The following is a 217,959-nucleotide window of genomic DNA, read 5'->3' as shown; positions in this document are numbered from 1 at the left end:
CCTCTCAGCGCCCCTTCCAGGCACACCTTGCATCACCTCCCAGGTGTCCATGGGCTGGGCCTCAGGGACAGGATTCTCAACAAACAGCCTCAGGCGCCAGGAGTACTCCTGAGTTGAGTTGAGGCCAGCCACCCAGCCAGGCAGGACGGAGGCCCTGAGGGCTGGGAGATGGGGGGGGGGGGGGCGGGGGGAGGCTGCAGGGGCCCTGCAGAAGGGCGGTGTCCGTCCCCCTACCCCCTGCCTTCCCCAGAGCACATGGTGCCTGGCCCGAGTGTCACGTGCCCACTTGACTTGGAGCAGAGCCTAGTGGCCAAGAGCAAGCGGGGGACAGAAGAGTGTGGGGACCCAGTGACCCCCTCCTTGCTGTTCCAGCCCACACCAAACTGCAGATAGCCTCGCAGGCCCCCGCGCACTCACCTTCATTTCAGAAGATGGTTTGGGGGTTCTGGCTGTTGGGGCTGCCCTTGGGTCCTTGTTAGAGGTCCCAGGGCAATTCTGTGGTCTCTACAGGCGGGACTCACGCACGGGGCAAGAGAGCAGCCTGTCAGAGAGAGGACTTGCTAGGCAGGCGGGGGGGACCGGGGTCACTGTCTCAGCCCCCAAGGTGAAGAAGGGAAAGGTGAGGGGCTGGTCCCCCCTGCAGGTGCCGGCTGGGAGGAAGGGGGCGGGCCCAGCGGGACCGAGTGCAGAGGGCCCTCCAGGGAGCAAGACCCCACCCCGGCCTGTGCAGCCAGCAGCTGGTTTACTCAGGCCCCCTCCAGGTTCTGCCCTGGGTAAGGAAGGGTCTCTGCCCCACAAGGACCAGTAAATGAGAACCATACTGCCGAGAAGCGCGGAAAAGGGCAGTGGTGTGGGGGTGGGGCAGGTTCTCGCACTGGGGGCTTGTGGGGGAGGGCCACCGGAGTGGAGGCAGGGTGACAGCAGCCCCGTCCCACCCCCACCCCCCCCGGCTGTGCTCACACGCACGTCTCCTCCCGGCCAACTCGGGGACCCCGTAACCCCATGCTGATCCCTGCTTCCCTGGTCACGACACCCCTTCCTTCGTCTGCAAAGTGCCTACTTCTCCCTGGGGTGCTCTTCCTTCTCTCTCCTCTGCCCTTGAGGGGACACTGGCAGCCCAGAGATGTCCTTGGCTACGTACACTCCCCCTGGCCCTTCACCAACCCCCCCCCCCCCCCCCCCCCCCGTCCGCGGTCCGCCACACACCCACTTCTCCGCCCAACATCTGTAAGCATCTCGGGCTGGAAAGATCCAACACAGTGCACTCTCCCCCTGCCCCATCAGACTGCCTCCGCCAGCGGCCCCTCCCCACCCGCCCAGCTCACCGCCCAGCTGCTCGGACACCCTGGCATCACCCCTGCCCCGTCCGTGCCCGGATTCTTGAACCGCGGCAAGCCTCCTCACCTCAGAATCCGTGGCCCTGTCCGGCCCGCCCAGCCGATCGCTCTACCCTGCACGGGGCTCACCCCACCCTGAGGCAGCCAGAGGGGGCCCTGCCCCTGCTCAGACCCCCCAGTGGTTCCCACCACTGTCCGCCTCACCGCCACGGGCCTGAACGGAGCTGACCACCACCTCCGAATGGCAGAGATTCTAGGACACCACCCGCAGCCTTCTCCTCTCTGAGTTTACCTTTTTTAAGGAGTAGTTGATAAATGCCAATGGCCTTTTTTTTTTTTCCCCAGAGAAAGAAAAGTAGTTCCTCGAATTCCTATGGCATCACAAGGAACTCAAACTAGCCACAACAATCTTGAGAAAGAACAGAGTTGGAGAGTTGGAGGACTCACACTTCCTAATTTAAAATTTATACAGGGGCGCCCGGCTGGCTCAGTCCGTGGAGTGTGCAACTCCTAATCTTGGGGTCATGAATTCGAGCCCCGCGTTGGCCATAGAGATTACTTAAAATAAAATTAAATTGTCCACCTTGGCCTGTCCTGTGGGCCACGTGTTCCTGTGTCCTCCTCTTATAGGCCGTGGGTGAGCACCTGACCCGGGACGCGCCACTCATGAGCTCCTGAAACATTTCTGGCATAAAACCCACAAATCAGAGCTTCGTTTGGGCCGCCTGGCTGGCTCGGTCGATGGACTGTGTGGCTGACTCTTCATCTCGGGGTTGTAAGTTCGAGCCCCACATGGGATGTAGAGATTACTTAGGAATAAAGAAAAGGGGCCTCTTTGTGGCTCAGTTAAGCATCCAACTCTGGATTTCAGCTCAGGTCAATATCTCAGGGTCGTGAGATCAAGCCCCACATCAGAGTCCACACTGACAGCACGGATCCTCCTTGGGATTATCTCTCTGCCTCTCTCTGCCCCCCCTCTTTCTCTCTCTCAAAATAAATAAGCTTTTAGAAAATTAAATAAATAAAAATTTAAATTTAAAAATCTCAAAATAAAAAATGTATACGAAGCCACAGTGACTGGAACAGTGTAATATTGGCATAAAGACGGTCATTTAGACACGCGGGATGCGATGGGGAGCCCAGAAAGAAACCCCCACATGTATCGTCAATTGATTTTCAGCAAGGGTGCCAAGACCATTCAACAGGGAGGGGACAATCTTCAACAGATGGTGCTGGGAACACTGGACGTCCACGTGCAAGAGAATGCAGTTGGACCCCTGCCTCACACCACACATGAAAACTATCTCCAAGTGGATCGGAGACCTAGATGTGAGAGTTAAAACTACAAAACTCAGGGGCACCTGGGTGGCTCAGTCAGTTAAGTGTCCGACTTCAGCTCAGGTCATGATCTTGCAGTCTGTGAGTTCGAGCCCCACGTCGGGCTCACTGCTGTCAGTACAGAGCCCACTTCAGATCCTCTGCCCGCCTATCTCTCTGCCCCTCCCCTGCTCACGCTCTCTCCCTCTCTCTCAAAAATAAACATTAAAAATAAAATTATAAAATTCTTAGAAGAAAACACAGGAGTAAGTCTTCATCATCTTAGATTTGGCAATGGTTCCTTAGATGTGACACCAAAAACCACTATAACCAAGAAAAAAAAGGAGAAAGAGATAAATTGGACTCTATTAGAATCAAAAACTTTTGTGTACCAAATGACCCCACCAACAGAGTGAAAGTACAACAGGACAGGAGAAGATATTTGCAAATCATGTATCAGATAAGGGTCTAGTGTCCAGAATATGTAAAGAACTCTTACAACTCAACAACCACAATAAAAGTTCAAAAACAGGGAAAGCGGGACACCTGGGTGGCTCAGTCAGTTAAGCGTCCGACTTCGCCTGTAGCCACGATCTCGCAGTTCATGAGTTCGAGCCCCACGTCGGGCTCTGTGCCGACAGCTCCGAGCCCGGAGCCTGCTTCAGATTCTGTGTCTCTTTCTCTCTCTGCCCCTCCCCCTCTCATGCTCTGTCTCTCTCTCTCTCTCTCTCAAAAATAAATAAACTTAAAAAAAAAAAGGCAAAGATCTGGAAGAGACATTCCTCCAAGGAAGATATACACGTGGCCTCTAAGCACACAAAAAGATCAACAAAGAGTGGCAGTGGCCCAAATGCCCATCCGCCGATGAACGGATAAGCGGAGGGCGGTGTATCTCGGCCCTGGGTCTCTGAGCCACAGAAAGCTATGGAGCACTGACATCGCGGATGAACCTTGAGGGGATGGCATGGGAAGAGACTGCCTAAGAGGCACGGGGTTCCCTTCTGGGCTGATGGAAACATCCTGGAACGAGGTGATGGTTGCAACAGGAACGGGAACATACTCAGTGCCAATCAACTGCACACTCTGATAGGGCCTCACTGGTACACTTTGTGTTGTGTGTATCTTACCGATTTAAAACAAGAAGCCGGTGTGGCCGAGCCCTATTGGGGGGAGTGCCTGAGGGTGTCCCCGTCTGGTTGGGGGAGTAGGGGCTGCCCTGTGAGCAGGAAGTTCTTCGTGGAGACCCTGTGCCCTGGGCTGAGCCGGGGGTGGGGTGGGAACAGGGGCGCTCGGGCTGCGGTGCCGATCCCTGCCCCCTCTTGGGAGGGGCTGTGTTGGAGGGTCTTTTTGGGGGAGAGGACAGTCCTTCCAGGTCTGTGCCTGAGGACAGGACAGGGGGCAACTGGGACGATAACCAGGATACAGGCCCAGGAGAAACGGCCATTCTCGCCGGGCACCCGGGGGCCCGGGTGCGCCACTGTGTCCAAACCCAGGTGACACGAGGTGGCAGATGTGGCCCGGCGGTCTGTGGATGACGTGGCACGGGACGTGGCACGATTCGGTAGGTGATGGGGCGTGACAGACGGGATGCGGCCTAGTGAGGGCGGAGATCTGGGGCTGTGTGACTTAGGGACCCACATGCCCTTCCCTCTGTGCCGCTGTCCTGGCTCCGTCCTGCTTCCCCAGCTCCAGGGGAGGCTTCTCAGTGGCTGCCTGAGACAGGACAGTGGGTTCGGGAAGGCTTGGCAGGCACCCCAGGCGCTGGGCCGCCCACCCCTCCCCACTTGCCTGCTGGGGCCACAGGTGCAAGCTGTTTACCGGGCAGGTGTTGGTGGAACTGAGTCCCAGGGCACCATCCGTGGGGAGGTGAATCCCCAGAACAGACAGGGTGCCCCTCCCCCGGCAGGGCACCGGCAGTGGCAGGTCAGGGGGGCTGGAGACCAGCCCCCCTCCCATTTCCCTGGACAGGTCCCTGTGATTCCCCCACCACGTCCCCATCAGTCCCTGCTCATGTCTGCAGCAGAAACTAGGAGACGGGGTAGTGTGCAGGCTGCCCCCACTCTGGGGGAGAGGTGTCACGCCTGGGCTCAGGCTAGTCACCCTGCACGGACCTGCAGCCCACCAAGCCGGTGTGGCCTACGCTGGTATGTGCAACACTGGGGCTGTGTCCCCACCGCCTGGCCTCAGGGACCCCCCTCCAAGCATCCTCAGGCCTGTTGTGGCACCTCAAGACAGGAGGCTTGGCCAGGCCAGGGCCGAGGGGGGTGCCCAGAGTCCCAAGGCCTAGCTGAGGCAGCGGCCGCCCCCAGCCCCCCACCCGGCAGGTCCCCTCTGCCAGACCCCATCCATTCTGGGCACTGTGCCTCCCTGGCCTCCCCTCTTTCACCTGATCGTGGGCGTGAGGGTCTGGGTACGCCCCCTCTGACCCCCGGCTCTTCCTAAGTCTGCATCACACTTTCTTGGTCGCTGGTGAGTGCTCCCAGCCCTGGCCCAGGATGCCCCGGGGCATTGCTGGCAGCTACGTTCCAGGGCTGGGCAGGTGATGGCCTAGATGTGGGGAACAGCTGTGGCCTCCTCGACAAGGGAGCCACCCAGGCCAGGACTGGAAATGCGGCCGGGGTGGGTGGGAGCACGGACTGTCCCCTGGGGCACCCTTGATGCCCCTTGCCCCAGAAAACCCCAGAGGCTGCTTTGGGGTTGGGGGCACAGCAGCCAAGGAAGGTGGGCTCTGTTCCCAGCATCCAGTTCCAGGACGGAGCAGGCCAGGGGCTGGGGCAGACGGGCCTCAGCCAGGAGGAGCCGGGAACTGGGGCCTCTGCAGGCCTTGAACTCGACAGAGGCTTCTTTTTCCTTTATGAGTAGCTCAACTGTTGCCCAAACCCTGCTTTCGGCTAGGAAACAGGTAAGGACCCCTGTGTTTGTCTCTGTCCAGAAGCCCTCCTCCTCCTGGTGACAGCACCTGCCTTTGCTCTGGGTGCTGGGTGGTGTCCCAACGGGGGCACAAGCTGTGGCCCCTCCATTCCCTGCCTCCAGGGCCACATGAATGTGACTGAGGCCCTTCAGAGCCTTCCTGGGGTCAACGTACAGATATCTCAGTCTTGGGAGCCCTGTGGCTGCTGAGCTGGAGACATAGGAAGACACGCCCTAGCGGACACAGTCTCTCTCAGGCAGAGAGAGAAGAGGAGGCGCCAGAACTGGGGAAGCAGAACCAGGAGGGGAGCCCCAACAGCCTGACCGAGTGCCTGGACCCGTGTATACCTGAAGCCCGGACATCTGCTCATAGACTCGTCCCCTGAGCGAGTCAATTGCCTCTTTTCGCGTAAACTGGTTTAAGCTTCTGTGACTTGCTACCCTGAGCCCGATTGACCCCACTGGCACGTGGACACTTAGTGCGCATCTGTGGGGACACACGTTTCTGGGGTACATGTGGGGGATACTGCTCTCCTCGATAATAGCCACATTTTTCTCTACTAGAGGGGTTTGTATTTTCAACCCAAGGTGTCTGGCTCCACAAACGACACGGAAAGCCTCTGTCTGGGCTCGCCTGTGGCAGCCAGAGCCACCGGGTGGAGCCAGGCTCCCCAGCTGTGCTAGCACAGGTCCGCCATCTGCGGTGAGACCAGACGTGCCCATCACACAGAGCCCCACAGAGGAAGAAGGGACCTCTTGTTACCAGCGCCCCGGGAAGGCTGCTCCGGCGAACACCGGGGCTGACCACCGCCCCCACGGGCTCAACCCACTCGGACGGCGCCCTCTGGGAGTGGCAAGGATGCCACCTGGACCTTCCCTTGGATGTCTGCTCCAAATCTTAGGGGAGACATGTCTTGTGTTTGCCGCCCCCCTCACTTGGCACGTCCTGATTCCCCACTACCCCCTCAAGTTTGGGGGGCCCTCAAGAGGGATGTCTCGTCTGTGACCAAAGGCAGGTGACCGGGAGGATCATGGGCTTGGAGGGCAGGTCACAAGAGGCATGGTAGGGGACTTGGGGACAAGGGACAGACCGGGGAGAGTGAGGGGGAGGGTCTGCCGGCAGCTGGGCCAAGTAGCCAGCACCCTCCCCAAGGCCGACAAGGCACACTCTGCCCCTGCCGGCCCCGGCCTTGACCTCTTGGGCTCTGAAGCTGTGCACCCCTCCCACCCCTGCACCTCCACGGGCTTTGCTTCAGCTGACAGTCACCTTTTTGCTCTCCCTGTGTCCCTCCCGGCAGCCCCTGCGGGCACCCGTATCACGGTGGACCCGTGGGCAGGGACATGGGTCTTCTTGGCACCTGTGGGCCCTTGGGAAGTGTCTGCCGAGAGAAGGAAGGAGGGGCGGGCTTCCTCACTCTCCTGACCCTGTTCTGTCACCAGACCCTGCCGCTGGCAGCCTGCAAACTAATTAGGGCTTCTTCTGGATTACCTACATTTTGCACCTCTCCCTGTCTTCCTTGTCCCAGTCCTGTCCTTTGGGGCCAGGGGCCAGGGTCAGGCTCTGGCTCACCTGCCAGAAGGGAAGACAGGGTGGCTTTGTGATAGAGGCACGGACGGACGGTGCTCTGCGGGAAGGGAGCTCCGGAGACCCTTCGAAGCCAGGCTCGGAGCGTGGCCCCTGGGCTTGGGTCCGGGTCACGTGCACAGATTGTGTGAAGAATTCAGATTTAAAAAGACCTACTTTCCGGTCAGACAACTTCCTGCTACAGAGCAGATGGGGCGGGGGCATCCGAACAACGCATTTGCACACCCCAGGTTTTCAGTGAAGGCCGGGCACCGAGCCAGGCACCAGGCCAACCGCTTTCACCCTCGGGCCCTGCTCAGCCCTGCAGCCACCGGGCCGGCCCTGCCCAGGGCGGGGTGCAGCGGACGGGTGTGGCTACGGACTCAGGACTTCAGGCTGATCTCTAAGCCACTTAATCTAGAGAAGGAGGGAGTGTCACCAGGAAATCAGGAGAAACCTAAGTTCTTGGCCAGCTGAGCACAAATTCTCCAGGCAGTGGCAGCGGGTCCACCGTGAGCCCTGATTTATGCCCCACTGAGGAGGGCGCTGGCAGCAGATGAGGGCCCTAACTGCAGAAGGCCGGGGCAGGGGGGTGGAGGGGAGGGAGGGAGGGCAGCTCCCCAGAGCGTGCTTCCTGCCCTCAAGGTCCAAAGGGCTCTGGCTGGAAGCTAGAAGCTCCAGGGCTCCTGATAGCTGACCAGGGCAGGTGTCCCTCTGCTCCCTGGGGACTAGAGCTGGGAGAAGAGCCCCGGCCCCCGTGGCTTGTGTATTTTGAAGCGGAATGAGGCCCTGGGCTGTGCAGGGGACTTGGAAATGAGGACCCAGGGCTCTCTCCTCCTTTCCTCCTGCCTCCCCCTCAACTTTGCCATCACATTCATCCATAAACACACAAAGGAGGATTCCGTGCCTGGGCCCCAGGTCAAATTCCAAGGAAGGGCTTGCCCTACCCCGCAGACCTAAGGTTAGCTGGGGCTCCAAACCCTCAGATGGCTGGTGTAGGCACTGGCCTGGTGTCTTCGTGTGTGGCCTTGTTCTGTGGCCTTGGTGTACCTGGGGATGGGCCCAATCAGGTCTGCGGTGGCCTGTGGGATAGGAGAGTCAGGCCTGCAGCCTGGTGCCCACCGTGGACCTTGGGCAGGCATGAAGGGATCCCGGCTGGTGAGGTGGGCATTCTGAGGGTCCCCCAGGCCCCCTCCCATCCCCATAGGAGTACTCAGGTCTTCACAGAGACCACTCACCCCCTTGCCCATTTCCTTCTGCTCTGCTGCTGGCCCTCCCCCCCCACCCCCTTCCTCCTTCTCCTCCTCCTTTCCCCCTCCTTTCTTGCCTCATTTTCCTCTTCTCCCTCCACATTTCCACTTCTCTAACTAAGTCCTGGACCTAGGTGGGCACTGACAGCTGGCGTCAGACCTGCTGGATTCAGAGGAATGTCACTGACCCTGAGTCTGCGGCCTTGGGTCCATTGCTTCTGGGACGCACCTGCCAACGCCCAGGACACTCATCTTTCCGACTACACATCACGCACCTCTCCTCTGGAGCAGTGGGCAATGCCACAGAGTCCCCAGGGCCTTGTCCTGGACACGGTGACCATTCGGTTCCAACCTCGCCCACTCCCCTGCCATCTGGTCCTCATGCTGAGTCTTGTCCGTCTCATTCAGATCACAGAGCATCACCCGCACACCTTGCACCCATCCCATAAACGTTCCCCGAGGACCCACTGTGCACCTCGTGCCCTACCTGTCAGAACAGCGGGCAAGGGAGTTAGTGCCATCTTCAGCCGGGGAGATGGGCAAGGAGAAAGCAGCCCACAAACGAACCATGTGAGGTCTCAGGAACGAGAGCTCTGAAGAGAAATGTAGCCAACGAGCCACTGGGGCAGAGACCGGGGGAGACCTCTCTGTGGAGGTGACGGGAGGCTATGGGGGAGACCCTCCGGGGCAGGTGGAGTCACAAGGGCAAAAGGCCAGAGGGTAGAGTGGTGATCTGTGTGTTTAAGGAGCAGAGAGCGGTCAGAGTGCAGGACAGCAAGGGCAGAGGAACCTGGACATGGTGGGAGGGGCAATGGGAACTGTCATGTCTGCTGAGCAAGGTGGACGTCCCTGCTGCCGTGGGGACTGTGGTGACCTAGAGGAGGTCAGAGCCCGTGTGGGGTGAGGAGGGTGGCGGCAATCACGGGAGACTGGTTATATTGGGGGGGGGGGTTCTTTGTGTGTGTGCATGTACATGTATGCTTGTGCATATATACACTCCCCAGCTCCTGCTGCTGAAGCAATGGTACTCCAGTAACAGTGAGTACACCTGCAGCCCCCCTGATCCTGGCTTCTAAACACCACTCCCCACTACAAGGAACCAGGACTTCCCGCAGAAATGGCTGAGCTCAAGGCTGGGCAGGGAGGGTCTAAATTGAACCGGGAATATCCTGTGCCAGGGGAGGAGAAGGGCTCTAGGAATGATGGGGACATGCTTGAATGCTGATAGGAAGGCCCCACAGAGTGGGAGGGGGCGGGACCACGAATGCAGCCCACACCTGGGTGGGAAGGTATGGGCTCCCGGCTGGAAGGATTACACACAGGCTGGGAGCAGCAGAGGCCTGCATCTGGCCTGGGTTGATTAGGGTCAGGGACTGCAGGCTCTGAAGGGAGGAAGGCAGTGGGTGTGTGGTTGTTGCAACCGGGGAGCCAGGGGCCAGCTGGAAAGAAAGAGGTGGTGGTCGGGGACTATTCCACTGACTTTCCTGGGGGTGTCTACAGGCTGCGCACATAAGACCCATGTCCTCCTCCTACCTGACCCCACCAGAGGGGCTTCATTTCTCAGCGGCCTTCGCGGAGGTCGGCCATGCGTTTCCCTCCCGACACTCTTCGGTGGTCACACGTCCCTGCCCAGGCAGCCATTCCCAAGAGAAGTGCCTTGGGCTTGACCTCCCGAGGCCACACTGCTCACACCTGCCCAAGCTCCCACGAGCCCCAGGACCGGCCCCGTCCACCGGGTGGCGGGCCTCCACTCCTGGGTGAGCAGAGGCTGGGCATCTGCGGAGGCGGACCCGGTCGAGCAGGGGTCCCTCTGGGATTTGGTCAGCTCGGTTGCACCCCCAGGCCTGAGGGCTGGCTTGGGTTGGGTGTGTGCACATGTGGGTACCCGTGCAGAGTGCAGACGTGGGGTGCCGAATGCAGAGTGCAAGTGCAGGGTACTGAATGCAGGGTGCAGGATGCCAGGCGGGAGTACTCGGCACGTGTGCGGGATGCGCGTATGGGACACGGGTGTGGGGTCGAGACAGTCCCCACCTCTGGTCCTGCGGCCTCCACTCACATCCACTTGGCGGGGAAGCGAGAGGGTCGGCCCAGGCTAGCTCAGGGCTCCCCGCGCAGTCCCTGGGCCACCAGCGAGGCTGGTGCCTGGGCCACCAGGGCTGGGAGGGGCGGGGGGGGGTGCCTTCCGGAGCCCGTTCTCCTACGGCCAGCGCGGCCCCTTTAAGCCGCTCGCGCACGCTCCCGGGGTGGGCGCAGGGAGGAAGCGCGCGAGCGTGCGCGCGCCGGGGCCGCGGCCGGGCCGTGCGTGCGCGCGCGACGTGCGCGGTGACGCGGCGTGGGGTTTCCCGAGGCTGCGGGCAGGGGCCGCCGCGCCCATCCCGATGGCTGGAGGCGTCTGAGGGGCGGACGGAGGCGGCGGCGGAGCGGGAGCGGGAGCGGGAGCGGGCGCGGGCGCGGGAGTGGAACAGCCGCCGCGGGACCGGACCGAGCCTCGCCGGCGCACCTGCCCGCAGCGCCCGCGGAGCGGCCCGAGCGCGACCACCTCCAGAGCGGCGGCCGAGGCGGCTGAGGCGGCTGAGGCGGCGGGGCGCGGGCGCGTCAGGCGGGACGAGGTGAGCGCGGCAGCCCCTGCCCCGCGACCCGGGCCACGGCCCCTCCCCACAGTCGCCTGCCAGGAGCCGCCCCGCCCCCACCCTCCCCGCCCCCACCCCGCCGCGGGGCCGCGTCTTCCTGCCCCGCCCGGGTGGGGTCGCGGGCCGGGAGCGGGCGGGGACCCTGCGGGCCTCGGCTGGGGCCGGGGTCTGGGCGGTGGTCCGGTGTCCCAGGTCCGGGGCTCGGGATGTGCGGCCGGGGTCTGGGCGCTCTGGCCGGGATCAGGGTCCGGATTTCGGGCCCTGGGGCCGGGGTCGGAGGGGCTGGAGGCTAGGGTCTTGGGGCGGGGGCTTGGGACCCCGAGGCCAGGTCTGCGATCCGCGTTCTGCGGGGTCCTGGTTCCTAGCCCGCGGTCCTGGCTTCTCGGTCTGGGGTCCCGGCTCGGGGTCCGCCGTCCTGGGTGCTGAGTCGCGGTCCGCGGTCTGGGACCCGGGGTCCGGGGTCCTGGGTCGGGGTCCGCGGTCCGATCCGGCCCGATCTCACTGGGGGCTGTGCGCCGGAGGCTGGCCGGGGCGGAGGTGCGCGGGGCCGGGGTCTGCAGGCCGGCCGGGTCGGGGGGCCGCGAGAACAAAGGGAGCGGCGGGGTTCTGCAGGGGGTCGAGGTGCTCGTCCCTTGCCTCGGAGAAACGCTGTTTTAAATACACCTTTTCTGGGGACTTTGAAGTTAGTGCTTGCTGGTGACACGATGAAGAAAGGGGGACAGTGAAATGAGGAAGCTGAGGCCCGGCCAGCGGCTGCCCGCGGGTGGCAGTTCGGGGTGGATTTAAGGCAGAAACAAAGAGCTGTGCCGGGAGGACCGAACGGTGCGATCCTCGGCTATTTTCGTTTTCGCCGAAAAGTGGGAGGCAGCCCCGTCGCGAGCCCGTCGTCGTTCTCCCCTCGCCGGGCGCCGAGCCCGCGGGGCGGGGCGGGGGGCCCGGGAGGCCGGGCGGCGGCGGCGGCCCCCGCGGCGGGGCCGGGCCGGGGTCCGCGCGCCCCCGCGCCCCCGCGCCGAATGAATGGCTCGGGCCAGGCCCCGCTACAAGATGGCGCGTCGCCGCCGCTGCCATTGTCAGCCGCCGCGCGCTCCCGGCCGCCTGCGCCCCGATTGTGCTTCGGGCCCCATTTACATTATTTAGGAGGGCCAGGGTGGGAGGGAGGGAGGGAGGAAGTGACCCCGGGCTGCGTGTCGCCCTTCGTCCTGCGAGCTTTTCGGTGGCAGCGGTGGGGGTGGGGGAGGAGTTGAGCTGAAAATTCCACCCGGGTGGTGGCTGAGCCATTGGACTTTTGAAGACACCCCCCCCCCCCAGCCACCCCCCGTATTTTTCCTTGCCAATTATGTTAGGTTCAGAAGGTATTGAAGCGGGTCTTAAGTCCTTTAAATTATATAGTTAGCATACGGAAGTAGTACTGGCTGTATCTACTTAATTCCTCTTTGTGGAAGCTTTTTAGTTTGGATTGTGAGATTTCATTTACTGAAGAAAAACAGCGATGTATGAATTTTTATGTTGGGAAGGGAAGTTACTGGACATTGACAGCTACAGAATACATGCCTGAGATTGTGTGTCAACGATGTAGACCTCTTAAACTGTGGTTTTAGTTGGGGGGTGTTTTTTGTGTGTGTGTTCCTTTTACAGTCCATCTGGTAACAGTGATCTCAATATTTGATGATCAAGCAGCTGCTTATGAGATTGATTATTAACTAAGAAAACGTGTAGATTGTTTTTATGATTACCAAGTAAATGGAAGTAGTATTAGCTTTGTAAGAAGTTCCTTTTAAGTCTAGACAGTGGGTACGGTCTTTAGAGTGTTAGCAGGAAGATTTTTACGTGAATTCGTTGCTTTTGAATTTGAAGCTTTAATCTTCTTTGGAGGTAGAGAAGTAAGGTCTTAGTCTGAATTCTGCTAAGGTAGATAGAGTCTATTCTAGATTCTTCCGGAAGGTATATATTGCAACAAGAAAGTGAATAGGCAGTTCCTTTTTTGCTTCCTTACTAATATTGGGTGTGTGGGTGGGGACAGAGTTGGTGCCACCAACATGGAAACAGTCTGAGAACCTCCACACAGCACAATTGGATGGTAGCTTTTGGCTCGATTGAACTCTCTAACGACTAGAGTTGGCCAGAAGTGGAGGGCAACTGGGATGGTTCATTAGAGGCCAACTCGTCAGACCCTGTAGGGGGTGGGGGGGTGGGGGGGAGGCCTCCAGTCTTTGGTGGCTGTGAGGCCCGACTGCAAGTCTGTCCCGAGGTTAGTGCTCCCGGCCTCGCAGGCATTGTAAGTGCTACAAGGTTTTCTTAGGGAGAATTTGGGAAAGCAAAGTTAAGTTTTGTGACTGTGCCTGTGGCTTATTCCCATTTCTTTCTGCTGGGGAACCAGTGTTAGGGCTACATTTCATCTGCTGGAACGAATGTGTATGGAGGAGATCGTTCATGCAGTTTTGACTCAGAACTGACACTTTTTTTTTTTTTTAATTTTTGTTTCAATGTTTATTTATTTTTGGGACAGAGAGAGACAGAGCATGAACGGGGGAGGGGCAGAGAGAGAGGGAGACACAGAATCGGAAACAGGCTCCAGGCTCTGAGCCATCAGCCCAGAGCCCGACGCGGGGCTCGAACTCCCAGACCGCGAGATCGTGACCTGGCTGAAGTCGGACGCTCAACCGACTGCGCCACCCAGGTGCCCCTGAACTGACACTTTCTTAAATGAACACACCTATCAGACAAAAGCCTCTCCTCCAGTAAGGTACTGGAGTTCACCGCAGGGCTGTATTTAGATCACCAAAGAGGTGCTCAATCATTTAATGTCCACTGAAGAACATTCATGATACCTTAGGAAAGATTCGTTGGTTTGATATTTTGAGTTACTTCTGTTTTTTGGGGGGGGGGGGGGGGTTGAAGTTAGTTTCCTCAAATTTAATTTTAATCTCTAAACAGATTTAAAAGAGTGTTAAAAGCCTGCAGAATAATGTGTTGTCTTTTTTTAAGGACTAAAAACCTCTTCAGATTTTTTCATGCTTAGTGACTTTGATTGCAAAGCTTGAATCACCTTGGTAGACTTCTAGTGACAGCTTGAGAAAGAAAGGGACTGATTTTATGAAGAGTTAACTTATTTTTTAAAGCTTTGTTCTGTTACATTGCTAAAAATTTCTGTTGTCCATTGGTTTGATTGAAAAAGTTGTATTTCTCCAAATAGCTTTGAGAAAGGTCTTTAGGATATCTGTAGACTTACCTACCATCAGTTGGCTTTTTAGCGAATACGTACTTTAATGAGTAACACTGATTTGATTTTAGACCTGCGGTATTGGCATCTATCTTCATTGGGTTGTTTTTTTCTCTCTGCCCGTGTTGGTTTTTCTGGCTCATGTTGCTTTCCAAATTGGATTAAATTCTTACTGTCTACAGACTTTGGCTTTGAAAAGCATTAGTGGATTGGTAACAGATATCCTCAATTTTATTATCTGGGCTTGACCATATGGCATGCTATATTATTTTGAAACCCCTATTAGTGTAAGTCCAGTAAGGCAGTGAACAAAAAATCTTCAACTCCTTTAACCCTGGGAAAAATTCTGATCTCAGGTTTGCATTCATTGCTCTGTGGTTAGAGAAATTATGAAGCAGATGGGCCAGTTAAGTGTTTGGCTTTGTGAACATGAAGTGAAGGGGTAAAAGCAAGCTTAGATTGAAACAGGTCAGATACGCATTTCACAAACGGACAGACGCGTTTGTGACACTGGAAGGAAGGGCGGTCTAAGTGTGTGTGGGGGGGTGTGTATGCATTGAGTAACTCGGCATCATGTTGACTATTCTGGGGGGAAAAAAAAAGAATACCATTTCTTTTTAAAGCTATGGGTGTTGTTCCAGAACTCTTATTTAGGAAATATGGACAATCTATAGACCTTCAGATTGGTCAGAGGATTTAGTGGAATGCTAAAAGCTTTTTAAACCTTTTAGCCCTCCTGTTCTTGTGGCAGTGCCTGCCTGGCATTAGGTGCCACAGTAATCGATGGAAAGAAATTACTGCTGGCCTCCAGTGATCTAAAAAAGCTTCCCGTTTTGTAGAGCAGTGCTGTTTTCTTTTTCTTTCTCTCTCTCTCTCTCTTTTAAGACTTAAGTATCTGCTTATTTGACTTTTTGAAATTTTAAATTTTTTAAAATTAGAATTTCTGGGCAAAACCATTTTTTTTAAGTTTGTTTATTTATTTATTTAGAGAGAAAACACCAGCGGGGGAGGGGCAGAGAGAGGGACAGAGGATCCGAAGCGGGCTCTGTGTTGACAGCAAAGAGCCGGATGTGGGGCTCGAACTCATGAACTCTGAGATCGAGACCTGAGCTGAAGTTGGATGCCTAACTGAGCCATCCAGGTGCCCCTGGGGAAAACCATTTCTACACGCATGGATTTAAAAGACAGGGGGCATCTGGCTGGCTCAGTTGGTAGAGCTCACCCCTCTTGATCTCGAGGTGTGAGTTTGAGCCCCCCATTGGAGGTAGAGCTTACTTAAAAAAAAAAAAAGAATCTACTTCTGAAATCATTGTTGCACTATGTATTAACTAACTTGGATGTAAATTTAAGAAATAAAAAGTAAATAAAAGATCAAGTCAGGGTTATCTGGGGTAATTTTAAAGAGATTATTCAGTTGAACCTATATTGCCACTGATAAAAGGTTATGATTTAATAATGGCCCTCCTTCCTAGGGTGGCTGTTAGTTGACAGATGTGTGAAGCTCTTCGAGCAGCGCCTTGCCCACAGGACGCCCATTAGCCATTTCTGCTGCTGGTGGCCTTGCTTTGTAAAAATTTCCTGAACCGTGATCATGTTAGATAATGTAAGAAGACAGCTTACTGAAAGATTTGTTTTTTCTTTCTTCCAAATGGTTCCCGAGGAATATCATTAATTTGGGGTACGGAGCAAATGTGTCAGCTGTCTTTACAAATCCCTGTCATTTATTTACCACCACACCTTCTCCTGAGTCTTCTCACATTGTTTGCTTTTCTTGAAGGACTTTCTTTACCTTTATAGTAGAATTTTGATCCTGTTTGAAATTTGGATCCTATTTGAATTTTGATCCATTTTGAAAACTGGCAGAATTATTTTTTTTTAAAGATTTCACCACAGCCTGAATGATGACTTGTTTTGATTTTACAAAACTTTGGTGTCCCTTGATTTGCCAATTAATGACAGTAATAATGAAATATTTTTCACATATTCTTATGAATACTATAACTGGAAATTGGGTTTAACAAGTGCTTATTCAGTACCTTGTCTGGTAGGTGCTGAGGCTATAAACTGCCATAGAGTGGGCGTGGCCCAGGGCCTCACTGAGTTTATTGTGTGATAGAGAGCCTCACAAGCAGAAATGCAAAGGAGAAATGCACGGGCAGTGGGTTACAGGGTCAGCTAGGGTACAGTGACTGCTTCTCAGAAATAAGGTGTGTTTTAAGTTGAGACCTGAAGCACCCTATATCTGGAGTGTGTCTGCCATGCATTTGGCGGGTGGAGGGGAAGGAAGGAGTGTTCCAAGGTGGGGGAGATGGTGTGTTTCTCGTGCAGCCACCGATTGGCCTCCTTCACTCCCTGTGTCTCCACCCAGAACAGCGTCTATTGCGCGGTAGTGGTAGGTGCTCAGTGATTCCTTATCAGAATGAAAGAGAGCACGACAGCTCATCCAGGGATGGAAGTTCCAAAGGGCTGGAGGGTGGTAAGAAATGGACACTGAGAGCTCACAGTCTTAGGAAAGAGTTGCACTTTTACCTCAAGGGCTCTAGGGAGCCTTTAAAGAGTTTCAAAGAGCAGATTGAGGGGCGCCTGGGTGGCGCAGTCGGTTAAGCATCCAACTTTGAGGTCGTGATCTCATGGTTGGTGTGTTTGAGCCCCGCGTGGGGCTCTGTGCTCACAGCTCAGAGCCTGGAGCCTGCTTCAGATTCTGTGTCTGCCTCTCTTTCTGCCTCTCCCCTGCTCACACTCTGTATCCCACCCCCCCCCTCACAAAAACATTAAAAAAATTAAAAAAAAAAGGCAGATTGACCTAGTCAGGACCATGGCACGGTACTTGAGCTTGGAGTGTGTTCAGATGAGAAAGGAAGACTGTGGTCAGGGCTCCCGAATGGGGTGCTTGGTGTGGAGATGAAGGCGTCTGGACTGGGGTGGTAAAGCTGGTGACTGAAAGATGGGGCGACTGAATGGAAGGTAACAAGAGAAAGTGACCTCAGGAGTCTCTGCCCTGGGCATCTGGATGGCTGTTTGGCATTTACTGAAATAAGGAGCAGGAGCTGGGGGGTGGGGCGTGAGTTGAGTTTGAGGACACTTGAGGCATTCCCATGGCCTCCAGCAAGGGTGGCTCAGCCTTAAGCTTTCTGCTGTAAAGCTCTTCTCCCAGAGGTTCCTTGTACTGTTCCCTCCTTCATTCAGGTCTTTGTTCGTGGACTCCCTCCTCAGAGGGTGTTCTCTCATCTCATGAATCTCTACCATTTAAAAAAATCTTTTTTTTTAATGTTTATTTATTTTCCGGAGAGAGAGAGACAGAGCCACTAATCTCAACCATTTTTAACCTGCTCTGCTTTCCTAGTCCTTGTGCTGATCTCCCTGCCAGTTCTAAGCTCCATGAAGACTAGAAGTTTGGTACACTACGGTATTACCAAGTCTCTGAAACAGGACGCGTGAGAAATATTTGGATTTTGAATATGTGAATGTGGAGCAATGGAGGAGTGGTCTGAATTGGGAGGCGGGCCTTTCAGAGTTAACAGTATTTAGATGGTGATTGAAGTTTTGGAAATAAAGATTACTAGGAGCCGCGGGGGGGGGGGGTCTTAAAGTGTGATCTGTGATTTATTTTTTATTAAAATTTTTTTAACATTTATTATTTATTTTTGAGAGACCGAGCATGAGTGAGGGGAGGGAGGAGCAAAGAGAGGGAGAGACAGAATCTGAAGCAGGCTGTAGGCTCCGAACTGTCAGCACAGAGCCCAAGGCGGAGCTCGAACCCACAAACCGTGAGATCATGCCCTGAGCCTAAGTCCGATGCTTAACTGACAGAGCCACCCAGGCGCCCCAGATTTTTTTATTTTTAATTTTAATAGATTTTTCTTAAGTAAACTCCACGTCCAACATGGGGCTTGAACTCACAACCCCAAGATCAAGAGTTGCATGCTCTACCGACTGAGCCACCCAGGTGCCCCCTCAAAGTCTGATCTGTGACTCCTGTGGGTCCCGGAAACCCCTTTCAGGACCCATTCCATCAAAGCTGCTCATACAGTCATTAAGATGCCATTTGACTTTCACTGTGGTGACGTTTGCATCGACGGCACACGAGCAGTGGTAGGTTAAACTGCTAGTTCTTCAACACAAATCAGGGCTGTGGTATGAAACCAGTTAGAGTATTTATTGTAGTCGTAGTATTCTTCCTCATCATGAACTTGTGTTTAGAGAAATCCAGTTTAATATCTGATGAAGCATAAAAGTAAATATTATTATACTTTAACCCCGATACCTGTTTTCTTCCCGTCTGTGAGGCAAAATGGAAACTAGGCCTAAAGCGCGAGTGCACCCCAACTGCAACAGCCTCTCCTGGACTGTGCCACACGCAGCACCGGAGGAAGAGCTGGCAGGAAGGGATGGCCGTTTAGACAGGGGTTTTTGTATGGCAGATACTTTCTGAAAATTAACAAAGCAAACCAGATATTTCAAGGAACATTACTGACAGTATTGTTGGCAGTGATAAAATTTGAGCTTTCAGATGGAAATTAGAATTTTGGAAAACTTGATTCTGCTATCATGAGCTTGACAGCTTCCCTGTATTTAAAGACTTTTCTTGTAGGTGATGGTACTTAGGAATGTTTCTTTTTAATATTATGTAATGAAATGTGTCAACATTTGGAAGATTTGCTTAATTCAGTGAACTGGTAGTTTCCCAATGGCCTGTGTGTGATGCTACAAACTCACAGATGGTGAAAGATCCATTCAGAGCACAAATCCCACGGAATTTAAGATGTAATGGTATTAAAAATTAATTGACACAGTTTCAGATTCCACATCAGAACTTCCCTTTAGGATGCTTACCTACTTGTCAAGTTTTGATGTAGTATCAGAGAAGACTGCATGTTTATTTGAAATGGCTGTTGGGGCACCTGAGTGGCTCAGTCGGTCAAGCATCCGACTTCAACTCTGGTCACCATCTCACGGACTGAGTTTGAGCCCCCTGTCGGGCTCTGTGCTGACAGCTCGGAGCCTGGAGCCTGCTTCGGATTCTGTCTCCCCCTCTCTCTAACCCTCCCCTGCTTGCGCGATGTCTCTCTCAGTAATAAATAATAAACGTTAAAGATTAAAAAAAAAAAAGAAATGTCTGTTAAAATACTCCTTCCTTTTCCAACTATGTGTCTGTGTGAGACTGAATTATCCTCATATACTGCAACCAAAGCAAGACATTACTGCAGCAGATTGCAGAAGCAGATGTGAGAGGGGTGCCTGGGTGGCTCAGTTGGTTGAGCTTCAGCTCGGGTCATAATCTTGCAGTTCGTGAGTTTTCGTGGGGCTCTGTACTGACCGTGTGGAGCCTGCTTGGGATATTCTCTTTCTCCCCCTCTCTCCCTCCCCCTCCCCCACTTGTGCCTGTTCTCTCTCAAATAAAACAAAAATTAAACAAAAAAGAAAGATGTGAGAATTTAGCTCTCTCCTCTTGAGGTGGACGTTAAAACAGGTAGGCTAAATAAAATGTAAAATACTGCTGTCTTTTCATCAGATTACTTCTTAGTTATTTTTTGAAAAAATGTTCTTTATGGTAACATGTAATAGGCTTATTAAACGTTTTGAAAACTTTTGTGTTTTAATTTCTAACATAGTAAGTATATATAGATATAACCCACAGGGACAAAAGCCCTCTGATTTTCAGTAATTAAGAGTGTGGAGGGAGCCTGAGACCAAGCCATCTGAACAGCAGGGATTTGGAGAGCAGTGTAGTGGTTAAACCAGCTGGGCCACATCTAGGGCACTGGCCCAGGGTGACTGCGGGACTGGAGACAGGCACTGTGTCTCCCCTTTCCCTGCTGTTTGCAGCATTACAGGTGTAGGATTGTGCCTTTTCCTGGGGAGAAGAACCCAGAGATTTCTGTAAAGGTTGAAAACCCATTGGTGCAGCTTGAGAGGAAGAGAAGCTCCTGAAGGAGTGACCAGAAGTTGGGAGAATATCAGAATACAGCATTGGAACGGAGGACAGTCTTGGGTGGGGGTGGGGTGGGTTGGACAGAGTAGCAAATCTGGCTGAGAAGTAGACTGGGACTATTCAATGCCAAGATTCCCCGGGGCCGAGGAGTGACAGTGGGGTGTGGGAGGCTCTGAGGCAAAGGGGTGGAGAGGCGTGTGAGGAGGGAGGGCTCCGTTCCACCCGATTTCGGATAGAGTAGCCTGGCATTGTCAGGTGTGGAGAGGAAGGGGGCTGGAGCGGGGAGCGGCAGTGGTCTGCTTATTCTGGGGGCTGAGCGGTGCCTGGGAGCAGCTGCTGTTGGGGCCAGGAGAGACACGACTCCACCCTGGGAGAGGGACGCCTGTCAGGCGGTGGGAAAGGCTGCGCTGAGAAGGAAGGCAGAGCAGGGCCCTAGAATTTCATTTTATTATTATGAAAAAATTTGTTTTAATTATTTAGTTTGAGAGAGAGCAAGAGCAGAGGGGCGGAGAGAGAGAGAATCCCAAGAAGGCTCTGCCCAGTTAGCATAGAGCCTGACTTGGGGCTCGAACTTCTGAGCTGTGAAATCATGACCTGAGCCAAAGTCAAGTCTTCTAAGTAATCTCTGCACCCGACCTGGGGCTCTAAATTACAACCCTGAAATCAAAAGTCATATGCTCTACCCACTGAGCCACCCAGGTGCCCCTTTAGAATTTCATTTTAAGGAAGGAGGTCGATGGGGAGCCTGCGTGGTTCAGTCGGTTAAGCAGCCGGCTTTGGCTCAGGTCATGAGCTCACGGTTTACATGAAGTATGTTGGGAGAAGTACTTTAGGATTTCCGTGTTGAAATGAATTCCTTCAAACCTTGACCCTCTGGGACCTCCACTTGGCATTGCCTTGGCAGTAGATGGCCTTCCATTTTGCCCTGCTGGTGATGATCCTGGTGCTGTTAGTTCGGTTTGTGGGTGCGTCCGGTGCCAGGCACCGTGGTAAGAACTCACATCAACTCGGAGGTGGGTACTGTGAATAGCCACATTTCAAAGCTGGCTTAATGGATGGGGGGTGCAGGCAGTGGAACCCATATTTGAACCTGAGTCATTTGCCTCCAGAGCTCTTAATTCTTACACTGTGGACCCTCCAACATGAGCTGTTTCCCTTCCCCTTTCATCTCAGAAGACTTCTGTGTGGGCATCTGCTCCTTCATGTATTATTAAAGGGAAGATCCTTCCGCTTGAAAACATATTTACCAACAGTTTTATCTTTAGTTTCTTCTTCAAGGGTTCTGTTCGACCTTCAGACATGACTAAATGACCAAGTCTGGTTTTTTTTTAAGTTTTATTTTTATTTAAATAATCTCTACGCCCAACATGGGGCTTGAACTCATGACCCTGAGACCGAGAGTTGCATGCTCTTCTTACTGAGCCAGCCGGGCGCCCCTAACGTGACTAAGTCTTATATAACTTAACCCCCTAGTTAATCTTGGTATCTTCTCTGGCCACTCCTCAGGCAGGCGATCTGTTTCCACTGCTTCAATTCTGTATCCTGTCCTCATCCTCTGAAGATCTTTCTTCCCATTCCCGTTGTTTTTATAAAGATGCCCTTTTCAGTAAATCCATTTTAATCTTTAACTTTTGCATTTTATTTTATTTTTTTATTTTATGTTATTTTTATTTGTTTTTACAGTGAGTGGGTGACCTTGTGAATGCAAGCCGGGGAGGGGTAGAGAGAGAGAGGGAGGGAGGGAGGGAGGGAGGGAGAGAGAGAGAGAGAGAGAGAGAGAACCTTAAGCAGGGGCTCCATCTCACAACCCTGAGATCATGACCTGAGCCAAAATCAAGAGTGGACGCTTAACCAATTGAGCCACCCAGGCACCCCGAACTTTTACATTTTAAAAATAAAATGTTTAGTATGTTTATTATAGAAAATTAGGGCTATAAAATGAGGGAGAATATGATTTCCCTATCAGGAAATAAGATTGTTATATTTCATTTGTTATGTATTATTTATATTCATTTTTGTAGAAGTTTATTCATTGTGGGGGGAGAGAGAGAGGGAATGTGGGTGGGGGAGGGGCAGAGAGCAAGAGAGAGAATCCCAAACAGGCTGACGCGTGGGGCTCAATATCATGAACCATGAGATCATGACCTGAGCTGAAATCAAGAGTCGGCTGCCTAACCAGCTGAGCCACCCAGACACCCCTATGTATATTATATTCATACGTTTGTTTTGTGTTGTTCACACGTAGAAGTGCAGAGATGTTTTTCCCCCAGATTGGGGATCACTGCATGGATATTTTCATCCTAATTTTTCTACTTTGTTGCATATTATGTGTATTTCTGAATGTTACTCGTATTTGAAAACATGAACTACATGGCAAAGATTGTCCTTTCTTTCCACTGCAGATTAGCTCTACCCATGTGTTGGACATCCTGGTTCTGCTGCTGCTTAGCTTTGAGGCCTTGAGTGAGTTACTTCTATCGCACGTTCTCATCTTGGGGTACCTGGAAGGCTTAAATGAGATGGTGCAAACAAAACGTTCACCCTTCTGCTTAGCAGGTGCGAGAACTGGCACGTTGGCGTCCAGTATCACTGCTGCTTAGGATGTTTGGCCCCTTGGCTTTTCCCCTTTCCTCATGTGCTTCTCCAGGCTGCCCGTGCTCTCTTGTCTCTGTGGTTGCCGTCTTCATTAAGGTTTTCAGGGCTTCCTCTGCTTGGCTTTCACATGTTAACTCCATTGTTTTCCTGTGGGTGCTATGACAAATGATCGCAAAGTGAGGGGCTGAAACCACAAATTTACTCTTACAGTTGTGGAGGCTGGAAGTCTGAAACCAAGGTGTTGGCTGGGCAGCTTCCTCTGATGCTTCCTTCTAGCTTCTGGTGGTTGCCGGCAATCTGGTTCTGCCTCTGTCTTCGCTTGGCCTTTTCGTCTGTGCTCTTAACGAGGTTTCCAGTCATTGGATCAGGGCCCACACTAATCCAGCATGACCTCACTTGAAACTAACTAATGGTATCCGCAAAGACCCTTTTGCAAATAAAGTCACACTTACAGGTGGATAGTAATTTTTAGGGGATACCGTTCCAGAACCCACCGCAGTTACCTATAGCTTCATCCTTGACCCTGTTCTCCTTGAGGGTTCCTAACTCCTTCTTTGCCACATCTTTACCCTCCTTTCATGGCCAAACTTGTAAACTGAAGTCTCCGTTGCAAGTTGCAGAAACCAACACAAGAGAACTTAAATGGAAAGTTAAATGTTTTATAAGGATTCTTGATGTCTCTCACAGAACCAAAGTTCAAGAATAGAGGTGGGCTTTTCAGTCAATGTGGAGTCAAGGGATGAAAAAAACATTTGAGAATCTGTCCATCTCATTTCCATTTTCCTTGTTGGTAAGCACCTCTCTGCTTCTGCTTCAGGTAACAGTGCACTCCGAAATGGTCTTACTTTTTTTCCCCCCGTTTTTAGTATATTCTGCCTCTTGGCATTGAACTGGGTTGACCAACACCACCTCTTTGAAACACTCTCCTCTCTCAGTTCCTGGCTCCTTCGTACCTTTTGTTTGTGCTTCTTGATTTCCTTCCAGGTTTCCTCTTTTACCTGGCCAGCATGTTCTCAGTTGTCTGGCATTTCTCAATCTTGAGTCTAAGATTCTTTCTGTTCTTTGGCTCTTCTTCGGTGATCATGTCTGTTCCCATCTGTTGTCTTTTTTTTGTTGTTGTTTTTTGTTTAAGTTTGTTTATTTTGAGAGAGAGAGAGCAAATGGAGGAGAGGCAGAGAGAGAGAGAGCGCGCTATCTCAGGCAGGCTCTGTGACGTCAGTGCAGAACCCGACGCGGGGCTCAGACTCATAAACTGAGATCATGACCTGAATTGAAGTCATCCGCTAAACTGACTGAGCCACCCAGGTGCCCCCATTGTCTTTTTTTTTCTTTTTTAATGTTTATTTTTGAGAGAGAGAGAGAGACCGAGCACGAGTGGGGGAGGGGCAGAGAGAGGGAGACAGAATCCGAAGCAGGCTCCAGGCTGTCAGCTGTCAGCACAGAGCCTGACGTGGGGCTTGAACCCACAAAACGCGAGATCAGGAGCTGAGCCGAAGTTGGATGCTTAACCTACTGAGCCACCCAGATGGCTACCCCAGTTGTCTGTTTTAAAGGCTGTTTACTGATGGTTTTGATGACTTTCAAATTTATCTCTCCAGCCTTTCTGACCTACAGACCCATCCATCTGCTTGTCAGCCCCACATCTCCATTCCTTTTGCCGTTTTCAGTGCTGAGTCACTAACCCTTTTAGGTCTCGGTTTGAGTGTCACCTCCTCACATAGGCTTTTCCTGGTCACCCCTCTTCCTAGTCACGTTGATTGGCCACACTTAACCACCTTTATGGCATTTCATCTCATATAGTGACAGAATAGTGAAAGTCCTGCCTCTTTTTTTTCCCTAACTGGCCCAGGTTGGAAGTAGAGGGCACCTCCATTGGGCTGTGTATGTGGCCAGGGCTGGTTCTGTGCATCTGACTCCCTGGAAGTGTCCATCGGTTCATCTGTAAGCCCAGGACTCGGGGATTTTAGACCAGTGCCCCAGCGAATCTGCTACACGGTCAGGCTTGGGGACAGTGGCCTATGAGACCATGTAGCCAGGACCTGAAGTTCTGGGCGGTTTTCTCAAGAATGGGTAAGAGAGTTATTGGCAAGACTGGGGGTCTCCTGCTGATGGGATTTGGGTTTGGGGTGGCTGCTGTGGACCCGGAGAGATGAGATGGGGGTGGGGAGGGCATCTCCCAGGCATTGGTGGAGTCAGCCCAGGAGTCTTGGTGCCAGATGCTGATTGGGAACGCGGTGAAATCGCGCTTTTTAAATCAATAAGTGGCCATCATGCTCTCTTTACATTTTCTTAAAATAAAGGAACTGACCAACACACATTTCCTGTCACTTAAAACTTGACATATTCAGGAAGAGGCTGAGCTTCTGAGGAACAGGCTGCACTCTGAGGAAGTTCCCTTAGGCTGTGAAAGAAGGGCTTTAAAATAGCTCTTGTAGTCCAAACATTTTGCTCCCAGATTTAGATAAGGCGAACTTAAAAACAGTAATAAAATTGAAAGCTTCTAAAATTGTTGAGATTAATTAATTAATTGTAAGTCAGTGGGTAAACGATTCTTTTTTTAAGTTTTTTTTTTTAACATGTATTTCTTTTTGAGAGACAGAGAGACAGAGCATGAATGGGGGAGGAGCGGAGAGAGAGGGAGACGCAGAATCCGAAGCAGCTCCAGGCTCGAGCCGGCAGCACAGCCCGACGCGGGGCTCTAACTCACAAACCGCGAGATTGTGACTCGAGCTGAAGTTGGACGCTCAACCGATTGAGCCCCCCAGGCACCCCACGATTCTTTTTTTTTTAACAGCAGAACAGCCTTGTAGGAACTTCTCTTGTTCCTGTACCGATTCAAAGAACTTGGGGCTCCTGGGGGGCTCAGTCAGTTGAGCGGCCGGCCAACTTCAGCTCGGGTCACGATCTCGTGGTTTGGGAGTTGGAGCCCCGCGTGGGGCTCTGTGCTGCCAGCTCGGAGCCTGGAGCTGCTTCGGATTCTGTGTCTCCCTATCTCTCTGCCCCTCCCTTGCTCCTGCTCGCTCGCTTGCTCGCTCTCTCTCAAAAATGAATAAATGTTAAAAATAAAAACAAAGAACTTAGCAACATGTAGGTATTTATATAATATACCTCTTGACTCTGTGTTAGGGTTTTTTTTTTTTTTTTTTTAATGTTTATTTATTTTTGAGACAGAGAGAGACAGAGCATGAACAGGGGAGGGGCAGAGAGAGAGGGAGACACAGAATCTGAAACAGGCTCCAGGCTCTGAGCGGTCAGCACAGAGCCCGACGTGGGGCTCGAACTCACGGACCGCGAGATCGTGACCTGAGTCGAAGTCGGACACTTAACCAACCGAGCCACCCAGGCGCCCCATCTATGTTAGTTTTTAAATGGCCGAACACGCGTTGGTCTGCAGCAGTGAGCGCTCTGGATGGAAGAGAGGCTGCTCTGCTCCTGGAAGTGGTACGTTTCTCCATCTCCAGTACGAGCTTTTTCTACTTTGCTTTTAATTTTGATCTTTCAGATCAGCCTTGTACGATAGAATTCCTTTTCTGTGATGGGAATGTTTTATGATCTGCGTTGTTCGGTATGGTAGCTCCTAGCCATGTGTGGCTATCGAGCACTTGAGATGTGGCTCAGGTGACTAAGAAACTTTTAGTTTTATTTAGTTTTAATACAGTTAAGTTTAAAAAAACCACATGTGGCTAATAACAACCCCTACTGGATAGCACAGTCCTAGACTGAGTGTCTGGGCTGCCATTAGTAGAAATTTGGGAGGTTTGAGGAAAAGTCTCCGTATATGGAGTGAGAATTTGGGAAATTAAAGTCCTTTCAGTACTTGTGTTTAGCAACCCTTGCCTGTCTAGTTGGGAAACTACATCGTGTGAATCTTGGAGTGCTTGTCAGATGCGATGAATGTATGTTTAAAAGAATAGTTCAGGGATGCCTGGGTGGCTCAGTCAGTTGAGCGTTCAGCTCTTGATTTCGGCTCAGGTTGTCATACTGCAATTTATGGGATCGAGCCCCTCATCAGTCTCTGCGTTGACAACGCAGATCCTGCTTGAGATTGTCTCTTTCTCTGCCCTTCCCCCACTGTCGAGCTCACATGCACTCTTGCGTGCTCTCTCTCCCCCTCCCTCTTAAGATAAACATTAAAAAAAAGAATAGTTTATATTGTATATAGAATTGGAATTTTGCTAGTCAAATTTACTTTTTTTTAATGTTTGTTTTTGAGAGAGAGATTGAGAGAGAACGTGAGAGGGGAAGGGGCAGAGAGAGAAGGGGACAGAGGATCTGAAGAGGGCTCCACGCTGACAGCAGAGAGCCGACGCGAGGCTCGAACCCACAAACTGCAAGATCACAACCTGAGCTGAAGTCGGAGGCTCAACCAAGTGAGCCACCTAGGTGCCCCCAGTCAAATTTACTTTTAAATATTTTACACCCCCCCTCCCCCCGTTTTAAAAAATATACACAGTCCCTAAACTTGCTGTACTTAAAGTATCTGGGATCTTGGTTTTGGCTAGTTTTAGCTATTTATGTCTTCCTGTGGTCTTTGGAGCTCACCCAGAAGCTAGGATTTGAGTCTCTGTTGGGGGTCAGGCACTGAACTGAAAGGGCCCTTGAGGTACTTTGGTTTTGCATCTGTCTTGTTTCTCCTGTGGGAACAGAGGAGCAAAGTCCTTGTGGGTAATCTTTGCAGGATTGGGTAGAGGCCACCACGAGTGTCTGTTTCACTAACTCTACTTTGGCGATCGAGGAGGAAAAGAATACGTAGGTATCAACCCGGATCTGAAGTTAACAGAAGACTGCACAAGAAATGCGCCCAAAGTAATGAATCCTTCCTTCCCTTGTGGAAGAGCCAGTCCCCCTCGAGGTGCAGACAACATTCTGCTCTTGCTTTTTGTCTGGAGACGTTTGTAGTTGTCACAGCTTGGGGTGTGCTATGGGACTGCTACTCCACATCAGAGGGTTGGGCAGCTCAAGATGTCAGCAGTGCCAGTGTTGAGAGCTCTGACTTAAACTGATATGCCTTCTGCAGTGACGAAAAATTCATCATGGCGTACGTTAGTTACTTATGCTGCACGACCACAAACTACCCTCCAATGTAAGGACGTAAAACAGTGACCACGCGTTCACCTTTGTGCTAGGGCAGGGCTCAGCCAGGAGAGCTCGCCTCTGCTCTGCATGCTGTCGGCCGTGCCCACGGTTGCACTGGCAGTCATCTGGCTGGTGGGCTGGGGTCTGCGCTTCCTGGGCCTCACCGGCGTGGACTTCTGGCCAGGGTGCCTCTGTTCTCCGCGTGCCCTCTCCAGCAGGCCAGCCCAGCCGTCCTGTGGCTGAGTTTCAAGAGGGCAGGAGCAGAAGTTGCTAGGCTTCTTGAGGCCATGCTTAGAAGTCACACAACGTCACCTTAGCTGCATTTTGTTGGTTAAAGGCAAGTTACAAGGTCCAGTCCACACTGTAAGTATAGGGAAATAGACTCTGGATCTTGATGGAAGGACTTGCAAAGAATCGGTGCATTTTTTTAAAACCCACAGATCTTTCGATAGAGTGGCATTTAGAATTGCCTGCTTTAGGATGTCCAGTTAATATTAAGATTTCTGTGGAATGAATTCTAAAAATGAACATTAATTTGTTTCAATTAATTTAGCAAATATTTGCCAAATACTGTGAGCAAAGACACTGTGCTTGTTAATAAGTACTGGGCAGTAGTTTCTGGTTTTATTCTGATGGCGGAGACAACAAATTTCTACCATTGTGGTGAGTGTTGTCGGATACTGGATGGAGAGGGGCGTGGTTTAGGGCAGTTGGGGAAGACCTTCCTGAGTGGATGCCACCTCAAGGGTGAGAGGGAGCCAAGTAGGTGAGGGTAGAAAGAAGTGATCGCAGAGTTCTTGAGGTGGGGAGGACGCCTGGCCAAAGGGAAGTGCCCAGGGAGCAGAGTGGTAAACGTGCACGTTGGAGGGAACATGTCCTCGGTCACCAGTTTGCCCAGAACAGGTTGCAGTGTGCGCTTGGCGGGCCGTGGTTCTGTCTGGTCAGTGCCTTTGACTTTCAGAAGCGCCCTGGTGTGGACGGTGCAGATTGTGGTTACCACACCATGGAAGAGAGTTTGGATTTTTCCTTGGTGCAGCGGGAAGCCATTGAAAGAGTTTAAGCAGGAAGTGACAAGATGTGAATTTTAAGATTGTTCAGATTGCTGAATGAAGAATGGATTGTTGGGGGAAAAAATAGAGGCAAAGATCATTTAAAGGAGGCACTTTTTTTTAAGTTTTGTTTTTTGTTTTTTGTTTTTGTTTTTTAGCACTTATTCATATTTGAAAGGCAGAGAGAGACAGAGTGCGAATGGGGGAGGGGCAGAGAGAGGGAGACACAGAATCTGAAGCAGGCTCCAGGCTCTGAGCTGTCAGCACAGAGCCCGACGTGGGGCTCGAACTCACGGACTGCGAGATCATGACCTGAGCCGAAGTCAGCTGCTTCACCGACTGAGCCACCCAGGCACCGGTAAAGGAGGGATTTAATGAAAGATGATATGCCTTGGTTAAGGGTGGAGTGAGGAGGTGGGAAGAGAGGGGTAGATTTCAATCTGCTCTGGAGGTGGAACCAGCCAGAGTGCTGGTGCTGGTGCTGGTTGTCTGGGCGAAGGAGCAAGGGAGAGAGTTAGGCTGCCTCCCGAGTGTTTGCTTGTAGACTTCAGGGTGGTGATATGGGCCACTGGGATGTGGCCGCATGGGTGGGGCAGGTTTGCTGGCTGTCCAGCGGGGATCAGGAGCTCTGCTTGGAACATCTGAGGTTCCGAATGGCCGCAAGGCGAGCGAGTGCTAGCTCATCAGTGTGTTCTCCAGGAGTCCAGTCTGGAAGTCAGAGATAGATGCTGTCGCCCGTGCACGGGATTGGCGATGGGAGCAGCAGTGCCAGCCATCAGCGGTCTGAAAGAGGCATGCACAGGGGCAGCTCTTCAGTAAGCAGGGTGGGTGGGTAACTGCTCTGAGAGAGTGTGTTGAAGGGTCTCTTTGACTGAAGGACCGCAGGTGCTCGGTGGTGAACCTGTGAGGCAGAGCTGATTGGGGTGAGTTGGAACATGGGAGGTGAGGAAGGAGACGCCAGCCATGGAGATGGGGTGGCAAGAAGCTTTGCCATGGAGGGGCAGCGGGAGGGCTTAGGCGTGTTGGAAGGTCAGGTGGGCCCGGTGGAGAGTTGTATTTTTAAATAGGGAGACTCTAAGCTTCTGTTTATTTGGGTGCATGCGAATCCCCCAGGGTCGTGATCAGTGCAGACCCTGACCCAGGCGGTGGGTGCGGCTGAGGCGGGGCTCTGCCAGGCCCCCCGCCAGGCTCCTCAACGCCTCCCTTGCTGCCGTCCCTGGGCCGTGTGCTGAGAAGCCACAGTGGTGGAGGACGTTGGTACAAGGGAGAGAGGCGGTCGCAGAAGGCTGACACCCTGGGAGCCAGGGGTTCTCCTCCATCGGTACTGCCTCAGGCCCGTCTCCTCATCTGTGCCGGCCGTTTGGTTGGCCTTTCACTTCAGCTGCTCTCACGGCTTTAAAATTTGTCCTAATCAGTATGCTACTCTGTCCAGTTGAGCAAGTTAGCTGTGACCCAGGACACATGATCGACCGGCTTTCAGCAACTCTTGTGAGGTTAAACAGCAGTTTGACTTAGTATAAAATTTAATTTGTTTGCTAACCGAGCAGTGGGTTGAACCAGTTACCTTTTAGCAAACAACACTTTAGTGTCATTTCAGCAGTTCTCCTGTGCGGGAGTCTGCATAAAATGCCTGCCAAGCTCAGAATTTGAAGGTTTGGAAGAGACAGAGTGACATCAAGAAAGATGGTTTTGAGGGGTGCGTGGGTGGTTCAGTCAGTTGAGCGTCTGGCTCTTGATTTTGGCTCAGGTCATGATCTCACAGTTTGTGGGTTCAAGCCCTGTGTCAGGCTTCGCGATGACAGTGCAGAGCCTGCTTGGGATTCTCACTCCCTCTTTCTGCCCTTCCCTCCCTCCCTCCCTCCCTCCCTTCCTCTCTCTCTCTCTCAAAATAAATAAATACAATTTTTTTAATGTGAAAAAAAAAAAAAAGAAAGATGGCTTTGAGGGGCGCCTGGCTGGGTCAGCCGGTGGTGCATGCTACTGTTGGTCTTGGGGTCGGTAGTGTGAGCCCCACATTGGGCATGGAGCCTACCTTAGAAAGAAAAGAAGAAGATGGCTTTGATTGGGAGGGAGTGGGATTGGATTTCAAACAAAACAAAAGATTTTTAAATCTAAGACTCCCAGCAAAGCAGCATGACAAGTGGGTGCAGGTTAACTTAGATACTCCCTGATGAACTGAATATAAGTAGCTCTGAGGCTTTATACGTAGTGACCTGTTACAAAATCGGGGACATTCTTGGGGGAGAAAGTTTTGAGGGTAATTGGGTCATCTGGAAGAAGAGGCAGAAAGGAGGAACCAGCTACATGATGAATAACTGTGATTAGACAAACAGGTTCCTCTCACTGCCACCCCCTCGTCTTTCCGGCTCATTAGTCCTGTGAGTGAGACGGCCGAGATTCACCAGGGGGGGACGTGGGGACAATAAGAAAGTTCCAGCTCCACGCACCTGTGCTGCTGCTCCTGCCCCTTCCTTTCACCTTATCCTACCGTAGAGATCCCTGGGAGGATCAAGATGCCTGTGGGGCCCCAGCCACAACTCATGCCTGTAATAAACCGTGTGGTTGCTTTATAGTGAAGTTCTGTTTTTAGTGCTATTACAAAACTCAGTAACTTGAGTCCTGAGTATCAAATAATGAATAGAAAAGACAAAGCAGTGAAGGTTCATGACAAGGGCCATGAGTCCTTATAAGATGCTTTTTTGCAAATAACTTAACTCTTTTATAGAAACTAACTTTAAAGATAATTTTTTGAGTTCTTAGGCACGTAGACCAATGCCATTTTCTTTTCTTTTCTTTTTTTTTTATGGCTATTAGGTCTGAACCTTTTCTTTTTATAAAGAGAAAAGTGTGTTTAAGTCAGTTGTAAGACTATATGAAGAGCACTTAAGCAGCATTATTGAAGACAAGAGAGGACTTGAATGGGTGTGAGTGCAGAACTTGAATGCGGGTTACCTGCGTACACATGCTGACGTATTTTAAAGATGTCACTTATGGGGGGGGTGGATATTTGAGAGGAGCCTGTTCTATGAAGATGAGGGGGGAAAGTGTTCTATTTGATACAGATTTTAAAAGTATTATAAAGCATAGGTAGATGGAACAGAATAGGCTAGATGACAACCTGTCGCCTTATGGGAATTTACTTCACGATTAGTGTGGCGTCTTAAATGAGTTGGGAATGGCTGGATTTTAATGTGAAAGATGTTGGATCAAGGGGCAGTCTGCTGGGAAAAATAAAGTTGAAAACTCCACACTCCACAGCACATACAGGTTCCGGGTGGATTAAAGGATTAAATGTAAAATTAAAAACATGAAAGTACTAGAAAAATATTGGGGGATATATTTTATAACCTTAGAGGTGGGGTGTGTGAGGAAAGGATTTCTTGACCTGACACTAAGGCTACAAGCCATGAAAAGATTATCTGCTGCAGTACTCAGAACCTGTCTATATCAAAAGACACCCGATGGACGACCTTTGAACTGAGGCTCCAAAGCAGACAAATTGGAGAAAATATTAGAAATGTATATGATAAAGGGTTGATATCCTTAGTATAAAAGAGAAAATTTCAAAATAAATTATTCTGGCAATTTCATTTTTAGGAATTTATCCAAAGGAGAAAATAACAGAATACTTATATTACAACGTTAGTTATAAAAACAGTATTAAAAACAGTCTCTGTTAGAAACCATCACCTTGAATTTGGAGGTAAAAGAAAACATTTGTCAATGGTGACTAGAATATAAACTCAGTGAGGGCAGAGAGCTCCATGACATGTGCTCTGACACGGTAGTATGTCTCTGAATATTTGGGGAATGAATAAATGGTTGAATCTCCCTGCCTATCACTAGGGATTGGTTACATTGAGGGACACTCACAGAATACTGTGCATCTGTTTAAAAAACATGTAAGGTGGCCCTTTTTTGTCACGAGGAGATGGCCACAGTGCAGTAAATTGGGAGGAGGGGAGAAGGATTATGTATAGTGTCATTTGACTCATTTGTGAGAAATTATGCACCTGCGTATCGAGGTCTAGAAGAAACACATGCCCCTTTTCACCCCTGTGGGTTGATGGGGGCAAGGGACACGTTATATAGTAAGGGACTGTTTTTTCAGTATTTTTTGTGGGAAATTTACCAACATCATGATAATTAGGGAAAAGAAATGTTCATTTTGGAGGAAATGTAACGAAATATAATGACTTAACGTTTGAACGTATTAGAAGCCTCTCAAAGGTAGCGTAACTGAAGTAAGCGTATTACAGAAATCTCAGTAGTTTGAGCTTTTTTTATTGAAGTGTAATTGACTAAGTTCACCTTTGAGGTAGATGATTTTTACTGGTGCTGTAGTCTGCTCCTTCATAGCATCTTATGTTCCTGGTTTGCTGTTTTTTCCTGCATCTTTTCATTTTTTGTAAAAGATTTAATGCCACGGGTATTGTTATAATTGACATAGAACAACTGCAGTCTAAGTGTTTTTTATTAAGAATTTATGTTTTTAATTAAAATGTTTATTTTATTAGAGAGAGAGAGAGAGAGAGAGAGAGAGAGAGAGCATAAACGGAGAGGGGGAGAGAGAGAGAGAAAAGAAAGAGAATCCCAAGCAGCTCCTGGCTGTCAGTGCAGAGCCTGACACGGGGCTCAATTCTGTGAACTACAAGATCATGGCCTGAGACTAAATTCAGAGGCAGATGTTTAACTGACTGAGCCACCCAGGTGCCCCTTTTAAGATTTTATTTATTTTTTATTACTTTTTAAAAATTTTTAATGTTTCTTTATTTTAGAGACAGAGAGAGCACTAGTGGGGGAGGAGCAGAGCGAGCTGGAGACAGAATCTGAAGCAGGCTGCAGGCTCTGAACTGTCAGCACAGAGCCTGTCGTGGGGCTCGAACCCATGAACCAGGAGATCATGACCTGAGCTGAAGTCGGACCCTCAACCAACTGAGCCACCCAGGCGCCCCTAAGATTTTATTTTTAAGTAATCTCTACACCCAGCGTGGGGCTTGAATTTACAACCCCGGGATCCAGCGTCGCATGTTCTACCAGTGGAGCCGGTCAGGCGCATCTGGTGGTTTTCAATAACAGTACTTTATTTTTTAAAAATACTTATTTATTTATTATTTATTTTGAGAGGGAGGGAGGGAGGGAGGGAGAACACATGTGCAGTGGGGGAAGGGCGGAGAGAGAGAGAGGGAGAGAGAGAATCTCAGGCAGGCTCTGTGCTGTCAGCACAGAACCCATCGTGGGGCTCAGTCTCATGAACCATGAGACCTTAACGTGAGCCAAAATCCAGAGTTGGAAGCCCAGTCAACTGAGCCACCCAGATGCCCCTAGTAACAGTACGTTAAAGTGATGTCAGACGGTAACGCTGCAGTCAGTTTGTCTAAGGCAGTGAGGCAAAACCCAAGACCTGGTGGGATTTACTGAGTGAAGCTCGTTGTAGCTGATGTGGACTTCAGGTCCTGGGAAAGAGTGGAGGCGTCCACACCATTCAGTGGATACCAAGATGTGGAGGGCAAGATACTGGTAGATGTTCAGCTACACTCATAACCTCTTGGTTAACATAGAAATTGTAAGGGATAGAATTCTACTTCAAGTGTAAATTTGTGCGTGGGGGGAATCTTCCATCGAATGGATTTTCAGAATTGACTGTCAAGATTATGTAGTTCGATTTGAAGAAGCAGAGTTCACTTCTTGGAGCGCAGGAGTGCTCGGGGTATCTGACGTGTGAGTGCGCTCTCCAGGACAGCAGAAGCCGTTGCTTGGAACAGAGTTGGTAGGTGAGAAAAGACAACTCTCAGGGAAATTAGGAGGTCAGCTTTTGGTTCTAAGACAGTGGAGATTGACGGCATGTGGCTACTGTGGCCTGTATTTCAGGATGGTAACTGTAGCCATATGCCCAGCACTGTACTCTAAGCCAGAGGTTGGCACAGCTACATCCGCTGTCTCTTTCTGTGTGGCCCAGGAGCTAAGAACGAGCTAAGAATGTGTTTTACATTTTTAAATGGTTAAACCAATTGGAAGGAGCGTACTTTGTGACACGGGAAAGTTAAGGGAAATTCGAGTTTGTACCCATAGGTAGTTGTATCAGAGCACAGCCTCAGTCCTCATGCACGTCTGTGGCTGCTTTTGTGACGGCAGAAGCCACAGCAGAACCGAGTCTGTGCTTACAAAGCCCCGGACATTGGCTGCCTGGTCTCCACGGGAAAAGTTGCCACCCCTGCTTTGAGCTCTTGACCAGCAGAGCATCTTTTGACCTCTTACCAGCAGAGAGTCAGCAGGTCTGAGGGTGAAGCAGTTGACCTGAGGTCACAGGGCTGGGACCCAAACTCACCCTCTGATCCCAGACTCTTTGTGCAACTGACCTTCAGCATGGCCTCTGCAGAAACAGTGCTGAACATGGTTCCCCAGGAATACGGGTTGTTTTCCTTAACAGTGTTCCTGTTGTCAGTCATGTGCTGACGTGCACTAAGCTGACAGAGTATTCCGCAAACAAGATACATAGAGATAGGTTTTCTAAATTCTTCCAGTTTAAATTCCCTCTGGAGTCTTACTGTGATGTTTGAAATTCGGGTGTTTATGTACCGGAAGTACCTTCTTGGAAGGAGAATTTCTCTGGGATGGATACTTGTACCGAGGAGGGTCTAAAGATGAACTCTGAGGATAAGGCGTAAATTCTTTGGGTTTATTTTTTTTTAATTCTCTTGTAGTTCTCAGGACACCTGGGACATATTGGGACTTAAATCAGTGTGGGCTTAGCCATGAGAAAGGCATTTCTGTCTCTGAGGAGGCATTTCTATCAAGATGGTTGTTACGTGTACAACTGTGTGTAGTGTCAGTTTCAGGTGGCCAGCGCCCCCGCCCGTCTCCTTTCCAGGGCAGCAGCCACTGGGGCGGCGGCGCCTGTCTGAATTGTCCAGTGTGCTTTCACTGGGGGATGACCTTGAATATCGCCTATGTCAGTCATGAGTTCTTGCACGGCTTACGTGGTTGGGCATTTGTCACCTAGTCTCTTTGTCCTGTGCGGCCCTCATCGCTGCCTCTAAGCTCGCACTGCTCTGGAGCCTGCCCACCAGGAGCTGCTCTCATGGAACTGCTTTGATGGCTTGGAAAACCTACAGGCCGTTCATGGACTCTGTTGACAGGCAGTGGGGAGGAACAGCCACTGACTTCTCAGAGGGACATTTGCGGTTGTTACGGTGTGGGCCGTACTACTGGTATCTCCTAGTCGTAGAGGCTGGGGTGCTGCCCGGCACCCCGCGGTGCACAGGGATGCCTGGTGTCAGCACCCCTGATCTCTGGCCTAGCACCACACCCTTGGAAGGTCGAGGGCTGTGGGCTGCGTAGGGTCCCCTATTAGGTTGTGGTGGCAGTTTGTGTGGCCTTGGCCCGCTGCGATTCGAACTCAGCTGCCTTCCCTCCCCATGGTGTTTCCGAATGTCCCCAAGGGGTGATTCCCTGCTTCCGAATGTCCCCAAGGGGTGATTCCCTGCACTCCACTGAGCTCGCGTTCGTTTCTTTATCTTCCTGCGGGGCTCATTAGTTCTACTTCCATAAAAATGAACTACTTTATACCACCGGGTAGTAAACTTAGGAAGCGGGGAGCACGGCCCCCACACTGTGAAGAGGAGTTAATGGGCAGGCCACACCCCAGTTAGATGCTTGTCAGTCTCCTGATTGCCCGGTCTGCCAAACCTTGGAGGCTCAGAGCATTCCACTCTTAGCCAAAGAGCCAGCCCCTCTGGCTGAGATCCTCCTTCCTGCCAGACCTGGGAGAGGTGAGGGTGTCCCCAGTGGTCACTGATGGCAGACTGGGCCACAGGGAATGTGCTCCTTGTGTCCCGTTTCACCCTACACGTGGTCGCCAGGGTGTTGTCCTGATGGGCACGTGCCACTTTTATGCTCACACAAATGTGAGTTTAAGTAGAAGGCAGGGCGCGTGGGGGGCCCAGTCGATCAAGTGTCTGACTCTTGATTTTGGCTCAGGTCATGACCTCTTGGTTTGTGAGATTGAGCCCTGCGTTGGTCTCTGCAGTGACAGCCAGGAACTTGCTTGGGATTCTCTCTCTCCCTCTCTGCCCCTCCCTTGCTTGCTCCCGTGTGCACTTGCTTATTCTCTCTCTCTCTCTCTCTCTCTCTCTCTCTCAAATAAACTTTAAAAAAGAGAAAGAAGTAGAATGTAAAATTCACATCAGTTTCTTACATCTGTTTCCCGCTTCACCACTAAATACATCAGTGTGTATTTTTGAGAACACAGACGTGTTTTTATAAAACCACGGTTCACTCATCAAAATTTGTAAATTCAACACTGATACCAAGTTGTTTCCTGTTTCCTGTTTCGTTAATTGTCCCCGTAATGTCTTCTACAGCTGTTCTCCCTGGTGGTGTCCGGGGTCCAGTCAGTCCAGAACACGTGTTGTGTTTGGAGGTCATCTGCATTCTTTGAGAATCTGTAACAACCTTTCCCTCTTTGTCTTTCTTGCCCTTGACATTTCCAAGAGAACAGGCCAGTTATGACCCTCACTTTGGGTCTGTCTCGGCTTGCTAATGGTTAGATTCAGGTTTTGCATTTTGGGCAGAATACCACGGGAGGGTTGTGTCCTGGGCCTTCTCTGGTGCGCGTTTCTGGCGCTCTGCACTGCTTTGAGGGTCCTGTCTGAACCCCGTCAAGGCTTGGGCTGTGTCTGCTGTGTCCCTCTGCACCAGCTCTCAGTTTCACTTGCCCTGCGCATGCCAGGCCCACTGGGAAGCTGGCTTCGGCTCTGCTGTGGCTGCCCCTGCCCTTCTCTTTCTCTCTCTGTGCCCCAGGGATCCAAGGTCTCTGAGATGCACCCATCCTCAAGGCTGCATTTCAGAACCTGCTTTCTGTGGGAACAAGTCTTGTAATAAGCAGTTACTAAGTTCATCCTGGGTTTCGTTCAGAGAACACAACGATGAGGAAATCAGTTCCTACCCTTAATGAATTTATAGCTTATTGTCTGATTTTATGGCTCACACCTGAGGTGGGGGCAGAGCGTAGGCGAGGCTCTCTGGGTGGAGTGCGGCCGAGTGCGGTGGTGTAGGTTGGTGAGGTGCCATCCTACTCCCTCTCTATCCCCCGAGGCCCCGGTCTGAATCTTAATGTAAAGATTCCCAAATTCGTGGCACATGTAGTGCTTCTAGGATTTTCACAGTGCCCCTACGCCAAGATAAATACCTAAAGTTACCTTCGTTGAGTCATTAGAGCCAAAGAACTTAAACATTTATGTCCCAGGAACTTACCAGTAGTCTTTTTATTTTTTAAGTTTATTTTTATTTATTTTGATAGGGATCTAGAGAGCAAGTGCGGGAGGGGCAAAGAGAGAGACCGAGAATCCCAAGCAGGCTCCATGCCGTCAGTGCAGAGCCTGATGTGGGGCTCAAACTCACGAACTGTGAGATCATGACCTAAGCCAAAATCAGATGCTTAACTGACTGAGCCACGCAGGCACCCTCTTAGTAGTCTTTTTAAAAAGGAGTATCAGTACATTAAAAAAATATACACTTTATTGTTAAGTAAACCACTGTTGTTAACGGGCTATGTAGCTTCTCAGACTTCAGTATGAGACTGGATACCACCACCTTCATTTCCTGTTCCATGTTGATTTTCTTGTAGTGCTTCCTTTATTATCAAAGCAACTGCTGAAAACCTCGCTTTGCAAGGATGTGACGTCATCACAAAGGATGTACTGCCATCTGCTGGTGGAACTGTGACCTAGCCACTCGCGCTAACTGCTCCCTTGGTGTCTGTCCGCTGTCAGGTTTCCCTGTGTGTGTCTCCACTTTAAAATATCTCGTGGTGTTCTGGGAGTTCGCTGCAGCGTCCCGGGCATCTCACCGTGCATATTGGGAGCTGGGGTTTCAATGGCTCGTGGGTCCGCCTGAACCACTCACTGCAGCCCGCTGGGCAGTGTGTTCCCAGGAGAAGGGCTTCCCCACCGGAAGTGCCTGGGTGAGGGCGGAAGGAGGGGTTCTTCCCTCACCCGGAGTCAAAGGTAAGCCCTCTTGGTGATGTCACCAGAGGAGAAGTTGGAGGACACACAGAGGCAACCCACAGATGTCGACTGAAGAGGCCTCACCAGCATTCATAATGTGGCTTCTAGACAAAAATGGCATTTATCTTGTAAGAAACTCTACTTAAAAATGGACTTTGGGAGGTAGCAGCTCTTCTTGACACTTGGGATAGATGAACTAAAGGTGTGTGTTGTGTCAAAAGAGCCGGTGGCCCCAGTGCTTAGATGCTCTCTTAGCTTTGACACCATAAGCGGATAAGACTGTGGGGATATTCCCGAATGCTTTTAAAGAAGACAGAGATTAAAGAGATTTTGTAGTTGTCTGTTTTATTTTTTAGGGCCGCATGTATCTGTTGACCATAAGTTTTGGGGAACTACATTATTGTGTATTTGGATTCGTGTATGATGCTTTATGACTCATCCTTTGGAGCTGACTAAAAAATGGTGACAGGGTAAAGGAATAAACGCTTATGTAACTTACAGGGGGATGTTTGTTACTATATCGAAGACACCGGTCATTGTGTCACAGCCATAGTGCCTGTGGCAGGGGCTGCCATCCTCTCCTGTGCTGCGGCTGGCTGGCCACCTGGTCTGAGGACAGTCAACCACTGAGCTGGTGCGGAGGAATTTTTCTGGAAACAGACATGGCTGACATCGGGTGCTGGTTAGGATGTGGGATTCTAGGTGGTTTTGGACTGCGTGCGAGACGACAGTGGATGGTCCGGAGAGGGGGTGGTGGAAGGATAGAGAAAGCGCACCCAGAGAAGCAGAAAGGTCAGCAGGAGCCAGCCCAGACTGGGTTCTGGTTCCTGTTTCTTCCTCGTTTTTATGTCTCCTGGAGCCCACCGTTCTCCCTGTCCTTGGGAACTGTCAGATCCCTCTCCACTTCCCAGTAAGGCTTTTTTTTCCTTCTCTTTCTTTCTTTCTTTTCTTTTTTTTTTTTTTTTTGGCAAACAGAAGAGCCTTGACTAGATCGGTCAAACTTTTGGGGGCAGGGCAGGGTAGTTAGGAGGAATCAGGAGTCATTGTAATTTTTCACTTGTAGAGTTAACCACTTCCTAAAAGATGTAGTTGTTAATAACAACTTTCTTTTTTTTTCCTGTGAGGTTTCTATTTGCAAACAGGACAGATAATCAGAGGATGAATTTATCCCATGAAAGTATATGACATAGTTAAATCAGAATATGCTGTCCATGTAACTTTTCTTGGATGCCTTCTCTATGCCATTGTTTCCTGGGACACTTCTCTCAGAAGGCTCAATGGTACACGAGCCTCTTACGCTTTCTGAATTAACGCTTTTTGTCGCTTTAAAAGAAAAATGACTGGTTGTTAGAATTTATATTTGTGATCGTCCCAATGCATCATCAGATTGTTAATTACTATATTAGGTAGGATTGGGAGGAGGAAAAATCATTTGTTGAATAAAAGAATGAACTGATATTAGATGTTGGGGAGGCAGCTTTGTACCAGACCTGGGCGCTCAGAACCGCAGGAAGAATGAGCCGGCGTGGTCGCGGTCCTGAGCTCCGTACATCCAGGTGCTGTCCTCTTGTCTCCACCAGCTCAAGAGTCACTTGACTCCCCTCACATTATCCAGCTCTGTGGAAGGACCCCCACCCCCCTGCCCCCCAGCCAGCACGCAAACTGCAGGTGACCTTGCAGGGCTTCCCTCACTGCATAGCTCGTGGTGACTCTGCTTTTCCTTCTCCGGGGTCTTGTTGGTCTCCTTGGCTTTTTAAACGTTCCTGAGTAATGAATAACTTGGATGGAGTTTGGCTTTCTGACATTCAGTAAGCTTCTTGGGAATTCCTAATGACTAAGGATTCTTTGATCGGGGAATTTTATCTTACTTGAGTACTTGCTTTTTTACTGTGTTCCCCCACCTTCCCCCTTTTTTATGACCAACCTTTTTTGTAACAACAAGGTTTCTTTTAAGAGAGGGATAGCCGGGGCGCCTGGGTGGCGCAGTCGGTTAAGCGTCCGACTTCAGCCAGGTCACGATCTCGCGGTCCGGGAGTTTGAGCCCCGCGTCGGGCTCTGGGCTGATGGCTCAGAGCCTGGAGCCTGTTTCCGATTCTGTGTCTCCCTCTCTCTCTCTGCCCCTCCCCCGTTCATGCTCTGTCTCTCTCTGTCCCAAAAATAAATAAAACGTTGAAAAAAAAAAAATTAAAAAAAAAAAAAAAAAAGAGAGGGATAGCCGTTGCACTAAACAGGGAGGGACAAAAAATTGATTTGTCAGCCTCCTGTCACCTCCAGAGGTAAGTGGCAGGGTTTCTCGTGTCTACGGGGATAGGAGGCTTAAGTAGCAGGAAGAAGTCAGTGTTCCAGGGACTTTGCACCTGCTCATCCCTCTCCTCAGGACTCCGCTCAGACACCTCCATGCCTTCTCTAGCCGCCTTCATAGAGGATCCCCGCACCCCTCCTCCCCTCCTCCCCTCCCCACCTCCCGCAGTTTTGTTTTTCCCTCATACTGGACAGCGCCTGACGTGTCAAAACTACATACTTGGGTTATTTACTTCTGCCTTCCTCAGCTAGAAACGAAGCTCCCCGGCGGCAAGAACCGTGTCTTGTTTCCTGAGGGACACCCCTGCTTCAGTGCCTGGCACGTGATAGAGTTTTGGTGAATCTTTGTTGAGTGAAGCGAATGAATGTGTGAGCCGGGCTCACAAATATGCACCCGGATATCAAGGCCATTTTATTGTTAAATCTTTTGTCAACGATTTAAAACTTTCATCCACTTTCAGGGTTGTTGGGTAGTATGGCTGCACATGCCCTCAAACTGGAAGTAAATATTCCTGTTTACCTCCTTGGCCTAAACTGGTGCCAGGCACAAGGATGGGCTCACTAAGTGCTTTTCTGACAGTGACCGTGTAGTAAACACCGTTGTCCCGAAGCTTTACTGGAAAGGGTGCTGCATAAGTCTAAGCAGTCTGAAGGTACAGAGTTTCTGTCCTTTCCAGCTCCCACTGTAAGTCACACGTGAGTAGGAAGAGGAGTTACAGAAACTTCCAGTGCAGAGTGCTTTTTCCGTGTTTTGCAGTTATTAGAGGAAACTTGATACTCATGTCTTCAGCTCAGACTTGTTGGAAGGACATCCTCTTTCTTGACTGGGGGGGATATTTTGCTTTTTAAAATTGTCTCTATTCTTCCAGGCAAAAATGCATTCATGTTTCTCGGATTTATGTTTAAGAGAAATTCTGTGGAAGTGGTCTGGATCTTGGTTCACACGTGGCAGAGAGCAGCAGACTCTCCTGGCGTGTTTGTGTACGTGTATCTGGCCCTCCTCAGACTTCGTGATCGGAGCCCTAGGGGAGGGCACCTGGGACACGGTGGGTGAGGTGGAGAGCTTTAAATCAGGCTGGGCTAAAAAATTTGATTTTCTTCCGTAGGAGGAGTGTTTGAAGAGTTGAGCGGAGGAGTCAGATGTCAGAGCTGTCCTTCAGAAAGATAAATGAGGCAGTGATGTGTAGGGCGGCTTGAAGAGGGAAGGAGACAGCTGGGGGAGCGAGTCTGTAGCAGGCTAGGCTGGGCTGGAGGCCAGGGGCCTCGGGGCTGGAGTGCAGAGCGGGGAGGGGACGGGTAGAATTGAGTGGCAGCCCGGTGGGAAGGGTGTTTTGAGAGTGTGCTTTGAGGAGAGTGGTGAGCCCAGCGTCAGTTGGTTGGGAGAGGTCAGGCCTGTAAAGAGCAGGACCTTGAGCCCTCAGAACACTGCAGTGTTTGGGGTTCTAAGAACTGCGTGCAGTGAGGGGAAAGAGAAGAAAGCATGGTGTCCCTTAGACCAGTTGGAGGGTGGAGCTCGAGGAGGAGGAGGAGGAAGTGATGAGCAGCCTGTGTTGCTAATATAGGTCAGGTGGGGAGGAGGGCTGGGTTCTGTTGCCGTGGTCCAGGGGGGAGACCGGCGGAGGGTATGTCATCAGAGGCAAAGCATTCCATCTTGGAAAGGAATCTGGGAGTCCTCTTCCAGAGGCCATTTTGAAGCCATAAAACCAGGAGTTCGTGTACTTACTTGCAAGCACCTGGGGAATGGGTGCTTGTGCTGGCACAGGTGCAGGGTACAGACTGAGACAAACAGCTGACGCTCTAGATCAACGAAACACAAGAAGAATTAATTATAAGGACTGGCATGTAGAGGAGCCTGAGAAGGGACGGGAACGGGGGCAGCGGTGAGCGTGCTCCTCCCGTGGGTCTCTCGCTCTCTCGGCTGCTCAGAAAGCTATGTCCCAGTTGTGAAGGGTAGCCAGCCACAGCTTTCAAGTTCATGTCCCACTGCCAGTCGCGGAGAGCCTGCCCCACTGACAGTCTCAGTTTACGCATTATTGGGGGATCGAGTTTTGAGCTGAGTACCTTTTCCTGATCTGGTCAGTGATGATTGGGGTCAGTGGTGGGGAGACAGGCTTGTGTAGTGTGAACCCAGTGCCAGGAAACAGTGGATCATCCCAAGACGGGTTGGGAGGAGGATCCATGGGGGTAGCTCCTGGAAAAGGTGGTTTATAAGCTGAACAAACCGCCTCCCCCCCCCCCCCCAATCCAAAATGGCAGGCGAGGCAAGGCACAGGCCCAGCTCCTAGTCTAGTAGGATAGAGAAATAGAAACGGAGCAGGAGAACGCGAGGGAGATCGGTTAGCTGGGGAGAGAGCGGCAGTCAGGAAGTTTTAATGAAATGTGTCTTTAAGCTCTGATTTTAAGGTTAAGTGGTATTTCCTGGCAGAAGGAGAGAGAGGACAAAGAAAATTCAGAGCTGAGGGGAAAAGTCTCAACAAAGGGACAAGCCTGAATTTTTGTATCTGGTTTTCTTTCTCTTAAAAAAATGTACATAGACTCCTTGTCTTAAAATGAGTAAATATAGCATCAGTGGAATCCCCTGGGCTCGTCCGGTTGCTGGGTATAATACTAACTGTTCGTACAACTTTGAGCTAGTTACTGACCTTTCTTTGCTGCGGATATCTTTTTTGTAATTTTACAGAATTAAAATTACAAGGAGTGATGATAGTTGATATGTCATTGGGTTACAGAGGGGTTCATCTGATGATACACAGAGTACTTACTTAGCACCATAACACCTGTCATACAAGTACAAGAACGTACAATTTTAAGTTTGAGTAAAAATTTAAGCTTTATCTTTTTTCCAGCTATACTCTTATGTATTTAAAAAAAATTTTTTTTAACTTTTATTTTTGAGAGGGAGAGAGACAGAGTGTGAGCAGGGGAGGGGCAGAGAGAGAGGGAGACACAGAATCCGAAGCAGGCTCCAGACTCTGAGCTATCAGCCCAGAGCCCGACGCGGGGCTCGAACTCATAAACTGTGAGATCGTGACCTGAGCCAAAGTGGGATGCTTAACTGACTGAGCCAGCCAGGTGCCACTCCAGTTATACTTTTAAAATCTTGTTTCGTGGCTTAGAATATATCTGTTTACGGGGCCTGGCAGAGGAAGAGGTGTGCCGTTCCTCTGTGCAGTCACTGTTTACTTCCGTTCTGTTGATCTATCTCTGGTACTCAGCAAAAAATCACGTAGTACACACAAGGTGGTCTGTTGTCGAGAGGTAGATCAGTGGAGCGGACTTGGAGGTGACCCAGATGTTGGGACTGTTGGATGGGCCTTCAGAATAATTGTGGTGGCAGTTGAATTACATTAGAAATCAGTAATAGAACCCCATCTGGAAAATCCTCAAATACCTGGGAATGAAGCAAGTCAAAGATGACATCATAAGAGAAATTTGAAAATACTTGAATTTGAATGGAAGTGAAACAAACACATGGACATCTGTGGGGCACAGTGTGAGCAGTGCCACGGGAACCGTGAAGGAACGATGTGCTTGTTTGTTGTAGAAACAAAGTCTCGCGGTCTGAGCTTTCTGCCTTCTGATGCCAGAAGGACACATTGAACACAAAGCAAGAAGGAAATAATGAGGAGGGTAAGAGGAGAATCCATGAAAGTGAAAACAGGTACAACAGAGAAAATCACTGAGACTGAAAATTATTTTATTTTATTTTTTTAAGTAGGCTTCACGCCCAGCACGGAGCCCAGTGTTTGGCTTGAACTCAGGACCCTGAGATCAAGACCTGAGCTGAATCAGATGGTTCACCAACTGAGCCACCCTGGTGCCCTGAAAAATTGGTGTTTTGAAAAGATCAAATTGATAAACCTCTAGCCAGCCTGAGAAAAAGAACACTTAAACACTGTTAAAATGAAGAAAAATTAAATATAAAAAGTAAAAATGAAATATTAATTCGTCTACTTTTCAAAGTGGCCTTAGAAACCAAAGAGCATTGATGGTGTCAGGAAGTCATGAACATGTGCTGTGCCTAGTTTCCCGGCTGCTGAAGGAGCTCCTCTCACTGCATCAGTCAGGGAAGAGTCAAGAGAGTTAAGAAAACACAGTAATTTCCTCTGATTGATCTGTAGGTAACCTCATCTTTTGTTAGAGAATGTCAAGGGCATTTTAAAAGAAGATTTGTATTTGCTTTTCATTGACCTTAGTATTCTCCTACCCCCTAACTTTTAGTTTTGAAGCTACAGGAAGTTGAAACAATAGGTCAGTGAATATTCTGTACCTTTTACCAAGTAATCTGTAACTTTTCGGGGGGATCCACATTTTCTGTCTCTTGGTGCTTTTTGGTGAATTGTTAGAATGTTGTAGATGTCATGATACTTGATTCCTTACAACTCCAGCCTGGTGTCTCAAGGACAAGGCCATTCTTTTGTGTTTCCACAATAGTATCATTACATGCCAAGCTTTAACTTGGATTCAGTGACACCTAATCCAGGACACAGGTCAGTTTCTTCAGTGTTCACCCAGATGTCTTCATACCCTTCACATTCCGGATTTCATCAAATTCATGTGTTGCATGTTTGGTACTCGTGGCTCTACCTAGGCTCGCAGCATCTTGAGTGGTCTTCCCACTTTTTTTTTTTGCTTGTTACAACATTGACATTTTTGAAGAGTTCAGGCCAATTTCTTGTAATGTCTCACATTCTGGATTTTAATAAATGTTTCCTCGTAATTGGATTCAGGCGTGTTTTTGGCAAAAGTTCTCTGTAGGTGACCAAGACTTCACATTTTATCATATCATAAGATACCTAATGTTAGTTTGTTCCATTCTTGGTAATACTAAGTATCATCCTTTGATTAAGGTGGTATCTATTAGATAATAACGTTTGGTTTTTAAAATTAGGAAATTATCTATGAGTGATACTGTTAGACCTTGTGAATGTCTTCTAACAACACATTCTAGCGTCCATTGGTGATCTTTGCACGTGTTACTACTCTCAAGGCCCCAAAATAGTAGTTTTCTAGATCTGTCATTCCTTATACATCATTGCATTCCTTTGTAAAGAAGAGCTCTACCTTTCCTCTTGTTTATTTTTTGAGTATTTGTGTGTGTGTGTGTGTGTGTGTGCCTGCGCGCGTGTGCACGCATGCGCGTGTGTGCACACGCGCATGTGTGTGTGTGTTTTCAATGAGATATATTCCATTTTACCCTCAGATCTTCCTAAATTTGGCAAAGGGACTCTTTCACATTATCATTTCACCTTCTTGCTCAGAACATCTCTTTTTGTTTATTTATTTATTTTGAGAGAGAGAGAGAGAGAGAGAGAGAGAGAGAGAGAAAATGAATGGTGGGGGGTAGAGATAGAGGGAGAGAGAGAGGATTCCAAGCAGGCTCTGTCAGTGCAGAGCCTATGCGGGGACAAACCTGTGAACCGTGAGATCATGACCTGAGGCGAAATCAAGATTCGGACACTTAACTGATTGAGCCACCCAGGCACCCCCAGAACATCTTGTACTAGAGAATTATTCAGAAGTGAGAAGTTTACTTTGTTTCTTACAAGGCTTCCCAGTCCCTCATGCAAACTCTTAAGACTGGATGTGTTCTGGAATCCCGCCTTTTTCAGGGTTTAGGAAGAAAAAGTGGTGTATATATCACGGATGCACACTACCTCCAGTAGGGCTTGTAATCAAACACCTTAAAGCCTGTGATAAAACATGACTGCCCACACTTAACAAGGTAAGGACTAATGTCCTTGGGTCTGCTCTGGTCTGGGGATGTCAGGATTGCAGGTGACCATACACCTGAATGTTCTTTCTATCTTAGGGTTATGTTGATATAAAAGAAATCATTCCCAGGAGATGTACCTTTGCTCGATTTGAAATTTTAATGCAGCCAGTAAAGGAATCCTCTAGATATGTCTCAAGAAGATTCAGTTTTTAGCTTTTGAAAAATATGAAAATAACAATACTCGTAAATACTAGTATTTGGTCCTTAAAACCTCGTGATGTATTAGAATATATATGTATAGGAGAGTTTATCATTAAATATTAATATCAATATCAATGTCAAGGTAATATTAAAAATTTTTTTTAATGTTTATTTATTTTTGAGACAGAGAGAGACAGAGCATGAACGGGGAGGGTCAGAGAGAGAGGGAGACACAGAATCGGAAACAGGCTCCAGGCTCTGAGCTGTCAGCACAGAGCCTGACGCGGGGCTCGAACTCATGGACTGCGAGATCGTGACCTGAGCTGAAGTCGGACGCTTAACCGACTGAGCCACCCAGGCGCCCCATGGTAATATTTAATATTGCTAAGTTAACAACTCTGTAGAGTCAACCGTAGGCTCAGCTGATTTTTTTCCAAGAGGCTTCAAAAGACACATAACCTTTGACATAATAATCCCATCTTTACAGGACACTTGGGTGGCTAAGTAGGTTAAGTGTCCGACTTTGGCTTAGGTCATGATCTCAGGGCCGGCGAGTTTGAGCCCCCTCATCCGGCTCTGCTGACAGCTCAGAGCCTGGAATCTGCTTCAGATTCTTTGTTTCCCCCACTCTTGCATGTGATGTCTCTCTCCCTCTCTCTCCCCCCAAAATGAACATTAAATTTTTTTTTTAAATAATGATAATTCCATCTTTAGAAATCTGCTCTAGGATTTTAACCTTCTTCAACCAGAGAATCATAATGACCTTGGCTATTGGGTATTTCAGCTAAGTGAGCTATGATGCCCACAGTTGCTGAGAATGGCTGAGCTACCACCCCTCCCCTTTTTCTTCTGTCAAGTGGCCTTTTCCACAATGGCCCATGTCTTTCCCCCTGGCCCCCAGAACAGGAGCTCTTTCCTCCCTGATCCTTGGAATCCTGTCCTGGCCATTTACCTGTGGTGCAGGGTGTCCTGTGTGTGCATTTCTAGGACTTTGTGTGGATCACACAGGCCTGAGTGAAACTAGCCCTTAAGTTTACTTGTATTGGTAGGGCCCCCCCCCCCCCCCCGTACATTATAGGCGAATGTCCCCTGGCCTGGGAGACCCATGTGGGGGCAGCTAGGCTAAGCTGTTTTGATGGCTTGTGTTCTCAGCATCCAGCACACTGTCTTATATCCTAGGTATTAAAATGTATTTGTTGAGTGAACGGATAGATGTTTAGGAGATTTGACCCATAAATCACTTAAAGCCAAGGTACTCAGGTAGACTTCAAAGACTCGTGTTTGAGGTGTAGCCAGAGGTAGCCTGAGACAGTGCTGGAAAGGGCGTATAGTGTGCAGCAGTCTGGTCCTTTTGTGAGGGAATGGTCTGGAAGGTTTGCACCTGACTTGCACAGTAGACCTGTCCACAGGAGACAGAGGGTCGCACAGTAGGGGTCCTGCCTTCTAGCAGAGCTGCCTCCACCAAGGGAAGGGGGTCTCAAAGCAGTGTTGTTGGGTGGGTAAGGAGTTGTTCATTTGAATTATTAAAAATGTTTGACGGGGCACCTGGGTGGCTCAGTCGGTTAAGCGTCCGACTCTTGATTTCAGCTCAGGTCACGATCTCACGGTTTGCGGGATGGAGCCTCGCATTGGGCTCTGCGCTGACAGCTCGGAGTCTGCTGGGGATTCTCTCTCTGCCCCTCCCCTGCTGGTGCTCTGTCTCAAAATACGTAAATAAGCTTTAAAAAGTTTGATTTGTTCATAAGATTGCTGAGACATTTGTATTTACTCTGTTAAATCTATCACTTGAATTTTACATATTTTAAATTTTGATTAGGATTGGCTTTATAAACTGTTAACCTTTTCCTTGAATTTTTGTCTATGTCTTCCTTTATCTTCCTCCAACTTCCATTATGGATTGCTTTCTAAAAAGATGTGAGAAAACTTCAGCCTGTCCTCATGCCACCCCTTAGTTCCACTTCATAGTGGCACCCCTCCCTTGTAGCCAGGCTTCGGTGTAACCCGGGAGGCCCTTCTCCGCCTGTCTGAGAACCATCGTTCTCAGGTCTGGGCAGGCACTGCCCCCCGCCCCGCCTGTGGGTCCTAGACACCTGCTGGCTGGAAGGGATCCAGTGTTACCAGCTCCTAGGAGTCTAAGGATGCTCATTGCCTCTCCACTTACTTTTGCCTCCAGGAGGCAGAGTAGCATCGTGAGACTTCGGCTTTGGTGTCATTAAATCCCCAGTTTCCTGATTTTCTACAAGAGTGATGCTCCTGGCTTGGGATCACGTGGCTGTGTGCTGCTGTCTGGAACAGTGGTCTTGTCTTCTGCGCCGAATAGTCAGTAAAAGAGCTCCACCTGGGTCTTATTTTTAGCCAGAAACAAATCCAGACAGCTGTACGTGTGAATCCAGGCTGAGGCGGTTTGATTCTGGTGTCCACACCCTTTCTCTCACCGTGACTGTGCCCATAGGAACTGCAGGCTAGGGAAATACTTATGGGGGCGTGGCTCCCCATTTTCTTCTTCCAAAGAAAAGGAATAGGGAGCTTGCTTTCATGCCTTGAGCCACGGCAGTCTAGGTGTTTGAATCAGAGCAAACTGTGATACATTTTTCCATTTTAATTTTTTCCTACTTGTCTCTTGATGTGGAAAGTACCTCAGAGGATTTGTATTTGGAGACTGGGATTGATTGTGACAACCAGTCTGAAGGTGGAGCTCTCACCTGAGCCCATATTCTCCCCAGGGACACCTAGTGGTGTCCCGAGTTAGTTTTGGTTGTCACACTGGGGAAGGAGGTGCTGTTGAATATCCCACAGTGGGCAGTACAGCCCCCTCCCCTGAGAATGACCCAATCTAACCAGTCCTGCCGGAATTTGCCACTGCCTGCTTATAGACTCGGTAGTTCACTGACACGTTCACTGACACAGCGGGTGTGCCCTCCCGAGAGCTCCCCTCTTTGGGTTTGTGAAGGCCAGTTGGCCACCTGTTCACTGATTTTCTTCAGCTTCCTCTTCCACCTCCACACCTACTGGTTTGGTTGTTCTTTTAAGTACCTTTAATGGCACATTTCCTCCCCCCCCCCCACACCCTTTTTTTGAAATAAAATTTGTGATACGTTAAGGGAACCACTTTAACGTGAACGATTTAGTGGCATTTAGCACACTTCCTGTGTTGTGCAGCCATCACGTCTGTCTAGTTCCAGAACATTTTCATCTTCCCAAAGGAAGCCCTGTGTCTTTTGAGCAGTATTCATTCGCCCATCCATGTACACAGAGAGCGCCCCTCTCAACCACTGCATTCTGTCTCTGTGGGTCTGTCTCTTTCCTAGAAGCAGAATATTTTCTATTTCACGTAAATGGAACCATATACTTTGTGATCATTTGTGTGTGCTTTCTCCACACAGCATAATGCTTTCGGGGACCGTCCACGCTGTAGCATGTGTCAGTGCTGCACTCTTCTTTGTGGCTGGAGAATATTCCGTTGTTGGCTGTGCCACATTTTGTTTATCCACTGATTCATTGACGGACATTTGGGCGGTTAGCACCTTTGGCCATTGTGAATAGTGCTGCAGTGAAGTGTGTGGACACACGTTGAGTACCTGTTTCCGGTTGTTTGGGGCTACGTGCCTAGGAGCAGCCGTGCTGCATCACACGGCGAACCTGTGTTTAACCTTTTGAGGAAGCTCCGTACGGTTTTCTTTCCACACTTAACTTTTATTGACAGGAAAGCTTGTGCTTCATTACAACTTATGCAATGTAATTCCCAAATAAAAGTATTTTGTGAAGGAAGTGTTTTAGAATTCACAGTTCAACTGGGGGACATTTCATTTTGTTACTACCTCTCCTGACCTCCGGACTAGATGTGTGCCTGGGGGTTTGTAGCTGCACAAGGTAGTGAGTCCGTCAACAGGCAGGGAGGTGGTAATCTGTGAATCATCCAGAATTGGTCTTTTCACATAATTTGGAGAGATCACAGAAGCCTATTTAAATGTTTTCAAATTTAGTTTCTGAGAAAGAACAAGCAGAGATTTCAGAAGAAATCTAGAGTTAAGTGTACTTCGGTTCTGGCTGCAGTACAGAGAGAGGAAGAGAGTCGGGGATTCTTCCAGATGCCAGAGCTGGGGCTCTGGATGGCCCTGCTGCCGCAGGAGTGGTGCGAGTTGGCGGGTTGCACACACACCCCTGTGGACCAGTCACACTTGGAAGCGGTCATGCCTTCTTTGAGAGGCAGATGAGGTCCTTTACATGTCAAATGGCCAAGTCTGGGTGACAGGACATTAGAAGCTTCTTGAATTGCAGTGATTGTTTTTACCATAATGTAATTTTTCTAGTAACTGGATTCTAAGTAGGTCTTCCCTGTGTATTGTTCAGTTGGATTCAGAGTATTTTCCATGAGGCATTTCTAAGTTTGTTTGTCTTTTTTTAAAGAAATTGAGGGACACCTGGGTGGCTCAGTCGGTTAAGGGGCTGACTTAGGCTCAGGTCATGATCTTGGGGTTCATGATGTCGAGCCATGCGTTGGGCTCTGTGCTGACTGCTCAGAGCCTGGAGCCTGCTTCGGATTCTGTGTCTCCTTCTCTTTCTGCCCCTCCCCCACTCATGCTCTGTCTCTCTTTCTCAAAAATAAATAACATTAAAACATTTTTTTTAAATTTTTTTTTCAACGTTTTTTATTTATTTTTGGGACAGAGAGAGACAGAGCATGAACGGGGGAGGGGCAGAGAGAGAGGGAGACACAGAATCGGAAACAGGCTCCAGGCTCCGAGCCATCAGCCCAGAGCCTGACGCGGGGCTCGAACTCCCGGACCGCGAGATCGTGACCTGGCTGAAGTCGGACGCTTAACCGACTGCGCCACCCGGGCGCCCCTAAAACATTTTTTTTTAAAAAGATAATGAGATCGAGGGCACCTGGGTGGCTCCGTCAGTTGAGCGTCTGACTCTTGATTTTGGCTCAGGTCATATCTCAGGGTCTTGGGAATGAGCCCCTCATTGGGTTCCACGCTGAATGTGAAGCCTGCTTGGGATTCTCTCCTCCCTCCTTCTGCCCCTCTCCCCTGCTCCCACTTCCTCCCCTTCTCTCTCTCTCTCCCTCTCTCTCTCTCTCTCTCTCTCTCTCTCTCTCTTTCTCTCAAAAAAAGAAGAAAGAAAGAGAAAGAAATTGAGATCAGAGTTCTTTTGCGCATTGAAAAGCCAAATACTAAATTAGTGTAAAGCATCAAGTGAAATGGTTTGGGGCAAGAAATGGTGATGGAGAAGGGATGGATTTATATGCTCCTTCAAATGTATGGAATGTTACTCCTCTCAACCTGAACGCAGTGCATATATAGCCTTTTCTTTGTCTGTTGCAGACAATTTTTCATGCATTGGAGACCAGACCAGAAGCACTTCTGAATTAAGGTAATGTTGAAGTAATTGATCCTTGTCAGTTTTTAAAGCACAATGTTTAAATTTTTTCAGGGTTTCTTATTTTAATAATTTAATTTTTGTGTAGTTTTGCCCACCTCTTTTTAAGCCCATAGTTGGTTTTCAGAACAAATTGTTCCTGAGAAACATGTTTCTTTGAAAGGCTCCATGCAGTGTTCAGAAGGAAGAGTTAAGGCCCCAGAGATGGTCGTTCACGTTCTGGACAAGAGCAGAATCTCTCCAGCTTTTTTAATTAGAAAGCAAGAGAGCCCTTTTTCCAAATCAAATGTTGGTTCAAATACCAGCAGATGGTTCAGATAGACGTGAAGCCACATGATTCAGAGACAAATCCCCGTAAGTGCGTACGCAGTGAGAGCGTCACAGAGTCGGGGGTCAGTGAATCTGGTTGAGGGTACAGAGTTCCTTGTGAAATTCTTGCAACTCAGGATAAGTTAAGAGAATTTAAATTAAAAAGCAGAGCTAAATTGAATGAATTCGTTGCTTGAACGATTGGTTGTCCCTGTGCAGAGGGTTAACTTGACACCATAGACAAAAATTAAGTCAGAGTGAATCATAGACTCTAAATATTAACCCTAAGAAGAGGACATAGAAGGTTGTGAAGACTTTGGGTTTGGCACAGGTTTCTTAATTATGACATCAAAGTTAACAATCCATAAAAGAGAACATTTATAAGTTAGACTTCGTCAAAATTAAAAGCTTCTGCTCCTTCCAAGACACTGTTAAGAGAAGGAAAAGACCAGCCCCAGGCTGGCAGAAGGCGTTAGCGTGTGACATGCCTTAGATGACAAGTAAAGAGCTCTCAACATTCAGTATGAAGGGCGCGAGTGATTTGAACGGACGCTCCACCAAAGAGCATGTAGAGACAGCAGATGAGCATTTGAAACGATGGCCAAAATCATTAGTTATCAGGGGATGGAAATTAGATCTGTAAGGAGACACCAGTGTCCTACTAGATGGACCAACAGGTGATCCCACCAAGTGCCAAGAAGCGCGTGCGGGAGCGGGGCTTGTGGGCGCTGCCGGTGGGAGAGGAAATGGTGCCAGCACTTTGAAAACAGTTTGGCAGTTTCCTGGTGTTAAGCATATGCCTACCATGCAGGCTCCACTCCTCGGTGTGCACCCGAGACCAGTGAAAGCAGGTGTGTACATAAAGACTTGTACGGGCAGCAACACGGGTGAGTCTCAGCAGCACCGAGTGAGTGGAGCCAGACCACGAGAAAGTACATACTCTGTGACTCCATGGGTATACGCTCCTGGAAGTGTAGTGTATGCTGCTGATGTGTCGTGACAGAAAGCAGATGAGTGGTCACTTGGGGTGGGGCAGCATCCCAGCGGGGCACAGGGGGACGCCTGCACACGGTGGAGGTGTTCATTATCTGAGCTGTGTTGTGTGTGTGTCACATGTCAAGTTGTGCTTATGTGTCGTGTGACCTACACTTCAGCGAAGATCAATTATGTTTTAAATACTAAATGAACAATTAGAAAGCGGCGTGAGCAGGTCTGACCTCTACCTGGGGAACCCTTGTGTTTCACGGTCGCCACTGTTGATGTGTTCTTGGTTTCTGCAATGGGGCCTACTCTACTGACTCTAGGGAGGAAGTCTGGTGGGTGAAGGAGGAGGTAATTTTCTGTCTCTTAAATCATTTCAGGCTAAAAAATCTTAGTACTACTTTTACAAGTTCAATTTAGTGAGTGTTTACTATAGTTCAGTCAGGTTTTAAGGGCCTTGTGTGGGTTCTCATGGGCTCCTCATAGCAAGTGAGGTGTGGATACCATTACTGTCTCCATTTTTGGACCAAAAGCCAGAGTCAGAGAGAGGTTAGGAGCTTAGTGGAGGCTACCTGGTGATGAGAGGGTCAGAATGGGACCCTGGGTGAGTAAGCCCGAAGCACGTGGCCACCACACTGCCTCCAGCTGGCGGTCCTGCTCAGGTGGGCTGGATGTGCACACGAGGCCAATAAAAACTGTTTCTGCCCGGAAACCCAGGGGTGTCCCTCATAGTTTGCAGGGAGTGTAAATGGCACCGCAGGGAACTTGGGAGTGAGAGCCCCTCACAGGTGCTTGAGGTCATGAAGTTGTTCCTCCATGGTGCGTGTGATTGATTTCCAGCTCCCACCACCTTCCCTGCTAGACCTTCCTTCTGGATGTGTGCCATTTGTTTCTTAGACCACGTTAATCACGTATGAGTTCTGGCTCTGAAATAAAGGTGGGACTTCCTGTTTGGCCTCAACGGGTTTGCAGGGGCTGGGTTTATTGAATAGTTGTTTTTGTTTTTGTTTTGTTTTTATGTTTGTTTATTTATTTATTTATTTATTTATTAAAAAAATTTTTTTAACGTTTATTTATTTTTGAGACGGAGAGAGGCAGAGCATGAATAGGGGAGGAGCAGAGAGAGAGGGAAACACAGAATCTGAAACAGGCTCCAGGCTCTGAGCTGTCAGCACAGAGCCCGACGCGGGGCTCGAACTCAGGGACCGTGAGATCATGACCTGAGCCAGTCGGACGCTTAACCGACCGAGCCACCCAGGCGCCCCAATGTTTGTTTATTTTTGAGAGAGACACAGAATGCAAGCCGGGGAGGGGCAGAGAGAGAGGGAGACACAGAATCCGAAGCAGGCTTCAGGCTCTGAGCTGTCAGCACAGAGTCTGACGCGAGGCTGGAATGCAGGAACTGTGAGATCATGACCTGAGCCGAAGATACTTAACTGACTGGGCCACCCAGGCGCCCCAATTGAACAATTTTTGATCACATAGTATGTGCTAGGTTCTGTGCTCGACACTGGAAGCAAAAAAGATGACCTAGGCTAATAAGACAAGATGCGGAGGGAGAACATGATGGCACAGGTGGGTTCCACCAGACATAAGATTCAGGAGAAAGGCTCACTGGCCATTTCCTGTGACTCCAGAGGGAGAGGTGCCCTCAATGAGGGTAACTCATACCTGCTCTCCAGCACTGGCTCATCCTGGTCTTTCCATGACGTTGCCTGAGCTGGCGTCCCCGAAGTACTTTACGGTCCCCACCACGGTCCCCACTGTTCCTCTGATTGCTGGCATCTGCTGGGTGGGTGACTGGTTTGTCAGGGGACGAAAGGGAAGTGATGTGGGGACAGGAGGCAGGGTGGTAGGGACGGATGGGGACCATGCCTCTCTCTGTTTCTGATTGGGAGGACTAGGATTGGCTTTATGCAGGGAGAGCCTGGTTCCTGCTCTTCTAGCAACATGATAAAGTGAATTCCACCCCGCACCCCCCATTGAGTCTCTTCCTTGTGAACGAAGAGATGAGGATGGACTGAGAGCTGTGCCGGCCACTGTGGCAGTCGTACCGTCGGGCGCCGTGAGTGAGGCTGGTCCGAATCGGAACGTAAACCACACATTGGATTGTAGAAGCTTAGCATGACACACAAATGTAGAATATCCATTTATAATTTTCTCTATTGATTACGTATTGAGATAACATTTTTGATATATTGGGTTAAATAAATACATTATTAAAATTAATGGTAACCTGTTTCTTTTTATTTTTTCCCTATGTGTACCAGAAAACAGAAACTTCTGAAAGTGGTTCACGTTGTGTCTCTGTTAGACAGCAAGCCAATTGGACAAGAGACGTAGGAGCCTGTGAGCATGGGGGCTGGAGGGGATGGGAGACCCAGAAACTCTTACTCCTAATGAGTGGCTTCTCCTGACCTAGCTGGAAAGCAATTTTAAGATGCTTCCTCTAGAAATGGAGAAACCAAGATCTCTTGCCCCCGATGCAGCACTTGCAACAGGAAGGAGAAAGGTCTCCGTGCTTCCCGGGTCAGAAGGCGGCCTGACGTGTTAACTTCTGTTGCATCATTGTCAGCTTGCCCTGGCGGAGTGATATGTGGGTGCAGGTGACCGAGAAGTGAAACGTCTTTTTATGGTCCTGTGACCGTACCCAGCCAGTCACAGATTGCTTATAGTGCCTGGCATGGTCAACTCCAGAGGTACCTGAGTCCGAATTGTGGTCTTGCCATTTGTGACTCCCTCTATTTCTCTTGTTTCCCATGTGGACAGTTGGTAGGACCTCTTCCCAAGATTGTGAGGACACAGCAGGTGCTCCTAAGTCACAGCTGTGACCTGGGAGTAGATCATAAATCCCTTTTTACTTCTGAAGTGGTTAGGAATCCAAGCAGTAACATCCTGGAGACGTAGGTCCGCAGAAGGACGTTTGACTGTCACTCTTTTAGACTCTGGTGCCGGAAGACAGGGAGTTTGTCTTTTCACCACAGTGTCCTGTGTCCATGGCAGATGCTTAATAAACAGATGTGAGCGAATGAATAAGGTGTGTGTAGAGTGAGGCCAGGAGTGCTGCTGATTCAGGAATTCAGGTTTTTTGCTCTCCAGCTGGACATCACACCCGATCAGAGTGAGCAGGCTGCACCTGCTCCCATTGCAGCCGAAATGATCTGCTGTCGAAGAAGCAGAGCCGTCTGGTAGAAATCAAGACACATTCAGAAGAAAGAAGCAGTGTTGACGGTGCGAGTCGTGCTTCTGGTTTCTGCAACTTTATGGGGAGACGCAGAGCTACAGACCGTCTGAATCTACACTCTGCCGTGAGAAGACGGCTTAGGACGGTTCTGCCCACCAAGCAGAAGACACCAGCTCCCTGGGTATCGGTCAGACTGTCTCTCACCGCTGTCACCTAGAATGTGGTCCTGCATCCTAGTCGTATGTGTTTCCACTCCCATGGCCTGCGTTTCAAATCATGGACACCCCTTGGCCACTGCCTTCAGGTGGGAGGGAAGAATCCGATGGCCTCAGAAGGAAGCATAAGGGCAAGCTGGGCACAGGTGGAGAGAGTGCCCACGGACCAGCTCGCACGCACACGCGTCTGACTCTGGAAGAGGCTCTGGAGGAAGAGCTGCCACCAGATGAGGGGCATCTGGTGAGGAGCGGCAGAGAGGAAGGGCACCCTCGTCCTGGTCAGAGACAAGCCGCCGTCCGCGTGTCTTCGTTCCGTCGGCTTCCTGGACTCAGGGGGCAAGTGCCGTGTGAGACGCCGAGGCTGGAACTGGGCGTGGGCGGTCTCCGCTTCTCTGAGGCCCCTTCCGACAAGAGGCAGCGCCACAGAGGAGGGGCTGGGCTCAGCTCCCCGGGGCTCCGTCAAGGGCTGTAAGGTCCCCAGGGGTGTCTTCCAGGTTCAGTTTGGTGCTCTGTCAGCCAGAAATATGAGGTGGGCTAAGTTTCAAGTTCTTGTCTAGTTCAAGAATTTTCCTAAACAGGCACAAAATAGTACACATAGTTTAAATAAGTCTGAATTTAAAATTACTTAGTACAGGGGCGCCTGGGGACCTCAGTCGATTGAGCCTCTGACTTCCGCTCAGGTCATGATTTCACAGTTTGTGAGTTCAAGCCCTGCGTGGGGCTTTGTGCTGACAGCTCAGAGCCTGCAACCTGCTTCGGGTTTTGTGTCTCTGTCTCTCTCTGCCCCTCCCTCACTCACACTTTGTGTGTGTGTGTGTGTGTGTGTGTGTGTGTGTGTCTCTCTCTCTCTCTCTCTCTTTCTCTCTCTCTCAAAAATAAATAAACATTAAAACTTTTTTTTAAATTAAATTATTTAGTATAGATAGCAGAAATGCCTTCTCTCTCAGCCTCTTTGGTCTCAGCTGCAGAAGCGAGGTGGTGAAGGGGACGCTGTCATTTGGGAAGTGTAACAATAAGATGCACAGGCAGTGCCACCACCCTCAGAAGTCAACCTGTGGCAAACGCGGCTACCCTGCCAAGCAGAAGGGAACTTGCACCGGAGCATCAAGGCTGAAAGATGAGACACCCGTCACGACCAGGTGAATGAGGCACCTAGAAATGGGGTGCTGCAGATCCAGGTCTGGATCCCGGGAGGGGCAGCACCTCGACCCACAAGAGCAGCTGTCTCAGCCCCTGGTTCCTCTTAAGGATTTCAAGGAGACGTCGCACGATAAGTGTTCTCGCTTAAAAAGAAATGATTTAGTGCAATCACAGGATACAGTTGACCCGCAAGTGACACGGGGGTTAGGGGCGCCAACCGTGCCCCACCTCGGGCAGTTGCAAATCCTCATAATAGCTTTTAACTTCCCAAACACTTCACTATGAAGAGACTGCTGTTGCCCAGAAGCTTAGAATAAGTCTATTAGGATGTATTTTATACATATGTCATATGCTGTATTCTTAGGATAAAATAAATAAGAGAAAAGAGAACATCAGTAAGAAAATCACAAGGAAGAGAAAATACACTTATGGTACCGTACTGTATTTATCAAAACCGATCCATGTGCAAGTAGACCCGTGCAGTTCAAACCCCTGTTGTTCAAGGGTCAACTATATTTGAAATTAAAAAAAAAAAATTTTTGTTAATGTTTATTTATTTTTGAGAGACAGAGAAAGAGCATGAGTGAGGGAGGGGTAGAGAGAGGAAGACACAGAATCCAAAACAGGCTCTAGGCTCTGAGTTGTCAGCAGAGCCCAATGCGGGGCTCGAACCCGCAAGCCGTGAGATCGTGACCTGAGCTGAAGTCGGACACTTAACTAACTGAGCCACTCAGGCGCCCCTGAAATTTTTTAAAGAAGTTTTCAGCGACATACATCTTATCAGATTTAATTTTAATATGTTCTGAAGTATAAACTGTTTAGAGTAAAAATTTATTTTATTTTTTATTTTTTTTTTAATGTTTATATTGAGAGAGTGTGTGCATGCAAGAGCAGGGGAGGAACAGAGAGAGAGGAGAGAGAGAGTACCAAGCAGGCTCTGAGCTTTCTGCGCAGAGCCTGACGCGGGGCTCGAATTCGTGATCCGTGAGATCATGTCCTAAGCCAAAATCAAGAGCTGGATGCCCAACCGACTGAGTCCCCCAGGGACCCCTCTGGTAATTTTTAAATGTGGCACTGCATGGCGGCCTGGAAGTAACTTATGCATGGAGGTAGAAATAGCGCTTTCTGAGGAAGGGGTTTAAGTAAATAAATAACCCTTGGAATCTGTAATTGTTGATCTGGCTGCCTTCTCAATCAGGCACGTCTCCGTGTAGGGGAATAGGGAGGTTTACAAAAGTGATTATTGTTATTTTTTTATGTTTATTTTTGAGAGAGAGAGAGAGAGACAGAGTGTGAGCAGCGGAGGGGCAGAGAGAGAGGGAGACACAGAATCTGAAGCAGGCTCCAGGCTCTGAGCTGCCAGTGCAGAGCCCAACACGGGGCTGGAACCCACGAACTGCGAGATCGTGACCTGAGCCAAAGTCGGACACTCAACCGACTGAGCCACCCAGGCGCCCCATATTGTTATTTTTTTTTTTGATAAAAAGTCTTACTTTTTGTCATTAGACAAACTGTGTGCTTTACAGTCTGTCCATGTTGCATTGCTTTCCTGTTGTCGTGAGGCTCACGGTTAACTTTTGTCAGATAGTGTATCCTTTTTGGTGTACGTGGGCCTGTTCCGACCCCTTGCTGGAGCACTGGTAGAGAGCTGGGAAATCCGGGAGGTGAGTGCCGGGGTGTCGTTGTGGCCATTCACGGGCCACCAGGCTTTTCCACCGCACTGATGTCGGGGTTGAGCACAGACTTCCGGAAGGACATGTTAGGTTCCCACAAATGCGCTTTGAGTGTGAGTGGCATTTGGCTATCAGTGACTCTATGAATTGCCTGTGTAGGTTTTGTCATTTGAGAAGCATTAAGAACCTTTATTTTTAAAAAGTAGTCAACAGAAGTCAGTGAGGCTCCTCGTCTGCCTTCTAGAATGTCGGTTGGGGACCTCAGGGTAGTCAGACCATTTGTAGGGCTACTAGGTGTGTTCGCTTTCTATAGAGATTGTTTCTTGGGTCTTACTTTTCTGTTCACAGAACTAGCATGCTTGTTGTATGAATTTATTTCTGCTGAGGATGATTAAATTTTTGCATTCTCCTAGTGCTTCAGGGGATGCACCTTAAATGGTGTTTACCAGTAAACTGAGAAAATTACACCGCGTCACCCATAAATGCAAAACATGCCAAGTGGAAGTCTCTTGCGGGTGCATTATCCGACAGCAAGCCACTTAACTAAGTGGGGCTGCTCATGATCTGCGTCAGAAAGTTAAGAGCAGGAAAATCTGAGGGGACCAGGGAGATGCTGAGGGCAGATTATTTAAACACACTGTATCCTAGCAGAGTGGCGCACACACATCATCCCTTTTCAAATAACATGTAAAAGTCTGCCGGATCGCTAACACAGAGCCAAATGAGGATGTCGTGTGATTACATTTCCTGTGTGCGTCTTCGTTACCATTTGCTTACCCGTATCAAGACTAGTTACAGTTCACTTTTTATTTCATTGAATGTTCTGATAGTTGCTACTTCATAGAAGCCGATTGGGTGGTAATTATCATCAAAACAATTAAGTTTTTATCACTTTCTTAAAGTTTTTTTTGTTTATTTTTGAGAGTGCGCGTGCGCACACGTGTGTGAGTGGGGGAGGGGAAGAGAGGAGAGGACGACAGAGGATCCGAAGTGGGCTCTGTGCTGGCAGCAGAGAGCCCGACGTGGGGCTTGAACCCGTGAACTGTAAGATCATGACCTGACTCGAAGTTGGGACACTCAACTGACTGAGTCACCCAGGTGCCCCCTATTTTGAGAGAGACAGAGACAGTGGGAGTGAGAGAGGGACAGAGAGAGAGAGGGGGGGGGAAGAGAGAAAGAATCCCAAGTGGGCTTCGTGCTACCAGCGGTGGAGCCGGGCGTGGGCTCGAACTCATGAAACGCGAGGTCATGACCTGAGCCAAAACCAAGAGTCAGACGCTTAACCGACTAGCCACTCAGGTGCCCTTTTTATCACTTTTCAAACATGGGTATATAAGCTTCTCTCAAAAATAAACATTAAAAAAAAGAATAAAAAATTATTTATTTCATTTTTTTATTAAAAAGATTTTTTAAATTTTTATCTACTTTTGAGAGAGAGACAGAGACAGAGCAGGAGCGGGGGAGAGGCAGAGAGAAAAAGGGAGACACAGAATCCGAAGCAGCAGATCATGACTGACCCAAAGTTGGACACTTAACCAACTGAGCCACCCAGGTGTCCCAAGAATTTAAAAAAAAATTAAAGCAAATCCCAAGATCACATCATTTCACCAGAAGTAGGAAGTATTTCTAACCTTTGAGGGTTTTACTCCCATGGTGACCCAAACAAAAGAACAGCAACTCTCAGACGTCACCAGACCCCCAGGCCATGTTCAGATTTTCTTGATTTTCTCTAAGAAGTCTCTAACATCTTTAAAAAACATTTAATGGAAAATCGAAATGCATCCAAAAGTTAATAGTACAAGAACTTTGTCATCAGACTAGAGCAATTACCACCTCACAGCCGGTCTCGCTTATGTACGTCTTTGCCTGTTTTCCTCCTTGTTTTAAAGCAAACTTCAGACACGTCATTCAAGTCTTTACTACGTTAGCATGTACTTCAGATGTCGGGCTGTGGGTGGGTCGTGTTGGATGCAGTGTCCACAGCGTACGTCCCGGGCGCCTGCTACAGCCACAGTGACCTGTCGTGGCGGCAGCGGCCTGCCCGGTGTGGCTCGTGGTGTTCGGGTGGTATGTGAGGCGGGGAGGGTTTGAGTTTTTTCTGTTGCCCTTTGGATTTGCACACTTACAATTTTGGAGATTAACTTGGATTTGGGAATGACAGAACAATAGAAAAACTGAAGACGGGTTTAAATTCCTGGCGTAAATCCCTGTCTCTCAAAATGCTTCATTGTCTTGGAGATGAGGGAGGGCACTTCTGTGGCTGAGCCGATTAGAACGAACCGCCGCCCCGTGTGACGCTGGATGCGCAGCGGCGCTCGTTTTGGTTTCTGAAGTTTGAGGGTTGTGTGAAAATTAAGGGGAACTTCACTCAAGTCCACCGGGGATACTAGAAGGGGAGGCTGATAGAGCCGGCGCCACACGACGTCAGGTACAGGCCCCAGTTGGAAAAGACGTGCGCTGCGGCTCCTACGGGAAGTCCACCGCCCCTGCCCCTCAGCCAGTGAGAAACCTCGTCCCCCGGAACCCCTGCTTCTCTCCAGTGGGCTTTCATTCAGAACAACCCTCCCAACTTCCCCTTCCTTCCTTCCTCCCTCCCTCCCTCCCTTCCTCCCTTCCTTCCTTCCTTCCTCCTTCCATAACATAACATTCCTTTCCTTTATTTGTTGGACTTGCCTGTGGTTTTGCTGTAGCTCGCCTGTCCGGGATTGCAGTTCTCTGCTGTTCCTGAATAAACTTGTCTTTTGGTGGTAAAGTAACTGGCAGTTCTATTCTGAAGGTTAAGAGGTGCCCCTGCCGTTCGGCTCAGTGCCGCACCGTGGGCCCAAGGCTGTGCCAGCAGCTCGTGTCTTGGGTTGCCCTCCTTTTGGCCGCGAGACCACGTGTGTGCTCTGTTGAAAGGTGGACTTCACGGTCTAATCGCTGAAAAGCTCACAGAGCACTTTCCAGCTGTCTTACTTAATTTTCATTTCAGCTCTGTGGTGTAGGTGACAGGATTCCCATTCTGTAGCAGACGGGCCAGAGTACAAAGTGACTTGATGTCATGTTCCTGGTATGTGGCAGAACCAAAACTCGGAATCATTTGTTTTCTTTAACAGGCTTCACACCCAGTACAGAGCCCACCACGGGGCCTGAACTCATGACCTTGAGGTCAAGACCTGAGCTGAGATCAAGAGTCAGACGCTTAACCAGCTGAGCCACCAGGTGCCCCCTAAATTTGGCATCATTTTTATACCATCACCCCATTTTGCCATTAACAGACTGGCAGTATGAATGTCATTGTTAGTAACTGTAGGGTGCTGGGGGCACCATTGAAGTTCCTTCCCGTACTTTACTGGGGTCTTGAGGAGAGGGAAATGATGCTGCCTTTATCACGAAGTGAGGGGAGCTACCGGAAGCACGTTATGTTGCAAATGTGAAATATTTGAATAAAAAATTTGGGTTAATGCTTTGACTTACAAAGATGTTGGATACGATCTAAATTAGGGCAGATCATATACTTGCTTTTAAGTTATTTAAATTTCTATGAAAAGTATTTTCAGAAGTTCTAAATAAAAGCTAATGGCAGATGTGGGTCATAAAGAACAGATGTGAGATTCTCAGCAGGTCCTGTCTTAGCGGATTAGACTAGGGAACGCACTGAGTCAGCACAGCCAGGGCTTAGCAGTGACTTTGCGGGGAAGGCGAGACTGAGCCCCGGCCACGGAACCTGATGGTGGGGCTTCCAGAAGCCACTGGGGAACCAAGGGTAGTGAAGAGAAAAGCAAAGTGATCCCATGTAAGTAACACTTAAAATGTACAGTTTTTAAATTAGCAAAACTAATATAAACTGCATTATCAATATTTGGAAGATGAAGAGGAAAACATAACCAATAATTCTAATGAAAATGCTATTAGTCTTTTTTAATGTCTTTCTTTAACTAAAATATATTTTGATTCTCCTAAAATAGCTAAAATTATTACACACAAATTTGTTTTGATTTAATATACGACAAGCATTTTCCCAGATGTTTGTACCATCGTGCTATTCTTAGTGATACGTAATAGTTCTCCCAGTAAAAAGTTGACATTAACTAGTCTTATTTTGAAAACTGAAAAGTATGGACAAAAAAAAAAATGTATGCTTCTTGGTTTCAGAGCCCAGATAACTTGTTAACCTTTTATTTAAAAAAGATGTTTCTTCTTTTTAAATACACAAAAAGAAAAGTATCATCATTTATACACTATTCTGTACCTTGTTTATTTCATCTACTTTATCCTCATAGAAGAGCATTCAGGTGAACTTTTAGTTGATAGGAACGAGAAAGTTTTTTGTTTCCTCTCAGTCCCGCTGTGTATTTGAGTGCGCGCGCTCCGTCCTCGATGTCCGTGTGATGCCACTTTCTCTTCGGGTGAGCACGGACTGGCTGGTTTTCCGCCTATGGTGCAGGGTCGCTGTCCATTAGCTTCTAGCGAAGGGGGCCATCCTTCTGTGGATGCACATGGACATCTCATCAAGGTGGTCCTGGACAGGGCCCACCTAGTGGCAGGAAGGCCAGTATGCTGGAGACCCTGAATGCCCCTTCATCAGTGAAAGTCCATCCATGTATAAAAAACTCCTTTTCCAGATTTGATTTCAGAAGATAACATCTTTGAGGTGGGGAATGGAGAATGTAATTAAAAAAATTTTTTTTTAATGTCTAACCACAGGTTTCTCTTTCTCTCCAGGCCAATCATGTAACATAGGTCTCCCAGGACACTTATTTTAGTTCTAGTAGCAGTAGGAATACCTCTTTTCTTAAAAATGAACAAATGTGGGTTTTGAGTCTCTTTGTTGAGACTCAAATGTGGGCACTGCTTGTAGAGGGATCTGTAATTAAAAGGCAGTATTAATAATTTATGCTATTTACTGATGAAAGAGAAATAGATCTGGTTTTGTTCTCTTTGCTTGTGACTAAAGGTTCAAATCAACAAGTATTGGTATTATTGCTTCTGAAATCTTGTGGGGTAACTGAGTTAAATGGATCTTCTCATTTTTAAGACACGTAGGTTTTCAGTTAATTCATTTCTCTGGTTTAAAGCAATGCAACTAGGTGATTACCACATATATAAATCTACAATATATTTAAAAAGAACATCTAAGATGGGGCGCCCGGGTGGCTCAGTAGGTTGTGCGTCCAGCTTCGGCTCAGGTCATGATCTCACAGTTCATGGGTTGGAGCCTCGCGTCCAGCTCTGTGCTGACAGCTCAGAGCCTGGAGCCTTATGTCTGTCTGTCTGTCTGTCTGTCTCTCTCTCTCTCTCTCTCTCTCTCTCTCTCTCTCAAAAATAGACATTAAAGGGGTGCCTGGGTGGCTCAGTCAGTGAAGCGTCTGACTTCAGCTCAGGTCATTATCTCACAGTTCGTGAGTTCGAGCGCTGTGTTGGGCTCTGTGCTGACAGCTCGGAGCCTGGAGCTGCTTCGGATTCTGTGTCTCCCTCTCTCTCTCTGCCCCTCTCCTGCTCATGCTCTGTCTCCCTCTCAAAAAACGAATAAACATTAAAAAAAATTCAAAAAAAATAAAAATTAGCTCAATATTTTAGTGTTTAAATAAGAAGTTACATGTGTTGACTAAAACTAACAAGTCAGTTCACATCATGAAAACCATTAACTTATTTTTCTTCACAGTTCTTAGAAGGATGGAATAAAGTGACTTCTTTATAGACTAAGAACAGTTCTCTAACATAGAGGGGGGGGTGATGTTGCTGGAATCCAGCTACTCCCAACTCTGCGTAATCGTGTAGGAGATGTGATATGATCACATGTACGTAGGTGTGTGCACGTGAGCGGTGGCAGGACGTCCTGGCCGGCAGGAAGAACCAGGGCAGTCTACAAGCTCAGAGGACACAGCATCCCAGCTTCCTCTTGTGAAAATTCCCTCGTATGTTCTTGGTGCTCTTACTGTCACATACGTTAACGTTCACAGCTTGCAGTCCGAAAGAGTTTGTAGGTGAGGGCTGGAGTGAGCATCAGCCTGTGTGCCACAGGCTAAAGTGCCTGCAGTGTAGCCTCCCCGGTGCTCCCTTTGATCAGGGAGGCTCGAGGTGTTCTTGGAAGCTTTCCACATGCTTCCGGCACCCGCTTCAAGTAATGCCTTTAGAAACAACTATTTTGGTCAGAAATATTTCTGAAGCCGTGTCACTGTGTATCACCTTCCCGAGGTGCCTTTACCTCCTGTCCTGTCCCTGTAAGGCCTTTCCTGATGGTTCTGCGGACTTTCACTGCAGGTCAGTGCTGGTGACACGAGATTGCTTTCTAGAGGTCTAGCGTGCACCCTGCCCGCCCCTCTGTCCTCTGCCTGGCCTGTTCTGTAGCTGTGAATAGATGGCACGGTTGAGAGCAGGAACTAAGAACCCACACACGCTTTTTAAAGATACCTCTTCTTGGGAAAGATATTTTTGTTTTCATCAGTAAGTATACATGGAGTTTCTGTAATGGAAACCACGTCAATTTATTCTGAGTGCGTATGTGCAGAATAGGGAAGTTTATCTAGACTGGGAACTCTAACAAACATGCTTCCTGGGTCCTCCAGACAATTTCCCCCAGATATGTTTCAATCTCAAGAAAATAAATAGCCATTGTTAATTAAGTATCTGGTGATTATAATATTAACTCTGTGACTTTTGCATAAAATCTCCTTTGTGTGTTTGCAGAGGACGATGAGGCCCCTGGATAAGCCACGTTTGCACGGGGGAGCCAATTGTTAAGAGATGTTGATATATCCTCAGTGTGGGGATACATTGGTCATAATTATGACTGACTTAGTCATGTTCTTGGTCGGAAATGCAACCCCCAATTATGACATTCTCTTGGGAAAATAAGTCTCTGGTTTAACGGGATGATTTTGTTTGGACTCTGATTTAAGGAATGGTGTCCAGTAAGACTGGGGTGGAGCGGGGTTAAGGGTGGGTGGCATGGCTGCTCGTGGACCTGTAAGGACTGAGGTACTGCTTCTGAGTTTACTGGCATCCCAGGACCCGTTTTGGTGGGAGAGCAAGATGTCCCTGAAGCAGGGGCCTGCTGGATGCCATATTCAGTCTTCTTAGAATTGCTGTGCGGGCATTCTGACATCGTTGGGGGGAAGGGGGGTCATGGGTTCAAGATCATTGACATGATGTTGAGGTACAGAGCTGGTGAATAGTAGTAATTATAATTTATCAATCCAGCCCTTGGTGGCATTTTATAAGTTCTGATGAATGCTGAAGAAAGGTGCTCTGATCTATAATAAAATCTTAGCTCTCAAATTTGGTTCCTTTTCTCGTCTGCTTCATTAAGTTCCTCAACCACTGTTTATTAATTTTTTTATGCTTGCATTTCTGTTTCAGATCTCAGATTCCTTGAAGTGGCATTAAAGAGCACTAGGACCTGAAAATGAGTGAACTTGACCAGTTACGGCAGGAGGCCGAGCAGCTTAAAAACCAAATTAGGGTATGTTGCTACATGTGCGTTTAGTTTATTTTGTAAATCATTTGGATTTCAGGTCAGATGTTACCTGTTTGGGGAAAGGTGGGTTTCAGAGTGACTGCTGAGTGTTTTGGATTGAAACTGAATTTTCGCTGGCCCAGGATGGGCTAATTACAGAGTCAGATATTTGGCCTGGCACATGGCTTTCAGGGTTTTGTTTTCTAGTATATCATTATTTGAATATACCAAAAATGTTTTCAATTTATGCACATCTCTTCTGTATATTTTTTCTTAACCTTGGGAATTTGCTTCATGACATTCCCTTGGTCACTGTGTGGAGTGTGGTGTGTGCTTCCCTCCCTTGTGACTGTTTAGTCGAGGACAAGAAACTGGTTTAAAAATAAGGGTATTAACAACAACAATGGCAAGTGCCTCCGGTGTGCCAGAGGTGTGCTGGAGAAGAGTGCCGGCGTGGACCTGGGCGTCTACAAGTTTTCACAGGCTGTTACATGAGAGCAGGCGCATCTAGCTGAAGATGAACACACCACACATCGTTCACCTGCCCTGTACAGCAAGGAGCTCCCCGACTCTTAAGGTGTGAACCCCAGCCTGTCACTGGCGTGTGCTGTCCCACAGCAGAGCCCTTGCACTTTGGAAAGGCAGGACTAGGAGGGTCTGAAGGCGTCAGTTCCGCTCTCCTCCGGTTTTGTGAGACCGTGTTTTTAATGAACATTTTCTGGAGGAACATTCAATGCCAGTACTTGCTCCTGTTCTCAGACTGTTGATGAGAAGGCCTGAGACAAGGAGGGTGGACCCCGGAAAACCTATCCGCAAGACACTGAAGCAGACCCATGTCCGCTTGAGGCAGGGGCTCCTCAAGGCCTAGCTAGTCCCACAGCATCGTTTTCATTTTCAGTGTGTGTCTGAGCAGCAAATTGTTTTTCTGAGTCCATGATGAGATTGGAGCCTGGTTCCTTTCAGATGACCAGCTGTATGTTCAGAAAGCTGGGTGGCAATTGGAGAAAGAAATCATCATCATTGGAGCCAACTTTTTTCTTAAGCTTGAGAAAAGATAATGGAGTTTTTTAAGTTACAGCCAAGAGGAAACAAAGTAGCTTTCAAATTCAGATTTTAAATCTTAACATTTAAAAGATCAGATACATAGCTCAATAAAAATGAGGGAGATTTGGTGTTTTTGCTCTGATCAGACTTGTTTAATATGTCTGTCTACCTCTACCCTCCAGAGTAGAGAAATCAGAACTTTGTGTTTCTAACAGCTATAAATTGTTTAAGTAGAAGATGTTGTTCGTAGTGGATTCAGACCTGTTCACAGCAGATGCAGAAAGTTTGCGTGTTGCAGGAGAGAGACCTCTGGTTTCAGGCAAAACAAATAGCCTGAGAGCTCATGTTGCATCTCTTCCAGTCTTGTGGAGCTGGTTGTGTCGTGAGCCTCAGGCAGCCCCCCGGGGGACAGCGTGAGTGTGGGAGCCACACATGGGGTTTGAAAGTATGAAAAGAGGGGTTCCTGGCTGGCTTAGTTGGTGGAGCGTGAGACTCTTGATCTTGGGGTCCTGAGTTCAGGACCCGCATTGGGCATGGAGATTACTTAAAAATAAAGTTAAAAAATGAAAGTGTTAGAAGAAACAGGCGGAGGGGCGCCTGGGTGGCTCAGTCAGTTAAGCGTCCTACTCTCGATCTTGGCTCAGGTCGTGATCTCAGGGTTCGTGGGGTCAAGCCCCGTGTTGGGCTTGCACTGCACTGGTGGCATGGAGCCTGTTTGGGATTCTCTTTATCCCTCTCTGCCTCCCTCTCTCTCCCTCTCCCTCTCTCTCTCTCTCTCTCTCTTTCTCTCACTGTCACTCTCAAATAGATTTTTAAAAAAAGAAACAGGTGGAATCAATTTTTTTTTTATTTAAAAAAAAATTTCTTTTTTTAAGAGACAGCAAGAGAGTACATGTGTGAGCAGGGGAGGGGCAGAGGAAGAGAGAAAGAGAGAGAGAGATTGAGAATCTTAATTAAGCAAGCTGCACACAGCACAGAGCCCGATGCGGGACTCAATCCCACAGCCCTAGGATCATGACCCAAGCCAAAATCAAGAATCAGATGCTCAACCAACTGACCCACCCACATGCCCCCAGGTGGAATCAGTTTTTAACAGACTTTGTCTAAACCAGTATATCTAAAATATTGTCATTTCAGCATACAGTTAATAGATTTAAAAAAAAATTTTTTTAAGTGTTTATTCATTTTTGAGAGAGAAAGAGAGAGAGAGACAGAGATAGAGTATAAGTGGGGGAGGGGCAGAGAGAGAGGAAGACACAGAATCCAAAGCAGGCTCCAGGCTCCGAGCTGTCAGCACAGAGCCCGATGCAGGGCTCAAACTCACGGACCACAAGATCCTGATCTACAATTAATAGGTATACATATATATATGTGTGTATGTATACCTATTAATGTTTTATTTATTTTTGAGAGCAAGAGAGAGAGCACATTTTTAAAAAAAAAATTTTTTTTAAACATTTATTCATTTTTGAGAGAGAGAGAGACAGAGTATAAGTGGGGGAGGGGCAGAGAGAGGAAGACAAAGAATCCGAAGCAGGCTCCAGGCTCTGAGCTGTCAGTACAGAGCCCGATGTGGGGCTCGAACCCATGAACCACAATATCGTGACCCAAGCCAAAGTCTGACGCCCAACTGGCGAGCCACCCATGTGTCCCAATTGATAAATATTAAAAAAAAATAGATATTTGGGATGCCTGGCTGGCTCAGTCCGTGGAGCATGCAACTCTTGATGTCAAGGTTGTAATTTCAAGCACCATGGTAGGTGTAGAGAATACTTAAAAATAAAATCTTTATGGGCGCCTGGGTAGCTCAGTCAATTAAGTGTCTGACTTTGGCTCAGGTCATGATCTCACGGTTTGTGAGTTCAAGCTTTACATTGGGCTTTACGTTGACAGTGTGGAACCTGCTTAGGATTCTCTTTCCCTCTCTCTAACCCTCCCCTGGCTCACACACACTTGTGCTCTCTCAAATAAATAAACTTAAAAAAATAAATAAATAAAATGTTTAAAAAATAAAAATAAATTAAAAATAGTATTTTTATTATTTTATATTCCTTTCTTTGTACTGGGCCTTGAGAATTCAGTGTGTCCTACAGGCCTCACTTTGTCTTGCTGTGTCTCATGTACGAACTGGACCGCCCCGAGGAGAGCACCTGAACCACAGCCTTTTGTACACCCATCTGCCCTGGGCCAGTCTCAGGAGCCACATCTGTGCGGTTTCTTTGTACAGCCCAGGAACGGACAGCAAAGGCTGTCCCGAGTCCATTACACCAAACAGGAAGAGAAGGCTTTCTTTCAAAAAGAAAAAAGTCTTTTCTTTCTGATTGCCCAAGGAATACATACGTGTTAAAGAATGCAGGGCGTAGGGAGTCCAACAAGCAATGGTCGGTGACTCTAAGAAGGTTTGCTTTCTCAGATTTGTGTTTGAGCTGAAGGACCCCAAGGACCATCTCATCCTACTTTACATGGTGAGGAAACAGGGGCTCGCAAAGGGATGCTGATCAAACCGTGGCATGTCTCAAAGTACATGAGCTAATCAATGGATCCAGGAGAAACTCGTCAAGTACAGGCGCAGACCATTGACAAGGTGACCGTGCCAACCGTCACCAGTGCGAAGGCTCAGTGCACGACAGAGTCCCAGGTCCGACTGAGCAGAGTAGGCGCCTTCTCCGGGTCCCGAGCAGGAGGAGGCCTCCCTGTGTGCTCGCTGGTTTGGAGGTGCCGTGGTTTGAGGGGACAAGAGATGACCTGCTACCTTCAGGGCCGTTTCTCTTCGCGGCCGGCATGGAAGCCGTCGCACTAAGTAGTGGAGCCGTCACGCACATTCTCACCAGGCCGTGAAACTGGAAGTTAATCTGTAGGATGGGTGGGCTGTCTGTGTTTAGGAAGCAGTCACAGAGACTGCCTCCATTAGAAGACTTCTTCCTGTGGCATAGGCAGTCAAAGATGCTCGTTCTGAGAAATGCTGCCTTCGGCGACGTCCAGCACTTGTTGGCTCAGATGAAGCCCGAATTGGAGTTTCTGTTTAGTTTTTTAAAGTGGCTTTTCCTGGGGCGCCTGGGTGGCTCAGTCAGTTAAGCGCCCTACTTGGGCTTAGGTCATGAGCTCAGGGTTTGTGAGTTCGAGCCCCACATTGGTCCCTGTGCTGACAGCTCAGAGCCTGGAGCCTGTGTCTCCCTCTCTCTCTGGCCTCCTCCACTAGTACCCTGCCTGTCTGTCTGTCTCTCTCTCTCTCAAAAATAAATAAAAACACTTTTAAAAAGTAACAAGTAAAATAAAATGGCTGTTCCCTCCGTTTACCAATAGTATTCCCATGGTCTATTGTGTGGTATGGTATGAAATACAGTTCGATCTCCGTACACTATCCAAAGTGAAGTTGCTTAAGTCCCGTGGTTTATTTTTCCCCACGTAAAAAATTCTCATTATTCTTTTTTAAAACTTAAAGCCATGTATAACATCAATAAGAATGGTATTGGGAAATAAATGTTAAACTTGTACTCGGTAGGTAGAATCCACCAATGAAAGACTTGCTACTCTGGACCTTCCCTCTGCTCGTCCCTTACCCCAGATCGAGGCGCTGGCATAGAAATACTTCATGGCGTAATTTTTTGGTGTTTTAATTATTTAATCCATTAAGTAGAATTAATCAAGCAGAATGACTTCTATTGGATAATTAAACCTGAATTTGAAATCTAGAACTTTGGTACATTTATAACAACAGTCTTTCTGACTCTGTTTCCATGTTCTCAGTTGGTTCCTCCCAGCTTCGTGAAATAAAGATTACCCCGCAGTGAGGCAGTCTGCCCTAGAGAATGGCGTCCTGGGGTCCCACCGGAGCCTGTGCACGTGTGTAAATGCTGTCATGTGGCCAGCTGTCATTTTGAAAGCAGCTAATCAGATGGCTACGTAATGGAAACATTTTTCTTACTAGAGATTTCTCATGATTTCCTTCGAAATTATTCCTACACTCAAATTTTGACCCTTTTTAAAAAAAGCTCTTGTCTCATTTTCCTTCATAATTTTCTATATTTCCTAGTAATTTTGGTCACTGAGGAACAACAAAAACATCTTCATTAGCCTTAGCATATCCCTGTTCATACCTGCTTCCCAAGGTCATTTTATAGATAACAGATGCAAGAGCCGGAAAGTCTTAGTTGAATTTGATTGTCTTGATTCCGGATCCTTTGCTCTTTTTCATAGAGTTTAGCATTAGGTATTGTTTGGCTTGAAAACAAACCCAGGGACACCTGGGTGGCTCAGTCGGTTAAGCGTCTGACTTCAGCTCAGGTCACGATCTCCCGGCTTGTGGGGTCAAGCTCCTCACTGGGCTCTGTGCTGACAGCTCGGAGCCTGGAGCCTGTTTCAGATTCTGTGTCTCCCCTCTGTCTCTGCCCCTTCCCTGCTCGTGCTCGCTCGCTCTCTCTCTTTCTCAAAAATGGATAAACATTAAAAAAAAAGAAAACAGAGTCTTAAGATAACATGATCTGGAGGGAAAGTTCTTTGGGCTAGATGTCCAGTGCTTTTTGGACTTGTTTCTCTGAGCCTCACGGCTCCCGCGCCGTTAGAAAGACAGAGCAAGGTGCACAAGCAGGTCTGTGGACAAGCGTAGGCGCCCTGGCCAGCAGGAGGGGGAGCCGCAAGGGCGATTCTGGGGTCGCAGGGGTGCGGTGCTGGCTAGGAGGTGAGCCGCCGGCCTCGAACGCGGCGGGTATAACCTGGAGCATGGGAAGCAGGACTGCCAGCGGCCCCGGACTGTGTTGGAGCAGAGGAATGGGGAGAGGGCGTCATCCTCTTGCTTTTCGCTTTTGCTCCTGGCAGTCCGTGGAGGCGCTCCGAAGCTTTGGCGCGAGGACCTGGGATTGAATGTGTGTGACGCGTTACTGACTCCCCCTTTGTCATTCTTTTTCCTAGGATGCCAGAAAAGCGTGTGCAGATGCAACTCTCTCTCAGGTAAGGACCCATTTACGCAGCGTCGCCCGCCTGGCATTGAGGCTGGTGCCCGGCGGCACCTACATTTGTTGCCTCGAGGGCGAGCTGCACTCTGGCCCTCTCCTCTCACACAGCGAGGGTATAAACACTGCTGGAAGCATTGCACTCAGAAGGCACTGGGAGTAGAGGTTTTTTACATGAAAGATTAATGTCTCACAAGCCTTAGGTAATTACTATTACGGAGGTCAGAATTGCAAAATATGACAGTCTTAAGATAGTTTGAAGCTCTTCTCCTTAACACAGTTTGCCTCAGAACTTGGCTTTCTAAAAGTCCAGTTTAGCAGATCCCCAGAAAGTTGCACACCAATTACGAGCCAGCAGGTCTGCTCCTAGATACAACCCGAAGGAATCAAAACCTGGTGCTCAGACAGGTATACGCACGTGTGTGTTCTCAGCTGCCCCGTTCACGGTTTCCAGAAGGTGGACACAGCCACGGTTTCTGTGAACGGATGACCGCGTCAGCACAGTGCAGTCCCTTCACACAGCAGAATATTACTGAGCCGTAACCAGGAAGGCACTAGGGGTGTATCTAGTGCAGGGATGAACCTCAAACAGGATGCCCTGTGAAAGCCCGGACGTACACGCAAGGGCACACGGTGCGGGGCTGCCCAGAGCAGGCAGACCCCCGGAGGTGGTGCAGGTTGGGGGCTGCCCGGAGTTCGGGCGGGCCGGCGGGACTGTGGTGTTTCTTCGGGGGGCGAGGGCGTCCTGGGACTCGAGACAGCGCGGTGCTTGCACAGCAGTGTGAACGTGCTGAACGCTGCGGGCTTGTTCACTTTAAAACGGTGAATTGCACCTCATTAAAAGTCCAAAGAATTAAGCAAACGTGAACGAAAATTATGTCCGTACTTGTACTGAGGATGGCTAAATGTGCTACGTTGTCCCAGTGCCTTTGGGGACGTGCTGTAATTGGAGTTAAACAGTAAGTTAGAAAAAACTGCCCTTCATAGAATTCCTAAATTTGAATTCTCAGATATGCTTGGGACTGTGCATTTTTGAAGCCCACAGTTGGGGTGCCTGGCCAGCTCAGTCAGTAGAGCACACAGCTCTTAGTCTCAGAGTCGTGAGCGTGAGCCCCATGTTAGATATTTAAGCAGAGATTACTTAAAAATAAAATCTTTTTTAAAAGGGCCCCATTATTGCAGTAATACTCAGTCTATCTGTCAGCTCCGAATCGTTACTGTCCGTTTTTACGTGTCACGGTGAACCCGCGGGTATTCACGTCTGGCTCTGTGCCGTAAGCAGCAGCATAGTCCGCATCAGTGCACGGCCTGGTCGCTGCGGACAGTGTGTGAGCCGCGGGCCTGTGTTCGGTTGTGATGGAGGCTGAGACTAATGTGGAAGGAGGGCGGGAGGAGCTGCGCCTGGACAAGCAGTTGGAGGAAGTGGGGGAGACTCGGGCAGGCCGCGCACCTGTGGACGGGCGCCGTGTGTGCGCTCTGGGGGGGACGGAGCTCCTGAAAAGCAGGTAGAGCAGTGGACTTCCTACAGACCACGAAAGGAAGGTAGGTACCACGGTAAGCAGGAGGAGTCACAGGGAGAGCCAGCCGGGTGACCGGCGGGAGATGGGTGGGCACAGCGCCTTGGGCAAAGGGCACAGCCGGCCCGAGGGCGCTGGGGCTGCCAAACAGGGTGAGAGAGGAGGAGAGGAGGCCCCAGGGGAGGTCATTCCATCACAGACTTTTAATTTGCAGTAACTTTTATTTTTAAGATCACAAACAACATCGACCCGGTGGGAAGAATCCAGATGCGCACCAGGAGAACGCTGAGGGGGCACTTGGCCAAAATCTATGCCATGCATTGGGGCACGGATTCCAGGTGTGTGGGGGCATGAGCAGAACATAGTGCTTGGTACTCTCAAGGATTGTTCTGTTTTTCTGAGGGAAGATAAACCTAAAGTCATTCGCTGTTATTTGTAAAGAAACCATGAGGTTTTTAGCTATCTGGGCAGGCCAGGTATAGCATCACAGTGCACATTCCCTGTCCGTATTTCCACTCACATTTCATCACGACCCTCGTCGTGTTGACATGAGCTCCGATTCTGACCTCGCCGCACCCCCTTGCTCTTCCAGCTCCGCTGTGCGGTGCCTGTGTGACTTGGGGAGGTTATACAACCTCTCATGGCGCCTTGTCTTTCCAGCCGTGCCTCACGACTCCTTGGCCCATACCCTCTTAGGTTTCCGTGTCCAGGCTCAGGGATCGTAAACCTACCCTACATTGTAGGGAAGATTAAGTGTGTGGAACCTTACAGCAGTGACCCCAGCATCCCGAGTGCCGCGCGTGGGTTTGCTGTTGGTTTTCTCGGAGCCCCAGCAGACGTGGCGACGCACGACTTAGCTGCTGCCGTTGTCCATTCCTCTGGCCCGTCTGCCCACCTTCCTTTTATCCACCGTCCCAACGAGAAAACTGCCTGCACAGGACTCACTGTGTTAGCTTTAAATTCTGCCCTTATTCAGATGACTTCTTCCTCTCAGTGGTTCATCTCCATCGTGTTCTGGGTCCTTCTCCCCCGTCATTCTCTACACCCATTTCCCTTAACCTGCAGCATCACTTAGGTGAAACCTATTCCGCCCTCTTTTCTTTTTCTTTTAGAGGCTGCTAGAAAGTTTGTCTCTTCTACTTATTCTACCCAAATAAATAAAGTGCTGTGTGACTATAGCATACTGTTTCAGATACCTAATACACGAGTCTTCAAATGCGTCTCTTTGAGTAGCATTTTTTTGTGTGTTTGTCAGAGAGGAATTGCTTGATTTTCTCTTTGTTCATGAAATTGTCTGCTTCAGAGTATAAACAGCTACAGAACAAAAGAATCTATCTTTAGTTTGTTCTATACAATGTTCTGTACAATTTCAGATGCAAATGAGAGCTAACTTCAATCATTTTAATGATGGCAGTAATCAGAGAGAATAAGAAAGGAGAAAGAAAAATACCCTTGCTAATCAATCTACCTTGGAATTTGTTATCAAAAGTAGACAGTAACCAAATGGTATATTACCTCCAGGGCTTCTCCTCCATCTGTAGCAACATCAGTGTCCTGATTAGACAGGACGTTTGATAGACAGTCCTGCAGCCAGGTTGTACTTGGAACCTGGTACTCAGGAACCCAGTACTTGAAGCCTGGTACTCAGAGCCCAGTACTCAGGGATCCGGCAGTTGGAGCCCGGTACTCAGGAACCTGGTACTTGGTGCCCGGTAGCCAAGTTCCCTAAGCAGTTGCTCTCCTGCAGCAGTCAGGCTCTAGTGTGGGGAGTGGTAGAGAGGACGTGTTCCTCCTACGTCAGGGTGACCAGGGGAAGTTGACCTGCAGGCAGCTGTGTGGCCAGAGCAGTGGAAATGAGTATCGGGGCTGAGGGTGAGGCAGGAGGGCAGGCGGGCACCAGACCATCTAGCTTCCTGATAGTTGTGTGCAAGGCATGTGCCGTCAGGTTCAGAGCACAGATGGTGTTTTGAAAGCCTCAGAGTCAGCAGGAAGAAAAGCAAAGACATGAATGAGCGGCACCGAATTCAGGGTCCTGGGCACCCCTTAAAGAAGGGTGACGTGGAAGACCCTATGGGAGGCTGCTGTGCAAGTCTTGTTCTGTTTCGTGGAGGGTGTGGTGGACACACACACTTGTTTTATGACTGCTCGTGAAACTGCACGGCTCTGTCCGCAGTGCCCTTCTATGGGGGCCTTATTTTGAAATCAAACGGTAGGAAAACAAAACATGATATTTAAAAAAATTTTTTTTAACGTTTATTCATTTTTGAGAGACAGAGAGAGACAGGGTGCAAGTGGGGGAGGGGCAGAGAGAGAGGGAGACAGAATCTGAAGCAGCTCCAGCCTCCGAGCTGTCAGCACAGAGCCCGACGCGGGGCTCGAACTCAGAGACCGCGAGATCATGACCCGAGCCGAAGTCAGATGCTTAACCGACTGAGCCACCCAGGCGCCCCGAAAACAAAACATGATATTAAGGAGGATCAATGCTCTTCAGAGCCTTTCAGAGATGACTTTTTCTAGATAGCCATGTTTTCTGGGTAGGTAAAGTTTTGCCTTTTTAAAGTCCAAAGTAGTTTTTAAAATTTTGGATGTGCATTTTGCTTACGTTGTCCTTATATTTCCTGCCTCCTTCATAATAAATAAAGGTTATTGCACCAGATTTTTCCGTAACTCAGGGCTCTAATTCCTGAATACCAGTTATCTTATCACGTTTGTGTAATTTGTAGATGCTCTCAAATGTTGCACTGAGTGGCAGTTTGTTTTTCAGAATCACAGGAGACCCCACGATAAGAGGTTTGTGTGTCTGCCCGTGTCAGTGTATATTCTGTCTACCTTTATGTTTATCAACACACGTATTCATTTGTGCCTAAAGTCTCCTTTCTACATTGGCGAGTCTCTTTCAGTTACAGAAGTTAATGTAAAACTTTTTCTCCCCCTGCTAAAATCTGCTGGAGTCTTGTTGTAATTGAGAGCGAGACACAACTAGCCCAGCCAGGCTTGAGATCCCTCCCTCCTCCAAGGAAATGAAGGGCCGGACGCGTTAGGATGTGGGCCTCTGTGTGACCTCTGTTTTCGGCTTCCCGGAGCTCTCACTTCCTCGCCAGCTCTCGCCTGTGCGTTCTGGGTGGACAGTGCCTCATGGGAACTGACTTGTGAATAGCTGACAGCTCAGGGGCAGAATCACCCCGGTTCTCCGGCGGTTGTCCTGTCTCGGATTAAGAGGTGTCTTTACTCACCTTCTAGAGGATCATCGGACAGCTTAACGTTTCTCTAACCCCTGGGCGAGTCAGCAAATATTAAGCTCTCTGACCAGGAGAGCTTTCTAGAGGTGACCCTCCCAGAGGACGCGCTCCTTTGCCTTGGCTCGGGTGGTCCGTTCAAAGCCAGAGATTGAGCCGCACAGTGAGCGCTATTCGTTACCTGGAAGGAAATAGCTTTAAGTGCCTCACGTGTTTGTAACTGAACCAGGTGCCGGACTTTGCTTTAAGAAACTGCATCTGAAAACTGATAGGACTGGACGTGCACTCGGTTTGGTTCTGTGATACATTTTGCAGTGCACCACTGAAAATGTTTGTGTTCCTTGCCAGACTCATTGTTGACTCCTTGTGAAGGAAGTTTGTGCATCAGAACCTAGAGTTTGATGGAAAGTGTCACAGTGTCACAGTTGTGAGAGTGTCCTGAGTAAATTTTACCTCCAGGTTTTGTTCAGTTCATTAAGCCAAATATGGGTAACCCGTGTTTGATTAAAATCTTTAAAATTAAAAATCTGTTGGGGTGGTGGCCATGTGGCCCCCTCCACACCTAACCCATCGTCCCGTTTTCAAATACCTAGTGTGTCCCGGCAGAGATTTAAAGACCCTTGGGGGTCACCTGTCAGCCTCAGTTGGGGCTGTTGGGTCCATGGGGAGTCCAGAGACGCGGTCCTTCTCCTTGAGGTCTGGCCCTGCCACTGTCCTCTCCTCCGATAGGAGGGGCCCGCGGAAGACTGGCCCTGCACACGTGTCCTTGGGGGAGGTGGGAAACCCTGGGCGCCTGCGCAGCACCTGAGCTCACCCCTGGGGGCAGTGCCGGGATGCCCTACTTAAAAAACAGGAAAGAAAAAAAAATCTGTCATCACACACCATACTGCAGCATATCTCTAGAGCTTCCTTGCCATTCCTTGAAAACAGCACATTTTGTAGGACAGAGTTCTTAGGGTATCTTATGAATAGCTGTGGTTCCCAGAATTACTCATGCTTTCCTTCTGCAGTATCCTGTCTTAATGCTGCAGATATAGACAGTGCACCTTTCAGCACAAGATCTCAAACTTAGCAGTTATCCAAAGCAAGAAAATAGTCTTGAAGAAAATTCATGACAGTTACTAGTCTCTTCTGCTGGACGAGGCACGGTTCCGCTATAGTTAGTCATCTCTTTTAAAAGCAGGTGGGAGGTTAAGTGCCTCCTTAATGTTTCCAGGAGACCTGGAGACTAGATTTAGCTCAGCCGAGGAAATCTCCATGATTTGCTTGTCTCATAAATTTGGAATAGCTAAAAGCTTATTATTCTTTTATATCTAAGCTTTCTACATGTCTAAATGGAAGCATATTTGTGTATTAAGTGTGTTCTGCCATCTTTGGTTTTTGAAAGATCTGTATGTCTCAGGGCTCCTGGATGGCTCAATCGGTTAAGCGTCAACTCTTGGTTTTGGCTCAGGTCACGATCTCATGGTTCGTGAGTTCGGGCCGCATTGGGATTCTCTCTCTCTCTCTCTCTCTTTCTGTCTCCCCCTCTCTCTCCCTCCCTCCTCTCTCTGTCCCTCCCTGCTCACTGTCTGTCTCTCTCTCAAAATAAATAAACTTTAAAAAAGAAAAGGGAAGATTTGTATGTCTCGAATTTGATGAACAGAAACCAAACCTAAGCAGGTAGAAGAACTCAGCCTGTCCTATCTCAGCAGAGAGTGACTTTAGTGATCTAGTTTGCATTTGAAAGCGAGTGCTCTTGAATCTGCACTGTTATTTGTGGGAGTATTTTCTTCCATGCTTTCAAAGTTGAGTTAACAATCGGACCTTTTGTATTTTCTCATACATCAGTATGCTTTGTCCCAAGCAAATGTGACACTGAAGTGTGTGTTGAGTCACAGATTTAGTTTGTACTGTTGCCTTTGTGTGATGATGTCTGTGGTGCCCATCAGTTTGCTCTTGTCCTCCCCCTCTAGGCTTCTAGTCAGCGCCTCACAGGATGGCAAACTGATCATCTGGGACAGCTACACCACAAATAAGGTAAGGGCTGTGTGGGGTCCCCTCCCTGAGAAGCTGGCCCCGGGGGAGGCGGCCTTTTAATCTCTGGTTCCCTTGTGTAAAACCTCTAACAGGATAGGGAGGGGGCCGTGGTGCTTTCTGTTTTTAGTGTGAAGGCAGATCCCAGGGCTAGCACACGTTAGTAGTCTCGTCTGCACAGACGATTATCTCCTTACAGGGCAGGTGGGAGGTTAAATGCCTCCTGAATGGTTCTGAGAGACCTGGATTCCAGATTTAGCTTCGTCTGGGAAATTTTGTGTTTTCTTTAAAAATGTAGAAATTCGGCTTTTCATTTGGTGGTTAGTTTTTATGAGCGATAACCTGAAAGGCAGTATACTTTGAAGTATAATAAATGAAATTATTTTAAAAACTTAATCCAAGGTTGTGCTGAATGAGAAAGTACTGTCACTGGGTCCAAGCGTATGAAAAGACCAGACTCGGTCGTATTTTCCTGGAGAGTCCTAAGCGTGCACAGACGATTACAGTATTTTTAACAAATTTATCTGAAGCACAGGGAGGTCTGTGGCAGGATTAAATACAATGTGTAGTTTGGTTACTTCACTGAAAACTTTTTGCAAATCAATCTATAGCCATTTTGACACGCCAGTGAAATGTTTTCTTTAACATCGAGTTTGAGTCAGGAGGCTCTAAGGCTGTTACTTATGTGCACATCTGACCGTAGATTGTGACTTTATCAAGGCTGCAGATTAAATTGGTGTGCAGGGCTGGATTGCTAGTTAAATTAGTACTTTACTGACTGGCCACGCATATAAATTACTTTCAAAATACTTTTGGCTGTTGTTTTGCTCTGTCACCCTCCGTGCAATGAGAGTTGAAGACTAGAAATAGAGCCCTGGAGTCCATAGTTGGCGTTGTTGAACTTGAATGTGTCTGCATCTCTGTGTTCTGTCATGTAGGTGCATGCCATCCCTCTGCGCTCCTCATGGGTCATGACCTGTGCATACGCGCCTTCTGGGAACTACGTGGCCTGCGGTGGCCTGGATAACATTTGCTCCATTTACAATCTGAAAACTCGTGAAGGGAATGTACGTGTGAGCCGTGAACTGGCTGGACATACAGGTACCTGTTGTCATCAGTAAGCTCAGAGCTGTAGAAGATGGTTGCATTGTGTGCTTTGGACTCTCCCCTCTTGTCAATAATGATTCAATGAGATTGCTTGTAATAATGGCCACAAACACTCTGAAAATGAAATCAAAGACAGGCTTGGATATGCCTTTACCATTGAGAAGCCTTTAGATTGAAGTTGCTGTGGCATCCTGTTTTCAAGGGTCGCAGGGACTTAGGTCACTGCCTGAGTAGCTGGCAGCCACCTTTTTGAGTTTACGTTAACACAGTTGACTCTGTTACCTCCGTCTAAGCCATCTTGTATCTTAAGTGCCTTTCCACAGGGGTTTCCTAGTGTGAACGTGCACGTTTATCCACGTGTATACGTACCGTGCATTCCCGCGCCTACTTGTCCGGACTGGTCATCTGAGCTACTTGACGCCAAGTAGCACTCTTGTGGGATAGAGTGCTGAACACGGCCAGCGTTAAGAGTTCGGTGGTACATTATTTTGCCAAGTTTAGTTTCCCTGCGACACTTGTTATTCATAACAAAAGGCATAGTGTTTCTGGTCTCTTCCTAATATTTTACTTATATTCTCAGTTCTCAAACTTATACCCTGCTAGGCTCACCTGTTTTACATGCAACTAAAGAAATGGTCATAATTAAAGGAGTAAATAATACTGCTTTTGACTCTAGGTAAGCCTTGTGTTAAATTGACTTTAGTCAGATAAAAGTATGTCCATTCTCCTTTTTTTTTTTAATTCGTGTGACTTCTTGTGTCGTTTTGTGGAAGTGTAATTAACATACAGTGGTACCAGTTTCAAGCATACAATATAATTATTTAGCACTCTACACATTGCTCAGGGCTCATCATGGTAAGTGTGTTCTTGCTCCCCTGTATTTCACCCTTTTCTCCCCACTCACCTCCCCTCTGGCAGCCACCAGTTTGACGGTATTGGTTGTCCTTCTAAAGATAGGCTCCCTGTATTTTCTCCATTTCTGTCCTGCATTGTCTCCTGCCCTCTGCTTAGTTGGGGGTGATTCCATCTTACTTTTCTAGTGTGTTAAGGTGGAAACTTAGATCTTTTTCAGATTTAAGCACTTGAACCTATAAATTTCCCTCTAAACATGGCTTTAGTTCTATTTGAAGTATCTTCAAACCCTTTGGATTATTTCTTTGATTCATGGATTACTTAAAAGTATGTTGCTTGGGGCGCCTGGGTGGCGCAGTTGGTTAAGCGTCCAACTTCAGCCAGGTCACAATCTCGCGGTCCGTGAGTTCGAGCCCCGCGTCGGGCTCTGGGCTGATGGCTCAGAGCCTGGAGCCTGTTTCCGATTCTGTGTCTCCCTCTCTCTCTGCCCCTCCCCTGTTCATGCTCTGTCTCTCTCTGTCCCAAAAATAAATAAACGTTGAAAAAAAAAATTAAAAAAAAAAAAAAAAGTATGTTGCTTAACTTTCAAGTACCTGGAGTTTTCTTAGATAACTTATTACTGATTTATAATTAAATTCCATTATGTTCAGCGAACATATTCTGCAACACTTCAGTTCTTTTCGGTTTATTGGGACTTGTTTTTAAAGGAGCAGATAATCTGTCACAGTGACCGCGCCGCACGCACTTGGAAATGGAGTCTGTTCTGTAAGTGCTGGGCAATGTTCTCAATGTGTTCATTAGAGCCAGGCTTTTGAGCCAGAATTCTTGATACTGTTCAAATCTTCTATATCTTTATTTCTGTAAATTGCTGAGAGAGGTTTTTTTTGTTTTTGTTTTTAATGTTTGTTTATTTTGAGAGAGCGAGAAAGGGAAAGAAAGAATCCCAAGCAGGCCCTGCACTTTCAGTGCAGAGCCTGAGGTGGGACTCAAACCCACGAACCATGAGTGGAAATCAAGAATCGGCTGCTTAACCAGTTGAGCCACCCATGTGCCCCTGAGAGAAGATGCTAAAGTCTCTGGTTATGGATTTATCTTTCTCCCTTTAATTCTGTCAGTTTTTGCTTTATATATTTTGAGCTCCGTTAGTAGAAGTGTATGCATTTGTGTTGTCCTGTCTTCCTGATGAATCGATCCTCTTACCATGATGAAATGTCCTGTTTCCTTTCAGAATATTCTTTGTTGTAAGTCTGCTTCATCAGATGTGAATAGAGTCACTCCACATTTCTGTTTATTGTTTCCATATGTTTTTTTCCATCCATTTTCTTCCAGCACGACCGCATCTTTATAAATAGAGTCCGTTATAGACAGCTTACAGTTGGGTCTTGCTTTTATCTATTTTAAAGGTGTCTGCCTTTTCACTGGCATGGGGTTCGTTTCTGTGTCACATAATGTTGGCATAGTTGGATTTAGCTTTGTCATGCCACCACCTGCTTTGCCTGCCTGCCTTCTTTTCGGTTAGAATACTAACCCAAATTCTTAGAATCCTAGTTGAGCTTATCTGTTGGCTTTTTTAGTTTCCTCTTTGCATTAATTTTGAGTGGTGTATCTAGGGATTACAGTGTACATTCAAAATTTTTCCAGGTCCATTCAGAGATAATATTGTATCGGTTCATATAAATTTCAAGAACCTTGCAGCCGTAAAGGCCCATTTTTCTGCCCTTCCTCGTTGTTTATGACATTTTCGTGGCTCTTGCCTCTATGTGCCCCCATAAAACATTGTTCTACTTTTTCCGATACACATTCTTAGCTGTTTGAAGAGATTTGAGTTGTCCTTTACGTTTTCTCAATATTTACCATCTCGAGTGCTCCTTCTTCCTGTCCGAGGATGGAAGGAAGGGCTCCCTTTGGCCTGATGCGTTTGTTTTAAGGTTTCTCACAGTTAGTGGAGGTCTGCTAGCAGCGATTACTCTCCATTTTCATTTATCTGGAAGTATAAAATTTGAAAAAGAAAATTTTTTTTTAATATTTATTTATTTGGGGGAGGGCGCAAGCAGGCAAAGGGCAGAGAGAGGGAGACATAGGATCCCAAGCAGGCTCTGTGGTGACAGCAGAGAGTCTGATATGGGGCTCGAACCCACAAACCACGAGATCATGACCTGAGCCAAAAGTTGGACGCTCAATCGACTGAGCCACCCAGTTGCCCCTTCCTTCATTCTTGAAGAGTTTTTTTTTTTTTTTAAGATTTTATTTTATTTTTTTAAAGGAATCTCTACACCTAACGTGGGCTCGAACTCACAACCCCAAGGTCAAGAATTGCACACTCCGCTGACCGAGCTGGCCAGGTGCCCCGGTTTTCCTTCATCTTAAAGAGTCTGTTTGCTAGATCTATTGGTTTCTGGGGTTGATAGTTTTTTTCTTTCAGTACTTTAAAGACTTTTCTTTGTTTTGTAGCAGTTTGACTGTGTCGTGCCTCTATGTGGTTTTTCTTTGTACTTTGCTCCAGCATCTTGAATTTGTGAAGTTTTGACTTTTACTAAATTTGGGACATTTTAGGCCATGTCCTCAAGTACATTTTCTATTCTGTAGTCTCCTCCTTTTGCGATCAGATTTGCTCCTTTCAGACCTGTCCTCAGGCTTATGTGACTTTTGTCACCTCTAGTATTCTGACTACCCAGCAACCTATGTATACGAGATGTTCTGTTTTTAGTTCTAGAATTTTTGTTTGCTTTTTAAAAAAACAGTTCTTTTGTTTGCTGTTTAAAAAAAAACAGAAAGACAGTTGTTTTTCTACTGAGATTTTCTTCTTATTTATTACATGCATATTTGGTATCCTTCATCACAGTTCTGAGAACTGCCTTCAGAATTCTTGTTGGCACTTCAGCAGCTAATCCTTTTGAGGTTGGTCTTGAGGACTCTTTTCAGTCTGGGTGACGTTTTCCTATTTATTAGTATGTCTAGTAATTGTGAATTGTATCCTGGACGTCGTGAAGTGCTGTGCTGTAGGGCCTCTGTACTCTTGTGTCGTGTCAGGCAGCAGCAGGAGCCTCGTCTGTCCTTTTCCCATCAGCCAGGCCGTGTGGAGCCTGCTCTTTGCCCGTGTGGTTCAGATAGAAGCCTTGGGCACTTCGGTGTGTGATTGAGGGCTCCTCTTCTGTGGCTTTCTCCTTTCTAGGTTTTCTTCTTTCACTTTCCTGCTATGGTTGCCCACAGATCTGTCCACTGGCTATTCAAGAAGGTTGGACACGGATCTTACCCACGTGGTGTCACAGATGGGGGCCTGCCTTAGAAACAGGCTCCATCAGCGCCTTTCTTTTCTTCCGAGTGTAGGCTCCTCTTCATTCTGTCTGCTTCTGTTTCCTGTGCCTTTAGTTGTTTGTTTGTTTGTTGTAAAGGTTTTATTTTTAAGCAATCTCCACACCCAGTGTGGGGCTTGAACTCACAACCCTGAGATCAAGAGCCGCCCGCTCCGCCGACTGAACCCGCCAGGCACCCCGTCTGTTTTTTGTCCGGAGCTCATCGTTGTTTTCTGTGGGGGAGTTGAGTTGCTCCTGTGGCCAGAACTGCTGCCCCATGGCTGGAAGCCACATAGGCCACCTGTGTGGTCCTCGTGAGCCGTGTGATTGTCCAGTGAGCACACTTCAGAAGTCACTTGGTTTGTAGCATTGATGAACTGCCAACACTCAAAAACATATATCCTTGGAGCACCTGGGGGACTCAGTCAGTTAAGTGTCCGAGTCTTGGTTTCAGCTCAGGTCATGATCTCTTGGTTCGTGAGTTCGAGTCCCATGTCAGGCTCTGGGCTGACAGTGCGGAGCCTGCTTGAGATAGTGTCTCTGTCTCTGTCTCTGTCTCTGTCTCTCTCTCTCTCTCTCTCTCAAAAATAAACCTTAAAAAAAATACATTCTTACTGTTTATCAGTCTGATTTATAATCAGATTCAGGGTATTGACTTCCATTTATAATTAAGGATTTAGATATTTTAACACTATGTTTGTTGAAACAAAAAACAAAATTTGGGGGCGCCTGGGTGGCGCAGTCGGTTAAGCGTCCGACTTCAGCCAGGTCACGATCTCGTGGTCCGTGAGTTCGAGCCCCGCGTCAGGCTCTCTGGGCTGATGGCTCGGAGCCTGAAGCCTGTTTCTGATTCTGTGTCTCCCTCTCTCTCTGCCCCTCCCCTGTTCATGCTCTGTCTCTCTCTGTCCCAAAAATAAATAAAAAACGTGGAAAAAAAAAAAATTAAAAAAAAAAAATTTGGATTAGAGGAAATACTTAAAAGTTTTTGTTTCCTTCATATGTCATGAAATTTTACTTCCTGGGAGTTGAGTAGTTTCTTAAAAGCATTTGGCTGCTTAAGAGTATGCGTAACTTTCTTCAGACATGATATATCATTTTTGGCTTCAAGTCAATATAGTTAAAATCTGATAAGCTTAAAATAGTCTTGTTTGGGACACCTGGGTGGCTCAGTCGGTTAGGTGTCCGACTTTGGCTCAGGTCATGATCTCACGGTTCGTGGATTCTGGCCCCTCATTGGGCTCTGTGCTGACAGCTCAGAGCCTGGAGCCTGCTTTAGATTCTGTGTCTCCCTCCCTCTCTCTCTGCCCCACACTACTCACGCTTTGCCTCTCTCTCTCTCTCTGTCTGTCTGTCTGTCTGTCTCTCAAAAATGAATAAACTTAGGGCGCCTGGATGGCTCAGTTGGTTTAAGTGTCCAGCTTCGGATCAGGTCATGATTTCACAGTCCATGAGTTCGAGCCCCGCGTCGGGCTCTGTGCTGACAGCTCAGAGCCTGGAACCTGCTTTGGATTCTGTGTCTCCCTTTCTCTCTCTGCCCCTCCCCTGCTCATGCTCTGTCTCTCTTGCTCTCAAAAATAAACAAACAAAAAAAAAATTTGTTAAATGAATGAGCTTAAAAAAAAATTTAAATCGTCTTGTTTTAGTCAGAGGGTAGAGGTGTGAACCGTTAGTGGATTCAACACAACTTGAGTGTTTTCTGTCTTTGTCTCGTCTTAGACCTGAGTGTCTGTATAATCAGTGTGGTGTTTATTACTTACGATGCCTTTCTCTGGCCTGGGTGTGAGGTTGAGAACTCTTGGTTAAGCCACGTTTGGGACATTTTCTTGTAGAATTTTAGAAACTCGGTTGCACAAAACACACCCGTGAGCGCTGTTGTCAGCAGTCACACCAGTCGGTCTTGTCTTCGTCATGTCTGAGAGTCCAAGGGGGCTCCGTTCGCTCACCTTCAGGGGTAAGGCTCTTGGGAATCAGTTGTGTGCCGCTGTTGTTTCCGTGAAATATAACGGCCCACGCGGAACAAACAAGTTTCTGTCTCTGGAGTCAGTTACCCAGGGTTTGTAAACCCTTTGCCAGTACTGCAGAGAGGAAACCTCAGGTGGTATTCGCTCTTGCAGAGTCAAGACGCCCTTTGGAAACGGCCACTGGACTGAATTCACAGTGATTGAGGTGGGGCGCTTATTATCATTGTTATAAATGTATGACATGCAGAATATAACTTCCCAAGTGCGTTGTGGTGGGAATAATAACGTGAGAAATGAGGAATTTCCCTAAAGACTCCCATCGGATGACGGTGTCAGGCCTGGTGTCACAGACTGTTCTTGGAGCAGGTCCCTGCATGCTGCGAGGAAAGCTGTGACGCCAGCTTTTATGAAGGGAGGTTCCTTCCTTCATAAACCTCTCATTGCAGTGTGGACACTCTTCCCTTCCCGAGGTCATTCTGGTCAAGATGGCCACAGATGCATAAACATTTGGGTCAGGAGTTTAGCCAGAGACGTCCTGGGCACAGCCTGGTGTGGTTGCTCAGCGACTGCCTTTCCTTCCTGCCAAACCAGCTGTGGTAGCTGAAGCTTCGTTTTCTAGGGACGGTCTGTTCGTATAGTCTGAGGCAGGGTATTTTCTGTTCGTGTGAAAGCACAGCGGACCAGACCCATTGTCTAGTGAACTTGGATATTGGGGGCAGGGGATGGAGATGTTTTCCCCTAATTCTGCAGAAGGAGTCATAATGGGGCTGCTCTTTGGTACCCTTTTCATTGGCGGGTTAAATGTGACATGGGCCCTAGGCTTCTTGCGTGTTTTTCACAGTCTGGGAAGCACAGGTCCCACTGCTCACTCACGAATCGCATGGACTGTACGGGCAGGAGGTGGGGGGTGGGGGGTGGTCAGGCCGCCTGACCCGGGGCGCCTACTGGGCACAGGGGCTCACAGTGCTGTCCGCACAGTGGGCGTGCGCACCCCTTAGCTTCCCTCCGGATGGCTCCTTGGACCTACTTTCCATCTTGCCTGCTTAGCAGCCCCGGCAGAGAGAGAGAGAGCCACAGGTCCTGGCCAGGCCTGCCATTGGCCACACTGGATTCCGCACCCGCCCCATCTAGCCCTTGGATCGATTGCCTAGATCCAGACCTTACACCGTCCTGGAAGGATAATGGCAGGCTCTACTGAAAACCCTAAGACCCGAGAGGGCGAGGCCACGCAGCCTTGTGGGTGCATCTGAAGGAGTTTCAAGTCTGCTTTGTCTTCATCGGATCCCCAGCTCTGGCATTCGCCTTTCACGTTGGCCTCTCGTTGGGTGTTGTCAACCCTCCTGACTCTTAACAAAACCCTTCTTTGGCGTTTCCTCACTTCCACAGCTTTGAGTTACTTCATAGGCCTTCTTTCCTTCTTAGCAGACTTCTTGAACATTGTGCTCTCACTCTTGTCTCTGCTGCCTGGCTGCGGTGCGTCCCTCAGCGTGGGGCAGGCGGCTCTTCGTCCAACTCCGGGCTGGAACGTGGTCCCCCCCAGAGTGGAAGCCGCAGCTGGCGCTGCGTGGGTGCCTGGGGTGGGGCTTTGTGTCTCCAGCTCCCAACTTTGACTTAGCCATAGTGCCCAGCGGGGCCCAGTGCTCTCTAGGCGTGGGCTCAGCTACACCGCCAGCATGTGCTCGTTGTAGAAATTCGGGGAAATACCCTGAACTTCTTCCTTTGTGTGTTTTCCTTAAATGTTTATGTTTGAGGGGCAGAGAGACCGAGCACGAGCAGGGGAGGGGCAGAGAGAGAGGGAGACACAGAATCCAAAGCACGCTCCAGGCTCTGAGCTGTCAGCGCAGAGCCCGACGTGGGGCTTGAACTCACGAACCGTGAGATCATGACCTGACCCGAAGTCGGATGCCTAAGAGGCTGAGCCACCCAGGTGCCCCTCTTCTTTTGTGTTTTTAACCTACAATCTCACCCAGAACTATTCTAAAGAGTTGAGAGAGTTCAGTGCGTGCTGATGTGTCTGTTGCTGGATGTCTGGGCAGTTTCCGGTTTGTCAGTAGTGTGAACGTTCTTGCAGGTGGATGACCCCTCAAGCCTATAGCCATTTTCTTGGGATAAATTAGCTAGCCAGGCCCTCTGGTCTCGGGGGCCACATGAGTCACTTTTCTGTGCACGTTGGTAGTCTCGGTTTTGCTCTCTCTGGGTCGGCACCTTCTCCAGATGCAGAAGTAGGCGTCTCTGCTCCTCTGGCAACAGATTCCCAGCCAGGCAGCACACTCTGTCGGTACGTCCTGCCTCTGTCCTCCAGGCCTCAGCCGACAGCACACCCTGGTGTCCCCCATGGCCCTTGACCCGGGGACCTGTTCTCTGCACTGTCTCATGTCAAGCCTCCTCTCTCTGGACTGTGTGGCACCCTTGTCCCTGCACTGGGCTGTCCCCCAGCATGTCCTGACACTGTTATCCGTGGTCTCCATGAGGCGTAAAGGAACACTCTTGTGCCTTTGCACCTCCAGATTTGGCACCCATGTGTGTCGGGGTCTGTTTTCCCAGCCCCTCTGTAAGGCTCTCAAGAGCCAGCAGCACCACTGGCTGGCCACTGTGTAGCATACGGCCACACCTGGTGGGGGCCATGTTCGCCCGAGGTAACCCCCCCGCCCTCTACCACACACACACACACACACACACACACACACACACACACACGATGGGATTCATCTCTACCCGAGGTGACTCCGTCCCCCCCCCCCCCCCCACACACACACACACGTGTGTACACAAACAGCCCTCCCAGGGAATTTATTCATTCTTCAGTTTTAAAGATGGTAACTGCCACTGGTCGTTCAGGACTTAGTGCACCGGCGGCTCTGTCCCCCCGGCAGTTCTCTGGCACCATCCGCAGTCCACGGCGGGGGGACGGCAGCTCATCAGAGAACGCGGTGCCAGTTAGCCACCGTGTGAGGATTGAGTTGCTTGTTTCTGATTTGCGAGCCCACATTCTGAAGCCTGACTGTGCCCAGCCAGGTGGCTCCTGTGAGACCGTCCTGGTGTCGGAGTTCACGGAGTGCCGTTCGTTGGGCCCTTCTGCAGGCTTCCCTTCCACGCTCACAGGCCTTGGGATGCAGAGTTTGTGTTAGACGGGCCCCATCACGGTGCTGTTGAAGCTTGTTAGCCTCGGTCCAATTTTTCTTTGTGGAGGAAAAAAAATTCATAAAAAACAACATCTACCTGGTTATTGTTTCTTCCTCTCGATGTACAAATACAAAGCGGACCACAGAAATGAGTTATCAGATTGTGAGCAGGAAGCCCTGACTTTGTTTAATTAAAAGTAATATTTGTGTATGTGTTTTGAAAGCTCAGACTACGGAAAGTTAGGAAACGAACGTGGGAGACCGTCGTCCCCGGCACTGCCCCTGCCCCACTCTGAGCCCGGCTGTGCTGCCACAGCCTCTCAGGACCACCCCGCCCTCCTCTTCACGGCATCGGTCTTAGTCTTAAGACCTTCTGTGACTTCCTGGTGCCACCTGTTGTTTTGTAAGTGGGATCATTTCCCACAGCCTTCCTGGCTCCTAATAACTGCTGCTTGCTGATCATCGGAGGCCCTGAAGAGTCCCCACCACTTTACCAGCTGACGCGGCACGCCGTCTCTGGTTCTTGGCGGTGGGGGGGAGCTCATGGGTTCCACCTGGCTGGACCACAACCTGTGTGATACACGAGGTGGACAGAGGCCGTCTTGGAGGTCATGTTTCTTTGGGTCTTTGACCTAGGAGTGCCCTGCCTGGCCCTGCACGGGACACTGCTGGTGCCGAGTCTCCACGGCTCTTCTCTCCTGACCTCCTTGTGCTCCCAAGTCAGACAGGCTGAGGCTGTGATGGTGCAGCATGAGGGCCACCTCACAGGACGCTGTCGCACGCCCAGGGCTGGCTTTCGGAAGGGAGGGACATTTGAATTGACTTGAGCGATGGCAGAGTAGCCAGGAAGCAGATGCTGTTCTTGGAGAGGAACTTGGGCAGAGCCTCAGCAGTATGAGGGACAGGACCTGCGGGTGCACTGAGCAGCTGGGGACCAAGGGTCACATGCACGGTGTGGATTTGTTATCAGGTGATCTTTCCACACAGGCTGCTCCTCTCCTAGCTGGGCATTGATTCACCTGTGGAGTCCCTAGTGTCCCTCTGGACAGACATGACATGGCCTTCGAGAAGTGCTTGACCACACATTCTTTTCTTGTCTTTGTTTTAATGTTTATTTATTTTGAGAGGGAGAGAGGGGGAGAGAGAAAGAGAATCCCAAGCAGGCTCTGTGCTCAACACGGAGCCTGACTTGGGGCTCGATCTCATGACCGTGATGAGATCACTACCTGAGCCAAAAGCAAGAGTCAGTCACTTAACTGACTGAGCCACTCAGGTGCCCCTACACATCCTTTTCTAGGCACATAGCTGATATTTAAAAATTGTCATCCAGGGGCGCCCGGGTGGCTCAGTTGGTTAAATGTCCGACTTAGGCTCAGGCCATGATCTCACTGCTCGTGAGTTCGAGCCCCGCATTGGGCTCTACTGACGGCTTGCGAGGCTCCGAGCCTGGAGCCTGGGGCCTGCTTCAGATTCTGTCTCCATCTCTCTGCCTCTCCCCACTCGTACCCTGTCTCTGTCTCTCGGTCTCTCTCAAATATAAATAAGCATTACAAAAGTTGTCCTCTCCAAATATTTTGGTAACATCTCTCAGATAAATGCTTCGTTTTCCCTGTATTCTTATACTTTCCATACCAAAACCGTTCCATGGGTTTCTTCTTTGTGTATTTGTTTTTATTTTACCGATCTTCACAGCGTCACCCAGGGCCCTCATGTGGACTGGCAGGGGTGCCCTGTCCTTGTAAGAGCACACCTGTGTGACCGCCTGGCTGGAGGGGGCGGGGCGGCTCTGGCACCATCCTGGCCACCAGCCCACTGGGCACACGCCTTACGACGGGCAGGGGGAGGGCGGCGTGCTGCACTTCTAATTCTTCGAGTCACTTACAGTAGAACAAAACTATAAACCATGATCCACAGAGCTAATTAAGTAGAAATCCTAGTGTGTAGGTAGGGAAAAACTGATTTTCTGTTTTACCTTTCCTCATACCAAAAGCTGATCGAGGTTGGGGATCTCAGTGTGCCCCACTGCCAGCATCCCGGCGTCGGCACCGCAGCTCTGCCTCGCCTCCCACACGCTCAGGCGCCATCCAGCCATTTCCACGCCAACTTGCGTACTCTAGCTGGCATCTTGTAGAAAACCCCGCTGCCCCGCTTGGCGCCCCGATCCCAGCTCTGGCTGTGCCTTCCTGGAGGATTCAGGAGGCCTCCGCAGACCACCCTTTCCCATTCCTTCCCTAACATGTACATACGTTGTCTCTCCCTCCTGGGATGTGAGCTCACACCCCAGGAGGGAGAGAAACAGCTCTCTGATCACAGATATGTTCCAGGTGCCCACAGGGCTGCCCTCCAGGCACCAGCATAAGTTCTTGTGGGATGAGTGGATGTTGGAGCGGAGAGGGAACCCCTGTCCCCACATACGGATCAGAGGAACAGAGACAGCAAGACACCTCCCAGGGTGCGGGGCAGAGGGCTCGCGGCCTCTCCTCTGAGCTGGCATCCGCTCCTCCCGGCCTGTGGGCTGTGCCACCTTGTTTGTTCATTACTGCATGTGGGGCGGGGCGGGGGGCGGCTGGCAAGCATTGGTCTACACCTAGATGTGGAACTTGCAGGTGTGTTCATTCTGCCAGTGTGTTTTCTGTTTATAGGACCTTAGAACTGCGGGCGGGGGCTTGCAGATCAGGGCCATCTTCTGGTTTGTTTTCCAGGTTACCTGTCCTGCTGCCGCTTCCTGGATGACAATCAGATCGTCACCAGCTCTGGGGACACCACCTGGTGAGCACCTGTGCGCCCTGCCTTGTCATACTGCTCACCTTAGACGTGTAGGAAATAAGACTCTTGGCATTAATCAGGCCATCTTTTATTAATTTGAAGTGGCCGTGAGGTGTCAAACACAAATTCATGAGCGATGAGCAAATTCCTTGTACTCTTGATAGATTTTAAAGTTCAGAGTTTAATTTTGAACAATGAAGGACTGACTCATAGGCATCGCAGCTGTAGGTGACATGCCTGTTTTTCTTTCCCCTGGCCACACTCCGTCTGGGCAACTGTTGGCATCCCTTTGGGGAGCGGGTCCCCTCTGAGCGCTGTGTCACTGTGGACTCTGAGCAGAACTGAGGAGGAGCAGGGCTTCCCATGTCAAGTGCACTGTCTCAGCCTGCCTCGGTTTGAGCTTCTACCTTACAGTTAGAAGCCCACTTAACCTCTAGAACATTAAATGATCAGATAGGAATCATTTCAGACTTAAACCGTTGTCAGGGGCTTTTCTGGGCTTTGTGGCACGATGTGGCGGCATGCCCTATGCCGGGTCCCGACTCCCCTATCCAGCTTGTCCTCTTTGTATAAATCGTATAGGTTCACAAAAGACTTATAATGTAGCCTGTCCGTTTTCGGAAGAATTTCTTTTTTAGAAGATATTTTTTTAAAGCTGGAGTCCTGGACATGATTCCTTCCTTGCTGTAGTCCCTCCAGGCCCTAGCAAGGAACCCCCCCTGCACAGTCAACCTGTAAATGGTGTAACCGGATTTGCATCTGAGCCAGAACCAAGCAGCTTTCGGTGCTGCTGCTTCCTGGGGCTTGAAACACAGAAGTGACCCACGCTCCACCCGCAGCACAGTCGACGTCTCACCTTTGTACCCTTTAAATAGTTGCTCATCAGACATCCACGGGACACCAAACTCAGGGACTCTCCCGTTTGTGTCTCCCGAGGAAGGCCGTGGGACCCGCGCCTTGCCCTGAGCCATTTGTTGACCTGGTGTCGTCTCCGTGTCTTAGCCCGTGGCACCCCGGAGGGCAGCGAGCTGGCTGCAGCAGATCTGTGCCCGTGTGGGGCACTGGCCAGGAGCCCCTGCTGCTCCTTGCAAGCCCACATGGGGCACAGGTCACTGGCTCCCCCTTTGTTGGTGTTTGAGTTGGTGTAGAGAGAACAGCTACTCCAAAGCCTGTGGCCACATTCTCGTCTGTGTTTTGTTTGGGTGCTTGGTTTCCCTTCCAAACAAAGCCACATTATGACATTTAGATTTGTCTTCAGTAAAAGCACAGAGGTTTACTGTGGTCCTGGGGTGGTTTGAAGGACAGTTTGTCACATGACTGCTTGTCTGACAAAGTGAGGTGACTGCATGTTTTGTGTTCCTGCTGCAGTGCTCTGTGGGACATCGAGACCGGCCAGCAGACGACCACGTTCACTGGACACACTGGGGATGTTATGAGCCTCTCTCTCGCTCCTGACACCAGACTGTTTGTCTCTGGTGCTTGTGATGCTTCAGCCAAACTCTGGGATGTGCGAGAAGGGATGTGCCGGCAAACTTTCACCGGCCACGAGTCTGACATCAATGCCATCTGTGTGAGTTGGGGGTTCAGCTGTGGGTTGGGGTCCTTTGCCAGCTGTTAGCGAGTTAGATTGCTTTCTGTATACCGTGGAACACACCATTAAGCTTTAAAATGTTTTCAGGAGTAGATGTTGTCTCCTCTGTGTAATTATAACCTAATTTACAAAAACTCCTGTAGAAAGCTTAGATGTGATGTGCTCTGTCGTCCTTGTGAGGCCGGCTGATTCTGTGCTGACTGTTCATCTCACAGACATTGGCGATGGGCCTACAGTGTGCGGGCCCTGGGGTGAGCCAGCGATTGGTGTCCTGGGCTTCCCTCTAGTTGGGAAGCAGACAAGGCAGTAGTTGACCCAGTCAGCACAGTCTCTTAGGAGTGGGGGGCGGAGGGGGGGCAGAGGCTGAACCTTGAGCAGGAACCTTACACGCTCAGCCTCCTCCCCGTGGTTGGGGCGCAGCCAGCTGAAGGAGCCTTCCCGTTGCCGCGTCACCCTGACGTGATGGGGGTTGCAAGAAGACGTGGAGGGTGGTATCTGGTTGGTCAGGGCTGGGCATTCCTCCCCCGCTTTTCCTCCACGAGGCTAGTCCAGCTGCTGGCGGTGCTCAGGGGTGACCACACTCTTCCTGCTCCCTTGGGAAACAGTTGATCATGAAAGGAAGGCTACTCTTTGGGGAAGACGGCCGCCGTGCCTGCCCCAGTACCGACGCCCTCCCTTCCGGATGCCCAGGCAGCTGCCGCTCTGCTTCCCTGTGTCTCCAGAGTCCGGCCCCTGCTGACCCTTTCCTCCTGTGCGGGCAGCAGCCCTGCTGTGGGCCGGTCCTGTTTCCACTACTTCTCTGTGTGCATTTGCCTACTCTCTCGGCTTGCTTTCTCTTTCTAGTTCTTTCCAAATGGCAATGCGTTTGCCACTGGCTCGGATGATGCTACCTGCAGGCTGTTTGACCTCCGTGCGGACCAGGAGCTCATGACTTACTCCCATGACAACATCATCTGTGGGATCACCTCGGTGTCCTTCTCCAAGAGTGGGCGCCTGCTCCTTGCAGGGTACGACGACTTCAACTGCAACGTGTGGGATGCGCTCAAGGCCGACAGGGCAGGTGGGTGCTCGCTGGGCCTCTTGGGCCTCCTGGGCCTCCTAGGCACTGAGGGCTCACCTTTGAGGATGGGCCTGACTCCCAGAGGCTGGAATATTCGGGTTTGCACACATGATGCTGGTAAGAAGCACATGCTGTGCCCAAGTATATCTGCCTGCCCTGTGGTGTGGCCGGTGGAAGGACAGGGGACAGGCCAGGGTGTCTGCGCTCAGGGTCTCCAGCACGTTGGCTTCCCTGGCACCAGATCTCCTTACACGCACTGTGTGGGGTGCACGGAGACCACCACGGTGGGCGGACAGCTGCTGGGTCTTCAAGGCCCTCACCTTGCTTTCTCTCTCCACCGGCTGTATGTGGTGGAACCGTGTCATCTATGGGGCACAGGCTTGGGCAGGTCTAAAGTCTCAAGTTCACACATCAAAGGCAAGTGTGTGGCTGTAAAGGGCATTAAAACACAAGTTGTACAGGGTTGCCTGACTGGCTCAGTCAGTAGAGTGTGTGCCTCTTGATCTTGCGGTTGTGAGTTCAAGCCCCATGTTGGGTGTAAAGATTACCTAAAAATAAAATCTTAAAAAAAAATTAGAAAATAAAACACAAATTGTACAAAAGGTGAGAAACATCCTGTATTAAATGTGGACAGTCAGGCAGCTGAATTGAATTGACATTTTCAGAATCTTTCAACCCAGTTAATCTTGGCAGGGGGAAGAAGGGAGCATGACTTGGGGTCTTCTTGGGGGGGGGTCTTACCTTGACGTCCCACTTTCTGATGGATCTTTACCCACCCTGGGCTGAATTCCCCTCCTGCCCCCCACTCCCTCTTGCATACCTCTTGCTCCCACTGCCCCAACAGTTTTCTGGTCCTGCTGCCACAGCAGAGGACACTGTTCCATCCAGCTGAGTCTGTCTCTTTACTCAGCTGTGACACTAAGGAGTATAGGAAATGGACACGGATTCTCTGAAATTAGCCATCAGATTCTTCTGATCAGACGTGGAATGTTCTGGATGATAATTCCCTTTTTTTTTCTGATTTTTTTTTTTTAATGTTTCTCTTTGAGAGAGAAAGAGAGACAGAGCACGAGTGGGGGAGGGGCAGAGAGAGGGGGACATAGAATCGGAAGCAGGCTCCAGGCTCCGAGCTGTCAGCACAGAGCCCGACGCGGGGCTCGAACGCCCAAACTGTGAGATCATGACCTGAACCGAAGTTGGAGGGTTAACTGAGCCACCCAGGTGCCCCTGGCTGATGATTAAGCACAGGTGACTGAATGTCAACAGGAGGCTTGTCTCATGTGGGGTCAGCATGGAGTCACTGTGTGACATCCCATTGGCCCCTCTTGCCTCAGTGTCCAGCTCTCTATTTTGTGCCCTGTGCTAGGCTCCAGGGGTTACAAACAGATGAACAGCCCACAGGCTTACACTCTTAGGTTCTAATTGCCCTGAGATTGGAATGGTTGGCTTTTTTTATTATGATTTAGATTTCTTTTCTTTTTTTTCTTTCTTTCTTTCTTTCTTTCTTTCTTTCTTTCTTTCTTTCTTTCTTTCTTTCTTTCTTTCCTTCTTTCTTGTTTTTATTATATTTATTTATTTATTTTGAGAGGGGGTGGGGAGGGGCAGAGAGAGAATCTCAAGCAGGCTCCATGCTCAGCGCACAGCCTGACCTGGGGCTGAATCTCACGAACGTGATGAGATCATGACCTGAGCTGAAATCGAGAGTTGGACGCTCAACTGACTGAGCCACCCAGGTCCCCCTATATTTCATTTTTTATTTAAGCTTCTTACCACAGTGAATACATTCAGGAGTTGGTGCCAAAGGTCCTAAGTTATTCACTGTGTGTGTCTGTACCTTTTTATTGTGTATGTTCCTTGTCATCACGGCTGTCTTAAAAACAGACTTCTTACCGGGGGCTCCAGTGCGTCTTTGTTGTGTGTGAACACTTCCTTGTGGCTGTAGGTGTGTCCATGTTGTTTTTAAGAGAGGAGTATAGTGAGCTGCACTCACCTTGGACCAGCGTGGTTTCTCTGCCTCCCGGTGTCCTTCCCTGCCATTGGGACATTGCAGAGGAGGGGCCTTGGCGTTCTGGGTATGCTTCCGCGGGTGGCCCTGCCAGCCAGCCCTGCATAGCATCACCGCGTCGCCCCCAGGTGGGGCACCTCTGGGTCCTGGAGTGACTGGGCTGTCATCTGCTCTCAGGTGTCTTGGCCGGGCATGACAACCGCGTCAGCTGCCTGGGGGTGACTGACGATGGGATGGCCGTGGCGACAGGGTCCTGGGACAGCTTCCTCAAGATCTGGAACTAACGTCGACAGGTAATGCAGCAGCCAAGGTGCCCTCCCTGCGTGCACGTCTGTGTATGTATTTCACACGGCACATAGGATGTCACAGTTGCTAGATTAATTCGATGTAGAGCTGATCTGGAACTGTGCTCAGGTGAGCGTTACATCCACCTGAGGTGATGTGTCCTTAGGGCAGACGGGCGTGACGGTGGGGAGAGCAGGAGCAGTGAGTGTGGGTGTTCTCTGTTTATATTGCTTTAAACTCTGTTTAAAACAGCAGGTGGACGTCGTGGCGACTGGAAGACCATTCCAACCTTGAAGCGTTACAGTGATAGCATTTCCTCTCCACCCCTACTAACGTGGACGCCCTGCACCCCCTCAGAACTTCAAAAGGGCAAGGCCTTTTCCTTCACTTATTGCTGAAACCAAGAGCACAATTCCCATTAAGAGAACCTCTGTGCTGTAAACTGAGACAAAATTGTGCATTCCTTCCGGGACCATCGTCTTTGTTCTTTTTTGTCTGGAATGAATTTAAAAGGAAATACCATAATAAACATGTTAACCAGAAGGTAAACTTGAGTGTAATTGTGAGACAGACACACCTTTTCACTAGTTCATTTGAATTTCAGGTCAGTGACCCTATTTTGTGCTGTTCACGCAAAACAAGTGGAGGATTTTATCTCGTAACTGGTTCTAAATTTCAGGTTGTGTTTGTAACAGGATTTTGCAAACATTCATATTTCCTTCTTAAAATATATTCCTTTACGTTCAGTAGTTCAACAGAGGAAGAGGGTCTGGTGCAGCCTCTCTGAAATTGTTAATGATGTAAACTGAGTCCCTCAGGTTTTTATTTTTTGTCCTGTGTCATGTAATTGTTACGCACAAACACGGCCTAGAAAGGAAGACAGACGCTAATCAGGAAAGGAAGCAAGCACACGCCGTGGATGGTCTTGAACGCGTGATGAAGTCTACTCCAGTTAGGCACCTGTTCCTCCCCGCCCATCCTCCCCGCCTTCTCGGTTCAGTTCTTAATCTCACAGCGGGTTTCCTTGTGAAGTTGGAGGGAAGGAAGTCCATGATGATAGCCTAACGCTACCCTGTGCCCCGCCCCCAGCCGTCAGGAACCTCTGTTTTCAAGAGAGGCGCCCGTCCCGTGCTTGGATAGTCAGTCAATTATTTGTGTATGAAACCATGTACAAATCAATGTTTTGAAAATAATGATCTCAAACTTTCTAAGTTAAATTTTAAAAAATTTGATCGTTTGCCATATTGGGTGGGTTTACTCTTAGAATCGCATGCTGTAGAAATGCTCAAAAGTGCATCCAGGACTCAGTCCTTAGATGTTCTTTTTCTTTTAAGAAATAACCTCTTTCAAGTTGTAACCATCGCGGCTCTGTCCACTTCTTGCTGCCATTCTGTGCACCGGAAGCAGTACAGCGAGCAGCCCCTCGCGCTTGGGTGGCAGGATGAGTCACTGTTTGCTTTCTTTCTTTAAAAAAAAAAAAAAAAAAAAAAGCCCTGTTGCAAAGGATTGCCGTTGGACTCGGGGGCGGGGGGAGCAGGGGGTAGAGACCCGGCCTTCCTCTGCCAACTCCTCTTGGCCGGTCTCTGCCGTGGGACCAGCCTTCTGCATCTGAGGCGGGTCGTCGTATAACACCCACGCCTCCCCGGTCCCGCTGGAGGCCGGGGGACAGCGGCGCCGTGGGCTGCCTCCCTGCACCCGAGCCCGCGCCACAGCAGCAGCGGGGGCTTCTCTCCGTCCTGTTTCCGCAGCATCCTGTACAGAACTGCGCTGTGCCGTGCAGTAGGCCAGGGGCTGGCAGGGAGAAGAAACACGAGCCCTCCTTCCCTCCCATCCACACCTCTGTAGGAGCTCTCTGCACCCCGTGCCCTCACTGTATTTAATTTTAAAGTCAGTGTATTGCAAGGAGGCTGGATGCGAGATAGATACTATATTAAACTGTACTGTTATTTAAGATGTAATAAAGCGGTTTGACATGAGGGACTTGGGTGTGGCTGCTTATTTGCCAGGCTGTTTGGGCTCGTGACACAGCCGTCTTCCCCTGGCCGCCCTACTCGGTGATGTCGGCTGGATGTGGTCGTGTGTGTGGGCAGTGGCATGGCTGCCTGCTTCTCTGCCATGCCTTTTGTCCCCATCGCCAAGAGTCCCTGAAAGGAGGGTCGGGTCCTCGGCCGGCCCCACGCAGTAGCAGCGCCCCAGCAGTTCTGCCACCGTCGGGGCCCAGCCGCCCTTCCCCCACCTCTCAGGCCACTGCCCAGCGCGCGAGGAGCGTCCCCAGGCGCCGTCCTGCCAGGGTCTCTCATCTTCGGGGCCTGAGGCCCTTACCTCCTCCTCCCTCTGTAAGATCTAGGACGTTACTCCAGACACATGCTTTCCTTCTGACTGAGGTTTTTATCTCCATCTGGATAAAAAGAGCGGCATCTCGTAAGAAAACCTGAATATCTCCCCCAGAGTGTGAGAAACCACTCGGAACGGGCATACCCCTGAAGGACCTCCACCAGGGCCCCGTCCCTTCCTCATTCTACAAGGTTATAAAAGGTGACTCGGTAGTTTTCTTGGGTTAAATGCTGGTGCTTTTTCATAAATAAGTGAAGACTGCTCTCCATGGGAAGTACTCCCGCCTGAGGCTCTCTTCTCCAATTACCAGCAAGACAGAGCAGCAGGAGGAGCGGGTGCATTTCTCCCGTGCGTTTCTGCCACGACCAGGGGTGCCGTCTCCCCAGGGACTGGCAGCCTGAATGCTAGGTTTGCCTAGCTTCAACCTCCTCCCCCACTGCTCCCTGAAAGACCCTGCCGGCTGTCTTACAAAATGCCAGGGAGCATCTGAGGTGCTCCTGGGGCTGATGACTGGAGTCCTTGGGAGGGAGGTTCTCCCGGGAGCAGAAAGCAGGTAGTTATCCTGCACAGAGGTACACCCTGGGATGGGGTACAATGGAACCTCAGCAAGGACTGGTAGCCCACAGTTGCCCACGTGTTCCCTCTGTCCTTCAGTGCCCCAGCCTGGCACCCGGCATGTCCCCTGCTCCCTGACCTGCCCCTGCATGGTGCAGCTAGCTCTCTGCTGGCTCTGAGATCACTGTCCCACTTTCTCAGCAAAGCAGCCACTGGAAACAGGCACCAGTAGGGACATCTAGAAAGTGGCCATCTCGCTGTGCAGAAGTGAAGGGACACCTGCGCACAGCCAGGGTGGACTGTGTTCATTTTCAACCTTCAGGCACAAAACTCAAGCTTGCACGGACTGAGCAGGACCTTTTAGCACTTAACCTCTGCTGCCTGGACAGCCCTCGGAAAGTGACTTCTCGCTCTTTGCCATGCGTCCCCTTCCAGGGTGCTGGCCGTGCTCCCTCCCCTTCCTCCAGTCTCCCCTGAGACTTCCACCCCTCCTGTCCTAGTCATGGCCCTGCCCTTGTGGGCACCTGTTGCAAGTGTGCTGTCCAAGCTCCACACAGAGCCCTTGGGAGGCTGGACTGAGCTGGGGCCTCTCGGTGACTTCTAGGGTTCTGTCCCCACCATGCCCACTCAGTGTTGTGCCCCAGATGGATACTGGGGGCTTCTGCCACCCCCCACAGTGCCTGATCCTCAACGTGTCCCCACCAGCCCCGTGGGCTGCCCTGAGGGGTGTGCTGTCCAGGCAGGGGCCCTCCTCTTCCTAGCGCTGTCTCCCCCAGCTCCCCACTCCTGGAGTCCAGTCAAAGCCTTCCCGGAGCTAGGGCCACACTCTGCCCCTCATGTCCTCGCTGCAGGTTACTCGGCCGGTGCCCCAGATTCCCTGAGTGAAAACCGCAGACAACAAAAGCACCTGTTTCCTAGAGGCCTTGTGAGAATTCATCAAGCCCCTTTGTGCAGATGCCAGACCCCACCCACCGCAAGCTGGCACTGCCTCTGCCCCTCTGTAGCTCCTCCTAGCTGGTGGGGGTGGGGGGGCTGTCCCTTTGCTAACCACCCTGGTGAGAAGTTCACGGTCTACTCCAAGATCTTGTCCCCTGCTGGACCGTGTGCCTGGCACCTAGCAGGCCTGCAGGAAGAAGGGCTTCCCTCCACACTCGGTCACCCAAAACCACTCCCACCAGGAGGGAGCCAAGTTGGCAATTCCAGACACCGGGCCCTGGAGAGGAATAGGTAAGGAGGGGCTGGACTTGCCCTGTGCGCTCTGGCTAGAGGCCTGGGGCTGGGGGTATGGACAAGATGACTTCTGAATAGCCCAAGACACCCACCTCCACAGGGAGCCTTGGTCCCTCCCTGCCGCCCCTGTCACCCAGGCTCCTGGCCACTTCCCCTTTTGGGTGCTGGGCAATCTCTGTTCATCCTCTCACCCGTCAAGCACAGTTGAGGCCAACTTCCATGTGAGCTGGGGGCAGGACTCCAAGGAGTACCCGCTTCACCTGAGAGCTGCTCTCGAGACTGCACTTAAAATCCAGGACCCCCCACCCTGTCTGAATGAGTCCAGCTCTAGGCAGGCAGCCTATCCGGCTCTACCCTCCATGGCCCAGGCTTCCTTCTTCCACCACCTAACCCACCCACCCTGATATCCCCCATCATTCAACCCTCCGAAGAGGGTACATCTAGGTTTTAGGGGTCTGAGGCTTAAATAAAACAGGAATCACAAGTCACATTTAAGAAAATACAAAGAAACAAATACGAGCGTTGGGAAAGGTTACCCTTGAGACCCTCTGAGGCAGAACCCTCTTCCTCAGCCCAGCCCAAACTAGCCTGCCTAGCATCCACCCACCCCCCCACCCCCATCCTCACACCAGCCATTGTCCTTGGTGCTGGCCCTTCCCTCTCCCCACCAAGCCTGGCTTATTCCTACTCCGCCTTTGGACTCAGCCCAAGCCAAACGGCCTCTAGGAACCTTCCGGGTGCCTTAAAGCACCCCACCTCTCCCAGCATCGGCTTCCATTACTACTGGCCAGCCTTGGGGGGGCCTGGTGGGGGTTTCCATTACTACTGACCAGTGTTTGATGGGGCAGAGTGGGACCCGGGCCTACTGGGAAATTTTGCACAATCCGGGTCAGGTGAAGGAAGCCACAGCCCCTGTTTTTTCATCTCTGAAATGGGGAAGCACCCTCTGAGGTCGGGGTGGACAGAGGCTTTCCATTATTGCAAACACTGACACAAGTTCCCTTTAGAGAGGGACACACAGGAAGGGCCCTGCTGTGTGAACTCGGCTAGCCATAAGGCTGGCTCTTCTGCCTTGGTGCCTTCTCTATAGACTCTTCCTGATCTAGAAGGTTCCTGGGAGGCCTAGCTCAATGCCTGGAACATAGTAAGAGCTGGCTCAAGCATTAGTATTATTATGTTAATGACCATATCCCAGATGTGCAGCTCAAAAGGCTTCTCCTGTGGGTGTGGCTGGCGGTCACTTTAGGGAAGTGGTGGGGTTTCCAAAACAACCAGAAAAGGAAGTTACAGAGCTTGAGAAATCACCCCAAATTCCTGCCATCCTTGGCCCCCTTTCCACTCACTCTTGGTGACCCCGCTGCCCAGTGGCCCCAAGACAGCAGGGAGACATGTCCTGTCTTGTGCCCCTCTGTGTTTCAAGTCTCTGGACACAGGGCCAAGAGACCCCGCCAGAGAAGACTGACAACAGCAGGTATGGGGGTTGTGGAAACCTGGAAGTCAGGCGGTTGGCGGAGTACTCCAGTCTATACGAGGTGTTGGGACACCTGAGTGTACACAAGGAATAATGGTGGGCACTTGGGAGCCCAGGCAGATTACCAAGCACCCAACAGTGCACTGCCCGGGGTTCCTCTACAGTGACCCGCATCAGCTTATTCATAGATGTGTCCCAGGAGCCTGGCACACTATTGGGATACTTGACTCCTGGGTGGATTGGGGAAGGCCTGCAGCGAAGGTACAAAGTGGGCACTGTGGCCTTGGTCCCCTTCCTCCCTCCTGTCTGGGTCCTGCAGTGGTGGTGGGAAAGGGGGGAGGGGAGGACAGTGCTAGCAAGTCACCATACAGTGGCCCCTCTGACAACCCAAGCCTAGAGCCCCTGCAGTCCAAGTGGTGTGCAAGTCCCTGCCAGGCTGCTTGGGGTGGACGAGGCCCCTGGTAGCCGGCCCAGGCCGCCCCCTTCCAGCTGTCCTGGCAGGGAGGGGCCCGTGCTGCCGCAGCTGCTCACAACGAGTTTCGGTTCCCCAAACATGTTCCTTCTCCGCAGATTCATACCCTGTCAGTTACGGAATCCTAGGCGGGTGCTGTCACCACTCGCGGGGCCGAGGCCAGCCCACCCTAACCGCGGTGGTGGGGAGCTGGGACAGCCAGGGGGCAGGGGCAGGGGGTGCCAGCCCAGCGGACTGACGGACGAGTATCCGAAGCGGCGGGGTGACCGAGATCCAAGGTTCTTCCTCCCGGAGGCCGCCGTCGGGGTCGCGGCGGCCGAAGGCCCACCCCAGATCCCAGGCCCCCCCCCGACCCCAGGCCCCGACCACAGCCCCGCCTTTCCCATCCCAGACCCAAGTCCTTGCCGGCCGAACCACGTGCGCGGGGGCGTGGCGCGGGAAGGGAGCATGCGCGGCGCGTGGCGCATGCGCGGCGCGGGCGCGCACGCGTGCGCACTGGCTGTATTGCTGCTCGGCGGGCCGGCGCCGCGGTCCCGGCGGCCGTGGGGCGGGGGGCGGCCATGGGGCGGGGGGAGGCCGCGGCGCCGGGGGCCGGCTAGCGACGGCGAGCGGCGGCGGGGCGGCGGGGCCCGCGGGCTCGGCCCGGAGAGGGGACGGCCCCGCAGGCGCCCGGGGCAGCGAACGGTGAGTGCGCGCGGCCGCTCGGCCCTGCCCTCCGCCCGCGGTCGCCGCCGCCCGTGGTCGCGGGGCCGCCCGGAGGCCGGGGACCGGCGGGGGGAGGTGTTGGGGGCGCGATCCCGCCGGCCGACGGGGTGTGGGCCTGAGGGCGCGACCCCCGACTTGGCCCGCGACGACTGCCTCCTGAGTCGGCCCGTTGGCGGGCAGCCTGGCGGGTCGGCCCTCGCCGGCAGGTCGGGGTCACCGGAAAGCGCCCCGCACTCGGTGCCGGACACCCACCGGTGACCCGCGGCGGCTGGAACCCGCGGGCGTCTCGGGCCGGGGTCGCTCCAAGCAAACGGATGCCTTTGGTTCTGAGTAACAGGTTACTTTTCCCTTCCCGTCTTGGGGCGCAACTGTCTCACGTGGAAGACTTCCTCATTCGTTTTGGGAATACGCCCTGGCTTTAACCAAGTGACTTGCTTTCCCATCTTTCCGGATGACGCCATTCAAGGACTCATTCCCCCAATTCCGCTTGCCCCCCGCACCTCCCCGTCCCTGGGCCTTGCACACCCCGGGCCTTTCTTCACTGGGACCTTTGCCCCCGCCACCTGGTGACTTGAGGACAGGGACAGGTGCCAGTGCAGTGCCTAGCCCAGTGGCTCCGCTTGGAGGTGAGCCTTCCTGACGGGTCTGGGATTTTTGTTTTTGTTTTTAATTTGCCGGCAGGTCTGTGTTGCCAGCACAAAACCCGTGGTGGTAGAGGGTTCTCCCAGACGCTGGCCCAGCAGCAGTCAGTCCTTCCTTGGGCAGTGGAGGTGGCTGATAAGTAAAAGGGGAAACAGTTGATTTTATCGAGTTTACCACCTGAGAAAAGGTCGGTTTAACCTGCAGAATGAAGAGGCGGGTGTTTTATTATGGGAGTTGGTGGCCCCACATCTTTTTTACCCAAATCACCACTTTTCTCAAAGCATGGATGTTACAACAGCCAGAGGGAGCTTCAGGAAGCAGGCCCAGCTCCCAGGGGAGGGAATGTGCAGGGACAGTGCACTTAGACCTGCAGGGCTGCCTCCAGCAGGGTCACTGCCATCCTATTACACCTGTTGATGGGCGGGTGCAGCCGCCTGTCTATAAAAGCCCCCTTCGGGTCTCGAATCCTGTTCAGTTTATGGGGTTTCACGTTAGGCTCTTGGTTCATGTTCCCAGAGAACTTTCCAAAAAGTCTTTCTTGGACGGTCTGCTGCCAGAGCAAATGCCCAGTGTTACAACATCCTTGCCAGCCTGGGGCATTCTGTATGGAGGGAGAAGGGAGGGGCAATTTAATAGGTACTTATTGTCCAACTCCGTGTCATCCAGTGAGGATGGGCCTGTTTCTGCCACCATATACGCTTTCCTTTTCCATTCAGTATTTCCACAAATACGGATGGAGAGCTCACACTGGACATCATGTGGGTCGTGTGCGTCTGTGGGCGTGTGTGGGACTTGTGTCCTGGTTGCCTCAGGCATCTCGGTGTGTCCCCTCTCCACCGTGTGTGGGTTCTGTGAATACTTTTCTAATAAAACGTCTCAATGCCGAAGTTGCTTTTTTTTAAAATTCTTTTTTAATGTTTATTGATTTTTGAGAGCGCGTGAGCGGGGGAGGGGCAGAGAGGAGACACAGAATCTGAAGCAGGCTCCAGGCCCTGAGCTGTCAGCACAGAGCCTGATGCGAGATCATGACCAGAGCCAAGTCAGAGGCTTAACTGACAGCCACCCACATGCCGCCGAAGTTTTTTGAAATTAGATTCATGCTGGGGCACCTGGCTGGCTCAGTTGGGAGAAAATGTAACTTGATCTTGGGGTTGTGAGTTCAAGCCCCACATTGGATGTAGAGATTACTTAAATAAAAATAAAACTTAAAAAATAAATAAATAAAATTAGATTCGTGTTGTCAGGAACTTGAATGAACTTGGAAGGAATTAGAATGTCATCCTTTTTTTTTAATGTTTATTTAATTTTGAGAGAGAGTACTAGCAGGGGAGAGGCAGAGAGAGGAAGACACAGAATCCGAATCAGGCTCCAGGCTCTGAGCTGTGAGCCCAGAGCCTGACGCAGGGCTCGAACCCACAAACTGTGAGATCATGACCTGAGCCGAAGAGGCTTAACTGACTGAGCTACCCAGGCGCCCCAGGATTTCATCCTTTTAAAACAGTTAAAACCAAACCAGCCTGAATTAAATGAGAGTCCTGATTTATAATTGTCAAAAAATACTTAAATCTTAAAAGTTGGTTTTAATATTTAATATTATTATGTAAATTAGTTTATTGCTCAATCATCAAATTAGTCTTTGCAAGTAAATATTAATAGCTTTAGACAATGAGTAATATTTTTTTAAATTTTATTTATTTTAGAGAGCATGAGCCGGGGGGGGAGAGAGAGAGAGAGAGAGAGAGAGAGAGAGAGAGAGAGAGACACACACACACACACACACACGGAGGGAGAGAGGGAGAGAGAGAATCCCAGGCAGGCTTCACACTGCTCTCAGAGCCTGACAGAGGACTTGGACTTGATCCCACGACCCTGGGTCACAGCCTGAGCCAAAATCAAGAGTCAGACACTCAACCAACTGAGTCACCCAGGCACCCCAAAAACAGATGATTTTGAAATACATTTGTCTTTTGTGATTTTGATTGGTTTCTTTTTTTTATTATTAAATGTTCGTTCTGAAATAATTATAGATTCACAGGAAGTTGTGAAAGTTGTACAGAGAGACCCTTGTAACCTTCTCCAGCTTCATTTAACGTACCTGTAGTACAGTAATGCGAAAACTAGGAAATTGGCATTGGAAAAATAGCGTTAGCCATACTACACTCCTAATTCAGATTTTACCAGTGTTTTATGTGTGTATAATTCTCTGCACTTTTACCCCATTTATACACAGGTGTACCTACAACCACAGTCGAGACCCGGAACTCTTTGTCAGTGAGGGATCCCCTGCTGCCCCCTGCCATGCTCACATTCCCGGCACCCTCCACTCTCCCCCTCCTCTGTGATTTCGTTATCTTGAGAATGTGTATGGGACCATTCAGTGTGTCACCGATTGACTCGGCATAATGCCCCCGAGGTCCGTCCGAACTGTTGCAGGCATTAATAGCCTGTCCCTGCTTGTGTTTTACCGTGTGGATGGATGGTTGGCAGTTTGTTTAATTAACTAGCAGGAAGACGTGGGGGCGGCCGATTGCAGTCTTTGGCTGTGGCCTGCAAAGTGGCTGTGGACAGATGATAAACACCAACTTGCAGTTGCTGGCTTGTATGGTTTTGTTTTTAAGATTTTGTAAGAAACTGCCAGGCTTCCAGACTATACCTTCCACGTTCCCACTGCAGTGCGTGAGTGCTGGTTTCTCTACAGTCTGGCCTTTGGTTGTCCTGGCCGACCTGGCAGGTGTGTAGGGACACGGTCCTTTGAATTTGCATTTCGGAGCAGCTGACGGTGTGGGTCTTTCACGTCTTGGTTACTGCGCGCGCATCCTCTGTTTAATCTTTTTTGCCCATTTTCTGATTGGAATCCTGGGTTTTTTACTGTGGCATTTTGAGATCTCTTTACATATTCTAGATAGAAAACCTTTGTTGGATATCTGGTTTCCAGATATTTTCTCCCGGTCTGCAGCTTGTTGTTTTTATTCTTTTAATAGGGTCTTCCACAGAGCAAGCTTCTCATTTTAATTAAGTCCAATGTATTGGGTTTTTTTGTTGTTGTTTTTTTTTTACCTTTTATGGACTGCTTTTTATATCACGTATAATATATAATATATAATATATCACGTATCTCTCTAGTCCTAGGTTCTAAAAACTTCCTCCTGTGTTTCTTTTCCTCCTTCCCGTCTTCCCTCTTTCCTTCCTTCCCTCCCTCCCTCCCTCCTTCCTTCCATCCCTTTTTTAATAGGCTTCACACCCAGGACAGAGCCCGCCTCAGGGCTTGAACTCATGACCCTGACATCAAGACCTGAGCTGAGCTCAAGAGTCAGACACTTAACCAACTGAGCCACCAGGTGCCCCTCTTTTTTTTTTTTTTTTATTAAATTTTTTTTTTAATGTTTTTATTTATTTTTGAGACAGAGACAAGGCATGAGCAGGGGAGGGGCAGAGAGAGGGAGACACTGAATCTGAAGCAGGCTCCAGGCTCCGAGCTGTCAGCACAGAGCCTGATGCAGGGCTCAAACTCACAGATTGTGAGATCATGACCGGAGCTGAAGTGGGACGCTCAACCGACTGAGCCACCCAGATGTCCCCTTTTTTTCTTTTTTTTGAGGTTTTATTTTTTAAGTATCTCTCCACCCAACATGGGGCTTGAACTCACAACTCTGAGACCAAGAGTCACGTGCTCCAGCCAGGTGTCCCTCTCCTACTTTTTCTAATGAAAGCTTTATAGTTTGTGTCTTACACTTGATACAGTCCATTTTTATTTGTTTTCAGTTAATTTTTGTTTAAGGTGTGAAGTTCAGGTTGAGGTTCACTTTTGTTTCCCCAGCTTTATTGAGAAGTAATTGACATATGTCACCATGTAAGTTTAAGGCGGACAGCATTTGTTGGGTACAAAGTGATGCCCTAAGACTCAGTGTCGTAGAATTCTAGAGCTGCAAGTAGGAGCTGAGATAGCACGATCTGCACATTTGGCTGTAGAGGGGACTGTAGTCGGCACTTGTCCCACGGACATCTGAGGAGCTGGTGGGAAGTGACTTTGACCTGGTGGAAGCAGCTTGGAAGGCCATGCACCGCAGGCTGGACAACGACCTTGGTCATGATTGATGGATCATCCCTTCCCAGCGGGTCTCGGTGCTTGGGAAGGAGCCCTTACCACTACTTGCTTCAGTTCCATGTTTATTTGGCTTTTTTTTTTTTAACGTTTATTTTTGACAGAGAGAGCACAAGCGGGACAGTGGCAGAGAGGGACAGAGGATCCAAAGCAGGCTGTACACTGACAGCAGCGAGCCCAATGTGGGGCTCAAACTGCAAGATCGTGAGCTGAGCCTAAGTCAGACGCTTAACCGACTGAGCCACCCAGGTGTCCCTTGACTTCTCAACTAATAAAACTTATAAATTAAACTTTCAGCATTGATTACAGACCTGACATTCCCCTCTGCCATTTAAATGAGAATAACCCAGAATGATTTGTTCCTTTGAATATGGTACCCATGATGGCAAACAAAATATGTAAAAATCCGGTGATTATAAAATTCACTATAAGCCTTTCGAAAATATCAGCATTGTAGGGGTTAATTTATTTATCTTCTCAGGGCCATAGTAAGCTTACTAGGTAGTTCTTTCTGTGCCTCCCTGGAGCGATAGTTTTCCACGTCCTAGGATTATGGCCTTCCTTGCCCAGCTCGCAGTGCAGGGTCAGCATAAGGACGCGTGACACTGGGGACCATGTGTGTCCCCCTGGTGACCGTAGCTGCAGAGCCCCGTGTTTCCTGAACTTCTCCCCAGTGGGGCTTTTTAAGGCGTTCCTTCCTTACCCACGGCCGTCAGCTCCTTGCAGCCTGCTGCAGTGTCCCCAGGCGTGCTCTTCGATATGTGTTCGAGCAGAGTTTTGGACCCATTCCCTGCAGCCGCCCACTTACCTCATGTGTTCCTGGAAACCGAAGTGGGCTCTCCATGGTCATTTAGAAAGGACGTCAGGGGCGCCGACCAGGAGCTGGGTCTGCAGGGTCCTCTCTCCTCTAGGACCCTGGGCCCCTCTTGTTGGCCCCCCTGCCGTGTTGGGTCCTGTTCTGTAGGCACTGTGGTTGTCAGCAGGGGCTCAGGAGTATGGGCCCGGATGCCAGCTCTGCCCCGTCTGAGCCGTGTGACCCTGGACTGCAGTGTCCTAGACGCTCCCTGTGCGGCTCATTGTGAGGGGGGGTCAGGCGATGGCACCTGAGCCCCCGGCCGGGGCCTGCCAGGGTGGGCACTGGGCCTGGCCAGGGGCCCCGGTTCCCCTGGATGTGCTCCTGCTGTCCGTCGGTCGTCCCGGTTTCGGGTGACCGTCCACATTCCTGCAACCGTTCCGGCTTCTGCTGCTTCGTTTCCGGGCAGCTCGAGGGAGGCACAGGCGCCCGGGGCCTGGCTCGGCCTTATCTAGACGCTTCCCTCCTCCTGAGCTGGCGGTGAGACGTATTTTACCGTGTTCACCCTTGTCTGTGTCACAGCCGGCTTCGGTGTCATTTGTCAGCCCGTCCTTTTTTTCGCAGACATCGTTTGTTCCCACAATGGTAATAATTTCCTTTCAAAGCTTACGACTCATTACAGGTTGCCTAGTAGGTTCCTTTAACTGCTTCTTTTGCCCTTTCTTCACCGCAGGTGGTTCTGGGTCCCACACCTTGTGGGGCATTTCGGGCGCCCCTGCCCTGATTTTGTACATTAGAGGAGAGCAGCGGTTTGTTTTCCCCATCAGGTGGCGGGGTGAGGCTGCCACACGCCTCTTGGTAACAGCTCACGATGGATTTTTTTCCCCTCCTTTGCTGAGGTTTTATTAGTAAAAAATGTTAATTTTGTTTTAAATTTTTTTTTAATGTTTATTTATTTTTGAGAAAGACAGAGTGCGAGCAGGGGAGGGGCAGAGAGAGAGGGAGACACAGAATCCGAAGCAGGCTCCAGGCTCCGAGCTGTCAGCACAGAGCCCGACGCGGGGCTTGAACCCGCGAACCATGAGACCGTGACCCGAGTGGAAGTCGGACACTTAACAGACTGAGCCCCCAGGCTCCCCAGCGAGAGTTATCTGAGCCCCCGTATCTGAGCTTCCACGTCTTCACAGGGAAGAAAGCACTCCAGGGCACAAATTGTTTTCGCAGAGTTATATACGTTTTACATCTCGTAAAAGCTCAAAAGATGAGAGATCAGCACATAGGCCAGCGTCCCGAGTTGTATCGTGAAGGAATTCAGGGGCAGGAGCTTTGCTCGATGTCTCCAGGGCAAGATGGTTTTCCTTCAGGCTGCTCTCTCACGAGGCACAGGCACAGTGTGCACGTGAGCCATAAACCAGGCCTTGGGTTCGAACGAAGTTTACGTACAGTCATGCTGACTTAGAAATCTAAAGTGGAGCCCCTTGTATGCGAGGCCCGTGGAGAGTTTCTCTCTCATCGTAGCGGATGCACAATGTTCTATTAATTTCAGACGTACAACACCGATTCAACAACGTCTGTACGTTACTCAGTGTTCACTATGGTAGAGGCAGTCTCCGTCTGTCACTGTACGTTATTGCAGAATTACTGACTTTATTTCCCATGCTGTACTTCTTCACTTGATAACTGGAAGTTTGTACCTCTTAATCCCCTTTACCTATTCCATCCATCCCCACACCCACTTGCCACATAGCAACCACCAGTTTGTTCTCCATACGTGAAAGTGTTTTCTGTTCATTTGTTTTGTTTAGATTCCACCTTAAGTAAGAGTATATGGTATTTGTCTTTCTCTGACTTATTTCACTTAGCTAAATACTCTAGCTGCATCCATGTTGTCACAAATGGCAAGGTCTGATCCTTTGTTGTTGTTTTAAGCATTTATTTTATTTTGTTCATTTTTGGGGTGCTTGGGTGGCTCAGTCGGTTAAGCGTCCGACTTCGGCTCAGGTCACGATCTCACAGTTCGTGGGTTCGAGCCCCGCGTAGGGCTCTGTGCTGACAGCTCAGAGCCTGGAGCCTGCTTCTGATTCTGTCTCTCTCTGTCTCTGCCTCTCCCTTACTCACGCTCTGTCTCTCAAAAATAAATAAATGTAAAAAAATTTTTATTTTGTTCATTTTTTTTTTTAATTTTTTTTTTCAACGTTTATTTATTTTTGGGACAGAGAGAGACAGAACATGAACGGGGGAGGGGCAGAGAGAGAGGGAGACACAGAATCGGAAACAGGCTCCAGGCTCTGAGCCATCAGCCCAGAGCCTGACGCGGGGCTCGAACTCCCGGACCGCGAGATCGTGACCTGGCTGAAGTCGGACGCTTAACCGACTGCGCCACCCAGGCGCCCCTATTTTGTTCATTTTTTAAGTAAGCTCTACACCCAGCATAGGGCTTGAACTCATGAACCAGAGATCAAGAGTCACACGCCCTACCGACCCAACCGATCAGGCACCCCAAGATCTGATCCTTTTTTATGAATAATACTCTCGTATGTTCCACATCTTCGTCATTCATTGTCCTGTGGACGGACACTTGGGCTGCTCCCATATCTTGGCTATTGTAAGTAGTGCTGCGTACACATAGGGGGGCAGATATCCTTTCAAACGAGTGCTTTCTTGGGTAAATACCCAGGAATGGAATTAGTGGGCCATATGATATTTCTGTTTTTAATTTTTTGAGGCACCTCCATTCTGTTTTCCGTGGTGGCTGCACCAATTTACATTCCTCCCAACAGTGCACAAGATTTTCCTTTTCTTCACATTGTCACCAACAGTTGTTTTCTTGTCTTTTTGACTCTAGCCATTCTTACAGGCATAAGGTAATACCTCGTTGTGGTTTGATTTCTATTTCCCTGATGATTAGTGATGTTGAGCGTCTTTTCATGTGTCCGTTGGCCATCAGTAGGTCTTTGGAAAAATGTCCATTCAAGTCCTCTGTCCATGTTTTAGTCAGAGTGTTTTTTTTTTTTTCTGTTGAGTTGTATAAGTTCTTTATATATTATGGATATTAATTCCTTATCAGATATATCAGTTACAGATATCTCCTTTCATTCACTAGTTGCCTTTTTGTTCTGTTGATGATGTCCTTTGCTGTGAAAAAGCTTTTTCCTTTGGTATAGACTCAGTGGTTTATTTTAGCTTTTGTTTCCCTTGCCTCAGGAGACATAAATATGTTGCTAAGGGTGATGTCCAAGAGATTACTGTCTGTGTTTTCTTTTAGGAGGTTTTTTTGTTTTGTTTTGTTTTTGTTTTTGTTTTTGTTTCAGTTCTCACATTTAGGTCTTTAATGAATTTTGAGTTTATTTTTGTGTATGATTTAAGAAAGTGGTCCAGTTTCATTCTTTCGCACGTAGCTGTCCAGTTCTACCAACACTATTTATTGAAAAGGCTGTCTTTTCCCCATTGTATATTCTTGCTTCCTTTGTCATAGATCAATTGACAGTATAGGTGTGGGCTTATTTCTGGGCTCTCTATCCTGTTCCATTGGTCTGTGTGTCTGTTCACGTGCCAGTATCATATTGTTTTGATCACTGTAGCTTTGTAGTGTAGTTTGAAGTCTCAGATTGTGATGCCTCCAGCTTTGTTCTTCTCAAGATTACTTTGGCTGTGGCAGGTCTTTAGTGGTTCCATATAAATTTTAGGATTATTTGTTCTAGTTCTCCAAAAAATACTATTAGTATTTTGATAGGGAGTGCATTAAATCTGTAGATTGCTGTGGGTAGTATGAACATTTTAACAATATTCTTCCATGAGCATGGTATATCTTTCTATTTGTGTCATCTTTGATTTCTTTCATCAGTGTTTTATAGTTTTCAGAGTACAGATATTTTACCTCCTTGGTTAAATGGGATGGTCAAAATGGATTTTTAAATTTTTTCTTAATCTTTGTTTATTTTTGAGAGAGAGAGAGAGACAGAGTGTGAGCAGGAGAGGAGCAGAGAGAGAGGGAGACACAGAATCCGAAACAGACTCCACGCTCTGAGCTGTCAGCCCAGAGCCTGATGCAGGGCGTGAACTCACCGGCGATGAGATCACGACCTCAGCTGAAGTCGGACGCCCAACTGACTGAGCCCCCCAAGGGCCCCCTTTAGACAGTTCTTAATGTAATAAGGAGGTAAACACATGCATGTGGTTTTTTTCCACATACTGAGCCAAACTCTGCCATCTTGTATCTCTTACCAGCATCTCCTGGCACCGTTTCGGGTCCTGCGTGGCCTTTCTGTCCTCACCTCCTGGCACTCGGTGCCACCCCCCAGCTCTGCATCCTGAAACCCTTGCCGCTCTTGGGTCTCCTGCCCACCCACCCCATCCAATTCCGTGGTTGTAAGTGTTCACCAGGTGCTGACGGAACCCAGACCTCTGTGCCCAGACCAGCCTGTCCCCTGAGCTCTGGCCTTCAACGTGCAGCCTGCTTGGCTGGTAATAGCCATGCGAGTTCGGTGAGGCCCTTTTCAGGCCCTTAGAACCCTCAGTAAAATAGGATTTCTGTAGCTTCCATCATCAGACGGGAAGAGAAGACAGGCCACAAATGAGAGAGTAATGTGAGGGCAGGTAGTGGCAACCACAGAGACCAGGAAATGAGCGTGGGGGAATATGGAAGTCTTGAGAAAGTGGCATTTGAGCAAAGAGCTCAGTGGCGGCTTATTTCCAGCTTCAGGGCGTCGCAAGTAGGGTCCCACACGTCTTTGTGTGGACCCGCGCGCAGGAGCGGAGAGGCAGGAGCCTGTGGCGGATGTAGGGACTCCGTTCCCAGCAGCGGTGTGGGCGGCCTCCAGTTCCTCCGCAGCTGCGTCAACACTTGCCGTGGTCAGTCTGCCCTCTCACTTCCTCAGCCGGTCCAGCAGTGTCACGTGCTCTCCTCCTGTGGCTCGAACTCGTGTTTCCGCGATGGCTGATGCCCTCGGGCATCCTCTCGTGTGCTTCTTCCCAGTTGATACGTCTTCTTTGGGGAGCTTGCCCAAAGTTGGGATCTTTTGCCCATTTTCTTTAAGTTTTTATAATCCTTTGTGCATTCTGGATGCGAGGCTTTTGTAACATATATGTGTAGCAGCCTGTAGCTTCTATTTTCATTTTCTGAACAGTTATTTTAAGAAGGGTAAAAGATTTTAATTGTAATGAATTTGTCAGGTCTTTTTCTTTGATACTTTGTGATCCTTGATTTAAGGAACTTTTTGCCAGATCCAGGGCCACTAAGATTTTCTTCAGTGTAAAAGTTTTGTAGTTTTGATTCTTACGTTTAGGTGTATAATCCATGTCGCGTTAATCTTTGTCCAGGCACGCTTCGGAGATATTGCGGGCTGGGGTCCACTGCAGTAAAGCAAATCCTGCAATCAAGTGAGTCAAATGAATCTTTTTGGTTTCCCGGTGCACATAAAATTTATGTTGATAGTGTGTTGTAGTTTCTGAAGTGTGAAGTGTCTAAAAAAACAATGTACACACCTCAATTTAAAAATACTTCTTGCTGAGGCACCTGGTTGGCTCAGTCGATGGAGCATGCGACTCTTGATCTCAGGGTCGTGAGTTCCAGCCTCATGGCGGGTGTAGAGATTACTTAAAAATGAAATCTTATAAAGCAAAAATAAATTTGGGGCGCCTGAATGGCTCACTTGGTTAAGCGTCCGACTTCAGCTCAGGTCATGAACTCACGGTTCATGGGTTTGAGACCCGCATCAGGCTCTGTGCTGTCAGCCTGGAGCCTGGAGCCTGCTTCGGATTCTGTGTCTCCCTCTCTCGCTGTTCCTCCCCTGCTCACACTGTTTGTCTCTTTCTCTCTCTCAAAAATAAATAAAGGTTAAAAAAATACTTTTAAATAAAAATAGATATTGGTAAAAATGCTAACCATCATGTGAGCTCGAGGGACAGCTGCTGACTGGGCACTGTGGCGGGTGCCGAAGGCTGGCGTGGCCGTGGCGATTTCTTAAAATAAGACAACAATCAGCTTTGCTGCACTGATTAACTTTTCCTTTCAAGGATGATTTCTCTGCAGTACGTGTTGCTGTTTGATAGCATTTTGCCCACAGAACAACTTTTAAAATTGGAGCCCATCCCCTCTCACCCTCCTGCCGCTTTATCAACGAAGTGTATGTCATATTCTATTTTTAATGTTTATTTATTTTTGAGAGGGAGAGAGCACATGTGCGAGTGAGCAGGGGAGGGGGCAGAGAAAGAGAGAGACGGGGATCCAAAAGGGGCTCCGCGTTGATGGCAGAGGGCTCAGTGCGAGGCTTGGACCCACGAGCCGTGAGATCATGACCTGAGCCCGAGTCAGACATTTAACCGACTGGGCCACCCAGGTGCCCCAAGTGTACGTCATATTCTAAATCCTTTTTCACTTCAACAGTCTTCATGGCGTCTCCAGCAGGAGCAGATTCCAGCTCAAGAAGTCACTTTCTTTGCTCGTTCGAAAGAAACAGATCCTCATCCATTCAGGCTTTATCCCAAGACCGCAGCGATGCAGTCACCTCTTTAGACCACGCTTCCGATCGTAGTGCCCCTGCTGCTTCTACGCACTTGCATCCTTCCTCCCCTGATGGCTGGACCCCCTGAAAGTCCTCCATGAGTGCGGGAGTCCACTCCTTCCAAACTCCCATTCGCGTTGGTATTTTGTCCTCTTCCCATGAATCACAAGTGTTAATGGCATGTGGGATGGTGAACTGGTGAACCCTTTCCAGAAAGTTTTCAGTTGACTTTGCCCACATCCGTTAGAGGAATCACTGTCTGCGGCAGCTAGAGCCTTGTGAAATGCGTTTCTGCAATAATAAGGCTTGAAAGTTGAAATTATGCCTCAATCCAGGGGCTGCAGGATGGCTGTGGTGTTAGCAGGCATGGAAACACCCTTAACCTTGCTGTACGTCTCCCTCAAAGCTCTGGGGTGAGCAGGTGCACTCTCAGCAGTAATTTTTTTTAATTATTTTTTTTAATCTTTATTTATTTTTGAGAGAGAGACACACACACAGAGCACGAGAGAGAAGGAGACACAGAATCCAAAGCAGGCTCCAGGCTCCGAGCTGTCAGCACAGAGCCCGACGTGGGGCTCGAACCCGTGAACCGCGAGCGAGATCATGACCTCAGCCAAAGTCAGACGCTTAACCGACCGAGCCACCCAGGCGCCCCTGTCAGTAGTAATATTTTGAAAGGAGTCTTTTTTTTTCCTGAACAGTAGATCTCGACAGTGGGCTTAACATATGTAGTCAACCATGTTGTAAGCAGATGACTGTCATCCGGCTTTGTTGTTTCTTTTCTAGAGTGGAGGCAGAGTAGACTTAGCATAATTCTTTAGGGCCCAAGGATTTTCTCCATGGCCACTGAGCATTGACTTCAACCAAAAGTCACCAGCTGTGTTACACTGGTGAGAGAGTCAGCCTGTCCTTTGAAGCTTTGAAGCCAGGCACTGACTTCTCCTCTCCAGCTATGACAGTCCTCAGTGGCATCTCCTAAATCAGGCTGCTGCACCGACATCGACAGTTTGTAGCTTGGCACAGCAGCCTGATTAATGACCTCAGCCCAATCTGGAGAACTCGCCCCAGCTTCTGCAGTGGCACCTGCCGCTCTTCACCTGCAGGCTCACGTGAGGGAGGCAGCTGCTCTCCTCAACCCTCATGAACCAACCGCCGCTGCCTCCCAGCTCACCCTCTGCAGCTTCCTTGCCTCCCTCAGCCCCCACAGACTTGAGGAGAGTCGGGGCCTTGCTGTGGATCGGACTGCGGTTTGAGGGTGTGTTGTGGCTGGTTTGGGCTGCAAAAAGGCCGTTTTGCTTTCTCGTCCCTGCGTGTTCGTTCACTGGAGCGCGCTTTTAATGCCCTTCGGGATCTCTTCCTTTGTGGCCACGGCTCCACTGTTTGGGGCCAGAGGCCTAGCTGTCAGCCTGTCTCGGTTTTCGATGCGCCTTCTCACCGAGCTTGGTCATTTCTAGCTTCGATTTAAAGTGACCCTTGATCTCAGAGTTGTGAGTTCAGGCCCCACTCTGGGCGCAACCTACTTAAAACAAACAGACGTTTGACTTCTTTCACTTGGACACCTAGAGGTGATTGTGGGGTTATTGATTGGCCCATTGACAACATTGTTGCGTCTCAGGGCAGGGAGGCCTGAGGAGAGGGGGAGAGACGGGGAGCCAGCCAGGCAGTGGAGCCTTCAGGACACGCACAGCACTTACCTCTCCAGTTTGCTGTCTTAGGTGGGCGCAGGGTCGCGGTGCCCCGAGAGACTTCTGATTGTAATCTCAGAGATCGCTGAGCACCATGACAAGTACGGTAATAGAGAAAAAGTTTGAAACATGCGAGAATTACCAAAATGTGGCTCAGAGACACAAGGTAAGCCAGTGCTGGTGGAAAGTGGTGCCGGGAGACTCGCTCGCCACGGGGTCACCGCAGACCCTCAGCTCGTAAGAAATGCGGTGTGTGCAAAGCACGATAAAGCCAAGTCCTATGAAATGACTTACGCCTGTATGTGGTGTGAGGAAAGAACTTAACATTATTCTCTTAGACGTGGCTACCAAGTTTTTCTAGAACTATTTGAAGAAACGATCTCTCCGTCGAATCACCTCGACCCTTCTGTCGAACATCCATCGATTGTGGTTCAGCCAGTGGAGCAGGCGACTCTTGACCTCAGGGTGGTGAGCTGCAGCCCCGTGTCGGGTGTAGAGATCACTTGATTACAAATAAGTAAGCACATTTTTAAAAAGAGAAAAGAGGGGCGCCTGGGTGGCGCAGTCGGTTAAGCGTCCGACTTCAGCCAGGTCACGATCTCGCGGTCCGTGGGTTCGAGCCCCGCGTCGGGCTCTGGGCTGATGGCTCAGAGCCTGGAGCCTGTTTCCGATTCTGTGTCTCCCTCTCTCTCTGCCCCTCCCCCGTTCGTGCTCTGTCTCTCTCTGTCCCAAAAATAAATAAACATTGAAAAAAAAAAATTTAAAAAAAAAAAAAAGAGAAAAGAAAATCCATTGATTGTATCCGTGTGAGGGCGTCATTGTGGACCCTCTTCTGTTCCTTCAGTCTGTGTCTGTGTCGGTACCACGCGGTCTGGTTACGGTACCGTCCGCGAAGTCGGGTAGTGTGCTTTTCCAGTCTTCTCGGTATTCCAGGTCCTCCACATTTGCATTTGAGTTTTAGAATCAGTTTGCCATTTTCTTTGGAAAAGTCTGCTGGGTTTTTGTGTGTGGGAATTGAGAAGAGTCTATGTACCGGTTTGAGGAGACCTTCAACTTCTCCAGTCTGGGAACAGGGCGCGTCTCTCCAGTTACGTGCTTCCTTCACTTCTGTCAGCAGCGTTTTGTAATTTTCAGCGCGAAGGGTTTGCACCTTTTACTGTCATTGAGGTGTAAGTGGCATGTAACCAACCAGTTTCAGGTGTACAACGTAACGATTCGGTATCTATATGTGGCGCAGTGACCACTACAGCGAGTCTAGTTAGCATCCCTCACCACACACAGTTCCAGATTGTTTCCTTATGATGGCAGCTCGTAAGCTCTTTTCTCTTAGCAACGTTCAAACGTCCGCTCTTATTATTAGCTAAAAGTCTCCTTGCTGTATGTTACATCTCATGACCTAGAACTCAAATTAGGTTTTGTACTTTTTTTGTCGATCATATCCCTCCATATCTTGTATTTCAATGCTATCGTAAACGGTATTTTTAAAGTTAGATTTCTTATTGTTTGTTGCTAGTACACAGAAATATAGTTGACATTTGTATATTGATTTTTTTCTTCTGTAACCTTGCTAATAAACTCAGTTATTAGATGTAGTCACTTTTTTTGTAGATTCCTTACGATTTTCTACATAGAAGATCATGTCATCTGACAGTACAGGTTTTTTTAAAGTAGTCTCTGCACCCAGTGCGGGGCTTAAACTTACGACCCCGAGATCAAGAGTCACACGCTCCGCCGACTGAGCCAGCCAGGCACCCCTGACGGCAGAGTTTTACTTGTTGCTTTTTTTTCTTTATGCCTTGTACTTTGTTTTCCTGCCATATTACACTGGCTGTGGCCTCCAGTACAGTATCGAATAGGAGTGGTTATACCAGACATGTTTTTGTACGTTTTGGTTTTTATTAAAGATTTTTTCGGGGCGCCTGGGTGGCTCAGTTGGTCGGGCGTCCGACTTCGGCCCAGGTCATGATCTCACGGTTCATGGGTTCGAGCCCTGCATCGGGCTCTGCGCCGACAGCTCAGAGCCTGGAGCCTGCTTTGAATTCTGTGTCTCGCTCTCTCTCTGCCCCTTCCCTACTCACACTCCATCTCTCTCTGTCTCTCAAAAATAAACAAACATTGAAAAAACAATAAAAAAATTTTTTTTTCATACATTTGGATAGAACATCAGTGTTTCTCAAGCTAGGAAGATATTAATCTACTACGATAGTGTTGTCAACTCCAGCTAAAATTTAGAATCACTTGCGGAGCTGATGCCAGGGCACTTGCGTGACTCAGTCCATTAAGCATCCAGTTCTCGATTCCGGCTCAGGTCACGATCCCAGGGCCGTGCGTTGGAGCCCCCACGTCAGGCTGTGCGCCAACAGCGTGGAGCCTACTTGGGATTCTCTTGCTCTCTTCCTCTGCCCTGCCCCCTATGCATGCTCTGTATCAGGATAAATAAACATTGAAAAACAAAAAACAAACCAAAAAACTGCTGATGCCTCTTGGGACACCTAGGTTAAGCGTCTGACCCTTGATCTAAGCTCAGGTCTTGCTCTCAGGGTCGTGAGTTCAAGCCCCAAGCTGGGCTCCATGCCCAGCATGAGGCCTACTTAAAAAAAATCGCAACAAACTACTGGTGCCTTTGGCCTGGGTTGGGTGTAGGGATTATTTTCCGAAGCTCCTCAGGGGGTTGGAAGGTACGGCCAGGGTGGGAGTGCAGGGACACCGTCACCTCTGACCTGAGCACCGAGGCCCCTCCTGTCCGTGGGCTCTGAGCTTCCCTTGTGCCTCCTCCCCCCCCAGTGCCAGCCTCTGCTGTCCTCGGCCCTTCTGTGGAACGCGTGGCTTTGTCACGTGTGTTGTCATCTCTCCCGGTCCCTGTGAAGTGGGCTGTGCGGCTGGTTCCCCTGCTGGGTTCCACCCGGGGTGTCCCCTTCAGGGGTCTCCCTTCTCGAGGAACTCATCCCGCCTGCTCTCCCCCAGGGACCCCGTCGCCCTCGCCCTGAGGGGGGCTGGCCACGGTTTGCGTAGACCACTGCCCGTGTAGCCCCTTGGTCTGCGCTGCCCCCGGCACCCTCCTTTCCCCCAACTCTGCTCTTCTGCAGATTGTCCTGCGTGCTCACTTCCGCCTCTACTTTGGTCACCTCTTCTGCCTTTTCTTAGGCTCTCTTATTCCTTTCCTAGCTTGACAGCTCACTACCCTTCATTCTCAGACACCTCAGCACAGCTCACTGGAGCAGCCTAGACTTTGGCTCGTGTTTACATTATTCTTGTCGCTGCGATATGTTGTGATGTTGGCTTGATGCTCGTTTTGAAACTCACGCGTTCCCGAGTGTTGCAGGATTGTTTCCTTTGTTCCTACTTTTTTGTCTTTTCCTGATTTTATTGTACTGTTGTCGGAAGATAAGCTTCTCTACCTTCACTAGAGTTTGGAAATTGAGTTTTCTTTAAGACTAAAATAGGTCAGGGGGCGCCTGGGTGGCTCAGTCGGTAAAGCATCCGACTTGGGCTCAGGTCATGATCTTGCGGTCCGTGAGTTCTAGCCCCGCGTCGGGCTCTGTGCTGACCGCTCAGAGCCTGGAGCCTGTTTCAGATTCTGTGTCTCCCTCTCTCTCTGACCCTCCCCCGTTCATGCTCTGTCTCTCTCTGTCTCAAGAACAAATAAATGTTAAAAAAAATTTTTTTTAAAAAGACTAAAATAGGTCACGGGTGCTTGGGGGGCTCAGTCAGTTAAGCGTCTGACTTGGGCTCAGGTCGTGATCTCACACTTCGTGGGCCTGCTTGGGGTTCTCTCTCTCCCTCTCTCTCTGCCTCTCCCCCTGCTCGCATTCTCTCTGTCTCTTAAAAATAATAAATAAACGTTTAAAAAAGCTATTAAAAAAAACCAAAATAGGTCAGTTTTGACAAGTGTTTTATTGGTGCTGGATTGAAAATTCAGGCTTGTTCGCGGGGCCCAGGGCCCAGTGTGTGTCTTTCTCACTGGGCTCCCTGAGTGTGTCCATGTACCTGTCCCGCACTGAGGGGCGTGTAACACTGGACACCCTCAGCTACTGGCTCCTCCCTCGGTAACGCGCCATCTCCCCTGCCTGGGACCTCTCCTCCCAGTTGGCCCTTCTCCTTGTCTGTGGGAGAAACCTGGCACGGCCCCAGCAGGTAGTTCTTTCTTGTTCTTTGACCTTTAGATTCACTAAAAACCACAGGCAGGTTCCTGAATTCTTAAATATCCTTAGGGTAGAATGGGATAGAAAGAGACTATCTCAAGTCCTTTGGCAAATAGGACTCGGGCCATTTTGCATTATGCATGCATGATGGGTGCATGCGTGTGTGTATATGTCGTTTTGTGCATATGTGTTCACTTACTTTATTTGTTTTATCAAGGCATCAGTGTTCTTCTGATCCAAGGCCTCATTTACCCACCATGGAAACGGAACAAGAGAAAGTCAGTGTGAGCAAGGCGCCTGGCACAGACTCGGCCTCTTACCGCTGCTCCGCATGCCATGGGGACGAGGCCTGGGGGCCCGGCCATCCCACCCGGGGACGGGCCAAGTCCCGCAGCCTATCGGCCTCGCCCGCCCTGGCGAGCACCAAAGAGTTCAGGTACGAAGGCCCCCCTCCGGCCCCCGTCCTCACCTGCACACTCTGACTTCCTAAAGCCGTGACCGAGGTTCTTTTCAGGAGTGGATGGATGCGGATGGGGCGGTGGATGCTGACTGGTACGTGTGGGCGGCAGGAGGGGTGGGGCTGGGTCCCAAGAGCAGGGGACGGACGCCCACCTGGCGCGGCTCCCCAGATGGCACCAGCACAGCGTGACTGTCCTTTTCTGCCTTAACAGGCAGTGCCCGCGCTAACTCTGGGTGTTTGGGGGTGTGGGCATTGCCCCAAGGCGTCAGCAGGCCCCACACTGTGGCAGGGCTGGTGGAGGGCTGAGCGTGGCCACGGGGTGCCCTCCCCCCGCGAGCCTAACGTGCGTGCCGTCGCACAGAGCGCTTAGGTCACAGCGCTCAGAGCTTTGCGTGGAGCGGCCTGCCGGGCGGCATTGCGATACGCCTGTGGGTGTCGCCCTGGCTTCTGGAACAATAAGTGTGGTGAGTTTCAGGTAGAAGCAAGCAAGGGTCACATCTATCAAATGCCAGGGGAGATTTTGGTAAAAAGCAGGTAGTTCTCTCAGGAGAGGGGGACGAACCCGAAGCACCCTTCTCTTGGATGGCGCACAGTGCTGGTACGGTCTTCTGTGTGGACAGCTGTAACCCACACGTGTGGGAGAGGCGGCCACAGCACCGTGGCCTTGGCCTTGGCCTTGGCCTGAGTTTTCCGTCGGTCTGCGTCCCGGCCACCGCACGCAGCGCAGGGATTTCGTGTTCCCGGCAAGACTGCTTTCGGTTGTTGGTTTTGTGGGGTTCGGTCCACACCCTTTCTCGTTCAGAGACCGCAGACCCTGGCATGGTGACAGAGGTCAAGGGTAGCCTCTGCCTGTGGGTATTGGCGGAGGAAGGAGAGAGGAATGTGCCCAGTCATCCCGGTTCTTGAGCAGCGAACTTAAATTAAACACTCGCTGAGTAAGACCCACCGTGACCTGTGTTTCCCCGAGGTTCTCATAGCCCACTCCATGCGCTGTCACCATGGGGGTGTCCTCCTCACTCCCTCGAGTTTTAATCTAGATTGTTAATCCAGATCATTTTAATCTAGATAATTCAGGGAGGGCCTCTCAGGTCTTGATTCCCAGGTATGGACCCGAGGACTGGTCCTCAGACAGACTCGGTGAGAGAGACTGCTCCAGTTCAGATTTCCAGACCTGTCCCCGGAGGTCGCCTTCCCTTTTTCTGGGGTGGGGCCTGGGCACCTGCGCTGGTTTGGGGTCCTTTTCCTAAGGAGCACTCCTGGTGTGCCCCAAGCATCTCTGATTGCTAAAGCTGCGCAGAGAGTTGTGAGAGGCTCAGAGGCAGCACTGCGCACCCCCAGGGTCCGTCGCATGGACGCCGGGCGAGGGATGGAGTGCACATCTTTCCGAGGGTCTGATATCTGTACCTAGGTCTGCTCACCTGCCGTGTCCCCTCTCCACACAGGAGGACACGCTCTCTGCATGGGCCGTGCCCGGTGACCACGTTTGGACCAAAGGCCTGCGTACTGCAGAACCCCCAGACCATCATGTGAGTGCTGGGGTTGCTCCTTGGGAGGTCGTGCTGTCGCGGGATCGCCGCGCCGTGGGGTGTCCTGACACGGGGAGTGAGAGGTCGACTTGATGAGTCAGCAGGAGCCACAGGGCATCTCCACCGGCTCCAATGGACGAGGGGCCCCACTGCCCTGCAGACAGCGGACGGGGGTCCAGCCAGGCTCTGCTTCTCAGGCACCGCAGGCCGGGTGGGCTTCGACTGTGATCTTTAGGGTTACTGGTTTGTTTTCTATAGTAAAAAGTCTGGGAGGAATCCGGTATATTTCACACGCTACACTGGCTGGGTCAGACATGCTTCTCCTTGAATTATCCTTTTTTTTTTGAGAGAGAGACAGTGCACGTGTGAGTGGGGGAGGGGCAGAGGGAGAGAGAGAATCTTCAGTAGGCTCCACGCCCAACACGGAGCGCGACTCTGAGACCGGAGCCGAAATCGAGTCAGACGCTCAACCAACTGAGCCACCCAGGCACCCCTAATTATTTTTAAAATACAGAGACATCAGTTGGATTTTTCAAAAGCCTGTGTTCGCTTTTGAGAGACACCCCACCGTACGGGTGCGGCTGTTCCTGGCGCTCTGGGTCGGGGCGTGTGGCCAGGACTCCCAGTGCCTCTGCGGTGGCCACGAGGTGCCCAGATGAGACACTGTAAAAACTAAGCAATTGAGGTTATTTGTCTGGACTCTCAGTGAGTCTCCAGCTTCTCCCATCTAGTACTTGGGGGGTTCCAGAGGGGCGAGAGTTTTGTGCGGGGCTCTGTGAGATGGTCTGGGTCTGGTTCATATCTCGTGAAAAACATACACTTACTGATGTTAGTGGTTTCTGTTAAACAGTCAGAATTCCATCCCACCCTGACCCTTGTGCCTTGCACCTTGTGACGAGCTTCCCAGCCTCCCTGCAGTCCAGGCCTCTTGAGGAACCCCCAACGGGACCCCCTCCTTCAGGGCAAGGTGTGGGGATCCCACATTTTACACAGGGGTGAGGCCCGTGGGCCCAGGTGTGCTTCCACGACTGGCTGGTCTGGGGGTCTTTGCTGTCTGTGACACAGCCCCAGCAGTGGGGACCCCAGGTTTCAGGTCACAGCCCTTCTGAACTGGTTCCGGGCGGTCAGCACAGGGGACCAGGACGGCACCGATACTGCCACCTCCAGGCTGCCCAGGGAATTGCTGTGCAAACTGGGACATCTTGTGACCCATGAAACCCACTGATGTGGCGGCCCTGCCTCTTACAGACTCTGGGGGCCAAGCCTGGGCGCTGGAGTGAGGCCTCAGTGTCTCTGCTCCATCCAGGTGCTGTCTGCAGCCAGGCTCAGGACGCAGACCTCTGCCCATCTGCTGCGGCCCCTCTGGTACCCCGCAGCCCACTCCGTGCAGCAGCCCCGTGGGCAGGGGGCCCACCCAGGCGCCCCCAAACCCAGAGCCCCAGCTGCCTGCTGCTGCTCCAGCCCCGCCTCTCCCATTCCCCAGGCCTTCCTGTGTGCTCTGCCCAGCCTGGCCCCATCTTGGCCTTTCACCAGCTGCCTGAGGGCCCCTCCCTGCACTTCCTGGTCTTGGAAGAACTGTTCTCTCTCCTTGTCACTCAGTTCGGCCTAAGTGCCACCACGAGCGGCCTCTCACCGTGCAGCCTTGATTAGCTGTCATTTACTCCAGCTGAGCCACAGTCCCCCCCCCACCCACAGAGGGAGGTGTGTGCAGGCCTTGTGGGCCTCAGGCAGGTCAGATGGGTGGTTCAGTGGGGGACCCCAAGCAGAGGGGCAGATACCCCAGAAGTGCCCCTGGGCTGCAGGTTGGGTTTGAGGAGTGAGCAGCCTTCTCGGCCCTTTCTAGCCTGTGTGCTCAGCACAGTCTGGTGGGACTGCCACTTCTGGGGGACAGGGCTCCTTTTCTCCACCTGTACCTGCCCCTCTCCGGTGTGGAACCTGGCTGGGGCGGGTCTCCGCGTGTCCTAACCTAACATCTTTCCTAATGTGTGAAAACAAGATAGCACAGAGGGCTGGATTACAAAGAAATTTTACTTCCTGTTTTATTGTCTAAAATTTCACCGTGAACGTGTGTGCGTCTTCTCTTATGTTGAAACGTGTGGAATTGCCAACAACTGATTGCCTTTGGCTTACTAGGCAGTGGCTCAGATTGGTCAGGTGTCCTTGACTCCCATCTGACACCCACAGCCTGTGTGCTGGGGAAGGGTCAGCATCCCACCTTGCAGGTGACCCGGCAGGAAGCTGAGTCACGGTTGGCACCCAGGACGCACTGTGGTGGCTTCGGCTGGGCACAGCCGAGTCTGAGGGCCAGAGGGGCCGCGGGCCGTGCCCACCTGAGTCAGCGGTGAGGGGGCTTTGACCTGGGCAGCGGTATTCGAGCCGCCCTTGGCTCGTCCTGAGGCCCGCAGCCAAACGGTGACCATGTTGGGGGAGCGCACCCCCCTCCACCTGACCCGAGGCCCGACAGCTCCTCCCACGGGGCTGAGCCGGTTCCACGGCCCAGCTTGGATTCCTGTGTGGCTGGGACGTGCCACTGCACCCGGGGCGCTGGACAGAGCACGTCCCGACCTCTGAGGGCGGCCGAGCACTACCAGCCAGCTTAGTGGGGAGCAGGGCCCCTCAGGTCCAGCTTTGCCGTTGAAAGTGATCCCAACGACTTTTTGTTTCAGATACATGATTGGCCAAGAGGATTGTGTGAACGGTGAAGAGATTAAATAAGATTTGTTTGATTTTTAACTTGAGGGAGCTTTTTGGCCTTAGTTGTTTTATACAGCCTCTCAGAAGTCACTCTCGGACTGTTGGGCTTTCAGGGCCGAGGTTGCAGAAATTAAGTTGATAGTGCAGATGTGCAGTGGAGAGTTTTGGGGGCCGGTGTGACCGAAATGCTATGCACAAAGCAGCGGCGTCCTGCTCGTGAGCCATGCGTGTGACCTGGGCGGGCGATGAAGCTCATAGAGGATGTTATGAGCGACCCCTCCCCTTGCAGAGACGCCTGGAAAGGGTGAGTGACGGTCCGTCAGTAACCGGATGAGATCTGAAGCCACACCTCTCATACTGCTGGTCTGGGTCGCGGTTTTGGAGGTTATTTGTGGGGCTCTGAAATGTTCAAGGGAAGCCTCTGCCCCTCGAGGCACAACTTGGAGCAGGTGTCTAAGTTGGGGACTTGGTAGGAAAGGGAAGTCTTTCTGCCGACATGCAGTGCGGCTTTGAGGACTTTGCCACCCGGCTGAGGGTCGTGGCCGGCCTGTGGGCGCTCTGCTCCCTGCAGCTCCTTTGCCACGTGAGTCCCAGCCGGTTCCAGGCGGGTGGGGATGGGTGTTCGCCGAGGCTTTACCAGGAGCCGGAGTCCCAGCTGGGGGGGGTCTACCTCCCGTGGGATGCTGTGCCCTCAACGCAGACCCACCACCCATGCACCACGGTGTGCACGGCCTCCCCACGTCCCCTGTACCGGCCGTGACTGAGTCAGAGCTCTGGGAACCCGAGAGGGCAGGGTGCTCGAGAGCCGTGTAAAAAATTAGACCCTGGGGTTCCTGGGGGGGGCTCCGTCGGCTGAGCATCCGACTCTTGATTTCGGCTCAGGTCGTGATCCCAGGGTCGTGGGATCGAGTCCCCTGTTGGGCTCTGCGCTGAGTGTGGAGCCTGCTTCTCTCTCTCTGTCTCTCCCTCACCCCCCTCTTTCTGCCCCTCTCCCCAGCTCATACATTTCTCTCTCCCAAAAGGAAAAAAGAATCAGACCCTATTATTTGGGCAGTTTTCAGTTCACAGAAAACTGAGGTGAGGCTGCAGAGATTCCCATGTGCCCCCACCCCCACCATCACCCTCCCCTCCGAGGAGCCGTCTGTGGCCGCGGACGAAGGACGGGGACATGGCGTGGTCTCCCTGGTCTACAAAGGGTCACTCGCTGCTGTGCTCTGTGATTTGGACAAAGGTGTAATGATATGTGGTCACTACTGGGGTCACACTGAGTAGTTTGCCCTATGATCCTGCCGCCCACCTTTTTAATTTATTTTTGAGAGAGAGAGAGAGAAAGTAGAGAGGGATCAGAGAGACGTGGGGCAGGGGGGAGAGAATCCCAAGCCGGCTCCGCACTGTCAGCATGGAGCCTGACTCGGGGCTCAAACCCATGAAACCGGGAGATCACGACCTGAGCCGAAACCGAGAGTTGGACGCCCAACCGACTGAGCCCCCCAGGGGCCCCTGCCACGCAGTTTTTAACAGTGTGAGTTTTAAGTGTCAAAGTTGAGGGTCACCTGAGTCGTTCATGCCGTGGTGTAGCTACGGGGCCACATCCCTCCCATACAAGTCCGTAGGAAGCCTGTGTCCTGGGGCGGGGCGGGCGGGGGGGAGGTCTTCAGTGGTCCCTGGGGACAGAGTCCCCAGTCGGCTGGTGTGAGTGTTTGTGGGAAGCCTGCTGTCCTCGATGCAGGGAGGGTACGGAGCAAAGAGCAGCTCTGGTTGGGTCTCCTCTCGAGCGTCCGTGGGTGATGTTTGCTCACCCAGAGGAGCCATCAGTCCGTGAGCATCGTTAGAGCAGGCGCACGTGAGGTCCAGGGCTGCACAGGCGAGTCATGGGTGCAGCGGGCAGCAAGGGCCTGGGGGAGGGGGGGGGTGGGCATTGGGACGAGCAGCTAGAAGGAGGGCAGCCTGCGAGCATTCCAGGGGGTCAGGCCCGTACTGGCCACACAGGCCCCCGGCTGAGCGGCGTGAGCAGGCCGCTTCCAGCACTCGGCCTGGGGCCCGAGAAGACCTGTGTCCTCGGACGCAGTGCACCTGTGCAGACGCTCCTCTCCCCTCACAGGCACATCCAGGACCCTGCCAGCCAGCGGTTGACGTGGAACAAGTCCCCAAAGAGTGTTCTTGTCATCAAGAAGATCCGGGACGCCAGCCTGCTGCAGCCCTTCAAGGAGCTCTGTGTGTACCTGATGGAGGCGAGTGAGCCAGGTTGGGGGGTGGCGACCCCAGGACTCCCCTCTGCACCCCCACTTCGTTCACGTTGGCTGGATTCCACTCTGGAGATTGGGGGACACGCTTGCCAAGGCTCCGTGCTCACTGGGGCCGTAGATGGAGGGGGGGAGCTGGCCTCCTGCCCAGGTTCTGGCTCTCTGATCCCAGAGCTGGCCAAGTCAGGAGGCCAGTTTCAGGGAAGTGACTTCCATAGGCGGGTGTCACAGAGCCTCCAGAGAGAGGGAAATCTGGATGAACGGGTCGGAAGCAGTCTCTGGCCAGGACTAAGGCATCATTTTCTCCCTTCATCATAAAATGCTAAGGCCTCCTCCTGAAATCTACTACACTGTTTGTTAACTAACTTGAATTTCAATAAATAACTTTATTTTTATTATTTTTTTATAAAGAGGTATGATTTTAAAAAATTTTTAATGTTTATTCACTTTTGAGAGAGAGCATGAGCAGGGGAGGGGCAGAGAGAGAGGGAGACACAGAATCCGAAGCAGGCTCCAGGCTCTGAGCCGTCAGCACAGCGCCTGATGCGGGGCCTGAACCCACAGACTGTTGAGATCCTGACCTGAGCTGAAGTCAGACGCTTAACCGACTGAGCCACCCAGGCTCCCCTAAATAAACATATTTTAAAAAATAAGATGCTAAGACTTAAAAGGAGGCTTTACGCAAGAGCAGCGTGACCTGAACTGGCTCTTGCTGGCCGAGCTGACGTGCTTGTCTCCCTTCCAGGAGAACAACATGATTGTGTACGTGGAGAAGAAAGTTCTAGAAGACCCTGCCATAGTGAGCGATGACAACTTTGGACCAGTGAAGAAGAAATTCTGCACCTTCAGAGAAGGTGAGTTTGTCCTCGGCTCTGTCACGCAGCTCATTGGCATCATTGCCCTGGACCTGGCGGAAGCTTCTAGTGTTCTGCCCCATCATGGGCAGCAGCGCCCTGTGGGGCCTCAAGGCCTACTGTGACTCCTTGTCTTGTGTTTGTTGTTCTGTTTTCTAGATTATGATGACATTTCCAATCAGATCGATTTCATCATATGCCTGGGAGGGGATGGGACCCTGCTTTATGCCTCCTCCCTCTTCCAGGTGAGGTTTCCAGGTGGTTCCAGTCTCGGTGTTGCGTGAGGAGGTGCTTCCCCAGTGAGGGTTTCCATCCCTTGTACCTGTGGCTTTATACCACGGGGCGAGGAGTTTCGGTGCTCTTACTCTGACACAGACCAGATATATTTATTAGTTGGGTTATTTGGCCAAAGAGCAGGTTTGCAAGTCACGGCAAATGACGCCTCTGCTCCGTCCAGGTCTCCGGCCAGATAGGCCCGGCATCCCCGTCCTCCGTCGGGGGCATGGGGTCGGTGGGAGAGGTGGGCATACAAGCCCGGGCCGGGCAGAGGGAGTGGCCAGAGGAAGGGGGCCTGCTGCGGCTCCTCAGGCGCGTGGCACCCACAAAGCAGAGCTGGCGCCTCGTGGCCAAGGTGACGGGGCCACGGCAGAGGTGGGGGTCTGCCCAGGAGCCCACCTTCCCTCTCCGCAAGGCAGGCCCTGGAGGGCCCCGGCCGGGGTGTGTTAGAAGGTGAGGCACGCGGGCTCCCCTAGGGTCCTGCGTGCTGCCCTCAGCCCCTCCCCCTGCCCTCCGTGGCCAGCAGGCAGGTCGGTCCTGTCACCTTTGTTTCTTGTCGGCTCTGTACACCACTACCCCCCCCCCCGGCCTCCCGGACCGCCTGCTGACCTCCCGTGTGGTCACTCGAGTCGGCACCGACCATGCACTCGTGTGCCTGTCCCCTCCCGGGGACGGTCAGGGGCGGGTCCATCGGTGCCGGGGTCAAGTCGGGTGGCTTCTGAGTGGATCGGCCATCTGACCGACCTGCCTCGTTGGCTCACAGGGCAGCGTGCCTCCGGTCATGGCGTTCCATCTGGGTTCCCTGGGCTTCCTGACCCCCTTCAACTTTGAGAACTTTCAGTCCCAAGTTACTCAGGTGATACAGGGTAAGTGGGAATGTTCTGGAACCCTCAAGCAGTTCTGAATATGGGATTGTCTTCTCACTTGGTGTTTGGGTTTTTCAACGACATACAGAACAACACTTCGTAAGTGTTTCGGGATTCAGAGATTTAAAAATTTTGCATGGTTCAGACATTTCTGCCTAACGTTGAGAAGTTGAGGCCACGCGTGAAGGTACGTGTGTGCTGGTTGGTAGCAGCGAAGTGACTCTCACAGAAGGCACAGACGTGTTGCTCTGGAGCTGGGAGAAGGCGGGCGGCCCCCGGTCAAGCAGGGGTGCCTCTGCCTCCTGTGGGTGCCGCCACCCCATCCCTGCTGGCCCCCAGGCAACGCGGCTGTCATTCTTCGGAGCCGGCTGAAGGTCAGGGTCGTGAAGGAACTCAGAGGGAAGAAGACGGCCGTCCCCAACGGGGTCAGCGAGAACGGAGTGCTGGCCGCGGACCTGGCCGCGGAGGCTGGGAAGCAGGCCATGCAGTACCAGGTGTGTGGGCACGTGCCCTCGCGGACCCCAGGCCTTGCCCTGCCTGTCACGTGGCCTCAGGGAAAAGGCACAAGGTGGGAGGACTCCGGAGTGGGGTGAGGGGTGGGAGGGGCCTGACCTCAGGGCCTCCCAGAGAGTCCGGGAACAGTGCGGGTGCCTGTTGGGCAGACCACCCGGGGCAGCCCTGCCGGCCCCTCCCAGTGTGCGGTGGCCTCGTCCCCCCAGGTCCTGAACGAGGTGGTGATCGACAGAGGCCCCTCCTCATACCTGTCCAATGTGGATGTCTACCTGGATGGGCATCTCATCACCACGGTACAGGGTGACGGTAGGTGGGCGCCCGGGGTCCCGCGGGGTGGGGGTGGGCAGGAGCCCACGGAGAGTGACGCTGCGGCCTGTCCACCAGGGGTGATCGTCTCCACCCCGACGGGCAGCACGGCGTATGCGGCCGCCGCCGGGGCCTCCATGATCCACCCCAACGTGCCGGCCATCATGATCACGCCCATCTGCCCCCACTCGCTGTCATTCCGGCCCATCGTGGTCCCCGCGGGGGTCGAGCTGAAGGTCAGAGTCCACCCTCCACCCTTTCTGGCTTGAGCTCTCGTCTGGGACCTGCGATGCTGACCACCCCCCGTGCCCCCGGCTGAGACCCCAGCACATACTGGGCCGTGGGCCCTTCCTCCCTTGCTGGGTGTGGGAGGGGGCCTCACTCTCATCCTTGTCTGTCCAGTTGGCAGGGGCAGCCCTGAGAGCCGGGCTGTGGGCCCTTAAGGGGCAGAGACAGTCCCTACTGGGTGGGGGCAGGGTGAGGGACGCCGAGCGAGGACTGGGGGCCTTGGGCCTGGCGTGCACATGGCACCCGCTGCTGCTCCCCCGTCTCCGCTGTCTGCCTGCCTGCCTCACGCTCCCTCCTTCGGTCCGCCCTAGGCCGGTGTGCCCCGGCCGAGAGCCCCGGCCGTGAGCCCTGGTGCACAGGGCCATGTCTGCAGGTCACAGAGAGGGCTGGACCCAGACCCCTGGCCAGTGTCCCTAACCCAGGACAGATGGGCAGCGGCTGGGCCTCACCACCGCCGGTCCTGTTTCCCAGGGCTGGTGTCGGCGAGACATAGCTAATCCCTTCAGGGCCTGGGACCGCCTTGGCATAGTGTGGGTGCTGTGGACACCTCCGTGGTTCCTCCCGACCGGTGCTGCCCTCCCGGGGTGGGGGTCGAGGTGCTCAGCGGCACTCACGAGCCCACACCTACCTGTCCCGCTTGACCCCTTCCTTCAGATCATGCTGTCACCGGAAGCCAGGAACACTGCGTGGGTGTCCTTCGATGGACGGAAGAGACAGGAGATCCGCCACGGAGACAGGTGTGTGCGCCGTGGGGCCGGGGCAGGGCGGGCCCGGGAGGTACAGGCCCCGTAGGCAGAGCTCCGTCACCGGGGAAGGGATGCGGACTGGTGCCTGTCGGGCAGCTGGTCGCACGCGCAGCATGTGGCCCCACGTTCTGCTGTACGCGGGCGACAGACCCACGGTCCCTCCCCCCGGCCCGCCCTGGTGCTCGGCTGAGCCCCCGGCCCGTAGCCATCTAGAAGGTGAGACAGGCCCCGGGCTGTGAAGCAAGCAGCGTGAGCAGCACAGAAACGGTTCCCAGCCGCGCTGGGGTGGACATGGCCCTTGGGGAGGGGTCTCGGCCTGGTGCCGGGGGCTCACCTGTTTGTGCCGCGTTGCCCCCCTGCCTCAGCATCAGCATCACTACCTCTTGCTACCCACTTCCCTCCATCTGCGTCCGAGACCCCGTGAGCGACTGGTTTGAGAGCCTGGCGCAGTGTCTGCACTGGAACGTGCGGAAGAAGCAGGCGTACTTCGAGGAGGAGGAGGAGGAGGAGGAAGAAGAGGAGGAGGAGGAGGAGGAGGACGAGGGGGAGGAGGGGGAGGAGGGCTAGGCCTGAGCTCCTGCTGTCCACACCCAGGACCCCAGAGTCCCAAAGCTGTTCTGCTGCCTCCTTCCCCTCGCCCTCCGGGAGCGGGCTGGCCTGAGCACGTGTGCTGTGCGCCCCGCGCGCAGGCGTCACGGGTCACGGCGCTTTGGTCTGTAGCCAGAGGAAGAGCCGGGATCTGCCTTTCGTCGACCAGATCAGCTGTTTTTAACATTTTAAATCTGACTTCTTTTTTGCATTTCTAAACAAGAAAAGTGAGTGACGGCGGGGGACTCTGAAGCAGACACCATGCTTACCCGTGTTGTGGGTCAGAGCCTGGGTCCTGGGGCAGGGACACCCGGCTGGACGTGCTTTTTGTAATTTCTTGTCAGGAAACTTGTGCTTAAATCAGTCTATTGAAATTCAGAGGGGATCAGAACGGATTGATCTGTCTTTCCATGTCGAAAATAAATGTCTCGTAGCCAAAAATCTCACTTTAAGCTACCACGATTTCCCCCTTAAATCTTGCACCTTTTTCGCCGAAAGGACTCGGAGGGGACGCTTCTGCAGAGAGCGGTTTGGTTTGATCGGCTGACGAGCGGAGGGTCCCCTCTCCCTCCTGCGCCTCGTCTGGGCCTCCCCGCCGTGGCCCCCAGCCCGCCTCTCCTCCCTGCTGTGGGGTGACAGGTGCCAGCGCTGTGGCCCCACCGGCCCGGCGGACGCCTGGTAGGGGGTCAGGCCCACACACATTCCTCACGAAGCCGGGACGGCGTCCTCTGCACCCTGGAAGATATTTTAAATCCTGTGTCTACTTTGTAGAGATGATTTTAAACTTTCTGAACTGCTATGTACAGATTTTATTGTACACTCTGAAGATTTAAGAGGGAAGGGGATTTGTACTGTTGGGAAATGGAGCCTTGTTCCGACGTTTGCACGCGTTCTGTGTGACGCCGTGTGCTGGGACCACTGTGTTCCGCATCGTCGCCGTAGAGGTGACGGTCCAGGAGCGAAGGGTGCTTCTCCCTCGGGAAGCCACCGGTCAGCGAGGAAGGCGGTGCTGGGACGTTTTGTGTCCTTTCTGCTCTCGCTTCTCCCTGGGCGTCTTGGGCTTGCGAGGAAACTGCCAGCATTCCAGTGGCCCCTCCGGCCGCGCAGGGCGTGTGCGCAGGGCATGTGCGCGGGGCGTGTGCGCGGGGCTCCGGCCCCTGCTGGTTGTTGCCTGACAGATGTCCTCCAGTCGGGCGTCTGTTTCGGAGTGACTGATTTCTCTTTGGGCTACATCATTAACCTGTTAAGGTGGCAAGAACGGAAGGGACGGGGCTGGGCCTTGCTCTCCTGGAGGGTCACAGGCCTCATTCTGGAGCTGCTAGAAAGGCTCCAGGGCCCCGGGTACCACCACCCTCGGCCGGGGGTCTCCGCATGGCGGGCTGTGCAGCCTGGGCGCCCGCGTCTGCCGCGTCCGTGGTTCAGCGTCTGTGGAGCTCGGCAGTCGGCGTGGGGCTCGAAAGGGAGGTGGGCCCTCACCGCCACCTGCCCACGGGCACGGGGCACCGCCAGAGGCCCGCCGCCCGGCCTCCCTGGGGCAGAGAGGGGGCCGAACCAAAACTTGGCTTTAGGTCCAAAAGAGAGTGGCGTTCGGAATTCAGGTCATTCATTTAGACAAAAAAAAAAAAAAAAAAAAAGCAAGTCTGAAAGGAGCATGATTTGGAGTGATTTAGAAAACTTGGGATTTTTTGAAGTAAATTCTTAATGTTTCATATTGTTAATATCTTGAAAATTTGTTAAATGTTGTCGAAAGCCTTATTACTATTTTCAGATTCTTTCAATAAACAGACTTGTTTAAAAAGTTGGATTGAGTTACAACTGGTATTTGGTTCTTTGTAACCAGTGCACAGACACTAGGCGGGTAGCCCCAGCCCAGGGCTTCTGGAGCCCGCCGACCCCGAGAACCCTGTGGCAAGCATGGGAGGGGCAGGGTCCCACCCAGGCAGCCTCCACCTCCACCTTGAATCCCACCCCACATGGCCCCCAACGGGCCTGGAGCTCGGAGGGCGGTCCAAGCCCTGGGGGGCGGAGCCTACAGCAAGGACTGGCTCCTGGGGAAATCAGAGTGCTGGACCCAGGAGCCCCAGAAGCTGTGACGTCGTCTGGGCCTGTTGGGGTCCGTCAGGCTGGGCCAGGCCCTGGGGCATGCTCACCTCCCTCCTCCCCTGTCCTCTTGACCGGTTCCATTCGGTCTTGACCAGGCTTTGGGGCGGGGGGGAGGGGGGGTAGGAGGCGGCAAAACTTCGCCAGGAGCCAAAGTGCCTGCAGGTGCGCACGAGGACGCGGACAGACCGCGTGCTGGGCCCCCCGGCCACCTGCAGAGGCCAGAGGCCCGGAGTGGGCAGCTGAACTCTCCTTCCTCCCAGGCCAGCCCTGGAGCATCGGCCTCCTGGGCTCTGTGTGGTCTTGGCCTGGCCTGGCCTGAGCGGTGACCGCCTGCTGCTCTCCTGGCACATGCGTGGGGGCGCATCACCTTACTGCTCGGGTGTCCGCTGCCCCTGGGTTGGCCTCTGCCTGGAAACGGGCACCTGCAGTCAAGTTTGCACAGGTGTCACGGGCAGCAGGGCGGGACAGCTGCTGGAACTCAACCCCGGCATCCGGGGCTTTCCGAGGCCCAGGCTCTCGGGATTCGAGCCAGCAGTGTGTGTGGAGCCCAGGCGGGGCCTTGTCTCCTCGGCTGGCAGAGGGCCCACTTGGGTAAGGGCCAGAACCAGCTGGCCGGAAGGGCTGGCTCACTGGTGGGCACCGGTTCTGCCCACGAGGCCGCACGTTTCAATAACGGCTGTTGACCTGTGAGCTTTGGGCCTTCCTGCTTTGGGGAGAGGGGGGTGGGGGGCACAGAGTCCACAGGCCAGGTACCCCAGGACACCTCCTGACCGGGCTGTGGGCCACTTCTGTAGGCTCAGGTCTCAAGCCGCCCCAAGCGTCCGGTCTTCGGGGCTGTAGCCTTGGACACCTGCCCTTTGCTGGCTGCTTCGGAGGAGCACGAGGTCAGACCCTGCCCCGGCCTCTGCTGAGTGCCCCCCCGCCCCCGGCTGGCCTCCTCTCCCTCCCAGGCCAGGCCACAGGCCACGTCACAGCAGTGCTGTCCCAAAGAGCAGCGGTTCCCCCACCCAAGAGCCACCGGGTCCCAGGAACCGGCTAGTCCGCCTGGGGGTGATGGGGACCCAGTCGGGGGGACCAGCTGGAGGAGCACAGAGGATGGGTGGGGGGTGACAGGGAAGTGAGAGGAGGCGGGAAACGCACAGTCACCACATGGAGGAGAGCAGCCACTTCTGGCACATTCTGCTTCAGGAAGATCCAGGCCAGAGCTTGGGTGGTTTTCAGAATCATGGAAACTGAGGATTTGGTGGGAAGAGTGGAGGTGGGTTGAGGACGGGGCGGGGGGTGGGGGGAAAGAGAGGGACGCTGCGCAGGCTCTTTGGCGAACGTGCCTCCCGTGGAGGCCTCCTGTCAAGGCTGGCTTCCCTCTCCAGGAGCGTGGAAGACGAAGGCCGGTTTGACCTCAGCCCATGGCTCCCTGCGAGCACAGCGAGGCCAAGTGTGGCCGGGCCCTGCTCACCAGCACTTCTCCCCAGACACTGGCCTGACGGAGCAAGGGAGCTGCTCCCTAACCCTGTGGTCTTGCTTCCATGACCTTTAACCCCACGGATCCCAGAGGCTGAACCCCAGGGACAGAGGCTGCAGGTGCCCCCACCAGGACGAGGCCAAGGTAGGGGATGAGGCGGAGTGAGCCCTGGACAAGGGTCACACCGTGAAGCGTGGGGAAGGGCCAAGGGCTCCCAAGGAGGGCTCACATCCCTGGTTTGGGGACAGGTGGTTTTTCCCAACCAGCTGCTGGTCAGTGCTTCCTGGCAACCTCGGCAGGGGACCTGGCGGCACAGGACAGGGGTCCCCAGCCCTTTTCCCCCCCGGTGAACATGACCCAGGCCCTATCCTGTGGGCTTTTCGGGATCCTGGGTCCCTGCCTGCACTTCTCTGCTGTCATCACCGTCGCCTGGGAATAGGGCTCCTCTGGGCCTACAGGCGGGGCCATCAGACCGGAGCCTAGACCCAGATGAAGCCTGGTGAGAGCAGGGAGGGCTGGGAAGCCAGGAGGTGCACACAGAGAAGCCCAGCCACCTGGGAAGGACCCAGGAAAGTGGTGCAGCAGGGCTTGCTGTGGACGCGTGCCTTCCCGCTTTCTAGAAAATCACCCTGTATCTATTTATAACTTTTTTTTTTATGTTTACTTACTTTTGAGAGACAGAAAGACTGCAGGGGAGGGGCAGGGAGAGAGGAGAGAGGCAGACACAGAATCTGAAGCAGGGTCCAGGCTCCGAACTGTCAGTACAGAGACCGACGCGGGGCTCGAACCCATGAACCGCAAGATCATGACGTGGGCCTAAGTCGGACACTTAACTGACTGAGCCACCCAGGTGCCCCCCAAAATAATTCTAAAATGAGTATATTTTCTCCCTCAGACTAGTGAACAGCGCCCGCAGGCCGGGCTTTTCCTGGGCAAGTCTGCAGGGCGGGCCGAGTGGGGCTGGGAGCGGCCAGGGCTGGCCAGGGCTGGCCAGGGGCCTGGCCCAGAGGTGACAGATACACAAAGAAAGCAGAAGTGAAATTCCTGCTCACTTACGTGCCTACCTCAGAACATACCATGGCGCTGTCTTCGTCATCCCACCCTTCTGAACGAAGTTCACAGAGTAGGTTTTCCTTTGCACAAAACCCTGAGATGCTTGATGACTGCCCAGGGGTCCTGGGGTTTAGGGGTCAGTGAGTCATTTGTAGCCAAATAACTTCAAAAGCAAATTTATAAAAACTCCAAATTGTTACAGCAAAATCTGTCTTAGGTTTCATCTGGGGCAACGGTTTTGAAATGATGTCATGTGACTCTGGGGACCTTCCCCTCCCTCCTGGGCTTCCAGTCGGCCACTGAGCAGTGCCGTCCAGGCCTCCAGCCACCGCCTGAGGAGGCCTTGCTGCATGGACACACCCCAGAGTTGCTATCCTGTCCCTTTCTCTTTGTCCCGTCAACAGTTTGTCTCTAAATAGCCAAAGGAAACACTGCTGCCTATTAAGGTCGCATGAGCAATTTTACCACCGGGCCATGTCATCGGGTCATTCACGACAGACATCACAACAACTTCTTCCTTTAACTGGATTCCAGGAAGCAGGATTTCGGGAGAAAGACTACAGACCGGCCAGGATTCTCCATACTCTGCTCAGTTTCAAATAAGGCCATTTAAATAATGCCTCTGCTGATTTGCAGCGTAGATCCCAATGCAGACGTGAATCAGGACACAGTCTTCACAAGGGAGGGGCCTGACCAACAAAAGGACTGAAGTTGGGGCTCCCCTGAAACCTGCCTACGAAGCTCTAGCTGGGGCATCAGGTGCTCCGCCCAAGCCCTGCCTCCCTCCACAACGCTGGTGCGGGGGGGGGGGGGGGGGGTCTTCTGACTCTAGAACCCCTTTCTGACAACTCTCTCCTCCTTCAGGATTTGCAAGATGTTTAAAGGGTAATTTTCTAGGGGTGCCTGGGTGGTTCACTCAGTTAAGTGTCTGACTTCGGTTCAGGTCATGATCTCATGCTTCGTGAGTTGGAGCCCTGTGACGGGCTGTGTGCTGACAGCTCAGAGCCTGGATGGAGCCTGCTTCAGATTCTGTGTCTCCCCCCCCCCCCCCCACCTCTCTCTCTCTCTGCCCTTCCCCTGCTCGCGCTCTGTCTCTCAAAAATAAATATTAAAAAAAATAAAAATAAATTCTTTTTTAAATTAATTAATTTATTTAGAGAGAGAGCATGAGCAGGGGAGGGGCAGAGAGGGGTGGGGGAGAGAATCCCAAGCAGGCTCCATCCTGTCAGCGTGGAGCCCAATGTGGGGCTTGAACTCACGAACGATGAGATCACGACCTGAGCGAAGTCATGAGCCGGATGCTTAAGTGACTGAGCCACCCAGACGCTAATTTTAAAGCATGATAAAGAAAAGTAAGTCGGAGAGAGCTCCGGGGTGGTTCAGTTGGTTAAACATCTGATTCTTGGTTTCAGCTCAGATCACGAGCCCACGTTGGGATCCTGCTTGGGATTCTCTTTCTCTCTCTCTCCCCCTCCCTCGCTGTGCTCGCTCTATAAATACATACATACAGAAAAGCTATGAAACCTAACATCAGGAAGGAGAGCCCGTTGGCCATAACCTCGCTCCTGAAAATTATGTAAATTATGTGGGCAGGTACAGGTGCAGCCCTCCAGGTGTAGCCCAGCACTTCCGCTCCTGGCCTCAGGACCCAGCTGCGCCAGGGGCCTCCTGGCTGCTAGTTCCACCAGCCAGTACGCTCCCTTCGTCTTCCTCTTCTAAAGTTGGCCAGCTTGGACTGCAACTGCTGTCCCTCCAAATCAAAACCTGATCAGCAGCCGCGAGGGGAACTCAAAGGCCAGGGCCTCCACAGACTACCGGGACTTCACGGCACATCCCCAACCTGGGCCTCGGTGGTACGGTCCAGACTAGAACAAACGGGGTGGGGGGGTACGCCGACGCCCAACACCCCCCCAGACCTGGGCCGCAGTGGTACGGCCCGGACCAGGACAATGGGTGAGGGATGCCGACGTCCAACATTTCCCCCCGCCACCCGGGCCCCGGTGGTACGGTCCAGACCAGAACAAAAAGGTGGGGGGGAAGACGCCGACGCCCAACATTCACCCCTCCACACTTGGGCCGCGATGGTACGATCCGGACCGGGACAAGGGGCAAAGGACGCGGAAGTCCAACATTTCCGTCCCCCCGCAACCTGGGCCGCGATCCTAGGGTCCGGACCAGAACAAAGAGGTGGGAAGTGGGGGAGGAGGAGGAGGAAGAGGAAGAGGAGGAGGAGGAGGAGGGCACCGAGGCACACTCACCCCTCCACACTTGGGCCGCGGTGGTACGGTCCGACCAGAACAATGGCGGGGGGGGGAAACCACGACGCCTAACATACCCCGCTACCGAGGCCGCGGTGGTACAGTCCAGACTAAGGCAGTGGGCGGGGAACGCTGACGCCCAACATAACCGTCCCCTCCCCCCAACCTGAGCCGCAGTCCTACGGTCCGAACCGGAACAATGGGGGGACGCTGACGCTCGATACACCTCCTCCAACGGGGGGGGGGGGGTGGTACGGTCCGGACTAGGACAGTGGGCGGGGGATGCCGTCGCCAGTCACACCCCCTCCCGCCTGGGTCGCGATGGTAGGGTCCGGACTAAAACAATGGTCGAAGGTCGCCGTCGCCAAGCAGCGCGACTGCGTTTCCAGTTCCGACTCGGCGGCCGGGAAGCCCTGGGGCCCGGGACCTCGAGGAGCGCGGGTCGCGCCGCCACAGGGGCCGCTGTCGGCTCTGGGAGCGTCGCTTCCGGCGCGTCGCTTCCGGCCGGTTGCGGGCACCTCCGTCTGAGGCGCGGCCCGCCCCCGGCCCGGCGGCCGCGTAGAGCGGGGCGGAGGGACGATGGCCGCCCCACGGTGAGGCGCTGCCCGCCCGGCCTCCGCTCCACACAGGACGGAAGGCTCTGCTCGGGCCTTCCTTCCGCGATGCGGCCTCTCCTGCACCCCAGCCTCACGCCGAGCCCTCGGGGCGTGGGAGCCCACCCTCCGCGGCCGCCAGGCCCCGTGCCGGGCGCGCCCCGGCCAGCAGCAGGCGGCCCCGGTCGTTTCCCCGGAGGCCGCCCTCTCCGACGCGCGGTCCGCGGCCCACTTTAAACGCCGCGCGCCCTTAAGGCCCCGAAGTGAGGCGGGGTCGCCCGGTGTCGAGAAGGCGCCGCGCCCCCCACCCGCCCTGCCCGGAGACCTCGCCCCCTCGGCGCTCCCCGAAGTCGGGTGGCCCACCTAGTGGGGTGGGCGCCCTGTCCACGGCTGCGAGCGGCCCGCGCGGTCGCCGATGCTCGGCGCTCTCCCACCCCCGGCTGTGCACGGAGACCCCGCGCTGGCTGTCTTCCCGCGGCCCCGCTGCGACCGGTGGGTGGAGAGACCGCGGCGTGGGGGAAGGGGCCCCCTGGTCCCGCAGCACGGCGTCCCGTTATGCGCCCCGGAATAGGGGCCGTTTTCCCGCCGGAGAGCAGAGGCTCGGGCGCGCTCGCGCCTGGAAGGCTCCCCCGGCCCTCTAGCTTCCGGGCTCACGTCGGGGGCGGGGGGCGTCCTCGATGCCTCGGGGCTTTGTCTAGGGGTGGGTGGCCGGCTTACGCGGAAAACGCTGAATAAAAAAACGGTAAAGGTTGCCTCCGATGGTCGCCTGTTGCTGTCGGGACCCGAGCCCGCCCCGCTGGCCTGTTCCCAGTCCCTCTCCTCCGAGAGGCCCGGCCCACCCCGGGGCCTTCGCGCTCGCCGTGCCGCTCACGTCCCCGCTCCGAGAGACCCCTCGCCTTTGGGCCGGTAGCACCGGCCCTTGTTCTCCACCTCGCCGGGCCCGCCCTTTCCCACGAGGCTGCGGCTCCCGGAGTCGCCCTCCCACCCCTAAATCCCGCCTCGCACACCCGAAGGCGCGGGACGCACCCGCGGCCGCGCGTCCTCGCTGCGGGGGCCGATGGGGGGGGCGTGTCACGGTTCCCGGGCTTCTCGAGTTTTATGCCCCCGAGGCGGACACGGCCCCGGAGCGAACCCAGGTAAAAGACGCCTCATCTGTCCCGGGGCCTAAAGGCACGGTCGCCCACGTATTTTATTGCACTTGATGTTTCTTCTGCCTAGGATTTTAGAAAACTGTCAAGGATAAAGGCTGGCCTCCTGCCAAGTGCTGGTTTTATCGGACTGTTAGTTTGTCAATTGGGGTGGGAAATTCAGGCTCAGGGTTTCCTTCACTCCAGTCATCGGTTGACATCTTTCCCTGGTTTCGCTGGGCCCTGTCCAGGTGACTGCCGTGCAGTACTCCTGCTTGGGCCTTTGACCCGGTGCTCACCGAGGCTGTGAAAGGGGCAGAAGAAAAAAAAAACAACACAAAAAACCTGTCTAGAGATAGATTCTTTGTTTGGTGGCTTTTTAAAAGTCTTTTTTTTTTTTTTTTAATGGAGTAGAATATTTTACCAAAAGTATTTGAACTTGCAAGTAACATTTTAAAGCGGGATGAAACCGTGTTAAATAGTATGAAAAGGGAAATAGAAAGGTTTTTAGGTTAAAGAAATCCACTTTGAGCATAAATTAGAAAATGAAGAGAAACCAAACAAACCCCAAAATATTGATGAATGTGGAACTCCGCCTGAGTTGACCACAGTTGGTAACCTGGCATTTTGACAGAGAGACTGAGCACGAACGAGGGAGGGGCAGAGAGCGAGGGAGACACAGAATCCAAAGCAGGCTCCAGGCTCTGAGCCGTCAGCACCGAGCCCAACGCGGGGCTCGAAGTCACAGACCTTGAAATCGTGACCTGAGCCGAAGTTGGACGCTCAACCGACTGAGCGCCCCCAGGTGCCCCGATACATTCCTTGTTGGATACTTGGATAGCGTCCTGTGTCTCGGTCTTAAAAACAAAGTTATTTTAAAACCACGTCTATCCTCTACGTACGGACGGCCAACAAGACCTTTGTTCAATTGTTTCTTCAGGATAGATTCCCAGAGATGGAATTTTTGAATTATATTGTGTAAAAACTGGCAGCGTTTCAGTACGTTTTATCTAAAATGCCCTGTTGACAATTTGAACCAATCTAGATTACCTTACCAAGTGTTTGAGAACATCTTGAGCTCTTTGTTCCAAAACAGGAATTCTTCACCTCAGGCTTTAGAATTTAGGAGTCTGCAAAATTGTACGGGGAAATATTGACGTCTTTATTTTTATTAGCCTCCAGCCGAACTTTTCTTCAGTGGTGAACGTACCACGGTGGCATTAGCAGGTGACACTAAACAGCACCCGTGGCTTGGTCTCCATTTTGGAGCGTAGGCACCTTCCCAGCTGATCCTGGGCCCCTCACCGCAAAATCCAGCAGAGTCCAGCCCCCTGTTTAGGACGTGTTACCTAGTGCCAGACTCATACAAAGTAAAGCTACCACGGATTTGTTTCTTGTGGGGTGTCCCCACGTTTCAGTAGACCTAGTTTCCTTTTATTTTATTTTATTTTATTTTTTTACTTTTTTTTTTTTTTTTTTTTTTTTTTTTTTGAGAGAGAGCACAAGTTGGGGAGGGGCAGAGAGAGAAGGAGACACAGAGTCCGAAGCAGCTCCAGGCTCCGAGCCGTCAGCACAGAGCCCGACGCGGGGCTCAAACCCACAAACCGTGTGAGATCATGACCTGAGCCGAAGTCGGACGCTCGACCGACTGAGCCACCCAGGCACCCCGACCTAGTTTCCTTTAGTCACGCCGTGTGAACATTCTGAGGACAATTCTGGGCAAGGGAGAAGTTAAGAGCTGGTCTAAAGGCAGTTCATTAGCCACCTACTCCATGCTGGGCGGAAAAGGTTATGGTTTCGTTCTTGTTTGTACCCTAATCAGAGAGAGAGCATTGAGACCTTTCTCACCAGTGACCTGGGGACAGCCAGTGCTCCACAGCCACCTGGTCCAGCCTGCCCCACCCTGCTTCCAGGGCGACTCGAAATTCACTATTGGCTCTTAAAGTCAATTCCTTGTCACATCAGGGTTGCTGACCTTGAGTTTTTGCAGGACAAGAACTGCTTGTCTCTGAAAGCTCCTTGAGTCGAGTGGTTTAAGAAAGAAGAACAGGCCGTGGAAACACGAACTGGAGTCCAGGAAGGCATCTGTGACCCCACCAGGACTTGGGTGAGTGGGACCTTCTGAGCCCGGGGCCAGCTAACTTGCGGCTTCCGTGTGTGATGCCCAGCACAGCTTCTGAGGGTTTTCACTGCCTCCTGGAGCGCGTGTTCTGTTCAAGATTCGAACTGGAGGCTGTTTACTGATGACAGACCTTGATGTCACTTGATCCATGTTGAGAAGAGCTTCGTGTCATTGTCCTTTGTGTATTTACTGTGCGTTACTCATTTTTACTGTTGTCTGATGTTGCGCTGCGTGACAATGCCGTGGCTTCTGTATTCATTCTCTTGTGGAGAGGCAGTTGGGTTTCTGCCGTGGACATTCCCACGTGTGTCTCGTGGAACCCATGAGCAGGACTTCCTCTAGCTGAAGGGAGATCTGGAGGGTGCAGTTGTTGTGGGATCATGGTGAAGGTCGCCAAAGGGTGATTTTGATTTTCTCATTCTCCCCTCCCTCTTCCATGGGCCTGTTGACTGTGTCCTGTGGGGAAGGGCTTTCGCCTCATCCCTGTTTATCACTGTGGATGTTCGGGTGCTGATTCTATTCAGCGGGCTCTAATCCTGTGCTACCATTATTCACTTTCTCTCTCACGCTGCCCCTGGATTTCTCCAGAGGGCGTTCTCTTGTGCTTCCTCCTGTGTCCTTTGGACGCGTCCCCATCATTGTTTGAGCGCTTCCTTTTCTGGCCCAACTAATGCCCCAGCCCTGGAATCGGCCATTTCTCCGAGGAGGCTGGTTCATTTCAGTGGAGAATGAGATTTAGAAACAAACACTGGGCCAGGGTGCTTGCTGCCACTGGGCTGTCACTGCCTCGGGGCCCTCAGCGGCCAGATTGCGCAACCGAGGCAGAGATGTGTCTGTTGTGGACACGCACGGTGACTGGGCCTCTATCTGTCCGGACCCTTGAGTGCCGCTGCCTGATTCCTCCGCTCCTCTCAACGCCACTGTCTGCTTCACCCTTCCTACTCCCTGTGTCTGTGCCGGGTCTGAAGACACCCGAGGTCTCGCTCCCGTTAGCTGCAATACACTGCCTTATTGCTCAAGCCAGAATTCCTGACCCATGACTCAAGAAAAAAGCCTACCTTTTAGAGTTCAGTGTTTGCTTGGGATTCTTTTGGTCTTGAATCTGAGCACGTGTATTTTAAATACCATGTTCAGAAGGTACTTGGGTGGGTTCTTTATCTCCTCTCTTCAGTGTGACTGTGTTATTTATTTGATTTGTGGTTTGGCTCATATATTTTTGTTTGTATCTCACTTTATTTTTCGTAAGTATTTATTTTGAAAGCGAGAGAGTATGTGTGCCGGTGTGTGTGAGCGGGGGAGGGGCGGGGAGAGAGAGAGAGAGAGAGAGAGAGAGAGAGAGAGAATGAATCCCAAGCAGGTTCCACACTGTCAGCCCAGAGCCCGATGCGGGGCTCAAACCCACAAGCCCTGAGATTGTGACCTGAGCCAAAGTCCAGAGTAGGATGCTTAACTGATTTGGCCACCGAGGCGCCCCCGTATCACACTTTAGAAATTTTATTGATTGTGATGAGGGAGCATAAGGCAAGCTGAGGGCAAATCACAAGCTAGTATGCCCCCCTCCTCCGGCACCAGGTGGGATACGTGTGACATTCCTCAGGCACTGCCGACCACCCAAGGACAAAGGAGAGGACAGAAAACCAATGGTAGCTGATAGAGATCACAGTCCTGCAGGACCGGAGTCTCCATCAGTTTACAAATATCTTAGTAAATTACAAGAAAAAGGCAATCTTGCCAATAGCCTGATCTCCAGAAACCTGTAGGCTCAGTTCCCTGGAGCCCCAGCATCACCCTCCCCTCCATGGTGATGGGGGAACAGAGGCGAGAAGGAAGTGGCAGGTGACGTTAAATTTCCTTAAATGTCCTTATGACCCGCAGCCCATTGACAGATACTTGTGGCAAATACAGAGCAGGACATTTCTCCAGAAACCCCTACTGTTAATGTTTCACTAGAGAGAAAACAGCCCTAGCTTGACAATAGCAAGGCGTCTGGTATGCTGGGAGTCTTCTTTAGTACATGAAAATCCCTTTAGAAACTTCCTCTCATCTTTCCCTCCCCCAACGCCACAGTATATAGCCAGTCACTCCGTACAACCCCAGTGCAGTGCTTTCTGCCCACGGGTCCTGACCCTGAGCTTTAATAAAATCACCTTTTTGCACCAAAGATGTCTCAAGAATTCTTTCTTGGCCGTCAGCTCTGAACCCCTATCACCGCAAAACCCCATCAATTTGACTTTTTCTTATTTTATTTTATTTTTTTTAATTTTTTTTTTAACATCTATTTATTTTTGAGACCGAGAGAGAGAGCATGAACAGGGGAGGGTCAGAGAAAGAGGGAGACACAGAATCTGAAATAGGCTCCAGGCTCTGAGCTGTCAGCACAGAGCCCGACGTGGGGCTCGAACCCACGGACCGCGAGATCATGACCTGAGCCGAAGTCGGACGCTTAACCGCCTGAGCCACCCAGGCGCCCCACTTTTTTTTTTTTAAACGTTTATTCATTTTTTGAGAGAGAGAGCGCACCTGAGCCGGGGAGGGGTGGAGAGAGAAGTAGACACAGAATCCGACGCAGGCTCCAGGCACTGAGCTGTCAGCACAGAGCCCGACGCGGGGCCCGAACTCATGAACTGTGAGATCATGACCTGAGCCCAAGTTGGACACTCAACCGACTGAGCCCCCCCCCAGGCACCCCTGACTATTTTTGGTTTTTTTTTTTTTTTTTTTTTTTTTTTTTAATTTTTTTTTTTTTTCAATGTTTGTTTATTTTTTTGGGACAGAGAGAGACAGAGCATGAATGGGGGAGGGTCAGAGAGAGAGGGAGACACAGAATCTGAAACAGGCTCCAGGCTCTGAGCCATCAGCCCAGAGCCCGACGCGGGGCTCGAACTCACGGACCGCGAGATCGTGACCTGGTTGAAGTCGGACGCTTAACCGACTGCGCCACCCAGGCGCCCCTATTTTTGGTTTTTAAGCATTTAATTATTCATATAGTTCCAGAAGTCACAACTATCTGAACAGGTGCATTTGAGAACTTGTCCTCTGTCGTCCCCTCTCCGTGCCCCCTCCTGGCCCACCACCAGTCTCCTTTGTCTTGGGCTTACCCTCCCACGTTTCTAGTTGCTCGGTGTAATTTTAATATTGTTGTCTTATGCGTGATCTGAACTCAGCCTGGGTGCATCAGAACCTTCCCTCTGTGGCGTTCTGTGGCTCGTCACTGTGTGTCTCCGTGTGGGTTTCTTATTTATTCTTTTTAAGGTATATTCTGACTCCAGAACTCAGATTTTCTGTTACTTCTCAAAGTTTTGTCTTCTTTATATCTATTTTTTTTTAAGATTTTATTTTTAAGTAATATCTACACCCAACGTGGAGCTTGAACTCACAACCCCAAGATCAAGAGTTGCACGTTCCCCATTAGGGGCACCTGGGTGGCTCAGTCAGTGAAGCGTCCGACTTCGGCTCAGGTCATGATCTCGCAGTCCGTGAGTTCGAGCCCCACATCGGGCTCTGTGCTGATGGCTCGAAGCCTGGAGCTGCTTCGGATTCTGTGTCTCCCTCTCTCTCTGCCCCTCCCCCGCTCATGCTCTGTCTCTCTCATTCTTATAAAAAATAAATAAACATGAAAAATTAAAAAAAAAAAAAGTTGCAGCCTCCCCCAACTGAGCTAGTAGGCACCCCTTCTTCATCTCTTTTTTTCTCTGCTGGAAATTTCTTTCTTCTTATTTTTTCCATGCTTGGGTTAACATCTCTTTAATATTTTCATTTCATGTCTCTGTGCTGCATTCCAGATAATTTCGTCAGGTATTTTTTCAAATAACTTTTTATTCAGCTCTAATCATTTCTGTTTAACCCATCACTCGAGTTTTTTATTTCAAAATTTTAAACTTTTTATTTTCAGAAACTTGTAGCCTTGCAGAAGAAAAAACTTTATCTGTGTACCCATCTCCCAGCCCCTCCTGCTGACGTCTTACCTGACTGAGCTTAGTTCGATTTAGTAAGTAGTCCAGGAGTATCGTCCCAGATCTTAACTTGGGGACAAGACCACTGTCTAATCTGCAGACTGTATTCAACTTCAGCCAATATGCCATGGGTGTCCCTTTTCTGGTGGGTGGTCCTGTCTGGGGACAATCTCACCTTGCATTCAGTGACCGCGTTCCCCCCCACCCCGTGGTCTTTGCCGGTGGTCTTGACCTTTGTGATGTGCGTACTTTTGGGTGTGTCTGACGTATGCTCGCGACTACATTGCGGTTGTGTGTCTGTGGGCACCAACACCACGGCAATACCACATTCTTCTTAATGGATCAGGGCAAACGTGGACTCTCGTCTCTAGTGATTTCAGCTTCGGCAGCTCGCTTCCGGTGCCAGTGTCTCAGGGTGAAGTCAGGCCTCCTGCCTGTGACTAGTCTGCACCTGCCGGGGAGCAGTGTGGACGCAAGGGCGCCCTTGCTTCAGCTCCGCAGGCGGGTGACTCCTCTCTGGACATTCCGTCTACCCCACCCCCCACCCCCCGTGGCGTCTGCCTGGCCCTCCTGTCCTTCTGAGAGCTTTAGGACCTGGGGCCCTGGGCTCCACCTGTCCCTCCCTGCAGTGGCCAGGCTGCCGCCCCTCCCCCACTGGCCACCCCCTCTCAGCGGTGATCTTTGATCTTTGATCTGCATCCATTGATCTCAACCCGCCAAGGTCTTCAGGCCTGAATTGAGGAAGCTTTTCTTGGGAGCAGATCTGTGGGTGTGGCTGGGAGCAGCCCCCGGCTCCTTTTTGGGGGGTCCTGCCCTGAGCTGGAGCTTCCTAGGAGCTTCTGGTGAGATTTCACTCCTGCTGCCCTGTTCTGGATTTCCAAGGGCCCTTTCCTGCTTGTATCTCCTTGTGGCTGGGCACTTCTCTCTGATGCCCCCCCTTCTGGGACTGACCTTCCTCCCACTCTGCCCTCCTTCCAGCCCCTTCCTCACGTTTCCTGTCTTGCTCATGTCCCAGCAGGCGGCTCAGCTGCAGTCTCTGTTCAGACCTCTCCCTGGGGCCTCAATTCCTTACTTGAGGTCTCTCCTTTGCCTGTTGAGTTCTCCAGAGAAGATTCCTCTGGTGGTTTGCCTGGCCACTCTGTGGTCCTTGGCCCCTGCTTTCCCCGCCTATTTAAGCCCCCACCCCAGGCCCCCGGAGGAGTTGAGTTCTTCACTCTCCTGACCAAGCCCCTTGACACCCTTACCTTCTTCTGTCCCCCACCTCTGCGGGTTTCCGCCCCACCAAATGGAAGCAAGCAAGGCCGGGAATCCCTGTGTGATTAGCGAGTGTTGATGTGAAGGACAGAGGCAGAGCCAGCGTCTGTTCTGCCCTGGACGGCCCCAGACCTGGTGTTCATATTTGGACTTGGTGTGGGAGCCTTGCACACTTGGAGGGCCCCTGCCCCTCTATCCCCCCTGGCCGGACATGAGGCCAGGGGTCTGCCCATCCCTGTGCCCAGTTGTCACGTTGGTTTGTCACCGGACTGGGTGGACTGTCTTTGGAGATGTTGATGGTCCTAAAAAGACCATGCACTGGAAGGTGAGTGTTTTGTGGTAGCCTGGGCCTCTGCCCCTGGCTGCCTGTGCCTTGTTCTGGACATGGGGGATGGGATCACTGGTGTGATGGCCGCTGGTCTGCGGGACGGGGCCTGAGTTCCCTGCTCGCCACTCTTTTACACTCTTTGTAAGAATATGGAAGAATGTGGATGGTCTTGGGGGGGACAGCCTTGTGGGTAAGCGTGTCATAGATTGCCTTCCACCGCTTGGTTTTGTCGTTTCGGGGCTCCGGCAGCTGGAAGGTTTCCCCGTTGGCTCTGGTGGCGGAGGCCCGCGCCCCCCTGCTATGCGCCTTGGCCCGCTGTGTGCTCTCACTTGTTTCTGCTTCAGGAGACATTTAGGTTGTGTTTTGCTTTTGTTCTGCTAGTAACAGAACTGCGGCATTTACCCCGGCCTCAGGCGACGTGTTTGAGGTGCCTGAAGGGCTCACAGCACCCCCCTTTCCCCCAGGACCACCACCTCTGCTCCTGCAGCCAACCCCAGCCACGGCCTCGTGGGTTGTCCCTTCTTTCGTTGCTTCCTGTCACTCGCAAAGACTCTAGAAAGGACACATCCACACCGGTTAGGTCTGGAACCTGTTTGCATCTGTGCTGTGGGTGTTTTCAGCCTGGGACAGTCAGTGACAACTGTGGGTGCCTGGGTGGGAGCGCGGTGGCTCTCTGTTTGGCCGCGGTTGAGAATCAGCCAAGGAGCTAGAAACCATTCTGGTGCTTGGGCCGCACCCATGAATCCCTGTGCTCACTGGTGTGCGCAGAGCTGGGCCCCCTGTGGCCAGCTTGTTTGAGCTCTGGGCGTGTGCGTGTGCAGCCAGCATTGAGGGCCTCCCTGGCCTGCCGGAAGGGTGCTTCCCCGTGTGACCCTACGGGAGCGGAGCGGCAGGACACAGGAGCAGCAAGGGCGAGTGAAGTGGCCAGGTGCAGGTTGGTGCTGTGTCTTTGGACGCCATAGGCACCCATGACCAAGGTGTCACTCCCGGGCACAGGTCCAACAGAAACACACGGAAAGACGCGCACAGAATGTTCACGGGGGCACAGTGTGAATGTTTGTTAGCAGAGGGTTGTGTCCAGGCGTGATTCAGGCATGAGGATTGGAGCCGTGTCCTCCTTCATTTAAAATCTACTTTCTTGTTAAAGGTCTATATACAAAGAGAATATGTGTGTCATTCAAATGGTTGTTTCTGGTTTCTTAGGTCTCTGACGATGACTGGGGGCAGGGATGGCCCCGGCTTCTCAGTGGGAGCGAGACTGGACTTTATTAAGGAGGAGAGTGAGGGTGGCACCACAGCTCCTCCTAGGGTGTTGGGAGATCCTCAGAGGGAAGCCCGGGCGGGGGGGGGGGGCGGGGAATGGATGCTGTGAGGGGTCCGCTCCCCGCCAGCCTGTTCTTCGCTGGGACTGTGGGTCCCGTGGGTGCCTCTGGATCGGTAGCCCCTTGCCCTGCAAACTGGGTGGACCTTGGAATCTCGGCAGTGGCTTCAGGGCCCCTGTGCCAAACGCTGCCCCCAGATCACAGAGGCGGCGAGGGGCAGGGAGACAGGGCGGGCAGCCAGGCCCCGGGCAGAAGGGTTCCTCACTCCCTCTGTAAGGAGCCAGGGTCTGGGGCCTGGAGGCCTTTGGGGTTGGGGTGCTCCCAGAGACCCTGTGCCACAGCAGTGGGCTTGTCCCTGCATTTCACCTGCACCTGCAGCCAGACCCTGGTTCCAGGCGGGGGGGGGGGGGGGGGGAGGCGGGGGGGGGGGGTAGAGCAAGGACTTCCCACGTCCCCTCTGGCCCGGCCAGTCTAGCTGCACGGAACCCACGGACACGTCGTCACCCTGAACTAAACAGTGGGACCGGGCTGGGGAAGAGCAAGCAGAACACGAGTGTTGCAGTCAGCGTCCGGAGCCCTTGAGCTCGTCCTCGGGTGGGGGCGGTGGGGGCCCACGGAAGGGCCGGCACCCCTCGTCACGACCTGCGCTGCACTCTGGGGAGGCTGTCCTGGTGCAGCGGGGGTTGGGGTGCGTGCGGGCAGACTGGGCAAGACGAGGGCGCTCGCTGGGGCTCGTGGCTCCGGGCTCGTGGGCAGGGGGAGGGACACCAGGGGCTGAGGCAGGGCAGGGGGAGGATGGCCGCGTCTCCGGTGCTGCCTCTGCCTGGGGGCAGGACAGGAACCAGCTTTGGGCTGTGGGGAAGTCAGAATCTGAAGTGCGAGGAGCCTTTGGGCACTTGCCCGCAGAGGCGCAGGGGCCGGTGGGGCAGTGGGCAGCCTGAGCCCCGAGGGATGTCCTGCTGGAGGGGCCGGGGCTGGAGAGGGGGGTGCGGCTCCCGCTGGCAGTGTGGCCGCCTCAGCGCCCGGCTCCCCCCCTGTTCCACGTGCCTGGATGTTAGGGATGAAATATGACGGACATCCTTTTAGATGTGTGACTGAGTTCCCCCAAACAGAGGAAACCCCAGGTGTCAGAAACTGAGGGAACAGGAAATCCGAGTGGCCAGCCCATCGGAGGCCACCTGGGGTCCCGGGTTTGATGTCATTGGGGAAGGAGATGGGACCCTGGCCCTCCTGAGACGGGGCAGGCAGTTGTCACTGGGACTCTGCTTAAAGCAGGGACTTGGAGAACTGGCCAGCCCGCCACGGGAGAAGCCGGGTGTGACTCAGCCTGTGATCCCTGGAGAGAGGCCGGAGGCTCACCTCAGGAGCCATGCCCACAGGTCTGAGACTGGCAGGTGTGGGTTTCGTATGCCGCAGGGTTCATCTAGAAAGTAGCGTAAAGGGGCGCCTGGGTGGCTCAGGGGTTAGGCACCTGACTTCGGCTCAGGTCATGATCTCACAGTTCATGAGTTCGAGTCCCATGTCCGACTCACTGCTGTCAGCACAGCACCTGTTTCACATCCTGTCTCCCCCTCTCGCTGCCCCTCCCCCCCTCTCAAAATTAAACAGTAAAAAAAGATAGAAAGGATAAAATGGGTCCTGGGCCAGTGACACCCCTGAGGCATGTAGCAGCAGCAGACCCCAAGCCCTCAACTCTGGAAGTAACCCCCTCGGCCCAGGGTGTGTGGGGTCCCCGCGTATCAGGATCTGACGGGAGGTGACCGTAAAATGCAGTCCAGCCCCAAGGCCAGAGTCTGCTGGCACACACAAGGCACCAGGGTGACCTCGCTAAGGTCCCGGGTGATGAGCTGTGAGAGACCGTAAAACAAAAGATACAGGAAGGGATCGAAAGCTTAAGGAAATAACAAGACACCAGGGGCGCCCCGTGGGCTCAGCCAGCGGAGCGTGCAACGCTTGGTTTCAGGTTGTGAGTTTGAGCTCCACGTTGGGCATAGAGTTTACTTAAAAATAAAAATTGTTTTAAGTTGGGACACCTGGGTGGCTCAGTCGGTTAAGCGTCCGACTTTGACTCAGGTCATGATCTTGCGGTTTGTGGGTTCGAGCCCCGCGTCGGGCTCTGGGCTGATGGCTCAGAGCCTGGGGGCTGTTTCCAATTCTGTGTCTCCCTCTCTCTCTCTGCCCCTCCCCTGCTCATGCTCTGTCTCTCTCTGTCTCTCAATAATAAATAAACGTTAAAAAAATTTTTTTTAAAGCTGGATAAACTATTAAAAGCCAGGTGAGGTGTGGGAGAGCGGCAGTGTGCATTACAGCAGCCGGGACCACAGAACGGGCGGGAAGGGGCGGAGCCCTCGGGATGGCTTCGGGGACCTGGTGGCAAAGGCCGGGGCGGGGTCGTCCAGGTCTCCGTGCACGCGGTGGGTGCCTGGGGAAGGCCAGGTGCGGAGGCTTTGGTTTTCAGCACCTTGGGGAGGAGGCTTGGGAGCTGTCGGGGCTCCCGTCCTTCCCTGGCAGTTAGACTAGCAAGCACATGTGAAAACGAGACCGAAGTTCCATATTTGCGTTTTCAGAGTTACTTCAGATCGGTGCCTGAAACTTTTAAGGACATTCAGATGTTCACCATCAGGAATGCATTGTCTTTGCCTAACAGCTTGAGCCTGCGTCCCCTGGCGAGGGGCGAGCGACGGCCACCACTCCCCGGGTGGTGCAGGCCTTCACCCGGGAGCCAGCCCGACCCATGCTGCCCACGGTCCGGAGGAGACAAGCATGTCGGCCTCAGCGAAACCCTCGGCGCCGGCAGAGCTGGCCCCTGGCCCCGAGGACCAGCCCAAGGGGAAGCCGCTCCTCGGCTGGGGCTCTCTCTTCGGCCCCCGCAGCGAGAAGATTGTTTTCAGCAGGAGCGAGGGCGCCCCCGAGGAGAACGTGCTCACCATCACCATCACGGAGACCACGGTCATCGAGTCGGACCTGGGCGTGTGGAGCTCCCGGGCTCTGCTCTACCTGACGCTGTGGTTCTTCTTCAGCTTCTGCACCCTCTTTCTCAACAAGTACATCCTGTCCCTGCTGGAAGGGGAGCCCAGCATGCTAGGTAATGCGGGTCCCCCGCCTCCGGGGCTGAGGGCCAGGCCCGCGTGCTCACAGGTCGGTGCTGTCTCCACGCGGGAAGCACACGGAGGAGCCCACGGCCCCCGGGAAGGAGGGCGCCGAGGGTTCGGGATGGGAGCTGTGTCTGCGCCGCAGAACGGCTTGTCCTGTCTGCCTGCGCACCAGCAAGGGAAGTAGTTCTCCCCTCAGAACTTGACCCTCTTCTCTGCCTCCTTCAGGTGCTGTGCAGATGTTGTCAACTACGTTTATTGGATGCATTAAAATATTTGTTCCTTGCTGTTTATATCAACACAAAACCCGGCTTTCTTATCCCCCCAATTTCATCATGATCATGCTGTTTGTGGGTCTAATGAGGTAAGGAATCTGACATTTTGGTTGAGAGTTGAAGTTTTTTATGTGCATAAACTGTCTTTGCCGTCACTAAGTGGGAGACCAGCTGGTGATCACGTGTGCTTTCATTGCACGCTTTATATAATCATCAGGGCCGTCTAGATATGAGGATGACAAATGTATTGGTTCTGTGGATCTGGGTGCAATCAGATTCTTTCTGGAACAGCCATGAGTGTAATTTAAGAATGGTTTGAGAGACACGCCCTCCTCTCCCTGGGCCTGCTGCACCTTGCAGGTGGGACCTACTTCCCACAGGGCCCTTCACCTTCACCTTCATGGGAGGCGAGGAGGGCGGGGAGCGGGGGAGGAGAACAGCCAGCTCCTCAGAAGGTCTCTTGTGCAGCTACAAATGGACTCCTCAGTCCTAATGACACTTTGGGCTTATTTGTAGGTTTGCGACGGTGGTTTTGGGTCTGGTCAGCCTGAAAAACGTGGCGGTTTCGTTTGCTGAAACAGTGAAGAGCTCTGCTCCCATTTTCACCGTGATTATGTCCCGGATGATCCTCGGGGAGCACACGGGTAAGCCCGCCTGGGTGGGGGCTGGGGCGCTACGCCAGGGTGAACGGTTCCACAGCCCCCCTGGAACGTTCTCCTAGCCCGGTCATGAGTGCCTCACGCGTTCACTTCAGCAGGTGTTTGTTCACCTTGGCTGACGCACAGAGGCCTCTGGTTGGTGGGGACATGGGAGCTGGGGAAAGAAGTAATGGTCACTTGTCCCAGGAAGACCACCTTCCGTGTCATGCGAGGTGGCCCCTGGTGACACCCTTGCCCAGGTCAGCCACCTCCTGTGTCCTTCCCCGGCTCCTCCGACAGCCTCCCGTTCATCACTGCTTCTCAGCCTCACTTCTCCACCCTCCATAAGGCCCACCAAATCGGATTTATCCACAAATCCCAACCCTCAATGACCGGCAGACTGTTTCTGACTACACGTCACACACCCGTGTCCCCGTTTCTCCTGCCAGCCTTTTGAAACGCAGCCTGTCCAGTATCGTTCCGTGAAAATAACCAGAGTGCAGAATAGTGCGTATCTAGGAGCAGTACCGACACGTGTTTAGATGCAGGTGCACATCTGCTTCAATTAAGAAAAGGACAAGATTAGGGGCGCCTGGGGGGCTCAGTCGGTTGAGCGTCCGACTTTGGCTCAGGTCATGATCTCATGGTCCATGAGTTCGAGCCCCGCGTCGGGCCGTGTGCTGACAGCTCAGAGCCTGGAGCCTGCTTCGGATTCTGTGTCTCCCTCTCGCTCTGCCCCTCCCCTGCTTGTGTTCTCTCTCTGTCTCTCTCTCTCTCACTCTCTCTCAAAAATAAATAAATAAACTTTAAAAAAAATCTTTAAAAAAAAAAAGAAAGAAAAGGACAAGATCCCACAATAAGGCCGATGGGGGAGGAAGGACAGGGCTGAGCGCCCTCCCAGATGTGCCTCTGGAGCCCCACAGGCGTTTTAGGTGATGTGAGACCATCTGATCGGAGGGTAAACAGCAGCTCCTAGAAGTCATAAGCAACATGAAACACACGAACTGGGTTTCATATCAAGCCGGTGGCTCAGCCACACTAAAAACTTTATTCCGGCAACTTTAAAATGCCATGATTTGGCCTCTAGCTGTGGCGGCTAAGCCTGTAGCGAGTCAGCTAGTTCCCTTAGCGAGGTCAACGACAACATCTTGGTGATAGTTAGCAAAAAGAATCAGTTGGGGAGAATGACCGAGGGACCAGGATTTCAGAGCCGAGGGTCACCTGCAGACGGGACCCCGATGTGTGGCGCCCTCCCCACAGAGGCATTTGCTGGTTCTCGAGCACTGGCTGGCACGCCAGGTAGACCAGCCTCGTGGGGCTGCAGGGCCGAGGGCAGGCGGGGCCTGCCAGGAGAGGGGGATCTCCGGCAAAGCCCTGGGCTCTTACCCTGGACCCCGAGCACGCCGATGCCCATGGACGCCTCCCAGCAGCGAAAGCAAGTCCTTCTGAGGGTGAAACGTCACTCACGGCCACCGGCCCTCTAGGATCCACGCAGACCGTCTGTCACACAACACACATTGCCAGGCCGGCCAGAGGACAAGACCACGTGCAGAACCGAGAGGGCGCTGGCGGCTCCCTAGGGACCTGAGTCTGGACAGTACTGTCCTGTGCCGGGAGGTGGCCTTGGTCTCCAAAGGTCAGCGTGGATCTCTTAACACGGAAGACTTTTTCCCTCGTCTATTTTGAATTTCAGAGTAAACTAAATAGTATCTGAAATCAAAGTACCAGGAGGCCCCCCACCCTGTTCCCAAAGTGGCTGTGCCTTTCCATCACGCTCCACGGGCTTTTTTACCATTGGGTCAAGTTTCCTGGATTTCAGAATGCAGCAGCAGAGTAACCTCCACTTAGAGTGTAGAACGCAGACCATGTAGGGGCCTCCCTGCAGCAGGGCCCCCCGCCCCCAGCTCCCCTTTTTGACAGACTGCTCCAAAGGCCATTCATCCACCCTCGTCATCCCCGGTGCTGGCCAGGGAGGGACTTTGGGGCCCAGGGCCCCAGCCTCATGCGTCCTGCCCCCCCCCCCCCGTCCCCCCCGCGTCCCCAGGCCCAGCAGTCGTGCCTCGAGGAAGGGCTTGTGCGGTGCCTGGCTTGGGAGAGGGTGATGGCTTGGGGGCAGGCGTGCACTTTGATCCTCTGTGTTTCTCCAGTGTAAAGACTCAGTAGCTACATATTTTCGAATTAAAGTGAAAGAGGCTTTCACGAGGGGCATAAAATTGGCCTCGGCACCCAGAAGCGATGTCGCGGCGGGCAGGCTGGCGGCCGCAGCCCTTGTGTGTTTTGCCCTTTCCAGGGCTGCTGGTCAACCTCTCGCTCATCCCCGTCATGGGAGGCCTGGCACTGTGCACGGCAACGGAGATAAGCTTCAACGTCTTGGGGTTTTCGGCCGCGCTGTCCACCAACATCATGGACTGGTGAGTCAGGAAGAGCATGGGGACACGTGGTGTGATGGGGATGATGGACGTTGAAATCCAGAGTGACTGAGAATTATGTCCCGTAATTCAGAGCCGGGCCCAACTGATGCCGCCTTTTCCTAAATACCAAAATACCTCGTATCCCAGTAAGGTAACCTTTTCTTAAAAAAACAGCCAGAATTTGACAATACATGGTCTTGGTATTAAGAACACGCATCTTAGGGACATGGTTAGCTAACGGAGGCCAAATGCACAGAGCTAGCGGGCCCAGGTAACGTCACAAGAGTAACGCCCCTTGTGAGTAACGTCACAAGAGTAACGTCCCTTGTGAGTAAACACGTATGTGTTCAGCTAAGCCAAGTGGAAGAGGCCATCCTACAGCGGGAACAAAGGGGCAGTTTCTGGCCTGGTGGCTGTCTGTGCCCCGAGGGCCGTGAGAGGCCGTGCCCACAGGGGAAGCCCGTGTCAGGTGCCCGAGGAAAAGCACCACATGGGAGGTTCCTTGTCCTGCAGCAGGAAGGGGCTGGCTGTTGTGTTCTGGATCGCTCCTTGGATAGTGTACAGCTGCCATCCCGCATCCAGGCTGTGGTGTTGAAGTCCATACTTAGGCATCGGCCAGACCTGCTCTTTGAGAATTACCAGTTGCTTCTAGGGTCTGTCCTGTCTCTGGGAAAGAGAGGAAGCGACCACACGGATGTCCAGGAGTTTATCATTGCTTTACTGTTAAAGTCGGACAGCCTCACCCTGAGGTCTTCCATCCCACCGCCAAGTAAACATTTAAAAGTCACCTTTAATTTCATTTCTGACACGCAGATGTATTTCCTTCTGGCTTTTTCTGCCTGCACTTATAGTTCCTAGAAATCGAATACAGGCTCATCATGCATTCTGTCTGTATTTCTCCTCCAGTGGAAAGGCCCAGTAGCTGCTTGTTTTTGCATTAAAGTAGAGCGGCTTTCATGAGGGGTATGCTCTACTCCCTCTGCGTGGCCCTGTGGGCATCGTGTGCTGCCACCAGGGGCTCTCAGAAGCCTGGACCCTGTGACCGCCTCCTCGTATGGCATACAGATGCCTGCGAGTTAACGAGTCTGTTTAGATGCTCATGGAGCATCTCTTCACACGAGGCTCCATTTGGGTTTTTGACCATCACGAAGGCTAAATTCCCATCAGAGAGACGAGCCCATGACGTGGATCAGGGCTCTCGATCCTCACTGCCAGCGTTTCCCAAAACGATTGTTTTGGAGCAAGAGCTTCGCCTTCTGGAGCCCAGAGAGCAGTCACCAGTGGGCGTGCCAAGCCCTTTGGTTTCTGGGGAAGGTGGGCACAGTTTCATCTTCTCATTGGCCATGTGTGGGTTTTCCCTGTGGTTTGTCCCATTCTGGAGTTTTGTCCATATTTTTTCTACCGGAGTCTTCATGTGCTCAGACTATTTTGTTCACTTGCTCTCACACGTGGAGTCCCCAGGTGCCCGGCCCATGGCAGTTACTGATTTATGGGAACTCTTGGTTCAAGGTGGGGTTTTGTGCAGCACTGAGAACAGGGACTTTGGGATCCTTTGACACCTGAGAGCTAGGTAACGTCAGGTACATTGCTCAACCTGAGTGCCTCAGTTTACCCTTCCGTAAAGGGGCCAGGCCTGGTGACCCCCTCACAGTGAAGTGACATCCAGGAGCCCCCCAAGCATGGGCCCGGCTCCCAGCGGACATGCAGGGGCCATCCCCGAGGGGCCGCCGTCGTAGTCCCTGCTTAGGAAGGACGCAAACACTCGGTCCAGTCGAGGTCTGTGCTAACGTCTCGTATCGCCAGGTAACCTCTTCTTTTCTTTATTCTAGTTTGCAAAATGTTTTTTCAAAAAAGCTCCTCAGCGGGGACAAATACAGGTTCTCGTAAGTATTGTTAGCCCGTGAAACTCCCAATTTCATAGGCCCGAGAGGACTCCCTGCCCTTTTGAAGTTTCAGAATCCCCCGTAGACCTGACACCTTTCCCCCTTCGGCTTAAGTGGCTTTTAAAAGTACGCTGTGGACGGGGCGCCTGGCTGGCTCAGTCAGAAGAGCCTGTGATTCTTGAGATCTCGGGCTCGTGGGTTTGAGACCCACGCTGGGTGGAGAGATTACTAAAGAAACAAACAAACTTAAAAAAACAAGTAAGTAAAAGTGCTTTGTGGAAACTTGGAAGAAAAACCCCACCTGTTTTCAGCTGCCCTGCCAAGGCACCCCAACGGCCGGCTCGTTCGCGGCTGCCCTGCAGGGCGCGCCAGGCGCGCGGCCGGCAGGCACACGGGCCCTCCCTGGCGCCCGGGTTCTCTAGAGCATTCTCGCTGTGAACTGTCTGGTTGAAAGCCGGCCTCCGCCGTGCGGGGAGAGCGTCAGGCATGCGTGTTGCCCCCGCAGGGCCGCGGAGCTCCAGTTCTACACCAGCGCGGCGGCCGTGGCCATGCTGGTCCCCGCCTGGATCTTCTTCATGGTGAGTGTCAGGGCGCCGCTCGGCACCCAGGCTGCCGTTGCCCCCAGCCATCCGGGGGTGGAGGGGTTTCACCTGCCGGTCCCGTGGGTAGCTCCTTGGCGTGGTGGCTTCGTGGCGTCGTTCACGAAGGCTCAGCAGGGTGCGCTTGAGGAGGAGGGAGACCGGTGGGAGCCGAACCTGGTGCCCCAGGAGGCCAAGCCATAGCTGAGGGAGTTTCCCGAAAATCTTTGTGTCAGGGTGTTCCGGCTTGCTCGTTTTAGTATTATTATTTCAAAGTCACGCGTGCCCGCCTAGAGCAATCAGCAGGGCAGGTGTACATGAACGAGAGAGGAGGTCTGTCTGGTGAGCCCTCCTGGACCCCCTCCTACAAGGCCCCTTTCCAGACGGGTCTGCGTAGCTAGGAACGTACTCAGGTACATGTATGTCATGTGATCTCACCAGTCTTATAAAAGCGTATGTATCTGTCCGAGCAGACCTTTTTTTTTTTTTTTTTTTAAAACACAAATGGAACTGGGCTATTCTGTCCTATTCTTGTGCTCCAGAGCCCAGCTATGCCCTGATCTGGCACTGCCCCCTCGACAGACACCTGACTGCTTGGTGCATTTCACACGGAACGGGAAGTTTCTTGTGTCTTTAGCAGATAAAGGTGCTTTTCTTGGGAGGCACCTGGGTCAGTCAGTTAAGCGTCCGACTCTTGATCTTGGCTCAGGTCATGCTCCCAGAGTCATGAGTTCGAGCCCCAGGTCGGGCTCTGTGCTGACAGCTCGGGGCCTGCTTGGGATTCTGTCTCTCCTCACTGCCCTTCCCTGCTTGTTCTCTCTCTCTCTCTCTCTCTTTCTCTCTCAAAATAAGTAAATAAACATTAAGAAATTTTAAAAACAAATAAATAAACTAAATTACCTTTTTTTAAAAAAGGTGGTTTTCTGGGATCCACTTTTGGAATCGGAATGATTGAAAGACTGTGTATATCTAAAAATATGTGTACTGTGGTAAAATCTATGTAAACGTAAAATTTATGATTCTAACCGCTTTAAACTATATGTCAAGTATGTTCAGGCTGTCACACAGCATCCTCACCATCCATTTGCAGACTTTAATTATCTCAGACTGAATCTCTGTCTCTGTTAAACACTAACTCCCTATTTCCCCCATAGGGGAAGCGAGACTCTACCTCTCCTCCTAGGGTGTCCGGCCGGCCGATTCGCGGGGACAAGCCCCCAGCCCGAGTAACATAAGCTTTATGTGACACGGGAGCCTCATAAAGAAGCCGAGACGGGAGCGCTCACGCGCCAGGCTGAGCAGGGAGAGGCGACTGCGGGAAAGTAGGCTGTGTGTGGGGTGGAGGCAGGTGAGGGCGACCTTAACGAGGTCCGCCGGGCTCAGGTCCCTGGCGATGCGCGCGTTCCTTTCCCCCTGCTGCGTGGGCGTCCTCCACGTGGGGCCTTTGTCCCTGCTTCTCAGGGAGAGAAAGGGACGCCAGAGCCCTTGCTCCTGTGTTTTGAGGGTCTTCGGCTCAAAATAACCCTGATGCCGAAGTGGCGTATTTGTGAACTCCTTCACCCCTCCCCCAGCCCCTGGCACCTACCCTGTGCTTTCTGTCCCAATGGATCTGACGACTCTAGGTCCCTCATGTAAGTGGAATCCTATGGGATTTGTCCTTTGGGGACGGCTTATTTCACTGAGCATGATGACCTCGAGGTCCATCCACTCTGTAGCAGGTGCTGGCATTTCCTCCTTTTTAAGGCTGGGTGATACTCTGCTGTGTGTTGGGACCACGTTTTGTTCATCCACCCGTCTGTTAACGGACACCTGGGCTCCTCCCACATTCTGGCTCTTGTGGACAGTCCTGCTGTGAATGTGAACATGCACACACCAGTTCAAGACCCTGCCTTCAGTTCTTTGGGGCGTGTACCCAGGGGCGGGATTGCTGGTTCTTCTAGTAGTTCTCCGTTTAACTTTTTGAGGAGCAGTCAGACGGTTTTCCACAATGGCCGCACCATTTACATACCCACCAGCCGTGCTCAGGGCTTCAGCTGCCCCACATCCTCGTCAGCACTTGTCATTTTCATTTATTTTTTAATTTTTTTAAATTCTGTTTATTTTTGAGCGAGAGACAGTGTGAGAGGGGGAAGGGCAGAGAGAGAGGGGGGACACAGAATCCGAAGCGGACCCCAGACCCTTGAGCTGTCAGCACAGAGCCCAACGTGGGGCTCGAACTCAGGAATCGTGAGATCATGACCTGAGCGGAAATCGGACACTTAACCGACTGAGCCAGCCAGCGCCCCTGATTTTTTGTTTTTGGTGGTAGCCATCCTGATGGGTATGAGGTGGTCTCATCGTGCTGTTGATTTGTGTTTCCCTGATGATCGGTGATGTTCAGTGCTTTCTCCTGTGCTTATTGGCCACATGTACACGCGTGTTGAAAATGTTGGTAAGCGCTGTTTGGTTGTCACCCTAGAAGGCTGTTTTCAGAGCACTCCTCAGCCTCAGTTCGTTTACCCAGATTACTGGGCACGTGTGACCCCGCGCTTTTCTGACGGTGATCAGTAGAAGGAAGACAGGCACCCGCAGAGCATCATTTCTGTTCTGCGCATAGGACTTGCCGGTGATTGGGAGAAGTGGGAAGAGCTTCAGTTACAGTCAGGACGTCGTGTTGCTGCTGATGATGGACGGCGTCCTGTTCCACCTGCAGAGTGTCACGGCCTATGCCCTCATGGGCAAAATCTCCCCCGTCACTTTCAGGTAAGCACGGTGACTTCCCAGGAGACAAGGTGTGTCCAGGTCATTTACAGAGGAGAAGAATTTAAATCCAGGTGTTTTTACAAAAGGTATTTATGATTATAAAATGCTAGTGTGAGGACTGTGGCCACATGTCGTGATTCCCAGGCTGTTTTGTCTTGGTGCTACTTGAAACACAGCGAAGTTCATGAAATCCCCACCAGGAATCTACACGTTAGCACAGGAAGTGTTTGGAGTGGTTCAAGTATTTTTCCGTGGGGAACAGCATGTCCGTGGACTCGCCTGTGAAGCTGGAATGTTCGCTTCTGGGCTGTCCGGTGGGGGAGCCGTGTGCCTCAGGCGGTTCACCTGAAGTGTGGTGAGTGCCACAAGAGACGGAGTTCTTAATTTTATCTCATTTTAAGCGATTTAAAATTTTTTCGGGGCGCCTGGGTGGCGCAGTCGGTTAAGCGTCCGACTTCAGCCAGGTCACGATCTCGCGGTCCGTGAGTTCGAGCCCCGCGTCAGGCTCTGGGCTGATGGCTCAGAGCCTGGAGCCTACTTCCGATTCTGTGTCTCCCTCTCTCTCTGCACCTCCCCCGTTCATGCTCTGTCTCTCTCTGTCCCAAAAATAAATAAACATTGAAAAAAAAAAAAAAAAAAATTTAAAAAAAAAAAAAAAAAAAAATTTTTTCAAATGGGGCTCCTGGGTGGCGCAGTCGGTTAAGCGTCCGACTTCAGCCAGGTCACGATCTCGCGGTCTGTGAGTTCGAGCCCCGCGTCGGGCTCTGGGCTGATGGCTCAGAGCCTGGAACCTGTTTCCGATTCTGTGTCTCCCTCTCTCTCTGCCCCTCCCCCATTCATGCTCTGTCTCTCTCTGTCCCAAAAATAAATAAACGTTGAAAAATAAATAAATAAATAAATAAAAAATTTTTCAATGTTGATTCATCTTTTGAGGGAGAGAGACAGTGCACGAGTGGGGAGGGGCAGAGAGAGACAGAGATGGAATCCAAAGCAGGCTCCAGGCACCGAGCTGTCAGCACAGAACCTGACCTGGGGCTTGAACCCACAAACTGTGAGATGGTGACCTGAGCCGAAGTCAGATGCTTAACCGACTGAGCCCCCCCGGGTGCCCCTTAAACGAGTTAAATTTGAGGAGCCACACATGGCCGTTGGCTCCCGTGTTGGAGGCACACCTCCGGAAACTGAGAGGTGAGCCAGAGGCCTCACTGCCTTCTCTTCATTTTTGTAACTGGAAAAGTTCAATGAGAGCGCCATTTCCAGACTGGACGTTTTCAATAACAAGCAGAAAAGCGTGAGCTAACGCCTCCGGCGGCCTAGAAGTCTATTCTTTGCCCACACCGTGTCGTGTAAGTTAGCGGGCCTTACTTTCTCTAACTTCTGAGCTGGCCGAGAAGTGGCCTGATGGAACCACACTGCGTGGAAGGCTTGTCGAGCCGTGCCAGCCGTGTTTCTGTCTCCCCACGGCCTCTCTGACCGGCTCTCGCTCCTCCTGCCCACGTCGGTCTGGCCCAGGTCAGCACAGCAGCCGTGCCCCGCACTGGTCACATTCTGCAGCTCGGAGGTCCAAGGGCAGCACCGCCACACGCGGGCACAGGTGGCACCAGCGCGGTGCCCTGGCCTGCGACCCGTGCGGCCCTCACATTTCCTGGGTCTTGAATGGGGAGGGTCTGCAAGAATGTTGAGAATGGCCGTGATTTTTAAGTTCTTCTGAAGCGCATGGTGGTCACTGTCTCTGTCACATGCCCTGGTTTCTGTTTGGAGCCGGGAATTATTTCCAGAGAGTCCCGAAACCTTGTTTTTCAGTGATCCTTAGTGATGGTTCACAAAAGGCAAAAAGCAGAAAACCAATTCTTTAAAAAAATTTTTTTATGTTTATTCATTCTTGAAAGACAGACAGCACAAGCAGGGGTGGGGCGGAGAGAGAGGGGGACACAGTATCTGAAGCAGGCTCCAGGCTCTGAGCTGTCAGCACAGAGCCCGACGCGGGGCTCGAACTCACAAACGGTGAGATCATGACCTGAGCCGAAGCCGGGCACTCAACCGACTGAGCCACCCAGGCGCCCCTAATTCTTTTTAAAGCAAATAGGTTTTTTTGTGGTTTATTCATATCATAAGAGCAATAGTTACTCATTATAGGAAATTTGGAAAAGGCAGGACCGTTCCAGAAATAAAGCAGAAGTCATCATCACCCCAAAACACCAGCACTATTGACTTTCCAGTGTGTTTTGCACTAGCTTCATTTTTACGGGCTCCAAGCCTCGAACGCAGTGCTGTCCTTACCATAGGTGTGCACAAAGCGCTCTTGTTCTTTAGACGGCAAGCTGAACTATTTAGGAGTAAAACGTCATCACAACTGTAATTTGCTTAAAAATAATTCACTCCAAAAAAAGGATGAAGCAAATAAAGCGAAATGTTAATTAAGTCTAGAAGATGGGAATAATGGCTGTTCATTATAGCATGTCCCTGCTTTTCTGTTTGACATTTTTGCTAATGACCAGAAAGCAGGAGGGAGCCAGCGAGGGAGCCCCGGGCCTGTGCCGGCTGGGCAGCGGGCCGAGCCCGGGCCGTAACCCCCTGTCGTTGCAGTGTCGCCAGCACCGTGAAGCACGCCTTATCCATCTGGCTCAGTATTATAGTGTTTGGCAACAGAGTCACCAGCCTGTCAGCCATCGGCACCGTCCTAGTGACGGCTGGCGTCCTGCTCTACAACAAAGCCAAGCAGCGCCAGCGGGAGGCCATGCAGAGCCTGGCTGTGGCCGCCAGCCCAACGCCAGAGGACGAAGCGGAGCCACTGACCCCCAAGGACCCCAGACCACACCACTGAGCTCTGGAAGCTGCGGCAGGTGGCCAGGGCCCCCAAGCCGCTGCCCACTGCTGCTGTTCCCCTCACCGACGCGGACACTCGGCCTCCTTGGGTCAGTGGGGTGCAGGAGGCCACGGGACGGGCCGCCTTCGCTGCTCCCATTTCAGGTTTTCAGTGAAAACCAATGGGAGCTTGAACGGGGATCCCAGATGTCCGCTTCCTGGGGTGGAGACCGGAGCCAGCTGCCGCTGAGCCACGGCCAGATAATGTGAAATCTGCCTCCTGCTGACCCTGTGCTGAGCACTTGCGAGGGGGTGGGACTTCCAGATGGCCTCTGCACCCCCGTCACCAGCTTGCAGGTCTGGTTGCAGTTAGGCCACGCCCTCGTTCTCTGTGTGTGACAGCTACTGGGGACCCCTGTGAAGTGACAGCTGGATCCGGGTGCCAACGCGCACTGCTCCCCGCTGCTCGGTGCCAGCACAGAGAGCTCAGCTCCCCCTGCTCGCCGTCAAAGGCCCGTGAAGGCACACTCTGCTCCTGGGCCATCTGGGGAGACGGTCATGCTGAGAGAGGGCCAAGGCGCCCACGGCCTGGGCCGGAGGCCACAGCAGCTGAGTGCACAGGGCTAGTAGAGTGGAAAGGGATCAGACGGGCACATTAATGAGGGTCCCTGCTCCTGTGGGCAGGATGTTGGGCCCTTGCCTTCCTGCCCCAGAGCTGCCAGCATCCAGCACCACTTAGGGAAAGGTGCCCCGCCCCTTTCAGGGTCTCCACCGCACTAGGCCCTCCACCTCCCGAGAGTCCCAACCCTCACCTGTGGGTGGCGCTTCAGTCAGGGACCCCCGATGTGGTGATTGCTGGTCACAGAGGTGGAGGACAGACATCTGTAGTGTTTAACTCAGGATGGGGACATACTGACCTTCCCTTTTGTTTTCTGGGCCTTTGTGTGTAACAGAGGCTGTTCTGAAGGGTTCCCTGCAGGTGCCCCTGCCATCACTCACCTGGTCGGGAGCCACGCCATATTTTGTCTCAAGCACAAGGGTGTTAAGGTTTTCTCTCATGAATGAATGAGCAGGTGGAGTGCTGGGAAGATCTTTTGGAGTGTTTATGGCTTTTGTCACACTGCATTTAAAATGACTGTGAAGGTGTTAAAGAAGAAAACCCAGGCACGGGTGGCTTCTGGAAAGCACCCTGTATGGCAAGTAACCCGTACTGAACCCACAGCCTGGCTCAGCCTGGCTCTCCCCTCCCAGAGCGATGGACCCACCACGCTGGGTATCTGAGCCCTGTGTCGGGTTGAGGCTCCTGACCTCTTCACCCTATTCCTCTTCCCACATCCTGGTGGGGTTTCTGATCGGGGCACGTCCGCTGCCAGCCAGGCTTTAATACCTCTCTGTGGCACCAGGTTCAAGCTCTGGGGTGTGTCATGTGCAGCCCAACACAGAGGATGAGGTTGGCCACACGGCTGTCTGGGGCCTGCCTGCTGCAGCTGAGTGAACCAGCCGACAGGAGCGCTTCAGGCACTGGTGGATCCCTCATCTGATTTCCCCTCCCTGCCGTTCAGGTCCTTGGTTCCCATTATCTTTTCACTGGTTTTCCAGTTGACTGGTCAACTGGAAAATATATTAAAAAAAGGCCCTCCTGGAGATCAAATCTCTTGGAAACAAAGAGCAATAATAAGTCTCATTAAGTTCTGCCTACTTGAAAAAGTTTGCCATGATGATGGGTTAAACTGAGGCCTTTAAAACTGTAACCTTTTTATGAAGCCGACTTCCTATGTCCAGAGCACAGGCAGGGGTGTGCTCGCCCGCACGCCACGCTCACCTCCACTGTGAAGACGTTTCTCCTGAGACTTTCCCCAGGTTTCTATCCCTTCCTCTCTCCTTCCTCCACAAAAAACACCGAAGAGTACTTGCTGGAGGCGGCTTGGGCAGCGGGATGTGCTGGGTCTGTGAGGCCCAGTGGGAGAGGACAGCTTCCAGAGGGCCCTGCCTCTGCCCTTAACAATGTGGCTGCTGTGGCCGGCTGTGGCCAGCTGCTGACAAGATGTGAGCGGAGAAGGAGACACGTCTACGGTCATCCTGTTGCAAGATTGTCACGTTGGCCTTCTCACAGACGTCCTCATCCAAGTAACCAGGTAGGCGGCACCTGCTTCTGAGCCTCGTTAGGGACCCGGGTCCGAGTCTCTTCTGGAACCAGCGCCCTGCACACCACATGTGCCCCGCCTCCTGTCACAAGTGGTTTTCTGCCGGTTTTGATTTTCCAAATTCTTGGACCAGAAACAAAATGAAGATTTCTCCAAATTATTAGTAAATGAGGTAATTTCCAACAAAGCTGCTTTTGAAACATTTCCTAAGAACCCAAGCTGTGGCCAGCACTGCCCGTGCCTGGGGCTTACATTCCTTCTTTGTATGGTCTCCACCCTGAAGCCGTCCGTGTCCTGCATGTCCGGGACAACCCTGCCAGGAGACAAAACATGGCCTGTCGTGGCCGTTTGTTTAATGAATGTACAGACATACGTTTTTTATTAACTTTGTGTAGTAGTGTTTATAGTATGTTTATAATACATTGCAAACATGCTTGTGTCATTGTCGTCACTTACACGGGTCATTTCCTATGTCCATGGTCATTGTCTGTGCCTTTGTAAAGAAACACTTCAAACAGGTGTCAGGTTGGGTCGGGTCGATACCTTACCTACGTCGATACTTCTAAATATACACGTATCTGACTTTCAAGGAAACTTCCACCATGAGTGGCATAAAAACCTTGGGGTTTTTTTTTTTTTTTTTTTTTCCGACAGTCACAGTTGCATGTCATCGTTAAAATAATCTGCCCTGGAAAGCTGAGAATATTCTTGCACAATCCAAAAATGTGTCTTTAATTTGAGAAAAATAGGCATGGTGAATCCAAAGCGGTAAAATGCTGCACAAAGAGTATCAAACGAAGTTGTGCTTGTAGCCCATGCTGGAGATTCTTTTCCCAAAACCAGTGAGTTTTGCTTGTGAACGGTCACTTGGACAGACCAATAGGTTTGACAGACGCATATCATGGCTTTTTACATCTGTCTGAGTGTCGTGCTTTCCTAAGGCCTGGAACATTTTCAGTTTCCCTGGGTTGGAAAAATTAATCAAGGACGCTACTGCAGATAGAATTCTTTTGCCTTTGACCGTCATACTAAGGGCTTTATTCTTTCACAAAATCCGTACATGCTCTGGCTGAAGCGTCTTCATTTCCTTAGTTTACAACTATAAATGTCCCAGCCCCCCTGGTCAATCTGCCTGTTTCCCTGTGTCCTGGCGGGTGAGCCAAGAGCAGAGGTGAGGTTGTGCTGACCACCCTCCGGCTCAGGTGGAAAACCTTCGATTTTGCTGTGCTTGAAGAGTTTCTTCCAGTTTTCCTGAGGGTTCTGATTCTGAGTTTGATGGCCACTGGATCCGTGCCCAGATTTCCAAACAGAGCTGGAAACGGTCCTAACTGGTAGAATCTTTCGTTGTCTTTTTTGTTTCTGTTTCATTGGAGTAAAACCTGCATTCACCTGATTGGCCATTTCTAGTCTTTGCAGATGTGTGAGTGGAGTCTGAACCTGCCCAGGGGGTGTTGTGGGACCCACGAGGAGGGCCACAGTCACGGTGACTTTCCCACACTGAAAAACTTGAAAACCCTATCAGTAATTGTCTGCATCAGAACCAAGTGCGATCTGCTTCATACCAAACGAAACTGGACAACTGAAAGCGCATCGTACAAGCTGTGTATCGTGTTCTTGTATTTCACCTAATTCAGTATTCGAGTGACTAAATCAGTACTTTCTAGAAAGTGGTTCTATTAAATAATTTAGTGAGTCACTGTTAAGTCTACTGTGGTAATAAACTGATGCCTCTTGGCTCTTTTTGTCTAAATTAAGCCACTTGGTAGCGACTACCTAGGACTCTGGTTCTCTCAAAATACAATAAATGTTAACAGTGCCTGCCGTTGCTGTCTTCACTGTAACCCTCCCGGGTTTGTGCTACTGAAATGGTCACGGGGCTGGGGGGGCTGGGGGGGGTGGGGGGGTGGAGGGTGGTTCTTGTCGCCTTCCTGCTGAAAACTCCCTTCGTGAAGAGAGAAGAACGGTTCTCCTGTCCCCAACGGCTCAGGAAGCAAAATAAGTGTGGGTACAGAAAGTGAACACCGTCCTGGGGAGGAAAAGAAAGCTCGATTCCACTCGCCCTTTTGGTGCCCGAGTTCGTCCCATTCCGCATTTCCCACTTCCCACCCGGCTAAGGAGGGCGCATGTCGGTCTCCCGCTCTCTTCCCTGGGCTGCGGCTGGTGGGCTCACCCCATTCCCACGGCCCTTCCAAACCGCGGGAGGGGGCGGGGCGGGAGGGACCCCGGGGAGGCGCGCCTTCGCGCCACACGCCCTTCTCGAATTCCGGTCGAGCCTCCGGCGTCACCGGAGCACCACCGGCGGCCTCCGCGCCCCGCGCTCGGAGGGACGGCCGGCGGCGGCGCCCGGGTCGGAAGTGACGTGAGCGCGCCCGGGCCCCTCCCTGCTCCGGCCGAGCCGCCGGCGGGCGCCGCCGACTTGCGTCATCAGCCCGCGCCGACGCAGGAAGTGCCGACGCTGCTGGCGCGCGCCGGGCGCTGTTTCTCCTCAGGCTCCGGGACCGGCGGCGGCGGCGGCGGCGGCGGCGGAGGCGCAGGGGTGAGTGGCGGAGGGCGGGGCCGGGCCGGGCGGCGAGCGCTCGGATCCGGGCGGACCCTGGGCGTCGCTTCCCGCCTCCTCGTTCCGCCTCGCCCCGCGCGGACCCGGCGGTTGAGGCGGCGTCGGGCGCAGACGCCGGGAGCCCGCCGCTGCGGGCCCGAACCCCGACTCGTAGCGGCCGCGCCCGGGGGGCTGAGGGGCCGGGCGGCCCGGCCGCGTCGTATCCGGTGACCGCGACCCCCCGGGCGTGGGGTCTCCGGGACTGAGCCGCGAGCTTTCCACGGATGAGCTCCCTCCCCACCGGTGTTGCTCTGCGGAGGGTGGGGGGGGGGTGTTCTCGTCTGTGACCGAAGGGTAAACTGAGGCGGAGGACCTTGCCCGGGAATGACGGCAAAGAGATTTGAATCCAGGCGGTCGCTCTTCGGAGCCCGGCCCGCCCCGTCCGCGAAGACGCGAGCCGCAGCGCCCCGAAGCCCACTTGCCGTGTGTCCTGCCCTGGCTCGAGCTCTTTCTCTTTGCAGCGGTTCGACTCAAATGGGTGATGAAAAGGACTCTTGGAAGGTGAAAACTTTAGATGAAATTCTTCAGGAAAAGAAACGACGGAAGGAACAAGAGGAGAAAGCAGAGATAAAACGCTTAAAAAACGTAAGCCATGTTTTTTAAGTAAGTGGTTTTCTTAAAGGAGATTTAATTTCTTTGCCCTCGTTTTTCCATTAGAACAACGCTTCTTCGGTGAAGTTCTTTTGTACTTCCAAATGTCGCAGGTGAGCGCAAACTCTCTTCTAAAAATTAACAAAAACGTTCAAATACTCGGTTTACGTTGGAGACAGATCGATAACATACTAAAGCTGTGTGTAGATGGCAGGATCCACGTGGAGCTAAAGTACTTTGAACCTGAATCCATTAGTGCAGTGGGACTAATTTTTCTCATGTCACCGTTTCTGTGTCCGTGGCACCATTTCCAAGTATGTCTAGTGCAGTAGGAAGTCGCCCTGGAATTAATACTCGTGTTTGGCGGGGTCTTGGGTTGGCACAGTAACGTAAGCAGAGAAACGTTTGGCACCTTGGCGAGCGCGTCGGCAGAAGTACTCGTTTCTGCTCTCACTGGCAGCTGACCTTTGTTAGCTGTTTCCGAGCCACGGGCGAGGTGTCCCAGAGTATTTGGCGTATAAAACACGGCGTAAGGCTCCAGTTTGGCTTATGTAAACGACTAACATACTTGGCGTAGAGTCTAATGTTCCTTGTCGGATGTGCTGATTTCAAGTTTTTTCACCTGAGGCCCTGGGTTCTAGAGAGTGGTGATTTTAACGTCATACGATTTGGGTGGAAGGTTCTTATACCTGGTAACATTGATCCATTCAAAGCGTATGTGAAACTTCGGGCATTGGCAAGGTTTGAGATCATTCCCAAGACTCTTATCTGTGAGGAAATGACTTTCTCCTTGCTTCTCAGTCTGATGACCGGGATTCCAAGCGGGATTCCCTTGAGGAGGGGGAGCTGAGGGACCACCGCATGGAGATCACGATCAGGAACTCGCCGTACAGAAGAGAGGACTCCATGGAAGACAGGTGGGGACAAGGTGCACGAGGAGGAAGGGCATCCAGCTGCACGTGCGCTTCCCCGCGGAGACACGCGGGGTCCCACAGCACAGCTGTGGTCCTGGCTGAGCCTCCGCAGGGCTCCTCTGAAAACGTTTGAAGCGGTGACTGTGGGTTTACCTCACAGTTGAGATGGCCTTTGTGTGGTACCAGTGGGCACCCGAGTCCTCTTGCGAGAAGATTGAATGGGTGCATATTCCCTTCTTGGCAATTATCCTTCAACCCAGTGAATTCGCATTCACAGATTGCATTTAAATAATTGCGTGTGTGTGCTTTTAGCGACTGGTAAAATTACTGCCTAAAATCTTGCACGGATGAACCACACTAGGGTGCTGAAGTGTGCTCGAGCCAGGCCCGTAAGCAGCGGTGGTCCTAGCGAGGCCCGTATATGCTAACATCCCTTCCTGCACCACGGTATCCCCTCACTTGCTTCCTTCTCGTATCCGTCATCATCACCAAATTATCCGTCATCAAATCATTAAAGCCAGCCTAACCAGAAATTAAGGTGCGAGGACATACAGATTGTGAACTCTCACAACTTTTTGGTCATATAGTCAGTGAAAAGTGTTGTTGAGTGACCTTTTGAGGTCATCAAGTTCTGTTAAAATTGTGGTACTTTTTTTAACGGCTTTATTGATGTATAAATGATAAACTGCTTATATATATAAAGTGTGCGGTCTGACATGTTTGTACACGCTTGTGAAACTGTCACCATGGTCATGGTGATGAACGTGTGCATCATGCCCTGAAGTGTCTTCAGAGAGGCATTTTCGTTCCATATACACATTGATTTTTCGCTTACCCTTTCATCTGTGTCTGTATTTATAAGCAGTTTTGGCTTCAATTTCATAGTTAAGGTTTAAAATGATTCTAGATTCAACTTTATATTCTGAACGCTGCGTTTTTCCGGGCTGAAGAAGCTCCACGGCACCCTCATGGCTCTCCCATTACCTGACATGATGCTTTGTGTCTTATTTCAGAGGAGAGGAAGATGATTCTTTGGCTATCAAACCACCCCAGCAAATGTCTCGGAAAGAAAAGGCTCATCACAGGAAAGATGAAAAGAGGAAAGAGAAACGTAGGCATCGTAGCCATTCAGCAGAAGGGGGTACTGAAGCATTTATTGTTTTTTTTCTCTGTATCATGCTCAAGTATGGTCTGTTTCCTGTGTCATACTCTACCGTCTCCTCCAGAGCACAATTGAAAGAGAAGAGAAAGTAAAATCTTAGCCCAAAGCATACGTTTTTCTAGATCATTCTGAATAGTTAATTCATTTTCTTCCTGGTATTTTTTTCTCCCTCGTTACATTGTTTTGGGGTAGTTTGTTTAAACGTAATATTGTCTTTTTTTTTTTTAATGTTTTTTGAATTTTTTTTAATGTTTATTTATTTTTGAGAGAGAGAGAGAGAGAGAGCGAGCGAGCGAGTGCACAAGGAGGGGAGGGGCAGAGAGAGAGGGAAACACAGAAACCAAAGCAGGCTCCAGGCTGTGAGCTGTCAGTACAGAGCCTGACGCGGGGCTCAAATTCACGAACTGTGACATCATGACCTGAGCTGAAGTCAGACACTTAACCGACTGAGCCACCTAAGCACCCCATTAATGTTTGTTTTTTGAAGGAGAGATCGAGCATCAGCGGGGGAGCGGCAGAGAGAGGGAGACACAGAATCCAAATCCTGAGCTGTCAGCATAAAGCCTGACGTGGGGCTTGAACTCACAAATCGTGAGATCATGACCTGAGCAGAAGTCAGATGCTTAACTGACTGAGCCCCCCATAAATGTAATATTGTCTAAACTCAACCAATATAGGGTATTTATATGCAGTTTTTTTTTAAGTTTACTTATTTTGAGAGAGCACACTTGCAAGCATGAGATGGGCAGAGAGAGAGGGAGAGAGTATCTCAAGCAGGCGGCATGCTGTCAGTGCGGAGCCTGACACAGGGCTCTGTCTCACAAACTGGGAGGTTGTGACCTGAGCCGAAATCATGAGTCGGATGCTTAGCCAACTGAGCCACCCAGGCATTCCTTCCTTACATTTTGAATAATAGGTGTTTTTCTAGCTGACATGGTTGCAAGAGTATAGTAGGCAACATAAAACACACAGTGTGTGTTAATTGGCTATGTTAACAGTAAGCTCTTAGTAAAATTTTTAGGGAATCAGAAGTTATAAATGGATTTCTGACTGCGCTGGGGGTCAATTATTCAACATTGTGTTTTTAAGGATCAATTATAGTCTAATCATAGCTTAATACAGAAAGAAGGTGAAAGTTTTTTTTTTTTAAACGTTTATTCATTTTTGAGAGAGACAGAGCGTGAGCGGGGGAGGGGGAGAGAGAGAGGGAGACACAGAATCCGAAACAGGTTCCAGGCTCTGAGCTGTCAGCACAGAGCCTGATGCGGGGCTCAAACTCACAAACCACGAGATCATGACCTGAGCCGAAGTCGAACGCTTAGCCAACTGAGCCACCCAGGCATCCCAAAAGTTACAGTTCTATTCAGTGATAACCACATTATTTTTTCTCTCACTTTGAGGTTGACTTCCATAGGATTTTCTTTTGTTTTTTTAACATAAAATGATTGTTTCTCCGAAGTCATTAATTAAATGTTTTCTTCTTCACTGAGTATTTTCTTTGAAAAAAAGTTTTAATTTTTTTTTTTAATGTTTATATTTTAGAGAGACAGGGTGTGAGCGGGGGAGGGGCAGAGAGAGAGGTAGACCCAGAATCTGAAGCAGGCTCCAGGCTCTGAGCCGTCAGCACACAGCCCGACACGAGGCTCGAACTCACAAACTGTTGAGATCATGACCTGAGCCGAAGTCAGGCACTTAACTGACTGAGCTACCCAGGCCCCCCTGAAAATTTTTTTAATCTTTTAACTTACTTTTTGAGAGCGAGCACGCACAAGCGGGGGCGGGGCAGAAAGAGGGGGCAGAGAATCTAAAGCAGGCTCTGCGCTGACAGCAGAGAACCCCAATGTGGGGTTCAGATTCATGAACCGTGAGATCATTCCCTTGTCAGACAGACACTTAACTGACTGAGCCACCCAGGCGCCCCTTCAATATTTTTAAATTAAGTTTTGGGTGTTGGGCCCCTTTGCGTGACATTCTCTCTCCTCTTAGGGAAGCATGCTAGGGCAAAGGAAAAAGAGAGAGAACACGAGCGCCGGAAGCGACACCGGGAGGAGCAAGACAAGGCTCGCAGAGAGTGGGAGAGGCAGAAGAGAAGGGAGATGGCCCGGGAGCATTCCAGGAGGGAGAGGTGAGTGAGTGCAGTCTGCGAAGGAGCCTGAAACTGAGCATTGCTGGCAGCCAACACCCCGTCAGAGCGGCGATGGAGGCCGCCATTTTGGTGCACACACGAGAACCCGGCAGTGTGACAGAGATGTGGGGCAGAAGTGGTTTGTGAGTCCACAGTCCTGGCACGGTAAACATGGGTGGTGCTGACTGAAGAGATTAAGTTTTTACTGCATCTTGAAGACAGACATGGGTGTGAGTCTTCCTCAGAGAAGATCATGAAGGGAATGGAAATCGTGTGTCGGTTTCCTCCAGGTGAAGGCTGGTGGGGGAGGTACTCGGGAGCCAGGCCATTCCAGCAGTTGCTTGAGACCCTGTGTAAGAGTGTGATTTGGGTCAGTTGGAAGGGGCATTGCTGGTGGGAGCTGGAAGTCTGACAAAGGAATTCAGACACAAGGAGTGCAGTTTGGGGCCGAAAACATAGCAGTGGAGAGGGAAAGGGCGGTGGTCGCGCAGGGAGAGACGATCTTCCTCCATCTGCCAGCTGACGCCGGGGATGGGGGAGGAGGGCCCTCTCAGATTCAGCCCAGGGCGCGTATAGAAATTCCCACACAGCGCCCAAGAGAAATCTGTTCTAGGACGATTCATTGGCCACTGGGCAAGTATTTTGTGAGTGCCTGCTCTGTACCGAGCTCTCTTCCAGGTGGTCTAAGCGAGGAAGACTAAGGAAATATATTGCTTGGGGTTCTCTAGGTCACAGCAGAAATAGACTGTGGTTCTTTCAGACAAAACGGAAATCCTAACGGCCTTATAATAGCTTTGGAGCTGAGGCACCAGACTCTTACACATTAGTCTCCAAGTACATCTCTGTGGGCTCAGATTCCCAGAAGACATCTGTGTAGCTCCAGATCTGTTCATCTGGGCTAGTTGTGACTACTGGGGCCATCTCTGTGTATTGAGGTGTTTCCAGAGAAAGCTTGGTACCGGCCTGCTACACGGAATGGGGAAGTAGGAGGGGTAGATGGTGCCTGTGTTCCCAGCAGGCCGAATGACACGGGCACCGAAGAAAGCGTGGAAAGTGTGATGAGAGCCTTTGTTCTCATGAGGAGGAGGTATGGGGGGGAGCTGATTCCTAAGGTAAAAGATCACGGGGTGAGCAGAACTGTGTGTCCAGGTTCGCTGCTAGCACGGGAAACCCCCGTGTTTGCCGAGCCCAGTGCTGACCGTTTAGGATGGGCTGACGGCACAGCTGTGCGGACACAGTGTTGATCCCCAGGAAGCCAAGCTTGAAAACAAAAAGAAACGAAGGGAAAAAACCAGCAGTGGCCGCACTCTTTTTGGAAGACGGAGTTGACAGAGTTAGCAGAGCAGGTTACCAGACAAACAGCAACAGGTGAGAGGAAAAATTAGAATCCTCAATTGCTACCGTATGTTACTTGAAATGTCCAATTCTCAACAGGACGTCTTGAGATGTAAAAGAAATAGGAAAGTATGACTTCCTGCTAAGGAAGACAAGCCTCAGTAGAAACCAAGTGTTCCAGATTAGCAAGGAACTTGAAACAAAGCAATAGAAATTATGCTTTCTTCAGAACAGACAGTCAAAGGAAGAGAACTAGAGCCTCCGGGATCTGTGGCACGGCACCTGTTTCACCAACACCATGCAACTCGCAATACCAGGAGAGAAGAGTGATGCGGCACAAAGATGTCTTTTTAAATAATGGCTGAAGTCTTCCCAAATCTGATGAAAAACAGTTATCTGCATATCCAAGAAGTTCAGTGTACCCCAAGCAGGGTAAATACAAAGACACATCATAGTCAAACTGGTGAAAGCCAAAGAATAGATTTTGAAGGCAGCAAGAGAAAAAAAATCTACATAGAAGGTGTGATTGGTGGCTGACTTCTCATTAGAAATAATGGAGGCCAGGGGCGCCTGGGTGGCTCAGTCGGTTAAGCGTTCGACTTCAACTCAGGTCACGATCTCATGGCCTGTGGGTTTGAGCCCTGCGTTGTTGGGCTCAGTACTGACAGCGTGAAGCCTGGGGCCTGCTTTGGATTCTGTGTTTTTCTCTCTCTCTGCCTCTCCCTTGCTTGTTCGTTCTCTCTCTTTCTGTCTCTCTCAAAAATAAACATTAAAACAAACATTAAAAAAAAAAACAAAAACAGTGGAGGTCAGAAGGCAGTGGAATGGCGTAGTCACACTGCTGAAAGAAAACCTGTCAACCCGGAAATCTGTGCAGCAAAACTGTTGTTCAAAAGTGAGGGGACATAACAAACTGGTGGAATTCATTGTTAGTAATACCTGCCTTAAATACTCAAGGGCAGACGCCTGAGTGGCTCAGTCGGTTAAGCATCCAGCTTTGGCTCAGGTCATGATCTCATGGTCCGTGAGTTCGAGCCCTACGTCGGGCTCTGTGCTGAGAGCTCAGAGCCTGGAGCCTGCTTCAGATTCTGTGTCTCCCTCTTTTTCTGCCTTACACCACTCACTGTCTGTCTGTCTGTCTGTCTGTCTCTCTCTCTCTCTCTCTCTCTCTCTCATAAATAAATAAATAAATAAATAAATACTCAAAATCTTCAGGTTGAATGGAAATGACACCAGAAGGTATAGAATTCACAGGAAGAAAAGACAAGCTTTAGAAATGGTAAAAGTGTAGGTTAACGTAAGATAACTTATGTATGTTTCATTTCATGTCTTCTCAGCTTCTATGAGAGACACGATTGCATAAAACAGTAATTATTAAAATACCGTGTTGTTGTGTGATACGTAGCATGTGTAGAGTGCACAGGGTTGAGAAGGGAGGGCTGTGGCTGTGGCAGAGCAGACCTATGTTCAGTGGAATGAAGTTAGTGTAATTTGATAAGATGCATGCTGCCATCACTAAAACAACCTCTAAGAAAATAACTTTAACAAAATAGTGCAAACAAGAATTAAAATTATATACTACAAATATTTATTTATACCAAACACAGAGGGGCGTCTGGACAGCTCAGTCAGTTAAGCATCAGACTCTTGATTTCAGCTCAGGTGGTGATCTCATGGTTCATGGGATTCTCTCTCCCTCAGCCCCCTCTCTCTCTCACTCTCTGCCCCTCCCCTGCACTCTTCCCCTCTATCCCTCTCCCTCCCCCCCATCTCTCTCAAATAAACATTATATACATACACACACAGACCATCAAAAACTGAGAAACAGGACCCAAAAGGAAGACCTATAAAAGAAAAACCAAAAACAACAACGAAAGTTAATCCAGCCAAATCCATAATTGCATGAAATGTGAAGTGGTTTCTGTACCCAAAGGAGAGGTTCTTTGATAGCAAAGCTTGATCTATTATGTTGTCTGTAAGGAGAACACGTTAGAGACCAGGACAAAAATAGGTCGAAAGTAAACGTATGGGGAGCTGCCGTGTGAAGCCTGGTCTCCATAGCTAGTGGTAAAGAGGGTATGGGAGCAAGCCAAAACAGACTAGGAGCTCACGCTGTGCCACTGTGTGCCCACCCTTCGGCTCCTGACACCAAGGCTGAGCCCAGGGTGTTTTTCCCTTGCCTGTGCCACCTCCCAGTCCCTGGCCCAACGTGGTACTGACCGACCAAAGCCCAGTACTGACGAGACAGCTCAGTGCCTGGTGTCTGTGCCGCCTGCCAGAACACTGAGGCAGAGGTTCCGCAGGTACCTGAATGGAGTGGGGAGAAGAGCTAGCCAATGAGGTGGACTGTGCACCCTCGTTAATGGTTCAGATTATACTGGACAGGTTTCTACAAGAGCATGAGGAAACTCCACCGTCCAGATTTGTTATAAATAGTATGCTACAGGACCCTTCTCAGATTCCAGATGGAGTTCTAGCAAATCAGGGCTGTCCGTGCACCGTGCAGTCAAATGCTCTACCCCTGAGCTCTACCCCTGTGTCAGCACACTATAAACGACTGCTGTTACGGACCACTGGTTGACTGCATCAAACATGCCCTTGGTCATGAGCATGAAGTCCTGCTGAGAGGCCTTCTAGAGGAGAACCTGTCCTTCCTAAATGAAGAGCAGCTCCGTGCAGAGGGTTATGACAAAACCCCAAACTTTACAAGTTCCAGTTGCTGTAGAAGGGTACATAATTCACCGGATTGAAAGCGGGGCCTCATTTGGTGATGAATGTCGCCTCCATGTCCACCTTCATGACTGACCAGGTCTGGACGTACTGGAATAGGTTTGGGTTGGGCTTCGTCATTTATTGGGACAGCTTTACCCGGGAACTGGACTGTAACTGGGAAAGGGGCATCCTGCTCAAAGCCTGTTTTCCCGTGGACATTGTCGCCTTGTGTCATAGCATAGCTTGACCCTGATGATCCTGGAAGAGAAGCCGGGAGGACGGGGCTGGATCCAAAGCAGTTTTACTTTTCTGCAGTGTAAACTCCTGGCAGCACCTGCCCTGAACTTCAGCCGAATTCGTGCTGCCCGTAGCCACGTCACTACCTCTTGAGACAAACATATCAAGAATTTCTATTTTTCCCCATCCGTTGCTGATGTGAACAGCCAAGAACTGCATACATAACCACTTGTTGTCATAAGCATTTCTCCGTCAGTTTACAGATAGTCATAATCTTCCTTCCTTCCAGATGGTTTCTGCTCATATACTGAACAAAGAGCAGAAACGTGGAGACTGAAAGGTGTGATTTTTCAATTCTCCCAGTTCCCGAACCACCCTCTTTATTTTTTTTCCCAAGTCTCCATTCATTCTCCCGCCTCCCCCGTTCTTCTCATACCCTCGCAGGTCCTCAGTGTTGAATTAGCATCCTGGAATAATCTAGCACAGTCCTAGCAGAGTGGAAAACATGGCGGTTGAAACTCTTTTTGCTCTCACCTGCAAGGTTCCAGTAGACCTTGATGGTAGCCTGGGCTTGTTTTGTCCAGTCTTTGCGATTTTCTGATTTCCGTGGCATTAAGCCAAGCTGAGAAAATATACTTGACGAGAGGTTTTTCTTTTTACGGTACTTATTTGAACACCAAAGACTTTCCGTTTATTTCATGTAAGAGTATTGGTTACATTATATCTGGAAACCACACTCCTTTGGATTGGAGGCCAAGGGGAGACCATTGAAGCATGGTGCCAGCCTGGGCAAAAGTTCATTTTTAATTTTATTTTTTAATGTTTATTCATTTTTGAGAGAGAGAGACTGGGCGTGAGTGGGGAAGGGGCAGAGAGAGAAGGAGACCCGGGATCCGAAACAGGCTCCAGGCTCCGAGCCGTCAGCACAGAGCCCGACGCGGGGCTCAAACTCACAAACCATGAGATCATGACCTGAGCTGAAGTCAGAGGTTTAGCCAAACTGAGCCACCCAGATGCCCCAGACGTTCATTTTTAAATACAGCTACTTGTCAGTATGTACAGTAATCAGTATCTTTCTGAGTACAATTTTTTAAAAGCACATTTTATGCACTGGTCTATATGCGCATTTTATACCACATAATTATATAACACTCAAATAATTTAGTCCTTAGAAATGTTCAGCTTTGAATGAATTAAGTGTACCAGAAATAAACATAGAGTGATTTCCAAATAAGCAAAATAAAAGGGATTTTGTATATGTTCGGAAAACAAAAAAGCATGAAATTAAACACATGGAAGAAGGTGCAACACGTACACAGCAGCCACAGCGTGCAGGTGGCTCAGCGCCAGGCCAGACGTGAGGCCAGCACCGAGACCGGGCTTCACAACCACAGGAAGGGACATACGTCAGGAACACGTGAGCGCGGTAAACGTGTGTGAGTCTGACAGCAGAATCCAGAAATCTGGGCTGCAATAACCTGACAGTTGAAAGAAGAAACAGGCGGTTCCTCGATTATAGTTGGAAGTTTCGGTGCCCCGCTCTAGTTAATAGAACGAGATGAAACAAGGATATAAAAAATTTGGAAAATACCCTGCACCAGCTCAGTCTGACTGAGCTTGCGTGCCGGACTCCACCCACAGCCACAGAAGACACGCTCATTTCGAGCATATCGTATGTGGGCCATACGACAAGTGTCATACATAAGATAGTTGCAGTAGTACGAAGTACGCCGTCTTTCCACAAAAGAAAGTGGAAATCAGCAGAAAGAAACCTGGGGAAATCCTCAAAATGTTGGGAAATCCAACCACCCATTTCTGAGAAAAGTTTTCATACAGCAATAATCGCACCTCAGATAAACCTCATTGGCTATGATACTGCCACGTCGCAAAGCTCTTCCGTTTCTGATTAACCTGTGGCCCAAAGAAGAAATTCAAAGGAAAAATAGAAAATATTTTGAATTGAGTGAAAACAAAAGCAACGTGCCAAAAGGTAGGGGTGCACAAAAAGCTGGGCCCAGAATGAGCTGTTTTAAGCACTGACACCAGAAAAGGAAGTTGTCAAGTCAGCAACTTGAGCTGCTACCCCAAGAGCAGGAGAAAGAAGCAGACTCAGCCCAAAGAAGCAGAAGAAATGTCCCGAGAGTCCTGATCTGACAGCAGATTGGGGGAGGATGGCTAGGAGCTGACCGCGGATGGGCGTGAGATGGGAATGTTTTAAAACTGGCTTATGAAGTGATAGTTGGACAGTTTTGTAAATTGATGAAAAACTGAATTCACTGGTTGGATTGATTTTTTTTAAGTTTTTATTTATTTTGAGAGAGACAGAGCTATGAGCAGGGGAGGGGCAGAGAGAGGGGGAGAGGATCCCAAGCAGGCTCCGCACTGTCAGGGTTCACGTTCACAAATCCCGAGACCACGATCTGAGCCGAAAGAGTCGGATGCTTAACCGACTAAGCCACCCAGGTGCCCCTCAGTGGTTGGATTTTATATGCTAACTTACAACTTTTATTTTGTAATAGTTTGGACTTCTAGGCATGTGCAGAATAGTTCCTAGAATCCGAGCCGTCCACAGCGGTGACCTCTGACGGGCCCCAAAGCTGGGACGGTACCAGCGACCGTACCACAGGCCTTGTTCCACTGTCACCCTTGTCCGTGCTCATTTCTGTTTTGGTTTTTGGTTTTTTGGGGGAATAGCTTTTCTGGTTAGATTTGGACTTAATTCTGATTCTGTTGGGATTTGAAAACTAACCGCTGCTCATCGGTTTTCACCATCTGGCCACTTTGTGGTGCATCAGCCATGCACACCGTGGTCGCTGATGGCTCCTGCACTTCAGATGAGCCTTGTCCCCTCCGTGAAGCAACTTTCCCTGCTGCCCCTCGTATACCACACTCGTACCCGCTTAGCTCCCCACCAGGCCCGGCTGGGCATCCGTCTACCATAGGATCTAGTGAGGAGGGTAGGACAGGGGCTCAGGCCCAAGTCTAGGTCCTTCTCTCCACCTTCCCCAGGTGGGCTCTTCCACCCCTCAGTGCCCCTGAAAACTTAGTGATAAAGGTGGATTTAAATTGTACTGCCATCCATACTCAGTAGGACTGCGAAACAGAAGCCTTCTGGAACCAGTGGGCTCATCCCTCATTGGCAATATCTCATCGTGCCAGTACTTTGCTACATTCTGTTGCGGCTGTTGGGCTGTGTGCGCGTATATGTTCTACTTTTAAAAAGCCCATTATCGGGGCGCCTGGGTGGCGCAGTCGGTTAAGCGTCCGACTTCAGCCAGGTCACGATCTCGCGGTCTGTGAGTTCGAGCCCCGCGTCAGGCTCTGGGCTGATGGCTCGGAGCCTGGAGCCTGTTTCCGATTCTGTGTCTCCCTCTCTCTCTGCCCCTCCCCCGTTCATGCTCTGTCTCTCTCTGTCCCAAAAATAAATAAAAACGTTGAAAAAAAAATTAAAAAAAATAAAATAAAAAGCCCATTATGGTTTGAAGAATCGAAGTGGGCAGTTTCTAAATTTGAGCAAAAAACACTTGGGGTGAAAAAGAAAACTTCGTGTTTGCGGAGAGAGAGTCGGCCTGTGCTTGTTGCAGGGACCGCCTTGAGCAGCTGGAGAGGAAGCGGGAGCGAGAACGAAAGATGCGGGAACAGCAAAAGGAACAGCGGGAACAGAAGGAACGGGAGCGGCGCGCCGAGGAGCGGCGCAAGGAGCGCGAGGCCCGAAGGGAAGGTGCGCGTGGGCGCACCCTGTGGTTGGGGTGTTGTTCCCATGGGTGAGCCCAGAGCTGCACAAATGACACGGAGGGGTGAGGTGCTCTGGACCATGGCTGAGTGAAGGGGGAACGGGCCGCGGGACTCGGGCGTTGAGCCTGACCACATAGTTCCTTGCCAGAGAAGGCAGTGGTCACTTCAGGCCTGAGGTGAGGGTGTGCGGCCGGGGCGCGCCCAGGCCTGGTGCTGGACAGCCGTCAGGGTAACACACGGGCTGCCGCCCGCTGCTGTTCAGGCACAGGCTTGGAGAGGTGGGTCGTGGCGCCTTCTTTTCCGGCAGTAGAGAGTCTGGAAGGCCTACGTGGGTCCTCCGGGACGTCTCACGGTTTCCACGCCTCTGTGGCCACAGGGCCGTCAGCAGGTGTAGTGGGTTGTCATCGGCAGGGGTGCAGGTGAGGACCACCTCTGACCGAGGCGGGGCCCTGCCAGAGAGAGGGTGCCGCCAGCGCTGCCTCCTGCTGTGTTCTGTGCCCCAGTGTCTGCACATCACCGGACCATGAGGGAGGACTATGGCGACAAAGTGAAAGCGAGCCACTGGAGTCGCAGTCCGCTGCGGCCGCCGCGAGAGCGGTTTGAGCTGACAGATGGCCGGAAACCAGGTGAGGGCCCGCGGCACCTGCCTGGGGCCAGCGTGGCGCGGTTCTTTGCTGACGGTTTTTTATGGACAAAAACTTTTTTTTGCACGACGATACGGTATGCTAAAGTACTTCCGTGTCACATGACAGGACTTTAGCATTTGTGCGGAGCACATTTATATTTCTCAGCGGAAACCTTTGTTATGGGTCTTTGAGAGCTGTTTTCCAGCTAGTGTGGATGAGGGTTTATCCTACACACTGAAGCTTATCTCTGGGTGAAAGATCCCACGTGATCGTGATCTCGTTGATGGTAAACACGTTCACTTTTGATGGTTTGTGTCACAAGTGAAAGAAGAGAAGGTGGAAGAGAGAGACCTGCTGTCCGACCTGCAAGACGTCAGCGACAGCGAGCGCAAAACCAGCTCAGCCGAGTCCTCGTCAGGTGAGTGCGGGCCCCGCCGCCGTGAAGTCACCGCTGCCTGCGGTGCCTGCCTGCGGTCACTTCCGGCCGTTTTCTTCTGAAGCGGAATCAGGGTCGGGCTCGGAGGAGGAGGAAGAGGAGGAAGAGGAGGAGGAGGAGGAGGAGGAAGAGGAGGGCAGCAGCAGTGAAGAATCGGAGGAGGAGGAGGAGGAGGAGGAAGAGGAGACAGGGAGCAACTCCGAGGACGCGTCTGGACAGTCGGCTGGTGAGGAGGGCACCGGGCGCGACGGTTTAGTTTGCTGGACTCCACAGACCGCAGAGGTCACGGGAACTCTCGGTTCGAAAATGTCTCCAAATGGACAGTGCCTTGCTACCTGGGACTCCACGTGAGACCCCAGAATTGGTCGTTTACGGCGGTTCTTGCTCTCTGTTAGCTAAAGCAGACCCTCGCTTGTGCTGGCGGAGGGTCTGAAGAGCCCTAGAAAGAGGCAGACCCCAAGTCAGCGCAGGGCCAGCAGCCCCGCAGATCTGAGCAGACGCCTGCTGTCTCTTGCAGAGGAAGTGAGTGAAGACGAAATGAGTGAGGATGGGGAGCGCGAGAATGAGAACCACGTCCTCGTTGGTGAGAGGCATCCCCGGTGCTTGGTCTTTTCCTGCGTGCTGTGGCCCTTTGTAGAGCTGGCACCTCAGGCTTCCTCCGGGGTCACCCCACCCCAGAGACACAGGCAGCTGAGTCACTGAGAGACCCGGTTCCCTGAGCACCACCACCCCCACTCCCCCCCACCGACCACTTGCGACCATGAGGGGCCAGCATCCCTTACTGGGGACAGTCCTGACTGAGCGTCCTCGTGAGCGTCACCATGGCTTAGACACTGCAGGTGGCTGGGAAGTACCAGCCGGGGCCGGCCTCTTAGCTCAGGTCCAACCACAGGCCCATCACCATTCTGTAGACACCAGCAAGGCCTTGCCCTCAAGGCCTGACGGGAGCTCTGGGTGTGCCGCCTTTGAGCTCGGTCTCCGGCCAGGGGCTCACAGTGCATGTGGCTGAGCTGGCAAGCCCCCAGACCCCAGTGCCCTCTGTCCAGGACGGTGGGACACACGCTTGTGCACAGCATCCTGGGGTCATTCTCGTGTGGCTCTTGCGTGCACTCAGTGTCCCCCCACTCCCACCCCAGACAGGAGAGGGGTGATGACGGTTGCTTATTTTGGTTCCATAATTGGGTTTAACTTTTGAAGTTCCAGAGTCCCGATTTGACCGAGACTCCGGAGACAGTGAGGAAGGGGAGGAAGAAGCCGGTGAGGGCACTCCACAGAGCAGCGCCTTGACCGAAGGGGACTTCGTGCCCGACTCTCCCGCCTTGTCACCCATTGAACTCAAACAGGAGCTGCCCAAGTACCTCCCTGCCCTGCAGGTCAGGCGTCCTTCCCATGCCGGGGTTGGTTCTGCTGATTACGAACAGGATGGTGGCTGAGAGCAGGAGCTGGGTCCCCGGGGTGTGGGTCCCCAGGGTCACATATGCAGTGAGGGAAGGTGCCAGGGCCTTGGTGGTGTGGTGCAGGGGGCGCTCCTGTCCTCAGTGTTATCTTAGCGCCGGGCAGACAGGCCGGGCCTGGCTCAGAGGGATGCGTCCAGGACCAGCTCTTTCCCACGTTAGTTTTATTCCGTAATTGAGGAGCCCGTGGTCACTGAAGAAACTGGAGAAGAGGGCTGCTCCTGGCTCCACCACCAGACGCATTCGGCACCCTCTGGAGACCTCTGGGCAGGGTTTGCTGCACTGGCCTGATTCAGGTGTGTGTGCGGCCGTGGCCGCTGGGTCCTCACGGCAGGCTTCCTTCCAGGGCTGTCGGAGCGTGGAGGAGTTCCAGTGCCTCAACAGGATCGAAGAAGGCACGTATGGGGTGGTGTACAGAGCAAAGGACAAGAAAACAGGTGGGTGCGGTGCCGAGTGGTCCCCCAAAGGGAGAAGGGGAGACGGGCAGGAACCAGATGGCGCAGGGAGCCCGTCCCTGTGCAGGAAGGGACTTGTGCTGAAGAGCATTGGCCGTGGGTGTACCCGTTGCACCATCTCGAGCCCGGCCCGGAGGGTTTGCTGTCCGCAGCCTCACTGGGCCCACGTGCGGGCTGGGCTCTAGGAGCGAGGCCGGTGTCCTGCCCGGGCCACAGCCAGCTCGCAGGGACTGAGATCGAGCCCAGGCCATCCTGGCCCTCGGCACCCTCGGTGTCAGGGTCCTTGAACGCACAGTTCCTACTCTCCTAGGAGTCTCTTCTCCCCGGGTGCCCGGCTGTGGCCTCGCCTTACCTGGCCAGCACCAGCTAGTGACTCATGGGCCCCTGAGCAGTGGACTCCTTGGTACCTGTGGAGGCCCGAGGTCAGTCTGACCGTGAGGCTCTGCCGCTTACTTGTGACAGCAGGTGCCTCCGTTCTGGGACGGAGTGTGTCGTGTGCTTTGAGTGATAGCACCTGAGCAGGTGTGTGAGCCGCAGACTGGCAGCTTCCCCAGCGCCTGCAGCTGGGTCTTGGAAAGTCAGGGAGGCCACCTGAGAGCCTCAGACCCCGGTGATTGTGTCTGTCCTGGGATGTTGAGGTTTGCTGTGTCTCCTGGCAAATCACAGTAGGGATATAGAGATAAATAGGAAAATTCTCCTTAGCTGTTTGGACAAAAGTTAGCCTGGGAATCTGCCTCGTGCGTCTGTTGGGCCACAGGTTTGGGCTTGTTTTCTTGGTGCTGGTGTAACATGGGGCTTCCCAGTTACAACAAGGCTTCCCAGTGCCAAATAAGAAACGCTCCCTGAATCCCAACGAAATGTGTGCTTTCTCAGCCCATCTTCGAACTGTTTTCAGATGAAATTGTGGCTCTGAAGCGGCTAAAGATGGAGAAGGAGAAGGAGGGCTTTCCAATCACCTCCCTGAGGGAGATCAACACCATCCTCAAGGCACAGCACCCCAACATCGTCACCGTTAGGGTGAGGCAGCCCGGGCCTGTGCCCCGAGGGGACCCTGTGATTCCTGTGCACCCGTGTTGTGCAAAAATTGAGCACTAGCCCCCCAAAATGTCAGCCCCCTTAGGGTCGTCACACCTATAGGTACCTGCTGTCCCCAGTGTCTGTGCCCCGGGAGCCAGGAGTTAGTTGCGGGACCTGGAGGTGAGCACGGCACCCACGGACCCGCTCTCGTTTGCTAGGAGATCGTCGTGGGCAGCAACATGGACAAGATCTACATCGTGATGAACTACGTGGAGCATGACCTCAAGAGTCTGATGGAGACCATGAAGCAGCCTTTCTTGCCAGGTGGGGCCTGCAGGCACCGCGGGGGCCATGCAGGGAGGGTCTCCCACAGCCCTGATGTACTCCCACAGACGGGGCCCCCTGACCGGTGTCCCCCACGAGGAACATGCGGCCCTCGGGCTGCCCAGGGTGCGGGCAGCATGCCCCTGGGGCGGAAGGAGCACTGACCCCACCGTGCCGTGTATCCGAGTGTGTGTGCGCGCGCACGTGTGCGGTCTCTGTGCGTGCGTGCGTGCGTGCGTGCGCGCGCGAGGGCCGTGCCAAGCTGAGAGCATTCCCGGGAGAAGCGCACCCTGAGAATCCCGGTTGCCGCCGAGGCGGGGAGCTGACCCGAGGCACTGACCCGAGGCGCTGCCGTATAGGGGAGGTGAAGACCCTGATGATCCAGTTGCTGCGCGGTGTCAAACATCTGCACGACAACTGGATCTTGCACCGAGACCTCAAGACGTCCAACCTGCTGCTCAGCCACGCCGGCATCCTCAAGGTGAGCCCCCGGGGCCCGCCCCACAGGGGCCTGGCACCTGGGCCTCAGGGGCCTGCCCACAGCCCACCTCTGTCCTCGCAGGTGGGGGACTTCGGGCTGGCGAGGGAGTACGGGTCCCCCCTGAAGGCCTACACCCCAGTCGTCGTGACCCTGTGGTACCGCGCCCCAGAGCTGCTGCTCGGCGCCAAGGTGAGTGCGGGGGGCGGCCAGCCTGCGCGCGCTGCCCTCCCCCAGCCTCCTGAGCGTGCCCCTGGCCCCCCAGGAGTACTCCACGGCTGTGGACATGTGGTCGGTGGGCTGCATCTTCGGGGAGCTGCTGACCCAGAAGCCGCTGTTCCCCGGGAAGTCGGAGATCGACCAGATCAACAAAGTGTTTAAGGTGGGTCTGTGCTCTCGCCCTGCCAGCCACGTGCAGACACCTGTACCAGACCCTTCCCTGCAGGCCGCGGCCGTCCCAAAACTCTCTCTCTCTCTCTCTCTCTCTCAGGACCTAGGGACCCCCAGTGAGAAAATCTGGCCTGGCTACAATGACCTCCCCGCGGTCAAGAAGATGACCTTCACTGAGTACCCCTATAATAATCTCCGCAAACGCTTCGGGGCCCTGCTCTCAGACCAGGGCTTTGACCTCATGAACAAGTGTGTGAACCTGCAGGCTGTGCCCCTCCGGCCCTGGGCCTCCCCCTCCCCCGCCCCACCCCACCCCACCCCCACGTGGGTGCCAAGTGCTCTCGTTCTCCTAGGTTCCTGACCTACTTCCCCGGGCGGAGGGTCAGTGCGGAGGACGGCCTGAAGCACGAGTATTTCCGAGAGACCCCCCTCCCCATTGACCCCTCGATGTTCCCCACGTGGCCCGCCAAGAGTGAGCAGCAGAGGGTGAAGCGCGGCACGAGCCCACGGCCCCCCGAGGGCGGCCTGGGCTATAGCCAGCTGGTGAGGACAGGGCCGCAGGGGGGAGGCTGTGGGGGTCCCCCCCAAAGGTGGGGCCAGCCCAGCCGAAGCCCCACGATGACGCTTGCTCCCCAGGGCGACGACGACCTGAAGGAGACAGGCTTCCACCTCACCACCACAAACCAGGGGGCCTCGGCCGCGGGGCCCGGCTTCAGCCTCAAGTTCTGAGGTTCGGCGCAGAGCCCGTGCCAGCCCTGCGGGTACCGACCAGCAAGGCTCAGTCGGGACCAGGGCAGGCGCCAGAGGCAGCATGTGGGTCCAGACCGAGGCCTGGCCCTGACTGAGCACAGCCGCTGGAGGCCAGTGTGGCCGCGGATCTTGACCTCACATCTCAGACTGCCCGTCTTGTTCGCTTTTCCAACATTTCATTTTTATCTTGGCTTGTAAATTTGTAGAATTAAATCACATTTTCCTTGTTGTGGAAGGAAAGGCTGTATTTTTTCGGATGTGTCAGACTCGCCCTGCGAAGAGGGGGGCATCTGTAGGTGGCCAGTGTGGGCGGACACGTGTCTCCCAACACACAAGGTCAGCACGGTGACCACTGGGGACTGCACTGTTAGGACACTGGCCCTGGAATGGAGCTGTGGGGGGGATTTTTCTATTCAATCTTCAGGCTCCTTTGCACCTTCCTACCCTCAGGGCATCCACAGCCCCAGGCCCCCCAGAGCCAGCATGCGAGTTCTTGGCCACAGTGAGACCGGTTTTGTACCAAGGTTAACGTGTTTTAAGACGCGATAAGATATTCTTGGGGGGAAGCTTTGCTACGTGGGTCCTTTCGCTCCCACTGGAGGCCTCACGGGCACGGTGGTCCGGCCCTTCCCAGCCTTCCTGCCTCCCCACCCCTGAGTGACCCCGAGACACAGCCAGGAACCCCGGGCTCCACCGGCTCAGCCTGTGTCCCCAGCGATGCTGCTCACGTGTGGGGGTCCCTCTTCCCCACTTCTCCAGGACCAGCTGGAAAAAGCCTTCCTTGGCCTTGGCCTGTGGGGAAGTTGGGGCGTCCGGGCCCCGGGCTCCCCACATCCAGCTGAGCACAGGCGGGAGGGCCCCACCCCGCGGGACCCAAGGCTGTTCGCCCTCCCTCCCAAGAAAGGGTGCGCAGACTTGAGAGAGAAAGTGCTTTATCGGCCGTCTCGGCCCCGCGGGCGCTCAGCCCCGCACGCGGACCCGCCAGGAGTAGGTGCTGAGCACCCGCTGCCGCCGGCGCACCACGCACGTGTACGTGCCCTCGTTGATGGCGTTGGCGATGATGCTCAGATGCGCCTCGCCCAGCGCCAGGTAGCCAGGGTAGGAGAATTCCAGGGGCTCCTGGTCCTTGTACCAGCTGCGGGGAGGGGGGGGAGGCTGGGCAGGGTCCCGAGCACCCGCCACCCACCCTCGGGGGGTCACGGGGACGCAGGGCCACTCACTACACTTTGCCTTTCTTGTGGAGGATCTTCTGGCCGCAGCGGAAGGTCACGTTCCGGCCCTCGGGCACCAGCCTGGTCTTGGTCCTGGGTGGCGGTGCAGTGGCAGCCACCGTGGGGAAGGGAAACTCTGCTCCGGAGTCAGGGAGGGAGGGCCACATCAGTGCCCCGCCCCCCGCCAGACCCGAGCTGGCACCGGGGACCCTGCCTCACCGGCCTCACCGTAGCAGAAGTCACAGCTGCTGGGACAGAGCCTCTTCATCAGTCTCCGGCGGGTGTCACAGAACCCCCTCCGTGCCCAGGATGTGCACACAAACAGTCGGTCCAGGCAGCCTGCGAGAGGGCAGCCTGTCCTCAGGGCCGGCCCGGCGCACCACCCGCCAGCCCACCCACCCACGGCACTCACCGTAGAGTCGGTGCAGCCCCCACAGCTCGTCCTGCGACAGCGTCTTCCAGCCACGCAGCGTGGCGTTGAGGTGCATGAGAGCCCGGCCGTGCTGCGAGTGCATCAGGCCCAGCGCGTGGCCGATCTCGTGGGCCGCCACGTGCACCAGGTCAGTGAGCCAAACGCCTGCGGGCCCCGAGGGTCAGGCCCTCGGACCCTGGCCCAGCCCTCCCCGTTCTGCCCGCCGGCCTTGCTTGCCGTGGCCACATCTGCTGCGGTGCGGCCACGGAGCCTCCCTCACTCGGCACAGCCATGGGAAGATAAGAACGTTCCAGGCCAGCAGAGGCAGTGAGCTCGGCCCCCAGGAATGTAGCTCCGGTTCTGTCTCCAGCAGCAGGGGGGAGGGGGGGGAGGGGGGTTTCAGGGCTCCTGGAACCCGGGCCTGTGGCCTCTTCCCAGCCTCCCCCTTCCTGCTTACTTGACCCCAAATCATAGCCGGCACCCCCAAAGCCCTCCTGCTGTGCCCACCGTGGCGCAGAGGGCCCCACAGGAGGCCAGGCCATCACCTTTCTTCCAGCTGTAGCGCGTGGGGCCCAGGACCCAGTATTCGCTGTCATCGAAGTGGATGCCCCCGTGCGGGGGGAAGAAGGCGTGGGCCAGCTCGCCTGTCGGGCCGTCAAAGCAGTGGTGCAGGGCAGAGACCAGGCAGTCCGTGTGGTTGACCGGGTAGAAGCCTGGGGGAGCACAGGGGCTGAGAGGGGGCCGCGGGGCTGGGCGGGGACAGGGGCACGGTGCCCACCTATGCGGAGGTCACTGGGCTGCTCGGGGGCCACCTCTCGGAAGCTGAAGGGGGACACGTCGCTCCACATGCGGAAGGCGGTGGCCAGGCCCCGCCGGGTCTCGCTGGGGCTCAGCAGGTTCCGTGGGAAGGAGAGAATCCTGGGGTGGGGGTTAAGGTCAGGGGTGGCGGCCAGGCTGCGGCACGCTCCCCTCCACATCCTGGCCCACGGTCACACCTGTAGGTGAGGTTGAAGTGGTCCCAGCGCAGCCTGGCGGGGGTCAGCGTGTAGCGGCGTCTGCGGGGCGCCTGGAGGGGCAGAGGACCAGGTCCCGGGGTAGCGAGGACACCCGCGGGATTGGGTGCGGCGAGATCCCCCTTCAAAGAAAGCAAGGGCTCGTGGAGAAGGCAGTCGGGACCAGACTTGTCCCGGAAAACACTCGGAAAAAAGACTAAAGGAAACGGGGTGGGGTTCGTGGTTCAGGGAGTGCTGAAATTCCCTCCTTTGGGCTCTGTGTGTTTTTGGGTTTTCTACCCTGGTCAGTGTTACTTTTACAGCCAGAATGAAAAAGGTTACTAACCACAGGCCAGGTCGGAGTGGGCGGGGCTGGAGGCCTGATGCTGCCACCCCCCCACCCCCCCACCCCCCGCCCCCGCTTCCCCCCTCCCCCAACACGCAGGCCCTTGGACCCTCGGGCTGCCCACCCTTCTGCCCAGTCCCGCCCTGCTCTCACCTGCGCTGCGCTGGCTGCCAGCCGGGCCGAGGGGGCCCCCAGCCGGGCCAGCATCATGAGCACGGGCAGCAGGCACAAGGCACCCAGCACAGCTCCCAGCCGGCCAGCCTGGGCTCGGGCCCCCGACGCCGCCGAGGACACGCAGGCCCCGAGGCCCATGGCGCCTGCGGACTCGCTGTCGGGGCCTAGGGCCCAGTGGGGCTGCGCGGGGAGGCGCTGAAGCGGCTCGGGTTACAGGGGTGGGTGCAGGGGGAGGCGCGTGCCCCTGAAGGGAACCAACTGGCCGTCCCCGCTGTCAGGACAGCCCTGCCGCCAGTGTGGGGTGCGGACCCGGGGCCTGTGGGTCGGTGGCAGCAGCTTGGGCAGGGCCTGCTGGGCGGGGTTACTTGGGGAGGGGGGGTGAGGAGGGCCAGGCAGCTAGAGAAGGGATAGAGTCTTGGGCTCAAGGAAGGGAGGTCAGTTGGGGTCCTGAGACCAGCTTTTTCCCTGGATGGAATCTCTTCAGCTCCCTCGCCACCGAATGAAGCCTGGGAGCGAACCTCCATTCCAGCCAACTTGGGACAAGTCCCCTGCCGGAGCACGCGGCCGCCTGACAGGGTCCCGGAGAAAGGGGAGGGGACTAGGAGAGTGAGTACCAGGCGCGCTGGCGGGGCAGTGGGGGTGGGGCGAGAGGCAGGGGAGGGGGCAGGTGGCCAGGGGAGTGTGGCAGAGGACCAAGCTGTCAGAGCTGGAGAGAAGGGACCCCATCGGGGTTTGGGGGGAAGCCCGTGAGGTGCCGGGGTTGTGGGAGCCCCGGACCCGTGGCCAGAGCCAAGGCCGGGAAGGGGCCTGGGCGGGCAGGCAGGGAAGTGGTGTCCTGAGGCCCTAGGGCTCGACGGGACGGCCTGTAGGCTGCAGGAGCTGAGCCAGGCAGGGATGTTGGTGAGGGCTCCTCCGGGTTGGGGGACCTGGGATCTGGGGGTGGGTGGGTGGGGGCTGAGAAGGCAGAGTCAACAGGGATTGGTGCAGAGAGGGAGCGAGGGGAGAGGCAGAAGGCCAGACGGTGCTGGGGGTCTGACCCTCCCCGTTCTCCATCCGGGCCTGGCGCCGAGTGACAGCAGTACACCCAGCCGACGGGGTCAGTGCCAAGGTGCTGGCAGACAGCTCCGGGGGAGCATTTCGGGTGGTTCTTGAAAAGCACCCGGCCGCTGAGCGCAGTTTTAAGCTCTTCGTGGTTCAATATTTGCCCAGCTCAGACTGGCCCTCCCACCCTGTGTCCTGCCCTCTCCCCAGCGCCTGTACCCCCCTTCCACATTCAACGGTCCTAAGACACTAGTGGTGCCGCCGGCCTCAAAGAGGCCCCTTCCCCAGCTCCCTGTTTAGCAGGGGCCCCCCCAAGGGCCACCGAGAGAACAGGGTCGGAGGTGACCACACAGTCGGCCCAGGAAAAGATTAAGGGGCCGGGGAGATGACGAGGAAGACCCCCCAGCTGGGCGGACACAGGGGTTCTGGCTGACCCAGGGCTTCTAGAGGACACCACGCTCCCGAACCCCCAGGCCAGGGTCGTGAGAGGCGGCCCGTGCCTGGCCCAGAGAACGGGTCCGGGCAGGCGTCTTGTGCTTGGAGCGCCACAAAGAGCAGGACGCGCGGGGCACGGGCCAAAGCGCAGAGCCTGGATCTGGGGCAGCGGCGGAAGAGGGGCCGGTCAGGACTGCCCGCGTAGGGGGCGGCGGCGCGGCGGGGCGGGACCCGGGTGCCGACCGGCCCGGCCCCCGCCCCAGGCAGGCACCAGGCGGAAAAGTCCGAGAATCTTTTTATAAAACACGGGGTGGGGGCTTGCGAAGGCGATGGCGGGACGTGGCTCCGGAACGTGGCGGGGCGCGGCCGGGACGCGGGGCGGGGGCGGGGGCGGGGGGGGAGGTGGCGCGGACTACACGAAGATCTGGATGCGGTCGCGGATGGGCTGGCGGCAAATGGGGCAGGCGCTGAGCGCGGCGCCGCAGGGCGCGCACGCGCCGTGGCCGCACTGGAACACGAGGCGGATGTGGCTGTCGATGCAGATGGGGCAGGTGATGCGTTCTTCCATCTGCCGGTAGCGGCTCTGGAGCTCCTCCACCAGCTGCCGCGGCGGGCCGGGCGCAGGGGGCGCGCCGGCCACCTCCGTGCCGTCTGCGGGCGGGGATCGGGGTCAGGAGGGGCGGGGCGGGCGGGGGGACGTGGGCCCGGGGCCCGGCTCCCCACCCACCTGGGCGCAGCTTCTTGCCGATGACCACCTGGCACCTGATGCACTTCTTCATCCTGCGCGCACACTCTGCGGGGGGAGCGCGCGGTCGGGCGGGCGGGCCGGCGCGGGCCCCGCCCCCCGGCGCCCCCCTCCCCCCCGCACTCACCCTCGCACACCGTGCGGTGCTGGCACGGCGAGAACAACACCAGCAGCGCCAGCTCCGAGCACACCAGGCACTCGGCGGCCTCGGGCCCCGACGGCGCGGCCACGTGCAGGTTCGTCACGGTGTTGGGGGTGCCGAGCACCAGCCTGGGGCCCGGGGCCGCGCCCCCGCTGCCGCCCGCGTGCCGCTCCCTGCGGTCGGAGGAGGGGGCTCGAGGGGGCGTTGCCGGGGGGGGGGGAGGGGCGCGCGCCGGGACCCGTCCCCACCCCGCCCGGCTCACCGGAAGCGCTGCGCGCAGCCCTGCAGGGCCTTGAGCACGCGGCCCTCGGCGGCCAGGTCCAGGGGGCTCCGGCCGCGGTGGTTGGCGTAGCTCACGTCGGCGCCCTCCAGCGCCAGGAAGCACGCGACCGCCGCGCCCACCGTCAGCTCCCCGCTGCCCGGGAGGCCGGAGGCCTGTAGCTGCGCGGCAGACAGACGCCAGTGAGGGCGGGCGCCGGGGCAGGTCTCAGGACCAGCCCGGCCGCCCGGGCCTCGGGTCAGGGGCCTGAGCACCCCTCGCCGTCTGAGGCCGTTAGAACGTTAGAGTGGGAGATGGGCGGGCAGGAAAAGCGGGGGGACTCCAGGGGGAGGGGCGGGGTTCGGAGACAGTACCCCTCCCCCGCCCCGCCCCCACGGGGCCCGGGGCGGGGGGGCCCTTTCCCAGGCTGGTCGGCAGCGCATTTTCTCAGGAACGCAGGGCCCCGGCCGGGGTCGCAAGGACGCCCCTGGCCACAGTCCCCCAGACTGCCCCGCCCCCAGGAAGGCCTGGCTCCCTGGGCCGGCGCCCGCGGCGGAGGCGAACAGCCCCTGCGGCCCACCTCCGCGGCACCCAGACCCACACTTCCTCACCCTGGACAGCAGCTGCAAGGGCCCCGGGTCCCCCCCGGCCCCATCGGCCGCCAGGGGCAGCAGCTGGTGACGCTGCAGCGCCACGTGCAAGGCCGTGTCCCCCTCCTCATCCTCGGCATTGACGCTGCAGCCAGCGTCCACCAGCAGCGGCACGAGGCCCACGTGGGCCTGCTGCACCGCCAGGTGCAGTGCGGACTGGAGCTGCCGGTTGCGGACGTTCACGTCACAGCGGCCCTGGGGAGAGGGAAGGGGGGAGGGTGGGCACAGGCTCCGGCCAGGGACCCGCCCCCGTCCCTCGGCTGCGTCCACACCTCTCGGATGAGAATCTGGATCACCTCCCGGTGGTTGTTGAGGGCGGCCAGGTGCAAGGCCGTGAAGCCGTCCTCTTTCTTGGCATCCACCAGCTGACGTGCCCGAGCTAGGATCTTCCTGACAGCTCTGGGAGCAGGGAGACGCATCGGGGGTCGGTCGTGTCCCCAGAGCGGCCCAGCAGCTCAGGAGGCTGGCCACCGGCCATGCCCACCCCAAACTCACAGTGTGTGGCCCTTGAGGGCCGCGTGGTGCAGCAGGGTGAAGCCCTGGCTGTTGGTGGCAGTGACGTCGATGCCGGGCACCTCAGTGAGGACCTCCACGATGCCGCTGGCGCCGGCGCCCGCCGAGATGGCACAGTGCAGGGGTGTGTCCGCATGGGCGTCCTGCCGGGGTGTGGGGGGGGGGGGGAGGGCAGCGGTCACTTGGCAGGGAGGTAAATGCCACTGCATCCTTGACCCCAGGGATAGGGCCAGGGGACCTAGCACTCACAGGCAGATTGACGTCACAGCCGCGCTCACACAGGACCCTCACCACCTCCAGAAAGCCCCTCCGCACGGCCACATGCAGCGCTGCGCTCCGGGTGCCGTTAAGGGCATCGGCCCCGCACCCGGAGCTCAGGAGCACCCGGGCAGCCTCGGGCTGGTTCCTGGCGGAAGAGGGAGCGGGAGGCGCGCGGCGTCCACCTGCGGACCCATCCCCCACCCCGTCCCTGCCGGGGCCTCACCCCAGGGCCGCGTAGTGCAGCGCCGTGTTGCCCTCCTCGTCTGGCAGGTCTGCGCCCGCCCGTGCCTGCAGCAGCAGCCGCACCAGCTCCACCTGGCCCAGGTAGGCAGCCACCTGCAGGGCGGTCCTGCCCTGGTTCTTGGCGTCCACCTGCCAGGAGAGCCAGCAGGTCAGTCCCCAGCCCTCTGTGCCTCTCCCTGGGGCTGGCCGGCGGAGGGGTGGAGAGGCAGGGGTCTCGGGAGCTCGCCTGCTCTGGGTGCCTCCTCAGCAGGTCCAGAGCCCCGGCCATACTGCCTAGGGCCACCTCCACCACCAGTCTCCCTGGATGCTCAAGGTCGCTCTTCTGGGCTCGAAGCTTGTCCAGGGCAACACTCAGGGAGCCTGGGTGGGGCAGGGCTCGAGTTAAGTGGCGGCCCAGGGGGTGGCCCTGCCTCCCACCGGCCACCCAAGCCGGGTGCCCGCACTTTTGTTCTCCCTGGCACGCTCTGCGACGTCCAGGTTGGCATCTTCCTCAGGGCGGTAGGCCACCAGGCAGGAGGGGCTGAAGGTCCACAGCTGACCGCCGACTGCCACACGCAGGTTACCGTCTCTGAAAACTTTTACCACCTTCCCGACGCGGCCCAGGGCCTGAGTGGGGAGAGGGTAAGGTCACAGGCGGGTCTCCCAGGGGGTGAGGGAGGCGGGGGTGGGTGGAGGCACTCACAGGGGCCATGTCATCTGTCCACTCGCCGTGCCCAGCTTGTAGCCGCTTCACTGTGTCAAGGTCATCAATGACCCGCACCACGTCACCCACCCAGAAGGCGTTGTGCTGAGTGACAGACAGGCATGTGAGGGGCACCCCCCAGGCAAGGGTGGCTGCCCGGGGCCTTAGAGCAGGGAGCCACCTCCACTGAACTCCACAGGATAGGCGAGCCTCAACTTGACCCCAGCACCTGACTGAGAGCTGGATGAGGGCCACAGTGACCAGGGCAGCCCTGGGTGGCCAGCCCCAGAGCCGTGGGAGCGACAGCCAGAGAGGCACCCAGGCAGTGACATCCAGACCAGACCAAAACCAACTCTGGGGTGAAGGCCAAGGCGGGCCTGACCCTATGCACCATTGGAGAAGCAGGCAGTGTGGCTGAGGCCAATCTAGACCAACACAAGGATGGGGGTGGGGTCCTGGGACAACCAGGGGCATCAGGAGCCACTCCTCCCCAGTCCCCAAACCTTTCCTGGCTGCACCCTCCCTGTACAGGTCTTGCTCTACAAACCATCTGTCCTGTGATACCCTCCCCCCCCAACACCCAACCCCCGGGTCCAGGACCGTGCTAGGGGTAGCCGCCCCACCCACACAACCCTGCTTCCCAGTGTTCACCCGCACCCACCCCCGGCTAAGTGTCCACCCTCCGTCCTGAAGGGCCTTCCCACTGCTCCCGCTTGCTGTCCCCTATGTGCTCCCCACACCCATAGGGAGCACCGTTTAGAAAGTCACCTCCCACCTGTAATGCAGCAGTGGCTTCCTTAGGCCCAGGATCAAGCCCCCAGCCTCCGCCAGCCCCCAGTGCCTCACCCTCTGGATCCCTGTACACCTGGATCCCTCTCCGTGGAACTCAGTCCCTTCTAGACCCTGTAAAGCCCCCCCTCTCCCTTCAGGGTTGGAGAAAGGCATTCCCAGAGCTGAGCAGGTACACGGAGGGGGTGCAGAAGCGAACAGACGGGCTCGGCCCAGCCCCCCATGCACCTTGGTGAGAGCCCCAGGGTGGAAGGTCCAGCGGGTCTCATGGCCGAACTGCACGCGCACATCCCCACGCTCCGTGATGCGGTGCACGGTGCCCGTCTGTCCGATAAACTGTGGCGGGTCATGGAGACCGTGGCTGGGTGGAGCGGGAGGGCTAGGGGTCCAGAGGATGCGGGGAAGGGAGGGTACGGGGGGCTCAGCAGGTGGGGCGGCTCACCTCCGCCATCCTGGGGTTCCACCCGCCGTGGCCTTCCTGCATCTCCCTCAGGATGTCTGTGTCCAGCAGACACTTAACCTTGTCCCCGTGCTGGAAAGGCTGGCCATCAGCACTCACCCTGCGCTGCAGCTCTGCCGGCTTGCCTGGGGGCGGGCAACAGGCCCCCCTCAGCAGCATCCCTCCTCCCCGGCACCTCCAGAGGTCAGCCCCCACCCGGCGCCGCCCCAGGACCCCGCTGGGGCAGGAGGGCGGCAGGGCGGCAGGGCGGCAGGGCGGCAGGGCAGGCGGGTGTGGGCTACTCGGGGCCAGCCCCTACCGAGCCTTGGCAGGTGCTCCTTGTAGTAGAAGCCACCGGCCGCCTCGCCTACACACTTGAGGTCCACCTTGCCCTTGTGGCCCACTCGGTACACATTGGTGGTGCCATCTGCCCACGTCACACTGGCCACGCTCCGGCCTGTCTCCACATCCCAGCCACGGATGTCCACCACTCGGCCTGGCTTCCCTTCCCCGCCTGGGGAGACAAGGGTCCCACCAGCAGGCTAAGCCCGTGCCCTGAAGCTGAGCCACAGCCAGGGGCGGCCTGGTCCCCCACTCACCGTCCTGCGAGCCCCACTCCCAGTCAGGACCCCGTACCACCTTCGCCCCCTGGAAGATGCCCCTCAGCGGGATCCTGGGGAGGCCCTGGCGGGGACTCAGCGTGACCCTGCAAGAGAGCAAGTGGGTGCTGGGCCACATGGGAAGCAGGGCGATGTGCAAGCCCTCCGGCCCACCCGGCTCTCTTGCCCTAGGGCGGCTGGCCCAGCAGGTCCCTGCCCTCCGCTCTGGGCCCCTCACAGCAGGGCCTCTGTATGCAGTCACTTGGCACCCAGCGCCTCCTCCCGGGCTGAGCGCTGTTAGGGCTGTTCCCAGAGCTCTGCACACAGCCTGGCCCGGAAAGGGCTCAGCACATAGAAACGTAGAGATGGAAGAATGACCAGAAGCGCCCAGGCAGCTGGCCCTGCTCCCACTCTGGCCAGCAGGCAGCCGGGAGCCAGAGCACACACCGCCCCTCCACGCGCACGGGAAGCGCCAAGGAGCCGTGGGTGGCGCCTCTGGGGGGCCACCCCAGCCCAGGGGACTCCTAGTTCCATCCCCCCGCCCTCAGCAACGGTGCCTCCCCAGCTACGCCTTTGGGTTCGCTCCCAGCACAGGCCGCCAGGGGGCTTCCCCAGGGGACGCGGGCCACCTCCGTGCCCCCACCACAGCTGCACCGGGGAACCAGCCACGCCTGGCTCTAGGGCCGGTGCCAGGACAGAGTGGACAGGCTGCCTTCCACAGAGGTGGGCGGGGGGGGGGGGGGGCGCTGGTGCCAGTGACCAGGCCTCTGGAGTGACCGTGACCTCGGCCACACCTCAAGGAAAGGTGCTGCAGGTGCTCTGGCTGTCACAGGCCAGGGCCCCGACCCTGCCAGGCGGGTGGAACTCACGGGCGCGAGTGGGCCGTCTCGTAGCGCTCGAAGGCGTGGGTGAGGTCGTGCTTGCCGTGCATGTAGCACTGCGTGCACAGGTCGTAGTCGAAGCAGACGCGGCACTTCCAGCGCATACCCCGCAGGCCATGCTTCTTGCAGCAGTCACAGACAATGTTGGGGTGGCGGACGCCTGGGGGCGGGGCAGGGTCAGGGGACGCGGGGCCTCTGCCCCCCACCCTCCAGGGCCGCTGTCCCGTGCACCCATCTGGGCATCGTCATCCGTCCCCCGCCCAGGGCCCGCCGCCACCCCACGCACAGATCTGGGCGTTGTCACCTGCCCCCTGCCCCTCCAGGGCCCGCCACGCGCACCGATCTGGGCGTTGTCGTAGAGCAGCAGGTCGTGCGCGCCCTGGTAGCCTGCGCGGTAGTTGGTGCGGGTGCCGTGGTCCCACTGCACGACTACCGTGCGGTCAGGGGTCGAGGGGCTTCCGTGGCGGCCAAGCTCCACCACGGTGCCCACGCCGCCCTCGCCGCCATCCTGCTGGCCCCACTTCCAGTCCACGCCACGCACCACACGCATGCCCACCTGCACGCCTGCCTGGGGGTCTGGGTCCATGGTGGGCACGACTGCTCCGGGACCTGCAGGCAGATGGTACCCTCAGGCCACATGAAGAAGGCCACACAGGCTCTTGCCAGTCCTGGGAGGGCTGCCAGAGAGACACGGTGGGGAACAGGTCTGGGGGAGCTAGGCATGGTGTGTGGGGGTGAGGGGGGGGAGCCTGCGCAAACGCCCTGGGGCAGGGAGAAGCATGGTGAGCATGTGCACTACAGACCAAAGGAGGCTCAACTGGCCACCGGCTGGTGGAAGGGGACACGGGCCACAGAGGCCCAAATGGCACCTGTCTTCGAGGAAGGGTGGGATGCCCCTTTGGAAAGTCCTCTCCAGCCACTATGAGGTGCCGCCCTGTGGTGAGCAGGGGCAGAAAGAGGGTGCAGTCCTGGAAAGAGGACACTGGATCGCCAGGGAACGAGACCTGGCAAGGTAGGGACCCTCAGCAAATGCTCATGGAGCGTCTGCCTCTGCTAGGGGGTCCAGTTCTGGGTGGTCGGCACACAGTGGGCCATCAGCACATCTTTGTTTGAAAATTAATGGATTTGGCGGGGGGGGGGCGCCTGAGTGGCTCAGTCGGTTGAGCGTTTGACTCGGGGTTTCGGCTCAGGTCACGATCTCACAGTTCCTGAGGTCAAGCCCAGCTTCTGGCTCTGGGCTGACGGTGAAAAGCCTGCTTGGGATTCTCTCTCTGCCTCTGTCTCTCTCTCTCTCAAAATAAATAAGCATTAAAAAAATTAATGGATGTAAAGTAAGACAATAAAACTATCAGAAGAAAATACATTCTTTTGTGCAGCCAGTTTAGAAGCTGGGCTGCACTGAGGTCCAGCATCCATCAAGACACCACTAAGAGAATAAACACCCAGCAGGCCCGGAGGACGCAGTAGCCACGCACACAGAGCACGGGGAGCTTGTGTCTGGGGTGTGGGGAGAACGTGCAAATGCAGACAGCCCAAAAGAAAAGGGGCAAAGCACTGGCCTAGGTCCCCCCCGCCCCCCGCAAAGACTAAAAAACACATCTGGTCACCAGGCCACTGCTCGAGTGTGACACTATCCTAGGTCATAGACAGTGCCTCAAGGTCACTCCGGGCCCCGCTTCTGGGGTCTTCTCTGCAGAACCGTGGCCTGCCCCCTCGACTTGTACCAGATGAGGTGGCGCCTGTGTTCACAGCAGCACCCTCCCCCGCATGCTCAAGGGTGAACTGGGTCACGAGGCATGATTTATCCCCAGAGGAACACACACCCACCACACCGTACGCAGGAGCCGCTGGGAGGCAAAACTCTACAGGTGCTGAAGGAAAGCAGCCACGTACCCGCTACCTGGATCCATTTACAAGAAGTTCACAACCAGGACAAGCAAATTCATGGTGGTGGAGGCACACATGGGGCTCTGGGACCCAGAGATGTACTATTTCCTGATGTGAGTGATGCTTATGTGCCTTTGCAAACTTGGATCACTTCTGACCTGGGACCTGCATTACATGTTTCTTCAATAAAGTATTTTTAACTAATGACAAGAACGGATTTGAATGACCGTTAAGAGAGAAAATCAACAGCACGTGGAGAGGGCCCCAGGGACTCCCAGCCTGTAAGAGAGCAATCACCACTCCACTTCTGCCGTGGTCTGCCGCGTGGCCAGGAGGACCCCGACGCTGTGAAAACAGCTGGCCTGGGGCGCTGTCCAAGGCAGGGCTGGGTGTGAACCTGGGAGGCCGGAGGGACACTGAGGCTGGCTGGGGTGAAGCTGAGAAGCAGACAGGCTACTGCCAGCTTCCATTAGGGCCCGGTGGCCCCGCTCAGCCACAGGACACTGGCCAGCAACAAGGGAGGAAAACCACAGGTCACTCCTCCACCTGGGGCCCTCTCCAAGGTCCTGAGTCCCACCCCCATCCCCATCCCAATGCTCCCAGGCCTGGACAGCTCAGGAAACTGCCATCCAGCCAAGGCCACAGGCGGGCAGAGAGGAGGGATGGTGGTCAGACTGCCAGAGGCAGGGGCCAAGCCCCACGGACCATGTGACATCTACTCTCTGCCCAACTCCGTTCTGAGGCCCACGTCCCACCCAGGGTGGGCACCAGAAGGGCGCTGCCCATAGGGCTAGGGCCTCAGTCCGTGCCTAGCCTGCATGTCCAAGCCAGTGCGCCCCTCGGACTCTTAGAGGCAGGAACCACCCGGCCAGGTCTGACTGTTGCAAATTCTCCCTCCCAGACGGGCTCCCTGTGATGCTGCTTCCTCACCCCACCCAGGCAGGACCTCCAAGGCTTCCACAGAAACGGGTGCACGTTTCGGAAAGATAAACCTTCCCAACCCATGAACTCATTAGCAGCCTTTCCTCAAGGAAACTCCGCGTTGCTCACTCACCCCGACGGCCTCACCTCTCAGGCCACCCTGCCTCCCTGCGCTGTCGCCTCTCAGCTGCCTTCCCTTCTGGTCTCTGGCCCTTGCCGAGATGGGGCAGCCGGGCCTGAGACTGCAGCAGACTCCAGCACCAAGAGCTTCCTATTTCTTCCACGAGCCCAGGCCTGCCGCCCGAGAATGCCTGTCACCCTTGGGTGCCAGCAAGCTCCAGAGGAGGGGAGGCATCCTGGGGGTCAGGTCCAGTGGGCCGCCCACATGTAGCCTCAGCCTCCTGCCCCCCCCCCCCCATCAGCAGCTGCCACACGTGTGTTTCTTAGGCGGAGCAGCACGGCCTGAGCCTGTGGCCTGCCGGCAGAGCAGTGGCCGGCCCCTTAGTGTACAGGCCCCACCCCTACCCTGCCAGATGCTCCTGCCTGCTGGGAAGCCACCAGAGCTGGCTGTGACAGACGGGTCACACGGAGCTGCTCCCTGCCCTTCCCAAATGCTCTGCCGACATATACTCCGCCACAGTGGGCCTCGTTCCAGGCAACCGCAGACCCAGACAAGCCTAGGCAGACAGGCCCAAGGAAGGTCCCTGCCTGCAGAGCCCAGAAACTGGCCCCACACTGTAATAAAGGACTCGGCGCAGGAAGGGACTCTGCGAGTGCCACGACTCAGTGCCGTGAGCCGTTCCTTGGCCAGGGTGGCTTGTCCTCTGTGAGGCCAGCCTGTCAGCCTGCCCAGCCAGCCACACCTGCCCGCCTACTGACCTCAGGGACCCACCAGCCACGTGCTGCGGAAGCACTTCCAACAAGACACGGTGGGGGGGGCACCCCAAGAAGGAGAGCAAGTTGTGCCCACGCCTGGCCCTGCCCTACGGGAACAGGCAGAGAACAAAGAGGGGGGTGGGGGGATGCCCGAAGGGTCTGTGGGAAACCAGGACCAGGCCTGAGCCGCCGCCAGCCCCACGTGGGGCAGCAGGGCAGGTCCCCAGAGCAGCCCAGCACCTGTTACACACGCGGTCGGTATTTTTAGCACAGCCAGCTCTCCCTAGGCCTGGCAGGTGGGCTGTCAACCCCCCCAGGGCTGTGCCTCACGGGAACCCACCAACCCATGTGGGACACAGCCCGATGGGACACACAGGCCGTGGGCCTCTTCCTGCCCCCCACCATGTGCACCCAGACCAGCACCCCTTGAGGAAGACAATGGAGAAGAGAGAAGCGGCCTGCTCTGGAGACACCCACGGCCCTGGGAGCCTCTTTGTCTCCTCGTCCCCAGCACCTGATCCCCGCACGTCTTGAGGTCTGCCCCCTGCTTCAGCATCTCCATCCAGCATGGTGTCGCCTCATCTGAGGCCTGAGCGGAGCCCCCAGCAACACCTCCCTGCTGTCCCCTCCTACATATGCACCGCAGAGATCGGACACCCGGCTCCTGGGCCTTAGGAACGTCTTGGCCCAGCATTCTGGCACCCTCATGAGGAGGCCGGTAGCTTTCCAAGTCTCTCCATCACTTTCCTCCTCCCACCTCTCTGCCTGGTCTTTGTCACTGTCCTTGGGGGCCCAGCACGTGCTGATCATACCCCCAGGTACCCAGCCCCCAACCCCCCATCAGGACTCTCTACTTCACTTTAGACAGTCCCACCAGAGGGCTCGGGAAGGGCATGGCAAGTGGGGAATGGACCAGAGTCAGGAGTTAGGAGGCAGTGACAAAACCCAGAGGGGCTACAGAGAAAGGGGGCACCCTTTCAGTGGGATATTCACCCAGAGACTTATCTTTTACTTCCTTTACCAGAAACACTACACTCGGACATCTTCCTCAGAGCTCACAGGCCACACCCCTGCCTGGCACCCAAACGCCCTCAGAGGTTGTCGCTAGGAACGTCAGAGCAGCAGGGTCCGGGTGACAGATGCACATCAGCAGAACTGTAACTTACCTTAGAACACGAACCAGCCTCGAGTCAGCATCCCAGACCTTTAGCTACTACTTCTTGGGTCACAAATTTGACAGTCTCCAAGATTTCCTGTTGGAAACTAGCAACCATGCCGACACAGAACGCAGCAACCAAACAGGCAGCCAGCGAAGCAAGTCTGGAGAGAACGTTTTTTAAAAGGCAGTTTTACACTTTTAGCATTTACCATTTCAACCAAGCAGGCGGACACCGGGGTCTATTCCGGGGGGTTCTAGTTTCTCGTGTCTCAAGGAACTGTCAGCTCTTGGAGGCAAAACGATTTCCAAAATATGCACGAGGACAGCGTAGAAATAAGGTGTCTTCCCTATTTGTGAATATTTTATTGGAAACACTTTTAAAAGCCATAAAGATCAAATACCACTTAGCTAAGAAACGGGCAAACTGCCTTTATTCAAAGGAACACAGTTACATGACACTGACACGACATGTGACAGGCAGCTGCCACTCCTTCCCCTGTGCCTCCGGCTGTGTCTGATGATGCCGTTTGAATCAACACCATGTGGCGCACAATCAACTGGCAAAACTTGGTGAACCACAGGCTCCTGTCATGTGGCAGCTCTGGCCAAGACAAAGGTGGACATCCTGGGTGCTGGGGAGTCCGGCCCATTAGGGACCAGGGTGAAGCCCTGAGACGAGAGCCCAGGAAACCCAACTTGGCCCAGCAGGAAGACCTGCCAAACGCCTAGAGGAAGTACAGGACTGTCATCAGCTGACTCCTGCCCGCCCCCCCCCCCCGCCCCCCAGACGAAAGGCCTCAAGAACCCTGAAGACTGGGGCGTCCTGCCCCAACCACTGTCCAGGGCCAAGCCGAGTGGGAGCAAGGCTTTCAGATACTTGTTGCATCTGCAGTCGACAGGAGGGGACCTGCCAGGAAGGACTGGGTCTGCCTCATCCCCAGCCCCGCTCGTGCCCACCAGGAAGAAGCCTTTTCGTCACCTTTCCTTATTTCTTCATTTAGATATGAATTCAGAGCATGCCGGAGCAGAATTACGTATCACCCTCACACATACACACACACTCAAAAACAACTAAAACTCCTCTGACATGGCATCAGACAGAATCCACAGCATGAAACAGCCAGCTCCAAACTGTCACACCACAAGCCTGTCGAGAGCTCACCTGTCTGGCCGTCCAGTCGCCCCCCCTGCCCGCCTGGACACTGGTGGGCAGCCCTGATGCCTGGAGACGTGGGGACCGGCCTCTAGCCTCGCTGAGCTTCAGCGCAAGCCCTGAGCCATCCAACCCTGTGGCGCCTGGGAGATGCCAACACGCACAGTTAGCACCTCCGACGGGACCGCGGCGAGCGGGCTGAGCTAGCCGGTCTGCTCCTGGGTTGCCCGCTGTCTACATGCCCACTCCCGTGCAAACACCGCGACACCCGGCGCTGCCCCAGAGGCCTGCAGGGCTCCCTGGGCTCTGGCGGCCTCGCTCCTACTGCAGTAGTCACTGTCTGAGGCGCGCAGGAGCCGCAGCGCCCGAACACGACCTGCGGCCGGGAGCGGAGCAAGAGGGCTGGCGGCCCGGGCGCTGCAGACGTCAGGGCCCGGCGCTGCGCCCCGGCCGAGGCTCCGCGGGGGACAGCGGGGGTGGGCCGGGCCGGGCCGGGCCGGACTGGGCAGAGCGGGCGCGCAGCCCGAGCGTGACCCCGCCCTACCGGCCCGGGTCCGCCCCGCCTCCTGCCACCCCATCCCCCTTCCTCGGGAAGCCGCCCCGGGCCCCGACTGAGGCCAAACCCTAGTGCCCCCGTCGACCCCTCCACTTGCCCGTAAGTTTGCGTCCCGCCCGTTCGGCGCGGGAGCTCCGGGGGCCCGAGAAGCGCCGATTCTATCTGCTAGTGACCTGCCAAGCGGCCTCGGTGTGCGCGGCAGCCTGCCCGTGGCCCCTCTGCCGCTCAGCGCCCGCCAGCCAGGCCGCCCCGCCGCGCCGAGACCACCGGCCGAGGCAGGCGAGGACCCCAAGCTCGGGGCTCTTGGGGCCGCCGCGGAGCCTGTCGGGAGTTGTAGTCTGCAGCCCGCTGGGGCCGGAGCTAGAGGGGAAGGGTCTGAACCACAACTCCCAGGAGAACCCGCGGCGGTGGTGACGCACGCGGCCGCAGGAGGCGGGGCGTGCGGGAGGGAGTCCCGGCCAGTGACCTGACAGAAACGGGGAAGCCTGCTGCATTGCTCCCGGGAAAGGCGCGAGCTCGGCTCCCCGCCAAGCGCGGACGGAAGGCGCGTACACATCGGGCAGCGTGTGCCACACGTCGTCGAAAGGCTGCGGCGGCCTGGGCGCACTTCGCACCACGTTGCGGGCCGAGGGCGCGGAGCCAAGCAGCGTGCGCCTGGACGGGAAGGGGCCGGGCTCCTCGTCCAGGTAGGCGCGGGGACCCTCGCGCCCCGGAAGCCACCGAGGACCGAGCTCGTGCGGGCCGAGCAAGGTGGGCCACTCTACCGGGGCCGGGAGGTCAGCCCCGCCGGGGCGCTGAACTTGAGGCCACGCCCCCCGCGAGGGGGCGTGACCCTCGCCGGAAGCTCGTCGACCTCGCGCCGGCCCTACGTGGCGCGGCTCCGTGCGAGGACGCGGCCCGTTGCCATGGAGACGGGGGCTGCGGCGGGCCGCGGAGGCCTCACCAACGACTCCTTTGACTTGACTGGTTTTAAAAATCAGAATAACGCCAGTCTGAGCCGTACTCCTCGCGGAACCGAAGCCCGAGCGAAACGCGGCGGGCCCCTGCGCTTCTCCCCGGCAAGTACGTTGGGCGCTCTTAGCTTCCTGGTGACGGAAAGCCGCGTGTGTGAAGCGGCCGCTGCTAGGCTCTGACGCGGCCGTGTGACAGGTTTCTGCGGGCCCCGCCGTCCCCGCAGCTCCGCCCCGCCCGCGTGGCCGCGCGTGGCCCGGTGTCCCCGGGGCGGCAGCTGTCGGTCCGCTTTCACCACCTCTCGCCGGCTCCCGCGGCCCCCCTGGCGCAGCCTCTGCTCTGGTCTCTCTTCGTCTTTTCTCACGCCCACATGTCTCCTTTTCCAGACGTTCGGACATTTTTGCCACACGCCTGTCAATAACGTTTTCCCTCGGCTCAAGCTCCTGGATACCTCCCTCCAGTGCGCCCTGTCCCTTGTTCCGGTCCAGCCGGGTTGCTCCCCAGACCTGCTGCCCAGTCCCCCCCCCCCTCCCCGGCTAGAGCTGTTCTCCGCTGTCATCCTTGTGCTCCCTGGGCTGCAGTTCTTGTGTCCTGGCACCCCTGCCATCTCCATCTCCCTTCTTGGCTTACGCTCTCATTTTGCTCAGGTCAGCCCTCCGGAGCTTTCTGGAAAGGGCGCATGTCTGAAAGGTGTTTGTTCTATGCCTGTCTCTGATCGACAGTTTGGCAGAGTCTAGAATTCTAGTTTGGAAAGACTTTATCTTCAGATTTTCTGACGTCACATATTTTGCTTCCAGCTTCCAGGGACACTGTTGAAAAGTCCAAAGCTGGGGCGCCTGGGTGGCGCAGTCGGTTGAGCGTCCGACTTCAGCCAGGTCACGATCTCGCGGTCCGTGAGTTCGAGCCCCGCGTCGGGCTCTGGGCTGATGGCTCGGAGCCTGGAGCCTGCTTCCGATTCTGTGTCTCCCTCTCCCTCTGCCCCTCCCCCGTTCATGCTCTGTCTCTCTCTGTCCCAAAAATAAATAAACGTTGAAAAAAAAATGTTAAAAAAAAAAAAAAAAGAAAAGTCCAAAGCTATTCTGATGCCTGGTCAGTGGTCTGCCCTCTGTGGGTTCTCTCTCTGAAAGTGGTTAGGATCTTCTCCATGTCCTTGGTGCTCTGAAATGCCATGGAGATACACCTTGCTGCCTCTCCTGACTGTACTGAGCACACCATTCTCTTCATTCTGGAGGCTCTTAGCCTTCCTTCAGTCTGGGAACTTCATTGTTGTTGTTTTTTTTTTATAAGTTTCTGTATTTATTCTGAGAGAGAGACAGCGTGCATGTGGGGGAGAGGCAGAGAGAGAATCCCAAGCAGGCTCTCTGCTGTCAGTGGGCAGCCCAACTCGGGGCTCGATCTCACAAACCATAAAACTGAGCAGAAATCAAGGGCCGGTTGCCTAACCGAGCTTAACCCACTGAGCCAGCCAGGTGCCAATTTGGGGAACTTTTTTAAAAAAATCCTTCTCGGGGCGCCTGGGTGACTCAGTCGGTTGAGCATCCGACCTCAGCTCAGGTCATGATCTCATGGTCCGTGAGTTCGAGCCCCGCGTCGGGCTCTGGGCTGATGGCTCAGAGCCTGGAGCCTGCTTCCGATTCTGTGTCTCCCTCTCTCTCTGACCCTTCCCCGTTCATGCTCTGTCTCTCTCTGTCTCAAAAATAAATAAACATTTAAAAAAAAAATCCTTCTGCCTTCTGTTTTTCTGTGTTTGCTCTCGATGGGATTCCTATTACTCAGAAAACCTAGTGTTTTTCTGGTTGATATCCTTAAATTTACCATCCATCCGTTCTGTCGATTGGTTAAGTTCTGTGATTCTGTGACTTATAATAAGAAATGTGCATTTGGTTTTCATCCCGTTTCTGGCACAGAGCTCCTAAAACCTTTGAATTTCCTAAGCGAAAAGAGTCACAAAAGGGGTATTTTGATACAGCAAGCCTCTTTCAACCACACTTGAGCTTCTGTTAGTAAGGTGGCTTTTGGAAAAACTCTGTTAACCTTGAAAATAAAACCATTATTTTACCTGCAAAAATGGGTTTATTTGGGATAACAGAACTGTAATTCAGGATAGGCAAGTTATGGCAAAACCACAGGCAAGTCCAGAGAACAAAGAAGAGGAGCATTATTTTATGGAGAAAGGGGAAGTTAGGGGAGTTGTTTGGAAACAAAGCCCACTGGAGAGAAGCAGGGGTCCAGGGGGATGAGGTTTCTCACTGGCCGAGGGGCAGGTGTGGTGGACTTCCCGTAGGAGCCGCAGTGCACATCTTTTCCTGTTGGAGCCTATAATTGATGTCCTTCCTGTTGGTTCTTTCCTTGGGGAGACACTTCTTCTCTCTCTCTCTCTCTCTCTCTCTCTCTCTCTCCCCTAAACATGAGCTTTGTTTTTTTAATGTTTGTTTATTTTTGAGAGCGTGCAGGCAGGAGAGGGGCAGAGTTAGGGGGACAGAGGATCTGAGGCAGGCCCCGCACTGACAGCAGTGAGTCTGATGGCGGGGCTCCAACTCCTGAACTACGAGATTATGACCTGAGCAGAAGTCAGACACTCAACTGACTAAGCTACCCAGGTGCCCCAGGGGAGACATTGTTTCTTATAATCGACACTGAATGGTGGCTCCCCCTTCCAGCCTTTCCTTTTAGCATCCCCAGTCCACTTTAGTGAGGTTTCCCTTTATTCATTTCATGCTCCTAGGAGTGAGAGCTGGTTGCCAGGGGGACCAACCATGCGATTGGTCAGAACTCAGCCTCACCCCCTGACCTCCGGGGAGGGGAGAGGGGCCGGGGTGGGGCCCATTGTCCAATGCCAAGGCCTCATCAGTCACGCCCCTGTTACGAAGTCTCCACACAAACCCAAAAGGACCCCGTCTGGAGAGCTTCTGGTTGGTGACACGGGGAGCCGGCCCCCTCCCCCCAGCCCTGGCCCCGGGCACCTCCTCCATCCGGCTGTTCCTGAGCGATCCCCTTTTATCACAAACCAGGAACCCAGGAAGCAAAATATTTCCCTGAGGCCTGTGAGCCGCTTTAGCAAATTAACTGAACCCAAGGAGGAGGTTGTAGGAACCTTTAATTTTTAGCCAGTTGGTTAGAAACACAGGTGAGACCCTGGGCTTTCAACTGGCATCTAAAGTGTGGGGGGGGGGGGGGGGCGGGGAGCCGTCCTGTGGGACTGAGCCGTTAGCCTGTGGGATCTGACACTGTCTCCAGGTAGCGTCAGAATGGAGTTAAATTGGATCTTGTCTTGGTCTTGAAGAAGTAGAAGCCCTGAAAAGGTGAGAGAGGCGTTGCAGGAAACGTGGTAGCAATGCGGTCCAGCACCAGAGAGGCCGTGAGCGACCTGGTTGCCGTGCTTCCGAAATGTCGTCTGGACCGGCCTATATGTAAATGGAAGGTGCTGAGGAAAGTAAATGCATTTGAGAAGTGAGAATATGGGGTCGAGGACGTCAGCCTTGGCAGCAACGGCCCCTGAAGCAACCGCAACGGATGCTGCTGTTCTAGCCCCGGGAAGCATCCAAACCGACCAGACTCTATAGTGGCTCAAGCGTGGATTGACCAAAGAGAAGCTTCAGGAGAGCAAACCGCTGTGGTGGACCAGCTCGGAATGATGCCAAGTTGACAAGATTGTCCACGATGAGATCTGGTCCAAACAGTTGTGGGTGTTTTCAAGGGGATTCAGAGTTTAACAGAATGTGGCAACCACAAAGAAGAACGTACCTACACCCCCCCCCCCCGCCCCCGAACAGTCATCAGCACCAGGGCCGGCGGACAGTGCTCCCGGAGACAGCTGCAGTCAAGACGCGGCGGATTATTGCCGCTGACGACAGGCGTGTCGTTACCCAGAACAATCAGCTTTGGTGGGCCACCCGTTAATTTTGCACGGGGGCCAGTATACCAGTTGGACTGTCAGCCTGGGGCTGCTTTTGGTCCCTGATTTCCTCCTCCCCGCTGGCAGTCTGAACCGCCAGGATCTCTGGCCCCGCCTCGAATCGAAAACAAAGGCCATCGTCACTGGGGACCGGCAGGGCTCACCTGTGACCTCCCCGTGAAGCAGGAGCCTCCCCAAGTTGCCGCAGGGAGACACAGGACTCTTCCAGCGTGGATTCAAGAAGGTTTTGAAAGCGATGGAACGTGAAGGAAGCTGGAGAAAGGAAGAGCGGAACGAGGGTGTTCACAAGCGTCCGGAGAGAGAAGAGAAGGCCACGGAAGAGGCTGCAGAGGAGGCGGCTTTTGTTTACCTGAGAGAAGTGCGTTCGCAACGATGGGTGAGAGCAAGACGCTGAAAATGCTTCAAGCGGGGAAGCGCCACCAGAGGTCACACCCGGTTCCCAAGAGGAGCAGAGGAAACCCGAGGCGAAGGAAGAGCAGAGAGAACCGCACGAGGCCGTTGGCAGAAATCCTTCTGCCCGAAATTCGCCTGGGCGCCGCAGCTGAAATGTGTCACGGGCCCAAAGACGCACCCTGCCGGCAACAAAAGCCCCCACAGAGCTGACCCGGCCCGGCCGCTGGCTCCCCTCCGCGGGAGGGCGACAGTGCCTCTGGGTCAGGAGACCGATGGCCAGGCCACGACAGGCGTCCGCCTGCCCGGGGAACTTCTGGTGCTGGATCCAGCAGAAACAGGAAGCTTTTTGGAGGAAAGAAAAACAGCAGCTGTTCCTTAATAAGCAAAGAGAGGAAGGGGCGCCTGGGTGGCGCAGTCGGTTAGGCGTCCGACTTCGGCCAGGTCACGATCTCGCGGTCCGGGAGTTCGAGCCCCGCGTTGGGCTCTGGGCTGATGGCTCGGGGCCTGGAGCCTGTTTCCGATTCTGTGTCTCCCTCGCTCTCTGCCCCTCCCCCGTTCATGCTCTGTCTCTCTCTGTCCCAAAAATAAATAAACGTTGAAAAAAAAAATTAAAAAAAAAAAATAAGCAAAGAGAGGAAGAGCAACAAACAGAAAACACGGACGAAAAGTCCATAAGGAGCCAGGTCGCCTGTCGCCACTGGAAGCAGAGAACACACAGTGATGTGGTTAAAGGAAGGGACCCCCAGCGAAACATCGTCGTTAGAATCGGGGGGGGAAGGGCATAAGAGAAGTGAGGACGGAGCACGTCACATCTCCAGCTCTTCACACCGTTCCAGAAGGGGGACCCTCCAGTAGGTGTCACGCTTCTAGATGTTCTCCCCTTCAAGGAAAACGAGACGTGGTAGGAGCTGATCTTCAACTATGAAAGCTACGCGTAGTAGGGGTGCAAGTAACTCCCCGAGAACGACAGTCTTGAGCAGTAGGAGTGAAGATCGGGGAGAGGGCCAAGGGCACCGTGGGCCTTTCCGAGGGAGGCAAAGAGGAACTCGCTGAGGGGACAGGCGCAGCGACCGGCCCGGGGGCAGAGGAGCTGATATGGGTGTAAAATTGATGACCAGGGTGGACATCCCAGTGGGAGCAGCCGTAGCACAAAGACCAGCCGCCCTCCCTGGCATGAGTGCTGGAGAAGGACGAGGCAACAAGGGCGGGATGTTTCAAAAAGTCCGTGAGTTTGGGGCGCCCGGGTGACTCAGTTAAGTGTCTGACTCTTGATTTTGGCTCAGGTCATGCTACCACGTTTTGTGGGTTCGAGCCCCACTTCAGGCCCCGCGCTGAGCATGGAGCCTGCTTAGCATTCTCTCTCTCTGCCTCTGCCCCTCCTCCACTCTCTCTGTGTGTCTCTCTCTCTAAAAAAAAAAAAAAAAAAAAAAAGTCCACGAGTTCTAAGGGCTTGTACCCCCAGCAGAGGCACTTTGTGGCTGTGTATGTGAAACCATAATCTTTTTTTAAGAACCTATGAGTGGGTGTGCTTTTCCCCAAATACTCTCCAAGTTACTTAACAAGATTTCTTTGTATTGCATTTAAAAAGAAATGGTGGGGGGCCCGGGTGGCTCAGTCAGTTAAGCGTCCAACTTCGGTTCAGATCATGATCTCACAGTTCATGAGTTCAAGCCCCGCATCAAGCTCTGTGCTGACAGCTTGGAGCCTGGAGCCTGCTTCAGATGGTGTGTCCCCCTCTCTCTCTCTCTCTCTCTGCCCCTTCCCCACTCGCGCTCTGTCTCTCTTTCTCTCTCTCTCTCTCAAAAATAAACATTAAAAAAAAAATTTAAGAAATGGTGCAGAGGCACCTGGATGGCTCAGTCAGTTGAGCGTTGGACTCTTGATTTCGGCTCATGTCGGATCCCAGGGTTGTGAGACGTTGGGTGCCTCACTAACAGATTGGAGTCTTCTTGAAGTTCTCTCTCTCTCTCTCTCTCTCTCTCTCTCTCTCTCCCTCCCTCTTCCTCCCTCCCTCCCTCCCCCCCCCCGCCTCCCTCTCTCCCTCCTTCCCTCTGTCCCTCCCCTGATTGCATGGATGTCCCCTCTCTCTCAAAAAATAGTACAATCAGACTTTAAACATCCTTTTTCAGCTGTAATATTCTTAAAATTATTCTGGAATTTACTCTTAGTTCATTTTTGCTAATTTTGTCTTCTCTTCTAGTTGTCTGTCCCCAGTGAGCGTCCGCTGCAAGGCACAGAGCCGCGTGGTGGTGCTGGAAAAGACACACCAGAAGCTCTCACGTGTTTTATCTTTCCGACTTCATGTTCATTTCTTCTGATTCTTTTTCTTGGATAATATTCTCTCATAAGTGTAATTTTTTCTCACTTATAGAGAAATTAGAATGATAATTTCTGCAATTACAGATTTTTTTAATGTTTGCTTTTGAGAGAGAGAGAGAGAGCACACGAGCGGGGCTCTAACTCATGAACCTTGAGGTCATGACCTGAGCCGAAGTCAGAGGCTTAAATGACTGAGCCACCCACACACCCCAATTACAGATTTTTAAAGCCTATTTTTTCTGCTGCACTCTCTTCAGTGCAGTTTCCTTTCCTCTGTGTGCTTCAGTCTCTCCACTCCGTGTTGAAAACGTTCCTCAAATGTCTGATGAGCCTTCTTTCCCTGCTTGAATGTAGGAGACACCGCAGTGGGTAGGCTCGGGCTCAAACAAGCGTGTCCCCAACCTCCAAGCGAAAGTGGTTAAAGCAAGACAGAGGGTGGTTGCTCCCTGTAGTGGGGGGCCGAGGGCTGGTGTCAGGGTTCCCTAATCTTCAGGGACCCCATCTTTTCCCCTTTGCTGTTCCACCGCCCTCACGGGCCACGACGGCCTCCCAGGCTGCAGCTCTCGCGCCTGCGAGCCCGCCGGAAAGGAAGAAGGGTCAGGAAGGTGAGACCTTGGAGCTGGTATCCATGGACCAGAACTTGGCACACGCGGCTGCAAGGAAGGCTGGAAGGCAGAGTTTTTGTGGGAGACGCGTTTCCAGGTAAAGCAGCGCCGGCGTGACTTAGAAATAAGGGAAGAGAGACGCCTGGGGGGCCCGGTCCATTAAGCCTCCTACTTCGGCTCGGGTCATGATCTCACGGTTCGGTTTGTGAGTTCTGGTCCCCTCGCTCCCTGCCCCTCCCCCACTCACTCCCTCTCAAAAGTAAACATTTAAATGAAAAGAAGAGCAGAATGGATCTTGGGAATAACTGGCAGTCTCAGCATTTCAAAGCTGACTGGGGGCTCTGCTTGCCTGAGCTCGCCGTCCCGAGGTCGTCCAGGGTCCTGCTGGGCGAGCTGGTGAAGCCTCCACAGCCTGTAGCAGAACATCTTTTCTCTTTCTCCCGGGACTGTTCCACTTCTGCCCTTGGAGAGCATGCCTGGCAGGGGGGAAAGAAGCTTGGAAATCACGCCCCACAGGGCGCAGATTTCCACCTAACCTCCCTCCACAATTCAAGTCAAATCATCAACGTCGGTATTTTCTCAGGGCTCACTGCACGGCAGGCAGTGTTCTAACTGCCTTGCGTGTTTTCACACATAGTTCTTGCTCAGCCTAACAAGCTGGGTGATATCTCCAGTCCTGTTTTATAGATAAGGACACTGAGAGTTGGGGCACCTGGGCGGCTCTGTCGGTTGAGCATCCGACTTCGGCTCAGGTCGTGATCTCACCGTTCGTGAGTTCGAGCCCCACGTTGGGCTCTGTGCTGACAGCTCAGAGCCTGGAACCTGCTTCGGATTCTGTGTCCCTCTCTGCCCCCTGCTCATACTCTGTCTCTCTCTCTCTCTCTCTCAAAGATTAATAAAACATTAAAAAAAAATTTTTAAATAAATGTATGTTACCAAAAAAAGATAATTAAAAGTCATACATTTAAAAAAGAACAGGGGCACCTGGGTGGCTCAGTCAGTTAAGCGTCCAATCCTTGATTTTGGCTTGGGTTGTGATCTCACGGTTCCTTAGATCGAGCCCACGTTGGGCTTCGAGCTGACAGCGCAGAGCCTGCTTGGGATTCTCTCCCTCCCTCTCTCTCTGCCCCTCCCCTGCTCACTCGAGCTCTCTCTCTCTCAAAATAAACTTTTTTTAAAAAGCAAGAATACCCAGAACACTTATGAAAAACAAAATGAAGGGGTTATGAGCCCTACCAGATGGTAAAGCATATTCAGATCCAAATACTTAAAACAGTGTGCAACAGAGCAGAACCCAGCAATACTGCATGGGACTCCTCTAGGGATTCCTCCCGCACCATAAGCCATTTAATAAACGAAGCTGATTGGAGGCTTGTGCCTTACACCAGAACCAATCCCAAGTTGATCAAAATCAGACCTGGAATAAATAAAACCAAAACAGCACAGGGGGTGGGGGACAGGGAACCAAAGGAGAATCCACACCTTTCTTTTCCCCTAAAGATTGGATTTTTAAGTAATTTCTGCACCTAACATGGGGCTTGAACTCACAACCCTGAGATCCAGGGTCAGATGCTTAACTGACTGAGCCACCCAGGCTCCTAAGGATCCCTTTTTAACATCAAGCTGGAAGGCTTTTCTAAATATGACCCCAAATCCAGAAATGATAAAGGGCGTTACGTTTTACCACATACACATAAAGCATTTTTGCCTGGTGGAACCGTTACAAGCAGATCCAAAAGGCCACAAACTGGGAGAGGTGTTTGCAACTTAACATTACAGATAAAAGGCTGGGGCGACACAAATTGGTAAGATGGAGAGGAAATGGGTCAAGGACACAAAAAGGACAGAAAAAAACATTTTTAAGTGAAGGTTCCTGTAGTTTTTTAAAGTCAAGACGCCCCCCCCACCCCCCAACACACACACACCCGGGACGCTTCCAAAAGGGGGAGGCTGCTGGGCCCCACGTCCTGGCGCCTGTGCAGTACCCCGCACGGCCGGTAGGTGGCGATGCCCAGCGCTGCGCCCCCTCCCGGAGCAGGCGTGACGCGCTCGCTCGGGGTCCTGAAGCCCAGTTAGTTCCATTGCTTCCAGGGCATCTTGGCGCAGGTGCACGTGGCGTCCGTTCTAGGGCTGCGTGTGCGGCAGTGTGGACGGTATCAAACCACGGAAGCAGCTTGCCATCCACAGGGCGCTGCCACGTAGCTCCCGCGTGCATCTCAAAGGCATATCATCAAGGAGAGAAGGCAAGAGGAGAGAGCATTTAGTATGCTACGACTGTAAACAGGGGCCTGCACACCCTTATCTGCTGACACGCTAACCGCCTGTGGAGGGAAACACGCATTGCTGACCACGGTGGCTGGCTGGGCCGTAGGACAAGGTTCACCATACTTATAATGTTGTATATGTGAGTCAGGTTTTGCCTCTGCAAGCAAAAAAAAAAAAAAAAAAAAAAAAATCAAATGATGAAATAAACCAACAATTAGGAAAGCAGAGTCCTGTTTTCAGTAACAAGGTGGGTTTCGGCACTTGAAAGCCCTCAATGAAACGATGGGAAATCTGTGCAAAATATAAACAGATGGCCACTGGAGTGTGGCACTTCAGATGGAGAAGTGCACGTGTGCAAAAGGGCAGCCCTGAGCCGGAACCGCGGGAGCTGAATAGAGGCCCGCCGCCCTCCCTCCCGAAGGCCAGTCCCAGCTGAACT

General features: G+C 52.8%; 6 protein-coding genes, 1 long non-coding RNA gene and 2 pseudogenes across 23 annotated transcripts; 5 read left to right on the top strand and 4 right to left on the bottom strand.

The window, feature by feature from the left end:
- Positions 1-10,735: 10,735 nt before the first annotated feature.
- Positions 10,736-100,207, top strand: GNB1 (G protein subunit beta 1). 5 transcript variants are annotated; one of them, XM_043573558.1, is made up of 12 exons: positions 10,780-10,987; positions 52,433-52,481; positions 67,331-67,433; positions 73,380-73,418; positions 75,169-75,275; positions 80,129-80,192; positions 81,128-81,290; positions 93,227-93,293; positions 94,659-94,860; positions 95,725-95,941; positions 98,124-98,239; positions 98,484-100,207. In XM_043573558.1, the coding sequence occupies exons 3-11, from the start codon at positions 67,377-67,379 to the stop codon at positions 98,228-98,230; spliced, it is 1,023 nt and encodes a 340-aa protein (XP_043429493.1). In that variant the 5' UTR covers positions 10,780-10,987; positions 52,433-52,481; positions 67,331-67,376; the 3' UTR covers positions 98,231-98,239; positions 98,484-100,207. The 5 variants fall into 5 exon arrangements, with proteins under 5 accessions (XP_043429495.1, XP_043429493.1, XP_043429497.1 ...); XM_043573562.1 differs by lacking the exon at positions 10,780-10,987 and adding an exon at positions 11,067-11,200; XM_043573559.1 differs by lacking the exon at positions 10,780-10,987 and adding an exon at positions 25,932-26,196.
- On the bottom strand, positions 70,423-92,227 carry LOC122479806. The gene is made up of 3 exons (XR_006296440.1): positions 92,107-92,227; positions 84,470-84,473; positions 70,423-70,433 (listed from the first exon to the last, which is right to left on the bottom strand). It is a non-coding gene; the product is annotated as an uncharacterized LOC122479806 (long non-coding RNA).
- A 3,591-nt stretch (positions 100,208-103,798) lies between the features above and the next one.
- Positions 103,799-134,671, top strand: NADK (NAD kinase). 3 transcript variants are annotated; one of them, XM_043573551.1, is made up of 13 exons: positions 104,912-104,977; positions 115,855-115,914; positions 123,083-123,301; positions 124,768-124,851; positions 129,647-129,776; positions 130,534-130,642; positions 130,802-130,887; positions 131,682-131,784; positions 132,124-132,278; positions 132,504-132,603; positions 132,682-132,839; positions 133,546-133,628; positions 134,003-134,671. In XM_043573551.1, the coding sequence occupies exons 3-13, from the start codon at positions 123,123-123,125 to the stop codon at positions 134,202-134,204; spliced, it is 1,389 nt and encodes a 462-aa protein (XP_043429486.1). In that variant the 5' UTR covers positions 104,912-104,977; positions 115,855-115,914; positions 123,083-123,122; the 3' UTR covers positions 134,205-134,671. The 3 variants fall into 3 exon arrangements, with proteins under 3 accessions (XP_043429487.1, XP_043429485.1, XP_043429486.1); XM_043573552.1 differs by lacking the exons at positions 104,912-104,977; positions 115,855-115,914 and adding an exon at positions 103,799-103,821 and having other exon boundaries at positions 134,449-134,671; XM_043573550.1 differs by lacking the exon at positions 115,855-115,914 and having other exon boundaries at positions 104,788-104,977.
- Positions 134,672-141,527: 6,856 nt separating this feature from the next.
- Positions 141,528-170,186, top strand: LOC122479802 (solute carrier family 35 member E2A). Of its 4 annotated transcripts, XM_043573556.1 has the most exons (11): positions 141,549-142,186; positions 144,812-144,928; positions 148,836-148,931; positions 154,448-154,885; positions 155,121-155,256; positions 155,684-155,811; positions 158,096-158,216; positions 160,046-160,099; positions 160,605-160,677; positions 163,274-163,419; positions 166,006-170,186. In XM_043573556.1, the coding sequence occupies exons 4-11, from the start codon at positions 154,564-154,566 to the stop codon at positions 166,241-166,243; spliced, it is 1,218 nt and encodes a 405-aa protein (XP_043429491.1). In that variant the 5' UTR covers positions 141,549-142,186; positions 144,812-144,928; positions 148,836-148,931; positions 154,448-154,563; the 3' UTR covers positions 166,244-170,186. The 4 variants fall into 4 exon arrangements, with proteins under 4 accessions (XP_043429488.1, XP_043429491.1, XP_043429490.1 ...); XM_043573553.1 differs by lacking the exon at positions 148,836-148,931 and having other exon boundaries at positions 141,528-142,186; XM_043573555.1 differs by lacking the exon at positions 148,836-148,931 and having other exon boundaries at positions 141,549-141,694.
- Positions 170,187-170,793: 607 nt separating this feature from the next.
- LOC122479799 (cyclin-dependent kinase 11B) lies at positions 170,794-189,940 on the top strand. Of its 5 annotated transcripts, none has more exons than XM_043573545.1 (20): positions 170,794-170,904; positions 171,426-171,549; positions 172,357-172,472; positions 173,483-173,610; positions 175,618-175,756; positions 183,625-183,761; positions 184,279-184,401; positions 184,724-184,819; positions 184,902-185,063; positions 185,355-185,420; positions 186,035-186,210; positions 186,638-186,728; positions 187,642-187,763; positions 187,982-188,087; positions 188,447-188,568; positions 188,650-188,757; positions 188,831-188,947; positions 189,056-189,204; positions 189,309-189,498; positions 189,592-189,940. In XM_043573545.1, exons 2-20 carry the CDS (start codon positions 171,439-171,441, stop codon positions 189,682-189,684), a joined length of 2,352 nt encoding a protein of 783 aa, XP_043429480.1. In that variant the 5' UTR covers positions 170,794-170,904; positions 171,426-171,438; the 3' UTR covers positions 189,685-189,940. The 5 variants fall into 5 exon arrangements, with proteins under 5 accessions (XP_043429480.1, XP_043429481.1, XP_043429483.1 ...); XM_043573546.1 differs by having other exon boundaries at positions 170,806-170,904; positions 186,041-186,210; XM_043573548.1 differs by lacking the exon at positions 170,794-170,904 and adding an exon at positions 171,622-171,668 and having other exon boundaries at positions 171,426-171,465.
- Positions 179,195-180,916, top strand: LOC122479804 (annotated as a pseudogene).
- On the bottom strand, positions 181,811-181,933 carry LOC122482197 (annotated as a pseudogene).
- Positions 189,941-190,620: 680 nt separating the features above from the next.
- MMP23B (matrix metallopeptidase 23B) lies at positions 190,621-193,450 on the bottom strand. The gene is made up of 8 exons (XM_043573557.1): positions 192,820-193,450; positions 192,324-192,463; positions 192,107-192,246; positions 191,874-192,041; positions 191,329-191,493; positions 191,145-191,255; positions 190,926-191,052; positions 190,621-190,840 (listed from the first exon to the last, which is right to left on the bottom strand). Exons 1-8 carry the CDS (start codon positions 192,976-192,978, stop codon positions 190,666-190,668), a joined length of 1,185 nt encoding a protein of 394 aa, XP_043429492.1. The 5' UTR covers positions 192,979-193,450; the 3' UTR covers positions 190,621-190,665.
- A 1,149-nt stretch (positions 193,451-194,599) lies between these two features.
- On the bottom strand, positions 194,600-207,396 carry MIB2 (MIB E3 ubiquitin protein ligase 2). 4 transcript variants are annotated; one of them, XM_043573541.1, is made up of 21 exons: positions 207,169-207,395; positions 206,525-206,658; positions 205,370-205,523; positions 200,859-201,128; positions 200,508-200,679; positions 199,639-199,745; positions 199,359-199,553; positions 199,043-199,185; positions 198,829-198,936; positions 197,812-197,916; positions 197,573-197,735; positions 197,356-197,489; positions 197,110-197,258; positions 196,875-197,031; positions 196,608-196,768; positions 196,385-196,511; positions 196,074-196,307; positions 195,466-195,644; positions 195,189-195,376; positions 195,044-195,109; positions 194,600-194,967 (listed from the first exon to the last, which is right to left on the bottom strand). In XM_043573541.1, the coding sequence occupies exons 4-21, from the start codon at positions 201,103-201,105 to the stop codon at positions 194,729-194,731; spliced, it is 2,874 nt and encodes a 957-aa protein (XP_043429476.1). In that variant the 5' UTR covers positions 201,106-201,128; positions 205,370-205,523; positions 206,525-206,658; positions 207,169-207,395; the 3' UTR covers positions 194,600-194,728. The 4 variants fall into 4 exon arrangements, with proteins under 4 accessions (XP_043429476.1, XP_043429478.1, XP_043429477.1 ...); XM_043573543.1 differs by lacking the exon at positions 207,169-207,395 and adding an exon at positions 201,323-201,523 and having other exon boundaries at positions 206,525-207,019; XM_043573542.1 differs by lacking the exon at positions 206,525-206,658.
- Positions 207,397-217,959: the final 10,563 nt, after the last annotated feature.

Source organism: Prionailurus bengalensis, chromosome C1, assembly GCF_016509475.1.
Source record: "Prionailurus bengalensis isolate Pbe53 chromosome C1, Fcat_Pben_1.1_paternal_pri, whole genome shotgun sequence".
NCBI lineage: Eukaryota > Metazoa > Chordata > Mammalia > Carnivora > Felidae > Prionailurus > Prionailurus bengalensis.
The sequence above is the reverse complement of the archived record's forward strand: the minus strand, read 5'-3'. Positions and strand labels throughout refer to the sequence as shown.

Coding starts and splice junctions, on each gene's coding strand:
- GNB1 (XM_043573560.1), top strand. CDS start 67,377: ATGAGTGAACTTGACCAGTTACGGCAGGAGGCCGAGCAGCTTAAAAAC. Junction 73,419..75,168: donor CAGATGCAACTCTCTCTCAG/GTAAGGACCCAT, acceptor TTTATTTTTAAG/ATCACAAACAACATCGACCC. Junction 75,276..80,128: donor CATTGGGGCACGGATTCCAG/GTGTGTGGGGGC, acceptor CTCCCCCTCTAG/GCTTCTAGTCAGCGCCTCAC.
- NADK (XM_043573550.1), top strand. CDS start 123,123: ATGGAAACGGAACAAGAGAAAGTCAGTGTGAGCAAGGCGCCTGGCACA. Junction 123,302..124,767: donor GCGAGCACCAAAGAGTTCAG/GTACGAAGGCCC, acceptor CTCTCCACACAG/GAGGACACGCTCTCTGCATG. Junction 131,785..132,123: donor AGTTACTCAGGTGATACAGG/GTAAGTGGGAAT, acceptor GCTGGCCCCCAG/GCAACGCGGCTGTCATTCTT.
- LOC122479802 (XM_043573553.1), top strand. CDS start 154,564: ATGTCGGCCTCAGCGAAACCCTCGGCGCCGGCAGAGCTGGCCCCTGGC. Junction 155,257..155,683: donor CTGTTTGTGGGTCTAATGAG/GTAAGGAATCTG, acceptor GCTTATTTGTAG/GTTTGCGACGGTGGTTTTGG. Junction 155,812..158,095: donor GATCCTCGGGGAGCACACGG/GTAAGCCCGCCT, acceptor TGCCCTTTCCAG/GGCTGCTGGTCAACCTCTCG.
- LOC122479799 (XM_043573545.1), top strand. CDS start 171,439: ATGGGTGATGAAAAGGACTCTTGGAAGGTGAAAACTTTAGATGAAATT. Junction 186,211..186,637: donor AGTACCTCCCTGCCCTGCAG/GTCAGGCGTCCT, acceptor GCTTCCTTCCAG/GGCTGTCGGAGCGTGGAGGA. Junction 187,764..187,981: donor CCAACATCGTCACCGTTAGG/GTGAGGCAGCCC, acceptor CTCGTTTGCTAG/GAGATCGTCGTGGGCAGCAA.
- MMP23B (XM_043573557.1), bottom strand. CDS start 192,978: ATGGGCCTCGGGGCCTGCGTGTCCTCGGCGGCGTCGGGGGCCCGAGCC. Junction 192,042..192,106: donor GCCCAGTGACCTCCGCATAG/GTGGGCACCGTG, acceptor GTGCTCCCCCAG/GCTTCTACCCGGTCAACCAC. Junction 191,256..191,328: donor GGGGCTGCACCGACTCTACG/GTGAGTGCCGTG, acceptor GCCCTCTCGCAG/GCTGCCTGGACCGACTGTTT.
- MIB2 (XM_043573541.1), bottom strand. CDS start 201,105: ATGGACCCAGACCCCCAGGCAGGCGTGCAGGTGGGCATGCGTGTGGTG. Junction 197,032..197,109: donor CTGCACTACGCGGCCCTGGG/GTGAGGCCCCGG, acceptor CTCTTCCGCCAG/GAACCAGCCCGAGGCTGCCC. Junction 196,769..196,874: donor GCTGTGACGTCAATCTGCCT/GTGAGTGCTAGG, acceptor ACACCCCGGCAG/GACGCCCATGCGGACACACC.